The 243,925-nt window shown below is 37.1% G+C and overlaps 1 protein-coding gene across 23 annotated transcripts; it reads right to left on the reverse strand.

Moving 5' to 3' along the window:
• Positions 1-698: 698 nt before the first annotated feature.
• Positions 699-238,970, reverse strand: ADAM22 (ADAM metallopeptidase domain 22). 23 transcript variants are annotated; one of them, XM_081079319.1, is made up of 34 exons: positions 238,550-238,809; positions 237,917-238,077; positions 197,642-197,718; positions 106,034-106,100; positions 78,701-78,783; positions 73,107-73,170; positions 70,747-70,816; positions 67,127-67,197; positions 63,877-63,951; positions 62,150-62,221; positions 61,134-61,300; positions 59,578-59,662; positions 58,471-58,561; positions 57,255-57,306; positions 51,722-51,821; positions 49,677-49,748; positions 49,365-49,457; positions 45,235-45,315; positions 40,798-40,848; positions 40,517-40,580; positions 38,739-38,844; positions 36,061-36,180; positions 33,489-33,657; positions 29,984-30,098; positions 27,623-27,713; positions 25,170-25,187; positions 19,346-19,540; positions 16,910-17,010; positions 16,506-16,572; positions 14,128-14,238; positions 11,873-11,959; positions 10,516-10,545; positions 6,044-6,167; positions 2,146-2,809 (listed from the first exon to the last, which is right to left on the reverse strand). In XM_081079319.1, exons 1-34 carry the CDS (start codon positions 238,632-238,634, stop codon positions 2,789-2,791), a joined length of 3,036 nt encoding a protein of 1,011 aa, XP_080935445.1. In that variant the 5' UTR covers positions 238,635-238,809; the 3' UTR covers positions 2,146-2,788. The 23 variants fall into 23 exon arrangements, with proteins under 23 accessions (XP_080935450.1, XP_080935448.1, XP_080935452.1 ...); XM_081079337.1 differs by lacking the exon at positions 10,516-10,545 and having other exon boundaries at positions 19,433-19,540; XM_081079336.1 differs by lacking the exon at positions 14,128-14,238.
• Between the last annotated feature and the right edge of the window lie 4,955 nt (positions 238,971-243,925).

Consider the following 243,925-nt stretch of genomic DNA (forward strand, 5'->3'; position numbering starts at 1 on the left):
CAGAAAGGGCTATGTGACCTCAAGGTTCCTCTCCAAAATAGAGGTTCAAAAACATAATAAGAATGTTGTGCTTGTGTTTAGTGTCATGGGTCCATTCTCCCTGCCTCCATGAATGAAAGTCATCAATATTTTGATTTAATACAGCTGGACCACCAACCATGAGTACACATATAGGGACTTCTCAAAATTATCCACTAAGATTGTAAACTTGCCAAAGAATTCTGCAAATGGCTATAAGAATGTTTAAATATTCTTAGAGTAGATACCCAGAACACAACATTAATGCTACTATAAAATCATAATCTCTCTGCAAATGAAACACTTTTCATTCAGTTCCACATGAAGATTGGTTATTACCAAGGAGCATAACTATAAACTACGTATATACCCTCTAGAACAAGCATGTCTCCCAAAAGGCACATAATAATGATTTTCACTTGAAAGAATAATTTTCATGAAAAAATAATTGAGAAGATGAGGAAAGAGAGAGAGGGGTGAGGCGATCTGTTGACTACCTAGCTAACCATCTGCGGATGCTCTCACATTAGGCCTTGCGTAACTGTAACTAGGAAGCATATATACACGAGGTTCCTTACATTCAAATCTATAAATTCTTTTATAGTCAAAATAAACCTTATAACATTAGCATTTTATACACTCAATACCAGAAAACATTCAATGCACATAAAAGTGCTCTTGGTCAAAAGCCACTTTATTTGCTATATCTTTAAATCTATCTGCCCTCCTGTCCTTGGCTTGAGTTATGTGGCGACGTCACCCAACACTCTAAACCCGTGTCTGATGGATCGTTTTTTGCTGTTCTTGTATTGACAGTTACATCCTTATAAATTCATGAAAAATGCTGTTTACACTTTATCATCTTGGATGATTACACTGATTTTCAAACATTTTCAAAGACTTTTCGAGAGAGGTCCATTACAGAAGACATAAACACACATGGTAAAAAACACTGCCTTCTAACTCAGCCCTTCAGTGTGGGCAGCCGAGATGATTTTACACATGGAGATGAAATGGATTTTGTCCACGGATATTACTAGGCTACATCAAATTTAGAAGATACCTTGTTTGCAGATTCCATTCCTCTCAAGAAAAAGGAGAGAAAACGGAAAAACTCAGAAGTACTCTTCACATCAAAGCATTTGGTCAATCCCAACAATTTCTGAGCTCAGGAGGCTAACCTCCAGAGGGAAGCTTTCTTAGAGAATGACGGAGCTGCATTATGACAGCTATCAAAGTCGGGTTTTAAAGAAGGGGCTTTGACATAGAGTTCTTCCTTTTCTATGGATTGAAAAATAGACAGTTGAAGACATCAGATTCTTTCCCGGCCTGCTGTTTGGGTACCATCACAGTCACTGCACACGTGGAGCGTTAGGTTTCTCCCTCTGTGGCCTGGTGAGGTTCCTAGCCCAGCTGGTAGACCCTTCTATCGCTTCGCTTCCAAGTCATGCACAATGACCTGTTGGAACCCAAGCTTCCCACTAATGATAAAAATCCTTAATAAACAGTGTACAAGTTGTTTTGATTCAACCAAGTCATTCATTTCACAGATAAAGGTGGTTACAAAGTTTTGTTAAAGAACAAAACTTTAACCACAAATGGTTAGAGTATTGGCAAGTTGGAAGCCACCAATGCATGAGCAGCCCATGGTCTCGTGTGTCTTTGGTGTACTTGCTTCGTCTCAGCTGGATTGACTGCTGTGGCCTCACAGATCTGCAGGATGGGACTAGCAGATGTGCTCTGCCACTGAAAGGTAACAGCTGCTGTGACAGCTGCGTGGCCCTCAGAAGGAAAGCGGACGGGCTGGGGGCCTCCCAGGAGTCCTGCAGGCAGGCAGGACAGCAGCGGCACCGCTGGACTCCGGCCCCAGCAAGCTGTGGCGCCACAAGTTGTGCTGGGCGTGCCTTCTCTTGTTCATTAGTTACTTAATAAAACTGCCTCCAGGCTATGCACAGTTTCAAGGGATGTCAAAAGTTTTGGACAAACACCAATTATGGAGAGACACAACTGACAGCACATTGCTATATGTACATCATCTGCTTATCATCTTTAAAGACCATTGGATGGAAATCAACGATCTGACTGTGACTCATTGTTTTTAGGCATTTGGCAAAATACACTGTGTGTAACAGCTGCTTTTTTTATTTTAAAAATGTTTACATATGTACAATTGTCCTTGTATGCTGATATAAATATGAAAAGTAAAAATAAAAATAAAAATACATGTTTAAAGTTAGCATATGGGATATTGGCCTCTCAAAGCTTTAAGTCCTGCAGAAAAGTCCTAAATGCCTTAGCCCTGCATGCTAGTTTCTATTATGGGATGTTGTTTCCTTAAATGTGGAAAACAATAAACAGAAGTTTCATGCACAGAGGTTACTGTCTACAGTGAGGATGAGCTTCAGAATGTCAAGTTCTGAATCCACTGTTGTCCCTTAGGAAACTTGCTACATTGGGTCATGTGGGTTAATTTGAGTGATATTTCTACATATACCTGTCATGCAGATTATCCATTAACATACCAGTACCTTTACTGTTCCACGTTATAGTGTAACATTTCAGTAGTTCTTTTCATGGTTCAGTTAAATCCTAAGCCAATGACAAAAAAAAAACAAGGCATCTAGATGTGACGCTTGGCTTCCTCTCCTTTGTGGCATCTCAGTTTTCGTATCATCTGAAGAGCAGATAGATTTGCAGTGATTCCGTGAGGCTGGGTTTCTATAAAAGTTGAAGTAAACAGTTTCGATGTGTCACATGTAAACAGTTGATCTTAAATGGATGTCTCCCAGAGCTGCACAACAGAGAAAAGCAAAATTGCACATTGTAAAAGCAGGAAACACGTACTATGAGCTGTGAAGATGAAAAAGATTTGGTGGTTCCCTCCATACTTACATGCTTGTGGATGAACACTCTTGTGAAGCCTAATACACGGATAAAACTCGTTCTAACGTACAGCTCTCTTTCCTCAAACCTCTGTCTCAACCTTTGTAACAACCACCATCTTTTAATACAAAAAACTTTGACATCCTCATTTAATATTACTCAAAATTTTGAATACATTAAATGTTGTATCTCAGATGAAATGAAACACTTTTTAAAACCGACAGCATTCTTTTCCCCAGGGTGCTGATACAGCCAGCTAAAGCAGTAGTTCTCAACTCAGCTGCACACATTTCAATGATCCGGGGACATTTTAAAAATCCCACTGCCTAGGTAGCACACCAAATCAAAATCTCTCTGGCTGGGACTCAGGCATCAGTATAGTTTAAAAGCCTTTTAGAAAATTCCCTGTACAGCCAGTACTGAGAACCACTGACCTCAGAGCTAAGGCACTTGATGCAATATACCACCATCACCCACTTAAAAAGCACTGCCCTGGGCCTATGACCAGGCTACATATCCTCCAGTTCCATCCTTACCTCCCGAAAATTGTGCTCTCCCAGGAGCTGACACATCAGAGTACAACGATGCCTCCGGGGCGGGATGTCACTTCCTTAATTCCCTCACCTCTTCCCTTCCCTTGCCTCTGCCATCAGTTCTTCACATTCATTCTGCTCGTACCTAATGTCTACAATGTTCAGTAATTGCCTTAATGTTGACGTGATAAATTTGAATGCAACTCAATTCACCAGAGAAGGAAGGCCAATTAAAAAAAAAAGATCAAGATGTTTCCAGACAATAGGATTTCGGTGTAATTATTATAAACATGAACAAAGAAAGCTTAAGTATGACTTAGATTGCATCGAATTTCCATCCAAATTCCTTTACTGGAAATCTGGGCATGTCATTATACACCTAATGAGTTTCTGAGAAAGAAAAAGAAGAAATAGCTAAATGACTGAGTGGATATTTTTATATACGTTCACTCAATATGTTCCCTTCATCTTCACAGAAATCTTGTTCTGAGTGCCCGTGGTGGCTACCTCACAGAATTGAGGTAAAGCAACCTATATTATCTACCTCAGGTAGCTTTCTTTGTCATTTTCATTTAAAAACGACACCCATCTCCTCACCCTTTGAAATTAAGTCTCTCAAGCATGAGGACCTTTGTGTGTGGATGACACCTATTGGTGGAGACAAGGAAAAATGAATGGCTGACAGGGAGTTTGCAGGGGGTCTAAAGGAGCAAAGATCTGGGTGGATGCTCAGATGAGGGTATGGAACAGTAAAGAGCTCAGACTGCAGTGAGCCCAGTTTCCGCATAAATGGTTATAAAGAATAAAGGATAAGTGACAGCTTGCAGAAAAAAGAGGAACAAAGGACTGACGCTGGGAAAACCTGCAGTCACGATTATCCCAGTGAGGAAAAAGGAATAAAGAATTGTCAAGCCATCACTTTTAGGAAAAGCATGACCTTGGCCAGGTCTGGATGGCTGTAACAGAGGGACTGCTGACAGAAAGATCTGCTTGTTCGATTCTCCATAGCCCATAGAGAGCCCAGACATAGGGGCTGCCTCTTCTGCAGGATTCTGCTACATGCTCATGGGAATATTCCACGGTGGATGGAACCAACCAGACCTTTCACACAACTGTCCCAAAGGCTACAGTCTTCATAGTAGTCCTACTCAGCTCAGGAAAGGGGCTATGGTCAGCCATTTCTTCCACGGAGCTATCTTTTTCATGAGTTCTCATGTGGGAAAATCTCCAATAACCTGCATCCTAGCACGACAACAGCTGAGAGAATGTCCCCGACTAGAAAGAGCAGAGCATCAGTGTAGACAATTTATTAGGGGCGTGTTATACTTTGGCAAGTCTCTGGAGAGGGAAGGAATGACAGCACCTTGGACTTCACTATCACATACTCATATCATGAACAACTGGATGCCTATCAACAAGTCTTTTTTTTAAGACCTGAAAGTTGAATGCTGGGAATCTGAGTTATCTTCTTCCGTTCCATCTTTTACCATTTCCCATATTAACATAGAAAGGTAATTTTTTGTATGATTATCAAAACACCACTGATTGTTTTTAAAGTCTTTTTGATTATGATGATCTACTCAGCTTTTCATGAGTGGTGTTTTCTTACTACTCCCAGTTGATGGACTTAAAATTGGAATGATCCATGTGTATCTTGAACCCCATAATTTAAGTTCAGGATCAAAGAGGCTCTGAGATAATGTTCAAAACCAAAAGGCCTAGGAACCCAGGTCCACTAGCACATGAATCTGTCCAGGCTTTTAAAGCTTTATTTTATTTCCTTGCAAAATTATTTCTGAGAAAATCAACACTATAATGTAACTCACCACTACAAAGCCAGGACATCAAAAAAGGTAATTATTCTTCAGTTTTACTTTTCACTTAAGTCTCTGATGCCTGGTCGGCCTCTCTAAACTTGACTATATCTCCAATTTCACATAATGGATCTGTTCTGGGAATGTTGTGAGACTGATTAGAATCTTGATTAAAATGTAAAAGAGGATTTCATATTTAAATGAAACTTCTAGTGAATCATATTTTTATAAAAATGATCAAATCCATATATGCTTTTAAATATAGCTTTTCAAAAATATATAAAATATGAAAAACAGATTTCAAAATCCCTTTTCCAAATTCTACCCCTATCTGCAAGACATTGATCTGATTTTCTGTCACAGGTTCCTACTTCTAAAATCCTATTAGGGGTTATTAGCTGGTGAAAGGTCTAAGCAAATTGGGCATGGAAATGAGCCTCCTTCACTCAATTTCTGGCATTACTAGGTATATTAAACACCTGATAAAGCAAAATATATTCTGTTTTGTCTAGTCCAGATTGTAATATATTAACTACAATAATAATAAAAGATGTAAATATACAGCAATGATTACTATATACCTAATATTTCCAGAATCTATCAATGTGTTGCAGCTACACTAATGTGCAAATATAAATCTGAGCCCCAAAGCCCCAAGAATCCTCTATTTTTCAAATTTAATTTTTTTCATTTGCTATGAAGAAAGAAGGAAAAAGGGTTCTCTCTCTTTTAAAATATGGAATCAAAAACAACAATGACCAAGGATGTGAGCATATGGAAGAAGTTTTCACATACCCTGGCACTTTGTCGGTTCACTTTCTTCTCCTCGTCTGGCAGCGGAGGCATTGGGTAGGGGTATTTTCTGCTGGAGGCAATAGACCCAGTTGATGAAGAAGGAGACTTGGCAGGAGATAAAGTCCTGAGACGTTGAGAACACATGAAATAAATATTATGTGATTGCCTAGTATCTTTTGCAAATATCTCAAAATTGGGTTCAGAACAATTCCTCTGACTTCTACTTTCATAGCCACTACTACAAAGGTTTAGCTATTGGGAGATCTGTCATTCACAACACTGGAATGCTGGCATTTTATCTTCCTAATTTCATAACTGCAACTGATTGTTTAAATGTTAGAACACAGAATTATACTTTTCAACTAGAAAGCCAATAATAAGTTTCCTATAGAATAGATAAAAAGCTAAAATGGAGAAGGGATACAATTATTCTAAGAGCTCATAATGGTAAATTAAGTGTACAACACATCAACATTCTGCCTTATTTTTACCACTTAACGTAAACGATGTTTTTAGCACAGTTACTCCCACCATATTTTTAAGGTCCAAAAATACAATACAATTGATACATTTATTAGTTGCTAAGTCACACAGAAGTCATGCATTCAGAGGCCAGTGTGTTAGTTGTGAAAGAACAAAGGCAAATACAGAGGTTTTAATAAGAAATTAGTAAACATGCAAGCAGTAACGAGTGCAGAGTTTCAGCCAAACAGAGTCTGATGAGAACATACAAAAATGGTCTGATTAGTCCCTACAATCACTATTTCTGTACAGGGGAGGATTCTAAGCCATAGAAGCAGAGTAATACCCTAACTCACGTAGGGTACACTTGTCAATAAAGCCGCTACACTTTATTGACTGGAATTTTACGAAAACTAAAACAAAACACCTTTCCTATTTGGATAGGTTCTCTAGGAGATATTCCATACAAAAGATCTGCTGTGTAAGCTTTTGGTGTATCATGCTGTCCTTGTTTGATTCTGCACGTGCAGTGGTAATATTTGTGACTGAGCTGAGCACACTGGAAGAGCCCAGTCTTTGTCATCTTGCCTTTTAAGTGAAAAGAACACCTGAGAGTGAAAAGTGGCAACTTACACCGTATCAATGGAAACTAAACGTAATAATTTGGCAGTAGCTATCATTCACAAATGTTACCACTACTACACATCTGTGACTCCTCAGTACCTGGTGCAAGGTGGTAAGGACCCCTATCGCTGAACTGGTTCCACTGCCACGTTAGATCACAAGTACTTCTTTCAGTAGGGGTGCACCTGCGTCCTGTGAGTGACGGACTCAGCCCGGGAGTAAGGTGGTGGGGTAACACTGGGTAGGGGAAGATCACAACCTACGTTGCACACAACAGCATAAGGGGCTCTTTTGTTTTCCCCCTTATTTTAAATTTTAGTTCTCATCCATTTCTTATCCTTTGCTCTGCTTCTGCAGTCATTTCCAAATCAGTTTCTATTTTGTGGACCCTGAATTCAAGCTAATGTTTTAAAATAATTTTTCCTACAAACCCTGAGATAGAATGAACATTCTTGCTCAATTTTAAGAGTCAAGAGTGGTTCAGTTTACTTAATTTTAACCTGTAATTCTTAATGTTTCCTCTGTTTTGGGGAAATGTCCAAGACCATTCCCTAATGTGAACTGTTAGACTATTTCAGCTGTTTGACTTCTGTGTCCCTGCTCTTCACCGCGGGGCAGATGGGTGGAAGTAAGACTACTAGTACTTCAAATCCTCTATGCACTGTTAAAGCAATATACTACTGCACTTTGTTCTAATTCAAAACTTAAGGATTTGTTAAATAGGACTATGATCTTCAGCAAACGAATTCAGTACATGTAGAATGAGGACAAACTTTTGTATTTCGATATTTAAATACATCTTTCTAAAACAAGGGATATTAATCTGGGTCTGGATTGTTAGCCTAATTGCTACTGTTAAGTTATCCAAATTCAAGAAAGCTAATTAGGTACACAAATAACTAAATTTCAGTTACTTTAGGGGATCATGCAAAACAAGTTTAATTTGCTGCAATATGTATGTTCATAGCATGAGCTGTTAGCTTATGGCTTCAAAGTCATGCCAGCCATTCACTTGGCCATGAGTCCAAATAAGCAGCTTTGTACGTGTACAAGGCCATCCCAGTGAGGGGTGCTGAAAGTCCAGTCTTCCTCTCAAATATCTTTCCATGACCAAAGCCAATCATGAGTTAAAACAAAACAGAAGGTATTCTCTAGAACCCCAAAGAAATTGCCCATACACCGCTTCTGACATAAACATGCCAATTAACTGACACTTTAGACCCTGAGGGGAAGAAAAACCAAGCAGGACAGCTTTAGTCAGGTGATAGGCTTGGGGTCCTGGAGGCTGGGTGGAGTGTGACAGCATAAAGGGGATTGGTTTGGGGGCATGGAGGGCGCCAGAGCAGAAGTCAGAATAGGAGAACAAGGCAGGGGATATCAGTTTAGGGAAAACAACCAACTCAACGTTTCTCACAAATGTCTAAGAAAGACATTTCTTCAAAACCACCTCCAGGCTCTTTTCTCACCCTGGCTACTTGCCTGATGGTTCCAGTGTGGCTTTCACTGAAAACCAGGCACCAGCCCAGCTCATTCACTTACAAAGTAATCTTTGGGCAAATGCTAACCATTATCATCACTGCGTTTTAAAAAACCATAATAACCATAGTGGGTGCCATTTAGAATTACACAATAAAGTACATTTGTGTGCCAATGGATGGTGGTGTATCTTGGGGCTACAACAGACTTTCTGGGCTGGCCTTTAATAGATATGCCTGTAAGGCCAGTCTCAGCTCAGTTCTGCCCCCACCCTCCTCCTACCTCCCAGAACAGTCTAAAACCAGGCCAGTCACACACGGGACACAGATCCACCTCTTATTCACTTGGCTGTGTTCATATGCAAATTCTATAGTAGCCTAATTCAGAAGGAATTATAAAGTCTCCTAGGATAGGATGTAAGTAAATATCCACCCTGTTATCTTTAAATAGTTACCCTGAAATGAAAAGGGAACAGTTTTTGCCCAGCTAGAGTCAGGCTCGTAATTCTGGCTCTGACACTTACTAGCTGTGCTACCTTGAGTTACTCTTTGTGCCTCAGTTTCCTCCATCCATAATAAGGGAATAGGAATGCCTACATCTCATGATGTTGTGAGAAATAAAGCTACACAGCAGGCACACTTATTAATAGTTTCTTTTTAGTTACTACATTTTCCATAAGGCCATGGAAATAGACTCAAAAACCACTGATGAAGGGAGTGATCAACTGGATAATGCCCAAAACTAAGGATACCTCTTATCAAGAGCTTGTAAAGCACTGTACCCAGTGGAACTGCCCCCAGGATCTAGGTGTGGGGAGATTATGCTCTTGCCCTGACCTCACCTGCTCCCTCTCAATGTTCTGAATATTTGCGGACAATTGGAGCAACCACTGTCATGAGAACTGGGTAAGCGACCCCGACTGGGGCACTCTGATCACTCAGTCTTTTGGCATCTGCTTTGCTCTTCGTAGTGACACGGATGCTGTTATTTTAAATGTTGAGCTGTATTCTGGACCAGTTTGCTACAGTCACAAAGTCCCCATTGCATATTGATAAGGATGCCACAAACCCCACACCACAAGGTGACTAATAAAATGACCCTTGGCCTCACTGGTGGTGCTGGCAGGAGATGTAATCCTGAATGACCTGGCAGCTGATGAAGCCGACCCGAGCATAAGCACAGGGTTGGCAAACATAAGGCCAGGTGTGGATGCGCTTTGGGCCTCCTATGTGAGGCCTGCCTTGGATAGAGAGTGGATAAAATTCTCTCTGTTGCATTAGAATCATTGTGTTAAAAGCCCTGGGGTGTCTCAAATATTCACCACTTCAACCAAAATTCTGCGTTGATTTTCAAGTCTGACAAGCATAACCCTTAACTCCCAAAATGACAGATAACTTATAACCCTCCACTGAATTATATCTAGCCTTTAAACAGTAATATGGATATTTAATAATGAATTCTTAATGTGACTAGCCACTGTAGGAACCCACACCTCATATTAAAAGAAGAGATAAAGGAACCCTCTAAAATTGCCCTTGCAGCTTTGCACGTGCAACCGGGGGTGCTAAAGCATTTCCCCATCCAAATTGCGCTTAGTCATGTAGCTTCTGGGCAGACCTGGGTGCTGATTTTAAGAAATGTGAACTCTTCTCTGGGAGCCACATAAACTACTCAGCTCACCCAGGGGAGGTGAATCAACTCTTCCAGGGTACCATTTCCCAAATTGCTGCTGCAAAAATGCTAAGTCCATTTAGGTATAAAAGCCCTAACCCTTGTGGGATCAAAGTCATTCTGTTTTGGTTCCATGGTGGATACAAATTACAATCTGCCCACAAGCCTGAGAAAGACAGAAAAGAGAAATAGGACTGCAGGTGAGCCAAGATTCCAAATAACATTCAAAACCATCTTACCTGTCTTCCTGACGTTGGCCATCTTGGGAGCTACAGGTGAGGGTGGGATGTTTGAATGTGAGTGTATGTGTATGAGGTTCAGTGGAGAAGTGGTAGAAGCAAAGGGACAGGGCAGGAGGGAAAGGAGGGGTATAAAAGCAGGATATATTTTTGTGAGCAGGCAGGGGTTATGCTTTCCTTGGAGCATATGCAAATGTATGGATCAAATTAAAATGAAGGTAGGTCTAATCATTTTCTCAAACTATACACGTCTAAACTAAATGGTACACAGGAAGAGAAAGTCCACCTTATATGGGTGCTGAGAGTTAAATACACATATCCATTTTTATATCTGTTAAATATTGACCCAAGTCATGGTAATAAATAATCTGAAAGCCTTACTGTTGTTATCTTCAGAAGAGGTAGCATTGAGTATGTTTCTTCTTTACATTAATTGTCACAAAGTAGTCAGATATAAAGTGGACATTTATTGCTAGGAAATCACACTGACATTATAAAGAGTAAAAACAAAAAAAATGCCACTAAGAGCTCTTGGAAATTCTCTCTGACCTCTAATGTTACACAGAGCTATAGTGAATTGAGAAAATTTGCTAGTTTCTAAAATACACAGATACCCTGTCTGCTTTTTTTTTTTTTTAATCAGGAACATGTTCCCAATCTGCTTCCTGTTCTATTTGAAGTGTTAGACAATGACATTTTTATTGCAATAATAAATTCCTTAGATGCTTTGTTGAAAATCTATACAACACTTGTCAGCGCAGCCCTTCTCTGGTAGAAAATGGTTGTGCTGAACAATAAAAACTAAACTCATTCCATACATTTTCATGTGGCCAATATTCTCTCAATAATTTTCAAGCTACATTAAATCATTGTTTTTATTCAAAGTAAAATTCTACTACGTTGCATTTAGTCGCTTCTCATGTTTTTCCCTTGAGTTTTCGTATGCACTATGCACTCTTAAGGCAGTAAGTAGGAAAAATGCACTATGGAACCGCTAAATTCTAGAAATTAAATGGCTCAGGTTAATAGTGCTTCTTTATTAGTGAAAAGTATGTTTCATGCCCACAGAACACTACACAGCATAAAATGAAGAGAAAGCTACTAAAAAGCTCAAGGTGGTGATAGGGACATGCACTAAATGGCAACCCTTTCAAATGGCTTCATTTGAAACATTCAGAAAAGAACTAGACTTGCTCACGAAGCCAAAAACAGAGATCAAAAGGCAGCAAAGAAACAAGGACCCTTTTCCACCTCTGGGAACTTGTATTGAAAGATACAAGATAGAGAGCCAGTCACACTCCAGTATTTGTATGTGCTGGGAGAGTTTGAAAAGGATATAAAATTATTTATAAAATACCTAAAGTATGGTCCTTCAGTGTTTTTATTCACATCTTCTACCCACTTAGCTACATTATAGTCTCTTTTGAACCATGGGTTTAAATACCTGCAGAAAGCAATGGAAGGAACAAAGAAAGCAGAAGATAGAAAATCTGAAAACACACAGCACAAGCTCAGCAAGGATGTTCTTCACCCTCCAAATGCAAGTGACTATGGCAACCAAACCAGGATGGATGTTGACTGATTACGAGGCAATCTGTAAAATCACCTCAGAATCAACTCAGCTGCAACAAGGCTCAAGGCATTCTAGAATGCACTCCACATTTCAGGAAAGCTTTCCCAGTGGTTTCCCGAAGTGACTCAGAAGCTCTCTTTCAATCACAGTCACATCAGCAGTCCCCTTCACCCACCTCCAGTGGCATTTTCCAGGCCACCTCTCATTTGGCTCCTTGTTTTTCAAATGATAATGATACTTTCTGAGAATATTCGGATGGCTGCAATTCCAACCTGGTGTTTGGGCATATAACACCCCAAGAACAATTAAACAGAAAGACTTTCCATGGACTCGGTCTTTCTCCTGATAGAGGATCCCAAACTGGAATTAACAAGAAAGGTACTCCAATTGGCTCTAAAAGGAGCAGGAAAGGTCCCACTCTTCTCATCCTGGAGCCCCAGTACACACTAAGTGTGGTCCAAACAGGCCTCCATAATCTTGAAGCAGGGTTTAATAATTTAGGCGCAGATGCAATGTGCCTCCTCCTCTTTGTGGACCCCAGACTAAAGTGTTCCTGTTTCCATTAGGAAATGGCCCTCAGAAGTTGCCTTCTGAGTGTCTCATCAACAAGCCAGTAACGGCCAGTGCATAATAATGACCTTCTTTAGCATCTCCCTGATGGGCAAAGTCTCCATCAGAATTAATGCACAAAGGAAAATGTTAAAGGTATTAAAATTCGGGAGTACAAGTTTTGTGGTTTCTTTGCCAATTTCCTTCAATTTTTTTTACCCTGGGAGCCAAGCAAAAGCATATCCCCTTAGAATCTGCCCTTGTAAAACAAATATAGATTCAACAACTTTAGCCCTGGAAGAATTTGGAGATTTTACTGTATTTTCTCATTTATAAAATAACTTCTAGAGACATTATAGACAATGAAGATCTAGACCATATAAAATTTTAAAGTTATTTGGAAACAAACCAGGGGAAATTATAAAATACACTATTTGTTTGTGGTGAAGCCTTGCTTCTTTCCTTCATATTTAGTTTTAGTTTATAAACACACTTAAGACTACATTTCCATAGTTATATAAACAAATTTGATTATTTTTCCATAGTCCATTCCCTCATTTTTACCTATAATCAATATACACCACAGAATAAGTTTATGAAGTTCCCTCCTCAGAAAAGGGTTGGAGGCATTTTCTGCTTAGAAGACCATTTTTGTTAAAATAGTGTCTCCTGACTCAGGAACAACTCACACTAGTTTTGCCTTTAGCCACAATTATTGCCAACTTGTGCTTTTCACAGAGATAGCCAAGAAAAGGTTGCATAAAGATTTCCACTGAGACTCTGAACACAAAGAAAAAGTCAAAAAAGCAAGTGCAGCCACAGATGAGAGCTAGTGAATGCTCTGGCCTGGGAAAAACCGTAGAAAAAGCCCATGCAGTTGTTATCAGGTGAAACATAGCCACACAGCAAACTGAATCACCCACAGGCAGTTGGCCACTTCAGGGAGGAAACATGTATTCCTTTCACTGACAATCTTAGAAGCTCAAAGGACTGGTGCCACGGCCGTTCCGTGACACCTATGGCTACATGGCTTGACTTGCACGTGATGGACCTTTTCCGCCGTCTCAGGGAGCATCTCAGAAGGCTGTGATCACTTCACTAGAGGTCACTGAAGAGAGCTCTCAATTGTTGTTCCTTCTGGGGATCTGCCCATGAAAGTGTCTTCACAATGGGCTTCCTAATATTATAGCTCTAGGTCGTGGTGGCTGGAGTGATGGGACTTGGACAAATTGCTATAAACCTGCCTATGTGGCTTGACTTGGCTTGTAGCGCAACATGCAAAAAAATGCATTAGACAGGATAGGAGAGCTCTTTGTGTTCTCCAGGATGGAAAGGCAGAGGAAAATTAGCTGGTGCTGGCTGGACCAGAACCACCTCTGAACAGACGTTGGGGGTCAGTCAGAGATCAAAAGAGCCTGTTCTCAGCCAAGGAAGGGACTTGGAGGGAGATTAAGTGGCAGCCCAGAATGAAGGGGCAGGTGGAGACTGACCTGTGATCCAGACTCCCTGTCTGGGGGCTGTCAGAGCCCCCTGGGCTTATGCCTTGGGATGGGACTGTCTGGGCGAGGGAGTGCCCAGGCTCAGGTGCTTGGGGCTCCCTCCTGTAAAAAGACAATATATAATACAAAGTCTAAGCCAAAAACTTTTTTTACATCATGTACAACAGAGAGGAAGATGCAAAGGCTTTGAGTGGAAAAACAATACATTGAACAAGGACATTTTATGTTGTTAATGAGCAGAGTATGCATTTGTGGTGCATTTTTTAATTCATGTCCCCATGTTTCATCATCCTTTGGGATGATGACATACTAAAAGGAATGTTAAAATAATGGACCTGGTAATACCTCTTAATCTAAAAAATAGAAAAGATATGTTTCTCCGTGGTCATTCTGCTCCTCACAAAGTCACGCAGTAGATGTTGTTATATTAGAAGCAAAGGGGATTGACAAATATGGAATCTATAAAAACTCTATTAACATAATTCTTGATATGCTGTGTATTAGTATTCCTTTCTAATTTTCTTTTTTCTAAAGAAAAAAATAGATATATAGTGTGCCCGTACAACAAAGTGTGTGAGAATGGGAGACGGTGGTCAGCTTCACAGATTTCGCTCCACGTAGGTAACATGAGTCATGTAAAATGTGAAATCTGAAAAGTCTGAAAAATCTGAGGAAGTCGTTAATATTTCTTCTTCACAAAGATGATTCACTTATGATGTCTTGCTAAATATTATAAATATATAACCTAGTTATCTCACAGGCAAGATTTCTCAAGGGCTATTTGTAGTATCACAATATTGAACACAAAAGTGGGAATTTTACAGAAAATTTTTTAAAAATAAGTGATTAGGAAATATTGTTATGAGTTTTGCTAAACACTAAATATTCTTTGGGTCCTAAACTCATAGCTTTAATATAATGTTGGATCTTTTTTTTTTTCCCTTTCAGTTAGGGTTTTTCAAAGCCTTGCTTGTTATAGGAAATACTGTTAGAATACTAAACAGTACACAAAGGAAGTTCTGAAGAACATTTTGCAGTTTTTCCTGTACTCTTGTGAGCAACCAAGATAAGCTTAAGGAGCTCTCACCAGGTGACCTCATGCAAAACAAATCAAACAACATTCCAAGAAGAGTTTATCCACAGTGAGTCCTAAAGCATCCAAGTGCTTTGGGAATGTATAAGATAAACTCTAACAGATTAGTTATTCATGATGGAGTCCTATGATGCCATTCTGGACCATGCAATGGTGTCACCTGTACCTATCTATTGTTTCTACAGTAAAATATCCTCTAGTAAACTTTGACCAGCCACTTACAATACCATCAGCAGGAAGGTCCAAATTTCAGGGCAATGTTATTGTCCTGGACTGAAAAAAGGCAGGGTATGTGATGGAAAAGCTAACATAAGTCTCTGACAAGCAGTTAACAAATATCTGCTATTCTGATTTCTTAAGTATTAAGGCATAAAGAAGCAATAGAGATCCTGGGAATAATAGCTAGCACTAGTGAGACATCAGTAAAAAAACAAACAAACAAACAAAAATTAGGTGGGTTAAAAAAGTATGGTTATTTTAAACCAGGTGGCAAGGTCCACAAGGATCGCAAAGGATATGTTTTATTCCGTGATGGGAGATAAAGGTCTGAGGAAGCTTGGTTTCGCTTATACTTTACTAAGTGGAAAAACAAATTTTTTTATAAAGTGCATGGTGTTTACCTTATTATAAAGGACTTAAATCCCCAGTTAAAGAAAAACAAAATGTGTGGCTATTATCCAAAACGAATAGCGTTGCATTTAGTGACAATGATTCCATTAAAGAGCAAGTTTAAATAAATGCCCTTTTAAAAATGTCCTCAGAAGGAAAATTTAAAAGGGAAACTAATTCCATTAGTCTGAGAGAATGCTTAGAGTGCAGCCATGAAGTCCCCGGAGCAGTGGTTTCTATTGTGAGCAGTATCATGCTCTAGTACAGTGGGAATTTCCCCCTGATGCTTCTAGGCTGTGTCAATATTGGGGAAAGGAAGGGTGACCCCTCTGAAATGGCTGGACCCCGGGTGATGAGAAGAAAGGAATGTTATCATAATTTCCTTGAAACGGAACCAAGACACCACAATGGCAGGTTACTGGAGGAAAAAGCCTGCAGTGAGGGTGAGACCCCCACTATCAGTGAATATTGGTATGGGCACAGTTGCGGAGAAGCCTATGTAAAAGAGAAAAGCCATGGTTAATTTTAAATGGCAAAAAGGAATTAAGAAGACAAAACCAAGACCAGAGGTATAGTTTACAGTTCTTTGATGAGCTGGTTAATTATCTTTTCAAACTAACTGCATAGGACCTTGGAATGCCTTTTTCCATTAGAAGTTCAGACTTACTCAGTTGAATTAGACCGAGGTCTAAATCTTTTGCCTCTGATTTTCTTTCTGTTGCCTCCCAGGTTACCTGAAAAAGATGGTATATAGATCAATTTGAATATAAACAAATAATTGCCACATGCTTAATTACATGGTATTTCAAGTGGGTATAATTCACCACCAGCACCATCCAGACCAGGGTGTTATAGCTCTGTATAGTTCTCAATGTGTCTAGCGCACTGGTGCTACCAAATCCCATCATTTCCCATCCAAGAAAAAAGAACTGGACTCATAATAAATGCCCTCTTCTCTATTAGGAGAAGAGCTAAATTACTTACATAAAAGAACAAGCCTTTACAACCAGAGACCACAGACAACAGAATTTGGGTTATGTGGGCAGATGAGTTCAAAATGCCACCCTCTACCTTGCCAAGAGTTACTTCGAGGTCGCCCATTTTCACAGATATCTGAAATATGTTTTGTGTCTGGGATCCTTTCACTCCAAGAATGAGAGAGTCCATTTGACCTGAAATTGAAAACGTGTATCTATTGTTCAAAAATATAATCAAATGAATATTTTGACATCAGTAAGCAAAATTTCTAAGCATTGCTGTGCATTAAATAAACCAAGAAAGAAAAAAATCTGAAATGAAAGAATGAAGAGAACATGAAAGTCTTCATGAAGAAGGCAGAATTACACAACATTCAATTTAAGAAAAGTCAAATACAATGGAACCCCATTACAATCATTTATAATTGAAAAGTATGAAGATACAATGCAAGCCAATTATACTCCCTAGAACACAACAACTACATATAGCAAATAACAAGATATTTCAGGTATATAACCTGAGCAGCAGCTATAATGGGGTCCCACCATAGATGTTTCTTAATTGTAAAGCAATGGTTTCCATTCAAATATTATGAGAACGTGGACTTCCAAGAGATTTCATTAGATTTGCTCTATTAAACTTGGCTAACCTTTATCAGAATAATATTTTGGTTTCCTTAAACAATAAAATTATTTTCTGAGAATTGGCATTTTCTCCACAAATATGACCCCCAAAATGTAGTACTGTTAGTTATTTGTCCAATAACTGAACTGAATGAGATGTTTATCGTGGAAGTGTGTCTCACAAAGCCCATGGACCATTAAGCCCTTCTGCTATTTGTGTCCTGCCATCTCTAAATGAATTGTCTACAAGAAGCAAAGTTTACACACCTACCTTATACCACATAAGAAAAGTATTTTAACAAACTACATATACTTAGAAGGAGTCACATAATTTGATACATTCTTTAACTGCTTAAAAGTTGTAACCCATTGAGATTTTGCTGAAATCTGGGAATTATTCAAATATTTTTTTGCTCTCCTTGAAGTACTTTAGAAAATAGCGCTATACTTAAAATCTTTTCCACATATCATTCCAGTTAATTGCTAATAATATCTGTTTTAAAAAGAAACTTCTACTAATGAATGAAAATAAATGGAACTCAGCACAATTATTATATATTAATTCCCTAGATTAGAACTTTTTCAACATCATTTGCTAATTATAGGATGATTCCTATTTGTACAAAAGGAAAACAGAAATTTTGCTGGAATCCATTGATTTCTCCACTTATTTACCATGTTATTTAATTTAATATGAAAAATTTGACCAAGAAAATATTTATATATTAAGAGAATTAAGTAAATCGTATTCTTAGCCAAAAAAACCCAATAAATTAAAAGAATAAAATTTTTCAAATATCCTTCCATAGAATTGTATTCCTTATGCAAAAACTAATATTTTTACTTTTGCTTTAAGCACTGTTTTCTGAGTAAAAACACTTTCATGCTTAAGACAATATCACCAAGGTAGAGTTCCCAGATCTCGCTAATTCCTTCTATTCTCCTTCCTGATTGTTTATAAACAGTGACATTCACTGCAGCATTTTTACAGATGATTCACTCTATTTAGAACTCTAGGAGAAATCATGTTTGTTCTCAATAAACTAGCAATTTTCCTTTCAATCTAGAAAGTAATTACTGTGCCCAAAGTAATGTTCAGGGCTATCAAATCTTTTTTTGCTATACATTATACCCCTCCCAACAATTTTAAAGAAACTCTTCTACAGGAATACTTTAGCTTACTTCAATGTGAATGTAGGTCTCATTTCTTAACATTCCAACTATTTGTTTCTTCTATCGATTTACTTTATTAAGCAATTATAAAGCATGCAGAATTTCAAATGGTCATATACAACTTAAGATCCTGGAGCAAGAATATAGCATCAAAGCTTAAGATATAAGACATATACATAATATCTGAACCCCACCCACACTATTATAAGACTCGCAAACATTAAACACACTTAAATTAATTTGGCAACCAAATTCTAAGTTATAAAGTCTAAAAACAATCATTCCAGGAATAAAAGGCAAAATCATAATATTCAAATATATGATTCACAGAGAAGCGATCTTTTTTTCACAGCAAGCTTAGCTTTGATATATTTAAAATTCAAAAATAATCAACATAACATTCATATTACCAATTTATTTTAACAAATGCTTGTATTGAAGCATGACAGTAACCTTTTTCTTTGACTACCAAACATGACATAAAGCTCACCATTTAAAATATGATAAAATACTAGATATAGTTTCTTAAGTCATTTATGAGCAAGATTGAAACACCCTAGGGTTTCTATCAAGATTTAAAGTTATTATTTGTTTAGTTTTGTTTTGTTTGGATTTCTGGCCTGATTTTATTAAACAAGTGGTTCTGAGCATATGGCATTTTGAAATAGAGTAATCAAAGAACAAAGGATACTACTTTTTTAACATTCAAGAAAGAAGGAAGAAGTAATCAAACCTGCTGCAAAATAATGAAATGTTCTGACTAATGGAATAATGTGTGATGGAACAGGTAGAAATCTGAAAATGCGACAGAAAAGCAGACCTCTTCTTAGAACTAGATGCTGAGTTTGTGCTGACTCCAGGAGGAATGTCGCTATAAAAAGAGTCACCATCTCCAGGCTTTTTTACATAATCTCCCTGGGGTAACTGTCTAAGGCATAATAAACATTTCAGAGTCAGAAAACAAGACACACACATGAACACAGACATATACAAATATTATTTTAGGAAAAAAGAGGTAGGGATAATGATCTATATGAATCAAACCTATAACCACACGTAAGCTTATTAATAAATGTGACAAGTTAAAGTCATTCTAACTGTAGAGATCAGAAATGCAATCACTGAAGTCTTTACAGTCTGGGTGAATAAAGCCTTGCTTCAAGGGAAAAATCTAGAAATATGAGATATTTCATTGTAACTTCATTATACTTGGAGATGTTAACGGCAGTTTTGTCTTTTAAAGAAAAAAACACCCAAAAAACGGTGCTGAAGGAGACGTGTTGGGACAGACAATCCTTGCCCAGAAAGGCATAATTTTTTTTTCACCATGGTGAATAAATTATTCATGATATCCAAACATTATGTAATGTAACCTTGATTGGTCTTAAAAAAACTGATTGATTTCTAAATTTTGTTCTATAATTCAATCCAAATAAATTTTTATTAGAGTTCTCCACTCAATTTGGAATTTCAATCTTCATTTATCAGAAATACGAAGAAATTCAAAAAGATTCAAAGGTGAGTCAAAAACATAATCATCTAATTGTGCAGTGTAATATGTAAAGGAATATAATTTAGCACGAAGAAGATAAGGTTGAAAAAAATAACAGAATTCTTGTTGAGACTATACAAGGATATTTATAGGTAGTTGGTGGGTGGCCTGGATTCTCTATCTCCACTGTAGAAGGGGTTCAACAAGGGAAAATCTGTTTAATCTGTTCTGTTACTGGCTCTACTTGCTCCGATTTTGAATTACCTAAGATTGGAAGAGGTTTTTATTATTTTTCCTAAAGAAAGGGTAGAAAACTTTAGATCGGACCACCTACTCAGCACTCCTTCTTCAATAGCAAATCTGGTCATTTGCCAAGGCACGGCTCCCAAGCAGCCAACTGAATCTCAAACTTGATTCGGTTCCATCAGTACTATTGTTGGAGATGACACAAACTAGTGCTGGATGGAGAATTTTAAACAGAGCTGTACTTAAATAGGTCTCCAACAAAGGTACACATTTGCTAACTCCTTTTCCCATTTGGTTTTTCTTTAGTTATCAAATCACCTTCTCTTTACCTGGTTCTGGCACTCAGGAATTTACCAAAGCATCACTTAGCTGACAGCACAGGCTTAACTGGACCCCCTCTCACAACGGATAAGACCCAGTATTTTTTTTTAACTGAGTACATTTTACCACTCTTTCAAAGTAACTGAAGTACACTGTCGTCTTGTATACAGTGCACAAACATCATAAATTCTAAACATAGCAACTGTGGGCTTCAGTTAGAGAGTTGGAAGAGAGTTTAAGTTCAATGAATTCCTTGGGCACAGCCTTGTTTTTGTCATCCCAGGGGATTAGATTCTTACCTATCTCTATTATGAAGTCTTCAAAATACAGAAACTACTCTGCATTCTGCTTAAAATTCTACAAGGAATATGTGTAACTTTCTTCACATCATAAATGCATAAAAATGTTAATGATTATTCATTTTGTTAAAGATTTCAAGAATAATATTCAATATTCACCATCCAGAAATTTACCCTTTTTCCGATATCGATTACATATTATAACAAACCTATTTATTTACTCTCGTTTTACCTTTAGTAAAGATAGAGAATATCAGGTCCCCATGATCAAGAAAATAACATTTCATCATTTCCTATAAATGATTATAAATGACCAACTAAATGATCTCTTTAAACTTTTTTAAATAGAATTTATTTTTCTAGTCTTTATTGCTATTTTCTGAAATGTTGCTGGTTTCATAGAATTTTGGAATCTAGAAGTAACTACATTAGGTGGCCTGACAAGTGTTAAGATTTATAATGGGAAAATGTCCCATATTATATGTAAATATCTTAGATATATGTGTGAATTTTTTATTAAATAATGACCAAAAGAAAAGAAAATCTTATTTAACTAAATTATTTTTCCTCAGAAAGGATCCCTGTTAGGAAGGAAGTCTGATCTTTCCTAAAAGGGTCCACTGAACCAAACATTTAACTTAATAATTCTGTACATATTCAACATGTGAATATAATGAAAAAATTTAAGTCTTAACCTTAATGCTGAAGGAGGCATTTCTCCAGTGCTTTGTTGGTGTCTGGGTTGTCTATTATTGAAATTGTTACTTTACTGTTTTAAGAAATATTGTGTAATGTGTACCAAGTCACACTGACAGATATATGACTATCACTGAAATAATAGTAATATAAAAACAAACTAAGGAAGGTTGAGAGAAAAAAAAGGAGGGAGGTTCACAAGCAGAAAATAAAGTGGCTAAAGCAGGTGAGAGAGAAAAGAAATGGGGAAGATTTATGCTTAAGTTACAGATCAGTAAGAAATGATCTAATTGTTTATTCTATTTCACATTAATCATAATGATGTGTTCATTTCAGACAAAGGAAGAGACTACTTCAGTTGAATACATGTGTTTTATAAATCCAAGTTCAATTAATGTTTTCTTATTCTATTGCTATTTGCAAGACTGCTTGAAAACTAAAACTCAAACTTGTAATTCTTGTTACAAAACATATAGCTGCAAAGTCCTAGAACAATTATGCTAAAATTTAAACAATAGCATCAACTGTAAAATTATGGAGGTCATCTTTCGTGAAGATTTGAAAGAAAAGGCTCTATAGTCATCCTTCTAACTACATGATGTATAAGAACTCTCCATGGCTCCTAGCTTCCCGGTTCTACCCTTCAGAATATGACACGGCCAGATTTAAAGTGATATTCAGGTATGGGGTTCGGCCTCCACTCCTTCTAACTTTCATTAAACAATTTGTAAACAAAACCAAAAAAAATCGGTTTACTTCTTATTTTTTCATCAGGCCCACAATGAAACTTATCAGACATTCCTTCATATAGCAAAAACACTGAGGACATGTTCTCTGGAGGAAAAATTTACCAGGTTATCCAGCATTACTTGCTTTATCAGCATGACTTCTCCATAATTTGAACATTATGCCCAATTTGGCATTTCAGAGCCATTATGTTATTAATGTGAATCTAAAAACTGGCTACCTATTTACTATGTTCTTGCATTTAGTGTCAAAGCAAACTTTTATGTTCACCATTCTTTCCAGCTTAACCAGTATGTGTGGGTCTCACTTATGACGATGAATGCTGCCTTCCTCTTTAAGAACAACCATATCCACTTCTTTCTTTTGAAGGTCAGAGAAACAGTCTTCAGAGACCACATACTAATAACATCCTTTATTATATGCTTTACAGATTACAAAGAACTTTATCTGATTTTAGAGTTGAGGAAAGTTTAAGTGATTTTCCAAGACCACCTACTACCAAGTAGATTGCTGATTCCAGTCCCTTGGTCCTCCTACCACGGAACCTTAAAGAAAAACCTAATGTAAAGGCAAGGACAACTCAAAATTCTTATTTCTACTCCCTGGCATCATTTGAAATTAGGCACATCTTTATTGGAGTATCTGCAGATATTTTTACAAGATTGCATGTTTCTTAATGCATGCTTTGGTTTACTGGCCTTACCATCTTCTTTACAACCACTAACATATATTCTCAAAAAGGAAAATCCTTCAGAAGATATTTATCCATTCACAACTTCCTGATCTAAAGTCCATTCTTTGCTACTTCTCGTTGTGAGAATTATTGTACAAACCTAAGATTCATTAGCTATGGACAAGGGCAAAAAAATAAATACAGGTTGTGTTAAAATAAATCAAATTATATAAAATGAATATCTGCAGAAGATTTGACAGTAGCCAGATAGATGAAATGATGACTCAGTAATACCAGGAGGCATGAAATTATATCAGGTACGTAAACGAGAGTCTTACTGTAAACATTTTCTTAACTACACCTATGCATGCATTGAGTTAGAATAAGAAATTCAGTTTTACATATTAATTTTTTGTAGTGTGGACAATTCCTTTATTCTGGATAGTATCCCTGACGAGAACATGTATCAGAACACACTTTAGTTTTGCTTATGTTACATATTTGCGGCATTTTATTTTCCTTTTTATGTAATCATCAATATTAAATTACATTATAGCCCCAGTTCCTATGGAAATGGAGCTGAATCAACAACGTTTATCTTATTAGTCTAATTCTATTTTTCACTGAATAAAGCCGTCAAGCTTAGATTTCTGACTATGACTGATCAACTTCTACGCAACAGAAAGCTTAAATGGCTCCAGCTCTTTTCCAATGTTTTAGGACACGAGTTTAAAACATGGCAAAAAGAAATCTAGGTGGTTTCAAAATTTAATTACTTTTGCCTCAGTTTTACTTTTTCTGTTAATGACTTGTTAGTTACTCCAGGCCAGGTCAATATTTTCTAATATCTATGCTAACTGACCAGGATCTCAGTTGGTAGGTACCCTGTAGGCACCACTTATTCATAGAGACTCTATAGATGCTTATGGCTAAAATCTTGTAGGAATTTTATATTACAACGTAGGGAGAATCAGAAGAGTAAAGTTCATAAATTTAATTTGTGAAAAAATGAAAACTGTGGTTAGGGCCTGAAAAAGTCTCACCATGTTTATTACATCTTATTCCTAATCTGCCACAGGCATTTAACAAAATAGTAGGAAAAGTAAGAAGGAATCTGAAAAGATATCTTGCGTACAAAACTAGTACTACATGATGTACAAGATCTGGTCTGGGTTATCAATTTCCAGGATGTTTTCAGGTGTTTTCTTTTTTATCAGTAGCTAATAGCATTAGTAATTTTTTTTTTTAATGTGAAAAGCAAAGGGTGTACCCCAATATGGGCTAATTTAGATTTATTTAAAAAATAGGCAATTGTTACAGAACTGCCTAAATGCTTTTTGTGTCCGTTTACACTGTTGCTTAAACATAGATTTTAAGGTTATGATGAAAGAAGTGCCTGACTTTCTGGGCTTTTTTATTCAAGAAAAGTACACTAGATGATCAGAGATTCCAACTACACAAATTATTTCTTTAACCACCTGTGAAATAACCTAATAATAATCAGTACAAAAAATATTTCCTTATGCAGAAATAAAACAGGCTCATCAAGTGCCAACACAGACTCCTGACCACAACACTGGGCCCATAGAAATTTTATCACTTATGAAAGGAAGTTACTGATATAACAACAGTAACAGAAAATAAATCCCCTCAGAAAGCATTTGACAATAAGAGTGCTGTAAAGCTAATTAACTAACAAATAAAGGTGACAACTTAGCATAGAAGAAGTTTGTTTTAGATGGGGAAAAAAATCAATTTCTATATATATATTACTATAAAAGTAACAAATAAGAACTTTTATTAATTGTAAAATTAAATAATGATAGATATATTTAAATTAAAAATAAAATTAAACAAATGATAGATTAAAATTAAATAATGATAGATATATTTTAAATGACTACACTCCATGGCATCACTATTAAAATTATCGTTTCAAGATCATGAAAAACCACAATTAGTTTATAATCACTACAGCATAAAAACAAAGCAAACTTTATTTATAATTGCATGTACAAATTCCAAAGATGCTAATAGGAATTAAACCTTTCAGTTATATGTTCAGATTATTCTCATCACATACCTCTGTTCACGATAGTTTCTTTTCATGGACAAGAAGAGAGGGGGGGAAAAAAGAATTAGTTACCTACAAAAGTACGTTAAGAGACAGCACTAAACATAAAAGCTCTAGCATTCATTGAAAGGTCTCCACTGGAGGATTTTGAATGCAGAATTAAAATGAGGAATACAAAGTCACATAAACACAAATTTCATTCATCTTTACAAATGACACCATAGGGGCAATGACAAAGTTTTCAAATAACTATTTTTTAAAGCATAAAAACCTTCAGTTATTAAAGAGTAACTTTTCTCAATATCGATTGCATCATACTAAATAGTAATGTTAGAAAGTCAACTCTATTTCAAATACAGGTTTTCCGATGTGTATATTGACTTAAATAATGAAATGAAATAATCAAGTTATACAAATTAACTGTGTTTTCATAAAAGTAAAAATCATAATTCATTTCTTTTTGGATACAGTATGTACCCCAAACTATGATAAATTAGAGTGAGTTAATCTGTTACGGACTTCCTAAGTTATTATTCCTTACTCACATTAAGTAGTAAGAAATACTACTTCACATTAGAAATACTTTGTTCAAAGTTTAGTCTCTGTTTTTTGTTTTTTTAATTTGGCCATATTCTAAAATAAAATTACTTGAGTTTCAAAACAAACCAATCTTAAAAATGTGTTCTAGAGGTTGTAGTAGTGAGGCATCAGTGACTTTTAACTCAAAATAGTTCATTTTTAACTTTCTATCCTGACCTAATTAAACGTTATTCTGAAGACGTGTTAAAAAGGTCACACAACTGAGTGGTAGACTCCTTCCTCTAAGATCAAGATAATGCTTCCACATCGATTTTGTTTGTAGCACCTTTACCTGCCAATCTATTCTGTGTACCCAATAAGAATCTTGTTTAATAATGAGCTCATGAGGATAAAAGTGCCAACTAGTTACTTATTATTTTTCATTCTTGAAACTAGCAGGGGGAATAAGCCTAGAATCTTTCTAGTCAACATGTTTTTTTTCTTTTTGATTAGTATTACAATAGTGTGTCTTTTTTATTATTAAAATTGATTGGAATGACAATGGTCAACAAAACTACATAGGTTTCAAGTGTACAATTCTATAATACATCACCTATATATTGCTTCATGTGTTCACCACCCAGTCAGTTCTCCTTCTGTCACCATATATTTGACCCTTTTTTCCCTCTTCTACAATGATGTTTTACTTTTTATTCTCTCAATCTGATTACCTGAGTGGTCCACTAGTTCCTAACGAGTATTCCTTATTTCCTATTCCATCATTCCCCGCACTCATTCCAAGGCTTGAAGAAGGGGTAGACAGTTTAATTGGAAGAATTAATGAGAAAGTGAGTTCTCAGGTCCTAAATCCATTTTTGAATTTGAAATAGAAGATGTGAAACATCATATTCATTAATTTAATTTCTATATTAAAAATTTCTACATTCTCATTCTACTTTTAAACATATTCTGAATAAGTTTAGTAACATTAAAACTTTCATCATTTAGGTTCAAATTATTTATGAAGAAGATACTGCGTTATGATCAAGATTTGTGTTTTTCCTTAATGAATATGCAAAGTACATACATTCAGAAGTGGGAAAAAAATGACACCTCAAAAGAACTTCATGAAAATAAGAAGTGATATACAAAAAGATGTATTTTTAATTCTAATCATTAAAACAAATAGACACAAATCATTTCATTAGTAATTGGAGATGTTTAGGTTTCAAATTAGCTGAAAGGTAATTTTAGTTTTAGCTAATATCCAATTTTCAAAAGTTACATAGCATAACTTTTTAAAATTTATAAATAAAACCAAAAACATTCTAAGTTAAACTCTGAAGTTTAAGAATTAGACTTTTAAAAGCTGTAACTTAAAGTTGAATTTTAATTTTAACAAACATCTCTGAACAGTCTTTTCTTCAGACAAAAACACCCCCATATTTAACAAAGAGTGCCTCCTTCACACTGGCCGTGGAGATAAAGAGGTTTTGCCCTTAGCGTGACGCACAGCCATAGCAAGCCTCAGTACAGATGTGCTGCAGCTGCGACTCTTATTCAGGCACCGTGCTCTCTCTACTTGACTATCTTGCCTACATTTCTGGGCGTGACTTTAAGTCAAGACAGGACCTGTACCACTAACAAGCAAACCAACATATCCTCGGGATAAGACACAATTTGGATTGATTTTTACTTCATGTAATGGTTTTAAGACGATATTCAAGACTTTTAGAATACATGGGAGCTATCTCAAAATCTAAAAATATGATAAATTGTTATTACCTCTAACCATGCCAACAATAATCACTGACTGAGTGTTGAGCCAGACTGATGTCCACTGCAGGTATGTTTATCACAAAACTTCCTAGATGTTTAATTCATTTAAACAAAATGTCTTAAAGTATGTTTTGATAGTAAAAATACTGAGATGTTTCACTTACTTATAACCCCATGCAGTTATTCCTAATATGAGGGCCAGCACTAAAATGGTGCCAGCAATTATGCCTATTATGATATTGGTACCAGCAACACCTGGGGGGGGCAAAAAAGAAACAATGATGGTCAGTATATATAAGTGAAATTTTGATACAAAATTTTTTCAGGAACTTTATTCTCCAGTTTTGTAATAATTACACCAACAATATTATTTAAAAATATTTTTTAAAGTGGGTATTTTTAAAGGGAAGAAAAATCAACCATAACTTAACACCGGGCATCAATTGTTTGTTTGTTTGTTTTTAAATTATTTGTCTATGCTCCCTTTTAATTCTTGTCCAAGTACATTTTGCACAATTACAATTTCCATGCATTTTTCTGGAAAGATATGATGAGGTCATTGAACTAAAAGAAAGAAAAATAAAGATAATTCTACCATATTGGCATAGCACCCACTGGGGAGAAACTTTTAGAAATCCATGTTCCTTTTGACGCTGACCTCATCCTCAGAAATTCTAGAAATGTTATTGGTCATATCATTCCATTCTGTCAACTAATGCAAGGTCCTTATTGCTCTTGATTGTGTATGTGATATTTTGTCTCTCAAAGTAAATATAAGCTTCTTAAGAGAGAAAATATGTGTACAGATTTATATAATCAGAGCTCAGGTGGTGAAATGATAAAAGCACTGGGCTTATAGTTCCCCATCTTGGCAATGATGGCCATGGTGCACCCTAAAAAAGGAAAAACCAAAGAAAAAGAGTCTGGTGGGCTAGAGATTGGTGCTGGGGAGCCCTGAAAGCCAGGCAGCACCAGACTGGCAGAGGGTCAGGCAGGGCAGGGAGGGCACTCAGCAGTCGCCAATGGCCCTGTACGTCAACATTCATTGTCAGGAGTTTGACATGTAATCCTAAAGGGAATCATGGCAGTGAAAGTGGCCCACTGAGTTGCAGTCTTGGTCAACAAGCCCAAGTGAGGGCCCAAGAGAACAAAAGGCAGATCAGAGACCTGGTTCTGATACCAGGAGACCTGTTTTGCCGACAGTGATTTATGCCGTACGTTTAAATCACCCAGATGTGTTTCACTCAGAGCAGCTCAGATCTCTCCTTGTCTGCTGCACCCCTGAGGCATCCTTCTAGATATCAAAGATCAGTAATCCTGGGTGATGGGAACAGATTCCAATTCCCCATGACCACAGCGGCATTCTCTCTGCCTGGGAGCCCTCCATAGTCAGTTGGGACAGCAGGGCTAAGGTATCTGAAGAGACGGACAGTTGCCACCCTGCCCAGGTCCTCTGTGGGATTGGTGCCAACGCCAGAGGACCCCTGGGTCATTGGGATTTTTCCTTCTCTAAGATCCAGCATGTCTGTCTTCCCTTCCTTTTCTTCCAGGGATTTAACCTGGATCAATAAACGTAGATGCTAGTCCTGATTATTTCTAAAGAACGGTATGATTTTGACACGTCACTTAAATCCATGGACCTGAATAGCTTCATCTCTGCATTAACTGTTGGAACAAGTTCGAGTACCATTGCTAAGACTGAGGATACCAACCCCTTAATCACTCTGTGACTTTCTTTATTAAAGTCACATTGGCTAAGATTTTTAACTTGTCTGGATTAGAATGAACATACTCTTTTCTTCTCATCCTTTGGAAGCGAACTGACTTCAGGACTTGAACATTTTTTAATGCAAAAGAATACTCAATAATGGCCTCATAAAATAGTCTAAAAGGGAACATTTATCACCAAGATCTGTGTTCTCTCAACTATCTGCATTTAATTTTGCTTCTCCATTTGGGCTACTTTAGCTTGTAGGGGTGCATTTGTAGTTTCTTACCCACGTCCTTCAACCCCTTCCAAGCATGCTGACCAAGGTTACTACTTATAGAATGACCTACGGTTCAGGCTACAGAACTGAGGTTTGAATACAAATGAGATTCTATGATAAAGAATATTAAAGTCAACAAAATATTTTCAAATTAATTTCATTTTTTTCTTATGTATTCAGTCCCAAAATGTAACATTCTTCCTTTAAATTCAGAGAATTAAGAAGTGACTAGCTTCTTACCTTAAAAGAAATGCTAGGGTTTATCGTCAGCCCCAAACAAGTACAAAACTTGAAAAACCTCAGTCTGATTAAGACAAGGTACACGTAACGCTAAATCAGGGGACTAAGTTATATTCAGTATTCCATATCATTACAGGTTCCATGGGAACCATCAGTTTCATAATGTGGACCTCAGTTGTATATTGCAGTTCAGTATTTTGTGGATTTAATTCATATTTGAGTTATAAAAGTAATCCAAATGAAACTGTCTGAAGGACAGCTTTCTCTTTCCTTGTGTATAACAAATGAAGTACCTACCATTGCCAGCCAGAGTTATGCCATTCTTTGCATCGTCGTTGTGGGGGGAGTAAGTACTGCATTCGGCACCAGTCCAGTGTCCATCACACACACACTTCAACTCATTACTGCAAACCTGAGATCCAAAATAAATCCAGAGGAAAAGTCAACTCTCTGGTACAGAGGTATGGAAAATAAGCATTCATTTCTAATTAGATGCCTAGCAATTTGACGGTACTGAAAAATGATCAGTGCTTTCTTCCCAATGCTAATTATTTGTTTCTTACCCAAGTACCTAAAACAATATTTAGAGATCAACAGTTGACCCCAAAAGAATAATAAATTCTAACAGAGGAATGAACTTATATGTCTAAAAAAAAAAATCAAGGAACTACTGTTTTGAATTTCATTGACTTAAATTTTATAAGGGGAGATTTAAAAAACTAAGCAGAAAAAAAAAAGTACAAGTTGGTTGTTACAAAGTAGTCATGGGGATGTATAGCATAAGGAATATAGTCAGTAATAGTGTAATAACTATGTATGGTATCAGGTAAATAACTAGATTTATCGGGATGATCACTTTGTAAGTTATACAAATGTCTAACAATTATTTGTACACCTGAAACTAATACAATATTGTATGTCAACTGCAATTGAAAAATAAAGAAATTAAAATAAAATAATTTTTTAAAAAAACTAAGCAGAAATAACAATCATTTGCCAATTATCCAATACAAAGGTTTCTTTCTTCCAAAGAAAGCTTTACACTAAAAGTTTAGTCATCTTTTAGAAGTAGATGAGATAAAGAGAAATTGGATAGAAAAGAAGAGAGGCCTGATGCTTTGCAGGGGTCTGAGAGAAAGTTTCCCAAAGCTATAACCTTGACACCTCAATCCAAGCTACAGAGATTAGCTACCGCTGGGTCATGGAAACTGCTAATTCCCTCAAACAAAGCACAGGGGGGGAAATTTACATAAAAATGACACTAAATTTTTAAAAATTGTCAAACAATCTGTCTTTATTTATATATCCAGGAAAAAGAATCTATACCTAGATCTTATAATTCAAAACAACTTTTAATGGAGTGGGAAGTAGGAGAGAATTCAGCTAGGTTTAAGATCAGAGAAGTTCTTTAGGAGGTAGGTTTTCACTGGATGGGTTTCTGTTTTTTCTCTAATCTAATTTGCTGGAAGATGACATACATCTATATCTAAATGTAACTATAAAATATGACAAACAAATTGCAGATCTCAAATTAATTCAGATTAACAAATTTCTGCAGACTAACAAATATGCAGAAAGAAAAAGGTTTTAGGCTTAAAGTCAAAAGGCCTGACTTTGAGTTCCCCTTTTACCACTGTCTTATCTACAGATCTTAACCAGCTCAACTGGCTTCTCCAAGTATCAGTTTCCATATCATACAACAGCAGCAGTGATATAGAGACAAGTGTACAGTGATAATAAAAGAGTCATAGCTAATATTTATTGAACACTCACTATGTCACAGGTATTGTTTTAAGTATTATATATAAAAGTATTAATTCATTGATTCCTCACAACAATCCTGTAAAGTAGGCAATATTATTATTCCCACTTTACAATAGAGAAATTGAGTCACAGAGAGGCTAAGTAATTTGTTAATCTCACCCAGTTTGTAAGAAGTAGAGCTGGGATTCAAACTCTGACTGATTCCAATCCCATACTCTCAACTATACAATGCATAGTGCATAAGAATATAAATTATATTTCTCATTTTAGTTTTTGTCACATATACAGTCAACTTACTGTAAAAATACATAGAATATAACCTCTCTGTATTATGCATAATTATTGTAAATAATTTGGATATTATTTGCCATCTGATTTACTTGTGTCTATCACCCTTTTACTCATCCATTAAATAAGTGGCTAAATAATACAACTATGTTTGGACTCTGTTATATACTCAGGATTTCTAGATGAATAAGATATGGTTATTCATTAGCATGAATGATCGAGAAAATTTTCCATTATTCTTTTCCCCTGTCCCTCCAAAATGCATTTCCCCCTAACATACTCTTAATCCTTAAGAAAAGAGGACTTAGCAGATCCCTTTATAGGAGCAGAACTGCTTACTTTAATGCCTTCTCTATTCTCATGTGCCATAAGAATTCTCATCCTTTGGCAAAGAGTAACTAGTAAGCCTTCCCTAAGACATTCTTGGTATATCCTTTGGGGACATACATGGAATGACCAGGATTTCAGGCTTACAATTCCAGGACAGGGATCCTTTACCTCAACTGGATAGTACAACCAGTTCAAGTAAAGAATCTGGAATGAGAGTAAGAAGAAATCATAGCACATACCAAAAGAAAAAGAACCAGCAAAGGTTTTGTTAGTATAGGAATTCCTAACTGAAAATGACAAATCTGTAATCACTAAGAAAGCCTGTTTATTTAACCTATAAACTTATTTCTTTATTTTATTTTCAATTACAGTTGACATGTAATATTATTCTGTGTTAGTTTCAGGTATACAGCATAGTGGTTAGACATTTACATAATTTACGAACTGATCCCCCAGCTAAGTCTAGTACCCATCTGACACGATACATAGTTATTACAATATTATTGACTATATTCCCTAGGCTGTACTTTACATCCCCATGACTATATTTTTTCTTTTTTTAATTAAATTTGTTGGGCTGACATTGGTTAATAAAATTATACAGGTTTCAGGTATACAATTCTATGTTACATCATCTGTATATTGCATTGTATGTTCATCACCCAGTCAAATCTCCTTCCGTCACCCTTTCCTAACCCTCCTCCCCCTTTTCCCTCCATTAACCACTAAACTATAGTCCGTGTCTATGAGTTTTCATTTGTTTTATTCATTTGTTGCTTTCAGTTTTATATCCCACATATGAATGAAATCACATGGTTCTCGAGTTTTACTGTTTGATTTATTTTGCTTAGCATATTTCTATATGACTTACATTATCAGATATGACTAAGATAATAGAATGTAGACTTTTAAACAATGCCATTCTTTCTATTCATCTGTGAGAAACATTTCCCTAAATTACTGTTTTTATTTCTAGGAGTTCTCCTCAGCTGATGGACACTGGTGTGGCTACGGCAGTTATTTATGATGCGTTCTAATTGGTCAATGTCTGGACCATACAGTTGTTAAATATTATGGCCACTGCCCCTACTTTTTATTCTTTTTATCCCATATATTGTTTCCTAGATCACTTATAGAAAACTGATATTATATTATATGAGATCACATTAACATTATAAGAAAAAGAAGATGAAAGAATTTGGTTAGGAAGATTAGATTTTTTTTTATTCCCAGGCTTTTGCAGATTACACAGTGAAATATTCAAATAAATGACTATGATGAAATAACTGTCTACAAACCAGCTAGAAAAATGGATAAACATGTTTTCCATTATTACAGAAATATGCAGTTTAGGGTCATATCTATTTCTGTGATGTTAAAGAACTGAGTAGTTTCCCGTGCTGAGGTACTGAATACTCACTCCATTTCCTGAACAAACAGTGCCTTCTTTATTGCTTAAACAAGTACTAAAGTTGAAAGAAGCCACTGGAAGACACCGGTGTTCTAAGCACATCATTTGGGGGCCACAAGGTGTCCCATCTTCCACATAGCCAAGATCTACGTCTTCTTCAAGCTTAACATGCCCACCACTGAAAATACATTGAGAGCAAAGAGAACTTGGATTCCATTAATTCACATTCATTTTAACAATATACTTAAAAACTAAAAAGTGGGCAATATCCATTTCTCTATTTTCTATTTATTATCTCATAAAAACTAATAACAAGCATTTTTAAATACCTCTGTCAAGAAAGCAATTGAATCTCTTGATCTAATTCTTTTCAGCGATATTGATACATTTTAGGATTTAAACATAATTAAACAGTTCCTGAATTGAAATGGCTTTATCATTTTGCCTTGGATATCATGTACAAGTTGAGGCCATGATTATAGTATTTGATTTGATAAGTAAGTAGGTTTCAAGATTTCAAATGTTTTGAACAAAAATGAGAAGTGATTTTGGTTTACATTTCCAAAAAACAGTGCTATATTTACAAATTATATTTGAGAATGGCTCAACTATTGTAACTACACTATTCAATATAGCAAGTCTACATGTTATATAGGAATAAAAAATAAACAGAATAGAAATTGAAAATGTATATATAATCAATTTATCAATATGGTGCCACGTCAAGGCTACTACATAAAAATCTCCATTCTTTTTATTTTTACTAATTAGTTTAATGAGTCAAACAGATAAATTAGTTTTTTAAAATGTCAAAATCTCCACTGATCACCAGTTCCTCTTCCTGTAAAAATCTCTCCGGGAGTTCCCATCTGGACTTTCCCCTGCACCTATCTGATCTGGACGTCCTCGTATCTGGTGCAAAGCTGTACATCTTAGATTTCCCCTCACCTCTATGGGAGGACAGCCCTCTCAGAGAGGGGCTTGATTCCGAAATTCCCTGCCTTTCTCTTAGTTTACTCCTTCATTTTGGGGAAGCACAATTTCCAAAAGCTTCCTGAGAAAAGGTTTAGGGGAGAAAATTTGGGGGAAACTTGCATATCTAGAAGAGTCATTATTTTCTACTCTCATGCTTGATTGATATTTTGCCTCTGTACAGAATGGTAGTTTGGAAATTATTTTCTCCTTTGTCTTCTGGCTCCCAGGGCTCGTGCTGATAGATCCTAAGTCATTCCAATGCCCCATCTTTTTTTCCTTCTTCTCTGGAAATATTTGGGATTCTGTTCTTTGTCCTAAGGTTATGATATTTCATGATGATATGTGTAGATGAGCTTCTAATTTCATTCTCTGTACCTGACAGCTGGTGAGCCTGTCAATATGGAAATTCAAGTCCATCAGTTCTAGGTTACATCACTTTTGAGTTACTCACTGATAATTTCCTCCCTGCTGTTTTCTCTGGTCTTTATTATTTCTATTCTAATTTCTCTATCTGTTCGTTTCTTTCCCTCTTTTGCCGTACTTTTTCTGGGAGATAATTTCAACTACTGAGTTTAATTTCTGCCATCATATTTTTAATTTCCAAAAGCATTTTTCCCTTCTTGAATGTTCTTCATTTTTTAAAATAGCACTCTATTCTTGTTTCATGAGAGAAATATCTTATCTCTCATAACTATTGGTAGGTGGTTGTTATTTTTTTTTCTAAGTGGTTGTTTTTATCTCTTTTTCTCATGTTAGAGAATTTGTTCACATGTCTGATAATCTGCTCATATTTGAGGAGGGGGAACAGATAGATGTTTAGAAATTCTAGAGCTTTCTGACTGAACATCAATGAAGCAGTACCAGTTCCACACAACACTGATATCAATATAGCCTGCTGTTCTTCAGTCTGGGCACCTATTTTACAATCTCAAAATACAAAGCTCAAATCTCCCACGGGAGGGTGACCAATAGCCAATTTAGCTGAATCAAGGAATTAATCTGTTAGTGCTTCCTTAACAGAGTTTTACCTATCTTCTTTATTTTAATCCTCTTTCCTGCCCCTTAATCCTTTACTCCCTCTTACAGAAGTAAATGATGATGCCCATTTTTGAGCTTTTTAGGAACTGACAGTATATTCTGACTTAGTTCTCAGTTTTCCCCATTAACTGATTTAGGATTTCAGTTTTTGTAGTTTTTATAATCATTTGTCACACATCCTTTTGCTTTCCACACTCCAAAATTTTGTTGCTATTGTCTCCTCTCCCTTTCTCTGCTTACCTGTGGATATGTGATTTCTATAAAAGATTCAGTTAGTTTCACTTTAGTGGAATTTCAGAAGGGAACAAAAGAAGATGTATATATTTAATCCACTAATTATATCCAGAAGTTCTCATTCATTTCCTTTGATAAGAATTAAATGTAAACGAAACCCTAATTTTTATATTCTTTTCATTTCTTTTCTGTCAGGACTTACTTATTTCACTATATGTGCTAGATTCTATTTTGGTTTCCTAACATTCATATGAACTAAAAATAGAAGTAATCCTAAAATGCATTCCTCAGAAGTGAGCAGACTAATATTCTCACGGAATGGTTGGATGATTACCTGCAGTTTAATGTTCTTCCCTGCTGCACAACTAAAGTAGATGTGATTTCACCATCAAGTTCTCCAAGCCTTGGGATATTACCAATATTGGCACACAAAAGGTAACCACAAAGCACATCCCTGTATTAAAAGAGTACCAATTATTTACTTTTCAACCATGTGCAGTTAGAACAATAATCTTATCTCATTTTAGCACTTGTTTTTCATCAACTATATGATATGCTCAAGTTATAAGCAAAATAAACTAAACCCAAATACATTTAATCCAGCTTTAAAAAGAAGTGTCTTCTCTGAACTTTATTGATGTATCAAAATCCCAATTGTTTTTTTTTTTAGCTTTTGCTTTACTGTCAATTAGTTCAAGAATTTAAGGGTGGCCGGTTAGCTCAGTTGGTTGGAGCGCAGTGTCTTAACAACAAGGTTGCCGGTTCGATCCCCTCATGGGCCACTGTGAGCTGCGCCCTCCACAACTAGATTGAAACAACTACTTGACTTGGAGCTGATAGGTCTTGGAAAAACACAAATAAATAAAAGTTTAAAAAACAAAAATAAGAATTTGTCTAAAGGAAATTATCCATCAAATAGAGTTCTGATATATCGGAATCTCTATCCCTGTAACACATCACTGGATATACTAAAACATTTTTTAATATTTGATAAGTGAATGAATGACCTTGGATGAGCATTCTTTTGTAAAACAGCTCTTTCTTCAACTTTTTGCCCCAGAATTTAAAAAGAGATATATATTATATTTGTGTGTGTGTTTTTTTTTGTGTGTGTGTACACACACACACACACACACACACACACGTAGACATACATTTTGTAGATTCTCAACCATATGAGCTCATGATCCCTTCTTCAATATACTCATATTCCAATACTTCCCCAACTATCACAGATAATTCTGATTTAATGTGTAAAATATTTTCACTGGTGTTAAATACTATCTTACATATTTTTATACCTAACACATTTTAATTATTAATATAGATAATGATAAACACATATCCTTAAATATCTTCTTAGTAGGCCAGCAAGGCTGATTAGTAGGCTGGCAAAATTATATATGGAAATATTAGGCTTTATCAGGTAGAGAAAAGAGAAAAATTAGGACTCGTATCTATCACCAATACAGAAAATAATATGTATTACTTCATTCTTAAAAAATAATTTTTAAAAGTTCAGGTATCATTTTATTGTATCTGTCATAAACAAAAATGATTTCTTAACACAGAAGAGATAGTCATTCAACATTTTTTAAATGTAATTTTTGTGTACGAAACTTACTAAATATTTTAGAATATATAAAGACAATTAGACATGATTTTTATCCTCAAGGAAATTATATGCTGGATGAGAAAAGAAATCACATACATAAACAATTATAAAACAACATAGTTGTGGGGATAAGGATAGTACAAAGGGCGGTGGAAATTAAGAAGAAGAGGAAGATGATTTATTTCTAGAGTAAATCCAGAAATAACTTATAATGTGTTGTCTAAGCAAATCTTTTAAGAATGGATAGTTTTGACTGGTAATAAAGTGGGTATAAAGAGTGCTTCCAGAGAAATGAATAGCGCAAGTATAGGCACGGAGGTAGGACAATATAATGCACATATTAGGAATGCAAAGTATACTAAACAACGAAAGAGAAGAGAAATAAAAACAAAAAATGGAGGTCGGGGCAAATTGTGGAGGAGGTACAGTGCCAAGCTAAGGTTTCATTGTGTTTGTTAAACAAAACAGTATGACGTTCAACAAAATAGTTAAAAGACAATTACGAAATCAGACTGCCTGAATTCTAATTCTGCTTCTATTGCATCCTAGTTATGTGACCTTGGTCAAATTAGTTAACTGTGTCTCAGTTGCCTCCTCCATAAAATGGGAAGAACTGACATAAAGATTAAATGATGTAGCTTATGTAGAGCATAATACAGTGATTAGTACACAGTGTGTGTTCAATCAATGTTGGGTATTATTCCTACTATTAATTCGCTATGTGGAACCAGTGAAATTTGAACAAAGAATTGATACGGTCAAAACTATTCTGTATAAGATTATTCTGATGGCAACCTTTTAGAGATTGCTGATGTAAAAAACTGTTAAGAGGCTTCTGTAATAGTTGAAAAGTTAATATAGGTCTTAGTTGGGTCCTTAATATAAATCCTCAGTGCAAATGCAATAGGAATGGCAATGAAAGGGTGAATTAAAGACAAGTGGTGGGGGAATAAAGGAAAGAACAGACATGATTTGGCCGTTTGGACAATGTGCCAGAGGGAAGATGGAGTCAAGAAACGTTTTGAGGTTTCTAAACAGAAGAACAGTGAGATATTAAGACCTTTGGCAAAAACAGTGGTGTAGAAAAGTCAGAGCCAGTTAACTGAGGACATATTCTGGTGGCTTTAATTTGTGCTGGTTTTGAGATGCTGGCAGGTGTCTTTAAGGTGAGAAAGTCCCAAGGTAGCTATAAGTATGACTTGGGCCTTAGGAGAGAGGTCAGTGTACATGTTAAGATTTGGGAACCTTCTTCAAAGGCGATGCTGGAACACTGGGAAGAGATGAACAGGCAACACACTGCTTTGTGGGATGCAGAAAGCAGGAAAGTCCTGGTCACTTAAAAAGTAATGTTTGTAATTAACTAAGGGATAAGCTCAGGGCTAACTTGTCCATCTCACCGTTTGTTGCATTGTATCCATGTGTCTTTGTCTTTCCCACAGTTTCCCTTCTCAGTCCCTTCGATATTCAGTTTCTCATAGCAGTATTTGTCTGATGCCATCACCTCTGAAGCAGAACAGAGCTTTCTATCAGTGACAGGTGTAACATGTGAGCTGCTCAAAATGTTTGCAGTCAGGGAAATAGCTATTTAAGGACTCTTCTCCACTACCATGTTATCAATTCCAAAATTGTACCCACAGTTCACAAGAGTTTTCTTATACTGCAGATATCCATGACTCACATACATTTTTCATGGCTGCTCATTTGAAATTTGAAAAACAAATCTATTTAGATCTTTGATAGGATGTATTTAGGTTCCAAAACAACATTCTTCAGAATTTGGCCAGTAATTAGGGGAAGATGCTACCAACTGGTTCCTTGAATAAATATTCCACATTTTAATCTCAGTCCTAAATGTAAAGCATGAATTTCTCACTCAATAACGTTTATTAATCATAAAGACAATTTTATTAAAATAGCAATGTACTATAATTAAAGATTCAAGAAACATCGGTTCAATTTCTACCGTGATCACTAATTCTTAACAGCTAGCAAAAAGCAAAACAAAAAATTAACTTTATTTTGCTTTTAGACAAACTTGAATTCATGCAGAATCTCTGACAGTCAAATAACATTTTATATTATGTCGTCATCTTTGTTAGGATTTTATTTTTGCTAAAACCAGGTTGGTTGATTAAGTTATCCAAGAGCTATACCGAAATGACTTTGGCAAACTAATCCAAAGACCGCTTGTAGATATTTAAAAAGAAAATAATAATTATATTGGTATTTTCTTTTCCTACTTCTTTCTGTCAGCTACTATTTTTTAAGTGGAGGAAAAATAAAACTACATCTCTTTGCTGTATCTTTTTGTCCAAAGTACAAACCTGCATGACTAAATGTTCCCCCACCCCAATATTTCTCTAGTTGCTCAAAGAAAACATATACTTCCCCTCCCAAGAGGACGATAGCCAGTTTGTGACAATGTGGATTATTATTATCTTTATAGCTTGCTTTCTAATACAAACTGTCTTATGAAAGACTTTGAAAGAAAAATGGCTTTCAAAAGAGCTGGTAATACTTCTGGAAAAAATGTATTACACAACATTTAAACATATATTTAAATAGAGATATAACTTAAATAACATGTTTTTGATATAAATACTATGTCATTCCCTCTGAATAGCCTACAAACTTTGAAGGGAATAACACTAAGATTTCCTTCTGATATCGCAGAGTTACCTCAGCAGAAGGTCACCTATAAGTAGGAAAGGCAACTAGACTTTAAGAAAGATTGTTGAAGAAAAAGCAGCGCTAGCTAAAACACTACATTCCTAAACCTAGCGAGCCCTATCCAGGGTCCATGTTCATCCCACATGGTTGTACAGGTTTTGCTTAAGGACACTCAGCCAAGGAAAGTATAAGTGGACCACATGTCCAGGTTTGGTCTATTTTCCTAGCTGTACATTTTAAAGTGGCCTTCCCTTGCCTGGCAGCAAAGGCACCTTCTGTCATGTCCAAAGGCATGGCCAACTAGCCAACACGTGTATGGCTGTGTCTTCTCAAAGGAGGTACCCTTCCCTCATTTCCACAAAAGTGTCCCTGCTAAGACTTGCAATGGTTTCAAGAATTCCCCCACTCATAAAGTGGTTGAAAATTGACTTCCAGCTCACATGTCCCTTGGTCTGATACCTTGGTCATCATACTTTGAAATGATCAAGCCACACTATTTACTTACTTTGCCCCCAGACGTATTTGCATTGTCTATCCCTTGTTTTACATCTTCCTCCAAAGCAAATTCCCTAAAATGGAAAAGCATACATATTAGCTATGCAATGTTTGCTTTTGTCAGATAACTGAAAAAGTAAATGCGAGTGGGAGAACTAGTAGATGAGCACCGTAAAGGCCTTTTATCTTCAGAATTGATTACCAAACATTTAAAGTGGTCTTCCTATTTTGTTAAGATTTTAGTATTTCTTGCTGATCCACATGAAAAATGGTAAAGATGAAGTAACCTACCTGAACACCGTCACATGAATATCCATCCATTTTATGAATATTGGGGGCACACTGGCAAAAGAAAACAGAACTATGATCAAAATGCACAGCAAAATATCAGGATGAGCTAATCCTTTTAATGTTTTCATTTCAAACATGGAGTGTAATATGTGTTTAGTCTCTTAAAATATCTGAAAATAAAAGCAAAAAAGATCAAGAGAAAGTAAAAGGAATTACAATTGGTGCACCTTCCCCTAAAAATACTGATTAGAGGCAAAAACAGTTGATTACACATCAGCAAATAAAAACAATAAGATGCATAGAAAAAAATATAGGTACTAAACTAACGGACCTTGGGTTCAAAGAGCATTTTATGAATTTGACCCCAAAGGCCAGGGAAGTAAAAGCAAAAATAAATGAATGGGACTATATCAAACTAAAAAGCTTCTGCACAGCAAAAGAAACCATCGACAAAATAAAGAGACAACTAACTAATTGGGAGAAGATTTTTGCAAACAATGCCTCCGATAAGGGGCTAATATCCAAAATATATAAAAAATCGCATACAACTCAACAACAACAAAAAACAAATAATCCAATTAAAAAATGGGCAGAGGAACTGAATAGACATTTCTCCAAAGAAGATATATAAATGGCCAATAGATATGAAAAAATGTTCAACATCACTAATCATCAGAGAAATGCAAATAAAAACCACAATGAGATATCACCTCACCCCAGTCAGAATGGCTATCATCAACAAGACAAACAATAACAAGTGTTAGAGAGGCTGTAGAGAAAAAGAAACCCTCATGCACTGTTGGTGGGAATGCAGACTGGTGCAGCCACTATGGAAGACAGTGTGGAGGTTCCTCAAAAATTAAAAATAGAATTACCATATGGCCCAGCAATCCTTCTCCTGGATATCTACTCAAAAATATAAAAATATTTGTTCATAAAGATATATGTGTTCCTATGTTCATTGCAGCTTTATTTACAGTGGCCAAGACATGTAAACAACCAAAGTGTCCTTCTATAAGTGATTGGATAAAGAAGTTGTGGTACATATACACAATGGACTACTATTCTGCCTTAAGAAAACATGAAATACTACCATTTGCGACAATATGGATGGATCTTGAGATTATAATGCTAAGCGAAATAAATCAGACAGAAAAAGTTGAGAACGGTTTGATTTCACTGATATATGGTATATAAAACTGAAAACAACAAAAAAACAAGACAAGGAAATGAAGAAACAAAAAGTCAGACACAGAGGGATAGGGAGGGGGGTGTAGATGAGGGTAAAGGGGATCCAATATATGGTGATGGAAAGAGAACTGATTCTGGGTGGTGAGCACACAATGTGACATATAGCTGATGTATTACAAAACTGTATACCTTAAATCTATGTAACTTTGCTAAAAATTGTCACCCCAAATAAACTTAAAAAACAACAACACACACACACAATTTGACAGCAACAACTCAGCTAAAATTTAAGACAGCTTGCTTTATACAGATACTCTATTCCTCAGAGCAAGAAAAACAAGAGCAGAAAGCATAAGCAAGGAGGATGTCAACATAGAAGGAGCAATTACTGTATTTCCTCTTTTTCACCACAAGAAGCAACACAACCCTTACATGTAAAATGACTCTCCAGCAGAAGTCTACTTTGGGCATGATGCTTTAGAGCACCCCTTCTTTTTATGCCCTTGTGGCAAACACAGAAAATTGCAAAGCATTCTTATGTAGATATAAATAATCGGTAATTTTTAAATTTATTACATATTTTCTATCATCATAATAATAATACTCATTTGAGCAAAGTTAGGAAAGGCAAAAAGTGTTTGTTTTTTTTTAAATGAAAGACAAAAATTATTTCATTTCCACCATCCAAAGACAACCATTTTTTACATATTGGTACATTTTTTTCACTACCTTTTTCTACAAATTATGTCATTTTTAAATATAGGTATAATGAAGGTATAGATAATATTTATATTCTGCTTCTTCTCTTTACTTTTGTCATACAAATTTCATGTCATAATACACTTTTTTGTAGGTATCATCTTAATAGCTGTAACACATTGCATCGAGCTACAAACTACAGAACAGGCTCCTTCTCAGAACCCAGTGCTCTACGGGTCTGTCTGCCTGGGCTGAGCCCTGTTTCAACCAGCTGAAGAGTCTTTTTGATTCCTCCTTCACTAAGTAGACAAAAACATATAACCAACGTACTAAAATAGTCACTTAAAAATACAGAAAGTCCTCAACATCTTCGATAGGGTCTGTGACTTTAAGCAAAATGATGTATAATGAAACCAATTTTACCATACCCTAATTGATGTAAACAAGAGTTAAATTCCTAGAGCATCTCATTAATGTTATAACAAAATAACAATGACCAACACACTGTTCTTCGAGGACCTGCTGTATCTCCAGTTTACGCTGTTACAACTAATGCAACAAGAACACCTTTGCACATCCATCATTTCATCATATCCTCATCATCACAAGTGTTAGCTTAGACATGATGCTAATTACAAGTAAGAAAGGAAAAGACTTTTACATGAAAAATCTTTAGTCTCTTAGAATGACTATCTTTAAAATAAAGCATTTTTAATGGTTCATGTAGACAGACAACTACCAAATCCCTCTTCTCTAGAGGACAAAATATGCAGGCAGTCCTAGTTTTACATGGCTCCAATATACATGAATTTCAGTTACCAGGGTTTTGTTAAAAACCACTACCATGTTTCTCCGAAAATAAGACCTAGCTGGACAACCAGCTCTAATGCATCTTTTGGAGCAAAAGTTAATATAAGACCCAGTATTATATTATATTATATTATGTTACATTATATTATATTATATTATATTATATTATATTATATTATATTATATTATATTATAGACCGGGTCTTATAGTGTAGTAGAATAAGACCGGGTCTTATATTAATTTTTGCTCCAAAAGACGCATTAGAGCTGATTGTCCAGCTAGGTCTTATTTTGGGGGAAGCACGGTAGTACCCCAATAACACAGTTCTACTTTCAGTTATCATAATATATTAACTGTGAGTAATTGCATAAAGCACAAACTTTGCTAGAGCTCTTCAATTCACTTATCACTAGATTCCTAAATAACAGATGCCCATCATGGTGAATAACCCATCTTGTCACTTCTTTCAGATACAATGATTGGTCACTTGCCATCTATTTATTCAGTTCATACACAGACAACAAAGTGTGTAGTGCTGTTGTCTCACTGTATTTGGGTGATAACGTGACATGTTACAAAACTGGATAATCAAAAGAGGGAACTGGCCAACAAAGATGAAAGTGCTGCAAAAAAATGCAAAGTGATGCCTCTTGAAGAGAAATTCTCATTGAGTGTAAATGGAGTTACAGAAAAAAATTGCTCACTGTGGGAATGTTCATACTCCTGCTCCGCAAAAATCTTCACGTTCACATCTTCAGATCTCTTCGAAGGAGTGCATGACATTGAAAGCAAAAAGGATAAAACGCTAAAAGCGGATCCAAACTGAGAAAGGAGTATGATGATTCAGCAATGCACGGAGAAGGTGCTCAGTAGGGATCATAAGGTTTGTAACAAGAAGGTGACCGGCAGTTTCGACTATTGATAAGTTTTTTACAAAGAAATAAAATACCTTAATTCTTAATGTTTCTGTTTTAATTTAGTGTGCTAAATAAGTATTAGTTAATTTTTTCTTCATTTCCCTATTCACTTAAAGCCAATGGTAAGAGAGTATTTAATAGTCCAATCTTTTTTAAAGATCACAGAACAACTGTAGTTTTGTTCCACTGATTACTAGATGATTTTACGTGGTTTCAGTTTGCATGCTTGTTTTCATTGTCCTGCACCACTATGCAAAGCGAGGGCTGCCTGTGTAGACACTGATCATTTGAAATCGGGGAACACTTGCCGAAGTTTATCAACTTCCTTATCTCCTCTATTTACAACCAAATGATATTAAACTCAAAAGCAGCTACTAGTAATGGCTAAGGTGATGCAAGCTATCTCAGATAAGTAAGAGTGGAGACAGAGAGACAGGCTCCTTCCCAGAACCCAATGCTCTGAGGGTCTGTCTACCTGGCCTGACTCCTATTTCAACCAGCTGAAGAGTCTTTGTGTTTCCTCCTTCACTGAGTAGACAAAAAGCAAATAAGTTTTACTCCCTACTTAAAACAAAAACATAGCAGTGAAGGCATGCATGCAGTCTTAGCTTTGTTCAACATTAAGACAAAATTATGCTGAACATCCGCTCAAGCTTCGATTCCTGAAACTTACATTCCGGAAAAATAAAGCGAGGATGAGAGTTGATGTGAAAAAAAGAGATGAGCATCTTGTCCATTTTCCTGTCACCCGGGGATCAGGGCACTAATGATATTGCTACTTGTTCCCATCCAGTTTAGAGTAATTGTTCTGTAAATTACCTGGCTCGAATTTCCTGAGCATGTTTCATGAATATCACAATCGTTTACTGCTTCTCGGCACACAGTCCCCATAGGCTGAAACTAAAGTGAACAAAAATCAATGTGTAAAACTGTTGAAGAAAATAATTCTCACACTGTCATCTTTGAAAAAACAAAATGAGTATTTTTTGGATAGCAATATCTTAAACTATTTTAAGATAGTAGTCTGAAAACCACAGTTACTGAATGAAATTTTAATTCAATAGTTTTCAGAGAGAGTTTCTCGTGTACAAAGTAATTTGCATAGTCATCATATAAGTCTTACAATATCTTGCTACTATAGGATAGTGCTTGATGATACATTCTCCACCAGAGGAAGCGTCAGTCTGAGTTCTAGTAATTCTTCCTTCCAAATAGCTTTTGGATTTATACTTTACCTTTCATTTTTATTGGCACCTTTATCATATTACTCTTTTTTTGCCTCATCTGCCAAGAATTTGAAAAGTTACATTTTGGGCTGAATTGTTAAAGATAGATTTTCTGGCAAAGCTATTTCCTCCCATGCTTTCTCTTTCTTTCTTCTTTCCTGCCTCATTTTTACATAGGTCTATAGCTTGGTCTTTTATTCTTTTCTAATGTTTCTATGATTTGTACCTGTGCATGGCAGGTTTTTTTGGTCTGTTTTCAACCACCTTAAATATTTCTTGTTTGAGAGTTGTACAAATAAATTTTGAAGCTCACTGGATTTATGAATTACAAGAGTATTCACTATAATAAAACAGAGACACAAAGTTTTCATCCTTCCCCTCTCCTCTCAATCCCATTCTCTTTCCCTCTTCGAAATGTTGATATTTGGGGGTGGGCCCTATTATGTTTTTATCTGTGCTTACACAAACACACACATCATTTGGGACAACCACCGAACTCCTGCAAATTTCAGCTTTTCTCGCTTGTTCACTGTCTTCTCAGCAGTCAAGTTTCCTGTTCTTCCTGGAACATGAACAACACACTGCCATTGCCAATCAGCACCTCGACCGGTACTTTTTAGAAGATCTGAACAAAATTTGTGTTCATTTATTTATTCATTCATTCATTCGTTCGTTCATTCATTCAAGTATTTACTAGCCACTTAAAATGTGTCAGGCACTTTCTAGCCACTGGAGGCTCAATCGAGAACAAAACACAAGAATCCTGCTCACAAAGAACTTACATTTTAATGGGGGTAAACAGGTCATAAAAATATGGAAATAAGCAAGAGCATTTCATTTCATATACTCTGTCTTCCTCCTTGGGATTGAGGCAAACCACAATTTTAGAACATCTGAGGTAGAAATATGAGCAGATTTAAGATAGAGTTTATATGAGAATGTAAATGTTCCAAGAACTGCCAGTGACTTTTATGAGGAAGCATGGTGAGGGAGGACTTGCTTGAAGGGCTGTGGTACAGTAGTAAATAAATCAACCCAAACCCCTGCCCTCTCGGAACTTACTAATGAGAGAAGAAAATAATAAACAAGTGAATAAGCAATAGTTTACAGCAGAGGTCCACATATTATAGCTTGAGGGCAAAATTTGGTTGGCTGCCTGTCTCTGTATAGTTTTATTGGAACACAACCATGCCCATTCGTTTCTGTATTTTCTATAGCTGCTGTCAAAGGCAGAGTTGAGTAGCTGACACAGACCTATGACCCACAAAGCCTACACCATTTACTCTATGGCCCCTTACAGGAAACGTTTGCCAACTCTGGGATAGATACGTTATTATAAACACATGCAGAAAAACTAGAGATACACACAGTTTTCCATCTTGTTCTTCAATTTCCCCCTCTCTGTTTACTATCCTGCCTCTGGCTCCCCCAGGAGCCCAGGGTAGGGACGAGAGTGGGGTAGAGAAAAATGGCAAAAAAGGATCTTACTTGACTGGGACAGCTGTAACTTATTTTGTGGGAGGGTTAATCATGCCAATTTATTGTATGTATTTTAATTTTATTATTTTTACTTGTTCCTTGAAATGATAATATCACAAAGAGCTGGATTCTATAAATCAAAGAAAAATGGCATCATCAAATGCATTTTATGGATAGGCAGACTTAAATCACCAAGGATTAACATCAAGACTGGGGATCCCTTGTTAAGGCAGTTGGAAAAGCTGTCAGAATAAATAGTTGAAGCAGCCAAAATGAAAATATATTTGTTTCACCTTCAGTTTAATCTTCCTTTTTTAGAAAATGCTTTCAGAGATCTCTGCCAGGGCCTTTCTTATCTTAAAAACCTGCCAGAGACATGGTGGTCAAACAGAAACAACAGAAATAGCTGCCCGCAGATCTGGGATGTAAGTGAACATTTATTCTGTTCTGGCTGAATGAACCTACGCAGATTATTTCACTTCCTTGAGACTGGGATTGTTCAAGTGAAAAATATGGATAATGATGCCTACCCCAAAAGTGGGGTTGTGAGCATCATCTAAGATAGCAGTCTAACCAGTAGTGATTTTGCCCCTGAGGGGACATTTGGCAATATCTGGAGACATTTTTGGTTGTCACGACTGAGAGGGGTGGTGCTTGCATCTGGTAGAAGACCAGAAAGCTGCTAAATATTCTACAATAAACAAGATACACCCTCACGACAAAAAATTATCTGGCCCCAAATGTCAATAGTGCCTGCATTGAGAAATGCAGACATAAGACGATATAAATTAAAAGTGCTTACCTCTCTCTGGCATTCAGTAGATACTTAATATGATAGATGCATATTCTACCCTGTCTTAACTCTAAGACTAAAGTTAATTAATCAGCAAATAATCAGTAAGAGACTGCTGCACAGATTTATTCATTCATTTAACGAATATTTACCAAGTACTGTACCAAGTACTGTACCAAGTACTGTGTAAGTCCTGGGCTCTGCTTCCATAAAATGTACAGACTAAAAGAGGTAGATATTAAACCTCAGAAATAATGCAGACTATTGTACAAGACTTTATATCAGAAGAGAAAAAAGAAATAGATTTCTTTTAAAAAGGTAAGCCACAAATAACTCTCAGTCTTGATGGAAAGGTTTAAATATTTGGAGACAGGTATGAGGATGCTATTGGGAGAATGAAAACAGATAATGTGTTTAAAGATGCATTTTATTAAAAAGAAAGCATCCAAATAAACATTTGGCAGCAGTTTAATTTATTTAGAATTTACTGCCTTGAGATTTATAGATGGAATAATTCTTCTAAAACCAAAATATCATGCTATATGTATATTTGTATCTAAATGTACATTAACATTTTTGATGACTTAAGAAACTATTGGACAAATTGGATGATGGTGGTCAAAAGGTAAACACTCCCAGCTATGAGGTAAATAAGTACTGGGATATAAGGTAAAATATGATGATTATAGTTAACACTGCTGTATGGAATTTTTAAACATTATTAAGGATCCTAAGAGTCCTCATCACAAGGAAAAATACTACTTTTCTTTTTTTTTGGTATCTTTATGAGATGATGTATACTAACTAAATTTATTACGGTAATATTTTCACAATATATGTAAGTCAAGTCATTGTGCTGTTGTACACTTTAAACAGGGCTGTATGTCAATTATATCTCAACAAAACTAGAAAAAAACATTTTTTAAAAAGATGCATTTTAAACTCTCATACACAACACATTAAGGTGTGATCATGTCTAAAAGTATTCCTTTTGCTCCCTCAACAGCTATGCAAGAGATATACCAAGCTGAGAAGCAAGAAAAGAAAGTTCTTCTGAATACCTGTTTGGCTTTACAAGAAAGGAAAAACAACTCAAAGATCAAACACCTAGTTTTCTTTAATGTGCATGCTCCTCAGGGAGGCAGAAGCGAGAGGATAAACTCTGGGAAGGACAAAAGTTCAGGCCCTAGTTCCCTGGCTTGCTTGGTGTAAGACCCTGGGCAAACTGCTTAACCACTACAAGCCTCAGTGTTCTTATCTGTTAGATGGGAATAAAAATAGTTACTACACCTCATAAAATTTTGTGAGGCTCTTGTAAAGCCCCTGCTACTTAATCATTTAACATGTGTTAGATACCACTATTGTTATTAGAGCATATTTACCCAGCCTTAACAATTGAATCTGATATGTCCTCTTTTCTGTCAATTGGTTAAGAATCAGCATTTATTTACCTTGCACTTTTTACAACAAAGACCATCACTGCATTGAGAGTCTTGAGTCAAGGTGCATTTCTTACAACACTCTGCTCCTTCAAGGACACATTCCTAAGGAATATAAACATTGGCAAAACATCAGAACATGAAGATTTTCCTGAAAGCACCAGAATATTTTCTAAAATAAATGTATAGCCTCACAATAATAATCTTTCTTCCACAAATCTTTTAAAATTTCCAGGCATAACACTTGCTCTGTATGTCTGGGTATGTGTACCTAGAATGACCCTGAATAACCTTAAAAAATCATCAAAACATTCAGAGACTTACTGCCGGGGTCCCACAGTCACACTCCTCTCCAGTTTCAATGAAGCCATTGCCACACTCAGGGGGATCAAGAAGCTGTGGAATGAAAACCAAAAATATAGAAAAACCAACATTAAAGACCTTACAAGAGACCACAAGGGCCACACCTATACTTCTGGCATATCTGTCAGTTATTCCAAAGTATATTTTTATTTTCCTAAACAGAAAGCATGACTTTTTATAAATTTAGACTGGGAATTTTAGAAAAGAGGTGTCTAATATTATTTCCGGTTCGGATTTAATCATATTTACATATATAACATATATACCAAGTAGGGTCTGATAAATGCTACCAAAATAAAAGATGACCTAGCCATTGATGAAAGCCAAGCCAGACTGACTCCTGAAATTTCATTTCCTTCAAACAGGAAGCAAGGGATTTAGAGTCAGAATGTCTGGATTCAAATCTTGGCTCAGCTACTTATCTTGGGCAAACAGCTTGCCATCTCAGAGTCCAAGTATTTTAGTATTTAAAACAGGAATAATATTAGCTGCCCACCTACATCACGAATTGTTGTGAGGATCAAGTTCAATTACCTGTGAAAAGCCCTTTATTAATTATATTTCCTTGTGGAAGTTATTTCATTGACAATAAGGAAAACATCACAAAATAACAAATTCATTGATTTATTTAATACAAAATATAGCTCCTCCTATTAACACAGTTCTACAGAGAACAGCAATGATAATTTGCCCTAGAGACAGAAGCAGTTTTTGGCCTATACAAGAGTACATTTTAAGATTTTTACTTTTTAACTCTCCATCGATATTATCATTCAAATATAATTTATCTTGTGTTGATAGATTAAATTAGTAAATAGTTGCTATGCTCCGCACATATAACAACCATTCAAAAGTTAATCAAAATCTATGTGTTATAGAATGAAAGTGAATACACACCTATGAACACACACACAACACACATTCTTAACTAGCTAGAGGGAAAAAGCAAAATGAAATTTTAAAAAGCAACAACAACAACAAAAGAATCCCAACCTAATTTCAAATACTCTCCCCTCTCCAACAAAAGAATCCACTCATCTCTATATTTCATTTTCAGTTGAAAGGAATCATAACAAATGAGAAAGCTTTGAAAGCCAAAACTAAAACTTATCCAGATGAAAAATACTCTATTTCTCTTACTCTGAGTTCAGAATAATCAGTTATTTTGGTAAAAAGACTTGAATTGTTTTTCATTTATAGCAGCAGGAATTTAGCTCAATTATTACTTCTGAAGCTTTTGGAAAGATACTTAAAATCATCAATTCGCTTTTCAGTGCAATGTGATGCATTTCCTAAATTTCACTGGAGTGAACAGAGAACGAAACCAGGTAATGATTACAAAAGCAATGCTACATATCGCTGTGGTGCACCGAAGCATGTCACAGTTCACATAATGAACAAGGAGAAAGCAATCCACTTTAATCTGCAAAGTATTCCAGATACAGGAGGAAGACCTGCTTTCCAGTCAGTAATCAGAGGATGGTCCACAAATTATAAAAGCCTCTGACAAAGTCTAAGTACGAAAAGACTTTCTCCTTTCCTTCTTGAAGCAGATTTGGTTTTCATACTGAGAAACTTGCCATTTTAATCATACTGTTCATTCTGAAAGGTAGTGGTAGGGAGTGATGAGGAAAGATATGCTTTCCTTTCTCCCAGGATGAGCTGTGATTAGGTATCCACGGGGGCAAAAAGCTCACCAAGAAAATGAAAATGAAAGGCAAAATGAAACCATTTTTGTAAGCTAACCTGGAATCATCATTTGGCCAGATAAAAAGAAAATGGAAAATTTTCAGAAAGCACTCTTATCCTGCTTTCTATTCCCATCAGAATAGTCCCCAAAGCTCAAGATTAAAGCTGACTTTGAAAATGCAGATATTCAGCAAGTTTAGACTATGTACATATAAGCCAAGTTGAAAAACTCTTTTATGAGATCCAATGGTTGAAAAATGTGTCTTTATTATACTTTAGAAAGATTAATAACTAGTAACTCTGATCACGCTTATTACCTTAGAAGGTTTGTTGAAAAGGCAGGCGCCACCTCCACTATTTAGGAAGTCATGATACTCTTCAATGTTACACTGGGTGAACTTCTTGGGAAGATAATAGCTATAAGAGAGAAGAAAAGTAATAGCTGAGTACAATTTTCATCTCCCTTGTTTGTATATCAGTCTTAAAATTGAACACTGTCAAAATTGTACATTTTCTTAAAAATGAAAAAATAAATTCTACTTATGTACAATTATATTTAATCCCTAAGAGTTTTACTCCATCAGTATATTTCCAAATTCTTCATTTGGTGACTAACAATGATTATGGGTTCTTCATTATGTGCAAACATATTCAAAGGAAACATATACATATTGTACCTGTAATTTTGATTAAAGAGAGTTAGAAATAATTTGTTTTGTAATAAGTCTTTCCTAAATATTACTAGGCTGGAACCCAAACTGCAGAGCATTCTACAAAATAACTGACCTATAATCTACAAATGTGTAAAGGTTATGAAAGTCAAAGAAAGACAGGTACTGTTCCAGACAGCAGGATGCTAAAGAGACATAAAAACCGTTGAAACTCAGGGCCAGTCTTGAATGGCGGCTAAGACTTAGATGATTTTTCTGGTTGTACTGTGGCTTTGTAGGAGGATGCCCTAGTTTGTAGACACGCACATTAAGGTTTTAGGGGTGACAGGCACCAAGTTAATAACTTATGATTCAGGGACAAAAAAGTTCTTCAAGTTTCAGATTGTTTCACACAAACAAAAAAAATGTATACCAAAAAAGGTAATAACATTATAAAAGGTCAACAGAAAAAAAAACTTGACTATAGAGCAATTTGGCAATATGCATTAAGAATCTTCAAAATGAGAAATATCCTTAGATCTAGTAATTCTCCTTTTATAAATTTTCTTGAGGACATAATTCACTATGTATACAAAGATGTCTGAACAAAGATATTTATGGTGGCACAATTTATAATAGTAAATAACATGAAAATAACCTAAATGTTCAATAGTAAAACTGTTAACTAAACTGTGACATATTAATAAAAGTTATTAATAATCACAGTGTTCAAGAATGAAAACTCAGAAAAATGCTGACTGTACAATGTTAAGTAAAAAAATTAATAAACAGTTAAATATCCAACGGGACCCAAATTATATAAAACAACAAAAATGGAAAGAAAAAGTACTGGGATTTAAACATTATTTTAACATTGTTTATTTCAACATTAACCATGTTTATCACTGGATAGTGAGAAAAATAAATAAAATAAAAATAAAATAATAATTTATTTAAATCATAATAAAAAAATAAAAATAAAATTTTATTTTCTATATTTTTAAAAAATTCTTTTACATTGTTCTTTTATAATAGTGAAAATACAATTAAGATAGTAATACTTTTTATAACATTTCTCCCATTAGCCTGCAAAGACTATGTTCATTTATATCCCTACTTCCTGCAAGCATAGTGTTTAATGCTTTTTGTATTAATTAATGGAATTGACAATGATTATTTACCCTAAACTCATTTTTCAAGCGTTTCATGCCAAACTCTCCAAATAAAGCTGTCTCAGGTTTAAATTCTCTGAACCACTTTACTTCCTTCACTTCGCTTTCCTATCAAGTCATACACTTTATTCTTTATTTAAAGATTTTCATACATATATTACTTCCTTTTTTCTTTTCAATGCCAACCCCTCAGCCAATGTTTTAATCACCATACCCATGAATCCATTCTGCATATCTCTGCCAAAGTTATGAAAATTAAATAGGACTTTCTTCAAGTTTCCTATTTATTCTACCAGTCAAAACCTGAGATGGCTTCTACTGTCAAAGAACAAAGTCACTAAGTCTTAGTGTTGGACCCTTAGAAGTCAAAGCCTAGTTCAGCCTCTGACCTGCAAAGGGCTATCAGAGATCTCAGCCTGGCCCAACCTGCTGCCCATTACACAGTTGGAAGTGCAGCCTGATCTCCAACACTGACAGGGAATTTCCCTCACAGGAGCAGTTTAGATTTATAGCTTGCTCTTACCTTCACTGTGCCTCATCTGACTTCCGACAGTTACAGTCTGTGTTGTTATCTATATCAAATAAGACTAATTCCTCTACTACATCTTCAAATACCTGAAAGCAGATATCATGTATCTCCCTAGGCTCTGCCCCAAACCTTTTTTGCAGTGTAACATATCTGTTTATTCAGTGCATTCTTAAAATCTTAATTTTTACAGGAACTTTAAATAGGCCCGGTATTCAGTTCAACAATGCTTTCCAACATTAAGCAGTACAGAAGAACTTCAGAAAGTAGAAATGGGAGGTAATGTACCCATGGGAAATAAAAGTCCATAATTAGCGCTGTTAGGTGATGTTTGCACAGATCAAATTATACATAGCATCATACCAGACAATGTTTTATGCAAAGAGCTTTTCCCTTAAATGCATCTACCGTGTTTCCCCGAAAATAAAACCTAAACTGGACAGTCAGCTTTAATGTGCCTTTTGGAGCAAAAATTAATATAAGACCCAGTCTTATACTATATTGTATTATATAAGACCCGGTCTTACATTATAGTAAAATAAGACCGGGTCTTATATTAATTTTTGCTCCAAAAGATGCATTAGAGCTGATTGTCAAGCTAGGTCTTATTTTCGGGGAAACATGGTATTTGATGTAAGAAGAGTTCCAATACAAAGAGCTATACATATCTGAGTGTTGCCATTTGATTTTGGTATTCATTATGCTTAGTGCTAGGCAGATTGTCTATCAAATTTTGTGCTTAATAGTTATTCAGAATAATCAGGTATAATATACTAAATAGCATGTAAAAGACAAGAACCTCAAGCATGAAATTTAGTAATTGTTGGAAAATTACAACTATAAAAAAGGATATTTTTAATTTCCTCTTGTTACTAAACAAAACGTTCAAAGATATTTTAAAAATATATTTTAAATACATGATTGCATGTACTTGCCCTCCATCATTTATTTTCCTTGTCATACATATATTGGGAGTGCAAAATTCAAATATAATCAATAAATATTTCTTGAAAATCAAGTCTGTACAAGATATTATGATGTGAAGTCTCACAAAAATATCAATTAGTGTAAGATGTAATCCTCAAAAATGTGCAACTAATTGGTGAGGGGAAGCATAGCACATACAGAATTAAATTATAATCCAGGAGTTAAAATTTATAATAAATCTAAAATCCCTAGAAACGTGGTTAGATAGAGAAAAATGAGAATTCCAGATGAAGAGGCTGGAATTCTTGAAGAAATCAAGAGGCTGGAAACGTATGTATGAGGTGTGATCAAATAACAGGGTGAATGTTTAAATAAAAAGAATTTATTACAGTAAATGACACATTGCCATTAATCCCCTTCAGATTACTCCCCCTCACTGTGAACATACTTACCCCTTGGTTCTTACCACTTTCTGAAGCAGGTCTGGAAGTCCTCTTTCATGAGTGTCTTTAGTTGCGCTCTCTGGCTTCCTCGATGTCCTGAATCATTTTTACTTTGGGGAAGAGCCAGAAGTCACACGGTGTCAGATCCAGTGAATAAGGTGGATGAGGACACACCATAATGTTTTTATTTGACAGAAATTGCCATATACCAGAAGCAATGTGTGACATGGAGCATTGTCATGACAGACGATGATTTATGGCACACTTTAAAACACATCGTCTCTCAACCATAACTCATATCCAACTGACTGCAGACTGCACCAGACAAGTAGAAATTTGTCACACACCATTACTAAGTTTCAATGCACTGCTTCCTATATTGAAGATCCCTGCCTTTCCATTGGATGGCACTCAGCAGCAGCATTCACCATATTTTGTGATCACAACAGAAAGGTTCCATGTCACACATAGCTTCTGGTATGGCAGTTTCTGTCAAATAAAAACATTACGGTGTGTCCTCATCCACCTTATTCACTGGATCTGGCTTCAGGTGACTTCTGGCTCTTCCCCAGAGTCAAAATGATTCAGGACATGGGGCAGCCACGACAGTGCAACTAAAGACACTCATGAAAGAGGACTTCCAGAACTGTTTCAGAAAGTGGCAAGAAGGATGGGATAAGTGTGTTTGAAGCAAGGGGGACTATTTTGAGGGAGATTAATGGCAGTGTGTCTTTTACTGTAATAAATTTTATTTAAACATTCACTGTATTGTTTGATCACACCTCGTATAATAAAGTTTAGCAAACTGATCATGCAAGTGGAAAATAAGATTGCAAATGAGGATGAAGAAAGATTATAGACTTTTAAATATTGAGGGAAGGAATTCAAACCTTATCCTTTAAATAACAGAGACTCAACAAAAGTTCTAAGCAGGAAAATAAAATTCACGTGTCTGACACATAAATCCAGGTGCCTTACGAGTATAATGGAGAAACTGTGCCCTATACAGTCAATGAACTAGAACTATATATTATCAGCATGGATGAATCTAACAAATACAGAGTTGATCAAAAAAACAGGTCACAGAAAAATACATATAGTATGAGGCCTTTTACATAAACTGAAAATATGCAAAGCAATGCTGTATAGTACTTCAACACAAACACAAACATACAATAAAAGTATCAAAAAGGATCTGTGATGATATTAACCAAATTCAAAATGGTTACCTTGGCTGGGGCTGGGGACCAATAAGAGAGAACACAAGGCGGATTTAATTATGCAGGCAGATTTTTCGTGGGGTTTTTTTTGTGTTTTTTTTTTTTTTTTAAGGTGGGTGATAGCTATACAAGTATTCATTCTTTTACTCTTTATACCTTTTTTTTTATTGTGATGGCAGTGGATTTCCGAAAGGGAGAAAGAGAGGCTGAAAGCTACCTGAGTATCTGGCATGTTACTGAAACAAGTGCACAAGATGATAAAAGTTTAAAGTAAGATGGTAGTGATAAGCTTGGCATGAAAGGAATGGTTGTGCACTAGAAAGAATGCAGGATAGGTACTTGATCGTGTGATGGTAGCACAGTAAAAAAATGAAAACCGTTCTCAGGAGAGTAAATGTGACAACTCTTCCCACTCCTTGTTCAGTGACACACCATTGGTAGCTGGAAATCAACATTCGTAGTATTTGCACTATAGGTTTCTACATATGGTAGAAGGCTGCTGGAAATCTGAGAAGCTACAAATCTGGGCTCTTTTGTTTTTGTTTTTGAGAGTCAGCTTAGCAGCACACTAGTGTTTATAACCCATTTATCAGAATTGAAAAAGATAAAAAGAAAGGGAGCTAGTCTGTAAGCCATCAAGAACAAAGTTGTTTCTCATTTCCAGCCTAGATTTAAGGTTAAAAAAGTCTTTGATCTACTAGCTTCATAGCCATCAATTGTTTTCATAAAGAAGAGATTATTTTGTGAAAAATACTTTGCACACAAAGCCACTGAGAAAATCTACTTCTGATTTTCTCTTAAATGTCTGGGGTGAGGTTCCATGCACTAAGTTACTGAGTGGCATATTCCTAGAAAGACAACAGCATAGCGAGGAAAGGAAAAATGAATTATTTTCAAATAGAAGTGGCTCACCCAGTGTCTCCCATTATGCATCCAGACCACGTGTCCTCACATTTACACTCACCTACGAAACAGTGAATACACGTGACTTATTACAAAGTGAAAACAGGTGCATTAGAGTAGCTCCTATTTTTAAAAGTATATTTTCACTCAGGCCCTATCAAGATTATATAATTTTTACTAAACTTAAATCTTTTGCTATTTCAACAAGTGGTCATATGTTTAAAGCATTCACTTAAAATGGCTTAAATAAAATACAATCAAATGCCAATAAAATAGTGATATACCACTACAGGATACTGGTTTCATAAGCATTGATAGGAATTCTAACAACTTCCTGTTCATTTTAAAAAGCTTCTACACCAAGGCTGGTAGAAGGCAGTATAGTCAATTGGTTAGGCTTCAGAATCGGACACCTGGGTTCAATACCTGGGCTTATCAGTGTAATCTTGTGTAATCTTGGAGATATTACCCTTTAAGATCTAGTCATCTTATGTGTAAAATGGGGCTAATAATGTATTTCTTGCAGGATTATCTAAAGAATTAAAAATGAGCACCTAGATGTATTAATAGATAATACTGGCACTCGATTATCTGTCATATAATGAGTACTCCATAAATGGTAATAGTTATTATTAGTATAAAAAACCATATTTATAATATTAATTATTAAAATAATATAACAAATATTGTTATAATCAACTTACTCAACATACATAGTGTTGAACCATTCTTGGTGAAGTCAGTTAGGAAAAACATATTCTTCATAGATGCTAAACCAAACATATTTTACTAGGTCCATATTTTACTAAGCCGTTTATCAGGTTTGAACCAACCTGTTAGGCAAATTCAACCTCTGTGTCCATATTAAGAGATGGTTTAAATAAACCATAATAAAACAGAATGTCTTAACACTATATGCCTATAACTCTTACCATTTAAAATTACCAAACTGAGCTTATTTTATCCCTTTTTAGGTAAAATTCAACTATGAATTTATCATCACATAGCTTTAAATAGTTATTACACATGAAGAAATTTTCATCTGCAATGTAAATATTACCTTGTATTACTTTTGAAAAAGTTATTTTGTGCCCTGGCTACTTATCTTATACTATCACCCAAACTCTTTTGATCAAGCAACTGAATTAAAGAATCTCATTCTCCAAAATATTTTACAGATAGTCTTTTTAAAATATAATTAAACCACACATGTACTTAAACTTACCACTTGCTAACTTTCTTTTGTCTGAGATAATACCAATATTATGGGCTAATGACTGGGCAAGTGTAACTGCCATTAAATCAGTTTTCCCAAACTGAAAAACAAAAAAAAAATTAAATACGTGTAAATGCAAATGATTTTTTATTTAAGATGGGCCAGAGAAAAAGGTCACAATATAATTGAAAATAAGTAATTTCTAAGCATTTTGGTTATCACAGTTTAAACACACAATAGCTGGTGCTGAACTATTGAGCATTTGGAAAGAAGTGGTAAGAAATAAATTAGTGTTTCATTAAGTCTTACAGGGAAAACTAGAAGGCAGGGAATCATCAACTTTTGGGTTTGGAAAGTTAAATTTAATTCTGAGTGAAAATTTCACCAGTGACTTTTCTAAAAAACTTAGTACTTGCATATAATTAAAACAGTTTTTTCGATAATAAGATAAAAATAAATATGCAAATTATATGGAACTTGTTCATGCTTGTGTGTCCACTTGTACTCCGAAATTTCCCCAAATTGAATAGAATATAGCTCAGAAAATGAATGTTATGAGTAATAGGAAATAGTGATGATCTTTGGCCAAAAGAAACTTGAGAAGACCTTAGGGATATTTTTTTCAATATATAGCCTCCCAAAGATTCAAGTATTTTTCTCTTAGATCACTTCCATCAGGCTTAGTTCCTTAGGAGTAGAAGGAACCCTTTGAAAATACTGTCTTTTTCTCCAAAAATTTGCCAAATATCAAAGAAGAAAATTTCTAATTCGATGTTAGGTAGTCAGCCGATGCTTCTGGAAATTACTCAATTATCTGGAAAATCAAAGTGAAAAACAGGGCCTTATTGTCAGTGAAGCTAAAGGTAAAGACTTTATCTATCTATAAATAGCTAAATATGGAAATCACTCTAAGTTAGAACATGAACAGAATGATCAGATACTATCTTGTTATTATTTCCCTATTCTGTCTCTGGTAATTTACAGTAACCACATTGGTTGTTAATAAAACAACCTAACATCTGGAAAATGTGGAATACTGAGAAATTATCTCTTAAACATTAGGAAAACATTTTCAGCCATCATACCACTTTGTATTGTACAGATGTTCACACCTACTTCATTCACGCCTCCTCCTCTCAGCAACGAGCAAATCCCACCAACAAAAGCTGCCCCGCTCCGGCTACTCTCAAATTGACTTCCCCTTTCAGAAAAGGAAATGAAAAATACTTACTGCTCACAGTTCAAACATCATAGCACCTCTCATTATTAATTTACCACATTAATTTTCTCAATGCACATAACATTTGTATACTAGTTATTCCTAAGGTAAGAGAGGAATGTGAAAATTGTTTACACATATAACTAGAAATATATGTGTAACCAGAAATATACATGAAAGAAAAAGGTTTGTGAGGGATGTTTCCCACATAATCAATAAATATCTTCAAGAGAATTATGTCTATTAAAAAAAGAAGTACTAATATGATGTAATCTGAAAAGGATACAAAATCATTTCTGTGGTATTTCTGCCAAAAATGCATAACTTGAATCTCATAATGAGAAACTATCAGCAAGTCCCACAATAAGAAACAGTCTATAAAAATAACTGGCCTACACTCTTCAAAAATGTTAAGTTCAAAATAAACAAAGAAATGCTACAGAAATCTTTCATATTAAAGAAGTCTATAGAGACATGACAGTTAATGCAATGTGTGATCATGTATTGGATCCTGGATTTAGGGTAGGGGAGAATCGGCTATAAAAGACATTATTGAGACAATTGGTAAAATTTGAATGTAAACTATAGATTAAAGTATTGTATCAATGTTAAATTTTCTGTTTTTAATCATTTACTATAGTAAAAAAATATGTTAAGTATTTAGTAGGAAAGGCCCAGTAGATAAACGTCTCCAAGTTACTCTCAAATGGTTCAGGGAGAAAAAATTGATAGCTGGGTAGATGAAAGTAAGGGAAGGGGGTAAGTATGATAGAAGGACAGAAATAAAACAAATGGGACAAAATATAAACAACTGATGAATCTGGGTGAGGGGCATAGGATATTTCTTTGTAGTATACTTGCAACTTTTGTGTTTTGAAATTGTGTAAAAATAAAAATTACCCCCAAAATGTACACTTTTAGCTCCATTTATAATTTTCTTCAATAGCTCTGACTTAAAATGATAGGTTTTTAAAGTGCTACAATATGTAACTTGCTATTACATCAAATATGCATGTTACCCCCCCAAAATTTTTTAAACATATAGGAGTAAGAAAAAATAAAAGATAAACTCTGAAAATACTAAGCTCTCACCTTACAGCAAAAACAAAGATAACGTTAACTTTAAAAAGACAGCAACTTTAAAAAATATAATTAATCTGTTAAGAATACCCTTTATGAACATTAACAGTATTTTTACTCGGTTAATGCTCTGATTAAATCTCTTGAAAAATTAAATGAAATAAACATGCAATAATAAAATAACTCAAAATTAAACTTCTTAAATTTTCAGGACAATTTCAAACAATTTATACTTTAAAACTTCTGCCAAATGTATCTTCCCTGTCAAATCCTAACTGCGCTATGCAGTAAAATGGACACAGCTCAGTCACAAGTCATAGAGCATACAATATGGAACCAAAAAAAGTAATAAATCATTACAAAAGTTACGTACGAAAAAAGGTGAACTGCATCACTTTTCTCTTTGATAAAATCTCTCCTGTATTTCATAAACTCACGTAGGGTGATCAGTGGATTTTCAGATATGGCAAACTTGTTGTCAGCTGCCCAGGTTTCCATGGCAACCAATACTATCCTTGTCTTAAGTTGGTCTTTATATATCTATAGAATATTAACAGAATATTAACAAAACGAATACACCAGCTGTACATGTGATAAAATCAAGTGATTTATGAACAGGACAACAAAGCTACTTTTACTGAAACTCTGAGTTTTAGTAAAATATAAGAAACTTCACTATTTTTAAGGAGGTAATTGTTTTTCTAATTTACATGCATTTACCTTGAGTAACAGAATCAAATTGTTTATCAATTAACACCCAAAGAACAGAGCACCTGTTAGAAACACAAGATCACTTTTGAACCAATATTTGCACCGTTATTTAAGGCTCTCCCTGAATCCATCTTCTGGAACCTAGACAAAGAATCCATCCGTTCTTCAGTTCCCGTGGCAAAAACGGAACAATAAAGACTCTCTAGGAAACAATTTCTATACAACCAGACTGGCCCTAATTAAACTCATGGAGAAGGTACTGGCACTGCCTTGTCAGGGAAGATTTGGAAACTAGGTACAGTAGAATTATTTAGTTGCATAGTTCCCATAGCACCAGGCACTCTTGCAAAAGGCACAACTCGTAGACTGTTTTTCCATTGGTGGAGTACACAGTATCTTTGTTAGGGGCTGTGACTCAACCTTTTCTTTTCCAATGTGAAAAATACAGGAAGGAATTTCAGGCATAAATCTGTGGGCAACTCTGACCACTTCCTTTTATCACCTTCCCAGATAGAGATCAAAGTCAACAAAGTCAATTGCAAGGTTACCAGGGACTTACGGGACACCTTGGTCAAGTGTAATTTAGAGTAATGAATATATAAGAGCCATATTATCTGTTCTGTTAGTAATCAGGAGATAAAATTCCTCTATGACAATACTGATTGGGTTGATACTTACTAAATCTGCCATGTTCACCACAGATTTCGCATACGTATTGGTATGTACAACTGAAAGCCGATGTTTTTTGAACTGAAAACAAAAGAAAACAAGTGAAGGGCTTTCAGAGTCATCAGCAATAATCACCTCAGCAGAGAAAGCATGGTATAATTGCAAGTTCTCTAAGGGTGCGTAAAAAATGTAAGAATTGAGACCTAGTCCTTTATATACTGCGTAGTCTGAGGCAAGGTGCTTAAAAGTTGGAGCCCCCAATTTAGTCATCTGTGAGATAAAGTAAAAAATACCCGTTCTGTGCCATTCACAAGTTTATTTCTGTCACGGGATTATTATTCAAAATGATAAAACATATGCAAGTTATCTATGAATTACAGAACATACAAATACTGGTGTATCAAAGTCAGAAAAAGTGAATGTGAATACTGCTAAAAGTGTAAAAATCTGTTAAGTTCTACAAGGCTTATTCAGGAAGGAGAAGAAAGCCCGAAGGGTCACAAAGAGGTAGCTTACAGGCTAGACGTGGATCACATATATCTCTTGTTTGGCCTCAATGCTACTTTAAAAATCAGGAAGTACCACATGATACCTGATTTCTGGCTTCACTGGCAATTAGCATCCCCACAGGGTAATAACTGGTAAGTGCTGCAAAGCAGCTGCTCCAATGAAACAAGCTGTGTGATTTCCCTTTCACCACAGGCCTCACCCTGCCCGATTGTTTTATACCCAGTTCCCTTGATTTGCATTATCTGCCTAAAGATGTCTCCAGACATCTGAATTTGTGATATCCTAAAATGTCCAAAATTATGTTTTTGCAACTTATTCTTATTCTGTAAAAAAATCTCAGGGAACAGTAACATTCACTGAATTCAAAAAGCTAGACAGATAAAACTCAGTGTTAGCCTGAACAAGGAAGAATCATTCAATCTTGATTGTATTATTATTAACAAAAATTAAAATTAATATTACTTGTTTAATTATACGTAAATAAATGACACAATTTCCCTCAAATAAATCATTCAAAGTAAATCCAAACGTACTTGCACCTGAAATTAAGTAAAATTCAGCAATGTGCACCAGATGGTTTTTAGTTCAAAACCATGGTTACATGAAACAATTAGCATTGCGACACACTATTGTGCTGCGACAATAACCATACTGACTGAAATACGCCCACGAATTGAATCTACACATGAAGTGAATTAACAAAATAATCGACTCAACAAAAATGGAAGTTTCGCTAGGTTCTCGTCCTAAAATTCTTCACTGGTTGGCTCTACAAGCTTTTCCTGTATAGCTCTACTACATAACAAAACAGAAATAGAAAAAAAAATGTTTTTCTTTTATTAGGATAAAGCTGTACATTGCAAACTTCAGTGTCACATTATTGGTGCCTTGCTTACTTTTTCAATATAAAATGAAGTTTCCATTTTTTTTTTTTAAACCCTGCCGTTTCAGTAAGATCAGATATTAGGCCCCATATAAACCAAATAAATCCAAAGACCTGACATTCTGAGTCCCAGAAATATTTTTGGAACTTCATAAAATACCGTTTGTTACTTTTACCTAAGAATGTTTCCTACTTGCAGTTGCTGATGGGTAACAAATATGTTTGATTACATTCTCTAGGTTACAACTTTATGGGCTTCTTTCTTCTAAACATATTTGTGCACCCACCACTTTTACCCTAGGCACAAACAAGTCCAAACAACAAAAAATTCAGCAAATCTTACCATGAGATGATCGTTCACAATCATTAGTTCAATATATTTGGTTTCTTCCTCTACGTTCCGAGGATGCCGATGAAGCTGCAATATAGTAAAGGAAATAGCACCTAAAAAGGCTTGCTGAACTTGGCTGTGCAAAACTAAACAAACATATTATACATTAGATCCTCAGACCTTATTCATCTCAGAGCTGAAAGCCTGTATCCTTTTACCAACCTCTCCCTATTTCCTCCATGCCTGGCAACCACTTTTCTACTCTCTCTGTTTCTACGAGTTTGACCATTTTTTTTTCAGATTCCACATGTAATGTCATGCAGCATTTCTCTATGTCTGGCTTGTTTCACTTCACGTAATGTTGTCACAAAGGACAGGATTTCCTTCTTTTTTAAGGCTGAATAATATTCCATTACACACACACACACACACACACACACACACACACACACACACTATGCTACATTTTCTTGATCCATTCATTCATTGATGGACATTGATAATACTATAATGTATAACTGAAATTTGTTAAAAGAGAACTTCGATGGTCTCACCAAAATAAATAAATAAATAAATAAAAAGGCAAAAATGTGAGATGATAGATGTGCCAATTCCATAGGGGAATCCTATCACAATGTATATCAAATCATCCTGTTGTACACTTTAAATATCTTACAATTTTATTTGTCAATAATACCTCAATAAAGCTGAAAATGTTTTTAATAAAAAACTAAAATATATGGGAGAAATAAAACAAAATTTCCCTTTATTCATTTAGTACTATTTTTCATTTTCATCAATTTACTTAGTTTTTGAGTAAGCAATAAATTAACATGGTTCAAAAATTTAAAAATTATAAAAAATATATAGGGTGAGTCTTCCTCTCACCTTTGTTACCCATCTACATAGTTGTTACCCTTCCCCCACAATGTGTACTTACTGGTTTCTTCCAGAAATATTTATGCATATAAAATCAAACATGAAATATATTTTATTTTGCACTTCCATTTATTTCACTCTCTTTGGTATCAGGCTTTCTTTTTTTTTTTAATTTAACAGTGTATCTTGGAGATTGTAACAAATGGTTTAATTTAAGTTCCTGAGAATCTCTGAGAGGTCTACGGGGAGTTGAATGATTGGCACCTTTTAGTCCATTATCTCCAAATCTGGGATTGAGACATACCCCATCCTATGATAGGGTTCTAGGGGTCCCCCAAATGATACAGCAGCTTTGTTAGGATAGTTTTGAGAGCTCCCAACAGTCTTGAGTTATCTAGTGCAGCTATATCTGTCTATTCAACAATGAATTTTCTCCACCTTCCAAAATGACCAATGAATGGTGCTGGCAAGAGCCACTAAGGCAGCCATGCCCCATCTGTTGTCTACAGTTGGTCTATAACACAATCTTTAACAAGATCTGCAAAATCTTTTTCCTTTATGCCATAATTTCACACACATTTTTTTCAACAAATCTTTTGTTCACTTGCCCAACGGACATTTTTGTGATGAGGGTATCCAATCAAACCTAAATCGATCATGAATGTGTGTTTTGAGTACTGCATTTAAAAAATACTAAAAAAATTTCTGCCACATGGATTTTTGTTTCATTGCTAACACATTCCCAAAGTTAAAAACAAAACAAAACAAAACCACTTGTTTTTTCAACATCTCTTATACCAAGCTGATAGGGAATCACAGACTCTAATTTTGTGTTTGGAAACCAAAAAACAACATAAACTGCATCCAGTGACAAGAGCCTCTAAAAATGGGTGTTTTGGGGATGTAACTGCCTTGTTAATTGTTGAAGAGACCTGAGCCTTCCCAGTTAATACAGTAGCATTTTTAACAAGTCTCAACATTTTTCAACACAGCTTGCTCCCGCTTCACCTCCATGTAGCCACAGGTTTCTCAGAAAGAGAAGTCAAGGGTTTGTCTGCTCCGCATATGACTGGGTATTGCAGGTGTGTATGACGAACATCAAGGATCATGTCCACAGAAAATTATCCTATTATCTCAATTTGTAATTCATGAAATAAATGCTGTTTCAAATGAAATCCTGATGGCAATTATTTGTATCTATTAAATTGGTCCTCACTATATATGCATATTCCCAAATTATATAAAGCTCATGGTAGTAATTCATGAAACACAAGGGCTTCTGAGAGGCAGTTTATAGAGCATATGTGGTTATAAGACCCTCTCTGAGACCAGATTTCCTAGGTCAGAATCTCAGTTATGCCATTAAATAACCCAATGTGACCATGGGCAAGTTATCTAAGCCTCCTATATGTCAATGTCCTTATCAGTAAAACGTGGATAATACTAATACCTTCCTCATAAGATTATGATGATGATGAACTGTATTGATACAATTAAATTTCTTAGAACAAGGCCAGACACATGGCAAGTGCTCCATAAAATTTAGCAATTATTATTCACATTAGAAATCTGTCTGTAAACATTTTATTTCATAATTATTAAACATATTTTAAAAAGAAAATACCTGTTTCCTTCCATTACATATCTATTTCTCTCATCCTGTGTTTTTTATGCCACATACACACTCACAACAATCACCACCATCACAATGGTGATAATAACTTAATTTTGATAACCAGAGTTCTTATTTTGTCTGAACCATTTACCAGCTCCATAATTCTGCATAAGTGATTTTCACATTTCAGAGCCATCATTTCTTTTCCTGTGAAAGAGGAATAACAGTACCTACTTCCTGTGGTTTAAAGCCATTGTACAAACAGTTGTTATTATAAGTTCAAGATCCACTGAACATTCATAAAGTAGACATCCTAATTTTATATTCCAGAATCCAAAATAGCTCAAGTATCACATTAGCATTTTGTGGTTTCAAAACCTGACAGATTCACTCTTAAGGCAGTATCTTTAAAAGGATAAATACAAAGACAGGTACCATACAAGTAACTTTCATGATGTGGAGCACACCAGGCAAGAAAAGAGGCCTATGGTAGAAAGAACCTGAGATGTCACAGCAGGGGCGCCATAATCCATTTACATGATGAGTAACCATGTTATCATCACTATCTTGAATCCTTTTTAAGTCTATGTAATAATATGGCCCCATCTCCACTGCTCCTACAGATCCTTTACCCTTACTGTTTACCACACCCTGAAAAATGCCTGAACTAATATTTGCCCTCTCACAAAAGCCTAATGTAGATTTAATTGACTGACAATTGCCAAATGTTTTTCTAAAACATCATGACATATACCTGTGAATACATACCTGTCGTTTACTCCTTTTTGGTATTGGCTTCAAAATAAATTTTGGTGGAGTGATGTTTACTTGTTGGAATTCTAAAAGGAAATAAATATAAATGAAATTTAACTTAGTGTATATTCTATGTTACTTTCACACAAGGCAAAGTTGTACCAGCCCTTCTAATTATAAATTATATAATTATACTTTATGAATTATTATTAATAATTATAATAATTGACAATTAATTATAAGTATAAGTATATAGTTATATGATAAAAATTTTATAATTATAATGTTGCTAAATAAATATATCATTAATGACTACAATTCACAAAATCTCAAATATTATTTCTGTTCTAAATTATATTAAAATTTTTCTCACATTTCTTCTATAAAACCCTTACATTCTTTGTTGGGAATCCAGCAACCCTACTGGGTATTTATTCAAAGGAATTGAAATCAGAATCTCAAAGAGACATCTGCAATTCCTTGTTCATTGCAGCACTATTCAAAAGAGCCAAGATATAGAAGCAATCTAAATGTCCACTGATGGATGAATGGATAAGGAAAATGTCTATATATACAATTGAATATTATTCAGCTTTGAAAAAGAAAGAAATCCTGCCATTTGTGACAACATGGATGAACCTGGAGGACATTATGTTAAGTGAAATAAACCAGACACAGAAGGACAAATACTACATGATACCACTTTAATGATGAATCTAAAAGACTCAAACTCAAAGAAGCAGAAAGTAGAATGGTGGCTGCTAGGGGCTAAGGGAAAGGGAAAACAGGAAGGTATTAGTCAAAGAGTACAAAGTTTCAGTTGTACAAGATGACTAAGTCCTGAAGATCTATTGTGCAGCAGTAGCTGTAGTTAGTGCCTGTCGTTAACAATATAATACTGTGTACTTAAAATTTTGCTGAGAAGTGTAGATCTTATGTTAAGTGTGCCTATCACTAATAGCAATGATAAAGAGAGAGAGAGAACACTTTTGGAATTGATGGATATGTTTATGGCAAAAATTATGGTGATGATTTCATGGATGTATATTTATCTCCAAACTCATCAAGTTGTATACATTAATTATGTACAGCTTTATGTAGGTCCATCGTACCTCAATAAAGTGTTATTTTAGAAAAAAAAAAAAACTCTAGAGATGGAGCCAGCAGTCTGTGTGTCAGATGCATGCTCAAGTTTGGAAAACTGTTATGTAGTTAAAAATATACCTACCTTATGACCCAGTAATTTCACTCCTAGGTATTTGACAGAAAAAATATAAACATGTATCCACAAAAAAGAAAACTGTACAAGAATTTTCATGTTATTTTATTGATAATAGCCAAAAATTGGAAACAACCCAAATGTCCATCAGCAGAATAGATAACAAATTGTGGTATATTCATACAATAAAACACAGTAATTTAAAAGAACGAACTATTGCTAGCCTGACAACCTCAATCTCACAGGCATATGCTAAGCAAAAGAGGCTGGACAGAATGCATGATTCCATTTGTATGAAAATCTACAACAGGCTAAACTAATCTATGGCCAAATAAAAAAAAAAGTCAGAAATGGAACTGCCAAAGTGGGAGGCACTGACTGGGAAGTGACACAAAGGAAGTTTCTGAGCTAATGGAAATGCTCGATAGATCCCCAAGGATGTATTGTGTGTCAAAACTCATCAAATAGTATACAAGATTTGTGTATTTCATTGTAGTAATTTTTAAAAAACTGAACGCTAAGTGGTCCATAGGAAATAAATAAGCTTTTCTCAAAATGTATTCTCAGGACACTAGTCCTGACAGATGCGTCATGTGAAACAAAAGATTTTACCATCAAATAAGAATGAAGAACACCTGATCCTATTCTATATCTGGGAAATTCATAATGTGTAACAAGACAAGGTGATGATAATCCAGAACCCAGTGAGACTTTATTAAACTAAAAATAAATAAGCTTACTTTTGAGCTTATTTCACAAAATTGCAGTTTTGACATTTATTTGTATATGTATTGTTTTCTTCTAAGCTATCATAGTAAATCTAAGGATCTTGGAAGACAAACACTCTCAAAATTGACAGTGCCAACTTCTGATGAGAAAAGAAACCCAGAAACTAATTGAGACAGACCTGAGTTTCCAAGGAATATGTTCAAAACTCATATTTAATACCAGCAAAACTGTCAAGTCACCTCTAAAGTTTCTGTTAAAAAGAAGCCCTCAGCAAAGTTTTTAAAAAAATTCTAAGATTGTATCATGGCAAGCCTACAATAAAGTCCTTAGAGGGGATTTTATTTATTACTTTAAATAGTAATTAATGTTCACTGCTTCCAGTAATACCTATTAGATTTTATCTTTATTCTCAGGCAACTAGTCATGATTTATTTTCTTCCCATAATAGGCATTGAAAGAAGTTCCACAAGGTAACTGAAGGAACAGTCTAAAGTGTCTCTGTAAAGTAAGAGCATCTATACGCTCATTTGCAGATTTTTCAAAGTAGTGAATTCTATGAAATAGGACCTGCTATCCCTTTGGCGGCGGGGGTGGGGGGGGTGGGGGGGGGGTTATTTCTCTTTAAGGGAACTGCAGAATGTCAAGGAGTTACAAATTTATTTCAGAAAGGAAGGGACATTAGAAAACACTGATTTAATTTTCTGATGAGGAGACAATGTAAACTTTTAAGTCATTTTCATAAGCAGTAGTTTAGGATTTGCTTTCAGTCTAGTAATTTTTCCATTTGCCCTTGTGCCTCTTTCCCAGCGAACATTCTCATTGTGCCATAATCCAAACCCCCACTCAGTCTCTTACAAGCTGTGGGACTCTGGAAAAGACAAATGAGCTGTTCTTCTGTTTCTTTATCTATGAAATGGAAATAATAATATCCATCTCACAGAACGGTTACAAAGATTAAAGTGAGATTAAAATTTAGAATGTTCTATGGCCATAGTCAGGTCTCACTAAATAGGGGAGGGAGCATCTCCACACAGGTTACTCAGAGCATGCCCTGCCTTCGGAAGGAGAACAAATGAGTCCAGCACAGCACTCTGCATAACCAGTTCCAGGGCCAAAGTACAAGGACTCTGGCCTTGTTGTCATGTAACCATATGGATGCAATCCGCAAATCAACATCTATAAATAAATGGACTAATACATGCACATGAGAAGGAAAGACTAATTTCACAAATAGCACATAATAATAACAATGTTAATCCGTAACAGTTCTTTCTTAAAATGCTGGGGCATAAAGAGATGAGAAAAACAACAAATAAGAATGTGATTAAGAGTCATATGTCTGTTCACAAACTCAGTGTTTCACCAAGAGTGAATTTTTATATATTTTATCTATGCAGACCAATGTTTGCTCTAACATTATTTCTCCTGTAGTACCTTTCTTTGAATCCTATAATTTTAAAAAGTTTTCCTTCTCTGTGGCTTAAGCTATGTCTTTCCAAACTCATCTGCTACATATAAACATGAGGTCATTCTGCATTTTATCCTCCCTCTGGATGGCACTTCACTTTCTTTCTAAAAGTGTTATGAGCCATCATGGGCTAACGATGTTCCACATATAGATTAGCTCTAAAAGCATTAAATTATTAAAGCCGTCCTATTTAAAGTCATTATAAGAATAATATCATACCAGACGGAAGATCATCCAATGGAAATTCAAACAGTCTGGATTTATAAACCAAATGAAAACGGAAATCCTCCTGAAAGAACACAAACAACAGAGATTAAGGATGTACATCCAGGTGTCTCCAGCCTCGGGCAAGCAGGAGAAGCTGAGACCCGTAGAAGAACTGTCACTTTCATTTTTAATTATTATTACTTTCAGGTGTACAAAACAATGTAACAGACATTTACACAGCTCACAAAGTGATAACTCCCCTCTCCCCATCTAGAGCCCCTCTAGATTATCGTATGTAGCTGTTACAATTCCATTGATTATACTCTCTATGCTGTACTCCACTTCCTGTGACTATCGTGTTTCCCCGAAAATAAGACCTAGCCGGACCATCAGCTCCCATGTGTCTTTTGGAGCAAAAATTAGTGTAAGACCCGGTCTTACATTGTATTATATCATATAAGACCCACCGTACATTATATTATATAAGACCCGGTATTATATTATATTATACCCGGTCTTATATTAAAATAATACTGGGTCTTATATTAATTTTTGCTCCAAAAGAGGCATTAGAGCTGATGTTCTGGCTAGGTCTTATTTTCAGGGAAACACGGTATATATGTATATACATATATACACATATATATGTATATATATGTGTGTGTGTGTGTGTGTGTGTGTGTATGTGTGTATATATATATTTTATTATAGCTGACACTCAATATTATTCAGCTCTAGTTTCTGGTGTACAGCGCAGTGGTCAGGCCTCTACACAGTCCAAGCAGTGGTCTCCACTTTCTCCTGGGTTTAAAGAGGCGATGAGCCATTGCACAGTCCCTCCCACTCAATCCTGTATTGTCCCAGCACCACAGTGATATCCTGTTAGAAGCAAAATAACGGACAGAGAAGCCAGAGCCTACAGTAATGGAGAATAAATGAATGCTAGTATTCTCCCAAGCAGAACTAAGACATCTGGGAAAATGGGTTAATGTTTTTTATGACTGATTCCTTTCCACGGATCCCTAACCACCTTTTAGAGCCAGCCAGCTTTGCCAGGCAAAGACTGCAGAGCTAAGACTCTTCTCGGACTGGGGGGCACGCTGACTGTTACCGCAAATGGCCAAATACAACGTGCTCCAAAATTCAGGTGTTATACAAAGTCCTTTGAAAAACCAACAGATAAACAGCCATGTTTCATCTAAGATAAATTAATGAAAATTCAAATAACTTCATTTGGCTTCATTCAATTACTAAAATTACAAGAAATATCATAAATAGTCAAGTTTCATATTATGGTTTAAAAAAAATCACACAGTCAAGCAATGTGACAGGACAGCAGACAGTGGGGACCCAGAAAATAAAGCACAATATAGATAATTTCCCAAACAAGGTTTATTATGGGTGGCATAACAACGCATAGTTCTTGAAATTATTTGCCTCTGTAAGTGTTGGACTAATGTTCCATGATACAAGGAAGAATATTTGTGTACAGAGCTTGAATGGAAGTGGATTATGTTGATTTGTAGTCTATAATATTAACTTAATCCTTTTCTGATTTGTGGGAAATGAATATTTCAACTACAGTAAGGGAAGAATTGAGAAAAACCTAGATTTCTCTAAACTTCATTAGCACAGAGCTTCAAAGACAATGAGTAATAGAGAAAAATCTTGAATCTAGAAAAGAAATGGGGGTGGAAAATGGAAAATCACATATCTGTGATTTTGATCAGCTACAGAATAAATATTTGCCCCCCAAATTCATATGATGAAGCCCTAACTCCCAATGTGACTATATTTGGAGATAGGGTCTGTGAGGAAATGATAAAGGTTAAATGAGGTTCTAATCCACTAGGGCTAGTGCCCTTATAAGAAGAGGAAGGAACACCAGAGTTCTCTTTTTTTCTGCCATGTGAGGACATAACAAGAAGGCTGTCATCTGCCACCCAACAAGAGAGCCCTCAACCAAGACACCAATCCTGCTGACAACTTGATCTTAGACTTCCAGTCATCAGAACTGAGAGAAAATAAATTTCTGTTATTTAAGATACCCACTATTTTGTAATGGCAGCCTGAGCAGGCTAAGACAGATCACAGCACATTATGGTGGAGACAGAAATGAAATCTTCAGAATACTCAGAAAGAAAGTGTTTCCAACATGAGGAGGAGTAAGAGACAGATTAAAGAAAGAAAAAAGACATTTGTGGTTCTGACTTGTTTGCTATTCAATCACACACACACACACACACACACACACACACACACACTTACTATCCAGACCCTAAAAATATGAAAATAAAATAAAAGAAAAAAGAGGAGGAAGAAAGCTCCCAGCATCAACTTCTACATGTGCCACACCAAATATAAGAACTTACTTGGAAGGTGTCATTTTCTTCTGGCTCAATGAGATACGTGTGGTTCCCATCATAGAACATCCCACTGCCGAAAACAAGAAAATAATTAGGCATGGCTATCAACTCCTGCCTCAGGACAAAATCACTTTAAAATCAGCAGCAGAGGACCAGTTTACTTCTCAACACCCTTTTCCCAGTCCCACCCATCACCACCATCACACCACATATCACACACACACACACATACCCCATATCACATACTACACAACACACACATGCACACACCACATCATACACATACAGGCACTGCCACATACCACAGAAGACACCACACCACCCACACATCATACCCACACACACCACACACACACATACATATCACATACCCTCTACACACACACACACACACACACCACATACCACATACTACACAACACACACACACAGGCACTCCCACATACCACACAAGACGCCACACCACTCATACACCACACACACACACCACTGCTGAGAGAAAAAGGCCCTTCCCTCTGATTTCTCACAAGTAGCAGAGTCCCCTCAACCAGACCCTTCCCCAGGCTCAAAATTACCATTCTCTAATGTGGTCCATTATTCTTTTTTCCAACTTATAATTCTAAAATTATAATATACAAATAGTCACCTGGAGAACTTGTGAAAATGCAAAATTTTCAGGACCTTCCTCTGATTTCTGGGCTGGGACCCAGGAAGCTGCATTTTAAACAAACCCCAGGTGATTCTGATGTAGGTTGTCAAGGAGTATCCTGAGAACTTCCTACCTATCACACACTTGGAAGATGCTCTAGTAATAAGAGCTGACACATTTTAACAACGTCACACTCATTAATCTTTTCCATAAATTTATTAAGGAGGTATAATGACTATCTGCATTTTACAACGAAGGAAACCAAAGCCCAAAGAGATGAAGTAACTTGCCCAAATTACATAACCAGTGAGAGCAGGGGCAGGAATAGAACCCACACAGATTGGTTCTGGAACCAACTATCTGTTATCAGCTACACACATTCATTCATTCACTCATTCATTCAGCAGACATTTATAGTTAACCTACAATGCACTGCTTAGGTGCTGAGGATACAGTACTGAACAAAACAGACCACTTCTCTGCCCTCATGGTGCTGATGTGCATTCTAGGGAGGACAGAAAAAATACATATAATCAACAACTAAATATATAGGAAGTGGTGACAAATTCTAGGGAGGAAAATAAAGCAGGTTAAGGGCAATATATGGTGCCAGACGATTGGGTATAGGGACCAGAGACAGAAGACTGTTGATTTATATAGAGGGTCAGAGCAAGGCTTCACAGAGAAGATGGCATTTAAGCGAAGACTTGAAAGAAGTGACGAGATAAACCACAAGGATACATGTGCAGATAGCATTGCCGAATCAAGCCCCAAGGTGAGAGATTCTTGGCATGTCCCAGGAGGACTAAGGATGCAGTGTGGCTGGAGTAGAGCAGGTGGGGGAGGAGTGCCATCAAATGAAATCAGAGAAATAGGCAGGCCATCTTTGATAGGCCCTTCCGAGGGCCTCAGCTTTTACTCTGAGAAAGATGAGGAGCCACTGCAGAGTTCTAAACAGAGGGGAAGGACAATCTTCCTTAAACTTCACAATAATTGCTCCAACCACTGTGCTACAATAATCTTTAGGATAGCCAGGAGAGAAATGGGGAAATCATTGCAATGACCCAGGTGAAAGAAGATAGTAGCTTAGATCGTGGTGGTAATGGGAGAGATCATGAGGATTGGTCAAATTTTGGCTATTTTTCAAAAGTTGAACCCATGAGATGTGTTAATAGATTTGAACTGGAGTATGCAGAGCCATGTCCATGGGGATGCCAAGATTTTGACCGGAGCCACTGGCAAGATGGAATTGCCATTTCCTGAGACTAAAAAAGCTGCAGGAAGAGCAGAATGGGGTGGGCACAAGGAAGCAGGATGCAGGGAGCAGGGTGTCAGCTGGGGTTCAGCTCCGGACCTCTCAGACTGAGATGACTATCAGTCAATTGAGAAATCCTCTGGAGGGCATTTTAAGTTACAGATGGCCTCAACTCCCACTCACAGAGATCCTGACAGCCAGTCCTTTTAGGAGAACAGGGTCCTTCTACTGAGATCAGACCCTTTATGATGCTGAAGGAATATGTCATATCATCCAGGGATCCGGAGGGCCGGCAAAGATGTGATCTTCTGCAGTCGTTTGTCAATGTTAGGTGGAAACGACTGCCTGACAGCCAAGCTGTTAGCCAAGGAATAGTATCTGTCTTTCACTGATGGCTCAGTGAAATAGGCTGGTTTCCCTGAGCTGGAATCATAATGGCCTCCAGCTCTGCCTCCATCCAAATTCTTTCATTCTTGCCTTAACGTCTTCCACATGTCCTCAATGTTTTCTCATACCCTTAGAATGGCTATTCTCACATCTGTAAGGTTTTCAATCAAAAGTGTACTTTCTGAATTTGGATGACACTGTATTTGGAACTTAAAGATAAACAGATGCAGTTTGTAAGATATTACTGACAATACATGCCTAAGGAATCAAGTGGGGTGATCCTTTTCACGACAGTAGACTAAATATGGCAATAAACATTATTTCTGCCCCTGACGAGAACTGGCCAGACTCATTGAGAACATTGTACGAAACCATTGCCATTTACTAAAGTACGCATGGTAACACCGATTAAGTAGCAAGCTGATTATTTCGTTTATCTAGTACTGGATGTTATTTCCTCTTACATTAGGTTAGTGTCCAATGTGAAAATCGGTTATTTTTATTGGGTTTAAACATCTTGATGCACAGTGTAAAGAATGCAGATTTGGACACCATCTATATGTATAAGATTCTGGTTCCTTACACGACAACATGCCGTCATTAATTCTTTAACAATTAAAAGGCATACGTTTTATTTGCTTTGTTTGAGGATTGACTCCTTTCTGTTATAGTTATATGAATTCCAACAAGTGTACTGAGTCCATAACACAGTATACTTGATAAAAACGTGCAGCTAGGACAACGTCATATAAGCCAATTGAACTAAAATTTTAAAAGGCTACATACATCAAAAGATTTGAAAGAAACAGCCATTCTTACAAACTGCCACCAGAGGGCAATAACCTACATTTGGCTCCATTCTTTAAGATTCACGTAATTACAGAAATTTGTCCTGACATCAAGCCTACCAGGACCAAAATGTTACCCATTAGTCCTTCAAATTTGAAAAATGTGCTCTTGCAGGTTTTATGTAAAAGACATGAATCTGATTATTTTCCCCTTTAAGTTCTTCAAGTGAATTCAGTAAATCAAGAAAAATGAAACATCTCAATATGTACTTGGTAATTTATACAAAATGAGTCACGGATGAAATAATAATGTCATATCTAAATCACTGCAATTGAGACAATATAAATTATTTAATATTTAGTGATATCTCCCCAAAATATTTCCATCCTTAATTTTTGTTCAAAATGTAAAATCAAGATGAGAATAATAAATGACAAAAAGGAACCAGAGTATTCAACATGTTTATAAAAGTCTAAGAGCACCAAAACATACTTGTACACGGTCCTGACAGTTCCTAGACACACAGTGGGCTTTCTTTTTGCTTTTGTTTAGTTTTAAATGAAGAGGTTTCCAAAGGTAAAAGTAAATTTTACTTAAACACCTCAACCAGGCTTGAGCTAGTCACTAAAATTTCCTTAAAGTTACTTTTCTATCCTCTTTCAAATGACTGCATAGGTTTAGGAGCAAGCAATGGGTCTTAGGTTTCAGCTCTATTAGAGCCCTCATGAGGCAGTGATACCTTCTCTCTGATTCTGACAATATCGTGTCCATTTGGGAAACTGGGAGGCAATTCGGAGTGAGTACTGGGTCAGATACTTACAAAGTGAGTTTTGATTGAGATTTTAAGAGGAAGAGGGAAGGAAAAAAAGCCTCATGTTTTTTTTTTATCACTCTCTTACAATATACATTTGCTTTCACAAACGTCAACAGACCCAGTGTACAAGTCCTAGCTAACAGTTGTGCTCATTGTGAGATCAGATATAACAATTTTACTGCCAAAGAGGATTAAACGTTTCTTTTCCCAGATAAGAAAACTGAGGCCCTCGGATATTAGGCATGGATTCCTGTTTGTAAAAATGTTTCTCTAGTCAAAGAATTTATTTAAAATAAGTAGTTTTTTTCAAACAAATAATAGGCAACTAAACGTCTTCCATGCTCTCAGGCACATGGCCTTCTTTTTCTGATTATTGATCAAATCTTCACACTCTCTCCTTTCTACCTCTCACATACCTACTGCCAGAGCATAACCAGAGGTACCATTTAGGCAAACCAGCCTTCTGGCCTTTCCCATTAGATCTCTTTGCTTGCTTTCTTTAAGACCTGTCCATCTCACCCCTCTCTCGGAATATTCTATCAAACCTTGTTCTGGGGCCCACTCCACCATCCTCAAGTAACATTTCTCTGTAGCTCTCGAGTACCACCACATTGTTCAGTGTCCACACTCAGCTTGTATTTTTCTGTTTTTTTCTCTTTCCAAGAAAACAAATACACCTATCATACTCCATAGTAGGAAGCTGAGGTAGATTTCACTTCTGCACTAGACTGAGCTCTCGGGGGCAGGGTTCATGTTCTAATCACCTTAATATTCATAGTGGCTGGTACATAGCAGACACTCAGTAATTGCCAGTTAGATGAAAAATCCACATCTCTAACTTGGTAACCGACAGGAAATATTTTAAAGGTGCCAAACAAAAATTTAACGAAATTCGAAAGTGCTGGCTTGTCCCATGCCAAAAAAAGTGAAACAAAATAAAGGCACTGAAATGATTTGGCTTAAGTAGAATGCTGAGGAATGACACGGTAGCTTTGTAAGGGTTTACAAAGCAAGTGAGAGACGGCCACCTGTGTATGTGTCACCATTATCGACAGGATGGGGGAAGTAGATGTGTTCCCATGTGAAAGATCAGCAAACATTCTTTGATAATGAAGTTTATGAGAAAGGAAGCAAGGCCCCGAGGAAGGATAAACTCTGATCCTTGGAGATTTCTGAGAAAAGACAGACTCTCCCAAAGTTTGCTGCTCGGTAGGTGGAATTCTGGCATAAAAAAGGCGCTGAAACACATGAACACTGAAACACTTGAGGTCACTTGCAGCCTTTTTGTCTTTGTGCAAGAAGTCAAGAGTTTCCATCTACTGAAATTTCTATTATCCCACAAAAGTATAAAAACTAACATCAAGGAGGAGTGGGAGTACAAATGGTAGCCAGCGGCTAAACATCCACAGAAACAGAGACCAAAGTTACCCAAACTACAACTGTCTCAACTTGGATGAAACTAAAAAAAATGCTTCAAATATCACTATAAGTTATCATATTATACAATTCGAAAGCCCCAGATTCCTGCAACTCTAATTTTAAAATCTGCTTGGTTTATAAACCACAGAGGAGAAAAGATCAGATCCATTGCTGATTCAAAATTACTTCGCTTATATAAAATAGGGATTTCGATGACAGTGCATTAAAAACAAAGAAGGTAAGTGATTAAAAGAGTGGATAGTACAAAAAAACTTGTGGACACTTACTGAAGTCCATGACATGTTGACAACGCAACAAATGAGGCCGGGTTTCCTCGGATGTGGCCCTGGTAGTAACAGTGTTCTCCTCCCTGCAAACAGAAATAGAGAACATAAGCCTTTGCTATCCCAAGGAGAATTGGCCGTATCACTGCAGAGGTTTCTGCCCACATTACCATATGGAAAGCTCTGCACAATATTTTATTATTCAGATTAGTATTATCAAACCATTTCTAACAGAATTATTCATAAGCACTCCTAGTGAGCTGATGCCAAATCAAAAGACTGGGAAATAAAAGTTGACTTAACTCTCCTTTTATGCAGGTGATGAGAGAAGGAACAAAGAAACAGATATGGAAACACACATGGGGCCCTTGCACCAGAATAAGTTTAATCATCTACTTCCCTAGTCGTGAGAAACGCAACCTGGAGCAGCGGCAAGATGATGCTTTCACGTAAAGCTCAGTAAAAATGAGTATAAATCATTTGAGAGTCACCCAATTAAACTGATAGGGGTACGCCTATTTTCACAGGGTTTATATCAAAATTTGGTAAGTCTATATTGCTCTTTTCTCCAACCAGGAACGGTTTTACTGATAAACAGTCTAGGGTAGGGTTTGAAATTGAGAAGTTTCTTCTAGCAGACAGCCACATTAACTAAATGCCGCTGAGAGACTCGTGGATTAAATGTTCCTGGAAAAGTAACAGGGTGAATCCTGTGCCATCTCAGGGTGCTGCCTCAGTCTTTCCATACTTGCTACTCAGAGTGTGGTCTAGACACCAGCAGCACTCACATCACCAGGGATTTGTCAGAAATGCAGACTCTCAGGCCCCATCCCGATCTGCTGTTTCAGAATCGGCATTTTAACAAGGCCCCGAGATTCACAAGTACATTACAGGAGGAGAAGTACTGCTCTAAATGATTTCTCCCATTCCCACAACCATCTCCTATTTCTTCAGAAGCTGAAAGCTTCTCATTAAACTGACCCATTGAGGTTTGAAAGACTGAAATAGGACAAACTGATAGAATGGGTGGTTTAAAGGGGAAAATGTTACCTACTTCATAGTCTGGCTTAAGGACGACCCCTACTTAAAACATTCCGTGCTTGACAAGTAGAGGGGAGAGAACAGGAAGACACAAGGACATAACAAGGCTGAAGACATTTCTTCACTAGAATTCCAAGGAAGGCCGCCTGGCTAGAGACCCCTCATGAGATAACCCCATAAGAATGGGCAAACCTCAGCTTGGGTGAGGGCGTAGAGAGCAGATAAGATGGTGCACAGTGGAAGCCTGACCTTGTGACACCTTCAATTCCCCAGGGAGACATTGAGCATCATGAAATGAAGATTATGGATGGATGTGATGGAGGACAAGATATGGTGGTACTTCATGTGTGGGTCTGACAAGGGTGAAACCCAGAAGGCCACAAACTTTAGGGTAGAAACAAAACTGGGCACTGACCGCCCGCATAGGTTTGGTTCAGTGTAGTTGTTAACAGTGCTCCTTCACTTATGAACTGTATAATCTCAAGGAAGTTACAGAACCTGTCTGCAGCATCTGTCCAATGGGAGCAATAATCTCATAGACGATTAAACAGCAAATATGCATAAAGGGCTTAGACTAACGTTTGGCACTTGGTACACAATAAAAATGTTTGCTGCTATTATAATTACTGTGTCAATTATTGTCGTATTTAATTTACATGCATAATCCTCACTTCAATCCTACAAAGAAATATTGTTTTCTCTGTTCTACACAGAAAGTCAATCTCTGAGAGCCAAGGCTGGCCACCTGGGAAGTTGCCAAGTAAGGATGCAAACTTTGTGTGGACATGGTAATGCAAAGCCTGTGTCACTTCCCCTGCACTATTTATGGGTTGGACACAGAACCCGTGGGTTATATAGTCCAAGTCTAAGCATTCCCCTAGACTGATTTCGGGGGATTTGTTTTTGTTTTAATTTATGTTTTGAATAGGGTTCAGAATAAATATAACATAATGTTAAATATCCTCTGTTGGGGAGTTGGTCCAGTGAACTGTCCCTAAGATTAGATTCTAAATGAATGAGAGAGGTCATTGTGTTTAAAACCATTTTGACTTCCTGGACACATCTGCTTGGACCAGAAATCAACACTCCAGCTTTCTATTGGCCAGACATGAAAGGCCAACAGTTGATGATGTGACCTGGATCAAGAGAGACTTCTAGCTAAAAGTATTTCCCTATGTTGGACAGTGACTAAATAACCCAGTCAGATCTCCCTGAGGTCTAAGACACACAGTGAACAGTAGATATAAAGATAGTAGGGGGAAAAAAGACAGTAGAAACAGAAGAAGAAACAAAAAAGATAATCACAAGAATTACGGTATCAGATTAGGGAACAATAGAAGTTGACAAATCTCTGTATGTGGGGAAAATATGTTAGCAACAAAGGCATATAAGAAATATTTTATAAATTACCAAAGTTTTGTTTAAAATATCAATTCTTGAAACATGTTATATTAAATCATAAAAAGAACAAAGAATTTGTGTTTTAAAACAATCCTCCATTATCTTAGGGATAAATAGATGATTTGATAATGGAAAACAATCTTTCACTAATTTCTGATTCTGAAAAATAGGAGTCAATCCAAAAACAACATATGACCAGGACCCATCTGCACAAAAGCCTAACGCTGAAAATGAAGTGAAGAACTCAGTATGGTTGATTCATTATCAGACATTTCCATGATACTTCAAGAGAAGCATAAACACCAGGAGGAGAATCTTCTCAATTTGGGCTATTAAAAGGCAAATTTTGAGGTTCTCAACTAGCGGTATGTAATTTTTCTAAATAATGGTGGAAATTAATTTTTGTGTTGTGATATTTTTTCAGGGATTATTCACTATCAATCAATATTTAAACTAAGAACTAAAGTAATGGAGCTTTTTTTCATTTAACATACCTGAAAATTTCTGAGTATCAGATAAAGGTCTTAATGTTAAAAGGCTTCTACAATTTATAAAAATATAGTATAGTATAAAACTATCAAAATAAATAAATGAAATAAATTTAATAATTTTATTTTTAATAGTTATTTTTAGCCATTGTTTTAAAAATAATAAATGCTAATGGAAAAAATTCTAAGACTTCAGGCAGTACATGGTAAAGAGTACAAAATATTCACTTCAGTTGCCCAGGCTGCAGTTTTTCCTTAAAAGTAAGGATTTGGGACAGATTTTTGTGCATCATGTCAGGAGTAGTCTACGCATATTTAAGGAAAAGTGTATATATACAAATAGATATTCTTTTCGGTGCACAAATGGGTTTACACTATTCATACTGTTCCGCCACTTCATTTTTTTCTTAAGGTAATCTTGACATCTTTCTGTATCAAAACTTCATTCTTTCAAAGATGGCATATTTCATTATAGGAGTGAACAATAATTTATTTAAATAGTCCTGTACTAATGGACATTTAGATCGTCTCCATTTTTTTGCATTCATAAACAGTATTGCAACAAACATCCTTTCACATATTTTTTGTTCACTTGTATCAGTGTATGTGTAGGATAGATTTCTAGACGTGGACCCTTTTAGGTCACAGAATATGTGCATCTAAAATTTTAATAGCTATTTTGAAAGGCAAATATAATTGTATTTCTTTGCACTTAACATCTGTTTTCAAAGATGTACCTTTGAAAATAATAAACTGCATTTCATTAAAAATTGTGTATTTCAATAGACCACTATTTAAGCTACCTTTCCCAAGTCTTATGAATTATAAAGTTTCTCCATATCTTCATATGACTTTCATGAAGAACCAATGCTTTACGCAAGTAGGTATTATATATAATAATCTGAGACAGATGTTGTAGGAAAAGAGAAAAGCCAGCACATCCTAATAGAGTTTGGCTCTTTATTTGACTGCCAGTCACAGCTTTTTCCTTATTGTCTCTTTTGTTCCAGAAATAAATCAATTGTCCCTGAAACTTTCTTCATACTCCTTGATTTAATAATATAGTTATAATAGTACAGATGCTTATTTTCAGCTAATTCATTATAGCTAAAATAATTACCCCCTCTATAGAAATGAACTATATGATGGTTCATATGTCTATTGGTTTATCTTCCCAATGGACAAAAAGCTTATTGTAATTTTTATTCTGGTAAGTCAAAATAATCATTTACTTGTAAAAGTCAAAGACAAACCACACTTTTATTAATCAGCCAGAAAGATCTTAAAACAGAATTTATTATAAATATGATTTTAAAAAACAGCACAAAGGCAGTTACCAAGACTGGCTTATAAAAATCTATGAAAATTCAATAAAGAGAACCAGCAGCAAGGCCGTCATCATTTATCCTTCATCCAGACCCTCAAAGGAAATGCTACAACTTTATCAGCTCCAGATGGGCCAGGGCCACCTCCTCCAAAGAACCTTCTCAGATTCCTTCCTCGTGACAAATTCTCACTAACCACTCTTTCTCTGAGTTTCCTTTTAATTTGTACTACCTCTCTTTACACCTGCATTCCTGTTTCTATCTTCAGTTCCCCACTAGATTTTGGTTTTCTTTCAAGGAAGAACATGAGCGTGATCTATGTTTATATCCCAAAAGTGCTGTTAGAGAGAAAACCTCCCTGAATCTCACTTTCCTCATCAATAAAATGGAAATAATATCTACCCACGCTGCTTCACAAAAGTATGCAGGGGATTCCATGAGATAAAAACTGCCATAAAAATAGGAGAGATGTGCAGTCAGAGAATATTTATTCAATGAGGGATTCTATGGTGTCCCTTGAGCAAGGATTCTCATTATTATATGCCTTATTTGTGAAGACTAACATTTCAGGCCATTGACTAATAATGCAGATTACTGTGTCTCTGGCCCAGAGAGTTTGCTTAAGCAGCTCTGAGCTGAGACCAAGAATCTGCATTTTAACAAATACTCCATGCTTTTCTTACTGCAGGAATACAGTAGAGCAGTGGTCTCAACCTTGGCTCCATATCAGAATTACCTGGGAAGCTTTAAAATCCCAGTGCCCAAGCCATACCCCCAAACAGGGAAATCATAATTTCTGGAGATGGGGTGCAGGCTTCAGCATCCTTTTAAGTGTTCCAGATGATTCAGTGAAGTTGCACTGGTTGGGAACCCCTGTACTAGAGAATTGTTGCTCAGTAGCTGTGGTTCCCAAAACTAACTGAGTCACTGTGGTGAGCTTTGTAAATCTGATTCCCAGGCCTTCCCTCATACCTACGCAAACAGAATCTCCAACGAAGTAGAGCCCCAGGTTTTTCAGAGCAGCAGAATGATCTCCAGGTGATTTTGATTATTGTACTTGGAATTATTAACCTACAATAGTCAATACAATACCATACCATCCCCATGTAAAGGATATCAGAAAGATACTGGGACCTTTCAGAGAATGAAAGTGTCTACCATATCCTGGGCATTGTGCTTGGTGATTATGGTGACTTATGGGCTACTTCATGATGACTGATGAGGTAAATATAAATTTCATTGTTTTACTAGTGAGAAAATAGATTGAGACAGAACCTTCACACCATTTTGAGGTCAAGTCTTTTGACACTGGTGGTTCTCAAACAAGTGGTTTCCAGCCCCAAAGCATCTGCTTGCTAGAAATTTAAATTCTGAAGCTTTATCCCACATTTACTCAATCAGAAGGTTTGGGGACATGACCCAGCCACCTGTGGTTCAGCCAATGCTCCAAGCAATTTTGAGGTACTCTATAAAGTTTGAGAATAACTGCTTTACACTACACCTGCTTCTGTGTTCTAAAGCTCCTCACTGCTGAGCTCACTGAAATCCCACACTAGTTCCTGAGTAGATTTTTACTGAAGCATAAAGAATGTAAACAGCCACAGCTCTTCTCCACGTCTTTTCTTGTCCCTCCCGCCCCCCGGCCCCAGACCAGCTGGCTTTATCAGAAACAAAATGGAAAGTAAAAGGTGAGATAAAAATCAGTGAGAATTTAGCCATGTACTGAGCCAGGAAGAGCGGAGGTGCTGGTAATAGGGCACCACACAGGATGCATTGGCCTGGATTAAAGCACTAGAATGATCAACAGCCCTGCTTAGCCTAGGACCAAAGGGTTTCCTAGGATGGGGGTCACTCAGTGCTATACCCATGAAAGTCACAGGCAGTGTGGGGACAAAGCCAGGAGTGCAGTTTCCAGGCTCTCGTCCTCATATAGAAAGGTGCTGGCTCAGGTAGTATATGGCCATCAACTGTGATTGGATGGCCATCAGCTATGGCTAGTTGGCCGTCAGCTGTAACCAGTGAGCCATTGGCCACTAATATAACTGCTGTGGCTACGCTAACAGCAAATGGGGGCTAGCAAGAAGATGGTGGCTGAGCCTGCAAGAGCAGATTGCAGAGAGGCGGATGCCGCCAGAGAGAATATAGCAATATGACTCCCCTACCCATGGCTCCGTGGGTGCTCCTTTTTGGCCTCACCATGTTCTGCGTTCTTATGTGGGGAGCGCGACCAGAGACCCCGCAGGCCGCCCCACACGACAAATGGCGCAGCCAGCAGGGTACGGTGCCGGCCAAAGCTCTCCGAAGGGCAGTGGAACAGTTTGTGTGTATGAACACTCAGTCTCAGGAAAACCAGGAAGAGCAGCTGCCGGAAAGCTGGAACCCTGTGGAGGGGTGGAAAGATGTGGACAGTTCCCCAACCAACAGAGGCTGGAGAAAGCAAAGGTTGTTGTGGCCCTGTGGGCTGGGAAGTGCTTGTTGAGGCAGCCCGGATGAAGGATATGTAGTCCCAGGAGGAAACGCTTGCTGAGTCCTCCTTGGGAGATGTGGGTGAAGTCAAGGTCATCCCTCACCCCCAGGACAGCCCTGGAAAATGACTCTGGACTATGGGGAATTGCCTTCTATCCCTAATTTAATGGACCACTTGACTGTCTGTTTGGGAACATACCACCATGTAGTGGAATTGGCGGATGTTTGCTTTTATGTCTCAACCAGCCACCATCGAGAATATGTAAGCACTTTGACTGTGAGTCACTGTTATTCCAGCATAGTACCCTGAGAGGCCCAGAGAGAGTGGCAGTGCCCTGAGAGCCCTGGCTGAGACCAGGAAATCTGGCTGTGCCCAGAGAGAGTGGCGGTGCCCTGAGAGCTCTGGCTGAGTCCAGGAAGTCTGGCTCTGCCCAGAAGCACTGGTGGTGTCCTGAGAAACCCTGGCTGTGTCCAGAGAGGCTGGCTGTGTCCAGGGGCTCCTCACATAGGGCCCCTCGCGGAAGACACTTGTGGCGTAGATTGTGAGGCGAGAACCTGTAGGAGTAGAGTGTGGGGACAGAGCCAGGAGTGCAGTTTCCAGGCTCTCGGCCTCACATGGAAAGGTGCTGGCTCAGGTAGAAAATGGCCATCAACTATCATTTGGATGGCCATCAGCTGTGGCTAGTTGGCCGTCAGCTGTAACCAGTGAGCCACTGGCCACTAATATAACTGCTGTGGCTATACTAGCAGAAAATGGGGGCTAACAAAAAGATGGTGGCTGAGCTAGGAAGAGCGGATTGCAGAGAGGCGGATGCTGCCAGAGAGAATATAGCGATATGACTCCCCTACCTATGGCTCCGTGGGTGTTCCTTTTTGGCCTCACCATGTCCTGCGTTCTTATGTGGGGAGCAGGAGCAAAGACCCCGCAGGCTGCCTTGCATGACAGGCAGATACACATGATGTGATCACCATGAAAGGGACAGGACTTGGCAGACATTTTCAGACCAAAATACCAACGCTGCAACCCTGTGCTCTGCTCCCTGAGCCACAGCCCGCTCCCCTCTCCATGGTCCCAATCCCAGGCCTGGCCTTCCGCCCTGCAGATTGGGGCTCATGCTAGTCATCCACCTCCACTCTAGCACAGTAGTTCTCAACCCTGGGTGCACATGAGTTTCACGGGGGAAGCTGTTTAAAAAATATCAAGCCTCACTTCATGCGAATTAGATCAGAACCTCTAAGAGTGGGACCTGGGTATTTTTTAAATATGCCCAGATGATTCCAAAATGTTGCCATGATTGACAAGCTATACACCTCTGCAGGAACTTCAGCCCTGCCCTTGAACTGTATTGCACACAGGATCCTCCCAGGCTTGTACCCTGCCGAGACTTCCGTTTGTGGCTGCATGGCTACAGTCTGTTCTACGAGGTGCTCGCCTACAATAACCTCCTCCCAACTTCCTCTCAATTGGCAATCTCTTCCTACCCTTGGCCCTCCCTCCCAACAGTGAGAAATGGCATTTTCAGGCATTTTTGAGTTGGAAATATTCTGAGGCTCTGTAGGGCCATTTGCATCAAGGAAATTCCTAGAAATGCTAAATCTTATGTTGGAGAGGATCCACTAACCCACCGTGACAAAAATTCATAACCTGGAATTATACAAAATTAGACTGGATTCATAAAAGGGGTACAAGCTAAATGTCTGTTCAGGTTTAAAGTGTAAGAGTATCTGATTCTACATGCTCTACATTTCTCTACAAGAAAAGTAGAAAGATAATTTTTCATCTCATTTTACAGTAAAGTAAAATTCAATAAGCTATGCCATGGCAGTTTCCAAAGGCCAATAATCAATCTGTGGATCATACTAATGCATGTCAAAATCTTTTACCAGTTCACACCAAAATGAGAAAAATAAGTACAATGTAGTCAATTTTTCACAAAGCTAAATGTATTTAATTTCTACATAACTGTCCCTTCCTTCTCTTTTATTACTAAAATTATCCCTTTTTTAAAAACATTAATAGACTTTATTTTGAAATAATTTTAGATTCACAGAAAAGTTGCAAAGGTGGTAAAAAGTGTTCTAGTATACCTATTATCCAGTTTCGCACATTATTAACACCTTACATTACCTGAAAATATTTGTCAAAACTAAGAAATTAACATTGGTACATTACAGTTTACTAGACTCTGACCATTCAGAGTTCACCAGTTTTCCATTAACTTCCTCTTTCTGTTCCAGGATCCAACCCAGAGTACCATACTACATTAGTTGTCATATGTATTTTTTTTTGAATTGGTGGCAATAATAAATAGAATTTAGGTGTTTTGAAGGGGTTGTTTCCATACCTGGAAAAATAAAGATACTGATCCCTAAAATTTGTTTCATTAGTATACCAGGCTATAAAATATAACTCTAGGATCAAGAGTATAAGTGAATACTTAATCCTATAGATTTTCAAAAGTTTTTTTAAAAAAACTACCCTACATAATCAGGTTTAATTTAAATGACTGATTAAAATGTCATTTTTAATATAACTGATGGAAATTAATTCTGAAAGGTTACTCAATAACACCTGCTATAATAAAAATCTAGGACTCCTTGTTACCTGAGATTGTTCTGGACTATCCTTTCAAGAATGTTTGTATAGTGGACAGACTGGGAAGAAAGATATCTCTCTCTAGAGCAAAGGGCAAGCATGTTTATTTCCTATTAGAAAAGATTCAGGTTTCCTAAATTTGGAATTTCTCTCTAGTAACAATACATTGTGTGTACAGGTGTCACCTGGCCCTTTCCTCTGTCACTCTCTGGGCATAAAGGCTCGTAATATAAGAAAATACTGACACTCTGGGTACTGCCATGGCCGTGAGTTAACAAAGTCCTTTGTCTCTGAAATTGCAGCAGGCTAACTTCTTTTTTTTTTTTTTTTTAATTAATTTTATTGGGGTGACAATTGTTAGTAAATTTACATAGATTTCAGGTGTACAATTCTGTATTACATCGTCTATAAATCCCATTGTGTGTTCACCACCCAGAGTCAGTTCTCCTTCCATCACCACATATTTGATCCCCTTTACCCTCATCACCCACCCCCCACCCCCTTACCCTCTGGTTACCACTAAATTATTGTCTGTGTCTATGAGTTTTTGTTTCTCATTTGTTTGTCTTGTTCTTTTTGGTTTATATACCACATATCAGTGAAATCATAGGGTTCTCTGCTTTTTCTGTCTGACTTGTTTCACTTAGCATTATTCTCTCGAGATCCATCCATGTTGTCACAAATGTTCCTATATCATCTTTCCTTAATGCCGAATAGTATTCCATTGTGTATATGTACCATAACTTCTTTATCCATTCATCTATCGAAGGACATTTTGGTTGTTTCCATGTCTTGGCCACCGTAAACAAAGCTGCAATGAACATTGGCGTACACGTGTCTCTATAGAGCAATGCTTTTATATTTTTGGGGTAGATACCCAGGAGAGCGATTGCTGGGTCATATGGTAATTCTATTCGTAATTTCTTGAGGAACCTCCACACTGCCTTCCATAGCGGCTGCACCAGTCTGCATTCCCACCAACAGTGTATGAGAGTTCCTTTTTCTCCACAGCCTCTCCAACACTTGTTACTATTTGTTTTGTTGATGAAAGCCATTCTGACTGGGGTGAGGTGATATCTCATTGTGGTTTTCATTTGCATTTCTCTGATGATTAGCGATGTTGAGCATTTTTTCATATGTCTATTTGAGCAGGCTAACTTCTTAACTCGTAAATAGGATAAAACAAAATCTCAGACCTTCACAGTTCTTGAAACTTAATTTCCATCTTCCCCTAAAAATTAGGAGATTTGTTAAAAGTGAGCCTCCATTCCCACATTTCCATTTTCCTGTAGGACAAAAGTTAGCTGAAGGTGAATAAGGCACACATTGCTCATTTTATCACACATAGCCTATCTTTCATTTATACTACTGGTTGAAACTTTTGGACATTTGTGTTTGCCACCTCATTTCAGGGTACAAGTGTTCAAGTAATATCCAAATTATTAGCTCATTCCAACATCTAAAGCTAAGTGGTTGTTAAAATCTCTGCAGTATTTTCATATGCATTTATAAACATTTGGGTTTTATAGCATAGTCATCAATCAAAACACATGTGAAAAACTAAAAGTAGACAAATCTAGCTGACAAAAAAGAGAATGCTTTCATTTAAAAGATGCATGGTTCCTGTTGAAGAGGAAAAGATAAAAAAAAAATTATTATAGCAAAGGTTTCCACAAGAAGAGAAAAAACCAGAACTAGAAAGGCACTGAATATAAATAAAAGTGATAAGGAAAGAGTTAGTCTTATTGGAAGATGGTGAACCACACAGAAAATAGACGGGCCATAATTTTCTTTTGAGCTCTCAAATTAAAAAAAAAAAAAAAGCCCACCAGGGACCCAGCGAGCCTAAAATCTATTTTTATGGTTGTGCAGGAGTCTTTCCTTATACTGATTTCCCTGGGGTAATGCCAGTTGTGGAAAACAAAGTCTGAAAACTATGATAGATTCCCAGGAGTTACAGCTCACAAGTACCTTAAGTGAGCAATTTTTAAGGTCTTTTGAGCTGCAATGCATTTCCAAAAGGTTCAGACTTTCTTCTTGTATGTTGGCTCAGGCACCTCCAGCACATACTCTAATTGTTTTTATATTAGTTATAATATAATTAAAATGTCTTCTGTATTAGTTTCCTAGGACTGCCATAACAAATTATTAAAAACTCGGGGGTTTAAAACAATAGAAATTTATTCTCACAGTTCTGGAGGCTGGACGTCTGAAACCAAGGTGCTGGCAGAGCCATGCTCCTGCTGAAGGCTCTAGGGAAGAATTCTCCCTTGCTTCTTCTTAACTTCTATGGTTGCCAACAATCCTGGGTGTTCCTTGGATTATAAACATATCCCCAATCTCAGCTTCTGTCTTCACATGGTGTTCTCCCTGTATGCCCGTCTCTGTCTCTCTGTGTAACCTTCCCCCTTATAAAGACACCAGTTATTGCATTAGGGCCCACCCTAATCCAGTACAATCTCTTCTTAACTTGATTACATTTGCAAAGACCTATTTGTGAAAAAGGTGACATTCACAGGTACCAGGGGACAATCACGTTAAGGGACACTATTCAACACAGTACAGCTTATCTCTTTGAACATGACAAGTGAATTTTTATATTCATAATCCAGAGATTTTGCTTCTAAACTTGGTTCAGTGGAATAAACTGGAGGTGTCTACTACAGCATTATTCACCTAATAAGATTAACCTTTATCTTAATTACCTCTAGCCAACCATTCTAGTTTCCCATAACTTCATTTAAAAATACTGGTCATTATTTTTACATAAAAACTCTCCAATTCTATTAAGTCAAACACAGCTTCCCAAATTGCTTTTTAATCACAGAATAGACAAGAGGAATTTTTTTTTTTAGCTATCAGGTAATCACTACAGACCCATTAATACAACAATCTCTTATCAGGCCACCAAAAAAAAAAATATTTAGGTTCCCATAAAACAGCTTGGCAACAAATCCCTGTAATACAGAGAGGGTACTTACCAGGTTCTCTGAGTTGCAGCTCTAAACTGGTAGAAGGGAAAATCAATGTGGACCACAAACAATGACTATATAATTACAAACCCATGAAATTATAACTCTTTCCAGGAAACCACCACATAACTGTATCTTTATACAAATAATAGAAGTTTAAATGCATTGCTCTATATGAATTTTTTAGCATAAGAGATGTGTATTACCTAAAATCTCATTTTGTAATTGATGTTTGACTATAACAGGAAGAAATATAATTGAATAGAAGGAAGTTACACAAAATGAAAGCATATCTGGCATCCCTAAAATAAAAAAAGAAAAAGGGTTTTATTCCACCTGAAAAGAAAATTTTGTTGTTTTCTTTAACTCTTTTTTTTTTAAGAAAATGTAACTATATGAGGGTCTGAGGTAAAGAAAAAAAAGGACGTGTTTTTTTCCACTTACACCATGAACTTATCCTCATTTAATTTCACCTCCATTGTATCATCTTCTCATTCATTCTTTTCTTTGAAGAAGGATAAACAGGGAAAATTTCCAGCTACCAAAAAAGGTTGCCTTGTAACATCTCTTTTCCCTCTTGTACCTTGAGCCTTAAACACTGTGCTCAAGAACTCATCACAAGTACTCAGTGGTGCATTTTTTTTTTACCCCTCTGTGGATGATTTTGACTTAGTCCAGGAGTGATTTAAAGGTACAAACAAGAGGTTTCTCAAAAAATTAAGAATAGAATTACCATATGACCCAGCAATCCCTCTTCTGGGTATCCACCAAAAAAACCTGAAAACATCCATAAAGATGTATGTACCCTTATGGTCAGCGCAGCATTATTCATTGTGGTCAAGACATAAAACAACCAAATCTTCTTCGATAGATGATTGGATAAAGAAGATGTGGTATATATACACAATGGAAAAAATGATATAGTGCCATTTGCGACAATATACATGAATTTTGTGATTATCATACTAAGTGAAAGAGTCAGATAGAAAACATCGAGAACCATATGACTTCACTCATATGTTGGATTTAAAACTGAAAGCAATAAATGAATAAGACAAACAAAAACTCATAGACACAGACAACAGTTTAGTGGTTACCAGAGGGTAAAGGGGGAAGGGTGGTAGAAGAGGGTAAAAGGGATCAAATATGTGATGGTGATGGAAGATGGAAGGAGAACTGACTCTGGGTGGTGAACACACAATGCAATATATAGATAATGTGTTACAGAATTGTACACCTGAAATCTATGTAATTTTATCAACAAATGTCACCCCAATTAATTTAATAAAGGTAAATAATTTAAAAATAAAGGTACAAACAAAGGGTTGGACTACTGAGGAGGAACTTCTCAAACAATGTCCCTCAGGGAGGCAAACTAGTATTTAAGGTTGTATCTGACTAAAAAGTAACATAAGACTGAAAAAATTGTTTTTTCCCCCCAGCAACTGTTTCTATGGGCGTAGGTTAATCACTTGTCATGTTTTTTTCCTTACTTATTTTCCTATAAAATAGAGGACGGAGTTGAATTAGGTGGTCTCTGAAGTTCTTTCTGATTCCATGATTTACAATCTAGTTATAAAAATCCAATTTTTTTTTATTTTAAATACTAAACCAAATTCCAAGGAATCAGTTATCTTGTACACTGCACTTACCACAAAAGAATAAAAGTAGAAACGAACAACAAAAGATGCTCATATGTTTGGAAAGTTTTTAAATGTTAAATACAAACATTTTAAACAATTTAAAAAATATTTCTAAAAATCAGTAATTTAAAAATAATATAAAAGTCATGGTATAAATTACAGAATATGTATATGGACAATAAAACAATCTAGGTAATCAGAACTTCTAGGATGGTGCTAAAATGGTACCAAACAGTAAATTTTACATTCCTATATGCTTATAGAAATGAAGAAAGATCAATGAATAAGTCACCATTTAACTTAATGAGTCATGAAAAGAATGAAATGTAATTTTTAAGTAAAAGAAAGTAACCATTAGAAATGAAAGTAAAGCTTGTTCTTTGAAAAAAAATGTATTAAAAAAACTCTAACAAGATTGATCAAGTAAAAGTAAAGGTATGAATAAAGTATAATAGAAATGACATAACAGATATGCTGATAAAGAATTAGTAGACGTTAAGAACCAGAAAAGGTTTTGAAGAAAATATGGCAAAATATTGACATGTTAAATCTACATGTGGATATCTGTTATGATATTTTGTTCAATTTTCAATTTGGTTTAAATATTTCAAAATGACAGGATTTATTTTTTATTTTTTTTATCACAGGTCAATTGCTGGAATCTCATGGCTTCAAATTTAATGTTGAATTAGAAGTGGCTCTAAAACACCTCAGGAAGGAACACATGTAGAATATAAGCCTCAGCACACAGGATGAAGCCTGCATCAGGTGAGCAGAAGTAAGGTTTGCTACCTGGTTTTTATTTTTCACTGCCTCTTTTTATAGCGGGGGAATGATATGCTCTCCCAGACCTATCCACAGTGAACTACTCTCCACATAGTGTTGGGTGAACAGGAGAAAGCACCCAATTTCCTAACACCTGGTTTAATTCATTCACTTATTTTTTTGTTCGACAGATTTTATTGTTTTCTAGGTATACACATTAAGCTAAGTGCTAGGTATACAGTACAAGTTTCCATGGGAGTTTACTTTCGGAGTAACTTCTCATGGAATTGACAGTCTGGGGGCCTACTGTGTTTCCCTGAAAATAAGACCTATCTGGACCATCAGCTCTAATGCATCTTTTGGAGCAAAAATTAATATAAGACTCGGTCTTGTTTTAATATAATATAAAACCGGGTATAATATAATGTAATGTAATGTAATATAATACCGGATGTTATATTATATTATATATTATATAAGACCCAGTCTTATATTAATGTTCGCTCCAAAAGACACATTAGAACTGATGGTCTGGCAAGGTCTTATTTTCGGGTAAACACGGTAGAAAATTGCCTTATTGTGAAGCAGAGGTAAAGGACTGCTATTAGTGATCCCAACATGTTTCCCATGTCCTGAGTAGAAACTAGCAGTAAGAATGGGTAGAAGCCACCAAACACCCAGCCAGAACTTCTTTACAAACAAACTTCCACTTGCTCGTAATAACAATATCAATACTGACATTTATGGAGCACTTCCCATACCCTAAGCTCTAGGCTATGTGTCTAGGCTCATTTAACAGATGAGAAAAATGACCCAGGGAAGAAAAAAGTAAGTTGTCCAAGGCCACAAGAATATTAATTGGCAGAGTCAGGATTTGAATTTAGGTCTGTCTAGCCCCAACAACATTCTCAGTCTCTAAGTTTTACTTCCTCCAAACTCCAAATCTATCCTGGACTTAGAAATACGAGAAGTAACTAGTTCCATCTGTTAATACTAGCAAAGGAAATTTTTTTAAAAATTTTCTTTAATCAGAAAAGTAGCATGACTTCAAGAAGACAGCACTGACTCTGTCCAAAAATGGAATTTCTATGTGGAATACCTATTGACCGCGCTCAAAATTACCAAAACAACCATTCTGCCTTCCAGAGAGAGTTACAGGTCCACTTCCAGATTTTCAAGACTATTGAGGGACGAGAAGACAAAGGCAGAAAGTAATCAATGTGTCAAGTCCAAAGCCATAATTAGTCTTGCTGCCTTTTGGGTGCACCTGATTTCTTTGAGTTGAGGGTCTGGTCAAACATTGAACTCCTAGTTTTTCTCCTTCTTGTACCACTGTCTTCACCTCTTAGTCTGTCCACCCTCTCTGACTTTGTTCTATTCCTCTCATGCACCAAGGCCCCTGGGCCTTTGCACATGTAATTTCACTGCCTGAAAAGCTAATTTCACCTGTTTGTTACTTATCTTTTAAACTTCAGAATTAATATCATTTCCTCAAGGAAGTCTTCCCGAAACAACCAGACTAGGTCGGATCTCCCATCAAATCCTTTCAGGACAACATGGACTTCTCTTTACCACACTCTCATAACTATCACTTAAGAAGACCTTTTGGTAGTTATATTTATTAAGCTAACACCCTACTAAACTACTAGCTTTATAAGGGCAAGAACTGCAGCATCTATTGTTCCTAGGGATATCCATGAGCTGATGGCAAGTACTCAACACATATCTATTGAATGAAAGCGGGCTAAAAACACAAGCAGGATATCTCACAATTTGGGCTTTTTTCCCATTCTATTACGTATGTCTAATGTCAGCTTTCCTGTCTAAGTATCTAATGTCACTTAATCTCCATGTGCTTAAACTTGTAAGAGTTTCCCATGGGGATAATCAAGCCCACCTGCATCGACCTCCTTTTCCACCTTATAGAGGCAAAGGCTGCTATAATATGATGTCGGATAGCTGATACTGGAGCCCTGATCAATTTCCCCCCCAAAATGGGTAAACACTCAAACCACTCAATAACAGGTACTTATTCTCTGGTCATTATTACCTGTTTCTATTTTTACAGTGGCCGTTTATTCACCAAAAATAAAAACTTTTTACAAATGAGTAAGAAAGTAACATAGTTAGGGACAATGCCAGGGGAAAAAGTTGTGATTTTTTTGCTTCAAACCAGTTTCAAATTTTAAAAAACAACACGTCCACAACTTCCACAACACATCCATGTTCAGTCATAATTACTATAGTAGTGCTCTCTGAATTTCAAAAAAATTTGCAACAGATTTGCATAAGCTGTTATATAATGAAAAGATTAGTTCTGTAATTAGAATTAAAATAATAGTCTAGTATAAAATAGTTAATTGGTTCTGTACATAGAAATACCCCTTAGTGGTACTTTAATTTTTTTAAAAAAATGTATAGCTGAACATGTCTTTTCAAGTTTATGCATAATATCTTAAATATTAAGAGATGAAATAATTTAGATAGTGAATGGAAAAAATAAATCTTACACTAGCAAGAAACTAAAGAGGACTTTCTACTCAAATAGGTTACAAATGGAGCTTACAAACAGAACTCATGCTGACACCAGCTGTCACTTTTCATTTTTCCTTACTCCCAGCACTAAGATACCTGACCTGTATAAACCAGTAATGGGCCAATATATTTTCTTCAGGGTACAGAGTTAAGACGAGTTTGCAATCATCAATGCCATTAAGGCAGCTGATGCATTATACATGATGATGGACCTTGAACAACCTTGCTTCAGTCCTTGCTTCAGGGAACGCAAAGTTTACTTAATCCCCAAAGAATTTTTTCTATAATGCAAAGCGAATTAAATCATGAAATCTGAAACCTTTCTGAAATCACACTGATTACAAGATGGAAAGGGAGCATATGTCTGCAGAAGCCTGCCAGGGGGAAATGCACACACTGTCCAGCTCATTAAAAAGATACTATATAGATGACCAGTGGTGGATAAAAAGTAAAGTTATGAGACATACCTGAAATAACTGTTACATGTAAGAAGAAACATTTCATCAGTTTATTAGATCTGTGTAGCTCTTTTATTCTGTGTGTGTGTGTGTGTGTGTCTGTGTGTGTGTTGGGGATGTGGAGGGGGATGGGTATACCTTGGCAGGGATACAACCAAGTATCTTCTAGTCTTCTGGCAGGACGATGATATGTTTCAGCTTAGTTATTCTTGTCCATAAAACTTCACATTTCCTCCAGATGCAGAAAAATTTACACATAGGCCAATGATGGGCAGAAGAACTGAGCCATGTGTTTGCCATGTGCAAAACAGCAACATTATTTCAAATGGTTACAGTTTAGAAGCCATGGCTATGCCCTGTACTGAACAATCCTCAGTCTCACTTGTATGGAGAACAAAGGACTAAAAATAAACACCAAGAAAAAATGGTTGCAAAAACAGGGCTTCCTTAGAAGGTATTTGGTTTTCTTTAGAATAATGGAAACTTTATATTTAGAATAATCAAGACTCATCTGAACCAAACAATTACATCTTCAATTCATGGCTTACTGCAACAACTGCTAACGAAGATGGTATAATTGCAAATGGTGAGTTTCAGTGCTGAAACTTAAATATCTGCTTTCCAAGTCCTCTGCTATAATGATTATTTGTTTGCACTCCACAGAGAAGTTAGACTATAGTGGATAATAGCATGAATTCTGAGACCAGACTGCCTGGCTTCAAATTCCTGTGCAAGTTAAACTTCCTGTGCTCAGTTTCCTCACCTACAAAATGAGAATAACGATGGTACTACTGGAGGACTAACGGACTGAACATGCGTGAAACACTTAGTAGACTAGTCCCTGGCACATACGTAGTAAGCGCCATATAAGTGTTTGCTGTTTCTCCAACTGCTACTAGTAGCTCTACCCTTATTATTCCTCAGTCCAGTTACCAATATTGATCCCATCGGGATATCAATATGATTCGAAGAGGCAGAGATTGTACAAAACAGGAAATCCATAAGGGCAAAATAAGCCTCTATGGGGTATAACAGTCATTTATTTGCAAAAAATACAAAAATTTGAGAATGATATAAAACAGAAGCGCCGCAAGCCATTATAGTTTTTAATTCCATTAAGGTGAGGGTTTCATTCGTTGGAGAGAACATGGCAGTCACAGCTTCAAGGAAGGACAATTAGTAAGAAGTTAATTCTTCCAAGTGACTAGCATGGAACCACTGGCAGCAGCTCTCTGCCCCTACAATCAGACAGTCTTGCAGTCTGAGTTAATAGATAGCAAATGAAACCATAGTCCTTCTACAAAATGGCAACATATAGTAATTATCAAGGAAACCAACTCACTAGGACTCCCTTACACCAACCATCAGGTATATGGTTTTTCCAACTATGCTTTTGTTCAGAATTTAAAATACTTCTGTGACAATATTATTAACAACAGAGAAAATTAATGAGCTCTCCTTCTGATATAACTCACTACTTAAAAATCAAAGTATTTAAAAATGGGCAGCAACTCAAACCCACAGGGCCCAAAGGACAAGGTTTCCGGTGCAGGCCCTATTTGCAATTACAGAATCATCTCCAACTCAGAAGATCCTGGAATTGAATCTCCCCACCATCCCCCAAATTCAATTCAATAATTTCTTATTAAATTACTAGAAGATTAACCCTACTTGTACATTTAATTTTTTAGGTCTACATCTTATTCTTGTAGGACCCTTATATCCTGAGGTTTAAAAAAATCATTTATGTCAGCAGTTAGGGGCTAATGAAGTCATTAAATACAATAAAATTTAAAACTAGTTTAGCGACAGCTAACAATTACATATCCATGTAGAAGGAAAATACATGAATCACTATTTTTTAAATCATTCTAGTTTATTACTAATCAGATCGATGTTAAGTCATGGCTAAATTGTTTCAGGGTACGGACTTGAAAAGAAATTTCTCCAAGTTATGTACTTGAATGTTTTATGTTTAATGTTTTTTATTAATGTAAAAAGGTATCATGCCCATAGCTATGACATCTGAAATACTCCCCTCTGACAAAGAGAACCTGGTGAGGTACCTGCATGCCCGTATCACAACCGTGACACCTGCGCCTCAAGGTTTCCGACATAATGCCCTAGAGTTTACGTTCAGTGGTGAGAGTCCTTAACCTAAATCTCCCAGAAAGTGCCACGAGAAGAACATAAATACAGATCTAATATACGGCAAGTTGTATCTGCTAAATATTCCTATCATTGCTTCATTGACTGTGATAGTTTTAGTTAACTCTATTTACACATACTCAGTTAAAGAATCTGGACTGCCTAATATACATAAAAAGACCAAAACTCACTTCAGTTTATGGTGTATGAAGTATACCTCAATAAAATATATATCCTGTTAAAAATATATATCCCAGTTATATACATAGCTATATCCCAGTTAAATATATAGCTGTTAAAAATATATATCCCAGTTCACATGGCAGCAGGAGCCCCTCAAAGGACCAACTAAGGGTGTCTGATTGATAATCTACCCCTCTGCCTTAAGATGCACTTCCCTGAATTTCTTTACTGGCTAAAGGCCTCCTCCATGGAGGCTCAGAAAATGCCTGAAACTTCAACCTGACGTTAAGAGTGATAAAACGAAGAGCTTAGATAACAATTTCTATAAATAGATCTGTTTCAAAAAAAAAATCCTTTCTAAAAGCATCTTCCCAGGCCATGTGACTTAATTCCCGTCTAGTTGACAAAGCATTATTCCCATATTCAAACAGCTCAGAAAGAGCTGCTATAGTGAGAATTCAAGATAGAAAGCATGTTTCTCAAATATAAGGGAAAGTTGTAAATAAGAAAGGCATTTTGGAAGAGAAAAGCTGTTGCTGCAATATTCTCCTAAAAAAAAGGAAAACGAGGTTTTAAAAAACCTTTGAATAGATTACTTGGCAACAGGGGTGGCTGCTTGCATTTCATCTCAAAAACAGACTCAAAAACAAAAGCTAACCTAAAAGCTATTTGAAAAAACATGCAAGTCTCTGCTTCAGAAGATTCATCATTGATGCAATGGTATGATGGCTTTGTATTAATGCATGCAGAAAAATTTGCTGCATACCAACACCTGGTTTTTCTTTTCTTCTTAATTACTCTTCTTGCTTCTATAGAAAGAACCAAGATTCAGCATGGTAATGCAATTTTTGAGAATCAATAAGGAAACTAGATACCCAGGATAAGCAAAAGCAGATTAACACCTTTGTTCATCGTTTCTGCTGCAATAAATACATATAATGACACTTTGTCTGTTTAATAGCTATTTTGGGGCTCTCATGGCCAAAAACGTAAACAGTTTAAGCATTTATGTACTATTCAGTCATATGCAATGAACTCGAGAAAAATTTGTGTCTCATAAAAGGAGATGTTAAGATACTCTCACTACAAAAAAGGAAGAGGTAGAAGAAAAGAGAATGCAGTCACTAAACTATAACCTACATTTTAAATAAACTAAATGCTGTGACTAATGACAAACTAAGAACATTTTTTTACTGAAGAAAGGAGTCCACAATATTTTATAGCACCATGTAATTATTTGTGGGGTTGTTTTTTCAAACTAAACATCCTAAAAGATAATCTTAAGAACATATTGTGCATCTTTTACAGTACTCAACTGTTGAGAATTATGTTCCTCCTGGAAAAATCTAGAAAAGGAGACATGAAAAAGCTGGAATACAATTCAAGATTACAATTCAAGCAATTGTCTATGGATGTGATTCAGGCTTATGGGAGCTACAAACTTAGCATAAGCCTGGGAGGTATCTGCTATTCTGATAGTCACCATATTCAAAATTTTCTAAGTGCTTTTTTACACTTATCCTCCACTAGCATTTCTTTTCTTGACAAAGAAAATGAAGAAAAAGAAAAACATTTTCTTGACAAGAAAATGTTGTTTATACATTCGTTGGGTGAAACAACAAAAGATTCAGGTTGGAAATACGACTTAGAAAAATGAGTGCAAAAGGAACCCAGGGACTCTGCTTGTAGCACAGAGGCCTGCTGGGAGACAGTACCATGCTAAGCTAGAAATCATTCATTGAGCTCCCACCCCAGGGAAGGAAGATGGATGTTACCGCAGGAGAAAAACTATTTTGCAGAAACACCTCAGGCTTATCTCCGTGTTTCTATATCACCTTCTCTGATATACTGTTCCCAGTATGACAGTGGCCATTTCAGTTTGCCTATAAAATATTTTATAATGAAACTTACACCACCATCCCATCAGAGTAAATGGTTCCCTAGAGGCCTAATAACCTCTCCCACTTTTAAGTGGGCACTTTCTCCTCTAACACACAGCCTCTCTACAATTCCTTTACCCAAGTCTAGGCTTCAACCTTGACCCACAGTCCTTTGCTTTCTTATCCATCTTCTTAATGCCACTATGGACATAATTAAGACTTTGAGACAAAGATCCACGAGTGTCTCAATTCAATTTAGTGATGCATAGTAACCAGTTAATTGCCAGGCAAAAGTCAATACTGTATAATGGGTGTCTCTGAACACACCCATCATTAAGGATTAGGATGCCAATCCAAGGACAAGTTGGGAATGCTCACATACAGTCATTTTGAAATAATTTGAGCTAATAAAAAAGACACTCAACAGCTATTACTTTTGATTATTATCAAAAGACATCAAATAATTTAACAAAAAAATGGTTAATAATATTGATAACTGGACATGATCTTTCAATGGCAATAAATATAATAAATCATATCTCTATCAAGATGTCCACTTTCACTTTTTGACCCCAATGAAATCTGCCCCCTAGCCCCATCTATACATATTCCTGGTATATATAATACAAAGGATTTACAATTCTTCTCCTAGCATTTTACAACTCTTACTATGGCTATTTTCCTGAGATGTAAAAAATAAAACTGGCTTGATAGTGGAGTGCCTCTTTACCAATTTTGTCCAAGGCAACTGATGTTACAGAAAAGCTACCCAGATGCAAAACCAAATTTGAGAGAAACAGCTAAAAGTTCTTTAAGTAGACAACCATTTCAGTTTAAAGATTAGACTATAAATGAGTTATTGTTAGGTACCTCCAGAATGAATGAGATTTGTATGTAATAGGTCTAAATAAAATACATGTCAATTTTTATGACTATCCTATTTTGTATAGTATAAAATATATGGTACATAACATGGTAGAAGAATCAGCTCTGGAGTTACATAACCCAAATTCAAATTGCAGCTCGACCACTCATCATGGTTACTTTCAGCAAGTTATATAACCTCTCTATGCTTCAGTTTTCTGTAAAGTGGAATAATACATAGTTACATTTATAATCAGATGTTCTTTTCAGGATTTAACATACATAAATGTGTGTGCCAGTCCCATAATGAGCTATACATGTAGGCAATTACCATTATTAGTATTATAATACTTATTAACTAGAGCTATATAACTAGAAACTTCAACTAACCAGAATACTGGCAGTTTTCAACTTCAACACACACACAGACACACACGCACATACTCACTAACAGCAAATGGCATGATCCTTTATCTTAAGAATCCGAAGCCATAGTTCTCCACAATCAAAATATTAAAAAGTTTGGATGCAAGGTATTCTAATTAGCGGAGGCTTTATGTTTAAATTCTTCTTAAAGTTTATATCAAACACACAAAAGTTCTCCCAGAACTAAGAGACAAATTTAAAATTTAATTTTTAAATGAATTGGAAATAATTGTAAATGGGAGATGAGATCACTATGTTCATTTATATATATATATATATATATTATATATATATATATATAATATATATATATTTATTTATTTTATTTTTGCTTAAAGCCTTTATCTTCGCAACATTTAAAGAACATTTTAATAGGATTAAGCACCAATCTGACCTGGATAAAACTTCCTTCAATGAGGTATAGACTGTCTTGCAGATAAAACAAATCATTATCTTAAGGAAAGATCATTAAAATGTATTTCATGTTACTCTAAATATAAAATTGCAACTGACAGCAAAATCCAGATTGTCAGGAACTGCATGGGATAAACAATTTGGTTTCTTGCACAAATAAATTGGTAAGGATAACTTAAAAAAAAATAGAAAGATAAGGAGAAACCAAAGGATTCAAACGTAATTTTTAAAACGTAAAAAAAAAAAAGACTTTTTTTAAAAAACGTAAAAAAAAAAAGAAAGAAAGAAAAAGAAACCACAGGGACACATGCTTGGGGGATAAAACTATGAACAAAAGTAAGAAAATGATAGCCTTAAGAGTCAGGACATGGTTTCCAAGTTTCACTAGGGAACAAGGAGGGCGCTGGGCTTTGGGAGGCAGCACATGTAATTGCTGGCGAGCCGTATTTCTTGAACTGGATAGTGGTTATAGGGTGTTCACCCTTAGCAATTTCTGCATCAGTGTGTACTTTACAATTTAAAAGGTTTCAAAAATAAAATCTTTTAAAATATAAAAGACTCACCAATACAGCTATGATGTATTTTCTTCATGCAAATGTATTCCTTTTCCCACGTTCATACTCACACCCTTAAATCAAACGCATTGCACCTGAATTTTCACAAATAAAAGGTTCCATGACACATGAGCAGAGACACTTACTAGACTGGTTTCTAGTCAGTGTTTAAATCTGATTTGATAATGATGCTGATTTTAATTTTGCATCCTCAAGATAAATAGGATCGTGTTTGTGCCAACGGACAAAAAATGTTCTTACATATAGAGTTTTGCTTTGATCTCCTTATACCTTTTCATTTACTTCAGTCTCAGGAGAAAAGCCAATTTTAAAAAATTCACAGGGCTCTTAGGGAAGTTGTTATGAGGTGACTTGCATTGCTCTAAAATTCACATGTTGGCATCCTAACCCCCAGTATGTCAGCCGTAACTATATTTGGAGAGAGAGTCTTTAAAGAATTAAATTAAAAATAAAGGCATTAGGTACCGGCCCTGATCCAGTATGACTGGGTTTCTTCTAAGAAGAAACTGGGTCACAGATACACACAGAGGGAATACCAGGTGAAAACACAGGAAGATGACAGCCCTGTTGACACTTTGATCTTGGACTTCTAGCCTTCGGAATTGTGAGAAAATAAATTTCTGTTGTTTAAGCCACTCTGTCTGTTGTATGTTCTTATGGCAGCCCTAGCAAACTAATACAGAAGATCAGAGAGAAGTCCAAAAAAACAAAGCTACAATTTTACAATTTCTTCACTCACTATAATATATAGTGAAAAGAAAAGCTTAAGAAAATTATGAGTCATTAGTAAAGAAAGGAAAACTAACAGATTCCACATAAAAAGGAAATACCCCAAAAAGCTAAGCACAGAGGACAAGAAGAAACAAGGGAACTAGTAGGAAAATAACTGGTTGCTGACTTTGGATTGATGGGGAGGATTTAGCACTTTCAATGTGGTTTCTGGTTGGGGGTTGGGGGGGGGGTGAGGAACAACCCAGAGAAGAATTTTGAGTTAGATTCCCTCGTCCATTTTTTTAAAGGAAGTAGAAACAAATGGAGGTGATGGGTGAGATCAAAGTGGTTTTCTTAAAAGAAGAAGCATTCTCTGGGCCAAGGGTTTGAATGAACTTTGGATTTATCTTTTCCCTGGTTTGACAAACTTGGGGGTTAGGTAAAACCATCAATAAAAAAAATGCAATTATCAGGCTGGAAAATCAGCAAAGATTGTGTGGTCAAGTCAGTGCTCGGGGTGTTACATATACCCATGGAGCCAATGGCCTCAGAGGGAAGTACACTTCGCTGATTAAGTACAAGTTTCCCGAAAAGGGATATTACTGTGGAGACAGCAGAAGGCTGTTTGCTGGATCCATCCTCAGTGCTCATATTTGCATTTCATCATTCCACTTATAGACTTAAATGGAAATAGTCAACTGCCTGTTTCCTTTCATCTTTAATTTAACAAAGGAATAAGACACAGTCTGCATTCAGAAAAGCATCATATAAAATAGAGAAGCAAAGCTAAACAAACAGGGATAAAAATAAAAAGAGCCTGGAGATTATAAATCTAGGTCATTTTTTTTTCAACTGTGAGCAAAATGGCTCCATTCTTCTGTCATATCTAGAAGAATCCTGATATCCTTTCTGCAGAAAGGCAGTGATACAAATCAGTCAACCGTCCTACTAGTCAACCTTAAGTTTAGAATAACTTTCTGGAGGGGCTGGAATTTTTAAATTTGCAGATTTTGTTTTAAATCTTTATCAGTTAGAAGTATAAAGACACATTTACTGTGAAAATGTCCCAATGTCTGGAATTTCTTTTAAATACGAGGGAGGGAGGGAGGGAGGGAGAGACAAAGAGAAAGAGAAAGAAAGAGAGAGAGAGAGAGAGAGAGAGAGAGAGAGAGAGAGAGAGAGAGAGAGAGAATATTTATAACTGTTGACACTGGATAATGGGCATGTGAGAGTTCATTATAGTATTCCTTTCACTTTTGTATATGTTGGAAATTTTCCATAATAAAGTTTTCTTTTGGTTCACATATAATTGAAAAACCCAGTTCTCTTCATGTTGTTTCTTGAACAGAATAATATAATCTATTTTAGTTATTTACTGATATAGAGTTTAATAGGAATAAAAAGCTTTATGATGGCAATATACTTGAAAAGCAGTGAACATAAGCTTTAAAAGAAACTAACTTGGGAAAATGTTTACAATATAATACAATGTTTACTTTTAAAAGCAAGATACAATGTTATAGATATGTATGATACTAGCTACATAAAAAAATAAAACTACAAATATTGGATAAAACAACACTGAAGGGAAATACAACAAAATGAAAACAAAGTTTACCTCAGTGATGAGTTGAAGGGTGATTTTTCCTTTTTCTCTACTTATAAGCTTTTTAAAATGAGTATGTATCAAATTTATAATCAGAAAAAAAGCAAATACACACAAATGGCATTATAATTCTAACATGGCAGAATAGATAGTCTGAACACATTCAAAAGAAAATAAACAACTAGCTAATACTCACTATACTAAACCTATTGAAGAAGGAACTTAAAGAAACCCTTTGGTGAAGTCTGGTCTCATATGCCCTCAGCTTACAGCAGCAGCAGACTGGAAAAACACACACATTCTTATACCTATAATTGGAGGAGGCTTTTATTTGTGTGTAATCCTTTCCGAATTTACCCGACAAGAAACAATATCCTGAGATTTCTGTCTCCGGGGATTTACAACTCCCTGGGACTTCCCAGTTGATCTAATAAATTCATAATTTTACTAGGGAAAGTCATTCCCAACTGCATGCAAAGCCATGTACCTACCCTGGACCCAAGATTTCACCTCTTGGTTCTCTTGGTTCTTAAGTGCTAACCTTAAAGGCAAATTTCAGAAATTATTTTCTGTGATATAATCAAAAAAAGAATCAAGAACCACTTGCAGCTATATTAATTCCATAAAACATAACTCCAATAACTCCTACAGAATACTAAGAATTATTTTTCTGAAAATTTTACTTTTTTCTACATATGGGTAATACACTTTCCTGATAAATTCTTAAATATAAAAACCCCAAAACTGTACATTAGAAGAATCAGTGAAAATTAAAATCATATTCAATCTTTAAAAGATTCTGAAAACACTTGTCCCAGAGGGAGGAAAACTTGACTTACTTTAACTTCCACAGTCTTCCCTCCATGTTCAATGTGTCTCTCTACATATTCAGAGGACAGCAAATCACTGCAACAACAAAAGAAATGATGATTAAAGAGGACCTTGAAAATGTAAAGCATTTGAAAATCAAGTTTACAGTTTCAATAATTCTTTAACCCAAATTTTAAAACAATATAGGTTTCTCTCTCTCTCTCTCTCTCTCTCTCTCTCTCTCTCTCTCTCTCTCTCTCTCTCTCTCTCTCACACACACACACACACACACACACACGGTATAAGGTTGAACTGACTAAACTACAAACCACCTGTCACCCCATCGCTCAGCAGAGCTGATTCCACAGATCTAGCACAGAAATTCTAGGAAACTACCACAAGCACACCATTATTTTTAAGACATCTTATTCTTCCCTTTTTTACTTTAGCTGTTTATCAAATTGTTTTAATTTGTTACTATACCTTACCATGTATGTCTTGATATGTTACATGCACCATTTTATCTAACAAAACATTAGGTTCCATCACAAAAATGAAAAGAGGGCAAAGAAAATTAAAAACAATTCTCTTTTGAAGTCTCTACTAAACTACAACCTTATAGAATTTTAAATTGTTTACATCTTCTTAAATATACTTCTGTTTAATTCCATATACGTGAAAAAAAATTCCCCTTTAATGGGGGGTGCCTCAAGGCACAACTTCATAAAAAAGACTTAAAGTCTTCACATTTTAAAGCACTAAGATATAAGTAAAATTAACATAATAAATAAAAACAACACATGAAGGTATAAATAATCTGCGGAACCTGAGAAAAAATTTATGTATTAAGAAGGGCTCCTGCTAACTAACTGGGCTCCAATTTAAAAGTAGAGCCTAGCAGCTGTTTCTAAACAGGCCTCTCACCAGACCACACTTCAGGAAGAAGACTGCACTGAACTGCCTGCCTGCGCTGTATCCCATCTGAGCCAGCCCTTATAAAGGAGTTCCTGGCATTGTATGCCAACCAATAGGGCTGAGGCCCTCCCCAGTCAGCGCTATGCAGCTATCCCCATCAGCATCGTCAAGGACCAATCAGAGCAGCTCCATTCTGACCAATCCGGACTGTGCCTTTTGGACCAATCAAACTGTGAGGATTTGAAGTCCTCATTTGCATGAGTATGAACCAATCAGCAACCAAGGGCGGGGACTTCTCTCTATATATAAGTCAGCTCCCCCGCTGGTTAGGGGAGCGCACTTTCCCTTTTCATCAAAGACTGGGGACTGTATTTTCCCAACTGGAGCAAACACTAAAAACCAACTGAAGACTTCTCACCAGAGCAGAGCAGGGAAGAGCAGAGCTGTCTGGTGGACAGCCACCTCAGCCCAGGGCTCCATCAGCTTAGGGCCTCCTCACAGCCCTCCAGTTCCACAGCTATGCTGTTTCGAAATTGAGCTGTTTACATGGAATAAAGTTTCCTTCTTCACCATACCCCAAATTGGAGATTCCTGTTAGCATAGAATTGGTGCTTATGACCATTGGTTTATTTCTAAATCTATGACTCTGTTAACAGACATTCAGCGAACTAAGAAAATCTTTTTTCATAGTGTTCTGAAAATCACCAAGCCCAAATTGTCCCAATTATAAAAAATAATGTGAATTTATGAGCACATAGGCCCGCCATGATAAGCTCTACGCCTACATTTGCTTCAAATGTAAACAGAATGATCCAAAGTTACATTAACACAGGCACCATATTCAGTTTCCCATAGTATCTGATGTTTACAGCACCATTTAGGAAACCTATAATCATAGTCTAAGTCCTTGTTTCAGTTTTCTTTGGAATACATTTTCCTATTGACTTTACATGGGAGAACTAGCTGGGATGTTCTAGGCTGCAAGTGGCAGACAGCACAACTAAAAGTGGCATAAACAACCAGGACATTTATATATTCTCTCTTGTTAGAAATTCCCGAGCAGGTTCAATGTGAATTTGCTTTTGCAAATCTTCAATTCTGTTAGATGAATAAATCTGAAGTTTATAAAATGTAGCTAAACACTCTTAAGATGTTTTAAGTATAGATAACTAGCTAGTAAGCAAAATTTTGGTAGACGCTGGCAGAATGCAAAGGATGTGTATAGGCAAGAAAATATGTATGTGTTACACGTTGATAGAAAGAGATGGATGACCAAAAGATACTTAATATTCATGAGACAACTGGGTAATAAATGTTCTTAATATAATAAATACACAAGATACACTAAATATGCAGGATACACTATACATAAGCATTTAATATTTATGAGGTCTAATTCAATCACCTATTTGTGACATCCAGGGTTCCTCGACTTCCATACTACTGACATTTTGGGCCAGAACATTCTTTGTCTTGGGAGTATCCTGTGCACTACAACATATTTAGTAATATCCCTGGCCTCTACCCACTACATGCCAGTAACACCTCTCTCTCTCTCTCTCTCTCTCTCTCTCTCTCTCTCTCTCTCTCTCTCTCTTTCTCTCTCTCTCTCTCTCTCTCTCTCTCACACACACACACACACACACACACACACACACACACACACACACAGCAGTCATGACAATCAAATGTCTCCAGACATTGCCAAATGTACACTGGAGGACAAAATCACCCTGGTTAAGAACTGCTGTTGACACCCATTTCTGCCTAATGTTTTCTATGTCCAAAAACACAAATAAAATTCATGACTGTTCATCAAGTGAATTGGCAAGCTACAGTTCCTGACCAGGCACATTCATCGCAGTGTACCTCATATAGCAAGTGGGCGTCATTAGGTCATTAGCTTGGCCATCTTCCCTCTTTGGGGCTTGCCCAAAATCTCATCTGTAGTCCTTGAAACCACATTATCAGCAGGGAAGGTAGATGCAGTAGAGAGGAAAGCAGGACATATGAACCCTGTGGAGCCCAGGATTAGCTGACATGGTCCTTCCACGCCACTTGCAACCTATCCAAAATGTTCTAACCTACCAGTTCTCTCCTCTTGCTTCTTGCCATGTGCTTTGCATTGATTTAGCAAACGATGTGATTTGAGGTTTTTAATTTGGTCTGCGGGGCTTTCTGTTCCCTTACTTCTGGGGTAGCTTGCCTACTAGTATCCTTGTAGGTTACCATTGCATCAAAGTAATTTCCCATCTGACATCAGGGCAGTTCCAGGGTGGTTCATGTGTTGGCTCAGCACCATTAATGAGACCACAAGGATGTTCATCTTTCTGCTCTGCCAGCAGTGTGGTGGGTGACCTGTTCTCTTATCTGGCTCCTGTCATGACACTAATGTGGCTGCTGCAATTCTAAGCATTTCATGCAAATAAAAGTATACCAAGGTAAAAAAAAAAGAAAAACAAAAACAAAAAACAACCTTGTATTTCTTTTTCTTCTTTCTTTTTTTTATTATTAGTTTCAGGTATGCAAAACAACATAATAGACATTTACACACCTCGCAAAGTGACAATTCCAACAAGTCTACCATCCGACACCACACATAGCTATTAAAATACCACTGACTATATTCTCTATGCTGAATTTTACATCCCGTGATCGTACATAAATATATATATATATTTAATTATAATATGAGTTTCAGGTGTGCAGCACAGTGGTCAGGCATCTACACATTCTATACAGTGATCCCCCTGATAAGTCCAGTGCCCCTCTGACCCCCTACATAATCTTTACAATATTAATGACTATATTCCCCACACTGTATTTCACATCCCTCTGAAACTTTGTATTTCTTTAAAATAGCAAACTCTTCACAAAAAGTCCCTAGCATTTCATCTTCTCAACTATACTTTGCCCGACTTACATTACTTGGCCACACCAAAACTCATCCTTTGACAAGGTAATCTATCTTTGAACAATCAACATTCTCCTCCTCCAGGGCCTCCAATGAACATCATCACTACTCAGAAAGGGCTGAACAATGTTAGGGGGAAGAAGACTGGTGAGAGAATAGCTGATGTACAGCCAACCGACAGTTGTCCTTTTTTAAAAAATCTTTTTATCATGGCTATGTCAGATATTTCACAAATTTCCAAAGGCTTCTAACAAAATAGTGAAGCTGCATGGTAAAGCTCTGCCTCAAGCAAATCTTGTCATGGCTCCATCATCCACATCCCAACCTGTTGCGTATTCAAGACCAAACCCCAAACAGGAAAGGTACCAGCTAGATGTTTGCAAGAGACTGTCCCCTAACTTGACTGTCAGTCTCAAACAACATCCCCAGAAGTGGGAGAGAAAAAGTCATGTTTATTATCAGAGCCAGCCATGTGCCCTCTCTTGGGAATCTGAACTAGTAAACTCAGAATAAACTCATTCAGCTGTTTGGGGAAAGAGAAAAATAAAAACAGGCAAACACTTGAGCAAAACTGAGTTGTACCAGTGGTGAATACCAACGTGAAAGCCCCAAATCTCCACTGGTCAGGTCCCTGGATCCAAAACAGCCCATCTCTGGTGCTGGATATCTGTGGGATCCTTTCTCCATCAATGACACAAAAGTAAATTCTCATTATTGGACCTAGCATGAGTGAAGCCAAAAGCACTGACATAAAATATTCCTTAGAGAATGACAGCTGTAGTAGTAGCAGTGATAATAATAATAATAACAATAATAATAATAATACTTTTTTTGAACTTTAGAGTCTTCCAGGTTTTCAAATTTCAAGGGAATATTTTCCTTTGAATTATAAAATCTATGAATTAAGAGAGTATGAGTCACCACATGGATGTAATTACAGCAAAGAAAATCCTCTGCTCAGGAATTATGTAGCTATTTCAATCAACCTGTATACCTACAAGTATTTCTGGAAAGCGTTCCACGTAATTTAAACCAAAAAGAGCCCATGTAATTTGGTTTTGTTTGTTAGCAGTATTGCAGACATCTGCGAAATATTGTTAGTTTAATTATTAGACTGAAAAAACTTCTGTTTAAAATGTTACTTTTTCCTCTACTGAAGCATAAAATCCTTATTATCATCAGCTTAGAACCTAAGTAAATTTTCTTGAAGCCTCCTAAAAAGTAGAGGTAATCAAAATTACCTGAGTTCTTTTCCTTAGTTCCATATAATTTATTGTTAACTAAAGATCTGCTTAAATAATTTTAAGTGTAGGAAAATGGAGTATATCCTTAATATATGGGAAATTTTATTTTACACCAAATTGATCAGGTAGAATTCACTCCATGTTCACAGCTTACTCAGGACTGATGTATAAATGCTTCTTTGTGAATTTTGAAAGATTGAAGTGAAAATCATTTTCAATCAAATACTGAACACCACTGGTTTCTAAAGGAAGAGATGTTTTTTAAATTAAAACTGTATTCTCAGGCCTTTTTTCTCATTTGCATGCCATAATAAGACTGGAATAAGCAAAACAATTACAATGTAAACATTTTAAGTCATAATAATGATTATCCTTTGTCTAGAGGAAAACTCATAAATCAGAGACAGCTGGTATAGTACAAAGGTTTTGGAGTTTAAAAACCAAAACAAATATTTTTATTTCCTATCCAAACTTTGCCATTTACTAGCTGTGTGGCCTTGGTCAAGTTATTTAATCTTTATGAACGTAATTTTCCCATGTCTAAACAGAGACATAAAAATTTCTTCATAAAATTGGTATGATATTAAACTAGAACATATGTGAAATGCCTCCCAAAACCTGATTTCAAGCATCCCACTCCCTGTTCACCATCTCCAATCCATCTTTCTAGAATTCTCACTATAACTGTTTGGAGACTTTTAAACCTTTGACCCTACCTACCACTTTTTCACTTTCCTTCACTTCCGTCTTGTCCACCTAATCTAGTTTATATGCCATGATTCGTCATGCTAATCATTCCCTGGCACACACTCTAAACCTCTTTACCACTCCCCATTCCTCCTCCACTACGCTCACTTTGGCCAAATCTCAACAGTGATAAAACTTTTCTACTAATCAAAGTCTGGCCCCAGGAAACAGAACCTCCCGATTGGTCAGACGTTGAATTTATGACCACAGAACACTGCCCAGAAGTCTACTACATTTCCCTAGTCAGTTTGCTCTGCGAAGACCCTTCCAAACTTCTCTCTCCTCAAATCTCTAAAGCATTCTTTCATCATCACTTCCTGTTAATGACCTCACTTGTGTTATTCATTAATAAAATGCAAGCAGAAAAGGACTGCTTCATCTTTCCAATCTACCAACCCCCCTGTTTCTGAACCAGTCTCTATTAAGTGTTGATAGGCATCTCAAACATAACAACGTCTAATGCATAACTCAGCCAAATCCGAACATTTAATTTTCACATTCAAAATGAATCCTAGTAATAACCACAGTGAAGAAAATGGAGGACATTACTTTAACCAGCTCATCATAGTTAACATCACCAATGAAGGAAGAAACCAAACTCGTGCTCCTGAAGTGATGCATTGAGAACACATCATTTACAGTATTCCCACCAAAAATGCACAACAAAGAAACAAACAAAAGTATAAAGAAACCTAAACCAGCAATAGATTTCCAAAGAAATAGCTTCAGAACAAAGATCTAAGCCAAACTGCTGCCAGTAAAATGTGACCTCACGGTCAAGATCAAACCAAGGGTGTGGTTGTAAGATCCTTTGTTAAGACCTTAGAAAGACATAAGGCTTTCTTTGCCTAGACAATATCATCTATACAGAAGAGTTTCTAAGATTCTTAAGGGCCTGCCTACTAGATCCTCAGCTATGGCAAAGAGTTTCTGAGAATTTAAAGGTATAACTCATAGACATTCTCACCTAAATAAAAAGTCTTCTAAGAATCTTAAGGGCACTGTCTCATAGCAGCTTAACTCATAGTCCAAAGTAGAGAGGGGTGTATCCCAAAAAGATTTCTGGGTGTGGTTTTGTATAATAAGGTAAATCCCAATGAGACTCACAAGAAACCCACCAATGAAATCACCATCAGTTTGTATCAAAATAGTCAGTTCAAACCTTTTACAATCAGGAAGAAGACCTAGAAATATATTAAGGCCTAAGCCATTTATAATGGAAAAGAAATGGTGATTCTAACAGCAACCAAGAACCATAGGCAACCACCCCTAGAAAGCAGAACAAAGCTTGAATCAACATATATCCCCTTTTCTCAAAACAGGGGACCTGGTGACTTACACCTGGCTGAACATCAGAACTTCAAAAGACCAGTGATAACTAGGTACCTCCAATTTCCCTTTTTTTAAAAACAGGAGAATCTACTTCAGTCATTCTGTCCTTATTTCCCCATTGTGTCTTAAGTGAGTGTGGAATAGATAACTTGTCTTTTTAATTCAAGCATCTATACCTGAATTACCTCATCTAAGAAGCTTTAATCACACCAGAACCTGATTCAGAGAGAACCTGAACCTTTAGTTTGAACCTGATACTGTAACGGAATGAGATTTTTTAGAAATCTTTGGAAGAATTTAGTAAATTTTACATACGTGAGATATGTAAATAATCTGTGGTCAAAGGATGAACTGTGGATGAGTAAAGATAGCTACAAATTCTTTATAACTCCTTGCATGGCCAATGGGAGACCATTTCTCCTCCCCTTGAAGGTGAACTCGTCCAGTGGCAAATATAATGAGGCAGAAGTGATTTGTATAACATCTGAGTTCTGCAGCTTCCACTTTCACGCATGTGGAACTCTCCATCTTTCAATCTTTGAGTCCAGCCACCATGTTGTGAGAAAAGCCAAGCAAACACACAAGACCCTTGTAGAGGAGAACCAAAGTCCCTAGCTGACAGCCCCAGTTTAATTTCCAGCCAATGCTGGCACCAATTTCCAGCTGTGTGATTGAGGCCATTTTGGATCTTCCAGGTGTTAGTGCCCCAGCTAACACTTTTTGAAGCACAGCTGCCCAGTTAACACAGAGAATTGCACAAAATAATACATTTTCAGGCAATAGGCTGATTATGTCTTCTTATTTTAATATTCAATGATTGTTAGACTACACAAAATTAACATCATGTTTTCCTTAGGGCGGTCTCCAAATAAGCACAATATGACTTATTTGGGATAATATAAAGATCAAAGAATCATAAAAGCTTCAAGTATGATTTTATCCATCCAGAGAAATAGAAAAACAGCCCCTTAGGCCATGAGTTAACACAGAAAATTAAAGATTTCATTGGGTATCTAAGCTATGAAAATCTTTACAGAAGAAAAGAACTAGGAAAATGGAAAATTTAAGAATGCAAATTTTATTATTTTAGAAAAGAGGAATAAGAAATTATAAGCTTAGGAAGTTTTTCAAAGAAAACACTCTCCCCATTCTCCCATCCTATGCATTCCTCTACCACTTCACCTTTATTTTCTTCCCGTATCTAGCCACGCATTAACCTTCCAGATCCTTTTGGCAAACGAATGTCTTTGCTGAGACTCCTCACTACAGAAAATGGATACATGTCCTCTACCTTCATACCGCTGAGAATTAATCATTCATTCTTCAGCTCTCTTTGTGCCAGAATTATTGTCTGTATCTTCAGTATGTCATAACTAGTATTTAAAATTCCCATTTTGTTTAAACTAAATTAAAATGAAACTACAAAAATTAATTAAAATCTTATCCAAGATCTGCATTTTGGATGAAAGTTTCATTTCATTACTTTTCAATTTTTAAATATGAAAATTCCTTTCCTGCTTGGGTACATAGAGTATTTTCTTTCGCCTAAAAGTGAGGCTATTTTAGTTATGTTCTACCTAGGAACTCATAATCTGATGAAAATGTTCAGGGAGCTTTCAATGTGTATGTGAGGACTAGGGCACTTAGAGCAAATGTGCATAGGTGAGAGTTGAAATGGGCACTACTTTTAATATGAGCCCTTATTTATAGAAGCCTTATTCCTACTAGGGCAAAGGTTTCTCAGCCTGGCTATGCAGCAGAATCACAGATTATTTTTTTTAAATGCTTGATCACCACCTAGGTTTATTCTGATACATAAAAAATGTTACCAGGACATGAAAGTATAATCAGATTAAGTCTACAGATATTCTAGTAAAATTCTATTAATGTAGAATTTTGTGTTGGCGTAATATAAAATATGTGTTGGCATATTCTGATCACTGTGACTCATTACCACATTGAAAGCCAAAGACACCAGCAAGCAAGTAAAAGGTGTCCTTCAAATATATGGTGATGGAAGGAGAGCTGACTCTGGGAGAGTGAACACACACTGTGATATATAGATGATGCACCTAAAACCTATGTAACTTTACTAACCATTGTCACCCCAATAAACTAATTTTAAAAAAAGAATCACGTGATACTATTTCATTCCCACTAGGGTAGCCAAAAAAAAAAAAGGTCCTGGTGAATCTTATGACATGTAATCAACAGAGGGACACATGTTCCTCTTCATTACAGCCAAATCAAGGACTAATTTCTTCAGAAGAAAATTGCCAGACTTACTTCAAAATTTACGTTGCTTTCCTGTGAGCACTCTAGAAATGGGAGATTTTGACATTTTTTTAAACTTGCAATTCTTAGGTGTAGTTCAAATAAATTAACCACACAAAGATTTCAATTTTTGTAATATTAATCACTTAAACATTAGACTTAGCAAGGCAAAGCTAGCCTCAAATTCTCCCTCCCCCTCCCCCTCCCCCTCCGTCCTCTCCTTTTCCCTCTCCCTCTCTCTCTCTCTCTCACCATCTGCCTAATAAACGTCTTTACCTTTTTCATCGCCTTCCTCTCCACATGCATATTCTGGGAATGAGACTATATCCCTCAGCCAGACTCCATCATCAAAAGTCAAGAGGAGCCCAGTGCTCAAAGGAAGACTGCTCCCACCCCCTCCTGCGTGACCCCGTAAACTGGAGTTAAGAGCGAGTCCCAAATTCTGCCTTTTCATGGCAAGAGAGCATCTACCTACCGTCAACACACACAACCTCATCATGGCGACCTGCTTTAGAATCATCAAGATTAACCCAATCAGGCCCTTTAGCTAGTTCATGTCTGTCACCTCAAGAAGCTCAGGCTCCCAAATCATCCCTCATCTCCAGCTCTCTAATTCCCATGTGGTTTTGTCCCCCTTTTCCCACCACTCTCCGTTTCCAGATACCCTTTGATGACAATATAAATGTATGAAGGAAAAAGACAAAAAGCATACATTAAAATGGTACCGTGTTTCCCCGAAAATAAGACCTAGCCGGACATCAGTTTTAATGCCTCTTTTGGAGCAAAAATTAAGACCTGGTATTATATTATATTAAATTATATTGTATTGTATTATATTATAGTATATTATATTATATTATACCAGGTATTATATTATGTTATACTATATTATATTATACCTGGTCTTATATTAAAATAAGACCAGATCTTATATTAATTTTTGCTCCAAAAGACACATTAGAGCTGATGGTCTGGATAGGTCTTATTTTCGAAGAAACATGGTAGCAGTCCTTATCTCTTGATAATTCAATTACTGCTACATTAATTGTACACATTATGTAAATTGTCTAAATTATCTAAAATTTATACAATAAACATGTATTACATGTAAGAAACTAAAGAATTAAGTTTTATGTATATACACGGAAGGTGCCAAAAAAAAAGTATACACATTTTAAGAAAGGAAAAAACTGTATTAAAATTTATGCTGATGGTAACCACCTTGAGCACCTCTTATAATTGCAGAAGTCAAACATGACTTGTATTCACCTTTTGTTATCAGTACATATTAAGTATTACAATTTTAATACAATTTTTTCCTTTCTTAAAATGTGTATACATTTTTTGGTACCCTCTGTATATTTCATAATTTACAAAAATAAGAAAACTAAATTTGAAATGTATTTCACAAAGCCATCATCCCAAAGTTATTCACAAAACAATCTAAATATACCAAAATAGGTGATTAGTTGAACAATTTATTTTTCATCCATTTAGCGGAAAATAATGAAATCAACAAAACTTAAGAAGAGTTTGTATTAATAGGGAAAATGCTTCAGTTAAAAAAAAGCACTATCTGAAATTATACAGAGAGACTATAACAATTATATAATAAAACAATGCACAGAATAAAAGATTAGAAGGAAACGCACTTAAATGTTTAAAAAGTTCGCCTTTAAGTAGTGGCACTATAGGTTATTAAAGAAATTTTTTTTAAGTTTATTAAACAGTTTTTCTTTCTGGGTATTTATCACCACATTTCTCAAAAAGAAGTAAGTTCAAACTTGTGTCCTGATTTTTTTTAATTTTAAAATTAATAGCAATAATAAAAATAACAGTTAAAATGTTTGAACCCTTACTACTATTACTACTATTATTACTAATACTACTACTACGAATCTAACATCATCACATGGACTTAACTTGTTAAGTAGGTATCTTAGTATCTCCATACAGATGAGGAAGCTGAAGCACAGAGCAGAAGTAACTTATTCAAGGGTATGTGGGTAGTACTACATGGTAGTAATACGTGGCATGACGTGGTATTACATGGTATTACGCGGTATTACGTGGGTAGTAATACGATGGTCTGACTCCAGAGCTCAACTTCTTGACTAACTAAACCCAACTCTAACGTACTTTCCCTTCTCCCATAATTTTCTTCTCTTCTTAATTAATTTTCTACATGTCATTAAAGCAGCCCCAAACTTTACACAGAGTTGTAAAACCTTCAGTACTGTCAAACATATCAAGTACTCAATTAAAATTCCATTTTTTTCTTAGCTACGTCCTCCTGTAGCCCTCCATCCTTTTGCTCATACATGGACTAACTCAACTCTAGGCTTTTTATACAGCTGTAATCCTGGAATTTCTCTTCACTGTGATCTGGGAATTCCTTGTGATTCTCTCCTCACTACCATAGTTCCCTGAAAATAAGACCTAGCCAGACCATCAGCTCTAATGCATCTTTTGGAGCAAAAATAATATAAGACCCAATATGTTATACTATATTTATGATATGATATGATATGATATGATATGATATGATATGATATGATATGATATGATATGATAGACCTGGTCTTATATTATAGTACAATAAGACCGGGTCTTATATTAATTTTTGCTCCAAAAGACGCATTAGAGCTGATGGTCCAGCTAGGTTTTATTTTCGGGGAAACACAGTATATCTCTGCTTCCTATATCTCACATCTTCATCTTTCTGGATCTTCTCCATTTTATTTTGGTGTGACTCAATCTCCATACCTTCCAAAAAAAGAATGCATGATGTTCACTTATTTTAGACCTTGCATGCACATTTTTTGAGAACTCACCTTTAATTGATGGTTTGGATTTGTAAGTATAGAAATCCCTCAGAATTTACACTGCATTGCTCCACTGTTTCCCAACTTCTAGTATTACTAATGAGAAATCTGATGTTATTCTGATTCTGATCTTTTCAGTGTGTCCTGGTTCTTCTCTTGAGAAGCTTTTTTGACCTTCTATCTCTACTTTTCTAAAACTTCAAAATTATATGTGGGTCTTCTTTCATTTACTGTCCTGGGCACTCAATGAGTCCTTTCACTCTAGAAATTCATGTCCTTCAGTTATGAAGAATAATCTGATAACTTCCTTTCTATGTGTTCTCTCTGCTCTCTGTATAGGATTTCTACTAGTCAGATGTTTAATCTCCTGGATTGATACTCTCACAGTTTTTGTCTTTTCTCTCCTCGTCCACTTCTGCATCATTTATCCTGTTTTCTAGGAGATATTTTTTTCCCAACTCCATCAGTTAACTTTTGTATTGATTTGTACTGCTTCTAATATTTTCTAGTTTGTTTTCTCTTGGTTTCCAGTATCGTTTTCTTATTTCACAGATGCAATATTTATCTCTCTGAATATATTATTATTGGGTTGTTGTTTTTTTAAGATTCTGTTCTGTTCCCTGAATTTTCTTTGTTTCAGCTGAATTCTTTTCATTTGTTTTGATTTCTTTTTTTTTTTGTTATACGTTCTCAAATGTCTGGTAATCCATATGCTAAGTTTCATGCTTTTCAAACAAATATGTTAGTAATTTTAAATGTTTTTGTTTTCTAACTATTGGAATTCCAATACTTAGCTTTGACAATCTAGACTTTTCCAACTATTGGTGAAAGAGTTGATCAAGATAAAAAGCAAACATTCCTCTTTCCTCTAGAGCAGCAGGAAAGCAAATACTAATCTATGTCATAGAACAGTCTTTGAAAACATCTCTAACAATAGGTTATCCAGAATCCAGATAAGAAAAAGTGTTGCTATGTTCTATGAAAGTAAGTAAAACCTCTAAAGTCTGTAATTCTATTTGGTTTCCTTATTTAATAATCTGTTATCCTATTAACAATATTTAAACATACATATCTGTTTTGTGTAAAGCATAAATAATTATTAAACCAATAGAGTATTGCTGACACTTTTGTCTTCTCCCATATGTTTATAGATGTAAAATACAATAAAACGAAATTATGACTGTTGCATTTCCCATAACAAAAGTTTTAGAGTTTCATATGGTTTTAAGGCAATATAAACTACTTTCTCTTTCAGCACCACCCTATATCCCGCTTTTCTAAGACATCTGGCACCTCCATTTCCTCCATTTTCAGGTTCTGTTTCTTGTTGCAATTAGAAGTCAGCTTTTTCCACTCACTCCATTAAGTCCGTTACCACTGTCCATTTTTGTTCTGTTTTCCAAAAGACAGAACTCTCATCTGCTTTGTTCTTGTGATTTTATTACACCCTCACTGCCATTATAATGGAGGAAAGATATATTTTAGGGTTCAATCTGCCATACCTAACCAGAAATATGTTAGTAATTTTAAATGTTTAGTTTTCTATCATGATCATATAATTTTTATGATGGAAAATTACTAGATTAAACCTGAGCCAGGGAAATCTAGGAAATATGAGCATGAAATAGACACCAGAGTAGAAAATTACATCTCACTATTCGTCTCAAAACTCTAGCAATAAGTCCTTAAAAGATGCCCTTTCTCGAAAGATGATATAGGAGCATTTGTGAAAACATGGATGGATCTCGAGAGAATAATGCTAAGTGAAATAAGTCAGACAGAAAAAGCAGAGAACCCTATGATTTCACTGATATGTGGTATATAAACCAAAAAGAACAAGACAAACAAATGAGAAACAAAAACTCATAGACACAGACAATAATTTAGTGGTTATCAGAGGGTAAGGGGGTGGGGGGTGGGTGATGAGGGTAAAGGGGATCAAATATATGGTGATGGAAGGAGAACTGACTCTGGGTGGTGAACACACAATGGGATTTATAGACGATGTAATACAGAATTGTACTCCTGAAATCTATGTAAATTTACTAACAATTGTCACCCTAATAAAATTAATTAAAAAAAAAAAGATGCCCTTTCTGCTCTTACATATTTCATTCTATTTCATTAGCTGTCATTTCCTTACTTATCTTTCTATTCCAACGGCCATTTCCAGCAAATGTCAGCCAATCTACAATTATTTTTTATGAGCAATTGGTAATCACACAAAGTCAAACTTTTACATTTTGGTTCTACTAAAATTCCTTTGTTTCTTCACAATGCCAGAATGTTACAATTAATAATGAGTGCTTTTTAAAAATTATGACAGAACTATAGCCAGCTGAATGCTGTCACTTTCAAAGCTGTCATCTTGAGATCCTATTCACTTATGCCCGTGATATTGCAATTGCTTGAAACTTTGTTAAAATTTCCCTTATGGAACTGCTTGCGGACAATTTATGTGACACATAAGAAAAGCAGTCTATTTCCTAACCATGTCTTCTGAAGGACAAATAGGCTAATCACCCATGAATGGTTGATGGCTGCTTCCAAAATTCAAATATAAAATATACCTTTAGTTATTGATGTCATGTCACCATGTAAAAAGTTCAAAAAATGTGCTATAAACTTTGATAGCAATCCTCCTCAAAAGATCTAACACTGTTTTGAGGAATAGGCTGATATTATAATAAATGCAAGGCCCTTTCATGGTGACAACTTTGATGGAGACAATTCACTTGGCTGTGTAAGTTTTGAAAAGCTTGTTTACACACAGTGTCGTTACTTCCTACTCACTCCTCACACTGGCTTAAATGAGCAATAAATGGAAAGAAAACTAATCAGCTCTTTACACTATGACATGATTCTGAGTTAGTTTCCACCTAATAATCAAAACACAAAACTGCAAACATAACATTACATATGCTTTGCACTCCTATTTTCTTCGATTTTACAAAATTATCTCTAGGAAAGCCTTTTAGGAGGAAATTTTCTTGTGGAAAATTACTGAACATTTTGCATCTGCAAATATGCGATAGTAGATAAGAAGGAAGAGGAGAAAGTGTCATATAGGTCAGTTTTGTGAATATCTGTTCTCCAGACACAGAGGATTGATTATCTTAGGGCTTTGTATGTGGCACCTCTTTTCACACTTATCTAATGAACCATTGTATTCCTGTCAACCTAAATTCAGCCACCAACCCAGGAACAGGAAAAGTCATAAATTTCAAATTATGTTTTCATAAAAGAGAAATCAATGCATAATGTTAATGCTTCATGTTCAGCTACTAGGAATAAGCAGAGATCCTGAAACAAAATAATCTCTATTATTACAAACACCCAACTGAAAAGGACCTAAAATATATCTACATGATTGACATATGCCTCCCATGGCTCTCTGTGATTTTTGCTCTAAGTTTAAGTTTCAGGACCAAATGAATTAGGCATTTGTGAGGGAATGTTTTAATAAAAGTTAAGCATTTCTCTTGCCTATTAAATAAAGAGGATGGAAAAGAAAGAACCTCTGAATAGTCTATGCAGAGGTAACAAGAAATATAAAAAAAACTGTTAGAATTAACAGGAAATCCATAAACATTTAAAAATTGCAATGAAATTGAAGTGGGAACTAAGGATTGCACAAGACTACAGAAATATTTCTCAAAATGCTTGAGAGTCATGTAGGGTTTTTCTTAAATGCAGGTTCCTGGGCCATGAAAAATGCTATCAGGGATGCGGAAACCTTAAAAGATGACTGGCAATCCAAGCAGCAAGTAAAGCATTTGTTATGGAAAGAGGTTGGAAACTAAGAAAACTGGGTTATTACAGTTCCAGGAGAGAGAACCAAAGGATGAGGAAAAGAACACAAAACACATTAACAAAAAGAAGACATGTGCAATAAAATGAGCACATAACTAAGCATGGGGAGAGTTAAGAAAAATCTGTTAGGGAGGCTCACTTTCCCTCCAATACTCCTTGTTTTCATGTCTAGGGGTCAGCACTGGATTCTTGCCTGGATTCTTATCCTTCTCCCTAGCTGAAGAAGTGAGTTGACCTGGTTAGGAGTAACAGTGGTCTACATTCCTGAAAAGGGTGAAGTTAATCTTTAAAAAGTTTGTCAACACTGAGGACCTTCTCTTTTTCTCTTCCTCTCTGCTACAGACCAACGTGAATACAGAGATTCTGAGAAACTGTCTACTCTCCAGACCCAAATCTTCCCTAAATACCACAGTTTAAACTTTACAGGAAGAAATGGAGACAGGAAGCATCAATAGGATCATATGGGCCTTCTCACTAAGGGATGGTGTTTTAAACTGTGTTATCAGTAAAAACAGTACTTCCATGCTGTCTAGCCTCTTATCTATCGCTCAGTGTTTCCAAACTTAGAAAGTCCTGGAAAATTTGTTCCAAGCAAGGTGCTAAGAACAAAGGATGATTGAGCAATAGGAGAAATGGAAAGAAACAAAAGATATGTGATATGTCTTTGATAGTTTTTGAGTCTAAAGAAACAACAGCATATTCCATTATAAAAATCCTGCAGATCAAGGACTGTAGTATTGGGGTATTGATTTGAACCCAGAGAAAAGTGAATCAGAATTAAGTGAAAACAACTGGCTTTAGCTTTTTCCTTAAAGAAAGTAAAACAATAAATTCCCTAATTTTGAATTTAGAATATTAAAATTAAGAACTCTATTTTCCACTAATAAAGTGAATGTGTTAGATTAAACAATCACTAAGGTCCCATCCAACTCTAAAAGTCTGACATTTATTTATATTAATTCATTCAAAAACATATTTACTGAACCTCTCCTACATGTTAGCATAGGAAAATGTTTTAGACAGAGAGTCATAATGGCACAGCCTGGAGATCTGTTGAATGAAAGTATGAGCAAAGAACCAATGAGGACAATTCATGGTGATGAGCATCGTAACAAAAGTATGCAAGAGAAATCTGCTGTTTGCAGAGGAGTGTCACACACACAAGGAAGAGGGCACCGAATTGGGTCTGGGAAATTCCGGGGTAAGGGAGTAGAATGGTGATTATGGAGCAAGGATATTTCTAAGAGGAATTTATGATAGAGCTGAGTCTTGAGAAAAAAGGAAGACTGGGGGAAGAGAGCGGGCAGTGGGGGACAAGGTGCAAGGTAGAGGAAATGGCATAAGAATCTGGAAATTGAGAGAAGCATGAGAGAACATGGCCCCCTAAGGAAGTCAAAAACAACTAAAGCAAAGTTGTGTGTGATGGATACTGGGTGTGAGAAAAGAGGCATTCTCACATGTTTTCGGTGAGAACGTAAAGTGTGTATTCCCTCTGACCTAGCAATTTCATTCCTAGAATTTATCCTACAGATATAATCCCACATGTTCAAAAGAATATGTTTATAGAATTTATCACAGAACCGTTTGCAATAATAAAAACTCTGGAAACAACCTAAATGGCGCTAAACAGAGAACTATTTAGTAAATTATAGTCAATCCATCAAATTGTATACTATGCAGCCCTTAAAAAATTCAAGGCAGCTCTATATATGCATTGATACAGAAGTTATCTCCAAACATATATATTGCAAAGTGATGAAATGTCACATAATGTATTTAATATGCCAACATCTATGTAGAAAATATACAATTATTTTGTGTGTGTGTGTGTGTGTGCACGTGTATGCACATTCGCATATGCATGCCCACATAGGCTACCTCAGGAAGGATACACAGTAAATATAATAATGAATGCTGCAGACGGGGAACTGGGTGGCTGGAGAACAGGTATGTAAGGAAAACTTTCTTTAAAATTCTGTACCATGTGCCTGCATCATCTAGTCAAAAACTAAATATACTTTTTTTTTTTTAATTTTTAAGATTTTATTGTGGAAGGGGAATAGGACTTTATTGGGGAACAGTGTGTACTTCCAGAACTTTTTTCCAAGTCAAATTGTTGTCTTTTCAGTCTTAGTTGTGGAGGGCACAGCTCAGTTCCAGGTCCAGTTGCCATTGCTAGTTGCAGGGGGCACAGCCCACCATCCCTTGTGGGAGTCGAACCGGCAACCTTGTGGTTGAGAGCCCGCGCTCCAACCAACTGAGCCATCCGGGAGCTCGGTGGCAGCTCAGCTCAAGGTGCCATGTTCAATCTTAGTTGCTGGGGGTGGAGCCCACCATCCCTTGCGGAACTCGAGGAGTTGAACTGGCAACCTTGTGGTTGAGAGCCCACCGGCCCATGTGGGAATCGAACTGGCAGCCTTAGGAGTTAAGAGCACGGAGCTCCAACTGCCTGAGCCACCGGGCCGGCCCCCTAAATATACTTTAATTCATAAAAATATTTGACAATAAAGTGTAAAATTAAAGTCCAAGAATAATTTTTTAAAATTTTAAATGACCTCACATATTCAAAAGAATATGTTTGCATATTTATCACAGCACTATTTGCAATAAAATGGTGTTTTTTAGTTATCTTATTGCCATCTCTAGGACTCACTCTGGACATTTACTCTTCTGTTTAATTCTTTTAAATTTTTTCAAAAATTTAAATTATTTTATTTAGTATATAATAATTATTTAGAGACAAGAGTTTATAATCGAAAATCAGAATTGCAACAATGTTCTATAGCTGTACTTTTTATCTACTGTATTTCTGAGTTGACCTTTTCTTGGGTTTTTTTATACAGTACACATTCCTATTTCCTCTTCTGAATGCACTTCATATTTCAAAGCTTCTGTTATGTAAAGCATTTTATATAAAATGATATATTTCATCATTCAGTTTAAAATAACATCTGCTGACCAAAAATAAAAATTGTATACCACTCACCAATTCTAACCTTAGATTTCTCAATTTATGATTAGTGTCATGACAGACAAATCCCACTCACATCAAACGTTGTTATCCCAATGGTACACAGAGCAGTATATGCAGAAAAATTCTAGATGAATTAAGATGTCAGACACTGGACAAGTAATTTACCCTTTATTTGAGATGAGAAATAATCTAACTCTGTATTTTATAAATAAAAAAAACTGACACTCAGAGAGATTAAGGGATTTTCCAAGTACTTAATCTGTTAGTAGCCACTAAAACTCAGATAGAGGCCTTCACTAAGAACAATTGACAGATCTTTTTGCAAAATAAAGCTGCAGACTTACTTCATACTAATACCTGAATAAATCTAAATGGGTTAAATCATCAGATTTAAAAATAAAATCATAAAAGTAATAGGAGAAAATTTGAACGACTAGTTCCTCAATGAAGAGGAACTTTCTAACACCAAAACTGAAAATAAAGCATCTAATAGATTTGGCTACATAAAATTTAAAAAGCCCCTTTGACAAATGACACTAAACCACTAGGGGTTAAAGAGTGAAGGTAGAATTATTTGTAGAATATATAGGGTGGCCATGAATTTTGGAAACATGGATTCATATTTGATCATAAAGTATAATAACTGGAAATCATTTATTGTATATTTTCCTGTGTTTCCACGTGTGGTTATAACACTGTATATCAAACAGTATTCTCAATGTATAAAAAGTACTTATAAATCAGTAAGAAAAAAGTGAACATTTCAACAGAAAACGGGAAGAGTACATGAAAAAATAATTCACAAAATGCCTACAAAAGGTCAATCAACATTTCAAAAGATATGTTCAACCTTTCCAGAATCAAAGAATAAAGAAAAGAATTTTTAAAGAATAAGTTTTTTACCTATCATAAGCAAAAATTTTTAAAGATTAATAAAGGTATAGGAATACAGACTGATTCGGAGAGAGTAAATTAGTGTAATCTTTATAGAAGTCAGTTTGACAATACTCATCATAAATAAAAAATGTATTCTCAATCACCAAATACCCCTCCTAAAAAGAGGTCCAAAGAAAATAATTGGCCAAGAACACTTATATATATGAACAAAGATGTTCATATTATAATAGTAAAATATTAAAAACAATCTTAATATCTACCTAAGAGGTTAATTATTAAATAAATTATAAAATAACCATATACTGGTAACCATGTAACCATTAAAAATGATGATATGGATATACTTACTAACATGGAAATATTTATAATATAAAGTTAGTAAAAAAAAATAGCAGACCACAGAACAGCAAAAAGACTATCCTTTTTATACATTTTATACATGTAACAGGGAAAATACTAATTTTTTTCAATAGTTGGCAACAGTCCAGAAACAGGGCAGGATGTGAGGAAAAAATATAGCCAGAGAGAAATTCTAGGATGCAGAGAGGTTCAGGGAACTTCCATTTTTACTATTTTTTAAATAAACTATCAAAACAGAATATCAAAATTATATCTGTACCCCCATAATGTTTATTGCAACATTATTTACAATAGCCAAGACATGGAAATAACCTAAGTGCCTGTGCATAGATGAAATTATAAGGAAAATGTGGTATATGTATACAACGGAATATTATTTGGCCATAAAAAAGAAGGAAATCCTGCCATTTGTGATAACATGGGTGAACCCTGAGGGTATTATGCTAAGTGAAATAAGTTAGACAAAGACAGACAAATACGGCATGGTATCACTTATATGTTGAGTCGAAAAACCCACCTTTTGAAAATCCCATTTTTATTCCCATTGATATCTTTTCATCCTTTTAAAAACGTATTTAATTTTCTTCTTATATATGTACACATAAATAATTTTATTTAAATGCACACATTTGATGCATTCATTTGTGCCATTTATTTATTTATAAATACACAGTGCCCTGTATATGTGCGCTCTAAAAATTTTAAATAAATCCTTGTGAAAGGCCTTGCCAAAATAAATGACAAAATAAATTTTTAAATGAAGGTATTCCAGATTCATATATTTTAATGAAATTGTTAATTAAAATATTTGGTAGAATATTCAGTTTTCATTTGCAAATATAAACAGTTAATGGCAATTAATATAAAATCATCTTTTAAAAAGACAAAATACAATTCAATCATATGACTGCCTGTTCAATTCTTCGGAAGATTTGAGAATTGAAGGTAACTTCGAGTCTTATTATGGAAACAAGAAAATACAAAGAACAGATCTCAATGCAATGTATTATTGAGAGCCATGATAAATGGAACTGACAGTAGGCACACATAATCCACAAAAAGAAAAGATCTCTGTGAATTAGAACAATCAAGACAGGGATCATGAAGGAAACAAGACTTCACTCTTAGAAGATAGAATGTCACTAGGTTGGAGAGAGGCAGAGGAGGACATTTCAAATGAGAGAAGTAACAGAAGCAGAGTTGTAGCACAGAAAAAACTACAAGTGACTCCAGAGGTAGTGAAATAAGTCTACTTAGAGCTGAGGGTTCAAGTTGAGGAAATAAAACTAACAGCTAGCATTTGTGGAGAGCTTACTGTGTGTCAGACACGGTGCTAGGTATTTTAAATGCTCACTGAAGTACACAGGCAATTGATAATGTAGATATAAATATGACCCCATTCGGTAGGTGAGAAAACAGAAGCCTAGAAAGGTCAAGTGGCAAGCCCAGAGTTCCTCAGCTAGTCAATGATAGCACCAGACTGATTCCCAGGTGTCTGATTTCTAAGTCTATGCTCTGAACAATCACAATTCTCTATTAATAGAAAAGGGTGAAAACAGACTGCTGAGGTTTTTTCCTATAGCAAAAACATGGCCAGTGAACATGAAAGGACTATTCAAGATGAAAGGCCTATTAAAAATAACCTAACGGCAGTAGGTAGAGATGATTAGCAAAGGAGATTCGTCATAAAAATGTCTCCATTATATGAGATAGAATGAATTTCTCTAACTCACGGTAGATTAGTGGAAAATTCCACATATTCATCTATCAGTGTATTATCATTATGAGAACATCTAATAGAGTAGATAACAGGGAAGTTCATGAGCATTCTAAAAAAGCCATTATCATCATAATCACCAATGACATGTAAATGCAGTATCCATGATCCAAAAAGAATATCTTCTATGTTAATTTTAAATCACTTTCTTCAAACAGTGCAATTACCAATAGCTTAACCAAAAATGAAACTGCAGTGTAACATCTGACAGTTGTAAAGAGCAATAATATGTCTACAATTTTGGAAAATATTTGAAATATTTACTTTTTAATAGATTGCATATTGTTTAGCTTCCCTATTTTAATTTAAAAAAGAAATACTTCTCTTTGGATTTAATGTAAGCCATATTGTAACAATAAGAAGAATGGTATATTTGATTTATATAATGCACATACATAAAATAGATGAAAAGAAGTATGTTTGATGCTGAGGATGGAAATTATTTTCCCTAGGATTTCTTGAACTCTTAAATGGTATGCATACAGATGAAAAACTCTCCACAATTTCCATGCACATATGGCAATATGTGGATGTGCATGGACGAAATAATGTAAATGCTCTTTTTAAGTATTTTGCCTACACCTTTATTCAACTTTTTCATTGATTCAAATAGGAAATGAATGAACATTTCTAAGTGTACATTTTTTGTAATATGGAATACTATAAACTTTACCATAAAGGGAATATTCCTTACCCATTTGTTTATATATCTTTGCTCATTTATACATTTAGTAAGATAAATAAACTGAATCACTTTTATTATTCTTACAACAGTTACTTCCCTGATATCCATAAGAGAAGTAAATGATAAGTTTCAGATAAGAAATGGCTTTGTTGTTTGAAACTGCATATTCGAAATACGGTGTATGAAGCTACCATCGAGCCTTCGTGAAAAGAAAAAACAGGAAGCTACTTGAAAAGTGACCACTGTGCAGAGAAATGCATTTCATCCACCTTCTTGCTACTGGTAGCAAGAAATTTTTCCTTTTACAGCTGTGATGTATTTCTTTCCTTAGAAGGCTATTAATATCCTCAAAATTAGATCTGGTACACCCAGGAAATAGGAAGAAACATTGATGAATGAGTAAGATAACTAGGGCCTAAAACACATCAGATGCCTTAAGATTGGATTAGAAGGACATTTTTGTGACACTCAAGAATAAGACATTATCTTGTGGATCATAGCGATCACCAAGGCTCTCTTAATTGAGGCAAAATGTCAGCCTGACTGGAACAAGGGCAAGAAAGACTTGAATCGGAAGGTGAATATAATTACTAACAGAGCCATGAATCTTAGAGAAGAGAAAATGCTAAGTCAATCAAGAAAAATCAGGACTGACTGTGTATGTGGGTAGAGATAAGCACATTAACTTACAATTTCATTTTAAACTCCTTCAGATCAACTGCAAAGCTAGCAGGTCTACAGCAGAGTAATCTTATATATACCACATATATATAAGGTTTTTCCACATAACGGTTTTGATAGCTATAAGCAGCTCTACATTAAACAAACAAAACAGTTAAGTCTTCAAGAGTCAGCATTTACTTTCAAATCAGCCAATTACCATATTAATATAAACCACGGATTTGGAAAAAAGAAAAAAAAACAGTTTACTTCTTCCTGTTTTTCCTACAAAATATTCTAATATATTTGTAAAAATCATGTAAATATTTAATCCCAGCCTCTGTAAAACAGAAGTGAGATTGAATATATCTCTTTCTTACAGTTTGTTAAATAGCCAAAAATTGGCAATAAGCTCAGATGTATGCAAAATCTATGAAAAACAGTGGCTCCCTTAAAGAGATACTTTCTTATGAGACTGGGGAAATGGTTTAGACAGTAGAGCAAAGCATATAAAACAGATATGACTCAAAGAAAGGCTCTATCACCAATTTTGGAAACGCCAACAAAAAATAATTAATAAAAATCTCTCTCTCTCTCTCTCTCTCTCTCTCTCTCTCTCTCTCTCTCTCTCTCTCTGTATGTGTGTGTGTATATACATATATATACACACATACATATATATCATATATATGGTATACATATGGTATATATATGGAATATATATGGAATATATATAGGACATATATGGTATATATATATATGGAATATATATATAGAGAGAGAAACATGCTATTTATAAATACATTTTAAGAAACAAACATTATTCTCTTCATTCAAATAAGAAATCTACATTTTTATTTCTTAATAGATTTCTTCCTAAGAAAAATAACATTTCAAATGTGGTTTGACTCACACACATACACACAAAAGCAACTCAAAATAAAAGGAATGCTGTTCCTCCAAAGGTTAGAGGGTGAAATAGGATGACAGCCATAATTTGATTATTCACTGAAGCAATTATTCTTATCTGGGAGGATATATGGAGACAGTTACTTCATAATACACCTTACCTGGGCTAACTAGGGGGAAAGCATATACAATTGTCCAGAATTTTATAACAAAGAATAAGGAGAAAAAGTATTTACGTATATCTCTCAATAAAAACATAATAGTTCTCAAATTAATATTAAATTTAACATTCAAATATGAGTATGGTTGAGTTGTGGGAAATGTTTACCAAAAAGCATCAATGACCCAATGACAGAGTTAAGATACAATTAGTGTAGTAGAGGAGTGTAGATAAGTGCATAGCAAAACATTTCCTAGGTATGCCTTTAAAAATATATACAACTATGGATATATCATTAGTTAGCTTTTCATAAATACACACTAATAACATCTTAAACTTGTGCTTTATTGGTATAACAATCTTAATGTCATCACTTAAATAACGAATGATGGCACTCACTACCATCCTTGCTTCCACCTATCCTGTGCTAAGCAGAACTCTAAGATGGCCCCTGTGATTCCTACTGGATGGTATATACGCCCTGCATAATTACTTCCCCGAGTGTGGGTGGGACTGTGAATATGATGGGATATCATGCCCATGATTTTGTGTATGGAAAAATGGACTTTGCAGATATAATTAAGGTCACTTATCAGCTGACTTGGAGTTAATAAAAAGGGAGAAAATATAGAGTGGGCCTGACTTAATCAGGTGAGCCTGTAATCAGGTCAGGAAGCAGCAGCACAACCTCTCCTGCAGGCCTAGAAAAAGCAATAGTCATGTTACGTACTGCCTATAGAAAGGATTATGTGGCAAGGACACAAGTGTAATCTCTAGTTTCTGAGCTAGCAAGAACACAGGAACCTTAGTCATACCACCAATTCTGAATTCTGCCAATGACGTGAATAAGCTTGGAAGACAATCCCGAGCCTCAGATGCAACTGCCTCCCCAGCCACCAGCTTTATTCCATCCTGAGCAGAGGACCAAACTAATCTGAAAATGGTCTCCTGATCCACAGAAACAATGAGATAATACATTTTGTTGTTTTCAGCTACTAAGTTTTTGGTAATTTGTTACACAGCAATAGGAAATTAACCCTAACCAAAATTCTAATTTTCTATTTACCCCATTATCTGCAACAGATACTTAACAAACTTGGATGAGGAAGTATTAGAACCACTTCAAGATATGTGAAAATCTTGAAAAAGGCCTATACAGGGGAAAAGCTGATGAGTTTAGCAATGGACATGTTGATCTTGAAGTGATTACAGAAAACCTGGTCCATTGAGAGGGTCACAATAGTACCTGGAGGTGTGTGGAGAAAACTCATAAAAGAGGTCAGGCTTAGAAAATATCTACAAAAATAGAGTTGAGCTATGATGATAAGTGGGATAATAAAAAGGGCTTGGATATGCCCACATTTGGATGAAGATGTGATATGAAAGAAACAGGAGAAGAGGAAGAATGAATTAGTATTTTAAAAAAGACTTTGGAGGATGAGAGAATCAACCTTTCAACCCTTTGAATTACTTACAGAGACATCAAGGACAAAAGAAGCCATTAAACTTGAAGACAAGTATGTTACTGGTAACATGAGTGACAGCAGATTCTGTAGAATAACACTACCAGAAATCAGTGAGAAAACGAAAAAGCAGTTTATTATTTTTTCTTTTTTTTCAGAAGATAATAAATAGCAGATAATAATCACCACTGCCAATTCTAAAAAATCAAATACACATACACATAAAGAATGAAAAACATTTCAAGTATAATTCTATTACATATTCTAGTCCCGAATTCTTCAATATTTGGAAAGATGTGTAAACAAAATTGGGTTCAGAGTACAGCTACCCTATGGGAAGTTATTTATTTTCTAACTTAGAATGTCTTTTCATAAACTAGATTATGTCTACCATCCTTTGCAGATCCATAGTTGTTTTTTTGGGGGGTGGGGGGATTGGAAAGAGCCAGCTGGATTAAGAAATGTATGTACACGGGGATTCCAGTCAAGATGGTGAAGAAGGTAAAAGCTCTGCTCACCTTCTCCTAGATCACATCAAAATTACTAAACTACAGAACAACCATCACTGAGAACCACCTGAAGTCTAGCCAAACAAGAGTCCTATAACTAAGGATATACAGAAGAAGCCACCTCAAGACTGGTAAGAGGTTGCAGAGATGTGGAAGGGGGTAGTCCCACACCCACATGTGGTGGTTAAAAATCAGGAAGGATATCTCAGCTGCAGAGATCCCCTCTGAGGAGCAAGAGATGCCAGCCCTACACCAGGCTCCCCAGCCTGGGGATCCAGTATCAGGAAGAGAAGTTTGCATAACTTCTGGCTGTGAAAATGAGCAGAGATTCTGGCTGAGTGAGACTGAGGGCAGCTGCAGTCCCAAGTGTTACTCTTAAAGGACCTGTGCACAGACTTACTTGTTCATGGACTCACTTGATCTGGGCTCCAGTGCTGGGGTAGCAGTTCGAAAGGGGCCAGGGCAGATGAGAAGGAAGTGAATTATCTGATTTGAGGGCCAGGGCTGAAGAGGCAGCTTTCTTCCAGACAATTGCTGGCTAAAGCCATTTTTCCTTTGTTGAGCCCACCCCTCACCCAGCCTGCACGTGAAGACAGGCACCATATCTGAGTCTCCATCGACCTGGTAACACCATTCACTCTGCCCTGGTGATTACCTGAGACCCTGCCCCACCCAACTTGCAGGCCCATGCAAGCTACTTCTAGTGACTTTTCCATACAAACAGCCGGTCTTGGCTTATGCTGCGGAATTTCCTAAAATATCTTAAAGGTCCACAAACCCCAAACCAGCAGCATCTGGCCTCTGCATTTCCCATACCTCTTGCTAAGCAGTCCCAAGCCCAGCACTAGCAGCAACCAGCCTCAGATTGCAGATTAGCCTCTCTCAGGTACCTACAAGCCCAGCACAAGTGGCAACTATCTGCATATCACTTTGTAGCTCATACCAAGTGGCCCTGAGCAGGACACAGACAGTGGCTGATCTTGGCATAAAACAGAGCCCCTTCCAAGAAGCCCCAGAACCAATACACCCAGTGGCCAGCTTCAGACGACACCAGACTACCACCCAACCACTTCCACAAATGACACACCCAAGATCAGAGTTGGCAGGCACCAGAGCCCTGGTAAACTGAATCGTGCTCTGAAGGGTCAGCCCTTGTACAACAGCTCCTCCACTATACTCATAGCCAGTCCTCACAACCAATCAGCCTGAGAATCAACCCCTCCCACTGAGGTGCAAACAGCAACCAAGGCTCAACTACAACAGGAGGACACACACAACCCACACAAGGGACACACCTGGAGTACCTGACTCAGGTGACCAGGGAGAGTGCGCTACTGGGCCCCAATGGACACCTACTACATAAGGCCATTATACCAAAACAGGAAGACATGGCAGCTCTACCTAACACATAGAAACAAACTCAGGGAGGCAGCCAAACATAAAACAAAGAAAAATGTCCCACATGAAAGAATACAACAAAGCTCAAAAGAAATTTTTTTAAATGAAAAATTTTTTAAAAAAATAAACAAATGGAGACAAGCAATCTACCAGATACAGCGTTCAAAACATTGGTTATAAGGATACTCAGTGATCTCAGTGAGACCTTCAGCAAAGAGACAGAAAACATAAAAATGTAGAAAGCACTTTAAAAAGTCAGAAGTAAAGAATAGAACAATTGAAAAGAACCCATTTGAGGGAATCAACAGATTAGATGAAGCAGAGGATCGAATCAGTGATTTGGAATTTAAGATAGCAAAAAACACCCAATCAGAACAGCAAAAAGAAATGATAATTTAAAGGGCCCCTGGGATATCAAGTATACCAACATTTGCATCATAGGGGTACCAGAGGGAAAGAGAAAAAGCAAGGAACTGAAAACCTATTTGAAGAAATAATGACTAAAAATATTCCTAATCTGGTGAAGGAAATAGACATACACAACCAGAAAGCACACAGAGTCCCAAACAAGATGAACCCAAAGAGGCCCACACCAAGAAACACCATAATTAAAATGCCAAAGGTTAACGACAAAGAAAGAATTTTAAAAGTAGCAAGAAAAATAGCAGTTAGTTACCTACAAGGGAACTCCCAAAAGACTGTCAGCTGATTTCTCAGCAAAAACTTTGCAGGTCAGAAGGGATTGTGAGGAAATATTCAAAGTGATGAACAGCAAAGACATACAACCAAGATTACTCTACCCAGCAAAGCTATCCTTTAGAATCAAAGGACAGATAAAGAGCTTCCCAGACAAGAAAAAGCTAAAGGAGTTCATGACCACCAAACAAGTAATTACAACAAATGTTAAAGGAACTTCATTAAGAAGAAAAGATAAAAAATATGAATAAAATGGCAATAACTACATATCTATCAACTATTACTTTAAATGTAACACCAGGTTTCACATCATATGAAAATGAACACTGGGTGTCTGTGGCCTTTTTGTGGCCACTATGCAGGGCCCAGGGCCCTAGCAGGCTTCCCTCAGCAGGTTCCGGACTGAGCTGGATCAGGAAGTCCCAGACTGAATTCTGGGTAAAGAACCACATCGTCCCTGCTGCCACCGCAGGCTGCAGTGCCTCAGATCCATCTGGATCTCCAGCTGCCCAAGCCGGGGCAGGGAAGAGCGAGGGCAGCACAGTATTTTTTAATATCAAAAAGGCTATAGAGCTCATAAGATATTTATCAAAAGAAATGTGCACAAATACTACTTTTATCCCAAACTTTATGTAAACATTATTATATCCGATCATTTCTTGCAAAGTAATTACACAATTTGCTTTCTAAGATTATTAGGTAAGAATCAGAGATGTTTATTGCTAAGAAGCCATTATTCACTGCTAAAAAACCATTTAAATAACATTTGACCTCTAGGGATTTTCATGTTCCAAGTTTGTGTGCTCGAAACAGGAAAACAGGAAGTGAATACACCATTGGGAGTCTTAAAGAGTGAGTTCAATTGGAAAAATCTTTGGAAAGAGCCCTTTCTTTCTTTACAATGTGCCTTATTGTCATGCATGTTGCAAATAAGAAAAAAAAAACCAATGTGTTTGTAGCCAAATCTTGATCATATCATTTATTCTATTAGACTTTATTCTATTAGACTTAAATACATATACTGGTGTTTTTCTGCTCTAGTTAGTGGGACTATGCTAATTTGGTAGAATTGTTTAGTGATGGGGAAAAATATCTAGATTATCTAATATAATTTTTTTACAAAATAAAAGGTACCTCACAGAGTAGTCTAATAATGACACTGCCCTGTAATGGTTCTCAACAATGATTTAAGGAAGAAACACCATGCAAAAAGAGACTGTGACATCTAGAACAAAGTAAAACAACAGGTAAAATGCTGGTTTCAGAAGACAAAAGGAAGGGAAAACCACTTCTTTCATGGCCACCTGACCCAATATTGTTTGGATGATCTACATATGAGTTAGCACACATACAGATGTGATACACTGTGTTATTTGCCAAGTCCTTTCATTAAAGGGTGGTAAATACCGACCCTGGACCACAAGTCTTTATTAAAGTAAACGGTCCAATGTGGAGTCCTGAAACAAGAGAGGACCTTAGAAGAAAATCAACTATTAACTCAAAGGGACCATCTCAGAGTCTTTGGGGAATTGGGAGAAAGTGGCAATTTATAAGGATTCTCCTTGATTTCTAGGATATATGGAGGAAAAAATGTGGAGAAAATGGAGAGCTAATATATTTTGTATTTTTTTTGTGAAAAAATTAGGAGAAACAAGAACATATACACCTGCATGCTTGCATTTGTAAAAATAAACAATGAAAGGAAAAGTCAAAAATCAATAAAAATGGTAACCTACAAGAAGAGAGGAGGTGGAGAGTGGGTAGAGGGAACAGAAATGTAAATGTAAATGAAACTTCTTTGAGTATACACTTTGTATATTTTAAATAGTTCTTAACATGATATGCCTTACGTATTTCAAAAATTAAATTGATTAAAAAAGAAAGAATGCTGGTTCTGTTGGAAAAATAACCAAATTAGTAGTATAACTAAACAGAGAAAATAAGTGTTTAAAGTGAATTTGGAGTACAGTACTTTGACTGTACTTTAGTGGAAAATATTCTAAGATCCAGGGATGATACCAAATAGTCTTTAAGTATCACTCAGTGGTTTTATGATTATCAGAAAGTAATTTTTTTTACTGTTTTTAAGAACTATGAAATTTAGTGTGAAAAAGATACATATATTTAATGTAACTTAATATATTGTAATGTACTTACTGATCATTATAATTTTAACATCTATCCCCTAAAAGGGCCTAGAAATAATAGCAATAAATACATCTGGGATCCAGCTTTTAGTCTCTAGAGCCATTGCCCATTGCTCTAGAAGGGGTGAATTTACTATTTTGTCTTGTTTGTATTTTTCATGAAAGCTGTAACCTTTGTTAGGTCGGGCCCCTAACCACATGAAAATGGAGAGAAGACAGAAATACAATTAGAAAACATTACATTCCCTGGCAAAACTCAAGAGGCTTTAGGAAAGTGGCTTTCACACTTTGATTTGCATAAGAATCACTTAGAGGCTTTTTAAAATACTGATGCCGAGGTGCCATGCCCCAGAAAGGCTAATTACTGGGTCTGGAATGGAACCTAGAACTGCTCATTTTTAACAATCATCCCATCTAATTTCAATGATAGTAATTAGAGAACATACAGTAAAAAAACAGTTTTAGGGAAAACTATAATAGACATTTTCTACATTTATTACATAGGAGAAAAAAGTAAGAAAGAATTGAAAGCGGCTGCCGCATGGGAAAGGAAAGTGTACAATTATTCAACTCATTTTAAAACGTACATACATAACCATTATCAAAAATAAAAACTCAAAGGTGGAACACAATAAATGTCTCTACTCCACCGTACAAATTTCACTAGAGCAAAATGAAGCATAGATTTTTAGATCAGTAATAAAAGAACAATACAAGAGAATATTAAACGTCATCATTTGCTGGAACATGGTGCTTAAAGAAAAATCCAAGCTGCCTGGCTTCAGAAGTCAAGCTTTTAATATTTCCTGAGCTTTGCTTGGCTTCAGTCAGAAGGCATTTAATGTACTAAGATGAAATGTGATGGTTGGAGGTCTGGTTCCATTTCCTCCTCCAGTTTCATCAGAGCGGCTTTTTATTTGATCCAACATACTCCTTTTGCCACTTAGCTTCTCTTAACCTCTTTCCTGAAACCAAATGCTTGCAGCAATGCATGCTTGTGCTGATTGATTCCAAATGTGTATGGAAGGGTGTCAGGATGGTGGAGACAGCCTAGTCACACGGACAGAGCCAGAATCTACAATTGTTTTACTTTGCTAGGATATGGCATAATGGGGGGAATTATTTAGGCATTTTACTACTCTCTTTCCACCTCTTTAAAAGAAGGACAAGATTTATCGACTTCATAGTTAATGTTTAGTGCTTCCCAATGTCTTTGCTCAGAATACCATAAGCTGTGGTGGCTTAAACAGATATTTATTTCTCACAGATTGGGAGGCTGGCCATTCCAAGATTAGGTGCTGGCAGATTCAGAGTCTGATGGGCATGAACTCTTCCTGGCTTGCATATGGTGACCTTTTTTATGTATCCTCATGTGGCAGAGAGGGGAAGAGCTCTGGTCTCTTCCTCTTCTTATAAGAGCACTCAACCCATCATGGAGGCTCCAATTGCATGGTGACATCTAAATCAATTTACCTCCCAAAAGCCCCACCTACTAGTACCATCACATTGTGGTTTACCACTTCAACATATGAATTGGGGGGGGGGGACATTCAGTCCATAATACCAATCCACAAATAACGTTTACTAGGGTTAAAACGAATTCAACCAACTTTAAGCCCTAACTCATTGTAAGATGGCTTTTAAGTTCTTTCAATCTCCAGAAGAATGTATATGAAGTACACACAATCCATTTTTTTCTTTTTAAATTAAATCCTTGGTACTTTATTTAGAGTAACAAGAAAAAAGTGTCACAGTGTATGTTAGACTATTCGATTAGGTTTCTACCTCATACCAATGATCACTGCATAGACCAGAGCATATACTCACACAATCATGGCTCTCTGTTAAAATCACTTGGGGAGTTCTACAAACCTGAGATTCCCAGGTCCTCCCACCTGGTCTACTGAATCTGAATCTCTGTGGGTGACTTGGCTAGGGAATCATTTCCCCACAAGTACCCCAAGTGATTCTGCTGCAGCCAATCTGAGAATTAGCATTTGGAGATCACTGGAATGTCACAGATCTCAACAGAATAATGACTTGGGAAATGTTGTCTCTGCAAACTTCCTGCTGCGTAAAGACTCTCAGGAAAACTCTGGGTTTGATGTGGCAAATTCTTAGAGAGCCCAGTGTTACCAGAAAGTATATGACCTCTTGACAATGCTCCTAACACAGAAAGTTCCTCAGCTGACCCTCAAATTTAAGGGGTTGTACAACGGAATACTCTTTTGAAAAAGTGTAGGATGGGGAGTTGGTAGAAAGGTTTGCATTCCCAGAACAGAAGTAGTAGTGGTGTCTATTTCATCCTCACTCCTATGCTATCCAGAGAGACAGAGTCTACTCTGGTATTACTTAGGGGAATGTTTTCCTGCTTAACCAGCTAGTAGTTGAAAGAATTCAAAACATCAGTATTATAGTTACTTGCTACTCATAAGCTTAGAGCACTGTTTCCAGCATGAGTACACATGCTACTAGTCACAGAGGATGACTTTAAGAACTTTTTATTCTAATATTTAGAAAATTATTTCAACATATATCATAAAGATATACAACTAGAATATCAAAACTATGATTTTGGATATTACTGCTTAAAAGGAGGGTGCAGTCAGTATTTTAGATATTAAAAGTGAATTGACTTTAATAAAAAGATGATATAAATAATAAAATAAGTAGTACTTAGATAAGGCTAAAATCTATTCTTTGCATGAATATTTATTAAGTACCTATAATTCAAGTGGGTTTGTATTAGAATATAGACAAGTCTTTGTCCTCATTAAACTTACATTCTAGTAATGTCTAAACATGAATATGGAAAATAGTCTATGCTACTTTTTGTAAGAATATGAATATATAGAGTCACATTACGGAAAATCACTCATCTCAATATAGCATTCGGGATGTTCAGGTAAAATATAATCTATAGAAAATATAGACTTCTGGTTTCATTTCCAATATAAAGAGCTTGGAAGTCATCATTCATATTCTTAAAATAAGAAAATGCTGAACAAATTGAAAATTAATCACTTTTCTTTGCTCTATCAGAGGGTAGACACCACAGGCAAATCGCCACCCCAAAATCTGGAGAGACAGAAGAACATAGAGAATAAGAGCTGAAATGAGCTTACCTGGAGCAGAAGCTACTGGGGTAGGAACAATTAAATGGTGACTCTGATCAATTTCTGGGGACTGAGTGTGAACTAGCATGAGAGTGAGAGACACCTGGAGGTCACAATCTTAGGGGGACGCACATACTTTTCAGAGTTTTACCTGCAGGCACCCCACTGGGTTCTCATGGTAAAGAAACAAGAAAGATCCCTCCCCTCCTCCATCCCATCTCCTCCCCACCAGAGGGCAAAAACGTAACCAATGTGAAATGTGCTCAAACCCCACCTAAGGTAAAATGCTAAGAAACACTTGTGAAGGTCACAGCAGAGAGATACAGGCTTACCCATTAAAAAACTGAGATTTAATCATAAGATTATAGACCACTTCTCCCACTCTGCACATTACCACCATAAGACCAGAGGTCTAGTATAAAAACAGCAATTATGGCTGAAGGAGTTCTTACAGCTGAAGGACAACAGGAGAAATCAAAACAAGGACATTAGAGGAATTTGAAGCCTCTGGCACTTACGGATACAGCAGTCATTAAAACAGCCAAACTCCTATCTGTTAACATCAAGCCAAACATGTATGGCCTATTTGTATTAGTTCCTATTATCTGATACATCATGTCCGGTTTTCAACAAAAAATTACACGGCATTCTAAAAGGCAAGAAACAATCTGAAGAGACAAAGTAAGCATCAGAACTAGACTCAGAAATGACATAGATTTTGAGATTACCAGACAGGGAATTTCAAATAATTATGATTAATAGGTTAAAGGTTCTCATGGAAAACTAGATAACCTGCAAGAACAGGTGAGTAATGTAGTAGAGAGATGGAAACTGAGCATGATCAAAAAGTAATGCTAGAAAACAGAACACCTAATTACCGCAATCCTAACAGGTCTTTTCTAAGACAAATTATATTGAAGCTGTCAAAAACTAATGACAAAGAAAGAATTCTCAAGGCAGCCAGGGAATAGAAGACAATAACCTACAAAGAAAAGTCCATTAGATTATCATCAGACTTTTCAGCAGAAACTCTACAAGACAGGAGGGAGTAGAATCAAATATTCAAACCACTGAAAGAGAAATTACCAGCCAAGAATAATATATCCAGCGAAGTTATCCTTTAGATATGAAGGAGGAATAAAAACCTTTCCAGATATACGGAAGCTGAGGGAATTTTCCATCACAAGGCCTGCATTACAAGAAATACTGAAGGAGACTATTCAACCTGAAACAAAAAGACAAAAGGATACAAAACCACGTGCAAGATTACTGACAGACAGAAGCAGGAAATGACTACCCCTACACAGAACCGGGCACTATACATTTAAACATAACATAAAGGGTAAAAAAGATAAAAACATAAAAAAAGAAAAAGAGAAGAAGATAATTTGCTACTGCAACTCAGAAATCAACTCACAGCATAAAGAGGGATAATTTGTGATAACAAAAACATAAAAAGGGAGGATGGTAAAGGTCTGAATTTGCAGAGGTATGGAGGTAAGAAGCACGAGAAGAAAAAGAACTACTGTATATACCGTGTTTCCCCGAAAATAAGACATAGCTGAACCATCAGATTTAATGTGTCTTTTGGAGCAAAAAGTAATATAAGACCTGGTCTGATTTATATATTATATTATGATATTATATTATATTATATTATATTATATTATATTATATTATATTATACCCAGTCTTATACTATATTAAAATAAGACTAGGTCTTATATTAATTTTTGCTCCAAAAGACACATTAGAGCTGATGGTCCAGTTACGTCTTATTTTCAGGGAAACATGACATGAAACTTTCTTTGACATAAATTTAGTCATAAACACACACACACACAATCCAGAACTGAGGTACACAGAATAAAAAAAGAGGAAACAGAGGGAAAAAAATCATAGAATAACACCAAACTCAAGTAACAGACAGAAACAAAAAAGCAAAGAAACAATGGAGACACTGAGCAACCAGAAAACAAAAGATAAAATGACTACAGGAAATCCTGACATATCAAAAATCACCCTAAATTTAAATGGACTGAACTCACCAATAAAAGGGCACAGAGTAGCAGACTGGATCAAAAACAAAACCCAACCATATGCTTCTTCCAAGAGAAACATCTCAGCTACAAGGACAAATATAGACTCAAAGTAAACAGTTAGAAAACAATACTCCAAGCAAATGGAATCCAGATAAAAGTGGGACTAGCCATACTTATATCTGATAAAACAAACCAGTAAAAAAAAGGTAAAAAGAGACAAAGATGGACATTTCATAATGATACAGGGGACAATACAAGAAGACATAACACTTATCAATATATATGCTCCCAACTGGGGAGCACCAAAATATATAAAACAACTACTAAAAGAAGTAAAGGGAGAAACTGACAACAACAGAATTATAGTAGGAGACCTAAATACATCATTGACAGCTATGGATAGATCATCCAAACAGAAAATCAATAAGGAAATATCAGTCTTAAATGACACATTGACATTTATAGAGCACTTCATCCTAGATTACCAGACTATACATTCTTTTCTAGTGTGCATGGAACATTCTCAAGGATAGACCATGTTGGGACACAAAACCAGCCTCAGTAAATTTAAGAAGACTGAAATCATACTAAGCATATTCTCTGACCACAACACTTTGAAATTGGAGGTCAACGGAAAAAGAAAGCCAGAAAAACCACAAATATGTGGAGATTAAACAACATGCTACTAAAGAATGACGGGGTCAAAGAAGAAATAAAAGGAGAGATCAAAAGATACCTCGAAACAAATGAGAATGAAAATGCATCATATCAAAATTATTGGGAAACTGCAAAAGCAGTAATAAGAGGGAAATTTGTATCATTACAGGCCTGTCTCAAGAAACAAGAAAAATTCCAAATAAACAACCTAACATTACATCTTAAAGAACTAGAAACAGAGAACAAATGTAACCCAAAGTCAGTAGGAGGAAGAATATAATAAAAATTAGAGCAGAACTAAATGAAATAGAGAACAAAAAAATAATAGAAAAAATTAACACAACAACGAGCTGCTTCTTTGGGAAGATTAACAAAATTGACAAACCAATGGCTAGATACATTAAGGGAAAGACACAAACAAAAATCAGAAATGAAAGTGGAGAAATTATGATGAATACAAGAGAAATACAAAGGATCATATGAGAATAGTATGAAGGACTACATGATACCAAATTCAAAAACCTACAAGAAATGGACAATTTCTTAGAAATATATTCCCTTCCTAGACTGAATCACAAAGAACCGGAAAGTCTAAATAGAACAATCAACAGCAAGGAAATTGAAATAATCATCCAAAACCTCCCCAAAAGCAAACGTCCAGAACCAGATGGCTTATCACTAGTGAATTCTAATAATACCAAACATTCAAATATGATTTAATACCTGTCCTCCTCCTCAAACTTTTACAAGAAATTGAAGGAAAGGCAATACTTCCTAACTCATTTAATGAGGCCAACATTATCCTGATAACAAAACCTGGTAAGGATAACACAAGCAAAGAGAACTGCAGACCAATATCTCAGATAAATACAGACACAAAAATCTGGAACAATATACTAGCAAATAGAATATAAAAATACATTAAAAAGATTATACATCATGATCAAGTGAGGTTCATTACAGTGGCAGGGGATGGTTCAATATACACAAATCAATCAATGGGATACACCACAGAAACAAAAGATAAAAATCCTACTATATCAATAAGTGCAGAAAAAGCATTTGACAAGATTCAACATCCATTTATGATTTGAACACTTAATAAAATGGGTACAAAAGGAAAATACCTCAACATAATAAGGCCATATATGACAAAACTTCAGCTAATATCATACTTAATGATGAAAAACTAAAAGCTTTTCCTCCAAAATCAGTAACAACACAACAATGTCTTCTCTCACTACTATAATTTAATACAGTATTGGAAGTCCTAGCCAGAGCAATGAGAAAGAAATAAAATGTATCCAAATTGAGAATGGTGAAGGTAAATTGTCACTTTTTCTGGATGACATGATTCTTCATATAAAAAACCCTAAAGACTCCACCAAAAACACTATTAGAAACAAAAAACAAATACAGTAAATTTTCAGGATACAAAATAAATGTACAAAATCCATTGCATTCCTATATACTAACAATGAAATTTCAGTAAAAGAAATCAAAAACCAATTCCTTTCAAAAGAATAAAATACATCGGAATAAGCTTAACAAAGGATGTGAAGGATCTAAACACTGAAAATTACAGGCATTATTTAAGAAATTGAAGAAGACACAAAGAAATGTAAAGATATTCCATGTTCATGGATTAGAAGAATAAGCATAGTTAAAATGGCCATATTATTCAAAGCAATATACAGATTTGATGCAATTTATATCAAAATCCTAATAGCTTTTTTAAAAGAAATAGAACCAAAAAAACATCGTATTTGTATGAAATCACCAAAGACCCTAAATAGCCAAACAACCCTAAGAAAAAAGAACAAGGCTGGATGTATCATACTCCCTGGCTTCAAGTTGTACTGCAAAGTGACAATAATCAAAACAGCATGCTATTGGTAGAAAACTGGACACACAGACCAATGGAATAGAATTGAGAACCCAGATATAAGTCAGATAATCATTTAATTATCATTCTCCTACAAACTACATTTTTTAATTTAAATGCAAGGAGGAACAAAAAGTAATTCTTCTTAATGAAAACAATGGTTATAATCTCCCGAAATAAAGTTTTAACGATATGTTACATATAGTTAAAATTTTTCAATCCAATTTTTTTTATTTCATTTTCTTTTAGCTAAAGAACTATTGTTTCAATTCTCCTTTAGGGGGGTTCTATTTGTTTTTGTCTTTGTCTTTTCATGATTGATGAAAAATCAAATTAACTGATCTACTTCAAAAGATATTTGCACAAAAAAGACACACATGGAATATTCTTATTTATCCAGGGGGCAGGACACATGATCAGAAATAGAGCAGGACCTCCGTCTATTTGGAGTTGCCTCAACCTCCTTCCCCCACATGTAAGCTGTGGTTGTACTTTTCTCATTGTACTTTCCTGAAGAACAATACAGCAACTATCAAGAGCCTTTAAAACATTCCTCCTGTTCTTCAACCAGTAAACCTACATTTATGAATGCATCCTAAGGACACATTTAGGAATGGCACAAAGATTTATGTAGAAGAATATTCACTAGAGCTGTTTTTAACAGTGAAAATGAAAAACAGCTCAAAAACTCAACAATAAGTGAATAAATAATATTTTAAAATAATATTTAATATTTTATAATATGTATTATATAATGTACATATATTATATTAATATATTAATACTATAAAGCCAAAATTCAAACTATTTCTTTATTGATAAACAAGCATCTTTTCACTCTACATGTTTCCAACACGTAGTTAAGAGCTCTGGAGCCAAGCTGAGTTCAAAAACAGCTCCATCACTTACCAGTTGGGTTATGGGAAAATTTAGCCTCCATGAGCCCCAATTTTCTCTTCTCCAAAATGGAGATAATAATTGTACCTATTGTGTTAAATTGATTAAATTAGAAGAGGGTCTGATACATTGTAAAAGTTAAATAAATGTTGCCTATTATTAATTTTATTATGTCTTTCTAGTTAATATCTTTCCTGACATCTCCAAGGTTTATCCTTCTAAAATTGCTATTTCACAAACCCCTTTTCTCTAAATAAAATACAATAACTTCAAAAAATCTTTTCTCCCATAAGAGCAGTTATATTTTTTAGTGAAGTATACAAATTATTTATATACAGGGTTAAATATTCCCTTTCAAGATCAAATTTCTAAATTTTACATTCTATGTTGACACCATGTTAACATCCACCAAAATCTAAATTATGTCACCTCACTCGCGCCCGTGTGTGTGTGTGTGTGTGTGTGTGTGTGTGTGTGTGTGTGTGTGTGTGTGTGTGTATGGTCACGGACTATGGAGTACAGCATAGGGAATATAATCAATGGTATTGTAACAGCTGTATACGATGTCAGAGGGGTAGTAGATTGGAGGGGTTATCACTTTGTGAGGGGTGTAAACGTCTATTACATTGCTTTGTACACCTGAAACTAATTTTAAAAAGTATAATACCATTTTTTTATTACAACAAGACAATGTCATTGTAACATTCTACCACTGAGAATGTTTCTCACACAGGTATCATCCAATAGGCAATATATTTCTTCCAGAACAAGAGTATATACCTAATAAGTGAAGAATAAAGTTTAGTTTATATGTTATAATTCCATAAAGTTTGTATTTCTTTAAATCTATGTATGACCATGTTATTACTATAGAATCTCAAATAATTAACAAGTAATTACAAACTTTATTAATGTACACAAATTATAATGCATTCCAAATTTGTTAAGTCATATTTGATAGAAATGAAGGTTATTCTCAGGGCTTACCATCCATCTTCCCTTCAAAGAAAAATAGTAACAAACTATTAATGTTCTCCACCAGGTTGACTTAAGAACAAAAATGCGGAGTCTTTAATTTCAATGTTCAATATCAGTTGTCTTAGTTTAAATCAATAATAGTTTAATTTAAACATTCCCTTTTTACCATTTTAATATAAGCATTAATAATGTTGCTTCTGAAAGTTTCTTGGCCCTTGGATTCCTTTGTTTCCCAACTGACAACTGAGCTACTAAATTCCAAATTATATGAGTTAGAGCCCTGCATGATTTTTAGAACTAATTTAGTCCCATTTTACCCACATATTAATGATGGGTTAGGTGAATTAGCTCCTAATACACTGTGACACACTTTAAAAGGCACACCCTTAACAATCACAGAGAAGACACTTTCTGAGACTTAGTGAACTTTGTGCCCGAATTTATCTTCCAAGTGGGGATAAGTTACAAGGCATGGCACACTCCCTGAGGTGGGCTTTATCCGTTGTATGATGTCCATGCCCACCTCCATACCAGGCCTTGGCCTCAGCTACTCAGTGAACAATTAGGGTTTTATCTGACCAAAATGATACCCTGCTTCTCTGGGAAACCTGCTCCTCCCTCTCAAGATCACATGCTAATCACAATGCCCCACCCCTGCTGTCCCCATGGAGAGGCACAGAAAAGTCACTGCTTCAACAAATAGCACATCATCCAAGAAGGGCCAGAGTTATTCGCAAGGATGATTCCGAACAGGAACTGAAAAAGAATTTTGTTTGTTTCTTCGGCCACAGAACCCCACACTGCCTTTAATCATTTTTTAGGAAAAGGTCATTTCCGGGAGTAGAGAATAAAACTAACAGAGAAAAGGAGACGGGAAAAGAAGGAAACAGATAAATAGATATGAAGCTGTTCAAATCCAGGTCATCATTTGGTTAGTTCCAATCTGCTTACCTTGTAATATTTTGTTACCTGAGCCAATAAATTCCTCTACCAAAGCCATGACTAGTTAAAATTGGGTATCTGTCACCAGCAACCAAGAGTCTTGAGCCAAATTCATAAAGGTATAATTGAGACCAGTGATACCTGATCATTTCACCTGAGACACATTTGAAATTAGCTCAGTTTCTGGCATCCTCTAACCAGTGTGTCTCATGGACAGTGCTTTTATGGTTCACTAAGTGATTTGTTCCAAGTGAAGTATAGCCAGAGGCAGGGTAACCCGGAACCTAAGAACCCCTTCCAAGCACAGTTCACTTCCAAGTCCTATGACAGATCCTAGCAATATGTTCACATGACCAACATGTTTTCTATATTTGCAAAAGATATTTAACCACAACAGTTTGGAATAGCTGTGGGCATCTTTGGCATCCAGACAAAGGGAAAGCAGAGTTGGGAAAATACTTATGTGGTTAACATCAAGTTCGTGTACAATTAAGTGATTGCTAGTGTTCGTGGTGCAGCAATGGCACCCAGGTAACTCCTACAGCCCACCATCAGCACAATAAGAAGGTGCAGGGCCAAAGTCCTATCAGCACACGGGTTCACCCTATGATGCCTGATACTGAAGGAAATGGGTAGTGAAGATGAAAGTTTTGAAATAAAAGCTAATCTGTGGGAAATTTTCCACTCACCAGATGTCTAAAATTATAAACAGAGGATTCCATTATCACTGATGCCTAGTCAAAATTCAAAGTGCTCTCCTGTCAGAAATGTATTCAATATAAGTGCACTATACTTTTTTTTTCTGTTTTAATGGCATATTTTATAAAGTTTGAATATACCATTTTAACTGCAATTTGGAAAGACATTGCAATAAAACTAGTGAAAAATTATGATGACTAATTTGGATATATACAAAGGGAACCATCTTTTGTCATTTTTACATTTGTTAAATTGTAAGATGTATTAAATTTATTAAACAACTGTAAATTTATTAAACTAAAAGAAAATTCTGATAAAAACATTAATGGAATCTACACTAAAAGTGACAAAGAATAGTCATGTAACCAATTAAAATTATTTTAACAATGAAAGGCAAATATTACAAATTTTTTTCAGATTGTACAAAAGCAGCAATCCATCAAAAAGAAATAAAAATAATGAATAGACTCATGAGTTGTTTAAAAATCTAATTATGAAGAGGAGTTAATCATATAGTCACACTAAACAAGATTTAAATTTCTTACTGATTTTAGGTGAAATACTGACATCAGTGAAGACAATACAAAATTCATACAATGCCACTAAATGAGGATGCTGATGACAAACCATTTAACAAGGGCCATTAATTCAGAGTATTTAAGATCTGCCACTGTCCACCCAAAATATGAACTGCTGTAAAATCTTACAATTCATTATGATCATGGTTTTCCCAAATTTGACCAAAATCCCCCAAATTTACAAGACATTCTTAATTTAAAAAAATGAAAAGCTGAAAGAAATTTTTCTACCAATAAATGAAAATAAATTCCAATCAATCATGCTACTGGTAAGACTGAATTATCTCCATATTCCCTCTATAGAAAATGATATTTGAAAATGATTATCATATTAAGAGGTAATTATAAAGGATATAGCCACAACATGTAGATTAAAATAAAGTAGTAATGTGATGTGTCAGGCAATTAATTAATTTCTTAATGTTATTTTTTCTGGATTTTGTCATGTTTCTTATATTTGTTAGTATCTTTATATGTATAATTTCTTTTCTCATTCTATATAAATATTCATATCTATACTTAACTTTGTATTTTTAAAAAAAAATGTCGTTTCAAAATTGTATACCTTTCAGGTCTTATAGAACCTGCATCTAACGATGGACCTGTATCATAGTAATACAATTCTAACTTAAGCCTACGTTAGTTAAAGATGGTAAATGTGGCCGATTTAGCATCCTTCTCTGCCTGAACCCTTCACCCAACCACCTCAGCATCTGTGTAACAGGTGCTCACTGGTTCCTATGAGCTCAAGTTCATTCACTCCTAGAAGCAAAATCTGAGCCTGTTAATCAATACAGGGTTTGAAAATGAAGTTCATGAACTTGTTGCCATAACGTTGCTAACCTTTTTTGATATCAGAGGGATTATTCATTAAGAATTTGCACCAACTGAACAAACAGTTAACCGAGTTTACTATTTGGAAGTGCTGAATATCATTGCTGAATATGATATTCAGCATATCATAGGCTGTGAGAAAAAGTTAGACAGCCTAAACTTTTCGCCAACAATTCCTGGCTCTTGCATCATGACAATGCACCAGCTCACATGGCACTGTCTGTGAGGAAGTTTTTAGCCAGTAAACAAATCACTATATTGGAACACCCTCCCTACTCACCTGATCTGACCCCCAATGACTTCTTTCTTTACCTGAAGATAAAGGAAATATTGAAAGGAAGACATTTTGATGACATTCAGAACATAAAGGGTAATATGACGACAGCTCTCGTGGCCATTCCAGAAAAAGAGTTCCAAAATTGATTTGAAGGATGGACTAGGTGCTGGTATTGGTACATGGCTTCCCAAGGGGAGTACTTCGAAGGTGACCATAGTGATATTCAGCAATGAGGTATGTAGCACTTTTTCTGGGATGAGTTCACGAACTTAATTGTCTGTCCTCGTATACTGATACAAACCTCCAAGAACAAATTGGGTCTGGAAAGAATACTTTTCTTACCTTAAAGCTCAAACTGTTAGAAGGCAGTAGATCCCATAATGATGATGACAATGGTGGGGCTCCATCTTCTAAAACCCACCTCCTCAATAGGAACCTTCTGCTTATCTAGGCAGCCTCTACCACCCCTGTAATGCCCACAATGCTCCCTGCCTTCCCAAGCCCTGACATCCAGAAAGCCTTGTATCCAGTGAGTTAAGGAGCTGCTTCATCCCACGTCTCTTTCCTCCAAGTCCTCTGGCCTTGTCATTACTGTCATCAGCGACTTCCTGACTAACATCAAATTATCGTTCAGTCTGAGCCCAACCTTCACAGTCCACAAAGCCTCGAAGTGCATGCTCTTGGTTAATGACTTTTAATTTAAGATGGTGATGACCCATCCAATTGTCAATTTGGCTTTCCCACTAGAGTCGCCTTCTCTTTTGCTCTGACATTCCCCCAGAACATGCTGATCCCTTTCCCTTAGTTCAGAACAAAATGAAACACCAACTGGCAACCAGCTCAGGTGATCTCCTATCTTTGTGATATACAAATATAATGGGAAGTGGGTGGATGAACAGAAGGCGCAATTAGTTTTACAGTAATATAGCATAAAATTCCTATATTCGGTGTTGGATTACCCAGAAGTCAAACTATGCTGATGCTTCAGGTTCCAGAAAAGGAAAAAGAGAGAGAGAGAGAGAGAGAGAGAGAGAGAGAGAGAGAGAGAGAGAGAGACAGAGAGAGAGAGAGAGAGAGAGAGAGACAGAGAGAGAGAGACAGAGAGAATATTCTGACTAAAATTCAACATATTCTTCAAAACCATCGAAGTTGTTCATCTGAGGCAGAATATATATTGTTTAAGAGCATAAACTCTGGTGCCAAACTGCTTCATTTTGAATCTCAGCTCTACCACAAACTCCACAGGTAGTCTCATGCAATTTATTTAATCTCTCTCAGTTTATTGCTGTGGGTTTTGAACACATTTATACACATGAAATACTTAGAACAGTACCTGGCACTCAGTAAGCAATAAGTGTTTTCATCATTTAGAAAATTAGAAGTTTATGGGACTTCCTTACCTTATTTTATACCTTAATATTCTTTTATCTTGAATTATATTTGACAAGACCACCAACCTCTCTTCAGTGCCTCAGGTCTCAAAATTCATCATTTGACCCTTGTCATATCTTCGGCCTTTATTCCCCTAACTGTGGTCTAGAAGATGTTAACAGATGTTTCCACAAAAACAAAACAAAACAAAACAAAAAAACTAATATATGATCTAGGAAGCCTGAGAAATTCTGAGATAATAAGCAAGTTTCTTCTCCCCAGGGCTTCTCAGAGCCTTTAACCAAGCTGACAGGCTAACAGATACAGAGTTACAGAAAAATGATTCCAGGTCTTCACTGCATGAAGAGGCCTCTCTGTGCAGACGACACAGCAGCACTTCCAGGAAGAGAAGTCAGCTCCTCAGGACATCAAATCACCAAGACAGCCCCAGCTGCTTAAGTTTCTGCTCAAAAGGTGAAATATTCATTTAGATTTTCAAGTCTTTTTTACGCATTTCTTTCTAGACCCTCCTAACTGTTGTATCCCAAGCCTGTGTCTGCCTGTCCAGAGGTCCCAGCAACCAACAGCTCCACACATTCCTGAGCGCTCCCTGGAGACTAAGGAGCAAGGACAACACCCAGGTACCACACTCATCCACACAGGATTCCAAGAGGTGGACATAACACAGAGTATTTCCCCAATTTTTCTGACCACAGAAACTTGTATTTAGGAACAGTGAACATCTCCACAAACACCAGTTGCCCTTAAAGAGTGACAAGATTTTTTTCAAAGTTTCTGAAAATACTTGTCTTTTGACTCAGCGTTTCCGTTTCTTAAAGATCAAGACTTCTCTACTTACAAGATTGCTCTGTTTCTGGAGGTTATACTCTTGTCTTCCGTTCACTTCCCAAATTGGAAATAGTCAAATATTTTACAATATCTTATTTAATTCTGGCATGCAACTCTATGTTTTAGAAAAATCCAAAAAGTGATTCTCGGGATATATCTAATGTGAGGAAACAACTCAAATAAAGAAAGTTTGTTCTCATTCCTTGGAAGTTGCATGGAATACTCAAGTTACGGCATGACCACCACTGATCCACTTGATTCTCAGGTAAAACCTCATCTCTAATATTGAGCAGTTGCAGGTAATTGTAATAACTTGTGGTTGTGATAACAAGGCAAGTTATTTAATTTCTTGAAGCTTGAGTTTCCCTATCTGTAAAATTTATCATGAGGTTTAAAGGAAATGATGAATGTAAAGTTTATGGAACAAAGAAGGCCATTTTATTTTATTTATTTACTTTTTAAAGTTTATTGGGGTGACAATTGTTAGTAAAGTTATATAGATTTCAAGTGTACAATTCTGTATTACATCATCTATATATCACATTGGGTGTTCCCCACCCAGAGTCAGTTCTCTTTTTATCAACAAATATTGGGTCTCCTTTACCCTCATCTACTCTCTGGTAACCACTAAACTATTGTCTGTGTCTATGAGTCTTTGTTTCTTCAATTGTTTGTCTTGTTCTTTTGTTGCTTTCAGTTTTATATCCCACATATCAGTGAAATCATATAGTTATATTGACTTTTTCTGTCTGACTTAGGTCGGTTGGCATAATAATCTCAAGATCTACCCATACTGTCGCAAGTAAAACTATTTCATCTTTTCTTATGGCAGCGTAGTATTCTATTGTGTATATATACCACAACTTTTTTATTCAACCATCTACTGAAGGGCACTTTGGTTGTTAACATGTCTTGGCCACTGTAAATAAGACTACAGTGAACATTGGAGTCATATGTCTTTATGGATAAATGTTTTCAGATTTTTTGGGTAGCTACCAGGAGAAAAATTCCTGAGTCATATGGTAATTCTATTCTTGATTTTTTGAGGAACCTCCACACTGCCTTCCATAGTAGCTGCACCAGTCTGCATTCCCACCAACAGCGTATGAGAGTTCCTTTTTCTCCACAGCCTCTCCATTTGTTACTATTTGTCATGTTGATGATAGCCATTCTAACCAGTATGAGGTGATATCTTATTGTGGTTTTTTTTTTTTGCATTTCTCTGATGATTAGTGATGTTGAACATTTTTTCATATGTCTATTGGCCATTTGTATGTCCTCTTTGGAGAAATGTCTATTCAGGTCCTCTGCCCATTTTTTAATTGGATTGTTTGTTTTTTGTTGTTGAGTTGTATAAGTTCCTTATATATTTTGGATATTAGCCCTTTATTGGAGGCAAGAAGGCCATTTTAAATTATCAATTTCTTCCCTGGGTTACAGTTGTCTAACTCTCTGCCTTTCTAAATCTCTTGTAAGTTTGTTTATTCCAAATCTCCTCAGATTCCCTGTTCTCTGCAGAGGCAGCAACAGCATGCCTCCAACAGATGTCTGTTTTTCCCAAATAATATTTTATTAGTTTTCATAATTTTCCCTACTTCAATCCTTTTCATTCTGACCCCACTTAGTCACTGAAAATTAGAACAAATTTCACAATTTGTGTAGCTACTCTTTTGGCTGTAACATGTACATTTCTAACAAAGAATTGCTAGTTCTAACTAAAGATTCCAAGGCTTCACAAATTACACTCTCCTTTTATTTCAGCGAGGGATGAAGTTTTCCTAATCCCATCCCTTTGGACGGAGCTCAGCCTCCTTAAAAATGAATTGTTTCTTGGATTAGGATCAAGAAAGAAGTGAAAACAGTCTCATAAAATGGTCATCTAATAGGGTGGACGTTAGTATCACTAGACACAATGATTCTTTTCCAAAGTGCATAAAGGAGAGGATTCTGCATCACCCACATTATTGTATTTATCTGTCCTCAGTACATTTCTGGTCTTTTTCCTGAATGGTTTATTAAATAAAATTTCCCTTTGAAATTTGGCTTTCTTGTTTTTTTATGAAAGTCCACCTAACTATTTTTTAACTTTTCTTTTAAGCCAGTAAATATTCTCTTCACAGAGAATAATAGTATCTTATTCAGTGGAAAGTTGTTCTTGTGGCACAGAATTCCAACTTTGGTAAAAGTGTGCCCTGAAAGTCCTTTGGGGAATCCCCTTCCCCGTCTCCACATTCACCTCATCTGGTTTAGGGGGGATTGATTGCACACCCAGCAACAGTGATAGGTCCAGACAGGCCTTAGTCCATGGCCATATTGTATTTCCTGATTATGGAACCCGGTTCAGGGATGGGCATGTGACAATCAAAGCTGGTAGAAACCAATAAAACTCACTGAGACAGAAAGAGGCAGTCCTCCCCACTAGACTAAACTTAAGGCACGTCCAGTATCCTGGCCAGAGATACACACTGAGTTAGAAACCAAAGACAGAGAGGAGCAGAGCTAAGAGTGAAGAGCCAGAGTCCTGAGACTGAAAACTAGTCCTGCCCCTGCATTCAGTCACATGAGTCAATAAATCCTGTTTTCCTTTGCATATTTGGGTTTACATTTTTGTCATTTGCAAATGAAAGATTGCCGACTGATACGCAATATGTTTGACTGCATTGCAAAGTCTATAAAACTCTACCAGGTCAAGCAGAGCAGGAACATTCACCATTTTAAAGCCAAGGAAACCGACTTCCAGAGAGAGATTATACAGCATGGCCAAGGTTACATAACTAGTAGGTTATAGAGCTACCACTGAAACCTGGGGCTTCTGAGTCCCAGCTCTGTCACAAGTTTTACTTTTCTACAAGCATTATATTATAGAAACTTCCAATGTGCTTGTTCCTGCTTGTCTCACCTTGTTAGTTTTTCACCCAAGTGCTAGATCTTATAAGACTCTCTTTTTGGCAATTAAAAGAATTACAGACATCATTAAGCACCATAGGAAACAATGGAGAAATGATCATGGTCTTCTACAGTGGAAGTTTGGCTTGGAAAATACAAATTTATTAAGTGACAGCACATAAGGTGCCACACATCAAATCCAGCGTTAAAGCTCAAAATGTTCTTTTCCTCCACCTCCTTTCCTGTGGCTTTGGAGTTGAGCAGCAGACTCCCAGGTATAAACACAAGTCTATAAAATCAGGAAGTCAGGGAGCCCCATCGGTCCCCTCTCTAAACAGACAGTCATATACTAGATCTCTAACCACGAGGGAATGATTTATTCCTAAATATCTTAGCCTTTCAGTTTCCACTGTCTTTCACGGTGTTTTGGCCAAAAGCTCATATATTATTTTTCTATATGTTTCTATACCTTTTGGCTGAATGATTAGCCAATGCCTCAGCATAAAATGCCTTCTTTGGATGATTCAAATACAATCTAACCAATCTCAAGTCTTCCGAGCCAAAATTATAGAAGCAATTCTAAGATAACATAATCTTAGTGCCTGACTTGGAATGCTGTCTATAAAACAAAAACAAATAATGAAAAACAAACAAAAGAGATACAGAGCACCCTTGCTCGAGGCCAGGGTAAAAACAAAACCTCGTTCTCTTTTCTCAGTCATTCTACTTCTTAATTTCCCAACATACCATTTTCCAAACATATTCCCAACACAGTTAATTAAATTGTATTTATCCTACTGACAGCAATTAATTTTCCTAAGCTTTAGTATAAATGGACAAATATTCAAATAATCATATTCATTATTGTCATCTATCTCGAAGATTCATTAGTGATTTTTGTTAAAGAATCCATGTTATGTAAGATGAAATTTATTTTGTTGAATCATAAAGTTGTTCTCTACGGGCCAAGATTTTAAAATTTTTATCATCATAAATCATGCTAAACTATTTTCTTTGTGGATATAAAAACAAAATAACAGGAACAGAATAAAGACTTTAAGAAAATCTTTAGCCTTCATTTCACATGTATTTTGCAAAACGGTACACAATCCTGACTATGCATGCCTATTACAGTTTTTTTATCCCATGGCAATCAAAATGAAAAACAATAAGATTATTTTAGTAACAATTTGGAAGCAATTCCTATTCAGACACTTATTACATCTGTGTTTCTCCAGTTTTGGTTAAAGTACTCTCTTGAAAACTACACTGTGATTTGTTGTTCTAAATGATGCATATTTTTATCTCTCTGTACAGTTGCTTTCTGTCAACACTTTACTGCATAGAGAAAACAGAGACCAAAACAGCGAGGAGGAATTTAAACAGAAATCAGCAGGGGAGCTGTTTAGTTTACAAAAGTGAATATTTTTTATTGAAGAAATAACAAAGTGGATATCTGAGAAATAATAAGGGATTACTTAAGAACACTGAAGGTAAAGAAATGTCCCAGTATTATAAAAATGTATTATTATTTCCAGCATTTAATAATGACTGCAAAATTGGTAAGTTGTGTCATTTTGAGAGATGGTAATTTATAGCAAAAAAATTTTATAAAGAATTCACCTAAGAATAAAATATTAGATTGAGACTCTATTCTTAAGGTTTAACTGATTAAAATGATCCTAATATAATGGAAAATTTTAATCCTGTATAACTGATATCCTAAACACAAATTAATACCAGTAACAAGTTAAGCATGATAAATTTGTCCCTGTAAGAAATCTTAAATATTTCAAAAAGCACTTGTAAATCTATAATTATGTATTAAAAACAACTATCATAACAGGGTAGGACAGGAGACCAGAGTTTAAATTCCAGATCTGTTTCCAAATAGATGCTTCTTTGATTAATGGAGAAAGCAGATTTTGAAATCAGAGTCAAGTTCAAATTCCAGTTCAAATTCACTGACTAACCATGTGACGCTAAGCAACTTACTCAGTCTCCTTGATTCTTGATTCCAACACATGTAAAATGAAAAAATAACAATCTACACAAGCTCTCAGGATTAAACTACACACACACAAAAACACACACGTGTGTTGTATGACTGTATGTAAAGTGAATAGCATAGTGCTTGATAAATGTTATCTTTCATTCTTTCCCTTCTTATCTGTAATATTGATCCCTCCTTCCGAATCTTTAAAATAATGAATCTATCTCAAAACTCCCTTACACAAGTTCCCTGTGTATGACTTTGGCAAACACAATATTTCTTCTCTCAAGTAGTAAGTGTTACACATGTACCATTTCACAGTATTCATAAATACAAGTATATATAAATGTAAATGATTTTAAAAATATCTTTCACCAGTAATTTTTTATAACACATCCACAATCCCTTTAACAACCCTTGAGGTAAGATGTGTTTTAGAGTTAATTTTTTTTTTTTTAATTTTAGAAAGGTAATTATGTGTATGTACTATCTACTACATAATGCTCCCAAGCAAGATGGAGGACAATAACCTATAATCAAACATATTGATATTTCTGTATTAAATGATATTCACACTAACCAGGATAAATAAAAACTATTAAATAAGTTTAATGCATTGTGATAGGCACAAGTCTCAAGACATCCCCATGATTCCCATTCTCTCATTAGTGAATCAAATACTAATTAGGTACCGCATGAAGATAGTTTGCAGATGGAATTAAGGTTACTAATCAGCTGACTTTAAAATAGGGAGATTAGAAAGGAATGGCGGCAGCAAGGCGGACTTCTTGAGTTCTCCTCCGGATCTTACCACAAACTGAACTTCTATAACCCATCAAAAGACTCTGCTCATCACGCAAAACAACTAAGAGACTCGTAGGAGGATTACTTGAAGGTGGGCAAATTGGGCAAGCAGGGGAAAAGGGAAGGGAGCGGAGTGGGGACACGCCTGCATCTGCAACGGTGGAAAAGCGGCCGGCATCCGGGGCTGAAGAGACGCAAGGGATCTCAGGACGAAACAGAGAACACAAAAGCCAGGAGGTGGGCTCTTTCCCTGTATACCATAGCTGATCTCTCCCGCCACGAGGGTAGCATATCCAGCATTTGAGGCAGTAACCTCAGCTAAGACCTCCAGCTGGGCCCTAGGTCGGACAAAGGACATAAACTCCATACCTGGGACCCTACCCCCACTCTCCCAATCCTATCCCCACCCTTCCAGAAACTTCAGCTGGCCCCTGAACTGAGGAGTAGTGTCAGATTACAGAAGAGCCTTAGTGCTCAGGATCTGGGAAGACCGGCATGCAGCTCTGACCCAGGGAAGAGGCTGGAAAGAGTGTGATATTGCTGAGCTGGGAGAGAAGAGACTCCTCCACCCACAGCCACCACCTTTTCTGGCATTCGGGAAGAGTGTGACATGGCTGGGCTGGGAGAGAGAAGACCCCTCCATCCCCAGCCCCCACCCTTTCTGGCCTGCCTAGGGCGGGACAATTACAACTGCAGAGACACTCCTGGGGATCAGCAGTAGGCAACAGATCCAGCTCTGGGCTTTCAGCAGCTCAGAAATCTCCCGCCCGCCCACACCCCCCCCCACACACACACACAGACACACACACACACACACACACACACAGGCACACACGCATGCACGGAAGAAGTGCCCTAAGACTCAGGAGAATTGAACAGGACTGGTTCTGTCACTCTCAGTGCACATATGGGGAGGCAAAGACAGAAACTGCACTGACTTTGTAGAAACTACCATCTAGAGCCCTCAGCCCCACGCATCTAAATCTGCAGTCCCAAGGTCACTCTGGGCACCAGGTGACCAGCTCTGCCTGAACAATACGCAGAGGACTCTTTGTCACAGCAGAGGACAACGTGGAGATTACTTGTGGGCTTAAGCCAAGACTGGCGCTGCTTTTGTTTTGTTTTGTTTTGTTTTCATATCTTTGATATCTTTGGCTGTGTTGAGTGGGGGTTGTCGGTTGTTTTTACATGTGAATGTATTTGGTTTTTTCTTTGTTGTCATTGTTGTTGTTGTGCTTCGTGATTTGCTTTGTTCTGAAATTGCCCTACACAAGAGCCCAGCTTAAGAGGGACAAGATTCAACATACCCACAGGCCAACTCCAGACCAAACCAGAGTACTACCAGGTTTGACCAACAAGTGGCACACCCAGAGGGAATTCTCTACAGGCACAAGAGCCCATAGAGGCCAAACCACATTTAAGTGGTCAACCCTCACACAGCAGAATATCCTGCTGTAGACAGAGCCAAGTCTCACAACTAGTCAGCCTAGAAGTCAATCCCACCTACTCACAAGCTAAAAGCAATAAAAGATCAACTTTAAGAGGGCAATATACACAACACAAGAGTCACCTTTGGAGCACACACAGAGGAGAAGAAAGAAGTGGCATAAGTCAAACATAAAGGACACATACTACATAAGATAATCCAGCAAAAACTAAGAACCCAAGGGGATCTACCTAATCAATCAAAGCAAACACAGAGAGTTAGCCAGAATCGGGAAAAACAGAAACATGTCGCAAATAAAAAAACAGAAGAAACCTCCAGAATTGGAACCAAATGAAATAGAGGTAACCAACCTATCAGAGACAGAGTTCAGAACACTGATGATAAGAGTGTTTAAGGAGATTAGTGATGACATAAAGGACAGAGAAATCATAATGAACAATCAGTTAGAAGTAAAGAATACAATAACTTAAATAAAGAACACACTGGAAGGAATTACCAGCAGGCTAGATGAAGTAGAGAATTGAATCAGTGACTTAGAAGACAAGTGTCGTGCAGGGGACCCTGATCGCTGCACCATGTATCATGCGAGGCGTCTGGTGGGGTCTCAGCTCCCACTTCCCACATAAGAACGCAGGACATGGTGAGGCCAAAAAGGAACACCCACGGAGCCATAGATAGGGGAGTCAAACCAATATATTCTCACCGGCGGCATCCGCCTCTCTGCAATCTGCTCTTGGTAGCCCCCATTTTTTTTTGCTAGCGTAGCCACAGCCGTTATATTAGTGGCCAATGGCTTACGGGTTACAGCTGACAGCCAACTAGCCACAGCTGCTGGCCATCTGATCACAGTTGATGGCCATTTACTACCCGAGCCAGCACCTTTCTATGTGAGGCCAAGAGCCTGGAAACTGTTTTTTGGGGGGCTTTGTCCCCACACTCCACCCCTACAGGGTCTCGCCTCACAATCTATGTCACAAGTGTCTTCTGCGAGGGTCCCTGTGCGAGGAGCCTGGAGGTGAATGCAATATCCTGGACACAGCCAGGCTCTCTGAGCACAGCCAGAGTTTGTTAGGGCACCACCAGTACTTCTGGGCACAGCCAGACTTCCTGGGCTTCTCAGGGCACCACTAATCTCCCCGGGCACAGCCAGGATTTCTCAGGGCACCACCCCAGTACTTCTGGACACAGCGAGACTTCCTGGGCTTCTTAGGGTACCACCTGTCTCCCCGGGCAAAGCCAGGGCCTCTCAGGGCACTGCCACTCTCTCTGGACACAGCCAGACCTCCTGGACTCAACCAGGGCTCTCAGGGCACTGCCATTCTCTCTGGGCTCAGCCAGACTTCCTGGACACAGCCAGGGCTCTCAGGGCACTGCCACTCTCTCTGGGCACAGCCAGACTTCCTGGACTCAGCCAGGGCCTCTCAGGGCACTGCCACTTTCTCTGGGCACAGCCAGACTTCCTGGACTCAGCCAGGGCTCTCAGGGCACTGCCACTCTCTCTGGGCACAGCCAGACTTCCTGGACACAGCCAGGGCCTCTCAGGGCACTGCCACTCTCTCTCTGGGCCTCTCGGGGTACTATGCTGGAACAACAGCGGCTCACATCAAGGTGCTTACATATTATCAATGGCGGCCAGTCAAGACACAAAAGCAAACATCCGCCAGTCCAACTACATGGTGGTATGTTCCCAAACAGTCAAGCGTCCATTAAATCAGGGATAGAAGGCAATTCCTCATAATCCATAGTCATTCGCCCGGGCTGTCCTGGGGTGAGGGATGACCTTGACCTCACCCTCATCTCCCACGGAGGACTCAGCAAGAGTTTCCTCCTGGGACAAGTCCCGCATCCGGGCTGCCTCAGCAAGCACTTCCCAGCCCACAGGGCGGCAACAACCTTCGCTTTCTCCGCTTTCTCCGGCCTCTGCTGGTTAGGGAACCATCCATGTCTTTCCACCCCTCCACGGGAATCGAGCTCTCCGGCAGCTGCTCCTCCTGGTCTTCCTCAAACTGAGCTTTCATACGCACAAACTGCTCCACTGCCCTTGGAAAAGCTTTGGCCAGCACCGTATCCTGCCGACTAAGCCATGTGTCGTGCAGGGGACCCTGCTCGCTGCGCCATGTGTCATGCGAGGCGTCGGGCAGGGTCTCAGCTCCCGCTCCCCACATAAGAACGCAGGACATGGTGAGGCCAAAAAGAAACACCCACGGAGCCATAGATAGGGGAGTCAAACCAATATATTCTCACCGGCGGCATCCGCCTCTCTGCAATCCGCTCTTGCTAGCCCCCATCTTCTCTGCTAGCATAGCCACAGCCGTTATATTAGTGGCCAATGGCTTACGGGTTACAGCTGACAGCCAACTAGCCACAGCTGCTGGCCATCTGATCACAGTTGATGGCCATTTACTACCCAAAAAGAAAAAACAATAAAAAACAATGAAGATGATTTAAGAGACCTCTGGGATAACATCAAGTGCAACAACATGTGTATCATAGGAATACCAGAAGGTGAAGAGAGGAAGCAAAGGATTGAGAACATATTTGAAGTAATAATGTCCGAAAACTTCCCTAACCTGATGAAGGAAACCAATATACAAGCCCAGGAAGCGCAGAGAGTTCCAACCAGGATAAACCCTAACAGGTCCACACCAAGACACACTATAGTTAAAATGGCAAAGGTTAAAGACAAAGAGAGAATCCTAAAAGCAGCAAGAGAAAGACAGAGGGTTACATACAAGGGAACTCCCATAAGACTATCAAATGTCTTTTCTACAGAAACACTGAAGGCCAGGAGGGAGTGGCAGGAGATACTCAAAGTGATGGATCACAAAGGCCTACAACCTAGATTGCTTTATCCAGCAAGGCTACCATTTGAAACTGAAGGAGAGATAAAGAGCTTCCCAGAAAAGAGCAAGCTAAAGGAATTTATTACCACCAAGCCAGCATTGCAGGAAATATTAAAAGGGCTTCTGTAAACAGAAGAAAGATGAAAACAATCTAACTACAAATTAAAAATGGCAATAACTATGTACATATCAATAATCACTTTAAATGTAAACGGATTAAATGCTCCAATCAAAAGACATAGGGTGACTGAGTGGATAAGGAAGCAAGACCCTTGTATATGCTGTGTACAAGAGACTCACCTCAGATCAAAAGACACACACAGGCTGAAAGTGAAGGGTTGGAGAAAGATATTTCATGCAAATGGAAATGAGTAAAATCCTGGAGTTGCGTTACTTGTGTCTGACGAAATAAACTTTAAAATGAAGAATATATTAAAAGACAAAGATGGGCACTATATAATAATAAAGGGAGCAATCCGACAAGAGGATATAACCCTAGTAAACATCTTTACACCCAACATAGGAGTACCTAAATACATAAAACAGATACTGACTGACATAAAGACAGAGATCAACATTAACACTATCATAGTAGGGGACTTCAACACACCTCTGACAAAGGACATGTCTTCCAGACATCAATTAGAACAGGTATCAATTAGAACAGAAGTATTTTTCAGAATATCTCAGTATCGATGAGTGTTCCTATAAATCCTGAGTGTGTGGGGAGATGGGGAGGGCCATTCTGTAGGACCCAAAACACCACCGATAATATCAAAAGGCTCACGACAGATCAAAGACCAAAGGAAGAGGTACATCAGAGTTCACTAATGGAAAGATAATGGCATCTGGGAGCTGGTGAGGAAGACAAAATTGAATGGATGAATTTTTAGAACAAAAACACACTTGAAATAAATATGGCACAAATAAATTATCAAAATGCATTGAATTATAATAATTCCAAGATGTTTCTTTCATTCCATTTTGTGTGCTGCTAAGGGAGAAAGATGGGAGGCATAGTCCGAAAGACCTAATGGTTTAGTTTTAAAACGTTTCAGCTATGTCTGGAGCTTCGGTACAGTGGATCAGGCAGAGCTTAAAGAAAAAAAAGTATCTCTTCAAGAAAACTGAGATCAGATCCAATATATCAGTAAATATTCACAATTTTCCCATGATTTGAAGTAAATTATTTTAAACTGACACAAAAGTTGACAACAAATCTGTTCTAAACAATGTATCGAACATTGACATATGGTAATTTACTAATTAGAGAAAAATAGGCAACACTTAGTTCTGGAATTGTGAAACTGAAATTGTGCAAACAATTACTGGATTGAATCAATAGTGAAAATTGGTAGACTTCCTGTCCCTAGCATTATTTCAATCTGATTCCCTTGAGCCCAGCCAATTTTATGCCTATGAAGTAGCCACTTTTGGAAGCAAATTCACTTTTAACAAGGTTCCATTATTTAAAAACAAAACAAACCAACAACAACAACAACAACAAACCTGAAGGTATCCAAAATGAATACACACCTGAAAGTATTTTCTGAGGGAACTACTCATCTAAGCTTCGGTAATAATAAGCACAAGGTGGTTTTAAGAACTATTGCTTGTAGATACCTTTTAAATGATCATTTTGCATAAAAACTTACACCCAAGTAGTGCTTCTCAAAGGGCAACACCATTTCTTGGCTGAGGGAGGGAGTGGAAACAAATCATCTTAAGGGCTTTTCAAAATGCAACACTATCCATCCCTGGAAAAACATTCTAATACACTTTTTTTTTTCTTTTTAAAGCATCCTACAGAGTTTAAATTCTAATAAAGTAAATATCAGTCTTTAATATCCCACATACACAAAAATTTCTTCGGGGTACCCCCTTTCTCAGAGTAAAGAGGTCTTGAAACCCAAAACTGAGAGAACTACTGTAGTTCATCCTTAGCCATATCTGGTCAGTTTCTGGCTCTGAGCTCATAAAGCACCAGTGTGATGAAATTACCCAGAGCTGCTATATAAGGCCTGGCTGGGCTGAGCTTTCTGTCCGTTATAGCCCAGGAAGCTGATTTGTGGTGACCTGTTGGACTTGGACCTTGTAGCTTGTTTTCGCCTTGTTCCCCCCGACCCCCATTTTATTTTTTCCCTTCCCTCTTGTTTCCTTGGTCTCATTTGTTTAGTTAGTATTATTACTTAGTATTGTTAGTACAGTTATTACATTTAGTCAGTGTAGTTAGCATAGTTACTGTTTATTAGCACACTTAGTACATTGTCGATACAGTTAGTATATTTAGGCAGCGGAGTCAGTGCAGTTACTGCTCGTTGGCACCGTTGGAGAGAGTAGTTAGTGTCAGTGAGTGTAGCTCGCGGGTCACCATGTCACGGGACTTCACAGACATCCCCGTGGACCGGGAGCCCCACACGGCCCATTACGAGCTCAATGGATCCATCGGCGAGGGCACCTTTGCCAACATAGTGGCGGGCATGCACATCCTCACGCAGACGAAGGTGGCTGTGAAAATCATCAAAGAACGTGTCTCCGACGACAGGCGCAGCGCTCTCCTGCAAGAGGTCCGCTGCATGGCAGGCCTGCGCCATCCTAACATCGTCCAGCTCTTCCACGTCATCATCTCGGCCGATTGCCTCTACCTAGTCCTGGAGTTCGTGCCCGGAGGGGACCTGCTGGGCCACCTCCGCGAGCACGGCCGCATGGCGGAGCCCACGGCGCGCGGCGTCTTCCGGCAGCTGGTGTCGGCCGTGCACTACTGCCACGAGAAGGACGTGGCGCACCGGGACCTGAAGCCGGAGAACGTGCTGCTCGACGCGCGCATGCACGCCACGCTGGCAGACTTTGGACTGGGCGCCCCCTCCAACATCCAGCAACTCCGCACCTTTTGTGGCAGTGTCTATTATATAGCCCCAGAGCTGTTCCTGGGCGAAACATACGACGGCCGAGCCGCGGACATCTGGAGCCTGGGCACACTGCTCTATGAGATGCTGACGAACACCGTGGCTTTCGATGGACCGAGCTGGCTGCATGTGATGATGAAGATAGGCGGCGGGCGGTATGTGGTGCCAACCTACCTATCCACTCAGGTGGCAAACCTCCTCCAAAAGCTGCTGAACCTCAACCCTGAGCAAAGAAACAACCTGAAGGACATCATGCCAGACCCCTGGCTCAACATGGGCGAAGAGGAAGAACTGAAGCCGTACGTTGAGCCACCCAGTGAAGTAATAGACACCTCGGTGATGGAAGAAATGGTAAATATGGGCTTTTGTAGTGAAGACATCAAGAACACACTATCAAATAAAACCTACAATAACATCCTGGCCACATACTACATCTTATACAGAAAACACTTAAAATTCCAGCATCGTACCATAAAGGTTAAGCCCTTTCATCCTCCTGAGATCCAGAGCAGCAGCCCCTCCCCAGCCCAGGAGGTTCAATCCGACTGGTCCGGTTGCCAGCAAGCAGAGCAGCAGCCTGTGGAGCCAGGGCAGAAGGCCCAACAGTCTGCCGGTCCTACATACATCCAGGAGTACAGAATAACCATCTCTGAGTCCAGTGCCACCCCACCTCCATCCAGCCCAGGATCCAAGACCGCCATTCCTGAGCCCAGCCGGGAGTCTAGGAACGCCACCCCTAAGCCCTTCCCTCCCAAGTACTGCTGGGGCTCCAGGACCTCTACTCCCAAGCACAGCCAGGACTCCAGGACCGCCACTCCTGAGGAAAGATCAGGCTCCAGGACCGGCATTCCTGAGCCCAGCCGGGAGTCTAGGAACGCCACCCCTGAGCCCTCCCCTCCCAGGTACTGCTGGGGCTCCAGGACCTCTACTCCCGAGCACAGCCAGGACTCCAGGACCGCCACTCCTGAGGAAAGATCAGGCTCCAGGACCGCCACTCCTGAGGAAAGATCAGACTCCAGGACCGCCACTCCTGAGCCCAGCCGAGGATCCAGCACTGCCACTCCCAGGCCCTCCACACCCAAGCACTGCTGGGGCTCCAGGACCTCCATACTGGAGCACAGCTGGGGCTCCAAAACTGCCACTCCTGTGTCCTCCACTGTCGAGCCCAGCCAGGACTCCAGGACTGCCACTCCTGAGGAAAGATCAGGCTCCAGGACTGCCACTCCCGAGCACAGATCAGTTCCTGAGCACAGACCAGGGTCCAGGAACACCACCACCGAGCGTAGCCCTGTTTCCAGCACCATCCTTAGTCCAGGCCCCCAATGTCACCCTGGGGACTCTCTGTCCAGCCACAGCACCACCAGCAGCAGTGGAAACGCAGAAAAAATCAAACTGGGCCGGCGGCAGGTGTTTAGGGGGTGCTTGAATTTTTTTCGGAAGATGTTCTGTCTGCCGCCCAAGAAGGGGCACTGTAAACGGAGCCAGGAAAAGCCCCTTTAGACCCTGGACAGCAAAGTCAGGGTTATAACAAGACTCCGGGGAGCTCAAGCCTGGCTCCCTGCATTTAAAAGGCTGAACGGGGTGAAGCTGAGGTCCAGGGAGCCTGAGCACGCCGTGGGGGAGATCGGCCAGAGGCTGGACGCAAACTGCAGGCGGCAGCAGTACAAGAAATGCACATGGTGCGTCCAAGGAGCCGTGGGAGAGAGGACTTGGTCCAGCAGACAATGGAGATGTAAACCGTGCCATGGCGTCTCTGCGTGGGATTCCCAGCCAGGGTATCTGGCATCGCGTGGCATCCAGCATGGCCGGGGCCTTCAGAAGGACCTCCTTGGAGGACAGCCTGGAGCTCCCTGGGAGACAGGAGGAGGGACCACCATTGCTGCAGCTCCACCACTTCGGCCCCCAGCTGGGTGAAACTTCAGAGACTGGGCTGTTTTTCCCGGGACCCTTCTTCCCTCCCCTGCTCTGTGTGGAGGGGATATTCTTATTAAAGTACTTGGTTTTCCAAACCTTTCAATAAATGTCTTGCTTCAGAAAGATGTATTGGGTCCTCTTGTTTTGCATCCTCCAGTTTGAGGAGCGTGTAGTGATGTAATACTTGGACTTCATTGGCACAACTCTGCACCTTTGCATGTGGTACCCTCTTGGTCTTCTGTTTCCTTGGCTTTGAACCCTCAGCTCCCTTGTCCATGTCTCCTTTGTGGCAGGATGGTGTTGCTTGCTCACATAGCACACATGCTGCCTTCTTCCTGTGGATGCTCAAGTTGAAGGAATCACAGTTGGTCCAAACCGGTTATGGAAACCACTCCCTTCTCCCACCCCCCCTGCTAGCGAATGGGTGAGGCAAGGACTCATGACCCAGTTTTGGCCAATGAGATATTACAGGAAGTCCACAGGGGCTTCTGTGAGAGATTCTCCTTCCTGCGTGCTCAATGATGTCAACAGGAATCATCTGCCCTGACCTGTTGGCTTTGCCTCCTTCCCTCTGTGCTGCCTCATTCTCAGGTGGTCTTTCCCTTTATGAAAGCGAGATAGCCACCAACCGCCACAGGATGACGTCATATCCCATCAGCACCGGGACGGAAATAGAACGTCTCTTTCCCATGATTCCAGCACTGTCGAAAGATGTGTATCTTCAAAGTGACATGAGCTCCCAACAGCCCCACATCCCATTCTTCTTAGAGGTCAGAGCATGGTTGGGTCACCTTATTGGTGAGAATGGAACATTTCCCTGAAGCACGGAGTGGGAATAAACCCCATAGCTTAACACTCCATTCAGCACAATCCTCATCAAGCACTACATTCTACCACCAGCTCAGCTAAATCAAAGAATGGATTCTAGAGGAATGGCCACAGCAGGTGGTCTTCTTGAGTTCTCCTCTGGAACTTACCACAAATTGAACATGTATAACCCACCAAAGGACTCTCTGCTCATCACACAGAACAGCTAAGAGGCTTGTACAAGGATTTCTCAAATGTGGGCAAACTGGGTGAGCCGGGGAAGAAGGAAGGGAGCGGAGTGGAGACGCTGCCCACATCCATGGCTGGGGACCCATGTGGGGGTCCCAGGACACAGAACAGAGATCACAAGAACCAGGAGATGGGCTCTTTCTCTGCGTCCCACAGCTGATCTCTCCTGCCAAGAGAGCAGCGCATCCCGTGTTTGAGGCAGTAACCTAGCAGAGATCTCCAGCTGGGACCTAGGTCAAACAAAAAAGCAAAAGCCATACCTGGGCCTCTTCCCCACTCTCCCACAGCAATCCTACCCCCACCCTTCCAGAGTCTCAAGCTGGTCCCTGAACCGAAGAGTAGTGTCAGATGACAGAGGAGCTGTAGTGCTCAGGACCTGGAAAAAGCCACTTTGCAACTGTGACCTAGGACAGAGGCTGGGAAGAGTGTGACACTAATGGGCTGGGAGATGGCAGACACTTCCCTTCCCAGCCCCCAACCTTTTCTGGGCTTCTGTAACAAGACAATTACAGCTGCAGAGACACATGCAGGGTGAATAGCAGACGGCAGAGGCATCTCAGCACCTTCGCAGCTCAGAAATCATGAGCCCTCCACTCCCCTTCCACCTCCCCCCAAACCTACAGAAGAGGTGCCTAAGACTCAGCAGACCTGGGCACAGGGCTGGCTGTGGTGCGCGTATGTACAGGCGAGAGCAGACACTGCATTGACTTTGTAAACACTACCAACCACACCCCATAGCCCCACTCATTTAGAACTGCAGTGCCAGGATCACTGTGAGCGCCAGCTGGCCGGCTCTGCCTCCACAAGATGCAGAGGACTCTGTGCAAAAGAGGACAACCTGGAGATTGTTTGGTGGGCTTAAGCCAAGACTGGCACTGCTTTTTTTGTTGTTGCATTACTATCATTTTTAGCACATATATATGTGTATATATACACATTTTACCCTTTCCCTCTCTCTTCTTTTTTCTCTTCCCTGCCCTAATTTTCCTCCTTCTTCCTATTTTTCTGTATTTCTTTTTCTATATTTTTGACATTTTTGCCTGTGTTGAGTGTGGGTTATCGGTTGTTTTTACATGTGAGTGTATTTGTTTTTTTCTTTGTTGTTGTTGTGGTTGTTGATTTGTTTTGTTCTGAAATTGCCCAGGGTACAACATGCAAAGGTGCAGAGTTGTGCCAATTAAGTTCAAGTATTACATCACTACATGTTCCTCCATCACTAGTGCCCTACAACATACCCCGAGGCCAACTCCAGACAAAACCAGAGTAACACCGGGTTTGACCTACAAGTGACACACCCAGAAGGAATTCTCTATAATCACAAGAACCCATAGGGAACAAGCCTCATCTGGGTGGTCAACCCTCACTCAGCAGCTCATCCAAGGTGGGCAGAGCCAATGCTCACAGCTAGACAGCCTAGGAGTCAATCCCACCTACTGACAAGCCAAAAGCAATTAAAACTCAACTTTAACGGGAGAATACATACAAAACAAGGGTCACCTATGCAGAACACACACAGGAGAACAGGGAAGTGGTGCAAGTCAAATACAAAGGACACATACTATATAAGATCACCCAGCAAAAACCAAGAACCCTAGGGGATTTACCTAACATCGAAGCAAACACAGACAGTCACCCAGAATGGAGAAACACAGAAACATGTCCCAAATAAAAGAACAGAAGAAACCTCCAGAATTGAAACCAAATGAAACAGAGGTAACCAACCTATCAGAGACAGAGTTCACAACACTGATGATAAGAATGTTTAAGGAGATTAGTGATGACATAAAGAAGGATAGAGAAATCATAATGAACAACCAGTTAGAAGTAAAGAATACAATAACTTAAATAAAGAACACACTGGAAGGAATTACCAGCATGCTAGATGAAGTAGAGGATTGAATCAGCGACTTAGAAGAAAGTTAGCAGAGATCATCCAAATAGAACAACAAAAAGAAAAAAAAGAATAGAAAACAATGAAGATGGTTTAAGAGACCTCTGGGATAACATCAAGCTCAATAACATGCATCAGAGGAATACCAGCAGGTGAAGAGAGGAAGCAAGGGATTGTGAACATATTTGAAGTAATAATGTCCAAAAACTTCCCTAACCTCATGAAGGAAACCAATATACAAGCCCAGGAAGTGCAGAGAGTTCCAACCAGGATAAACCGAAACAGGTCCACACCAAGACACATTACAGTTAAAATGGCAAAGGTAAAAGACAAAGAAAGAATCCTAAAAGCAGCAAGAGAAAGATAACAGGTTACATACAAGAGAACTCCTATAAGACCACCAAATGACTTTTCTACAGAAACTTTGCAGGCCAGGAGGAAGTGGCAGAGGTACTCAAAGTGATGAAAAACAAAGGCCTACAACCTAGATTGTGTTATTCAGCAAGGCTATCATTTAAAATTGAAGGAGAGATAAAAAGTTTCCCAGAAAAGAATAAGCTAAAGGAATTTATTACCACCAAGCCAGCATTGCAGGAAATATTAAAAGGGCTTCTGTAAACAGAAGAAAGATGAAAACAATCTAACTACAAATTTAAAAAATGGCAATAACTATGCACCTATCAATAATCACTTTAAATGTAAACGGATTAAATGCTCCAATCAAAAGACATAGGGTGACTGACTGGATAAGAAAGCAAGACCCTTGTATGTGCTGTGTACAAGAGACTCACCTCAGATCTAAAGACACACACAGGCTGAAAGTGAAGAGTTGGAGTAAGATATTTCATGTAAATGTAAATGAGAAAAAAGCTGGAGTTGCAATACATATATCTGACAAAATAGACTTTAAAATGAAGAATATATTAAAAGACAAAGATGGGCACTATGTAATAATAAAGGGATTGATCTGACAAGAGTACATAACCCTAGGAAACACGTATGCACCCAACATAGGAGCACCTAAACATATACAACAGATATTGACTGACATAAAGACAGAGATCAACAGCAACACTATCATAGTAGGGGAGTTCAACACACCTCTGACAACAAGGACAGGTCTTCGAGACAGAAAATCAATATGGAAACAACGGCCTTAAATGACACATAGGACCACTTGGATTTAATCGATATATTCAGAGCATTTTACCCCAAAGCTGCAGAATACACGTTCCTCTCAAGCACACGTGGAATATTTTCTAAGGTAGACCACATGTTAGGCCACAAAACAAGTCTTAATAAATTTAAGAAAATTAAAATCATACCAATTGTCTTCTCTGACCACAGTGCTAGAAAATGAACTACAGGAAAAAAACTGGAAGACACACCAATTCATAGAGACTGAATAACATGTGACTAAATAATGAATGGGTCAACCATGAGATCAAGGAAGAAATCAAAAGATATCTCGAGACAAACTAAAATGAAAACACGACAACCCAAAATCTATGGGATGCAACGAAAGCAGTCCTAAGAGCAAAATTAATTGCATTGCAGGCCTATCTAAGAAACAAGAAAAATCACTAATCAACAGTTTATCTTCACACTTAAGGGATCTGGAAAAAGAACAGCAAAATAAGCCCAAAGAGAGTACAAGGAAGGAGATAATAAATATCAGAGCAGAAATAAATGAAATACAAACCAGAAGAACAACACAAACGATCAATGAATCCAAGAGTTGGTTTTTATAGAAGACAAATAAAATTGACAAACCTTTAGCCAGACTCATTTAAAAAAAGAGATAGAGAACCCAAATTAATAAAATCAGAAATGAAAGAGGAGAAGTGACAACAGATACCACAGAAATACAAAAAATATTAAGAAATGAGTATGAGCAACTATATGCAAACAAATTTGACAATCTGGAAGAAATGGACAATTTTCTAGAAGTATACAACCTACCAAAGCTAACTCAAGAAGAAATAGAAAACCTGAATAGACTGATTACTACCAGGGAAGTTGAATCAATAATCAACAATCTCCCAATAAACAAAAGCCCTGGACCAGATGGCTTTACAGGTGAATTTTACAAAACATTCAAAAAATAATTATCACCTATTCTCCTCAAGCTCTTCCAAAAAATCCATAAGGAGAGAAGGCTCCCAAACACTTTTTACAAGGCCACTTTCACCCTGATCCCAAAATCAGACAAAGACACTACAAAAAAAGAAAACTACAGGTGGTATCTCTAATGAACATAGATACAAAAATCCTCAACAAAATATTAGCGAACAGAATTTAGCAATACATTAAAAAGATCATACACCATGATCAAGTGGGATTCATCCCTGGTATGCAAGGGTAGTTCAACATCTGCAAATCAATTAATGTGATACACCACATTAACAAAATGAAAAATAAAAATTATATTATCATATCAATAGATGCAGAAAAAACATTTGACAAAATCTAGCAGCCATTTATGATTAAAACCCTTAAGAAAGTGGGAATAGAGGGATCATATCTCAACATAATAAAAGCCATATATGATAAACCCACAGCTAACATCATACTCAATGGGGAAAAGCTAAAACCATTCTCCTTAAGATCAGGAACAAGGCAAGGTTGTCCACTTTCTCCACTTCTGTTCAACATAATGCTGGAAGTTCTAGCCACAGCATTCAGACAAGAAAAAGAAATAAAAGGCATCCAAATTGGTAATGAGGATGCAAAATTTTCATTATATGTAGATGACATGATACTATATAGAGAGAACCCTAAAGACTCGACCAAGAAACTATTAGAGCTGATAAATGAATTTAGTAAAGTATCAGGATACAAAATTAATATTCAGAAATCAGTTGCATTTGTATATACCAATAATAAAATATCAGAAGGAGAAATTAAGAAAATAATCCCATTTACAATTGCTTCAAAGACTATAAAATACCTGGGAATAAATTTAACCAAAGAATTAAAAGATCTGTACTCAGTAAATTATAAGACACTGAAGAAAGAAATGAAAGAAGATACAAATAGATGGAAACACATACCATGTTCACGGATAGGAACAATTACTACAGTTAAAATGTCCATACTGCCTAAGGCAATATATATATTCAATGCAATTCCTATCAAACTACCAACAACGTGTTTCACAGAAATACAACATATAATCCTGCAATTTATATGGAACTATAAAAGACTCTGGATAGCCTCAACAATCTTGAGAAATAAGAACAAAGTGGGAGGTATAACGATACCTGACATCAAATTATACTACAATGCTACAGTAATCAAAATAACATGGTACTAGCATAAAAACAGACACATAAATCAACGGAACAGAATAGAGAGCCCAGAAATAAATCCATCCCTATATGGTCATTTAATCTACAACAATGGAAGCAAGAATTTATGGTGGGGTAAAGACAGTCTATTCAATAAATGGTGCTTGGAAACCTGGACAGACACATGCAAAAAAATGAAGCTGGAGCACCTCCTTACACCATATACAAAAATACAAAATGGCTTGAAGACTTAAATGTAAGACCTGAAACCATAAAATTCCTAGAAGAAAATATAGGAAGAAACTTTACCAGGAGTAAGATTTTTACTGATATATCCCCTTGGGCAAGGGAAGTAAAAGAAAAAATAAACATGTGGGATTACATCAAACTAAAAAGTTTTTTTTCACAGCAAAGGAAACCATCAATAAATAAAAAGGGATCCTACTGAATGGGAAAAGATATTTGCCAATGATATATCCCATAAGGGGTTAATATCACAAATTTATAAAAAGCTCACTCAAATCAACTCCAAAAAAACAAACAACCCAATTAAAAAATGGGCAGAGGACATGAAAAGACATTTTTCATAGAAGGACATACAGATGGCAAACAGACGTATGAAAAAATGCTCAACCTCACTAACCATCAGAGAAATGCAAATAAAATCCAGAATGAGATACCACCTCACCCCAGTCAAAATGGCTATCATCAATAAATCAACAAACAACAAATGCTGGCATGGATGTGGAGAAAAGGGAACGCTTGTGCACTGTTGGTGGGATTGCAGATTGGTGCAGCCACTATGGAAGACAGTATAGAGGTATCTCAGAAATCTGAAAATGGAACTACCTTATAATCCAGTAATTCCATTCCTAGGTATCTATCTGGAGAAACCCAAAATTCTAATTGAAAAAAATTCATGCACCCCTATGTTTATTGCAGCACTATACACAACAGCCAAGACATAGAGACAACTGAAATGCCCATCGGTAGATGACTGGATTAAGAAACAGTGGTACATTTATACAATGGAGTATTACGCAGCCATAAAGAAGAATGAAATCTTACCATTTGCAACAATATGGATGGACATAGAGAACATTATGGTAAGTGAACTAAGTCAGACAGAGAAAGACAAATACCATATGATCTCACTTATATGTGGAATCTAAAGAAAAGAATAAGTGAATGAACTAATCAGAAACAGTTTCAAAGACACAGAGGAAAAACTGAGGGTTGCTAATGGGAGGCGGGGTGGGGACAAGGGGAAAGGTGAGGGGATTAGAAAGCACAGTCAGTAACCACAAGATTGCCAAGGGATCACGAAAGTTAATTTGGGAAATGTAATCAACAATGTCGTAAAGATTTTGTAGGGTATCCGATGGACACGTGTCTCATTAGGGAGACCACCTCAGGGATGATGTAGATGCCTGATCATGGCATTGTACACCTGAAGCTGAGGCTGAACAATAATGAACATCAACTACAAGTTTACACATATATATATGTATATATATATATATATGTATATATATATATATATGTATATGTATATGTATATATATATGTATATATATGTATATATATATATATGTATATATATATATATATGAAGCAGAGTACAGCATTAGGAATAAAGACAGTGGAAATGTAATGGCTGTGTGCAACGTCAGAGGGATAGTGGATGGGGGGAGAGGGGTTGACTGATTAAAAAAAAGATGTCATCTAGCAATGTAGGGGATGCTTAAAACCATATATAAAAATATATTTGTTAAACAAACAAAAATATAGGATTTTGAGATAAATGTTTTAATAAAAAACCCTAAAAAATGGCCAAAAAAAGATTTTTAAAAAAAGAAAAAAGTAAAATAAAATAGGGAGATTATCCTAGACTATCTGGGTGGACCGACATAATCAAAGGAACCCTTAAAAGTAGGAAAGGGAGACAGAAGAGTCAGTTGGAATGAGACAGTGGAAGACAAAGGCAGAGAAAAGATGAGGCAGAAAGGGAGGTCAAAGAGATTCAGAGCCTGACACGGACCTGACTGGCCTCAGCTGCTGGTAAAGATGGAGGAAGGGGCCACTAGCCAAAGAATGCAGGCAGCCTCTAGGAGGAGGACTCATGGCCACCAGCCAGACAGGAAGTGGGGACCTCAGTCCTACAAATCTCAAGGAACTGAATTTTGCCAACAACCTAAAAACGCTTAGAAATAGATTCTGCCCCACAAGAACCTCCAGGAAGGAGCACAGCCCGAACCTCACCTTAACTGAGGCCTGTGAGACTGTAAGCAGGGGATCCAGCTGAGCTGGACTTCTAACTCATGGAAGCCGTGAGACAATCAATTTGTGTTGTTTTAAGCCAGTAAATTTAGGATAATTTGTTACGGCAACAATACAAATACACAGGTATACCAAGGGTGCCAAAAATACATATGCATATGACTTGTATTCATCTTTTGTTATCGGTATATATTGAGTATTACAATTTTAATAGTTTTCCTTTCTTAAAATATGTACACAGTTTTTTGGCACTGTGTGTGTGTGTGTGTGTGTGTGTGTGAGTGTATGTGTATGTTTTCCAAGTGACGTTTTTCATGCCAAGTGAGTTGCTGCAAATTTATAAAACCTCTGTTTTCAGAACTTTGAGGGTTGCAGAATTGCACAGAAGGGATTCAGAACTATTAATTTCTGTTATTTAAATTTGTTGAGTGAGTTTACCAAATTAATAAATACTAATAAGGCTTTGAAACTCACTAAAACCTGTTACATATGCTTAAAAAAAATACTCCAATAGTAATTTTAGGGCCTAAGTCCCTTTTAGTCAATCCCTTTAAGACAGCTGACCTCACAGCAACTCTTTAAAGCAAAGTGCCTCTGTTAGCTAGTAACAGCTAAACTCCCTGAGCAACTCTATATACCAGGCACTGTTTTGGGTGCTTCACATACATTAACTCATTTAATCGGCCAACCACCCAAACACCCTCTGAGAAAGGTACTATTACCATCTCTATTTTACAGTTGGAGAAATCCAGGCACTGAGCAGTCAACTGACTTGCCCAAGGTCACACAGGTAGTAACTGGCATAGTTTCTAAACCTAGGCATTCCAGGTACAAAGATTATGCTGCTGACCACTTGGGTCGGTGTTTCTGTGTTGATACTGGTACCATTTAATCAAACATCTACAACTGCACAACAAATACAAAGTACGCTACCCAAGAATATACAGGCTCCATTTTTTTTCTCTATAGTCTTTTGCATCGATCCCTCAAGTGCCAGTAGAATTTCCTCTGGGAAGAACAGTGCCTTAGCCAGACAACCAGCACAATCTGCTACCCATGGTTTCCTGTTGAGTTGCCTTTTCTCTCCTATTATACTGTGAACTTCTGGAAAGTCATGACAACTATTGGATCTAAAACCCCAAATAATGTGGTGTCATGGCCATAGTCCTATTATTGCAAAATAAACTCACTGTGACTGACTGGTTGATTCACAATTTTCCAGCTCAAGAATACACCACCTCAGGTCAGGGTAAGCCACACTTGGCCCAATAGGCAGGCTTCTACAACCTGAATTGTGATAGCCACGCGTGCAGAGAAAAAACAAACAACAACAAAAAATACTGGTCATATTTTTTAAGAGGATTTATCCATCTTTATTATAATATGAATGAGAACAGTTTTTAATTACTGAACCTTAAACAAAAAAATGTTCCTCCTAGAATAAATGTAAGAGGATGGGTGGTATATAGGTACAGCGTTGGGGTCTGGACTGTATCAAGATCATGAAAAGACAGTGATGGCAGGAGGTGGACGTCAGAGGGAAATAACACTAGATCAGTGGTTCTCAAACTTGAACATACATCATAATCACCCAGAGGGCTTGTTAAAACGCAGTTTCCTGGGTCTCCCAGCCCAGCAGACGTTCTGATTCAGTAGGTCTGGGTGAGGATCTTCCCCGTTCATTTCTAACAAGCTCCCAGGAAACTACTGCACTGGTTGGTCTGGGATGGGACTCAGGTATTGGGAGTTTTTAAAACTGTCCAGTTAATTATAATATGTAGTCAGAGTCGAGATCACTGAGCTAGGAAAACCGTTAACGAGGAAGAAGACCTTAATGTAGAAACTGACTGCACGACAGGGCTGACCTATCACAAAAGGTGAGATGCCCTTGGGAGGATGGCTTTGCAGGCTCATTTATGGCCTCTGAGAAGAGGCTTTCGGAGATTCCCCAGTAGCAATCAATGGTGTACATGAGGGAAAACCCTAAGCCTCTTCATCAAGGCACTGTGATTCCCAAGATCATTTTTGCAAAGAGAAATAAATCCACATCTGTTATTTCTCTAAAATCCTCTGAAATTCATATCCATAGCCATGTGTTACTAGTTAACTAAGTGGCCTTTTTTAGGGAAAAAAAAAAAAAACCGCTGCCAGAGGGCAGTTTCAAAGCCATTTCCTCACTTTGGCTTTGAAGACTATCTATTCCCGTGATAAATTTTAATTAGGATGTTTGTGTGATTGTGTACTTTAAATGCGAGGTGCAGAGCAAAGTGAGAATTGGGATTTTCTGCGACCTCTGTTAAGCTTTGTTGTTGGTTACAATCTGAGCCACAAGCTACAGAAGAAAAATCAGCATGAGACCAGAGTGAAAGAAAAAAAAATTTTTTTAAAGAAGAGATATGAATTAGATCCACATCAAAATCAGATCCGTAGAGACAGAAAGTAATGGGAGAAAGGGATTACTCAAGTGACAACAGGATACCTGATCTACACAAAGTTTGGCTGAAGAATGACAATCAACTACTTTCACTGTGGAACTGACTTCAATTCATACAAAACTGCCCAAATAATTTTTGTTAAAAGGTTTTTTTTGTGTGTGTTACTTATATAGAAAACTTAGAAGCTTTCATCATTAAGATGGTTTGATTTTTTCTTTCTCTAAATGATTACCGCTTGAGTGTTCAGAATCTCTCAGTAAAGTCTGGTATAAATCTGGGTTCAGGGGCTCAAATCATCCTTTCAGTAGAGCTAGTTCTGTGCAAATCATGCTTTTTGTGCAGTGAAATTTAGGAGACATCACAATACTCAAAAGCCTTCCCTGTCTTCCTAGCTGGCCTGAAATACACCATTTAGAGCCATTCCTTTGAGTTACCCCAAAGAGGCAGGAACCCCTCTAAAAAGGCACACACATGGGCTAAGGGGGAGTAGAACCAGCCAACACATCATCATGGAATAATTTATCAGAGAACAGGTGACTAACAAGACCAAGGGGAGCTAGGTGACCAGCCAGCAGGGGGAAGGATAGAAGGCAGTGATGGGTAAGGTAACGGAAGGGTAAAGCATGGGCTGGGAAGGTCTCAGGCATATGGACTGTCCTACCCAGGGAAGCTATAGGCTCCAGTGGAGTCCGGAGTCAGAGGCACATCATGCCTAGAGCTATTCTTGAGTAACCTGACATTTGATACTTCTCATCTGATTATTCAGATACTTACAGAAAAAGTGACTAAAATGAAAATATTTCAAAGCAATTTACTGCAGAGTCTCAGTGAATTAGTAACATGTACGTACATGGGATTATAAAAGCCAATGAATAAAATTCAGTAAGGAGACTGTCACATGTCTCATTATTTTTTTCATAAAGGGAGTCCCTCTTGGATTCAGTGCAAAGGGTGTCCATTTAGAAGATCGGGGGTTCTCAGTTCAGCAAGTTTGTGGAATGAACTCGCAGTAGCACTACAATAGCACTATCGTCTATTCTTTCAAGGTCACCTTTATCCCAAGTTCTCTCTGGCAGACCCTATTGGCTATCTCTGCAATATCTACCCCATATGCCACAAGCTCACAGAACCCCGAACAGGTCGGAGTTCCTCCCTTCTTCCACATGATGGGGAGGCGTGGGGGATGAGCTCCCCCGCAGCTCCAGGCCGATCCTGATTAGTATCAACTAATCAGAGACACTGTCCTTTGCTAAGGACTGGTTTAGCAAGAGGTTTGAACCAATTCTGGCTAACAGACTTTGGAAGGTTCAGTAAAACTTCCCTGGTTCCCTACAGTGAGAGAGAGGAGGGGGTGGCCTTCTTGTCTCTCCTGGACAGGAGAATGGCAGAGCAGAACAGCTGAGTCACACCTGGGGCTGCTCACCTCTGGATTTACCATAATGGAAGAAAAGAATATCCTAGGAATCAGACGCTTTGAGTCAGACAATTCTACGGTATCACTTTTAGTCCAAAGCATCCTGAGTCATTATCAAAATGTGCTTTAGGCCTCCAGAATGAAATAATAAATTTCTGTTGTTATGAAAAAAAAAAGTGCCACAGGAAAACAATTTCATAAGTAAACAATATCAATGAGTAAAATCACCACCTATAGTAGACATAAAAAGTAATACTACCTATGGGATTCAGGAATTATTTCAAGAATCAAAACCACTAATAAAAGAAAGCATCTAACTAAGTCGTTCAAAACATCCAGGGTGTTTGTTTCATGATTTATCAAATTCCAATACTACTATCAAAGCTATCTTTCTGAAAACAGATTGAGTTTTCAGAATCAATCACTTCAAAATGTTGACAGTCCTCCATTACTAATCAGATGAAGTCCGTATTTGTTAGTGTGGCAATCAACTCACTTAGGCCTACGTGATAGGCCCCAACCTAACAAAGAAGCTTGGTCTCCCAGCCCTCCCAGCTCCCTGAACTTTATACATCTCAGCCTGGAGGCACTTTCATATCACCCTATCATTGTTCGGTCTCTTTTCTCTGCTTTAGATAATCCCTGCCCTGGCAAAATCTTATACAGCTTAAAACTGAGAAAAAAAAAGTAATTTTTCTGTGAAGTTTTATCAGAAACCCTTTACCTTTACCGGGCAAGACCGTTCATTCTCTCCCTGGGTTGATACCACTAGAATCCACTCTGATCCTCTGGCACTATAGATTGCTGAATTGGTGTCTGTTTCCTCCACACCTTGAACAGTAAGGTCACTTCTCTGATCTTGAGTTGAATCTGATTAGTTTTACAGATCTCTAATCAACTCTCTTTAGGTTAGAAGAGAAAAAGACATTAAGAATCTCACTAGTGGGTAGGGAAACAAATGTAGTTCCTTTTTAATTGAATGCTTCAACCTTGGGCATATTAAGAACTTACTGCCTTACAACTCTAATGTTTCTTTAAACTCCTGATTATCACTTCAACTTCCACTTATGGTTAACTACCATGACATTCTGAAAGAAGCTATACCTGAGGTCCTGTACTTCACTGAATTTAATTATATCCAAGGGTGTTCTCCCAAAAGACAACTAACTGGAATGCTTTTGTCACTGATTCTTGTGTTGGTTCAATATTTGATTAAAAATAAGAATAAGTGATAGCTGTCAGTCTTTGATTTTTTCCTGTAACAGGATAATGATACACAATTGAAACAGTAAAATGAAGACAAAGATCAGTGAGTAAATTAGACACCATAAAAAAAATAGAAATCAGTTCTAAACTAGAAAGTGAACCTGTTTCAGAAGGTTAAAAAAAAAGCTTTCTTCTTGTCCCAGAAAGCAAAGAAGCACTTAATGGTCATGTCAAAAGGATACAAGAACCAAAATGAAAGGATTCCCACTAGCCAACTTTGGGACAATTGGAGCAACACAAAGAATAATCATTGTAACTGAATGTAAACATTGCATAAAAATCTGCAAGTTCATCCTGCATTCAAATTTTTTTGAAGAAAGAGAGATGTACTTTTGTGTTTAGGGATGTGTACATAGGTGATAAAACTATAAAGAAAATTACTGAAATGATTATTACAGCAGTCGGGGTGGTTGTTTCCGGTGGTCAGATGGGAGAGTGTACTGCAAGAATGCTCGTCATGTTCTATGTCTGGGGAATAGTGATACTAGGAGTCTCCTTGTGATATTTTAACTGGTCAGATATGATTTTGAACTATTCTGTATATGTGCCATTTCAATATTTTAAAAGCACTTAAAATAAATAAGATTTTTAATCAGTCATAATGTAAAAATGTAAAACTAGCAAATAAGCTTTGGTGTCTGCAGAAAAATTATCACTAACTCCAGCAAACGAGTTCCTTCTGTTCAGTAAAGTTCCGACACACTCCCGGTGTTACTTTCCATACCTGTGTTATGTCCTTTCACATCCTGTCCATCACTGTGTGCTTCTCTACCCATACTAGGCTGTCATGTTTCTGGGGACAGTGTCCTTATATTTTCATATCTCTATTCCCAAACCTAACAGTGTCCAGTACAGGATGAATGCTCTATAAATCCTACATTTCCCAAACTTAAATTTTGTTATAAAATTTTGTTACCAAACTTAAAATTTGTTATAAAGCTTGAAGAGGTATAAACCTTTATTGTTTTTACCTGTTAAGTCTGGAAATAAAGCATAAGCAACCAGCAAGATTAATTGTTCATTTGCTAATTCTTCTTCCCTTGGGATATTAGCACAAAGAATACAAAAGAAACTGACTTTTTTAAGGGAAAGTCTTCCATTTTTCTTTCTGCAATTGTAGTTTCTCTTTTAAAAGCCTACGCTGGGGAAGCAAAATTCTCTAGCCTAGGACTATAGGGGAGCTGTCTATAGCCAAGCTGTTCTATCATGTCTACCGCAGAGGGATATGTGTGTTTGTGAATTGAAGAGGCCCATCTGCTGCTCCTACCACTGCTGAAGAGGACACCTGACCCTCTGAGAAGCAGCAGAAGAGAAAAGAGCAAGGCAGCAGAACGAATAACTTCAAGAGAGATTGTGTATACGAGTACTGTAGGCCTCAGTTGGCCTCACCTATCCAACATCTCTAAATTAGATAAAATTGAAGTTAAGGTGGGCTAGTTATGGTAATAAGTCATCATAAGGTTTCTGTAATACAAAATACATCAATATGACATATTAAAATATGCAATTAATATAGAAATGCCTTGCCATAAAACATTAACCTAAAATGTATCCTACTGTAGGACGAATTTCTAATATTTTATCCCAAGGATTTTTATCACTGCGAGTCGGGGCTGTAGTTGGGCAAGTGGGAGTACACAAACTGAATGGGCCCCCCATAGGGTTGTTCCAATACAGTCCTCACAGAGGTGCATCACAGTACCTTTCTGACCAAATCCCCCAGCTTTATAACAGGACCTGGTATAATCCCTCCCAGCTGCTATTCATACAGCTATAACCAACCACCTTGCTGCAACAATATTCATGACCCCTTCCTACCATCAAACCATGATGCCATACATACCTTGCTGCCTGTGGATTCCCATCCTATGCTTCTGGGACCATTTCCTTGAAGGAAGTTCAGCTAATCTTTTCAATTTCCAGGAAGAGCCTTGAGCCTCTAAAACTTTCATTTTAATAACTAGGCTTTAATTTTTCTTTGTTTCTTAGTAGTATATCTAGCACTATCATTTCTACACCATTGTTGGCCAAAACTGTTCAAGTTTAGACAAAAATAAAAGAATCATCTGAGAATATCGTGACCACATTCCCTGCCTCAGAATCGTTACAATTAACACTCTATCCAGAGAAATCCAAAATACTAATTTGAAAAAATTTATGCACCCCAATGTTTATTACAGCGCTATTCACAATAGCCAGGACATGGAAAACAACCAAAATGCCCATCAGTAAGTGACTGGATTGAGAAACTGTGGTACATTTATAAAATGCAGTATTACTTGGACATAAAGAAGAATAAAATCTTACCATTTGCAATGACATAGATGGACCTAGAGAACATTCTTCTAAGTGAAATAAGTCAGATGGAGAAAGACAAATACCATATGATCTCTTATATGTGGAATCTAAAGAATAGAATAAATGAACAATCAGAAACAGTCTCAGAGATATAGAGGAAAAACTGAAGGTTGCCAGATAGGAAGGGGGTGGGGATGAGGGAGAAGGTGAGGGGATTAGAAAGAACAATCGGTAACCACAATTGCCACGGGGATAGAAAAGAAAGTTTGGGGAATATAAACAATAATGATGTAAAGATTTCGTAGGGTATCCAATGGATATTTGTCTTATTAGGGAGACCACTTCATCGATGGTATAGACGCCTGAACACTGCAGTGCACACCTGAAGCTGAAGCTGAATAATAATGAATGTCAACTATAATTTAATATGTATATAATCACGGGATATGTAGTACAGCCTAGGGAATAGAGTCAATGGAATTGTAATAGATATATACAATGTCAGAGGGGCAACAGATTGGGGTGGGGGGTTATCTCTTTGTGAGGGGTGTAAATGTCTAACTATTACATTGTTTTGTACACCTGAAACTAATTTTAAAAAAACACTCCTGGTACAACAGTGTACAGTACTATCTGTCATATCACATCTCACTGGCTGAGAACATATGCCAACACGTGAAGCATGAAAAATATACATACCTATATTCACAGTGTGCAGTAACAGACTGATATGTATTTTTGAATTTGTGAGAAAAATACTTCAGAGACAAAGAACACCAAGCCAGCTCTACGCAGATGGCATCACTTGGGGTGAGCTCATAACCTTATACATCACTCAAAAACATAGTCTTTACTATAAAACAAATAGTGCTATTACGAACAAGTGTCCAATTACTCAAATTGAGTCTTTTTCCTTGCAAGACTTTGTTCACCCAATATTTTAACAGCCCTATCATAAACTTACATTTATTAAATTTGTCTAGGGGACCCAATTCACTGTCCATGGCAAAGTTCCCTGGGGTAGGGCTATACCGCTGTCACTGCTAAGGTAACTTAGCAGAGTTCAGTAATTTGGCACCTGGAAGAAAAACAGCAGTGAGCCCTGATAAATTAATCTTCGATGTGTTTCCTAATCTCTATAAAAACTCAAAAGAGTTTCTATGCAACTATGCAAAAACGCTTCTTACAAGTTTCACTATCGCACATGAGAAGTATTTACTGTATCTAGCAAATTACATTTTCAACCCATCTAGTAAATCTGTAATACAAACTATACAGTAATCTTTTTAAGTATAAAATAGTATTTGTATGGTATTTTACCGGAACAACTAAGGACCATAAATAGTCTTGGTTATACTGAATAATTCTGGTACTATTTTGTTTACACTTTAAATAATATGGTCATAAGTATGCTGGTATCTCCAGATTCCTCTATAAAAAGAGCAGGCAATGCTAAAAACATCTCAAGGCATATTAAACCATCAGATGAAACACAATCTTCCTGCACTAAGGCTGCACTTTTAAAACCAGACCAGAAAGTGTAAAGCTTAACTAGATCAATAGCACGAAGGTGTACAGGGACCTGACTCCACTCTGCTCAGCTCTGATCTATCCTTACAAAAGGGCTGACTTGAGCTTGCATAGCTTCCTCCCCACCCATGAGTTTGACCTTCTGACCTCTATAAAAGGCCCCAGCCCCCTGGGCCCAGTTGCCTGTAGGATTCCTTCCAGATGCACTTTCTAAAACAATTTCATTTCAGCTTTAGAATTGGCCTCTGCCTTCGATCACTTTCTGGCTCTTTGCCAGACACATCCAATGGCCCCTCCAGTGTCTTCCAACCCAGTTCCCCTTTGTTGTGGGCTTTGTGGTCAAGGGCTGGCCCACTAACAATTAAAGCCATCCTGGGCTGAGCCTAGGCAACTTTCTGCCTGTGAAAGAAAGTTATAAAGTCTAGTTTTAGGATTCCCAGTTTAAAACCACCACTTTGCAACTTATAACAAACAATAGGAAATGAAATATGCTTCGGCTGGTATAAAAAATGTGAGGTCTATGTAAAGTTCCTTAGAGTATTCCATCAGTAGTAGAATCTTACCCCTTAAAAAAATATCAAAAGTTCAATACATGTTTCAAAGGTAGAGTTTTATTACAAATCAAAGAGCATAGATCATTACCATAAGAAGTATGGAACTCTTGCCAGACTTGCAACGGACATGGAACTGAAAACCTGAAAGCTTAGCAATTATTTACACTTGATACCATGCCTCTTATGATACAGAAGTTACAGAAAAACAGCTGTTACTGTACCATTAAAAAGGAAAAAGTTCCACTTTGAAAAATAGTTTAGCATAAAACTACCATATGACCCAATGTTTCCAGTTCTAGATATCCACCTTAAAGAAATGAAAACATATCCATACAAAGACTGGCATGTGAATGTTCCCAGTAGCATTATTTATAATTGCCCCAAACTGGAAACAACCTAAATGCCCATTATCAGGTGAATGGATAAATACAATGTGACATACATATATATATATGTATATGTATATGTATATGTATATACAATGAAATAATACTCAGACATAAAAAGGAATGCATTAGTGACGCGTGCTACATCATAAGTGAAGTACAAAACATGCCAAATAAAAGAGTCAGACACAAGAATACGTACTGTATGATCCCCTTTATATGAAATGTCCAGAAATGACAAATTTATAAAGACAAAAAGTGGATTAATGATACGCTAGGGCTGGAAACAGGAATGAGAATTAAGGTTTAATGGGAATGAGGACTCTTACTGAAGAAATAAAAGTGTTTTAAAACTGATTTATGGTGATGGTTGCGACTATTCAGTAGTCACTAAAAATCATTGAATTGTACACTGGAAGTGGGTGAATTTTATGACATGTAAAAACACCTTAAAATTATTTTTAAAAACCACAAGTGTTTAATTTTATGTAATAGGTATGTTCCTAAAAGTCCCTACCTTATAGTTGAGATTATATTTGATAAGCACAAATAAAAGTAGCATTGAGAAAGAGGATGTAACAGTAGGTATAGAAGAAATTTTAGAAATTATTTTCCAACAAGCACACACAAATGTATTTTGATAAAGCTAAAATGCTCATGATGAGGACAATTCTTCGGGAAAATACTTTTTTCCAAAGTTAGCTTAGAAACAAGTAAATGAATACATCATATCCACCAAAAATATTATTTATCAAAAACTTATCTCTTAAAAAGGTTGCATACTAGTCAGGATAAAGATAAGATTAAAACATCTACATGACTCCTATACTACATTAAATAATGTTTCAGGGAATTATTTTTAATTACAAAAAATTCATTTTTTATAACTTTTTCACTCTGATACAAAACAACAAGACTAATGCCAATCTCATTTATGATTGCTGATGCAAAACTGCTAATAATATAACAGCATTTCTATTTTAGTAGTAATGGTGTACCTTAAAAGACTGGATGTCAAATTTTTAAGCTAAAAATTGCCTTAAAATCAGTTGCAGGGTTCTAAAACGGACATTAAATTTTCAATTGGGCAACCCTCCTTTTTGGGGGACAGATTCCCCCTAGTTAGTCATTAACTTCTCTGAACTCTTGGCAAAGCTTGAACCAGTCTGGAAAAGCAATTACACTCACCTCAAGATGTTAACTCCAAGATGCCATTCTGTGTTTGTTGTCTGTCAGCCTGTCCCACTCCTGAAAACTATCTGTATGTCATTGGCTAAGCACTGGATCAGAGGAAAATAAAAACCAGAGCTATGTAGGAAGGCTGTGCCATCCTGGTCTACTCACCACTGCATGCGGGAAGACTATGACAGGAACATGTATTTGGTGTTCTGGGCTGCACTCATTCCACACTGGTTATGATTTGAAGTTGAATGAGCCATACTTTGGGAAAGATACTGTCAAGCCATGGGAGTCAGATCATAACTCTGAGAGTCGGGGTCCAATTTATCTTTCAGAGAGTAGATGTCCCCACTGCTTTTCATCTTGAGGCACAATGTAAGATGCTTTGGACCAGAAAAATGAATTGCCCTTTTCTCTACTGGGCTCTACTAAGTAGAAGATAGGTGTACATTCTATGAATGGTGGCACCAACCCTCCACAAGAAGGCCTGTGGATGGGTTTGGGCTTGTGGGTTTTTGGAGTGACCACTCTTGGCAGATGTTAGCAACCATCACTGGAGGAGGACTACTATGCCCAGCAAAGCAGCTGTCTTGAGGTTCGCTGCAGGGTATCTATTATCAGAGGCAGGAATAATGGCAAAATAAAAAGACTAGAAAACAAATCTCAGAAATATTTGAGGGAGATACGTGGAGATGGAGGTAATTTACAGCATGAAGGCCAGCAGGGGGTTGTGCCATAAGACTTCAGATTAAAAACAGGAGGTGTAATTCCATTCTATACTCACATCTAGAGAGACCAGCAACATATGGGCTACAACTGTAAATTACGCAACATAACCAAGTAGAGTTTATCCTCCACAGTCAAGAATAGTTGTTAATAAGGGAAAACATGAATAAATCACAATAGGTCAAATAAAAAAAGGCATGTTCACTTGAATTGACTAGAAAGGCATTCGATAAAATCTTATACCCATTCCTTTATTTAAAAAAAACTTAATAAACAAGATATGGGATACTGCTTGAACATTAGAAAGACTAGAGCTCAAAAGTCAATAAATTATCAACATTCTCCTTAACAGTGAATACTAGAGATATGCCTATTGCCAAAAGAACCAAGACAAAAAATGCTACTATCACCAAATAATAAAGTTCAGGATTTTCTAGAAAAAGCATTAAGGTGAGCAAAAATAATAAGTATCATTTTGGAAAGAAAAAAAAAGGCTCTCATGATTTTCCAGTCACATTATTGTATAACTATAAAACCCAGAAGAAACAATGAAAAGCCATTAGCAATATTAAGAAAAATTAATAAGGTAAAACACAAATCAATTACTTTCTTACATAGCATCAATAACTAAATTGTGAAATATGGAAAAATATCCACAGTAGCAACAAAAAATACAATTCCCGTGAAAATATTCTACATAAAATGTCCATGACCTATAAAAACCAAAGTACTAAATTTTACTGAGAGACATAAAAATGCTTAAACTTTTTAAAAGTATACAATCATATCATGCTAAGCAAAATGAGTCAGACAGAAAAAGTAAAAAACCATACGATTTCACTCATGTGTGGGATATAAAACTGAAAGCAACAAATGAACCAGACAAACAAACAAACAAAAACTCATAGACACAGACAACAGTTTAGTGGTTACCAGAAGGTAAGGGGGGAGGGATGGAGGTAGGAGAGGGTAAAGGGGGTCAAATATATGGTGATGGAAGGAGATCTGACTTTGGGTGGTGAGCACACAATGTGATATATAGATGATGTATTATAGAATTGCACACCTGAAACCTATATAATTTTATTAACCAATGTCACCCCAATAAATTTAACTTAAAAAAATTGCAAATAGGCAACTTGAAAAAATACACAATGATACTGGATGGAAAAACTAGGTTCTGTAAAAACATGTACTTTTCCCAAATTAAAATATAGGCTTAGTGACAGTCCAATTAAAATTCCAAAAAAGAAACAAAATTATCCTAAATTTCCATATTAGAAAAGGCAAAAATATCTAAAAAGTTTTGCACAAAAAAATTAATAATGCGAGAGTTTTCCATGTTATATATTAGAACACTTATAAAACTACAATAAATACGCATACTACAGTGGTAGTAGGCCCAATAATTAAAGAATAGATCTTAAAGAATAATTAAAGAATAGATCTTCAGTAGAGATTGCTTTGAGAAGATATTAAAGTACATAACTAAATATGATGAGTAAAGGATTATAAGTCAGTGGGGGAAGGAGTGAAGAATGCAACAGATGATGTAGGGAAAAATCAGTAACCTCTGCTTGGACTATCAGCCAGTCTTTTCTGTGGCCTATGAAGAGCTCTATGATTTGGGTCCCGCAACCTCATTTAATTACTCTCTGGCTCACCCTGCTGCAGACTCCTATGCTATCTTCCTGTCTCTCAAACCTGCTAAACTTGTTCCTGCCTCAGGACCTTGACACCTGCTGTTCTCTCTGATTTTTTTGGGGGGGTCCCTTCAGTTCAAATGCCATCTCCCCAGAGATGACCTTCCCCTGGCAACCATTGCTCAAATACCACTTTCACCTTCACAGCAGGCACTTGCTTGCTATTAATATTAATGGCACTATCAGTGCCTGGAATTACTTCGTTAGCATGTTCACTGTCTTTTTGACTAGAACACAGGCTCCCTAAGAGTAGGGTATTCATTTCCTTGTTTCTAGCAAGTTCTCGTTGTCTAGAAGAACTCTTACCACTTACAAGAGGCTTAAGAAATGTATATATGTGTGTGTACGTACAAATCTATGATATGTGTATGCATTCATATGTATTGTGTACATATACACATGTGTTTATATATATGAGTATGTGTGAATGTGTATAAAATGAAGATAAGGAACCTTACTGATAAGGACTATTTCATACAGATTTGTCTCCTACACAATTTTGTATTAAATGTACGTATAAACAAATTTACCATAATAACTTAGTTGAACAGCAAGATATTCAGTTACAGATTTATTAATAACAGTGAGAGACCTACAGTGTTATTCATTATCATCACATATCATCATTTAATTATAATCTTAGCCTCACCACTTATTTTTATCCACACTGTAAGCATTCTACTTAGCACACTGTAAATAGCACATTAAGGAAATGAGCCTCTTGCAGATCTAACTTCCAATTCCAGTTGAATTCATGCCGTCTGGTTTTCACCCATTGTGATTCCTACTTTCCCTGCAAATTCAAGAGTCTCACTGGTAAACAAGGGAGGGGTGAGTGACAAATGATTCTCCTAAATGATAGACAGCACTGGACTTGCCCACTTGAACTGAATTTGGGTTTTCCCTGCCTGAGCTTGCTCCTGCTTCTCCCTCCTCCAGCCCTACACCTCCTCCCATTCTGCATGGGCAACCCCATCTGCTGACAGCTTCATGTTTGAGTCCCTAGCTGTCTGCCCTCCTGCCCACTTTGAAATGGGGGGGGGAAAGAGAGACTGATATAAGGATCGTAAGTAAGAGAAACTACTTTTGTTGTTACTGGAATAAGAAGATAAGAGGGAGAGAGTCTGTAAAATACAGTTAAAATTTAGGAGTAGGATCATCCAAGATCTGTGAGCTGTTCCACAGAATCCCTTCCCAAACAAACAGGTTCTAAAAGATTGTTCTTTTCTTCCTAATTATATCTTTCACCTCCTAAAACAATCAACCAAACTCCATGTGGAGTATTTGCTTCTTTGTATGTGGGGTATATATGTGCATGTATATGTGTGTCCACGTGTGTGTGGTTTGTTTTTGCCAGGTCACAGGTTGTAAAAGGATCAAGGAGAATTGAAAGGGAATTTTTTCAATATTTGTGCATTACTATGGGCAGTTTAATTACCTACTTCTTGAAGAACAGGAAAGAGATTTACAGGAAGAGACTTGGCTTGAATTGCTCAAATAATATAGTTAAATGTCTTTATCGAACTTTTTTTTTTTCTGAGAAATGTTTCACAATAAAGTATAAGTTGCTGACCTCAGCAAAGGTCCAACATGGCCTCAGGACTAGTTTGACCAGGCCAGGCTATATATTTGGCTTTATTAATATAATCTGTTCTAAAGAGTGAAATTTCACAACTATGTGACTCCCCATGAAGGAAATAAACATTTTTTTCTACCCTTCATAATCTTGAAAAATAGGAACTGGCTGTGCTTTTCGTTTTTAATCATTCCATATTCTTTATCTTCTTCCTGTAGAAGTTACAACCCAAAGGTTGAATTCTTGTGTAATTTGGTTATAGATAATCTTGTTTACTGAACATTCAGAAGGAATATTATGTAATTCCTTCCATTCCCATCTAAAAATATCTATTACTGGATCCATTCTGCAACTGTAATTCAGCTACACACAAATTTCATTTGCCTCCAATTTAAAACAAAACAAATAAACAAAAAACTCAGTAGGATGTGCCACCATCTTAGAATTGCTTCATTAAAAAAAAAAAGCTTTTAAAGAGCATGTTCAATTTTTCTCCTTCCTGCTACTTAACCAACACAACCACAAGATGATACATAAACTAAAACCATGAAATAAAAGCATTCTCCATTAAAATAAGAAAAAAAATCTTTGTATCAAATCATCCTGGCTCTTATAGCATAAAGAAATCAACTACCTGCCACCTTTGCTTAATATAGATGCCAGGCCAAAAAAAAAAAAAAAATCACTGCATACTTCTCAATCCAGTTATCTCCATTTATGTTATTATTTTATCCTTTGTAATTTCAAATTTCCATTGCAATGAGAAAAAAATGCCCAATGGAGGTTCTGACCAGTATCTCAAAAAAATTATACTTCACCCCTAGTATTCTAAGTTTCATGCTCTGATAAGTAGGGTTATATGTGTTTCTCTTTCAGGAACAGAATGTTTTTGGGCTCAGATTTCTCCAAAGGAAGTGAAGTGGTTTGGGGAGAATGAACAGGAATTAATGTCCCTTCTTTGTTTGAGTACTGAAAGTCAATGTGTTACAAACGCCAGGAGCCAAGGCAGGGCTAGCCACAGAACAACGATTTAAAGGAGGGATGGGAAAGAGTCACTGAAATAGAAACCTAAGAAACTGACTTTCCAAGTCACACCTAGTTATATAGGCTCAGCTTTTAGAAGCTGCAAACACTTATCCTCTTTTTCTTGTTTGCTGCTTCACTCTTCCGAACTAACAGCTTCCATTCTCATCTAGTCATCTCGTCTGTCTCCTGGCTATTTCCAGCCTCTGGTTTTTAAGTCAATATGACTTCCCAGCCTGGAATTTAGCACCTATTCTCTGCTGAGGATACAGCAGTGAAGGAAAATAAATCTCTACATCAAGGAGCTTACATTCTAGTTGGAGAGAAAAGATAATAAACAAAATAAATAATTAAAATATAGAGTATTAGTTGACCATATGACAAAGCTGGTCAAACTTTTGCCCTGCAAAAATGGAAACTTCATACGAGTCAATCTATATATTAAATGGTGATTAATATTATTTTTAAAATGAAGCTGGGGAAAAGTACAGGCAGTAGGATGGATGGAGGAATGAGGGCAGAGAGAGTTACAACCTAAAATACAGCAATCAATCTCAAAGTAGTGGAAATATTTAAAACTGTTTTTCTACTTTCTCATTATTTTTCTAAGAAGCATGCATTTCCTTATAATGAGGTTTTATAAACTTGTAATATTAAAGTTGCTGGAAAACTGAAATGAGTCACTTAAACACGTAAATTTTAGATATAGTTGGCAGGAGAGAGCCAAAATGGCAGAGTAGATAAACACTGTGCCTGCTTCCTTCCATGAACACATTAAATTACAACTAAATCATGGAACAATCAACCTGGAGAGCTATCTGAAACCTGACTGAACAAAGGTTTCATAACTAAAGATAGAAAGAAGAAGCCACCTTAAGACTGGTAGGAGGGGTGGAGACGCGGAACTGGCTAACCCCAAACCTCCATGTGCTGGTTGAGAATCAGGAGTGATATCTCCATCGAGGAGGTTCCCCCCAGAGAAACAAGAGACCCCAGCCTCACACTGGCCTCCACAGTCCACAGTAGTGGTGCTGGGAAGAGGAGCCCCCACAATATCTGGCTGTGAAAAACAGTGGGGATTCAGACTGACCAGGTGTGGTGGAAGGGGAAACCCAGAGTCCTCTTAAAGGGCTGGCACGCAGAAACTCTCACAGGCCCTCACCTTGGGCTCCAGGAGAGGGATAGTAACTCAGGAGGCATCATAGGCATTCGGAGGGGTGGGAGGTAGGGGGGCAGACTGAGGTGTGTGGCTTCAGAGACAGGGCTGGAGGACAGTTGCCATTTTCTCTATGATGGGGCCTCCACCTGTGCAGCTGGCAGGGGGGCACCATCTTTCCCCTGTTGAGTCCATCCCCACAGGCCAAATCTGAATTTGACTGGCTTGGTGAGTTCAACTGATCCATGTTTCTTTCTGACTCATTGGGACCTACCCACCCAACTCACCCAACACCCGAGGCACTTTCTCCAAGAGCAGCCAGCGATGCCCGCATTACACTCTTTCTTGTAAAACTATCAGGGTCCTCAGGACCCAGATGGGAGGCAGCTGGCCACAGTGTGCTCTGAGACTTTTGCTGACTAGCTCCAGACTCAGCACTGGCACCAAACCAGAGTCTACATTAACCTGTTGACCATAACTCTTCCCACTCTTGTGACTCCCTAAGACCCTGCCTCACCCAACTTGTGCACCATGTGAGGCTTTATCAGTGGCTGAACTTTAAGGGAGCCAGCAGGTGGCAAAAAGCCTCAGGATGACCTGGCTTTTTGTGGAGCCACCCCAGGCCAAGGACTGGTGGCAGCCATCCTCAGTTCAGTGTGGCCTCTCCCACGCACCTCCAGGTCCAGCACAGGCAGTGAGCAACCGTGGATCACTTTGAAGCTCCTACCAGGTAGTCCACAGCCAGTCACAGGCAGTGGGTGAACTGGGCCTGCACCCGTGCCCCTCGCAAGAGGCCCCAGAACCAACATACTTAAAGGTTGGCTTTAGACCACAGCAAAGCACCACCCAGTGACACACCCAAAGGGTGGTCTCAACAGGCAAGAGTCCATTGGAGTGAATCCCACTCTGTGGGTTAAGCCCCCCACACACCAGCCCATAAGCTGTGGATGTGGCTAAACCCCACAGCCAATCAGCTTGAGGTTCAATCCCACCCACTGATGTGCCCACAGCAATCAAGAATCAACTATAACAGGAGAGCACATACAACCGACATAAGGGACACTCCTGGAGCTTGCGAAGCAGGTGACTACGGAGACTGTGACAGGGCCCCACAGGGCACCTACTACATAAGTCCACGCAGCCAAGACTGGGAGACATAGCAGATCTACCTAAAACATAGAAACAAATACAGAAAGGCAGCCAAAATCAAGAAACAAAGAAATACATCCCAAATGAAAGAACAGGAGAAAACTCCAGAAACAGAACTAAACTAAATGATGGCAAGCAACCTACCAGATACAGAGTTCAAAACAATGATTATAAGCGTGCTCAAGGAACTTAGTGAGAACTTCAACAAGAGATAACCAACATAAAAAAGGACATAAAGACCATAAAAAAGAACCAGTCAGAAGTGAAGAATACAATAGCTGAAATGAAGAATGCATTAGAAAGAATCACCAGCAGACTAAATAAAGCAGAGGATTAAATCAGTGATTTGGAAGACAGGGTAGCAGAAAACACCCAATCAGAACAGCAAAAAGAAAAAAGAATCCAAAAAAGTGAAGATAGTTTAAGAGACCTCTGAGACAACATCAAGTGTAACAACATTTGCATCATAGGAGTAGCAGAAGGGAAAAAGAGAAAGCAGGAATTGAGAACTATTTGAAGAAATAATGACTAAAAACTTTCCTAACCTGGTAAAGGAAATAGATATACAAGTCCAGAAAGCACAGAGAGTCCCAAACAAGACAAACCCAAACAGGCCCACAATAAGACACATTATAAATAGAATGGCAAAGATTAAAAACAAAGAGAGAATCCTAAAAGCAGCAGGAGAAAGGTAACTAGTAAACTATAAGGGAGCTCCCATAAGACAATCAGCTGATTTCTCAACAGGAACTTTGCACACCAGAAGGAATTGGAAGGAAATATTCCTGAAAAGTGATGAAAAGCAAAAACCTACAACCAAGATTACACTACACAGCAAATCTATCATTTATAATTGAACGACAGATAAAAAGCTTCCTAGATAAGAAAAAACTAAAGAAGTTCATCACCACCAAACCAGTATTACAAGGCATGTTAGAGGAATTTCCTTAAGATAAAGAAAAACGAAAAAAAAAGATGAAAAATATGAATAAAATGGTAATAACTACATATCTATCAACAATTACTTTAAATGTAAATGTATTAAACATTCCAATCAAAAGATATCGGAGGGTGAATGGATAAGAAAACAAGATCCTTATATTTAGTGCCTACAAGAGACTCACTTCAGATTGAAGACACACACAGACTGAAAGCAAAAGGATGAGGAAAAGATATTTCGTGAAAATGGAAACTGGGATAGCAATACTTATACCAGACATTATAGACTTTAAAACATAGGCTATAACAAGAAACAAAGAAGGACCCAGTAATCCCACTTCTGGGCATTTATCCGAAGAAACCAAAATGCTACTTTGAGGAGACGTGTGCATCTATATGTTCACTGCAGCATTGTTTACAATGGCCAAGATGTGGAGGCAGCCTGGGTGTCCGTTGATGAAAGAATGGGTAAAGAGGAAGTGGTACCTATACACAATGGAATATTGCTCGGCCATGGGAGGAAATGGGTTCTTGCCATCCGTGGTGGCATGGATAGAACTGGAGGGTATCATGCTGAGTGGAGTGTCAGACAGAGAAAGAAAGATGCAATGTGATTTCGTTTATATGTGGAATCTAAAAAACAAAATAAACAAAGAAAATAGAAACAAAATCACAGATACAGAGAACATATTGATAGTTGCCAGATGGGAGGGGAGTTGGGGGTGAGTGAAAAAGGGAAAGGGATTAAGAAGTACAAACTGATAGTTGGTTGTTACATAGTAATCACAGGGATGTAGGGTATGAGCATAAGGAATACAGTCAATAGTATTGTAATGACTCCATATGATGTCAGATGGGCACTAGATTTGTTGAGGTGATAGATGGGAGACAGCTGGGGGCAGTGTGAAAAAGGTGAAGGAATTAGGAAGTACAAACTGATAGTTACAAAATAGTCATGGGGATGCAAAGTAAAGCACAGGGAGCATAGTCAATGATATGGTAATAACTAGGTATGATGCCAGGTGAGTACTAGACTGGTCAGGTGGATCACTTCTTAAATTATATAAATGTCTAACTACTATGCTGTACACCTAAAATTAATATAAAATAATATTGAATGTCAACTGAAATTGAAAATTTTAAAAAGGGGAGAAAAGGTGAAGGGGTTCAAATTTCCAGGTATAAAACTAAGTCATGGGGATGTTATGTTTAGCACAGAGAATTTAGTCAATAATATTGTGACAGCATGGTACGGTATCAGATGGTAGCTGCATTTATGGTGATCATCTCTTTAGGTATATAAATGTTGAATAATGATGGTGTACCCCTGCAACTAATATAATTTTGTATGTTAGATATATTGTAATAAAAATCTTAAAATAAAAAAGAATCATAAAAAATAAAAACAATAAAATAACAATAAAATAATTAAAAAATAAATAAAATGTTATAGTTATTGCATTAAAAAAGCATGTAAATTTTAGGGCATTTACATCTACCAGGAATATAAGATACAGATCATATTAACACAATCTTATTCATGCCCTATGAAATTAGGTTAAAAAACTCAGTGTGGTGTAAAATATTTAATTATATATGTTCTAAGCCATTAATTATTTTTAAAAAGAAATAAACTGTTTTAATGACCATAATAGAAATATAATTTATGTTACACTTTTAAAATCTAAGAAGAAACAACTCTCATTGTTGGATCATCCAAATAGTCAATTTCCATCTAACACAATGCTTTTCAGTATTTGTTTGTGAATTACAAAAATGTGGGGAAAGGCAAGAACTACTTACAAAATGTACCTGTGGACAGCTTAATTAAAAAAATAAACTAATACATGGCTTAAACATTAATGCAAAAATAGTATTATCACAAATTTCATTTAAAAATTCCATGAAAATTAGGGTAATAATAAAATTAATTAAATTAATACATTGAACATGGACTGAAATCTAAAAGGAAGAAATAAATTCTCCTGAAGACTAACAAACCTAACTCAGTAATCTAACAGTTCATATGTGCCCATTCCCCAAAGAAATCTCTAAACCAGCATGATCCAACAGAACTTTCTGCAATGAGGAAAATGTCCTGCCTTGTCCAGTAAGATAACCACTGGCCACACATGCCTATCAAACACTGAAAATGTGGCTAATGCAATTGAAAAATAGAATCTTAAATTTTATTTAAATGAATTCATTGAAATATAAACAGCCACAAGAGGCTGGTAGCTACTTATCCAGATAGCACAGCTCTAAGTTCTGCTTCTAATATCCTTTTTTATTAACTCATAGTCTTCCATCTACCTGGTTCCCCAGTGCATACAACTTAGGCTCTAGTTCTCACTCTCGGTCTACATTTCCATCCATCTGGCCTTGAGTTTTCTTCCTGAGCTGCTGCATAGCTGATTTCAGGCAAGCTGTTGGGGCAGTGGTGCTCAGTTCAGAAACACAGCTGGCAGAGTCCTGGTCCCTCCCCACCTGCTTATGATAAGAAGTAGGATACAAATGCTTTTTTAAAAAAGTGAACAGACAACTAAATGTCCTGTACTATACTTACCCAAAGGGAAGAGATTAAATCCAGTGACTATCAAAAGCTACTTCCAAACCTAAAATTCTGTTATCCCAAATTCTAAAATTCTAGGTAGATAAAATACAATTTCCAACATTATACTGTATTTAAAGAATAATCTCAGTACCCTAAACCTCACAGAAATCAACTCCCATATCAAAGCAATTACACATCATGCAGCCAAGTCCTCTGAATAATTGAACAAAAGGGTAACTTTTCCTTTTCTGCTGTTCTTAAGAAAGACACGTTAAAGCCCAAAGTATTATTTTTATAATTTTATATAGGAACTTAGGTCACGTATATTCTTATATAAAATATCGGAATTAAGTCCTGCCCTCCACTTTACATTGTTAAATCTGTTACAGCTATTCAATTTCAAATGGATATCCATTTCCTGTTATTTGCCAGACTTTATACCTTAAAATAGATATAACACATATTATATCAATAGACATAATAGTTTTCAATGTAGTATTTAACTGATATAGGAAGATGAAGTAAAATATAGTAAGAAAACAAAACTTTACAGAAGGATAGGAAAGTGGATTCAACGTGTATCTGACAAAAGTGAGTGCAGCTCAACAAACTTACTGGTTTAGCACGACATCGAGAATAAATGATGTTCCAAAGGCATCAACCTGGAAGCTTGCCTGATCAACATGAGTCAACTGCAATATCAAACAGATAAAAAGTATTTGTTATTCAACCATAGTGATCAGACAATAAGCATTTCTTATGATCCCTTGAAAATGGTTTATAATATCATAAATTAGAAAACCAATTCAAAATGGAGATTAAATGAAAACAAAGCAAAATTTACATTTTCTTAGAAGCCAAGCACTCACCAATTGGAAGTAAAGCACCATCTAATCAAGGAGGGCAAGTGTCTACCTTTCTGGTTTAACCTCAAGTGCTAAACATTTCATTTGCACTGAGACTGCACTTCTTTTTTCCTATATTAAGTAACTGGCTCCTTTAAAATTAAGCTTTGTACCTTAAAAAGAAATAGAGCAAATATGTTCAATTCAAGAGTAAAATAATGTGGTGAATATGACCTAAAAAAAAACACTTTTTACCCTCTCTCCAATATATACTTTTAAAATATTTCAGCTCTAATTTACTAAACGTAATTTCATAGAGGTTTCCACATCTCCCTAAGAGCAAAATTGAACTTCGGACCATCTATCTATTGCAAATATCACCTATCAAAATATTCTGGAGAAAATAAAAATCACTATTTCCCATGCCATTCTTGGAACTCTCAAGAGAAAATCACAAGGGACTCTAAACTAAAAAAATATAGTGTTACCGATAATGTAATATAAACATATTGAAGAATCATATGTATTAACTGAAAAAAAGGAGGAAGCACAACTGTTCATTCTGTTTGACTCCCCAAATATTAATAGTAACTAATCTAAACAGCAGGACTGAATTACTTGGAATTTTTTTATATGTTTCTATAATATCCAAAATTTCTAAAGGAAACCTGTATTATTCCTACATCAAGGAAAAGCAAACAAACACTATTTTAGAGTAAAAACCATCTGAGCAACTACATTTATGCCACGTGTGAGGCAAAAGGTGTTGCTGCTTCCTGAGAACCAGCGCATCTTAGGAAGGAACATCCTAGGATTCTGTGGGGCGTAAAGGGCACCTGAACCATTCCTGGGATTTTCACACATAAGTAAGCTTATGGTATTAGGGGAAAGGAGAGCACTTAACTAATAATAATAAAGCTGTTTTGAAGGAAAGGATAGCTCCTCTATTTTAAGGTATTTTAAAGCACTGGGGGGTGGGAGAATGCAATACCTCAACTGCAAACATATTCCAGTCCTCATGAAACACCAAGGATGAACTATCTGGATGCCTCTCTGTCTCATTACCCATTCCACTTTAACTCTTCACTCTTTACAATAATGCCCTGGCTATCACCAAACTCTAGCTTCTTTTTTTATTTTTATGATAGTTCTTGGAGGCACACCTTACTCTTCATTTCCATATCTGCCACTGATCATATCCTCCCTGATCTTTCTAAAACTGATTCCTTACCAAAATCCTAAATGTAAACACCAGATTTTCTGCTCTATCAAATACAAACTTTCTCTCCCCGGATATCAAGATCCTCCAAAATCACCTTCTCCACCCCAGACATAATGGCACCCAAGTCTCTAAGGACCCACCCACACCCCATTCACACTCAGTTCTTTTTTTCTGCTCTTTAATCCAACAAGCTACGTGTGTTCCAAATTTTTTCCATGGCTTTCACTCATCACTGCCGATGAGTGCTTTCCCAAACCACGGCCTTGGGTAGTGATCTTCACCCATGCCATTTCCCAGAAATGGCCTTATCCATCCTTCAAGACTTAGGTCAACTTCCTCCTGTGTTAGTCTGCCAGGGCTGCCATAAAGAAGTATCACAAACTAGGCAGCTTACACAATAGAAATTTACTATCGCACAGTGCTAGAGGCTGGAAGTCCAAGATCAAGGTGGTGGCAGATTTGATTTCTCGTGGGGCCTTTCTCCGTGGCTTGCAGACAGCCACCTTCCCATTGTGTCTTCACATGGCCTTTTTCCTATGCGTGTACATCCCTTGTATATCTATCTATTTATCTATCTGTCATCTATCTATCTATCTATCTATCTATCTATCTAATCTCTCTCCCTCTCTTCTTATAAGGACATTAGTCATATAGGATTAGGGCCCACACATATGACCTCATTTAACCTTAATTACCTCCTTAAAAGCCCCATCTCCGAATACAGTCACATTAGGAGTTAGGGCTTCAACATACAGATTTTGGAAGGGACAGAGTTCAGTCACACATTCCTCTTCCACAGTCTTCCCAATCTTTCCAGCCTCTTTCTCAATACTGTTCAGTTGGATATCACAGCCTCAGTTCTGACCAACACCAGGCACTCAATAAATATTTCCTGACTGACTGACTCAGTTGAAGGTTTGTTTCATCAGTCACCTGGATGCGTAAGTGAACAACAATGCAACAACTATAAATGACCTGCTAATAAAATGCAGTCTTTCCATCAGGGTTGTTCTTAATGTCATGACAACGGATAATGTCTTTGCTTTTGTCTAAAAGCTCTTTGCATTTCCTGAAGTGCTGACTACCATATTTTGGGAACAGCCTGAGGAAAGCTCTGCTTCTCAGAATTGACGTCTCAATTAAAATGAACTTCTCTCCTCCATTCTTTCTCTGCCTTTGTTGCGGTGAACAGGGCAGCGGCCATATCCTATTTATCACGGTATCATGTGATGACAGGGTCAAAATAACATTACCATTCTTTTTAGCAAGACATTGACTCTGCATTAATTCTATCTAATTCTTATATTTTCTCTTGCTTGCAGCTTCATTTTACATTTGGTATTTAATTTTATCGATCTCATCCATGTCCCAAGGAGAAACCCATTACGTAACTTCAAAAGATAATCTATTGACAGCATGTTTAACTGCTGTTTAGTAAAAAAATGTTTGCATTATTGATAGTAATAGTAATAGGAGTGTATTAATACAGTTTTAATGTAAAGAAGGCTTCCTTAGACTGTATGCAGATTGATTCATTCAACAAACATCTTCTGAGAGTCTACCAAGGGCGGGGAACTATTTTGATTTGTGGACAAGGTGGTAAAGGAGACTGACCATGTTTCTGCTCTAGTGGAGCTTATCATCTAGTAGAGGGAGACAGGAAGTGACAAGTAAAACAACAGAAAATAAACAATTAAATAAAAAATAAATTAAAAAAAGAAATATGCTACTGTCAGATTTAATAAAAAGAGGGTAAACAGATGACCAGGGTAAATGGGATTCTAGGTGGTCCTAGAAGCCTCTCTGAGGAGAGGATGCCTGAGTGATGACCAGAATGACTAGAAGGAACCCGGCAGACAGAATAACAACCCCCACTCTAATCCTCAGGACCTATCACCAGGTTGCTTTACATGGCAAAAGGAATGTTGCAGGTGTGATTAAATTAAGGACCTTGAGATAAAGAGATCATCCTGGATTATCCAGATGGGTCCAATCTAATCACAAAGGTACTTATAAAACCAGAGTCTTATAAAGGTCAGAATCAGAGAAGGAGATGGGGTGATGAAAATAGAGAATAGAAGGACCTGAGGAAAAGGCTCCATGCCAAGGAATGCTGTCAGGCTCTAGGAACCAGAAAAAACAAAGTACGATTTTCTCCTAGTCTCCAGAAGTTGCTCAGCCCTGCCAACACCTTCATTTTAGCGTTTAAGACCCATTACGGGCTTCTGTTATCCAGAACTGTAAGAACAGTAATTTTTGTTGTTTTTATGACATTAAGTTCGTAGTCATGGGTTAGAGCAGCAATGGGGAACTAACACACTAATACACTAGCACTATTCTTGAACACTTACAAAAGTAGCTCCAGTGAAGAGTTAATTTCACCAGTGTTCAATGTCACTTTCCTCCACGGCTTGATTATAACCAAGGCATTCACAACATTAGGACGGACTCCCATGAAGGCACAAGGATCAAACACAGGACTTCCCAGCCAAACCAAACTGGCAGTGGTGATCACTAAATAAACATTAGCATGGTTTCCTCGCCTTCTGTGTGGTCTTCTACCATTCAGGAACCTACCTTCCCCACATGTCTGATTTAACAAGCAGGCCAAAGAAAAGAAACATGTTTACATCTTTAGGCTATCTTGCAGAAATAATAAATTAAGTAGAATGACACTAAATTCATGCTATATTAACAATCCAGCTTATTATTCAATGCCATAGAAGTGAGACAGGATGGCTCTCAGAAGGTTAATCTTAGGCCTTGCCTTTTTAGTTCAAAGGAAAGGGAAATGTATGAGAAGACAGAGGTAATATAATATTATCGGGATTTTCCTTCTTGTTTTTTTTTTTTTGGAAGAGGGATGCCTAATATATATTGCCAAACAAAATCTCTAATAGTTATTAACTTTAATTTGAAGAGGAAAAGCTAGTAATGGCTCTCAGAGATATTTGAAAAATATAATTTTGCAGAACCATATTCAATGACTATATATGATTTGTGATTTTAAAAACTGTTAATCAAACACTTTAGTATCATAGAATAATACTGAGAGAACCCCTAGAGCTCATAGAATACAACGTCCTTATTTTCCAAAAAGGAAAATGAGGTCAGCGCAGGTAAATGTCATTTCCAAGGTCACACTACTGAGAAGCAGAGCAAGCATTTCACCTCCAGGAAGGCCTTTTCCAATCAGGCTTCATCCTTGCTTTCATTCTGCAATTCAGAGATGCTTGCAGGTTTTACTGGGTTCTGACGAGTAATTGTTATAATAAGAGCATTTTCAGAGTCATGAAAATGCCTTTTGAGAGTATATGAAAAGAAAATCCAATGATGAAAAACAATCTTTAGAACTGTTTTCATCAGAAAAGTCAATAACATTACCATATCAGACACAGAGTACATGTTCTAAGGCCGATTACAACCTTAGAAATTGAGAAGTATGGTTTATAATATACATGGACATCCATCTTCAAAGGAAAAAAACTGACGGGGGTATGGTAAAGTGTGTGTGTGTGTGTGTGTGTGTGTGTGTGTGTGTGTGTGTGTGTTTAGGATTGAGACAAGTAGTAAGACTGAGATTTATAGAAGCTGCGAAACAAAAGATTGAGGGAGAAAAATGCAAAAATATAAAATAACTATCCAGATGGCAAGAAAACAATATAATTACATAAGGATAATTTTAATTTCAAAAATTAATCACAGAATTTTAGGACCAGAAGAACCTGGTACAATCTCCAGATTGAGGCCTATTTATTATTCATGGGCAATAGCTGAAATTTAAATGTGAAGTTAACATAACCCTCCTGCTCCTTGTGCGTTTTGCTTCTTGGCAGCCTATCTTTTTCTCCTCACTTCTTTTAGAGCCAGTGAACCTAGGCCAATCTACATATCCCAAAGAGCGAATACAAATGAGCTTTTCAAGACTGCCTTATTCATACCATTTTTTTAAAGCAAAGTTGACACTAAAACGCTTATGGTAGAATCAGAACTTTGACACAAGGGGAAAGACAAGGTAATTTGGGTTTTAATTAACCCAACTTGAATAATGAATCAATCAATAAATACCAAAGGGTGGGAGTATTGCCAGTCAAATGGTATTGTGCAACGCAATAATTGTGAAAGTAATGAACATTATTTTAAAAAGTTTTTAATGCATGTAACAGAATCTTTAGCTATTCTGCATCCTAAATACTTCTTTGCTACTTGATTGCTTCAACTTAGTTTTGAAAAAATACACGTGTAGTTTCTGATGCCTAATACCTTGAGTTCAATAAACAACAAAACACCAATTTTTTTTTTTTAATGTGTGTGTGTGTGTGCCCTCCTTTTCTATATCAGAAAAGGCCAATTGAAAATCACCATAAACTCACTGCAACTGGTCCACTGTCTTATGTGAATTACTGACAAAAGAGCTCACAGAGACTGATACTACATTATCTATTAACATTAAGATTCCTCATTCTAGAATTTGTTGTGGCCACATCAGTAAGACAGTTTTCCCTTGGCTAGTTAGTTAAGATATGGAACTAATTTCATGAAGCAGAACTGTATTACAATGGCATTTGTTAACAGAGAATTCTACCCAATAGTTTTACTTAATACATGCATTAGCATGATACATGTAAGAAAAAGTGTTTTTTATTCATATGTCTATATCTATGACTTTATGTTAAATTTTTCTCCTCTTATGTTAAAAACCCCTCCATCTGGTCAACTCAATCACGTCAATAGTTTTCATAAGCTGTATCACATATTGCATTAATGCATTAATTTGAACATTATCTTTAATCAAACTGTTCATAAAAATCCAACCTTCTGCATTTAGTATTACAAGAACCAGTGTCTGGCAGCTGGACATTTTAAAACAAAATGAAACAAAACAAAACAGCAGTCTTTAAAGTCAAGCAGAACTGAGTTTGAATCCTGGGTCTTCCATTTATTAATGGAACAAAGTAGGACAAATTGTTCAATGTCTCTGAAATGAACATATTCAGCTCTAAAAGAGCAAAAATAATATTCACACTTTGTAGATTTATTGTGATTACTAAAGTGTACGTGGCAGTTCATTCAACCTTTGCGGAGTGCTGACCATACCTCCGAGGAGACATATGAGGCCCTGGGGATACAAAGAAGAGTTAGACACGGTCCCTGCATCCAGAAAACTCACAGTTAAAAAGGGGAGCTACTAAACAAATCATCACAGAATATTTAAATGTCCAATAATAGACATATGTGCAGGATAAAGAGCAGCCCTCTGACTGTAGGGTTACAGAGGGTAGAGGAGGTGCTCCTCAGACAACAAAGCAGGGAGAAGTGCTCCAGGCAAAAGAACCAACAAAGGCACAAAAATGGGAAACAGCCCAGCATGTAAGAAATGTTGTATTCCTGAGGCAGAAAATGAGGCATCTATTGTAGGAAAACAGGCACAAGTACAGATGCCAAAGAATTTCTACACCAGTGGTTCTCAATCCTGGCTGCACATTAGCCTTGCTCAGGAAGCTTGTTAAGAAATACCAGTGCATGGGCCCCAAACTCAAAGATTCTGATTCATTTAGTCTGGAGTAGACTCTGGGCATTAATATTTTTTAAAGAGCTACCCATGTGATTCGCAGGGGTCAAAGGTTTCGAATCACTATTCTTCTTTTTTTCCCCCTAGAAGAGAAACAGAGACTGAGATTTATTTGTAGAAATTAATCTCCACCAGAAACAATTATAATCCATAATCTTTCAGGATTGTGCTTTTTCTTAGGACTTCTTTTTGGAGGTAGGGAGTTGTTTCTCATAAATGTTTGCTGCATCATGGAAAGGAAAATACGGTCTAGTCCCTAGAGAACAAGCAAGTAGTCCTCCAGGAAAGGAGCCCTCATGGTTCCTGGAGGTGACAGTCATTCTTCCAGGGTCAGGGGACGAAGTCAATGAACCACCTGCCCCAACCCATCAGTACTAATAAGGTATAATGAGGTGAACGGGTCAGGTAGTTACCAGCTGGCTCACCCATGGACTAGAATCTCCAGAACAGGAATGCCTGGGTTGCAGTAAGACAGAGCTGGAGGGAGACATCTACAGAGTCTACAGAATGGGACTAAGAATAAAGTATGAAAAAGATACAGGTTTCTCACCAGGGGACCCACAGAAAGGTAGTACTACTACCAATCAAGGGCAGTGCTCTGCTTTCCTTTGAGATGAGGGTACACTGATTGGGTTCTCCAGTTTTCACATAAAAATTGGACTGATACTAGAAAGTGAAATCGGAGTTTCCCTCCTGTGTTCAACGAACACTGAGAGAACACCTGTGTGTAAGGCAATGGGGTAGGTGCTAGAGGAAGAGTAAAGCTGTCTGAGACGGGATCCTGACTTGTGGGAGTAACCTGACCCCTGCACACTACAGAGCACTGTATCTCAGGGGCCACGTGGAGGGAAGATCACTCTGATTGGCGGGGTCAGGGAAGGCATTCCCCAGTCCTCTCCTGCTGGGTGTCAGCATGTCCTTTGTGCCTCTATGTAACTGCTCAGCCTTATCTTCCTTGGCAGTGTGAAAAAAAAAAAAAAGAAATTTGAGAGGATAAGATCATGCCTCACAGATGCTAATAAATTTGTGTGGAATTAATGTGTAGTGGACATATCACGCCATCATGGTCCAGAAAGCTGGAAAAATTTTAGAGAAAGGAGAGCTAAGATAGTGGTGGAAAGGATAAGGTGTTTTAGTCAGAAGGTGGGAGCAAAGGCATGCCAACAAGCAAATTTAGTACATGGCTTAAACCAGATGATAAGGAGAGAGCACCAAATGGCCAAGGATCTCAAGAAGGTAGCTGGCAGCCCTCTGCCAAACAGGTTAGTCTGCAGAATTGGAAAACTGAAATCTTTTCCTATTATCTACTCAAGATCAACCAAAACATAAAATAATGAATAACTAGAAGATCTTAACTTTCTAGAAAGTAGAAAGATGGAGTAAACACAGTACCCCTTCAAAAAGGTGAGATTAGATGTCACAGTGTAAAGAAACTTTTGGATGTCTTCTCTAAGTTGGTTTTTGGCATTTTGGTCAGTAAGCAAGCAAGATGGAGAGAGGAGCTATCCCAAAGGGAAAGTCTGTAGGAACCACTGTAGTGGGGCCCCACCATTCATGATGCCCTTAGACTTGCACAGTACCGTGGCATAAAATGACTCTCCGACGTGATTCAGCCAGGCAAGCCAATACCCATTGTGTAGGAGGGTGGCATGATGGTTCCGCCAAGTACTGAGTGAAGGAGCCCAAGGGCTCTAGGCTCTGATAAGGAATTCTCTGAGGCCAGAAGACAATCCATGTGTAAAAGCCAAAGGAAAGGGTGATGACAGGGAACCAGAACAGACTGCCCCTCTGGAAGTAAACGTCATAGCATGCTGTTGTCCCCATCCCTGCAGCACATTCCCTGGAAAGCACAGCCTCAGGAGGGGATGCAGGCAGGGGAGGGGGCAGAGCTGGAGGCCACCACTATTCTAAACCAATGTAAGAAATGTACTCTTTTATCCTGAAAATAATAGGAAATGCATGTAAAGGCCTTGGAGACAATAGATGCTCAATAACAAACAATAGATGCTCAATAACAAACAATAGCTCCCTTCTCTTCCCTTCACAATTTATGACAACATTTGTTTAACTCTGAAAAGAATGACATCATACTTATGGAATTCCCACAAATTTCTTGCAAAAAAAGTCTATGTTATTTTGACAATTTCCTGACTGAATTTTGTGGCTGTGTTCAACCAAATAAATACAAGTTTTAAAAGTTTAAAAAAAAAAGTCAAAAAGGAAGAAAAAGGAATTCCATATGGTGGCCTCCCCACATAAATCAAGTGAGGGACTATAGGTTTTCAGAAACATCTCTACACGCACTTTACCACTTCACCCTACAGCCTCACACACGGTAGACTCTCAACACACTTTTTTTTTTCTAATTAAGGAAAGAAAAGGAGCAATACATTGGAATTCCCATGGTATTTTTTTAAAGAGCTAACCATGTGAGTCTAATGTATAACCAAGTCCGTAAAATTCTCTTCTAGTTGAACTTGCTCTCTAATTTAAATTCCAGTTCTTGTTATTGACTTTATTTGATGTAAAAATTTTTATAATTGATGTAAACATAATGTAAACATGTTTAATTGATGTGGATATGCCCTTAGTTTAGGGTGTATTACCCAAGTACAGAGATTATGTTGTGGAAGTCTCGGTACCCAGGAACCCCCAGGTGAAGCCAAATATACAGCACACCAAAAAAAAATAATAATAAAGGCTTTCCGTAGATGAGCTTTTGACAGGCATTCCCTGAATTTGCCTTACTTATTGTCCAGTTCTGATGGCACAGAAAGCCCTAAATTCTATGATATCCTGGTGGCAGAGGGCCCTGCTCTCCAGGGGCCCCTGCTCCAACAAGCTAGAGGGAGAGAAACTGTGCTCACACTGGTAGCAGCTCCAATTTTTTCATCTCATTCAGGAAGTCAGGCAGCCTCATTAGCTATTTATGCTCCAGCTATCTTCTGATAAATCAGTCTCTCCATCATCTTAGACATTAACCTCCCATTACTAGGCCTTCAATGTAAGGCCTGAACAGGAAAACGCTTACTCGCATCATCCTGAAAGTCAAAGTCTTTAAGATCTTTAGTAGCCTAAGAACAATACAATACGTAGTCATATTGAGCTGTAATTAAATCTGAGTGCAAGGAATCCCAACATTTGGATGCAACAAAACTAGCAGACAAAGTCCCTGAGATAAATCAGCTCTGGGAAACTGATACTCTTTCTTAATGCAAGGAAGGCTTAGGAGAAAGATTTAGAGCTCTTCTCGGCCCCACTATGGATTTGATATATGATTTGAAATGGAGTTACTAAAACTTTCTATGCTTCATCTTGTTTTCCCCTATATGTGAACTGAAAATAGTATCAATTATAGAATGATACGGGAAAAATGTGTTTTGTTTATGATCAAAAGAATATATAAAATCTTGTTGCAAAGAAATAATATAACTATTGAAAGCTAAATTAAGACAGATAAAAAGAGGCAAGGAGAGAAAAAGAGTAAAAAGTTTAGCTCAAGTGAATAAGTAGACAGTTCAGCTCTAAATGAGATCATTTTAAAAGCAGGCCTGGAAATAAGGGCTGTCCCTGCCACCGGGTCACAGTCTCTCCTGGAGACAAAATCAGAAACAGGCCAAGTCCAATGGATAAAAATAAAAATGGTGAGTTCTTCACATCAAGATTCACTTCACCCAGCTCTGTTATGTCAATGGATTTTGTTTGCCTGCTTGCTTAATTTCATCTCCCTTACATAGATATTAGATATGACATTTAAGGCTCACTGCCACTAAAGGGCCAGCTCCAAATGTTTGAAGAAAGAAAAATCAGAAATATCACTGAATAAAACCCCATAATGAATAGTTGGCACATACGATAAGAATTCCATAGAATTTCCTTTGATAAACTAATTTACATATGGTAAAAAGGTGTTTTTCTCTCCTAGAACTAAAGACTAAAACTACATAATTCTAGAAGACTTTCTGCTCACACATATAATATATATACATATATATAGTATTAAATATATATATATATGTATATATATATATATATATATATGTATATATATATATATATATAAAACTTTAAAAGGACCAGATTCCTTCCTTGCTATCTCATTTGTCCAAAAATTTTCCAAGAACACAGTCACAGAATAATCTAAGTAAAACATTGCAAGAACAAAGCTCCTGCTTAAAAGAAAAAGAAAGAAAAAATGCAGTAAGTCTCTAATGTCAAGAATATTCAAAAGATGTTTTTTCACCTGCAGGCTGAGAGTTACCCACCAAAGGCTTTCTTCATTAGGAAACAAAATCAGAGAATCTTAAGGGACATGAACCCCTACAAAAGTACTTCTTTTTGTTGTTGTTTTCTTTCCCAAGTCGCTAGAATAAAGATTAGTAGGAATTACAAACTAGTTATCTTCATTACCACAATTTTGACGGGAAGGAAGGGAAGTGTGTGTGTGTGTGTGTGTGTGTGTGTGTGTGTGTGTGTGAGAGAGAGAGAGAGAGAGAGAGAGAGAGAGAGAGAGAGAGAACAGATTACTAGCCATCTCTGATGAAATGATGGCTCATAACCATGAAATCTTTCAATACACATACAGTCTATAACATAGCAAGAATCTGCAACAGAGGTGACATGCATCTGCCTCCCCAAATTCTTAAACTGATGGTCTTCCACATATCACCAGCTGGTGTCTCCAAGCTGCTTTGAGGGGTAACCCCTTACCATTAAATTATAGGAAAATTGAAAGACTCCATTCATGATGCATGTTTGTGAGAAAACCAAATACACAACAAGAAAACTTTGTTATATCTGCTGCATTATATGTATCTGGTCTATAGTCTTTGCAGGATATAAACATCTGAATCTCAAGAAATTAAATGAGCACAATTTTTCAAACAGATTACCAGGAAAAATCTAACAGGTAGCAAAACAATGAAATCATTCTGTTGGATACGAGTATAACGCAGAACCACTCAAATTGGTCTTACCCTATTTCTAACCAGATGCTAAATTATTTTTCAGAGACAACAGAACAAAACCACAGGTAACGCAGCAGAAGCATACTCAGAGGAGAGAATTTTCACACCAAATAACACCTAGAACCAAAGTACTGTCTCCCTCACCCATCCCCACCTCCATTCCTACCCTACCCCCACCCAGCCACTACAGAATCAGAGAGCTGGGACTTGAGCGGAACTTATCACAGGAATCCTTTCAGAAACAAAGGGTCCGCTGTCCAAGAAGATCTGGTGCTGAAGCCCAGTACTGTATTTCACCATAAATGGTCAAATTCCAAAGCCCTCCAATTGAAACCTGCTCTGCCAGCGCTTCCACCTACCAGCCCTTCTTTCCCTAAACACTTAAATTCTACCCTAAGCCCTCGGTCATGGAGACAGATTTTAGCCTTTTCTCCTGTCTCCTTGCTGGTGGACCTCAGAATAAAGCCTTTTCTTTTCTCAAAAGTTGATGTCATAGTATTGGCATTATGCAAGTGAGGCAGTGAGTGCTTGCTTGGTAACAAGAGTAATGAAAGAGACTCTAGGAATTACTTTTACTTACACTTCCACCATTTATTGGTGCTAGTCACTATTAGCCCGGGCAATAAATAGACCAATCTGTCACCTGATCCTTACCACGAAACACTTTCCCTATTAAAGTGAAAAAAAATGACTTTTAAAAATACATTGACTATAAATAATCTCTGAAAGCAGGAAATTCTAAGAGATACTATTGTAAGGAGAAACACAAAAAGTAAACAAATCAAGTCACATTATCCATTGCAGATCCAGTAAGGCTTACATGTGCATGTGCTTAGCGTGTACACATTATGGCAAGGAAAGCGGGAAGCAAACTATAACTTGGAAAACCATTACTATTTGAAACAAGCTAACTCTGTAGTGCTGGGGTGGACTCCCAGCATTCTGAAAGGCAGAATAGAAGGAATAGCTGCTGCCCTAAAAGAGGGAGATGGAAAAGATCATTGCTGAAGGATCTTCTAGACCTGGGACAAGCTAAGAGCGTCTAGTGACATAAAGTCAGAATCGAATGTAGACTGTCCCTTAGCCCCGAAATATACCATCATACAAGAAAAAAACTACAACATAACTTTGGAAATTTCTAACTATTTTTTATGACTTTGTGTCTGAATATAAAAAGGAAATAAAAGTCCTAGTCTCACCGCTCTTTTCTTCACTGGCATGACTCAGCTCTTGACAGAAACAATGTCATGTCAAAGGCTGATGGAACTTGACCCACTCTGTGTCAGAAGCAGAATGGATAAGCACATAGAATCACAAGGAACCATGACCTCGTTTGGGCAGGCTGGCAGAGCTTGGGAGCCACCAGCTAGATGAGAGCCATCCATTCCTCCCTCAGCTTAAACTCTCAGCTTTAACAAAAGAGCATGCATGCAGGGACACTGAACTGTTTCCACTATTCCATCCATTCCCCAGGTCTCTATGCTGTTCATGTGTTTTGACATAAAGCTGAATAGACTAAACTCTTTAGGTTTTGCTTCCATTGGGGACAAATTAAAGCAGTTTAATGAGTCCTGCATGCCTCTGACATGCTGGGTTCAAGAAAGGATTCCTTCCTACAAGACTTCTTGATTCTCTTATACAAAGGAAAATGGCTGGGCACAGTCATTCTTTCTGTCCATTTTATGATAGCTTTTTTTTTTTTACTTCCTGTTGCTCTGAAGCAAATGAATACTTTGAAGTAACACAGACTTCACTTTTCCATCAATTTATTAAATGATGTCCTAGGAGAATTCATTCACTTCTGAGAAGTGTGCGGGTAGTTGCTCTGCTCTCTCCCCACTGAGCTTCTTAGAAGCTGCCTCCTGGCAAAGTCTCCTGACTAAAACATTCCCAGGATCAGCATCCTCATCAGACTGTCACTGCCGCCTTCTTTGTCCTTCTCTGGCCTTCCCTGCATGCTCTGCCATCTCCAGGACACCACCAAGCACCGCTCCCGTGAGAGCCACAGCAGTCTCTGAGGAAGACACAGTCTTTGCCCACACATTTCTATTGGCTGGAAAGACACGTTACTACTGTACATGACAGTAACATAATCCAGTGCTAAACTCTTTTGTCCTAAAGAGTGTTCCAGGGGCCGGCCCAGTGGCTCAAGTGGTTAGAGTTCCGTGCTCCTAACGCCGAAGGCTGCCGGTTCGACTCCTACATGGGCTAGTGGGCTCTCAAACACAAGGTTGCAGGTTCGATTCCTCGACCCTTGAAAGGGATGGTGGGCTGCGCCCCCTGCAACTAAGATTGAACACGGCGCCTTGAGCTGAGCTGCCGCTGAGCTCCCCGATGGCTCAGTTGGTTGGAGCATGTCCTCTAAAGCACAAGATTGTCAGTTCAACTCCCGCAAGGGATGGTGGGCTGTGACCCCTGCAACTAACAACAGCTACTGGACCTGGAGCTGAGCTGCGCCCTCCACAACTAAGATTGAACAACTAAGATTGAAAGGACAACAACTTGGAAAAAGTCCTGGAAGTACATACTGTTTCCCAATAAAATCCTGTTCCCTTTCCCCAATAAAAATCTTTTTTAAAAAAGTGTTCCTTCTGTTTTAAAACTGTGAACAGTTATTTCTGGAAAGCTGTAAAGGGTAGTGGCTAAAAACTCCAGATCCTAGAGCCAAATTCCCTATTTCCAATTCTACCTCCATCCCTTCCCAAACTGAATGATCTTGGGCCAGTTATTTAATCTTTCTTTGCCTCAAGTTTCTCCATTTAGTAAATGGAACAATAGCACCAACCTCTGAGGACTGCCAGGAAGACTGACTATGTGTAAAGTGCACAGAACAGTTTATGTCCATCAATGCTACTCATTATTGTCACATGATCAGCAAAAGTCTGACATGTGTGAATAGAATTTGGGGCTACGTTCAGTAGTCAGAATGCTTCTTGCTTCTCCCTTTTCACTTGCATATGACAATTCCTCTTTCACTCTCTCTTTAAGGTCCACGTCTTACAGATACACCATCTGTCACTCTAACCTCTGTGCCTCTGTATTCCCACCACTTAGCACCTTGCTTGGCACAAAGTTTGCGCTCACTTACAAATGTAAAACAGATATGACAACTATTATCTGACACTAATATGAACAAAAGTTATTTTGCAAATTCGCAAAAATGGGAAAAAGGTCTCAGGAATATAATCATAATAAAGGCTGCTTTCTTTGTTTTTTCTCTAGTAGTTATAAGCACTAGTTATAAACTCTATGATTTATATAGAATATAACTGTTATAAGCATATGCATTTCACTGACTCTCCTTAAAAATGTCTAACCTGTGTTCCTGTGCTCATTTTATTCAACCAACATGTGTTAGTCAGTTTGGTAGTCCTTTGGCTACACGACTTGAAATACAGAAGATGCCAAAAAAAGTATACACATTTTAAAAAAGGAAAAAACTATTAAAATTGTAATACTCAATATATACTGATAACAAAAGATGAATACAAGTCATGATTGACTTCTGCAATTACAAGAAGTGCTCAAAGTGGTTACCATCTGCATCCAAACACTTCTGATTAAGGCAAACTACTGCTTGAGCAATGTTCACCAAAGTGTCCACTTGTACACATTTTTTTTTGGCACAAAATGGCACCTGCGGTGTGCATTATCCATAGGTCAGAGGGAGAAGCATAGAAGTTTGAGCTTTAGGGAACCTTAGTGAGTTATGTGATTCATTCCCCAACTGTGAGGAAACAGCATCTACTCAACCACTTTTAAAAAAATAACTGTTGAGGCTATCTTATAAGCTCTTGAGACAGTTCATCAACCCCTATTTGAAGTCTGTCCCAATGCTGAATCATCTTATTTTCCCTCTTAAATAGCTAACAAAACTCTCTTAATGCAATTTAGGCCTATTTCCTCCATTTGTGAAACAGGATATGTTTAAAGAGGACTTGGAAGTATGCCTCTCATCTGTTAGACACAGTAGAAATGATTTGCTACTTAGTAAGCTTTATGGCAGGCTAGCATTAAAATTATCTACCACCACATGGGATAAAACATCCTGCAAAAAGAGTGACCCATAGCCATGTATGTACTAAACATAAAAGAGAAGTAAATGTAAATGCACGGAAGTAATTCAGTCTTGCACAGAAGAATCCAAATGCATTATGATGTGTGTGGGGGGTGGGGTGGGGGTGGATTACATTCAGCCACCACAGCGAAAATCTGTCTGGTCTTCTTTGGTGAGATAATACAATCCTTTGAGAACACCAAATGAAACTGAAAATACTGCCAGAGACATAGATAAATTCCAAATATTTCCCCCAGTACAGTTTTCAGTGAGACCTTCTGACACCTGTCTTCGGAATAATAGCTTTGTTACTCATACTTGATAAACAAGCTCTAGCCTTGGCGTCATTGTACTGGCTGTTCTCAAGTCCTGGAATGCTCCTCCTCAGAGAGCTGCCTGGCTCACTCCCCACTTCCCTCAAGGAGTTTCCCCATGTCACCTTCTTCGTGAGGCTTAATGGACCACCCTATTAAAAATTACAACCTATACTCCCCTCATCCCCCAACCTTGTACTCCCAATGCTCATGATTTTGCTATACTTTTTCTTTTCTTTCCACAGTACTCACCACCTTCTAATATGATATATAATTTATTCTGTTTTTGTCTATTACAACATAAGTCCATGAAGAAAGAAAAGGGTTGTCTTTTTTAATTCATTGATATATCCCAAGGGCCCGTGACAGTGCCTGCCACATTGTAGGCCCTCATTAAATACCTCTGGAGAGAGTGAATTTAAAAAATATCAGTTCATAAATCAAATCACAGGACATACTTCTACCACACACACATGCACACACACACGCACACACAGTGTCGCCCAATATAGTTATTGAAGCTTAATCTGAAAAATAAAAGAACCAATGGAAAAATGTTAATTGTAAAACTGGGAAATTTAAACTTCATATGAAAAGGAACAAGAATCAAAGTGTATTAAATATTTGCAATCTTCTCGGTTCCCTCATTATTCAAAGACAGGATGACAAAAAGAGAAATCAAGAACCTCTAGTTCTAGTGAAAACACGCTGCAGAGTACAGGAGCTATAAAAAGGCATGATGAATAGCTCAAACATAACTAAAATACCCAACGATACAAGGGCCAGAAGGTGCAGAACAAAAGTAGCTGTTTCTCCCATCAAGTGAAATATGAGGACTAAATTGAACCAATGGCCCTATGGAGATGGGATATCCTGTGAAGACTCTCCACACAGATACACAGACACCCCACTAACACCCCCAGCAATGATAAACATCTGCACTTGGAGCTCCTCTCTTCTTCAACACTTTCTGCCGTGAGCATATGATGCTAAAACAAAAGCATACGGACTTCTTCTAACCTAATTATTTCCTGAAAAAGAGAAATAACACAAACCATTAACTTTGGAATGACAGATTTTGGAAAGGCTGATTGTTGAAAACTGTTGGAGATTCAGGAACACATGGTTGATTGATTAAGTGTTAAAATATTTATTAAATATGAGAATCCACTGCAAGAAAGTGGAAGTTCTTCCACTGAGCTAAAGGCTACATCTAATGCTGGGCCCAGAGTTATCTAAACTAGAAGCTGAGGAAAGGAAGTTATGATCACAACAAGTTTACAATGAGACAAAAAAAAACCAGAATGATAAAAAGTGAAGAGTATAACAGAAAGAGAAAAATGGAGAATTCAGAATGACTAGACGTTTTATTAAAAGCTGTATTAAAAACCCGTGTAGATTTTAAAAGAGTGAATTTTATCATACTCAAAGCATAGTTCAACTTGTAAAAATCATATTTAAAATGAATATGGTTGTCATAAATATATTTCAAATGCAAGGCGATCTTAGTTTCCACAGAAGAGGAATGAACTTTGTTATAATAATTAGTATCTTATATAAAAGTGTGGGAGCCTTTTCTTCCTCAAATGTCTGTTCCTTCTGATTTTTGCATTTTGAAGTTCTGCAGATAAAACATGTCTTTTAAAAAAGGAACTAAAACAAGCTATTAAAATAGAGCATCTCATCCTTTCATCCAGTTAAAAATATAGATTCTAACACTCAGTCTAGTTTGGGAACTATAGTCCAACCTCTTACCTTGCTGCCTCTTAACCTCTTCATGATCTGCTCTCCTTCCCTCTCCTCACTTCCCACCTGGAACAGCCCTACTCAGGATACAGACTGCTGAGGTCTTAGCTAACGCAGAGATGTAATAAAGCTGCATGGTTACTCATTCAATTTAAAAAAACAACAAATCCCACCTGATGTTTGAAATAATATTATGTGGGAGAGAAAAAAAAAAAAAAAAAAAACAAGTCTAACCTGGTTTGTTAAATTCCTAGAAAGAATACAGGGAGACCAAACCACGACGCAGAATTAGCATTAGGGTGCAAATTGTTCTACCTCCTGGAACACTTGATCACAGCTCTGGTGAAGTCAGAGAAATCCACTGATGTGTGTACACAAAAAAACTATACACTAGTTTTATACAAAGAAACCATTACAGGAGCTGAAAAAAAAAGCAAACATTAATTGAGCTCTTTCTATATGTTAAATGCTCAGATGCAAGCTTTGCATGTTCTACCTTCTTTAAACCTCACAACAACATATGAGCTGGGTACTATTCTTATTGCTATTTTATTGGTGTAAAAACTCAGGATTAGAATAATTAAGTGTGTGCCAAGTTCACACAGTTAGCTAGTGGCAAAGGTGGACTTTGAATCCATACACTCTAATTTCAGGTCTCTAACTCATAATCACTACCCTATAATACTTTTTTAAGAAGAAAACTTAATCAGGGACTTGTTTTACTAAAAATTAAGACATTCAAGGGACGTCACCAAAATGGCGGTGTGAGGTGAGCCTCTGTAAAGTTCCCCTGGAATTTACAACTCATAGAACAACAATAACTTCACAAAGAACTCCCTGCACAGCAGACAGGCAAGATAAAGAGGCCCACTACTGAATTCACCTAAAGGTGGGAGAGTCGTGCAAGCTGGGGAGGAAGGAAAGGAGAAGTGCGGGGACGGAGCCACGCGGGCGCAGGACGCAGACCTGGCTCAGTGCTCCGAGCTCGCTGCATCCTGGAACTACCGCAGCTGCGGGAGAGGGAAGAACTCGGAAGGCTAGGGCTCCGCTTATGGTCCACAGGGCAGAGGGGGCAGCATATAACACAGCTGAACCCAACGCTCACGGCAGAGACCTCAGAGAAAAGACTGAGGGAAGAAGGCTGAAAACGGTGGTTTAAACCCTCATTGCCGAGCAGAGAACGGAAGCCTTAGGCACTGAGACTAGCCGCCCCCTCCCTACCCTCCCAGAACTTGCCCCGCCCCCACCTGCCCGGTGCTAGAAGCGGAACAGTAGCAGTGTCAGATCAAGAGAACAGAATATTTGCTGTTCTGAGAACTGTGGACCGCAGACACAGATTCGCAGCCCAACTAGTTCCGGCAAAAAGGAGGGAGCTGTGGAAGCAGGACCAGCTGTGGTGGTGGTCGACGCCATTGCTCTGGGCCACCTCTCACAACTCACCCTGGCCCTGGCCCCACCTATCTAGGTGGATCCCTGCAGGAGTAAACAGAACTGCTGAAACATACAGGCTCTGAATCTGGTGCAGGAAGAGCTTTGGGACTTCAAAAGCTCTCCACATCCCCACACGGACACTGCGCCCTGTTACCCAGGCAAACTATTAATAGAGGAGAAGCCTGTCTCCCAGGGAATCCCCCCATGTGGGAGAAGCTGGAATAGTGCAGAGAAAACATAGCACTACCATGTGAGAGAGAAAAAAAAGGCTGCAGTCATACAGAAAATAAAACATTCCACCAACAAGTACTGGAAAACAAAAGAAAGACCTCTTCCTATCAACTTGTTGCAGAAACCACTCCTGTAGATGTCTAGGAAGAGAAATAATAAATCAGTAATTGCCATGAATAACCAAGGCAACAAGACAGCTCAGAAAGAAAGTGAAAAGTCTCCAGAAAAGGAACTTAAAGATATGGAAATATGTGACATAAATGACAGAGAATTCAAGATTGCAGTTCTGAAAAAACTCAACGAGATGCAAGAAAACACAGAAAGGCAATTTAATGAACTCAGAAACGCAATCAAAGAACAACATAAACATTTTTTGAAAGAGATTGAAATTTTAAAAAGGAACCAAATAGAATTTCTGGAGATTAAGAACTCAATAGAAGAAATTATGAATGAAATAACCAGCTTAGATGGTAGAGTTGACCAGATGGAGGCAAGAATCAGTGACATCGAAGGTAGAAACCTGGAAGGAAATTACACAGATGGAAGAAAAAAAGAGACTTGTGACTTAAAAGAAATGAAAGAACTCTACAAGAACTTTCTGACTCCATCAGAAAGAGCAATATAAGAATAATGGGCATACCAGAAGGAGAAGAAAGAGAGAAGAGAACAGAGAATATATTCAAATTGTTGATGAGAACTTCCCAAACTTGTGGACAGAACTGGAGCATTGAATCCAAGAAGCAAATAGAACACCTAATTACCTCAATCCCAACAGGCCTTCTCCAAGGCACATTGTATTGAAGCTGTCAAAAATCAATGACAAAGAAAGAATTCTCAAGGCAGCCAGGGAAAAGAAGACGGTAACCTACAAAGGAAAGCCCATTAGATTATCATCAGATTTTTCAGCAGAAACCCTACAAGCCAGGAGGAGTGGAACCAAATATTCAAACTATTGAAAGAGAGAAATTATGAGCCAAGAATAATATATCCAGCAAAGATATCCTTTAGATATGAAGGAGGAATAAAGACCTTTCCAGACATACAGAAGCTGAGGGAATTTTCTAACACACGGCCTACACTACAAGAAATACTAAAGGAAGCTATTCAACCACCATCAACAGGGACAATTAGTGGCAACCAAAACATAAAAAGGGGGACAGGAAAGGCCGGAACCGGAATATGGGAATGGAGAAAGTAAGTTTGCTGAAGAAAATGGAATACTCTAAATATCAAACTTTCTTTTACGTAAACTTAAGGGTAACCACTCAAAAAAAAATCAAGAACTGAAACATATACTGTAATAAAAGAAAAAACAGAGGTAAACATCATAGAATACCACCACACAGAAATAACAGACAATGACAAAAAGGCAAAGAAACAATGGAGACACAGCCTTACCAGAAAACTAAAGATAGAATGACAGGAAATCCTCACGTATAAATAATTACCCTAAATGTAAATGAACTGAACTCACCAATAAAAAGGCACAGAGTAGCAGATTGGATCAAAAAACTAAACCCAACCATATGCTCTCTCCAAGAGACACATCTCAGCTACAAGGACAAGCATAGACTCAAAGTGAAAGGGTGGAAATTGACACTCCAAGCCAATGGTACCCAGAGAAAATCAGGTGTAGCCATGATGATATCAGATGAAACAGACTTCAGGGTGAAAAAGATAACAAGAGACAAAGATGCACATTTCATAATGGTAAAGGAGTCTATACAACAAGAAGACAGGACAGTCATCAATATTTATGCCCATAATCAGGGAGCACCAAAATATACCAAGCAACTACTAACAGAACTAAAGGGAGAAATTGACCAAAACACAATTATACTAGGGGACTTAAATACATCATTGACAGATATGAATAGATCATCCAAACAGAAAATAAATAACGCAATAGCAGCCCTAAATGATACATGAGATGAAATGGACATAATTGACATATATAGAGCACTTCATCCTAAAACATCAGACTATACATTCTTTTCTAGTGTACATGCAACATTCTCAAGAATAGACCATATATTGGGACATAAAATCAGCCTCAGCAAATTTAAGAAGATTGAAATCATGCCAAGCATATTCTCTGATCACAAGGCTTTGAAATTGGATATCAACTGCAAAAAGAAAGCAGGAAAAAACACAAATACATGGAGATTAAACAATATACTTTTAAAGAACGACTGGGTCACAGAAGAAATTAGAGGAGAGATCAAAAGATACATAGAAACAAATGACAATGGAAATACATCCTACCAAAATTTTGGGGATGCAGCGAAAGCAGTTTTAAGAGGGAAATTTATATCAGTACAGGCCTACCTCAAGAAACAAGAAAAATCCCAAATAAATAACCTCATGTTACACCTTAAAGAACTAGAAAAAGAAGAACAAGTGAAACCCAAGGTCAGCAGAAGAGAGGAAATAACAAAAATCAGAGCAGAACTAAATGAAATAGAGAACAAAAAGACAATAGAAAAAATTAATGTGACAAAGAGCTGGTTCTTTGAAAAGATTAACAAAATTGACAAACCCTTGGCTAGACTCACTAACATAAAAATAGAGAAGACACTAATTAACAAAATCAGAAATGATACAACATCCATTTATGAGTAAAACGCTTAATAAAATAGGTATAGAAGGAAAATACCTTAACATAATAAAGACCACATATGACAAGCCCTCAGCTAATCTCATAATTAATGGTGAAAAACTGAAGCTCTTTGCTCTACGTTCAGGAACACGACAGGGCTGTCCCCTATCACCTCTGCTTTTCAACATAGTGTTAGAAGTCCTTGCTAGAGCAATTAGGCAAGACAAGGAAATAAAAGGCATGCAAATTTGGAATGAAGAAGTTAAATTATCACTCTTTGCAGATGACATGATGCTATATATAGAAAACCCTAAAGACTCCACCAAAAAGCTATTAGAAACAATCAATGAATACAGTAAAGTTGCTGGCTACAAAATCAACGTACAAAAGTCCATTGCATTCCTATATACTAACAATGAAATCTCAGAAAAAGAAATACAAAAAACAATTCCTTTTGCAATTGCAGCAAAAAGAATAACATACCTAGGAATAAACTTAACCAAGAATGTGAAGGACCTATATGCTGAAAACTGTAAGACATTTTTAAAAGAAATTGAAGATGACACAAAGAAGTGGAAAGACATTCTGTTCTCATAGATTGGAAGAATCAACATAGTTAAAATGGCCATATTACCCAAAGCAACATACTGATTTAATGCAATCCCCATCAAAATCCCAATGGCATTTTTTAAAGAAATAGAACGAAAAATCATCAGATTTGTTTGGAACCACAAAAGACCCCGAATAGCCAAAGCAATCTTAAGAAAAAAGAACAATACTGGAGGTATCACACTCCCTGACTTTAGCTTGTTCTACAGGGCTACAATAATCAAAACAGCATGGTATTGGCAGAAAAACAGCCACGTAGACCAATGGAATAGAATTGAGAACCCAGAAATAAAACCACATAAATATGGACAGATAATTTTTGACAAAGAAGCTTAAAACATACAATGGAGGGAAGACAGCCTCTTCAATAAATGGTGCTGGGAGAACTGGATAGCCACGTGCAAAAGAATGAAACTGGACTGCTATCTGTCACCATGTACCAAAATTAATTCAAAATGGATCAAAGACTTAAGCATAAGACCTAAAACAATTAACTGCATAGAAGAAAACATAGGTACTAAACTTATGGACCTTGGGTTCAAAGAGCATTTTATGAATTTGACTCCAAAGGCAATGGAAGTAAAAGCTAAAATAAACGAATGGGACTATATGAAACTTAAAACTTCTGCACAGCAAAAGAAACCATCAATAAAATAAAGAGGCAACCAACTGAATGGAAGAAGATTTTTGCAAACAGTGCCTCCAATAAGGGGCTCATATACAAAACATACAAGGAACTCATGAAACTCAACAACAAAAAAACAGACAACCCAATTGAAAAATGGGCAGAGGACCTGAAGAGACATTTCTCTAAAGAGGACATACAAATAGCAAATAGTCATATGAAAAAATATTCAACATCACTAATCATCAGAGAAATGCAAATAAAAAGCACAATGAGATATCACCTCACCCTAGTCAGAATGGCTATCATCAACAAGACAAATAGTAACAAGTGTTGGAGAGGCTGTGGAGAAAAAGGAACCCTCATACACTGTTGGTGGGAATGCAGACTGGTGCAGCCACTATGGAAGGCAGTGTGGGGGTTCCTCAAAAAATTACGAATGGAATTACCATATGACCTAGCAATCCCTCTCCTGGGTATCTACGCAAAAAATCTGAAAACATTTATACATAAAAACATGTGTGCGCCAATGTTCATTGCATCTTTGTTTATGGTGGCCAAGACATGGAAACAACCAAAATGTCCTTCAATAAATGAATGGATAAAGAAGTTGTAGTATATATACACAATGGAATACTATTTGGCGGTAAGAAAAGATGATATAGGAACATTTGTGACAACATGGATGGATCTTGAGAGTATGATGCTAAGCGAAATAAGTAAGACAGAAAAAGCAGAGAACCATGTGATTTCACTGATATGTGGTATATAAACCAAAAACAACAAAAGAACAAGACAAACAAATGAGAAACAAAAACTCATAGACACAGACAATAGTTTAGTGGTTACCAGAGATTAAGGGGGGCCGGGGGAGGGAGAAGAAGGTAAGGGGGATCAAATATATGGTGATGGAAGGAGAACTGACTCTGGGTGGTGAACACACAATGGGATTTATAGATGATGTAATACAGAATTGTATACCTGAAATCTATGTAATTTCACTAACAATTGTCACCCCAATAAATTTTTTAAAAAATTAAGAACATTCCAAAACTAGTGTAGATCCTTCAGTAGTAAAGTAATGCACAAACACACCAAGAATCAGGAAGGAAAGGATTGATATGGATAAGATCAAAAACATTTTTTAATGTTACAACAAACAATACCATGACAATGAATAGGTAAGCTACAAGATTTTTTTAAAGTATTTGCAACAGAGATAACCAATGATAGAAAAGAATCAATAACATATTTAAAATGCCTATAGATTAGTAAGAAAAAGACAAATAGCCCCCTAGAAAAATGGGGAAAGTATCCAGTTAGGTCATTCAGAAGAAGAAATATAATCACCAAAGGTGCTCTATCGCATTAGTCATCAGGGAAATGGAAAGTAAAATAATTAAACACCACTTCACACCCATACTATTGCTAGAAATTTAAAAGTTTTATGATTCTAAATGATGAAGAAATTCTCATGCACTCCCAGTAGAATGCAAATGGGTACATCACTGTGTGATCTGGCAATTGTAGAGAAGCTGAGAAGGTACAAACTCTAAGAATCAACACTTTCACTTCTAAATATATGCCCCACAGAAGCACACGCACATGGATATGTCAATGGCATACACCTCTTATACCAGCAAGAAATTGGAAGCAATCTATAAAGGCCATTAATGGGAAAAGAAAGAAAGAAATGACAGTAGGTTTACAAAATGGAAAGTGAGATAGCAATAAAAGAGAACAAATTCATTTCTTTTACCTGTATCAACATAAGAGATTGAAAATCAAAGTTGAGAAGTGGCAAAAGGATCTATATGATACTAAACATGTACATTTAAAAAACACACTATATAGTAATATGTATCATTTATGGATAAATATTTATGTAAAAGTATGAAAACAAAGCCAGGAAAGATGAATGCTTTGCAAGATAATTTCCTCTGGAAAGGCAGGACATCATCAACTAAATCTATAATGCTTATGTCTTCAAAAAAAAAACAAAACTAAATTTTGTTGACTGGATGGTGAGAGTGAGAGCGTCTATCACATTATTCTGTATACTTTTTTGTATGTTTAAATTATTTCAAAACATAAGCTTTCTAAAATTAAAAACGTAATAAAAGTTGTCCTAAAGCAACTTTCCCAAGCACCTTCCCATGGTTGATTTCACTGATGCCACATTAACAGCTGAGATGGGAGTAACACAACCATAGACACGTCTCTAACTAAGCCTGTGGCCAGGAAAAGCACAAGCAACAAAAATTAATGGCTGGAAGCTTCAAGCAGGCACATGGTGACTCAACCTTCTAAAACGTTTTTTAACCAGAGTCGCCCAAAGGAAGAACTGCCTCCTAAGTACTAGTCTCATCTGTCAGGAACCCCTGCAGCACAGTTTTTAAAACTGTAGGTCTGCTCATCCATTACAGGACTGTGAAATTGCTTTAGTGCTTACTGGCCAGGAATTTTTTTTAGAAAACGGCAAAGAACAGAGTAGAAGGAAACGTATACTGCTGCATGTATTAAGGATAAAAGTATTGTTTCACAACTTGTTTTGATCTTTGGTGTGTGTGTTTTCACACAAAAACTTTTACATAAATGTTCATAGCAGCATTATGCATAATTCCCCAAAAGTGGAAACAACCCAAATTTTCATCAAGATAGATAAAGATGGAATGTTATTCAGCAATAAAAAGGAATGAAGTAATGACATGCTACAACAGGAGTGAACCGTGAAAACATTATCCTAAATATAGTAAGTGAAAGAAGCCAGTTACAAAAGAGCACATAGTCAAGGATTCCATTTATATGAAAAGTCTAGAATAGGCAAGTCTATAGAGACAGAAAGCAGATTAGCGGTTGGCTGGGGTTGGGCATAGGTTCAGGAGAGAGTGTGGGGAATGTGTATGAGGTTTATTTTTGAGGTGAAGGAAATGTTTTAAAATTGACTGTGGTGATGGCTGCATATAAAATTGACTGTGGTGATGGTTGCAGCTGTTTGAATATACTAATAAACTAAATTATACACTATTATTAAATAGGTATATTCTGATATGCAAATTATATTTCAATAAAGTTCTTATAAAAACTACCTATATAATTAAATATATATACATATATAATTAAAATATGAATTATTGTCCTAGGTCAGCTGAAGTCATGAAAACTGTTAAAGAGTTAACTCTTCTGCCCAGCTACTTGATCTTAATATCTTGATATGAAACATCCTCCCCACCACAAGCCCTTATTTTCTTTTCTGACCTTAAACTTACTTTCAGATCCTTCATTCACACTAGATACAAATGCTTGAAAACAGCTCAGAGAGCCATCCTTCCCTAGGATCTCTACTTATACCAATGTGACTATTCTCTACTGGTGTTTTTGTCTGATTCCAATGAGATGTGCAGAGCTTTTGGAGGCATGGAGATTTCATGGAGTAATACTACTATATGGGTAATATCTACCACCTAAGAAATAAAGTACTTTATATTAATTTGTTAATTCCTAAAATGGAAGTAAAAATTGGAAAAAATAAAAATAAAATATTAGACAAAAAAGCATGTGGGACTTATCTACAGGGGAAAAAAAAGAATGTTGTCCTTAGTTCAAAACTATAGTTCAAAAAAATCAAAACTCCAAAAACAAATCTCAAGGGAACTACTTGGCTAAATATGTCATATGATTTCAAAGCCATCAAAAATACTATATATCACTCTCCCAGAAGACATATATATATATATATATATATATATATATATGTATGTATACGTACACTTATATAAATATATATAAATATATATTTATACTTATATTATATAATATATATAATATATACTTATATATATATACTTATATAACTATATATATATCATTGTCTTAAAGAAAATGCAGCTCCAGGCAGCAAATGGCAAAATTTGGTGAATAAAGTCACACACAAAGGTTAAACAGCTTGGATTTGTTTTTGTTGGGAGAAAGGGCTATAAACTGACATGAATGATTTTGTCACAGTGATTAAAGCGGCCAAGAGCAGCATGGTGGCTCTATATGGTAGAATAAGAGTGTGCCAATCATTGTCTGAGTTCCCACCACTTCCTCCAATGTTCCCTCCCCTTATCATCAAGGCCCGGCTTTTCCTAATAAACCCTGTCTCAAATTTAAGGCGAGAGGGACAGCTGTATCAGTTCAGAGGCTCACAGAGATGGGCCTCTCACAGAACCTGGGCATACCATATATGGCTCTGTTGGGCCAGCAAGTACACAGGTGGGGAGGAGAGGAAGAACAAGGTCAGAGATAAGACATAAGTGTGGAAGGAGGCCCATGTGCCTCTCCAACCCATCCCAACAAAATAGTTTAATAATCCAGAGGGAAAAAATACTGTTTATTGGAAACACATCAAAAGAACAAAAAAATCAATAACCTAAATGGTCACAGAACTTTTTTTCTGCATCTTTGAGACAGAAAACTGAAACAAAAGCAGACCATACATATTTACTGAGCACCAACTATGCATCAGGCACAGTGCTAAGCAGTAAACAAATGATGGCGATTATGAAGGATCAAGTTCCAGCCCAAGATCACCATCTATCTCACGGGGATACCTTCTATTAACATACCCAAGTTATCGGTGTTTTAATCCCCACCCCCCCAACGTAAGCAGTAAGGATTTTATGACAAGTCTATCAAGGCAAGTGTAACTGTAAAAGTGCCTCATCACTCCGTAACACCGAGTCTGAGTCCTGCAGCCACGTGACAATGGAACACTGTGGAAGACTGAGAAGTGACGTGCTCAGCACGTGAGGAGGATGGATTGAGCACATAACTCACTGTTAAATCCAGAGGGGTTATGAGCAATGAGAAAAAGGGGAATGGTTTTAGAAGGGCTGTTAACCCAGCAGTAAAGAGTAGAAAGGATACTTCAATCCACACCCAAAGAAGAGAATAAATAAGGGAAAATTGAAGGGGAACAAAAGAAATAAACAGAAAAAAGAAAATATGCACACACAGAGATATATACACACATACACACACTAAATAAATAAATAAATAAATAAATAAATAAATAAATGAATAGGGCTTAAAGGTAAGCAGTAACATGGAAAGCTTGTTGAACTATAACACATTTTCCAAATCCCAAAATACGACTCCAGCAAAGTGCAGCAGAGATGGTTCCCAACAGTAAGTGCAAGTAACCTTTCAGAGAGTGTTTTTACTGTAGTTGCCAAGAGAAAAAGAGGCACTCGACAGAAATAGAGTGGGAAATGAGTGTAAAATAAACCAGGGGTCTTAGGGAAAGTGAACAGAGCAAGGCTAAATTCACAGGAGAATGACAAATGGAAAGAGGCAACAGAAAAGTGGGCAGAACCTGTACTAAGAGATGAGGAAAACAAGAAAGAAAAAGAAATAATTGACCAGTGAAAACCTAACATAACAACAGGGATCTGGGGGCATAAGAAAGGAACAGGGCTCTCTGTAAGTCATTGGCATCGATGATTTCATTCAGTCAATGTTTCTTTGTTGAGCACTTGCTATATTCAAGGCTCTGTGCTCAATGCTGGGAAGAAAAAAAATGAAGAGGAGGATGTATGCCTTCACTCCATGTTTTTCTGCACAACTAAAGTAATTTTACCCCATCACCCTCTGACAACTGCAAACTTCATGATTTCCTTAGCAGAACATTCAAGAAACGTCCTAAACAACCCATTAATCAATGACTTCAAGTAGATTTCATATTAAATTGGTTAAGTTATGAACTAATAGTACTTTTCCTTCATTTATTGTGAGAGAACATTGTCTATGTAAGATCATTAAGAACTATAAGAACACCATGCTAAACTTACCCCTGAAATTAAATCAAATGAGAATTCTCAGCATCTCAGCCCCGAAATTTTCCTTTTTAACCCTAGAGGGTACTGAGATGCAACGAACATTGCTATACACCATGTTTTGAAATAGCGTTATCGCTAGTCACTACCCAGTCAGAAAATAGCTTCACTTTTGGTGACAGCGATAAATACTTCTTGAATCCCCCCCCCCCGCGACCCATCTTATTCATCAATACCTGTCCAAGTTTAAAAGTATACTTATGAGGAAGTAAGTTCGAAAAAAAGCAAAGTTCAAAAAAAACAAAAGTTTTGATCCAGGACTGCGAAATGGTTCTCATAGTTTAGGATGTTCTACATTCGATTTAGCTATAATAAATAGTACGTGCATAATCTTGACGGTTACTTATGTCTGCTGAGGATCCACAGCTGGGTTCCTGGCCAGACCCGTAACAGGATATTTCAATGACATTAAAAATCCAGTAGGCAGTTTGTGGAAATCTGCAGAATCAGGTTCTGTGAAATGGCAGCTAGTCCTGCCAGTTCTGTGAAATGGCAGCATCCTGCTATCTAACCCAAGAGAAAGAGATGCCACTGAGAGAAAAGCTTGAGCTATGACCAGGAGTACCAAACTGTGTGTCCCAGCCCGAATCCCAACATCCCGACCTCGCGAGTGGAGGAAATGAAGGCAATTTCTCCCAAAGAAGTCTACTTAAAAGGCAAACTGAAAAAAATTAAGAATAGAAAGGGACCAATTAGACATAAAGGCGAGAGACATGAAACAGTGCCTAGTAGAATAAATGGTCTAAGAAAACTGTCAACCAATTCTGCCGTGGGTAGAAAAAATTTAAACCACTTGCAAAATATGAGCTCTTGAGGTCTGTCTTCAGAAAAGTATCATCGATTTCCCATCTTCAAAGAGTTATCTAATGTTCTTTACGTGGGATAAAATAAAATGCAACAAAAGGGCAACAATTGCTAAGTGCTAAAATTCCCTGGTACAAAATTAATTTTTAAAAAGAAGAAGAAAAATGTTGATTAATCCTTGCTAACAAACATGATTCTGAAAAATTTCTTCAAATAGATTATGGGACAGGTGTAGGGAGTGAGGAGGGGTCAGGGATTGAGTTTTTAATCCCTTCTCTTTCCATTTAGAGCTGCTAATTATGATACAGCATTTTTTAAATTTGATTTTCCAAATCAAGTTATGTATAATAGTCTGTGCTGGGGAAAACAGATTTCTACCTTAAAAGCAACTCAAATGATGAAATCAGAAGTAAAGAACACCAAAAAGTCTAAAAACAGTTTTTATATATGAAGTATTTATATTTTTAAAAACACAGCACATTGAACTCTATGTGTAAAACAAGTATAAGTATTAAAGGGGATATATCATGTCTGACAATAGAGTTCGCAAATTTGTTGCAACGATGTTGTTAACCTTTTTTGATATCAGAGGGATTATTCATTATGAATTTGTACCAACTGGACAAACACTTAACCGAGTTTACTATTTGCAAGTGTGGAAAAGGCTGAGTGAAAAAGTTAGACAAAAACAACCTGAAATTTTAGCCAACAATTCATGGCTCTTGCATTATGACAATACACGGCACTGCCTATGAGGGAGTTTTTAGCCAGTAAACAAATCACTGTATTGGGACACCCTCCCTATTCACCTGATCTGACCCCCAATGACTTCTTTCTTTACCTGAAGATAAAGGAAATATTGAAAGAAAGACATTTTGATGACATTTAGGACATCAAGGGTAATACGATGACAGCTCTGATGGCCATTCCAGAAAAAGAGATCCAAAATTGCTTTGAAGGGTGGACTAGGTGCTGGCATCGGTGCATAGCTTCCCAAGGGAAGTAGTTGGAAGGTGACCGTAGTAATACTCAGCAATGAGGTATGTAGCAATTTTTCTAGGATGAGTTCGCAAACTGAATTGTCAGACCTCGTAAATTCAATATTGCAAAAGCCTAAAATTATTCATGCATTTATTCATTTGGAACACTACACTGTTCCAAAAAGGATTTCAGGTTGTTTATATGGGCAATTACAAGCTAAACTAAAATTTTTAAGCAGATGAGGAAACTGGGGAGAGAGAAAATTCATTATTTCAAGAAATATTTATTAAGCACTGATTGTGTCAGGTTCTGTTCTAGGCAGGGGAGATGTGTCATGAATGAACAGGCCAGATCACTATTCTCATAGTTTACATTCTAGTAGTAGCATCTTGGAAGAAAGACAATAAACAAATCAATCTTTAAAAAGAATGTCAAATGCAAACAAGTGTTAGGCAGACAACAGAGTAATGTAATGTAATCAGGGATGGGGGAGGGGACCACTTTAGAAAAGTGGACAGAGGAAACCTCTCTGAGATTACCTTTTTTAAGTCTGAATATTTAATCAGAGTATAACATGCATATGAAAATGTGCATATATCTGACTTCCCAGATTGATAAATCTCACAAATCAATGAATATTTCAGAAGACTTCTGAATTGAAACAGGGATGATGAGAGAGAGCACACTGAGGAGATAGTCGTGAAGCTGCTATGGAAACTCACACTGTGACTTTCATTTTGCAGGAGAGCACAAGTTGCCTCCAACTCAAAGAAGGAAACAGTTACATGGCAAATCTCTCCTCTCGGTCCTGATGAGACACCGTTTGTGTTTGTATTCCGTTAATATCGTAACTGGTTTCTCAGAAATATGTCTTACAATGACATTAAAATATCCTTTAGAAAATCATGGTAGGCAATTGAAGAGGTCAGGGAGTGACTGAGAAAATTTGTAACAGCCAGTTTGGATATCAAACTCTTTTGTGACTAACTTAAATCCAAAGAGATTTAAGAAAAAAAAAATCCCTTAAATTTTACGAATACTCAGAGCTCCTCAACCCTGGGTACAAACTGGAATCCACTGAGGAGATTTTTTAAAATACCCTCACCCCAGGACCTCAGGAGGTGAAGTCAGGACACTATGGAGGAATAGAGGATAATCCTCCATAATTAGTTTCTTGTAAGTGAATTTCTGGCAGATTAAACTCCAACAAATACTCAGAGTACAGATATTCTCTGCTGCCACTTAGATATAGATTTAGGTATTAAAAGAAGATCTGAGCTAGAAATAGAAAGTATACCTATTTCTAGAAATGAACATAACAAGTGCTCAACATGACATCCATCTACCTCTGGATGAAGTTAGCTAGGAAGGAGACCTGGCCAGGACTAAGAGCTTCTTAAAGAAATAATGTTAGGTATGTCCCAGCACAGAGATAAATGGGTAACCACATGTTAAATAAATAGCAACAATTATTAGGTTGGTGCAAAAGTAACTGCGATTCTTAAAATTATTTTTAACCTTTTAAACCGCAATTACTTTTCTACCAACCTAATGAAAAGGATTATTTTATGTGGATTTCTAACGTTCTCTTTGAGAATTCTTTTCCCAATACTATACTGCTTATTAGGTTTATATCCTGTGCAAGTTAATTAGCTTCCTTAAGCCTCAATTTTGTCATTGATAAAATGGAAATAATAACCTACTTCATGAAATAGAACACATGTAAATCACTCAGCACAATGCCTGGTACATGGTACATGTTCAATAAATAGTAATTGTTATTTTTCAGCTTTCACTAAATAGTTGCTTTCTAGTGCTTTTATTAGCAAAGTGAACACATCCAACTAGATGTTCTCTGCAGCTATTGTTTTGGATAATTATTGACTGATTATGTATCTCTTATACCTGAATGTTCTGACATTTGGGATTCTGGAGCTACTTGTTCTATGAAGAGACAAAAGATATTTTACACCTTTTATTTTGGAGAAGAACATATGAATATGGATCGCTGTTTAGCATTTGATGTTTCTGTCTTATAAAACTTTGACCACAAAAGAGCATATATAATTTTGGTGTTGACTGCTGAATACTAAAATCTTTGATTTATAAAGATTATAATAATCAATGTACACATCGTTCCAAAACAAAACACATGTCCTTCAAGAGGTGTTTTTTACCTTTTGAATATTAAATATCTTTCCATATTCCACTCTCAGTCTCAAGACAGTAGAAATGAAGAAGCCCTGCTGTGTGCCGCAAGCTTCTTCACTACCACCGTGTTTCCCAGAAAATAAGACCTAGCCGGACAATCAGCTCTAATGCGTCTTTTGGAGCAAAAATTAATATAAGATCCAGGCTTATATAAGACCTGGTATATTATATTATATTATATTATATTATATTATATTATATTATATTATATTATATTATACATTATATTATACCCGGTATTATATTATACCATTACATTATGTTATATTAAATTATATTGACCCAGTATTATATTATATTATATTATGTTATGTTATGTTATGTTATGTTATGTTATGTTATGTTATATTATATTATATTATATTATATTATATTATATTATATAAGACCTAGTCTTATATTATAGTAAAATAGACCGGGTCTTATATTAATTTTTGCTCCAAAAGACTCATTAGAGCTGATTATCCGGCTAGGTCTTATTTTCAGGGAAACACAGTCTATAACTTGAACAAAAATATTTCAAGTGCTGCAAGAAATATATATTTGCAAAGGGCAGATGTAAGAAAATTTTGACCCCAGTGCTACTGAACGACATTACAGAAATGCCTGTGGTCTCCCACCATAGGCCAGTTTAGCACCCTGGTTAAGCACAGAGTCAGGGCAAAGACGCAGAAGTGCCTGGGTTCAAGGTGCCCCTCATCTTTCTACCAGTTTTGTGATTTTTACAGCTGATAAGTATTACCTGTCACATGATTCTTGTGAGGATGCAATGCGTTAATATACATCAAGTATTCAGAGAACTGTTCGGCACATAAAAAGTCACCACATAAAGTACTGTCGGCTAAATATTTTAGTATATACTATAACATATGATAACACGATTGTAAGTATTTCTCTCTTTTCCTGATTTCTCTTTCCTTCTCACTAGTCTCCTCAAGGTTTCTTCCTCTTCTTCTGCTCTGCTCCTCCTGGTATTACCGTTCTTTTTCCTTTTGGGGCTTATCCATGAGACTTAATGATAAATGTGGCCCTATATCTGGGCTCCATGGGAGCTACAGAGTACTACAGACCTTACAGATTCCTGCTTTCATTGTGTTATACATGTAGTTTCCTCCCGCCATGTACTTGCAGGAGGGGCTCCAATCATTAAAAATGATAGCACACTTGGCATTCTTTAAAATAAAAGAAAGCAAGTAAAACTAAGAAAATTTTTATCAACCCATAGGCTCTGAGAGTACTTCATAATCCCATATGCAGCTGTAAAGAAGCTATGAAAGACAGGTTGTTTTTGTGCACAGTAAAATCATTAAGCAGACTTTCAAAGATGACCAAAAGAAATACATACAAATTGAGACCTCATAAAGATAAGACAATGGAAACACGTATAATTCTGAATGTCATTTTCTTTATTATGGCATAATAACTTTTCAGTACTTTATTGTAAGAGAAGACAGTTGATAGGGGAATAAAAATGCACTAAGAAATGTCGACTTGTTATTTATAGCAGCAGAACAAAATTTTGATTGGTGGCAAAAACTTTATCAATATTGAGCTACTTAGGTTTAACAAATGCACATTAAGAAAAAATGTGCTATCCTTGCAAAATACTTTTATGGCTGTAATTCCTAGGAGCCCTTTTCCGCTAGGGAAGCAGTACTGCAGACAATTTACAGTCAAGCTGACTCGATGCTCCTAAGCAAAACAGCACCATTTGACGTACAGCTCATCATAGGCATATGTATAAATATAATCATAAAAACAGAGCATGCTTAGGCATATATATAATCATAAAAACAGAGCATTCCTACTGCTTACCATCTTGCTATCATCTTGCACGTTCCCCATTCATTACTGATTATCAAAACTACGATAACTTGTAGGTCTATGTTCTTGGCACCTGACTACTTGAGAAGCTACACTTTCCAGGGAAAGAGATAAATAAGTAGCCCACTTATTCACTGACAACAAAGACTTCTGACAAAAATAAATTCTGCTACATGTAGAGAAATGTAATAACTGGGTGAAAAACAAATTATTGAAAATGTATGGGATGACCACACAACAAAATAATCCACCAAATAACCTAACGTTGATGCTACTATAAATCTGTCATGTGTGGCTAGCAAAAAAGGAGTAACCATTAAGGTGCTTATTCTTAAAAACAGCAATTATGTGATTATCAGTATCAAACCACCAATAAGACTCAATAGGTGATAGCTTGCCCATTGGGTATTGAGTTAAAAATGTTGTCCTTTTATCTGCAAACAATTCCTTCAGCACAAATAATTTCAAGTCAAAAGAAGAAAAGAAAGACTAAATATTTTGAATATTATAGTTGTGAGTACTATTTTACAGGATTGAAATTACTTCAGACTAGGTAGCCAATCTTGAGAATAGCAAGGTTACCCACAATCAAATATGATTTCTTTGCCAAAGAAATGATTTCTAGGACTTCATGGCATAATACGCTTTCAGTATGGGCTGATCATCCCACTGGGGATAAAAATAAAGCATGCATTCAAGTAACTTCAAGTAAAGAAATCTTTTGCAACATGGACTCATATCAGCAGAATTATTATGTCACACCAATTGCCAGTAATTCCACATAACTACAATCTAAATTTCTTCCAAAAATATGTGTTCTGTTTCGTTTAGTGATGAAAACTGAAATAAGGACAAGTTAAAAGTAAAAGTAAGGTATTTTATACCATCATATTTCTTGTGAGCTTTCTGAAAAATTCAGTGACACATGACTGGTTTCCTTACTCTGTGGCTTGATCTTCGGTGATTTTAGGTGAGAAATAATTCCTGAATTATTTTAGATGACCTGTAAGGTCTCTTCCATCTCTAGCACTGTTAGATTCCACTTAGTCATGCAAATTCAAATCATTTGTAACTTACATCTGGGAATGTGTTAAACTCAGGTAATTAGGGCACAATTTTTGCTTTAGAGTGATGTCATATCTAATTTCTCAGTAGTACTCAAGCAGCCTGAGGGAGGTTATGTTATTTAACATACAGTATTTACAATATGCCCAGCATTGTTCTAAGTGCTTTATAAATATTAATTCATTTATACAGTATTTTCAGTCTACTTAGTAATTAAGTCCTTATGAGGCTTAATGAGTATGTGAATTGGCATTTACCTATGAATTAAACAACCCATTCAATTACTCTTTGAAATTAAAATTATTCATTTCTAACAATGAGAATTGTCCCACAATAACACACATCTGGTCATTAATTCTCCTTACTGAAATCTTTAGATTGCCTTTATGACAAAGTCCAGATTTCCTCCACAGATCACGAAGGTGCTGCCGCATCTACTATCTGCTTTCCTGTTTCATCGTATTTGTCCCTTAAATCCTAAATATTTGTGGTTAACAAAAATGTGTCCTGACTCTCACATGCCTATGTACTTGCTGCCCCTCGGCTTTGATACGCCTGTCCCCTCCCTTTCATGTGGTCAATTCCTACTCACTCTCAAAGCAGAACTCAGACAGTACCTCCCCCAGAGGGCCCACCCTGACTGCTCACCTGGGTTAGTTAATTAATGGGTCTTCTCAGCTTCCACAGCTCTCTGTGATCAGCTCCAGAAAATCACACAGAAGGCAGAATATGACTGCTTATTCACTCATTCATCTTCCCATTTGTCCGTAAATCGCTGAAAGGCTAGAACTGTGTCTTTTATCTCTAAATCCCCAGGGCCTTGCACAAAAATTGGTACCCAGTAGCTCAAGTAAATAAATGCCTTTAAATAAACAAATCAACAAATGAAAATATAAGTTATATATAAATCATCCTACTTTATTTCTTAAGCAGAAAAGAAATTGCTAAAAATATCTATGGGTAGCTAAGATGCCATACATTATATCTATTTAATTACTAAATCTATTATATCTATTTAATTACTAAATCTATTATATCTATTTAATTACTAAAGAAATCACAAGGACCATATACAATCAACTTGTGTTTTCAGGTCCAATGACAGCTCTTATGGAAACTAGAAATGCCAAAATGCAGGAAAACTCCTCAGTTTCCTAATTGTAGGAGAAGTCAGCATATGGCAAGTAGGTCTTCACAACTCTATCTGCCAGATTCAGTTCTCGTGTAAGTGATTTCTAACTGTAGTTTAAGGAACATTGGAAATTACAAAGGCTCCCCAGGTGATTCAGACATCCAACCAAATGTACTATGTGCCAGGCACTGAGATCATTTCTTGTAATAATTACTTTGATGACAAGACAGTATTTTCACTTTCATTTCTGACTTGAATTAATAATCTACTCATGCTGTTTAACCTAAATCCTACCAATTCATTCACACCTCACCAAAAGCCAGAGCCATTCTTCACAACGGTGAGGTTTACTGCTGTAGAAAGTAAAAGCTGCAGGGATCCAAAGTATCTTCTGCCCCAAGTGGAGAGGCCTATGAACCAAAAAACTGCAGAAGTAGAGATCCCTAAATGAGGAGAAAATTAAGAGGGCTGGCCTGTTTTCCAAAAGTGGTGGTATTTCACCAACAACAAGAAGGGCAGAGGGGCCTAAGGACATTACCAGCGTGAGATAGAGATTTGGTGTTTCCAGGTTAATCCTGCAGTGTTTTGTTTTTGTTTGTTTTTTCTGAATTTCTACTTCATTCTGTCTCCCTTTCTCTCTGAGAAAGTCTTTGTGATCTGTTTTAAAGCAAGCACTGGCTATATCAGCAAAAATTCACACTGTGGGAAAAGATCCCATGTCTTCAGGGAATACATTGTAAGAAAAAAAAAAAAGAGGGAAAAACTATGCATTAAAGTTACCAAAAAAATAAGTTTATTGCTGTCTACAGACATGATTTAGGACCTGGATCAAATAAACAAACTTAAATATATTATGTATTATATTTACATATATTTATTTAATATTTATAATTTAATATAATTTAAATATAATTTAATATACATAATTTACATATAATTTACATATAATTTAATAAATATAATTTAAATGTAATTTAATATTATATTTATTTAAATATTAAATAAAAGGCCCAATATACAGAGGGTGCCAAAAAAATGTATACACATTAAGAAAGAAAAAAACTGTATTAAAATTGTAATACTCAATATATACTGATAATAAAATATGAATACAAGTCACATTTGACTTCTGCAATTATAAGAGGTACTCAAAGTGGTCACCATCAGCATAATTTTAGTACAATTTTTTTCCTCTCTTAAAATGTGTATACATTTTTGGCACCCTCTGTATATATACATATTTTAAATAAATATATTTAATGTATGTACATACAATACATAATATATTTAAACATATTTATATACTTAATATTTAATATATATATTATATATAATATGGTTGCATTTTTAAAAGAATCCTTATCATTTATTGATGCTTAGTGAATTGTTTCATAAATGAAATGATATGATTTTGCTTCAAAATAATTCAGGAAGAGAAAGAAAACAGGTGGAATATAGATAAAATAAAATTAGTAATTGAGTTGATTAATTGGTAATTAATGAGTTGCTAATTGTTGAATCTGGGAGTTCATTATAATATTCTATCTATTTCTGTGTTTGAAATTTTTTTACTGTTTTTTTGAGCTTTTTTTATAATCAAAAGTTCTAAATAAATGTGAGACTAACTCTAACGCACTGAAAAATGAGACAATGCCCCCTGCTTATTCAGTTTTACTATGGAAACAAGTTAAAATGGTAAAAGAAAATAGGCATTTACCAAACATTAATTCAAATATTGGAATGCTTCATTAAAGGCTTGGCATATTAGGTTTTGTACTACGATAATCTAACTTTGATGAATATTACTGTAGCCCTTTACATTAATTCCTAGCTTATATTAAAATTTTAACAAAACTAAGCATTTGGCTACAAATACAAATTAAAATAGTACTGTCCGATTTTTATAAATTTTACACATACAGATAAATTAGTGTAACTTTGCTTCATTTAAGTTTACAAATTTTCAACTACATGAACAAGTTCTATCTTAATATGCTCTTACAGGTGGGTGAACTGGTCGCCAGGTTGATATATATAAACACGACACAAAACATGTTTACAGAGCCCCCAAATAGTTAATGAAATTAACGAGTAAGTTCAAAATAATTTTCAGGCATATCTGTAGATGTGTGATATTGGTCTAAATACGGGTAATTGGCAAACTTACATTGTATTCAACACAATTTATAAATGCCAATAAACAACATGGCCCTAATTACACCAAGAGGGCTCCTACCAAGGAAGAAAGGAGGGAGGGGTACGCCTTTTCTGGAAGGGCACATCTCTGGTGTCCACAAATTGAGTGAGCTGGAAACCTTGCAGTTTAGCTTATTTTCAGTGTTGAAGTTTAGTTCGGAATGTCTAGGCTTGTTTTCCAAATTTTTCTACAGTGCCAAGCTTTATTTAAATCACTTTTAAAGTCTCTTTGAGGATTAAAACCACCACCACAACAATAATGATGCAAACCCTGCCCAAATATTATATCCCTTCTTGCCTACGCATGGCTTTTGCTTGGGAGAGGTGCGAGGGTCTCCGCCCTGCTGGAAGATCCTGCACAAACTCCTCTCGAGCAAAGCCCCCCCTCCTGTGGTTGTTTTGGGGTTTGGTCCCTGCCTTTCTCTTCTTTTTTGCACAGGGACCGCCCTGCAGGACTCGCTTTAGGATTGCGCTCATTCCACAGGAGACACTGTATCTCCAGGGCAACCGAGAGCAAACCGGCCGTCTGGGGCGGGCCGGCGGCGCGGAGTACCCCCCCCCCCCAGACCGCGCCTCTCACCTGTCCGCCGCCGGGGTCGCCTCGCACCCGCGTGTCGAGCGCGTCATGCCCAGTTTCGTCTTCGCCACCGGAGCGGTAGATGAGCCTGAGTGGCACGATGCTCTGGCGCTCCAGGAAGCGGTTTTCGTTCCTCCTCTCTAGCTCCGTCAACGAGGCGTCTCCTCCAGGCAGGAAGGAGAGGAGGGATGGGGAGAAAATAATGACCCTGACTTACGCTCGTCCTTCCCGCTGTCCGACGCCTCCCCTCTGAATATCCCAACGCCCCCTCCCTCCCGGACTCCATCTGGGAAGGACACAGAGACACCAGCCGGAGAGCCTCGGGGCCAGCTCATCTGAGAGCAACCAGGATCGGGGCCCAGAAGCAGAGCACCCCTTTCCCATCCTCCGCACGCCTCTTCTTCAAAATAAAAACAGGCATTTGACCCGAGGCTTCAAATGCACCCGCGCGCCCCCACACATATTTTTGCTCCACTTCTCACCACCCTTCCAAAAAAAAAAAAAAAACGGTAAAAAAAAAAAAACGGTCTCCCCGCGCACTCGGGAAATGGGGATGCTCCTTTGCAATGCGCTGGAGGACTGCAGAGGTTCCTGGCAAATGGTACGTCCCGAAGACACAGAGGATGGCGAACTTACCTGCCCGGCCGCAGCGCGCCGGGGGGCAGGTCCCCAGGGCGCAGAGCAGCAAGAAGGGCACGGACGCAGCCGCCGCCGCCTGCATGGTGCTGCCGTCAGCCCGCCTCGCTGGAGACGCTCAGCTGCTCATGCCCGGGCAGCTGCTCCGGCTCCCTCGCCCAGAGTCCCCCGGCTCGCCTGGGCCGCCCCCTCCCAGCCGCGGCCGATGCTGCAGCGGCCGTGGCTCTGCAGCCTCCACCGCGGCGCTGCCTCAGTGCTGCATTGTGCTCCGCGGACGCTTCCGCTGGCGGGGGGAGCTAGCGAGTGCTGCATTGAGCGGTTGGCTGTAGCTAAGTGGTTTCTAGCGCCTCCCACCTCATCCCCTGGCGAAGGTTCGGGCGGGCAACGAGCGCCCCGCAGGGAGCGAGCGCCTGGTGCACTCGCCCCCCGCGCGCGGACAGGGGCGCGCGCAGGAGAGTCAGCTGGGAAATGTAGTTTCCTCGCGCGAACCGCTGGTCTTCCTCCCCGCGCGGGCTGTTGCGATCTCGAGACGGCGAGGTCCTCTACAGCCTGAAGACCAGAGGGAGGGAAACGTGTGAAAACGACAGGGCATCGTTGGCAGGCCTTTTGGCACCGAGGATGTCCAACCGTGCCGCTCTGGGAGCCGGTATTCATATCCGCTTCGTCCACAACTGTAATAATGTTTCCCACAAATAGTTATTATCAGGGAATTATACTTTCACCAATACATGGTAAGGTAACCGTTCAACAAGTATTGATTGAGGATTTACTATGTGCCTGGCAGTTGCCTAAGCCCAGGGGACACAACCGTGAATCACACAGGTGTGAGGCACCTGCTCTCAGACATAGCTGAGTAAACACCGTTTTTTTTCAATACGGTGTGAAAAGTGTCCTGGTAATGCCTAGGGGAGGGTCGTTAACGCAGCCAGGGGCAGGCAGGAAGAGTTTGACGGCCTTGAAGGACTTAGTGGATTTAGCCCAACTCTTCAGGGTGTTTTTGTCCTTTCTCTAATACAGGCCTGCCTCAAACCTATATTTGAAAACCAGACTTGGGCAACTCTGCTTTCTCAGCTGCTTTTTCCATTTTTCTTTAATTCAAAAATGTTAGAAACTCTTGCGGATACAACAATAATAAAACAATTATCAACACAATTAACAATTGCGTAGTACTACGGTACAGGTTTTCAGAGGTCACATACATTATCGTGAGAACCTTAGGTCGACAATTCGATGTGTTATTATTCGCATTCCGGAGAGGAGGAAATTAAGGCTAACAGCTGCACCTTTCAAATACTATAGCCACCTGCCACATGTAGCTAAATTTAAATTAATTAAAATTTAAAATTCAGTTCCTAAGTCATGCTAGCCACATTTCCAGGGCTAAATAAGACACATGTGGTTAGTGGCTACTGTACTATACAGGAAAAAATGGAAAACTTCCATCATTGCAGAAAGTTCTATTGGGCAGCACTGGATTCAAGAATTGAAATGACTTTCCCTTGGGTGGTGAACACACAATGGGATTTATAGTTGATGTAATACAGAATTGTACACCTGAAATTATGTAATTTCATTAACAATTGTCAACCCAATAAATACATTTAAATTAAAAAAAAAAAAAAAGAAAAAGAAATGACTTTCCCCAAGGTCTCGGTCATGAAATAGACTGGACCTCCTGCTTTCAGATTTGTCTCTTCCCACCTCTTCCTCGTTGAACCTGTGTTTGTGTAACGCTGTCCTGGTTCTGGTCCTGCAAAACATACAGAAGACTCTTCCACATGATTCTCTCTGGAGGTTTTTCTACTTCGCTGGGGGGCTTCTTTTTTTTTTACCCCTGCCTCATGTGACATGGTTTCAGTTTCCCTTACCATCATGATGATTTGAAAACACATTCCAATGTACCAATGTCCCCGCTAAACCGTAGTACCCAGAATTAAATGCAATTTAGACAGTTTCACAAGCAAACAGTAGAGAGAGACTCTTTTCTCCCTTATTCCAAATTCTTGCCTATGAGAACATTCCATCATATTTTGGTAGTCACATCACTGTGCTTCTTGTCATTTCAAAGAAATTCCCCCAAATCTCCAAATAATGAGACACTTAATAATTCTACATACAACATGCAATTGTAGCCTGAATAGGGGTTACAAATTTTCAAAAGTACACTTTACACTTTGATGCAGAAGATTCCCCTAATAGTCACTATAAAAGAGAATTAGAGCCCAAGGGCCTGGAGAAGCCCTTTATCTTTATCCCCTACATCATGGACACAAATTCTTACCCAATTTTCTAATTCGAAAAATTAATGTTACAGATTTTGGTATATATTGTGCTGCTCTAAGAATACTCCACACTTTTTTTTTCCTTAAACATCTTTTGCTGTCATAATCAATGCCTCCGTGTGTGTTGTGAGCATTTGTCTAAGGTAGATAGTAGCAGAACACGGAATTGCTTGGTTCATAGAATTTGCACATTTTTAATGTAATAGATACTTGCCTTTAAACCACTCCATCTCCTTGGCACAGAATAGACCTCCTGAGAGGCAAGGTAACAGAGAAGACACCTGCGGCTCTGAGGATATAATTTCTCCAAGGTATATGGGGGTGGGAGGTAGCAGAAGTAAGGTTATCTCTGTAGCACATCAGAACAAAATATCCTATCTATCTTGCAGAGACATAGTCTCCTTTGAATCTCCGTGAAGTAGTGTGCTTCTGGCCACATCTTATGTATTTAACATATGTATGTGTTATTTGTGTTGTTGTCACGGTTTTCATTTGATTCCCACCATAGAGTTAATCAATACATCCATCACCTCACATTTTTTTTTTTTGGTGAAAATATTTAAATTCTACTCAGCTAATTTCAGTTATATAACAACACACTGTTATCAACTACAGTCACCATGTTTTACATTAGATTCTCAGACTTTATTCATCTTATAGCTGAAAGTTTGTACCCTTTACCAACCACTCCCCATTTCCATCACCCCCAGTCCCTGGCAACCACTTTCTTATCTCTGTTTCCATGAGTTAAACTTTTTTTTAGATTCCACATATGTGATAACATGCAGTATCTCCGTTTGGCTGTTTCACTTAGCACAATGCCCTCAAGGTACATCCAAGTTGTCATAACTGGCAAGATTTCCTCTTTTCTCATGGCTGAATAATATATATATATCACATCTTCTTTATCCATGCATCTGTTGATGGACACTTAGGTTGTTTCCTCATCTTGGCTACTGTGATAATGCTGCAATGAACATGGGAGTACAGCAGTTTTGGGGAAGCTCCCATTCCCAGCCCCACCACTTTCAACACTGAGAGTTAGGAGGTAAGAGAGTTGAGGAGAAACTAAAAAGTTGTGGGTTTCGGTCGACTGAGAATAACCTAATCCATACGCTACCTGAACCTCTGGATTCTGGATTCACAGACCAAGCCCAAACCCAAGCTCATTCTTATGTCATCATCAAGGCCCCTAAATGGGCACTCTAGGTACTTCTGTTTGTTTTTGTACATTTTATTAGAAAGAACTATAAAATAACCACTTACACACTTTACCTCTAGCATGCAAATGTAAGTAAGTTGTAATACAGGAATCTTTTTAATATAAACACAAGCCTGTCCAATTTCCACTGTACATTACTTTTTATTCACAGAGCTATCTTTTCATTGAAGTAATTATTAATAGGTATGTAGTTGTTGCCATTTTATTAGTCATGTTTATGTTTTCTTTTCATCTTAAAGAAGTCCCTAACACTCCTTGTTAGAAAAAAAAATGTTTCTGTGGTCTTACATTAATCAAAACTACACTTATAGAAACTGGTATTTAAATAAATATAACATTTATTTTGGTATTTACATAGCAGTCTAGTATTAACTACACATCCATTCTAGAACCAAAGTGTTTCTTTAAAAAAGACCTAAATTCTCATCTAATAAAATAATCCCACATTTCTGGAAATAAGGATTGAAATTCAAGTTTTAGGTGAAAGTTTTAATACATATAATGCTTTGCTTTCTGTTACTCTTTTAAAGTAGTTACATTTTGTTTTGCCATTCATGAGGGTTGTCTACAAATTATACACATGAAAATAACATCTATATATAGTTCCATAAATTATTTTAATAATCTGTGTATGCAAAGAAGTCAGTGGCTTCAAAACCAATTTAAAAGATTCAATTAAAAGGTGTAAAATACACCTTTTGCTACAATCGCTTGTCATCTTAGAAAAATAAACACTTGTCACAAAATCAGTCTTCACTGCTGGTGTTTCTGGCTACTCCTGGAAAAAATAGAGCTACACTCTGTTGTCCTTACCTTCAAGTAATGTGGGTGCATTTTTTTTTCTTTCCTAACATCTTTCAATTTCAGTGCTCTTAGTATCAAGGAATTCAGCTCTTTATGTGCTTGCTGGGTTTTGTTAGATACTTTTGGCAAAGCATGTCACTTTCTATCAAGCAAACCAAGAGTTTTCTATCTATCCTGCTGAGGATCTTTGAAGATTCCAACTTCTGAAGGTGCCTAGCTACCTTGTCCTTTTGTGAACAAATCTTGAAACCACACAATTAAGTGCTGTTAGAATTAAAAACAAAACAACATTCCCTCTGGATAGACACAACCCCAAAGGCACCTTAGCCAGGTAGCCTTTATTTTGTAATAATTAGGAAAAAGTATTCCTAATGCTAAGTGATTGCACCCTCATATTTGGGGCACACTACCTGCTGCAGATTGCAGGCTGAATTTTTTCCTTCCCATCTCTTCTTGGCTGGTTGTCCATCTGCACAGCACAAGCTACACAAACTCTATGTGGTGGTCCTGCTACAATTTATAGCATTGTTCCAAACAAACTGAAATTTACGCCATTTTTTACAAGTAAAATACTCATTATGAAGATCAGCGGGGTGGAGTGGTGAGGATGTTTTAAAACAGCGGTGTCAAAATAAAGTGAACAGCTTCTACCAGAGGGGTTCAACTTGGACCTTTTTCTCCTTATTAAATACAACAAAGGTAAAATGATTCCAAACTATCATGGGAGCAAACTGTACCACTCTAAATTGAAGAGATTGCCACTCTAAAAGTCTAAGGATTATAGAACAAGTTTAAATACCTTTTAATTACTAGGAAAATTTTGGGAAATACGGGTAATACTAAAGAGGGGAAAACCTTCTACAAATAATTTTCCAAGTTTCTTCTAGGTTTTTGGAAAACTGTAAAACCTGACAGACCCACATATGAGGTCTGACAATTAAGTTCGCGAACTTGTTGCACCAATGTTGCTAACCTCTAATATCAGAGGGATTATTCATTATGAATTTTTACCAACTAGACAGTTAACCAAGTTTACTATTTGGAAGTGCTGAAAAGGCTGCGTGAAAG

Source organism: Rhinolophus hipposideros (assembly GCF_964194185.1).
Source record: "Rhinolophus hipposideros genome assembly, chromosome: 18".
In the NCBI taxonomy this organism is placed as follows: domain Eukaryota; kingdom Metazoa; phylum Chordata; class Mammalia; order Chiroptera; family Rhinolophidae; genus Rhinolophus; species Rhinolophus hipposideros.

Coding starts and splice junctions, on each gene's coding strand:
- ADAM22 (XM_081079319.1), bottom strand. CDS start 238,634: ATGCAGGCGGCGGCGGCTGCGTCCGTGCCCTTCTTGCTGCTCTGCGCC. Junction 238,078..238,549: donor GGCGCGCTGCGGCCGGGCAG/GTAAGTTCGCCA, acceptor TCCTGCCTGGAG/GAGACGCCTCGTTGACGGAG. Junction 49,458..49,676: donor GTGACTGTGGGACCCCGGCA/GTAAGTCTCTGA, acceptor TATATTCCTTAG/GAATGTGTCCTTGAAGGAGC.